Here is a 288358-nt window from a genome sequence, read left to right as displayed (position 1 = left end):
CCTGAATGCATCTTTTTTTTTCTCCCAAATTAATATATATATATTAATGTATATATATATATATATATATATATATATATATATATGTATGTATGTATGTATGTATATTAAAGCTGGATTCTCCTAGCTGCTGCTGCTTTTACTTTTTTTTTTTTTTTTTAGATTTTGTTTATTTATTTGACAGAGAGAGAGACCGTCAGCGAGAAAGGAACACAAGCAAGGGGAGTGGGAGAGGAAGACACAGGCTCCCAGCGGAGCAGGGAGCCTGATGCGGGCTCGATCCTAGGACTCTGGGATCAAGCCCTGAGCCGAAGGCAGATGCTTAATGACTGAGCCACCCAGGCGCCCCCCCAAAAAATATATATATATTTATTTCATTTAGAATTCAGACAGTTCTGGGGATTCTGGTGCCTACGGAAAATGTAGGATATATTGGTCACAAACCTCGTGTGCCTTCTTGAACTCAAATCCCCACCTATGCCAAATAGCCCCTCCACTTCTGCATCCGTGGTAGAAATGCCACATGGCAGGCCATGGGATCTGACTTCCCAAGCAGCCACCTTGGGATAAATGATGCAACTCAGAAGTGGAGGTAGCTCTCTAGGGGATGCCCCTTGGAAATGAGGGGGGAACAGATGGATAAACTTCCTCTCAATTCTCCTCTTGGTGAACTGTTCCAAGGTGGTTTCTCCTTGCAAACACCATGTGCTTAGCAAACAACACTGTCACGTGACCTATTCTGTCCTTGTGGCTCATGTGAGGACATCACCAACACAGTAATGCATTGTCTTGCATTGCTCCCCCTCTTTCCTGACTCGTGTCCCTCCTCCCCTCTCATCATCCTGGGCTTCTGTCTCCCCAAACAGTGCGAGCACCATAACCCTTGCCTCAGAGCCTGTTTCTAGAGTACTTTGGTTAAGACGTGGAGTCAGTCACAATCAAAGCCCCCATCCCAACATTAATGAGATAGCAAGAAGGTCCTGTGGACACAGCAGATTTCCTGCTCAGATGCAGAGAATCTAGCCCAGACTGCTGGCTTCTTACCAGGAGCCCAGGGCCAAGGTGGGGGGGATGGGGAAAGGGAGGTCGGGCCATTTCTAGCCTACTCCATAGGGGACGCTAAGGCTTATTTCACAGTCTGTCTTCATGCTTCACTGCATTTTCTCCTGGGCATCTAATACTTCTCTTGGGAAAAGTCAGACCCAAGGCTTGCAGACTGCTCTGCCTTCTGGGTCTCTGCTCTTAAGCATCTCGAAGGCAGGAGGCCAGAACCTGGAAGTTCAAAGTCTCCTCTACAGATGGCCGGGCAGTCAAAGGCTCCGATCAGCCCAGGCTGCTGGAGGGTGAACACGGATAGCAGTGTGTAAAACTGGGGCTAGGGAGAGAAAGGGTGGCTCTCCACCCTTTCCAAGTTTGCACTTGGCACAGATCTGGTCCCCTCTTTGTGGACCCTACATGGCTGAGCCTAGAAGGGCAGCTACTTAGACTGCGTTGGCTCTGAACTCCCTGAGCCTAGGAGGTTTCTTCCTTCACTGGTTCTCCCAAAAACATAAGGTTGTGTGGCATCATTGTATACATGTACTGGCCGTAAGGGGATGCCCAGAGGCCAAAAACAGCCACTGAGTCCCTGCTGGATTTGGCTGTGTCACAGTGCAGACAGGTGTGGTCAGAACAGTGGACACCCAAAGATCGCAACTGAAGCTGGAAATGATCAAGAGAGATCCTGTGATCTCCTTGTCCTTAGCACCTTCTTTGGCGGGGCAGGGGAGGGGTATTCTATGCGTGTTATGCTCCCCTGAGGCAGAGGTGAGACTCCAGTTCTGGTCAGAGGACATAGCAGTTCCAGAGCTGCTTCCAGTGTCGAGGTCATTCATCCCATCTGAGACTAGAGGTCTTTTCTTCCTATGTCTAAGACACCCAGGGAGAAGGAAATTCCAGAGGCCCTGCTGAAGGCTCAAGCCTGCCCACAGTCCCCAACTGATAACAGTTCTTAGAGGGCCAGTAAATTCAGTGTCCATGGACAGACTCCTCTTTGGGATGCTCTGGTGATGTGGCCTCAGTGTAATAATGGACCATGGCCAGGGGGTGGGGAATAGAGCAAGCTGCAGGTTGGCCAAAATGAGTGCTTGTCTGGCTGCCTCCCTCCTGTCCTAAGCATCTCCTTGGGGCTGAGGTGTAAGCGCCAGTACCACTCAGGAATTTTGACTATCTGGTCAGGGCCACTGGAGCATGAGCCAGCCCAGTGTTGAATAGATAATGTTTGGGGGGGGGCACTGAGCAGATTAAGATTGACTTATCACCGTAGACAGACCACTGTGGAAGCCATGAAGCTGAAGGGGAGGGAAATAGGCAAAGTGTGACCCCTTGCTAAGAAACGGAAACCATAAGGGCCTGATCCAGGTTCAAGGACAAGGACTCAGCAAGATTCTTGATGATGGTTACTAGGTCACAGAGGGCACAGGAATCAAATCGACTGGTTTGAAAGGAGTTGTATCACCAGAGAATCCTCATCCCTGGCATATAGGTATCTGGGAATGCATAATCTGTAAGGCAATATTTAGGTCTGAAACCATGTCCAAAGGGAAGAGGAATGCTTCAGTTCCAGAGGAAGCATCCTCCGGGGAATTTCCTTAAAGGACTATGGATCAAAGAAGATACTTCCCAGTGGAAAGGACTAAGAGCAATTAGTTTTGTTAACCAAGAAACTTGTTCCACTGCCCAGAAAGATGGACTATATGCTGTAGATTAGTGACCATTGCTCTTTCTTCTTCCCTGTTCCAAATGGAAGGTTTCTTTCTTTAAAAAAAAAAAAAACTTATCAAATTTTCCTCTCCCATTTCATATTGGCTATGCAGGGATAGCTAAATCGATCTTTTAGCCATAGACTGTAAAATCATAAGTTACATCTAGGCCTGCTCAAGAATTGCACATCACAAACGGACCCTGCACTGAGAGTTCCATAAAGCAATTGGACACGATTCTGTTTTGTCTCCCATTTTTGTTGGGTTTAGGATCATTTCATTGTTGGGCAGGCACATTTTTGAAATTGTATGTTGGGCAAGAAAAATACAGGTAGCTGCTGAGCAATAAAGGGGTGGGATACAGTAGATGTGTATTGTTTATCTACCCATCATCCCTTCCTTTGGGGACCCATTTCTCCCCTTCACACAGTGCTGGTGAGGTTGTCAATTATGGTGGCCTACTCTTCCACCCTAGAGGTAGACACATGTCCATTGTGGCCAAAGTCCTCTCTAGGACATTAGAGCTAGTGATGCCAACATATAGAAGGAATCCGAGCCGAGAAGGGAGACATCATCAACTGAACCCCTGGATCCAGCCATGCATGAGGGCAGACCCATCCTTTGTTGTTTTTGTTTTTACCCATCCTTTGGTTTATCAGTTGTGTAAGCCAGTTAATTTCCTACCGGATTACATGTTTGAGTTGGGGTTTAGATACTTGCAACTGAGAGAGTCCAGACTAATACATACACACACAATAGAGACACAAACACCATGTTGTTCAAACTCATTGGATATTATACAAGTCTTGCATGATCTTATAGGGGTCAGCAAACTTTTTGTCTAAAGGACCAGATAAATATTTTAGTTTTGGGGGAGCACATATGGTCTTTGTCTCATACTCATTGTTTCTTTATTTTTACAACCCTTTAAAAAATGTAAAACCATTCTTAGTTTGTAGGCCATACAAAAACAGGTTGCAGGCCAGATTTGCCCACAGGCCACAGTTTGCCAACCCTTGTTCTAGACCCTGCTACCCTCTGCAGCATTGACACACAGTCTGTCAGTCCCTAAGCATGAAGCAAAATACTTGAAGTGCTATTTTGGTTCAAATGTCTTGATATGACTTGGTAATGAGTTAAGGTTCAGGGTAGAGATAGGAATGGGAAAAGGGTCTTGTCTCGTGCCCACTGTCTCCCACATAACTGGCACTGAATACACAGTAATCATTATTATTTCTTGGTGATAAAGATAACTTATCAATATGGTGCAGCTGTCCAAACGGCTTTGTTCAAAGTCCCAGTGCACCCTTCAAGAGCCTTCTCTCTTTCAACTCCTTTACAAAATCTTTCTCCGACCTCCCTTCCCAATCAAGTCTGAATTAGATACTCTTCTGCTTGTGATCATAGACCCCATGTGGCCTTCCATCATGACTACCTAATTGGTCTGTCTTTCCCACTAACTTTGAGCACGTATAACGTGCCTGAGCCCTAGCTCCTAGCACAGTGCTTAGCACCTAGCGGTGAAGGGCCTCTCTGCCACCATGTGAATATCTGTTTGAAGGTGTGCTCCACACGTCCACCTGTGTCCAGAGTGATCAGTCTACATGTCAGTGTTGTGCTGGTGCGATGATGCCCTCAACCCTGTTTCCTCTCTCGATTGGAAATATTTTGTTGATATACATTACACCTTACCTGGTAATGTCATTACCATATCTATTTTTCATCCCATTCCCTCCAAAAATGAGTCAAAGACAAAGGAACAGGTGGGAACAAGTTTTCTTAGAAACTGTTATGAAGGAGGAGCCCTCCAACCCCACCCCCATCCTTTCATTTACTGTCTGATGTGATAGCAGATCAGAGGCCTCCAGCCTCAGTGACATCTGGGGATCAGAGTGCCCTCCACGCAGCTGGGGTCCCATACTACTTTGATCCATGTCTATGAGGTGGAGGGGAAATTCGCCTCCTAGGAAAAATATGTGCAAGGCCCTGCAGGCCCAGGACAGGCTGACCAAGGCAAGGTGAGTCATGGTGTTCTAAGCTGAATCTTTTGCCCATCTCACAGAAGCAGGCAGGAAGCACCACCATTGATCAGCTTTATATGGCACCCACTGAATACAACAGATAGACAAAGACAGACAGACAGAGCACACACCACTTCTAAGCTGAACACTGCTCACCATCTAGAAGCACCTTGGATAAGCACATGTGAGACACTCTTGCATAGGAAAGATGTACTTTTTAAAGGAATGAAGAAGTATTTTGGCAAAACATCTACTTCCCTCCCGGGTCCTGGGTAAAGAGGGACCTCTAAATTCTGAAGCTTCTACATATTGAAAATGATCCCCTTCTCAATGGCAGTATATACAGTAGCAAACCTTCCGAGTCTGTTGTCACAGCCCTCTACGTATATCCTGAATCTACTTTACAGGTGGGCAAACATAGACTTGGAGACAGAAGGTGGCCTGGAGCAAGGGGACGCTGGGGCTGGCTCAAGGTGAGGGGAAACAGGAGATGTCTCGGCTCAGCCAAAGGCAGGGCCTCTGTCTATCCGGATGGGGAGGGGAAAGGCTGGGGTGGTTAAAACTCCCTCTTTCTTCCTGTCTGGGGAAGCAGTGGTTCCACGGGAAAGGCTGTCACGAAGGACACTCCTGCTGGCTAGTGGGCCCCTCAGGATGGCAAAGGCCAGGGCAGGCCGGAGCTCCTCCTGGCTTCAGGGATGTTCTCTGAGTTTGGGGATTGTGGGTTCCCTGCTTCCATACCTCTCTTTGTGGCCTGCATGGGAGCCTAGACCTTAAGTCCTTAATTATTTAAAAAAGGCAGGAAGGGGGGACAATTTAAGAGGGAATGAGACACAGAACACTTTCCACAGCCTCCCTCTGCCTAGTCTGGGGCTTTTACGGGTCTCCCTCACCCTGTCTCCTAGGGTTATTAAAGGCAGCTTGTATGAGACTCTATACTGTCTTTTTGTTTCTCTTGTGGGTTTTTTTTTCCTTTTCTTTTGTTTTTGTTTTCTGTTTCTTTCTTTTAATTTATATAGATATATTTATATTCTTAAAAAAGCAATAGTCCTTTGGTCCCTAAACTCTAACGAATGATAGGATTTTGAAAGAAGTAAATCTGGGCTTCCCTTGTGGAGAAGCCCTTGGCACCCCCAAGGCCCTCTGCTGGTTCCCCTAGACAGTCAGTCCTCAGCCAGCCCCAGCTGCCTTGCCAGCCTGCGCTCTATGCCACAGGCACAGGACAACCCACTTGATGAAAACAATCCATAATGTGGCCTGAGCCCCAGACGCCGGCCTGGGGTCCGATCCACCTCAGTCTGTGGCTCGTCTCCTTCGGGAAGGGCTGCTCAAGCATTTCTGTGCTTTTCCTTTCCTTTCTTCTCACTCTTCAGTTTCTGGTGTTGGGTATTTGTTGATAAGGAGAGAGGAAAGAGAAAATGTAAAAAGGCAAAAGTCACTCTGGAGGGCAAGACAGGAAGAGCGGCTTGCCCCAGCAGTGACCTCTCAGGTGAGTGGCTGGACCTCTCTTCCTGAGGAGCAGAGCCGCCGCAGGGGCAAGGCAGCAGCCTGGTCCACTGAAGTGACCTCGGGGTCTCTTGGGAAGATGACTCCAGCCCCACACCCTCCTCCAAAGGCTCCTTGGGGTAGTGCCAGTGAAGCCGGGCCACATGGACCTCCAGAGACAGCAGATCTCTAGAAGGTGCAGGCAGCTGGCCCTGCCAGAAACCTAAGGGAGCTCGTCGTCTCTCTCCCAATCACCCACCAGGCCCTGCAGATCCTGCTTCTTTAGTTTATTTGCTTGTCTCATCTCCAGGTTCCCTGCCATCGGCCCAGCCCCTGCAATCTTCTCCCCTCTTTGCTTACACTCCCCGATGGTTCCCTACCATCTTCAGGATAAAGCCCAAACTCATGAGACTTCACAACTTTTCTAGCCTCATCCTCCACCCCCTTGTCCCCCCCTCCCCACAGCTCTTCTACTCCCACGGTCCGCTGTGGCTATCTCTGGAGGAGAACTAACTGGTTAGATCTTGCCGTGACTGTCTCTCCCAGACTGTGGGGGCAGGACGTAGTCTAATTTCTCTCCATTCTAGGACCGAAGGAGAAACACGAAGTCTCCAACTGAGGATTCCTCCTTAACTTCTGGCTCTTCTCTCCCAGACTTTTTCAGAGGTGGGTGCTCCTAACATCTCAAAAGGAACATCGAAGCTGATGGGGCCTCCATCCCTCCAGCCCCATCTGCCTGGGGTCCCCCATGGACTTACCTTTCTGTGGCTGGTCAGTGAGAGAAGATCAGTAAGGCCGATTGGCATCCTTGGGCCTCTTTAGCTGGACCTTGAGCCTCTTCATGCCAATTTGAAAGCCATTCATGGCTTGGATAGCTGTCTGGGCACTGGTTGGATTGTCAAAGCTAACAAACCCTAGGGGGTGCGGGCAGAGAGGTCAGCTGGGAACTCTGCCTGGCAAGGCCTCCCTTCTCTCTGACCAGCCTCTTCTGTCCCTGTCTTCTCAGGCCAGTTCCAAACATATACCCCTCCAACCTCCATTGTTTGTACGTGCACACGCACACACAAACACACACTCATACTTACATAGGCAGACAGCCTAAGTGTCCTAAAGTGTCATTCTTGGAAGGACAGAGGCAATTCTGAGAGTGTGTTGGGGGTGGGGAGTGTGCTAGTTGGGGTGTTTCCCTGTCTTTCCCTGGCAGGGGTTGATTCCCTCCCTCTACAGCTGTCATTCTGGTCCTCTAAACTGCAGCTGGGGTTAGAGGGGATCTCTGGCCTCAGATCTATATTCTTCCTGCCCTGCTAGGATCTTAAGCCTGACCTGGCTGAACATCTTCCAGACACCTGACTTTCCCAGGTGAACCTGAAATAGACTTGTTCTAGGGCTGGGCCTGTGAGCCTGCATTGCACCATACCCTCAGTCTCTGAGAGCCATTGACTTATGGACGGACAAGCTTAGGGTCTGCCGTAAATCTCAAAGTTAGGAGTGGGAGAGGCCCATGGATGGGACTCAGCTCACCGAAACATTTGCTCTGGTTGGTGGCTCGGTCCACAAAGACTTTGGCAGAGACAACAGCTCCAAAGGGCAGGAATGTCTGTATGAGTTCTGCATCACCAAACTCCTGAGGCAGGTGATAGATGAAGAGGTTACAGCCTTCCGGGCCTGCAGGAACAGCAGCAGGCTGGTTCAGGGGAGGGACCCTGAGTTGAGCCCCACCAGGCCCTGATCTCCAGCCCCCTGTCTCTCACCTTCTCTTTGCTGCTGGGGCAGGGCTGAAGACTGCTGGGGAAAAGCTGTGCTCACTGGGGCATAGGCCGACGGGTAGGCTGCTGGAGACAGAGGTGGGAGTGGGCAGTGACCCCCCAAAAGCCATCCCCCAAGCACGGCCCCATCTGCCTGGCCAGCTTTGACCAATTCGGCCCAGTCCAAGTAACCCTCACCCCTTAGGTCATTCTGGGCCCAGGGGTGGGGGGATGGGAGGGTCGACTCCTCAGAAGAGAGCCTAAACACCCTCGCCCCCCCAAATCTCCCTATTCCTTTCTGGGGCCCTTCAAACCCCCCAGGCCGCGTAGCGCCAAGTGAGACCTGCGTAGTGGTGCATCCCAGCGTAGGCCTGTTGCAGGGGGTCAGCCACGCCGGGGCTCTGGGCTGGGGAGAGAGGGGCGCGAGGCCCACGGTGAAGGCGGGCGGGCAGGGAGGTGGAGCGACGTTGTGAGACGCGGCAGGGAAAGAGGAATCCCTTCCCAAGGCGGTTGCCGCCTCCCCCCCATCCCCCCGCTCCCCACTCCATTTCGGGGAGATCGGGGCGGAGCGGAGGGCCCACCTGGGTAAGGGGAGAGCCCGTTATTGTAGAGAGTGTCAGAGCCCGGCTGTCCGTTGGTCTGGGGAGTCAGGGGGCCGAATCCATTGACCCCGATGGGCGCTGGTAGACCCGGAAGCGAGCCGGGGCCCCCGCCCGGCGGGGAGCTGGCTGCTGGAGGCGGAGGAAGTCGGAGAGTCAGGCCGCAGCCCTGCGCGGCGGGGTCCCAGCCGCCAGCCCCGCCCCTGAGCGCAGTACCTGTGGCGGGCAACAGAGGCGCGGCTACCAGGCTGAAGGCCGCCACGTGCTGCATCTGGGCCGCCACTGCGGCCACCGGGCCTAGGCCTGGGCCCTGTGCCGCCGCCAGCAGGGCCGCCTGGTGCTGCAGGATCTTTGGGAGGGAAGAAGGGCGGGTGTGTAGGACCCAGCAGCGGGCAGCTGCCCCGGCTCCCGACCTCGGGCGGGGCCCACAGGCCCGCGTGCGCACCTGTCCCCTGCGTCCAGGCACCTACCGCGGTGGTGTAGGCTCCGCACGCCCCCAGCGGCAGCGGGGCCGGGTGGAAGGCGCCCAGCTGGCCGGCCATCTGCTGCATCCGCCGTAGCGCGCGCTCCCGGTCGGTGTCCGCCAGTTTGACCACGAGGCTGGACGAGGCGCCCTGGGTAGGGCAGGGGAGGCCGCCGTGACCAGTCCAGACCCCAGCCCTGGCCCTAGGCCAAGCGCTTTGCCCATCAGGCCCTTTGCTGGGGCACCGATCGCACGTGGGGAGAAGCCCGTCCCCACCCCACTGGCCTCACCCTGGGCCCCGGGTGCCCGCCCTCACCGCCATGGTCCGGCTGCCATGCAGACTCTGGATAGCTGCCTGAGCTTCCCCCTGACTCCCGAACTTCACAAAGGCACAGCCTGGGGCAGAATAGAAGGATTGGGTGGCTCAGGCCATAGGGGTCAAAGGGTCATGCGGCCCAGAATGAGGCAGGAAATCCCAGGGTCAGCTCAAGTCACCTTTACTGGTGCCATCAGGGCTCCGCAAGACGGTGCACTCCTCGATATGGCCAAATGGCTGGAACAGGCGCCTGACGTCCTCCTCACCCTGCTGCTTCCCCAGCATCCCCACAAACAGCTTTCGGTCCTCTGGGGACAAATCCAGGAGTGACCTGGAGACCCTAAGTCCTCTTGGACTACCCAGAGTAGCCAGAGGAGCTTAAGAAGGTAGCTGACCACAGTCCAGCTCTGGGAAGAGGTATAGGGAGTGAGAAGGCCCTGAGGCTACAAGGTTGGGTTTCTTTGAGGAGCACGATAATCTACAGACAGATCTGGAGGAAAAGAACTCATACCCAGATCCACCATGAAAACCTGGGTCCCGGGAAAAAACAAGAAAGACTGATTGCTGCTCTTGTGGAAAGTGATTCAGTTGATATCTTTGGTTGGGTACAGCCCTATATGCATCTTTTATATGTTTGAGCTTTCTGTTCTGAAAGTTTGGCAAAGGCAATTTTGGACCATTTTAGCCCGATTCAGGGAGGGGGTCCTTTGTATTCAGACTGGATTAGGAGAAAAGAAGCACACCTTTGCTAGTCAGGCTGATGGCAGTGCCATCAATGCCCCTTCCTGCCCAAATCAAGGAGGGCTCTGGGCCAAAAAACACCACAGAAAACAGTTGTCTCATCATACTGCTTCATTTCCAGATGTTGAGTACTGGAGTGATGAATCTCTAAGCCTAGCAACAAACTCAACTTTGGTGTCCCTCCCAAAGGCCTAAAGAGGGCAGGAAGCTTGGGTTCCTGAGCCTCCAACATTAGCATCCCCCCTCCCACACTTGCTAAGCCCTTGACTCCTTTCCTTAACCCCCACCTTCACCACCTCATTCCCTCACTGAGCTTCCAGGGCCCTCACTGAGCCCTACTGCCTCCTTTCTGCCTTCCCTTGTGTTCCCGCTCTGTTCCCCCGGGTGTTCACACTACAGAAGGACAAGTTCTACCTGTAGAGTTGGATGGCCACCTGAGAACAAGTTTGATCCCTCCCTGTCTTCCATCTTCCTCTGGAAGTATGTTCCTTGGAGAAAGCTGGAGAGCTGGGGCTAGAAACCAGGGCTTAGCTGCACATCTAGGAAGTCAGGCCTCAGGAGCACTGTCCAGGAACCCAGGTAGAGGGGCCCAGGTCACATGGCTGGCTGTCAAAGCCCTCCTTTCTGCACCTACATACATCTCGGAAATAGGGTGTGGCTTCATGTAGGTAACATAAGTGGGGAGAGAAGGAGCGGGTGAGAATCTGGCTTCAGGCTTCACCTTCAGATCCTGGAGCCCAAGAAAACCCATCCCCGACTCCTTTACTCCTTGACAAGTTTGGCTAGGCTAGTGGGGATCCTTGGATCTTGAGTGCAAGGGAGACAAGGCTGGTGAGGGTCATAGACTGAAGCCTGGGCGGCAAAGAAACGGAAGAACAGACTGCCTGGAGTTAGCAGTGGAGGGATGTTCCAGTAGGGTTATGTGTGTGTCCGTATTTTACCCGGATGGTGTCGGGTTCAGTCTAGGCTGCCTAGGGACCCCAAAGCATCTATCAATGCTACGTCTGTGGAGGGTGGGGGCTGTGGTTAAATGGGACAGGCAGAATATGTTTCAGCAGAATCCTGCCCCCTCTCCAGAGGATTACTGCCCAGTGATCCCAAGGGGGAAAGGATGGGTAATGTACTTGTGGCTGGAATCCTAGAGGAAGTGCCGACCTGATGTGGTGACAGTATAATGGGTGGATGTGCTTCATTTCTGGGAGTGTTAGCCACAGAAGAGTGCTTTTGGACAGATCACTGGTTTCCCAAGCTTTTAAAAAGGCTGTGGAATCTGTTGTTCTAACAAAAATATTAGGATGAAGCTAAAAAATGAGAGACAAAGAGAACCGCTCTGACTGAAACCAGAAAGGTGGGAAGTGGGGGTGGGGCTGAAATTCCTTTTGCTTCATCTTCTCCTAGTACCCCCTAAAACGGGTTGCAAGGAAAGTCCTTTAAAAACCACTGACCTAAAAGATAGTGAATAGGGTTCCACATGGTATAGGAAGAGGGATCAGAGATCACCCTCTTCAGGAAACCAAGAAGATAAAGAAAAAATTGCTTGATCAGTCTGCTAGTGGCTTTGCCTTGACATTGAAAGACAGGCCGCATTTGGTCAGGGAATCAAACGTCAGAAGACTGTGTCATTGTTCTGAGCTATGACACTAAATGTGTCTGTCAGAGGCCCAAGAGGGGCTAGAGAAGATCCTGTGGCCTCCAGAGTCCCAAGGCTTAAAGAGGGCTTCATAATGCCCTAATTAATAGTGCAGCAAGATGATGATGGCACCTAGGGAAGATATCACGCCACAGGGACCAGCATCCAGGTAGCCCTAGGTAGGAAGAGAAATGTCAAGACTGAGGTGGAGCCCCCAAGACAGGAAATAGGATTGTGTGGACAGTGGTCTGATCCTTTATCTGCCCTTCCTCTTGTTGCTCTTTCCCACTGATGGTGGTTAGGTCAAGCTCATGCCACAGACCATGAAATTCCCTGATCCTTCTTTTCCAGTGCCAAGTCAAGAATTTTAATCTCCATGAGAAGTTACTGACCCTATGGTCCTGGACTACTGGGTTATACAGAATTTGAAACTGAAATGAGGCTAGGTTATAGGCTGGGCTCCGTACTGCCTGTTTCACAGGTATTGCCTTGAATGCTGGTATTCCCTTTGCTACTTTGCAGGGAGCTTGATGATGTTTGACAGCAGGATGATCAAGGTCACAATGACCATGAGTTTCAGGTGATCCTGAAATGGTGGGATAAGTTTCTCAGGAGACCTGTCTAAGATAAGTACAGGCTAGACCTCCTAAGGGTAGTCCCTAAATATACAGCCCTGAAGGTGCTAAGAGCTGATCAATTCCCCCAGAGAGAGATGATGATGGGATTTAAGCCCATGTAATTCAGTTTCCTCTAGTTCAAACTCTACCAGTTCGGTAAAGAGAGGATTCTATAAGAGGTGGGTCAGAAATGTCTGAATACAGTCATCCCCTGGAAAGATGGGAATATCAAATAAGGAGGCTCAGCCTTCCCGGACTGGAAGGAATTGGACATAGTTGGATAGAAGCACATTTGAATGGTATAACTGCACTCTCCTTTAGTCAACTAATGTGTATGCGTTGCCCTTCTACCAAATGCTTTTTGAACCCAAACCAAGTCGTTTGAGCCCCAGAGGCCCAGCTCCATAAAGCTGCCTTGTGCAGCTAGCTGGTCATATAGGTTAGGGATTCTAATGCAGCAAATGATGGCATTGAGAGCCCAGAGTCAGAGTCAGTCCATTCCTTCTTCCTCAGGAAAGGCACCAAGATGCTGCTTGAGGAAGGAGGCTCTGCCTCAAGTCGGCCCAAAGGAATTCCTGAAGGGCCCGAGTTTCTAGCTTCTAGGCCTTTCACACTCATTCACCTTCCAGTTGGTGGGATGTCATGATTGTAGGGACAGTGTAGGAATGAGGTTTCTGCATTGGGGTACCAACCTTCAAATACATCCTAAAAATACTCATCCACCTTTCAGTCCAAATACCAACCCAGGGGATCCTGCTGGTGGCAGCATATGGAGCAAAGCATCTTTCCCCTGATGTTCTTAGTAATGACTCCAACATAAGGAGCCAAGGAAGCCTGGGAAAGTCAGTGAGGAAATATCCAGGGCAAACAGTCTTCTGGCCTGATCTGGTAAGCAACAAGAAGAGCTTTAATTCCAAAAAACAAACAAACAAACAAAAACAAACAAAAAAACCCAAAACCTGTTAGAAATAATAAATCCAGCAAAGCTGCAGAATACAAAACCAACAAACAAAATTGCTTGTGTTTCTATACACTAGCAAGGAACAATCCGAAAAGGAAATTAAGAAAGCAGTTCCAGGGGGCCTGGGTGGCTCACTCAGTTAAGTGTCCGCCTTCGGCTCAGGTCATGATCCCAGGGTCCTGGGATCGAGTGCCGCATCGGGCTCCCTGCTCTGCAGGGAGCCTGCTTCTCCCTCCTTTGCCTCTCTCTCTCTCTGCCTCTCATGAATAAATAAATAAATCTTTAAGGAAAAAAAGAAAAGAAAGCAGTTCCACTTATAACAGCATCAAAAAGAATAAAATACTTAGGAATAAGCTTAAACAAGGGGGCAAAAGACGGATATCCTGAAAACTATAAAACACTGATGAAAGAAATTAAAGACACAAATGGAAGACATCTTGTGTTCATGGATTGAAAGACTTAACATTGTTAGGTATCACTACTACCCAAAGAAATCTACAGATTTAATGCAATTTCTATTAAAATCCCAATGGCATTTTTTCAGAAATAGAGAAATCCATCCTAAAATTCATATGGAATCTCAAGAAACCATTGTCAAGACAATCTTGAAAAAGAAGAAAATTGAAGATCTCACACTTTCTGATTTCAATACTTACTACAAAGCTACAGTAATCAAGCAGTGTGACCCTGGCAGAAAGACACGCAGACCAATGGAATAGAATAGAGAGGCCAGAAATAAGCCCTTACATATATGGTCAAATGATTTTTGACAAGAGTGCCAGTCTTTTCAACAAATGGTGCTGAGAAAAGTGGATGCAGAAGAATGAAATTGGACCCTTACTTTGCACAATATACAAAAATTAACAAAATGAATCAAAGACCTAAACATGAGTGCTGAAACTATAAAACTCTTAGAAGAAAACAGGAGAAAAACTTCATGACCTTGCATTTGGCAGTGATTTCTTAGATGTGACACCAAACTCACAGGCAACAAAAGTAAAAATAGATAAATTGAACTACATCAAAATGTAAAACTTCCTTGCATCAAAGGACACACTCAGAATGAAAAGACAACCTACAGAATGGGAGAAAATATTTGCAAATCATGTATCTGATAGGGGAGTAATATCCAGAATAAAGAGCTCCTACAACTCAAACAAACAAAAAAACCCCCCAAATAATCCCATTAAAAAGTGAGCAAAGGGCTTAAATAAGCATTTCTCCAAGAAAGGTATACAAATGACCAGGAAGCATATGCAAAGATGCTCAACATTACTAATCATTAAGGAAGTATAAATTAAAACCACCATGTAATATCACTTTATACCTATCAGGATGACTGTTGAAGAAGGAGAAAAAGAAGAGGAGAGGAAGGAAAAGGAGGAGGAGGAGATGGAGGCGGAGGAGGAGGGGAAGAAGAAGAAGGAGGAGGAGAAGGAGGAGAAAGAGAAGAAGAAGGAGAAGAAAAAGTAGAAGGAGGAGGGAAGAAGGAGGACAAGGAGATGATGGAAGAGAAGGGGAAGAAAAAGAAGGAGTAGAAGGAGGAGGAGAAGTTGAAGGAAAAGAAGAAGAAAATAGCAAGTGTTGGAAAGAATGTGGAGAAATTGAAACCTTTGTGCACTGCTGGTGGGAATGTCCAGCCACTATGGAAAACAGTATGACAGCTCCCTCCAAAATTAAAAACAGGATTATCATATGATCTAGCAATACCAGTTCTGGGTATTATAATCAAAAGAATTGAAAGCAGAGCCTCAAAGAGATATTTGTACACTCATGTCGCAGTAGCATTATTCACAATAGTTAAAACGTGGTTGCAACTCTAATGTCTTTCAACCAATGAATGGATAAACAAAATGTGGTACATACAATCAATGGGATATTATTCAGCCTTTAAAAGGCAGGAAAATCTGACACATGCTACAACATGGATGAACCTTGAGGACATCATGCTAAGTGAAATCAGCCAGTGACAAAAAGATGTATGATTTCACTTACATGCGGTATCTAGAGAAGTCAAATTCATAGAAAATAAAGTAGAATGATGGTTACCAGGGGCTGGTGGGGGAAAAGGGTTTATTTAATGGGTACAGATTTTGAGCTTCGTAAGAGGACGAAATTCTGGAGACAGGTTGCACAACACTAAATATACTTAACGCTACTGAACTGTACACTTAAAAATGGTAAAGGTGATAAAGTTTATGTTATGCCTATTTTACTATAATTTTTAAAAATGAAGGAGGCTTTAAGGAGGGCTGAAAAATAAGTACATAGACCAAGGAAGAACAGAGACTCTATTGTCCCTTCATCCTGATCCAGAAGAACCAGGAAGTACGGAAGAAAGGTAGACCAAGTCTGAGATTCCAGGTTCCCCCGAGAGAAAAGAATCTCAGCCTCTAGATTTCATTTTCCGTTTGCAGGCTGTAGACCTGTACCTGAAGGGCTTGTTAGAGGATTATCCATTGCCATGACCTAAAAGCGTTAACAATCATCTTTGGGTAATCTGCTCTGAGTCAAGCTGAAGGAAAGCACCTCCCTTTACCTTCGGAGGTAGAATTAATTTCAGGAAGTGAAACCTTAACTTGAGTAGTCCTAAGCAGTACTGTGAAACTTACCCAGTCAGGTCTTCACTGGAAGAATACTTTTTAGAATTAAGTAAGTATAAGGATCGAAGACAGATATGAGTGTCGACGGACCAGCAGAACAGTTGTAGCTAACATCCATGTCTGATTTAGGTCAGCGAATATGCCCCAGTATTATGAAATTCTGACAATTCTAGCTCAAAATTTAACTTTAACTCAAAGTTTAGTTGTTCAACACTGAATGAAGTAGAATCCCGGAATTTGGAAAACATGGCTCACCTAGTTCGATAATTAGATATATTTATTATTATTCAAAATCCAGGCTGATATTTAAACGAAACCATGTAAATTCAGTTAGAAATTACCTGAACAATTAATTATAGGATGGTGATAGGAGGGAGGGTTGATGTGATAACAGATAATTGGTCTCTTCAGTTAAGCCCAACTTCAAGATTAAAAAAGAGATGCCTCACTTCACAGAATATTTTTTAAGTTTAATAAAACTAAAGTGGAAAGAGTGCATGGGTTGATTACTTAACCAATATCTGTACCTCAGGCACCCTGGAAACATAAATATGTGCTCGGTAAAAAAATACCACCAAAGTTGGAGAAGAGAACAAGGGGGCCAATGGCTATTGTGATTTATGAATTTATTAATTTTATGTTATGAAATTTGAAAGAGAGGAAAAATATACAGGAGTTTCAGTGATTTTGAAAATTTTGCCTCAGGACTAAAAAATACTTTTCCTGGTACCTACAACTAAACTTATTTTTTGTGCTTCCATAGTAGAGATCATGCAAGTTAGGAAAAATCAACCACAGCCTCCATGCTGAACAGCAAGTAAAATGGACTTATTTAGTGACCACTGTCTGAAGGATTTGGGGATCCCTAGCTCTGACCTCATATAATTTGATGTTAACATTTTGAATTACACGACCCTTGAATTTTTATCCAGGCAAACAGTTTAATGTTTACATGCAAATAAATCCAAATGCTGAGGAGAAAAGTTTCTGGCACTATGTTGGTTTGACGTAGAAATGGGTGCCTTTACTATAATTGGGATATTATTTTCTTTTGGAAAACGAGGTGCATTTTCCTTTAAGAATACTGCTCAATCCCACGGAATGTAAAATATAGGCATGGCGTATAGAGGACATGAACAGCATGAAACTTAGCTGCAGAATTTATGGGAACATAAGTGAGATCATGAAAAGGCTGCTATAACATAGTCCATGAAGACGCGGATGCACATCTAACACTCTGAGTATCATTAAGGTTGCAGAGGATGCCATGGGAGAGGAGGACCCAGCACCTTCTATCAGGCAGATCCTGTTGTGTTGCTACTATTGTTGCATTGTAAGCGTTGAATGTACGAGTGTTACCAACAACTTCTCAAAGTAATACAACATACAGCGTGTTTAAAACATAGGTTATTCCAACCCTAAACCTCATGTCTACTGATTAAAAATAAGAGAAAAACTACTCTGTTGCACTGGCATCAAAATTCAAGAGAGAGAATGTACAGTAACTATTGTCGTTAAAAAGCTCACGTGTGCACAATAGATTCCTCCTCTGTGCAGATGGGAAGAAATGGAAGTCCTTGGGCCAAAGAAGCATAACTGATAAGTTTGGTTAAGTTCTTGCGGCGCTGGTCAGCTTTTAAAAGTGTAATCAGTTGCCAACATTTAATTTAATTAAATTATAAATTGTAATTAAATCATGACAGTCTCATCCATTTAAAGTTACCTCGTTGGCTCCTGTAGTATTTGAGTTGGAGATCCCTGTTTTATGGGGGGCAAGGGGAATCTAATAATCCCTTCCAGAAGAAAATGGTGGAATCTTGGAAGATTCTACTGTTTGCCTTGATACCCTTTAGATTATGTCTGCATTGATACCAGTATTCTTAAAAGATAGAGGAATCAGTATTAATCAACTGTAAACTAAGGGATTTAATTTCAGGAATAATAAAAACACATGCAAGCTTATAGGCTTAAATATACTAGGACAGGTGTGACCATTGAATCTGAAGGTTTGTTGAATGTTTGGGATCATAGAGATAAGACTTGACTAGGGCAAGCTGTTCCATACTTGTGTCAAATGTTACATTTCAAAAAGCAAAATTCAATACCATTTTAAAAGCTGAGTTTCTAAAGCATTAGTTTGTGTTAAAATTCAGCAGAGGGGCGCCTGGGTGGCTCAGTCGTTAAGCGTCTGCCTTCAGCTCAGGGCATGATCCCGGAGTTCTGGAATCGAGCCCCATGTCAGGCTCTTCCGCTGGGAGCCTGCTTCTTCCTCTCCCACTCCCCCTGCTTGTGTTCCCTCTCTCGCTGGCTGTCTCTCTCTGTCAAATAAATAAATAAAATCCGTTTAAAAAATAAAATAAAATAAAATTCAGCAGAAAGCTGAACTCACTTTAGAAGAAATATATAACATTGAAGAAAAGGAGCACATTTTGATTAGTAACAAGATTATCTAACACAGATCGGTTGGTAGTTAAATACTTATAAATTGTAAAGGCCAACTGTTTTTGCAAGACTTATTACATATGCCTCCTCTCTCCTGAAAATGTGGCAGGGAACATTTGGTGACTCTGAGTGGGAGCAGGAAAGAATTGAGAGATCTGGTCATCGAAACCTGCAAGAAGGATTATTCATGGATGCCTTTGCAGTATATACTCATTAAGAGCCATCACTTGTCAAGAAATATCTGTGCAACACATAAATACTCAAATTATGAATCGTACTGCCAGGCAGACCTCTTTTCAACTAGATTTCCTTTTCCTGCTCTCTTGAGCTGCTCTGAATGTGAACAGGTGTCTATAAGTGAGCTGCCGCAGGTACAGAATTTGTCAATGACCTGACACCTGAAAACTCTGTGCAAAAAAGGGGGGGGGTGATAAAACTCATAATGTGGCATCAGTGGCTGATGCCACTGCGTGGGACCCAGATGATGAGGACATATGAACTATGCCAAGCAGAAGCATCATCGGAGGCCTCCTTTGTACAGCTGCCCTCACCCCAACAAGATATGCTGGACTCCAAACAGCAAGAGTGCCCCCAGCACAGTGGACTTAGTTCCTGAACCAGATCCAAGTTGCATCATGTTCTGAACTCTGTGCATGCATTTTCCTTTGCCTAAGCTCATGCTCCCCCTCCCCTCCTTTCTCTTTGACTCCTTGTTCATCTTTGAGATCTCAGCTTGAGTATTACTACCTCGGGGAGTCCATTTTGACCTCCCAGAATAAGATAGGTGCTCCCTTGGTATTGTGCCCACGATCCCTCCAGGACTTGAAAAGCATTGATCACACTGAATAGTAACCCCTTGTTTACTATCACCTCACAGCTCCAGAGTTCAATGAGGCCAGATGCCAGGTCGGCCTTGCTCACATCTCTATTCCTAATGTGGAGTAAGTTACCCAGAAGATGTTGGTTGGATGGTTGCATAAACTACAGCTCAACCTGTCTGCTTCTTAGCTCATTCAGGTACTCTAAACTGGCCTCTGAGCTGTGGGAGTAGTTAATGTTTGTGGACAAGGCTTAGAAGATGGCCAACAATGGCCAGTAACGGACCTGATGCCTAACAGAGCTTCCCAAAAAAGCAGATATTCTTGGGATGAGTGAACCAGAGGTTCTGTATGAAGGCTGGAACTTCTCAAAAACCTGTCTGGAAAGAATGAGGTGGAAAAGGAGGATACCTGTGTGAAGGGGAGGAGGAAACTTGGAAATACCTCTTCAAGGCAAAGTAGAAGTGATAACATCTTGACCTCAAATTGAGAATCAGAAACCAGAGGTCAGATAATCTAAAAAGATAAAGGAAGGATTTCATGGAGGAAAGAACTCCATGATGGACCCATGAAGCTACCAGAACCCCTTGAGGGTATAGACAGTGAGCATGAAGTCTGAGAGGATGTGCAGAATTAGTAGGAGTTAATAAAGGCCTGTCAATTGGGTTCCATTCTCTCCCTGATCGTGGGCAGCTTCTTCCACCTAACAACACCATGACTGATCCTGGGTAAGGCAGGGAGAGAGTCTTATCCAAGGGAGAGAGTCAGCAGACACCAGGGCTATAGGCAGATATCCTGGAATGATATAAGACCCAAGGGTGACAGAGACAGCAAAGAACTGACACCAGAAGCTAGCATCACTTTTCCAGTATGGAAGCTGGCTGGAATGTCGCTGGTTGTCAAAAAGCACAGGCTTTCTGCCCCTCCTGTTCTGAAGGAGCATTGGTCTTTCTGCACCAGGAAACAGCGCTGCTAAAAAAAAAACAAACCTTTGAAGACTTGCCATTGTCCTCAGTACGAAGTCAAATTCTTTCATATGGCCTGCAAAGTCTGTCTTACCAGACTCATCTTTAACCATAAGTAACCAGGCAATTTCAGTGAAGAAATGAGTGACCCCAACCCAGAGTGGACTGAGTCCTCTCTGATCAGAAGAATATGAAAAAAGAGAATAATTCCAGCCTGGTTTTTCAAACATCTAGAAGCTCCACCTGAAAAAATGGGAATGAACTCTCTCCAGGGCAAGGTGATGAGAGCCCCCTTCCTTTAACTCCAGCATCTTCTTAGGCTCTTCCTGCCTTTTTTGAGTCTAGGGACCCTGGGACCCTATCCCTCCTCAGTCTGGGCTGGGAAGACTGAGCTGTTTCTGGTGCTGAGCAACTCTGGGACCCCCTTTCCCCAACCCAAGGAAGCTCTAGTAATAAACCGTGGGTAGGACTGACTCGAGGAGTAGGCCCACCATGCCCTACATGGGTGATACCCTGAGGGTTATCACATAGGGAAGTTACCTCCTCGGCCCTCACTGGCAGCCGGCTTCACTTGGATCGGACGATTCATCTGAAAGACATTGGACCAACACACTCAGTCAGCATGACTGCCTGGTCCTGGCACCCAACTTCTCCTCTCCCCTGGATGCCTCAGGATCTAAGCCCTGGCCCCTTTGAACTTTGTACTCCACCACTCTCACGATGGGATATAGATTTTCTCCAAGATTTTTCCTTAAACTGGGGAATTCAGAAGGTGCTGAAACGTGAAGGGTGGGGTGATAGGAAGCTTGGTGGCAAGCCAGGATGGACCGTGGTGGCTAAAGAGATTCTGCTTTGGGCTCTGGGCTGGGACCACCTGAGGCCTGTCCATCTGGCTCCTGGACCTCCTTAAAGGCTTAGGGTGATGATTTGGGTAGGAAGGTTGAATTGATACTGAAGATCTGTGTTTTGTTCTAAAACTGAGAATTTAATTCTATATGATTTACAATCTGGGAATCAGATTTAGTGCTGTCTACCCCAACTCTGCCTTTTCACGGTTCTATGACGTCGGGTAAGCCACCCTCTCTGAGAGTCAGCTTGTTAAATGCGGGAAAACCTTCCCCAGCTTCTGTGTTGCCACAGTTTCTACACTCACCCCCTCAGTTCCCTCCCTGGGCCCCCCTTCCCTTGAGGATGCTGGCATTCTCCAGCGCACCGTCTTCGGCCCTCCTCATGCCGCTGTTCCCATTCTTCCTGGATAGTCTCGTCCACACCCACAGCCTCAGCTACCATCCCCACAGGGCTGATTCAGAGCTCTGCATCCCCAGCCCAGTCTCCCTCCTGGGCTTCAGACCCATGTACCCAGCTACTTGCTGGACATCGTGACTAGAAAGTCCCACTGGCATCTTCCACTCAACACACCCACACCAGAACTTATCTTTTTGCCCGGACCTGATCCTTCCAGTCATCCAAGCTAGAAACCTGGAAAGCAGCTTGACTCTTCCCCTCCCCCACCAACTGATTTCACCTTCTAATTCAGGGTTTCCCTGATCAGGGGTGGATAAGAATCACCTGGGAACCATACCAGACTCTCAAGCTGGGGATTGTATAATTTGCAAAAGCTCCTAGGTGACTTCAACATACACCCCCACACACTCCCATCCCCCAACCACCCTGAGAGAATTCATGATTGAATCCCCATCTCACCTTCCTCTCATGGGTGTTGTGGGGATCACATGAGATAATGGGGACGCAAAAGGTCTTTGTAAACTGCCAAGAGCTGGGTGCGTAGGATGTGAGGAATTATTGTTGGGGGCAGACAGCTGAGTGCCGGGAGGAAAGAACAGCGGCCTTCCCGTTCATGGAGGAAGGGGTACTGATGCCCATCTGGCCTGAGAAGGTGATGATCTGACCCCCTCCCTTCAGGAAATGCACTGTTTCTGCACCAATCAGGGCCACTCCATCCTCTACCAATGTGCTCGTTGCCGAGACAACAGGCAGCTTCCTGTTACCATAGCCACAAGTGCTACCCAGTAACCATGGTAACGCCCTGGCAGTCACAGTTGAGCAATTTCCTTTGGATCAAATTTGGGGGTGGGGGAGTGGGGAGGGCTTATTTAAAAAAAAAAAAAGGAAAGGAAAGGAAAGAAAAACAGGCCAAGCCTGAACCAGCACAATCCCCCTCCCACCCAGGACTCAGGTACTTTTACGCTCTGACACACCCACCCGCTGGTGGTGGAGCCCCTGCAGTGTACCAGGTTGTGGGTGGGGGCCGAGACACCGACAGGACTCAGGCTGCAGTCTAGAGGGGATGACAGATCAATCCAAGCAGATCAGGGCGAGCTGGACAGGTCTGGATTGGCCGGGACCAGGGACCAGGAGGAACGGGAACCGTCCCTGGGCATGGCCACCTGTGATTGTGGAGGAGAGACCAAGAGACAGAGCCATGGAGAGCAGAGAAACAAGGACAGATGAAGAGACACAAGAAGACAGAAATGATGAGAGAAAGAGACAGACCCAGAAAGGGGCAAGGAAAGAGAGAAATGCTGGTGGATATGGGAGGGAAATGAAGGGATAAGGGGTCAGGAAGGGAACACAGGAAAGGCAGGGAGGACTATGGCAGCGGAGAAGGAGAGAGGGGTAGAAGCCTGGGGTGGGGTGCAGTGAGGGTGAGCAAGACCATCATTATTTTATTAGTTCTTAAATAGATCCTGAGAATTTCTCTCTGGAACCTAGAGTGACAAGCACATGTGACAGCAGTGGTTTCCATGGCAGCTGCCTCCCCGTCTGGGTTTCTGGAGAGATGGAGCTCATCAGTGCTCTGGGGGACGCCCCTTGCCCCCTCCTCCACTCCCCCACTCTTGAATGGAGAGTGGGCATTAGGTGGTATATACCTGTTCCATAGACCTGGCAGAGTCCAAGCCTCAGAGTCTGGGCACTCAGGCTTTCCATCACTCGGGCATGCTGCCAGCATTTCCTGAACCCTATGAAAAGCCCCAGTCTGGGCCCTTCATGGGAGACAGCAATAACCCTTGGGACCCTGTCCTTGATGACTTATAGAGGGAAGATAATGCCACCATTTCCTAAGAGCCCACTATGCACCAGGCCCTTTCTGGGACACTACACATACATTGTCTCTAAATTCCTTCCAACTGCTATGCAAGGTAATACCATTGTCCCCATAGTATAGATGGGAAAGCTGAGGCTGAGGGAGGTTAAATCACTTGTCCAAGATCACAGAATGAGTAAGTGGCTGAGCTGAGATTTGTCCCCAGGTCTGTCTGACGCTGAAGTCCATGTTTTTGCATTGTGCTGCTCATGTCCATTCTTAAGACGTGAACACAAGTAATGAGGCACTGAGTGACCTGGGCCTTAGGAGCGGTGCAAGGTAGAGTGCTGTAGGAGAAGCTGACTCCAGCTGGATACAGGGAAAGCTTCACAGAGGAGGCAAAGTTTGACCTGGGCCTTCCAGGACTGGGGCCATTGGGCCATGTGGAGATAATGGGAGAGATAGAGCTGGAGGCTGAGCACTCCAGATGGCTGGGGGGATGGAAAGGGAGCTGCAAGTCTGAAGGAGCAAGGATTCTGGTAGGCACCTGGCACGGATGTAGTCAGGGTAGAGCAAATTGCTTCTGAGTCATATAGATGTGGATTTAAATTGTGGCTCCATCACTGGCAACTTCTCTAAGTTCTTTGAGCCTCAGGGTCCACATTAGTAGAAGGGGGAATCATGATCCTACCTTGCAGTGTTATGTTATGTTATGTTATGTTATGTTATGTTATGTTATGTTATGTTATGTTGTTATGTTATGTTATGTTTTATGTTATGTTTGTTTGTTTTTAATGGAAGGGTGTGAAACTAAAAGGTAGCCAATGACCAGATTGGGGCAGACTGTGAAAATCACAACAAGGAATTTTGGCTTTGTTGTATTTCAAAGACAATAGGGATCCAGGGAAGGATACTAAGTGGGGAAAGATCCCCTGAGCTGTCACTATGCAGAAAAAAAGATTGGAAAGGGAAAGATTAGAGGTGGGAAGATCAATGATACAGGTGAAGGGTGAGGGTGACCTGGACCAGGACAGAAGAAAATGGACAGAGTCAAGGGATGTTTAGGATGAATTAACTGGATTAAAGTTCTGTTGGGTGTGGGAACTGAGGGAGAGAAGGAAATATTGGCTGACTTTTAGGTTTATGGCTCAGGTGTTGAGGAAGTTGGCAGTTTGGGAGTTTGGAAATGCAGGGGAAGTCCCAGGGGAGGAGCCCAAGAGGATGAGGACACGGTTGGGGAGAGTGGTTCTTCTTCGGTCCCCACTGGGAAGTGGTTAGGGAGGACACCTGGGATTTAGGTACGCTCTGTGTGACTGGAGGAGAAAGAGCTGTCTGCATGAGCTGCCTAAGCAATCTTACCGTGCCTGGTTCTCGCCACAGCCAGGGGAGGGATGTGGAAGTAGGGTGAGGTAATCCCAGTTCCCCTTTGAGGAAAAGAGGGCATTGCATCCTTGGCCAAGAATTTGTCATGGGACCTCAGGTGAGCTCCTGCCCTTGGCTGAGTACCTATTCCCTTGAGAGTTTCCCAGGTAGAATCCAGGCCCACGTCTGCTTCAGGGCCCAGCCCTGGCGGGGAAATCAAGGGAGAGAACGTCAGAAAGAGGAGAGAAGAACCTATTCCAAGCAGTGGAGTGGAGAAATTTGGAGGCAGCACAGACATATATGAGGCCCTGGTACTTTGGCCCCAGTGAGCAGAAGGGAAGGCAAGGCCCTACCCCTTCTCCCTGCTTGACTTGCTTAAAATTTGTGCTTTGGGCTCAGCTTTCCCCCCTTCAGACACGTCTGTCTTGATGCCAACTATTCCTTACACTGAGCACTTGTGCCCTCAACCTCTTACCCCACCATGGGAAGAATATTTATCAGGATTACTGGTGGGTCTAAGAGGTGTCATGGATTCAGGGAAGAGAGAGGCAGAGAAAAAGCAAACTTCACCATTTTCAGCTCTTTGTTCTACCTCACCCCCTCTTCTAATCCAATCCACTGTCAAGTCCCACTAGTTCTAGAATCTATATGGTTATCCTAAATAGCTCTCATGTCTATCCTCTCCTCCCCATTCCTGCCCTATCCCCAGCGCTAGGCCAGCATCATCATTCAGTTGCACCCAAGCAGCGGTGTCCTAAAAGATCATCTGCCTCCAGTCTTCCTTCCTCTCTACCCCAACCATCATACTATAGCTGGAGTAAGCTTTTAAAACCAGTCCCTCACTTTTCCCTGATTAAAATCCACCCGTGGTTCCCCATTGCAAGCCTCCCAATAAAGCCCAAGATCCTAAGACTGGTAGTCCAAACTTGTGAGTCCTGCCTCCCTTGCTGCCCCAAATACACAATATTCTCCATTCACATAGAGCCTTGGCTGTCTTCATTGGACACCTTTCCTGCCAGTTCTCACACTGTACCCAGAATTCCAGAAGTTGCCTTGTCTTTTAGCTTCCTAGACCTTCAAATGTGATAAAATATGGTCATAATTGGGCTCAGGTAGATTTTCCTCTGTGAAGAATCTCCTCCCTCTCCACTCCTGATGCTTCTTTTATGTGCCCAGGTGTAAACTGCGCTGAGATGCGGTGAGTTATTTCTGGGCTGGAAAAAGCTCCTTGAGGGCAAAGGTGCTGATTTACTCACTAGGCAGCTGCTAGCACATACAGTGCCTTTGTGTGAGTTACAAAGAGGCACTCCCCCAACTCTGTGGATGAATTAGAAAAAAATGTGCCTCTTCCTTTGGGCTGACACAGCCCTGTGATAATGTGCATGGCTTGGTCAATAGAGCATGGCTGAATTTTAGCCCCCACTTGCCTTTTCCACACAAGCTGTTTTGTGCAGGGCACAACCTGCAAAAGCAAATGCACTCAGTTGTCTGTCTCGTTCACAGTGTTTGGAGGGATGAATGCCCAAGGGAAAGGAGGTCATGAGCAGGGAGAGAGACAAATAGGGGGGCACCTTCTGGGCTAAGATTGGGCCCACCTTCTTTAGGTAGATTCTGGAGCCTAAAATGAGGCTGCAAGAAGTAGCTTCAGCTTTATGGAGAAGAAGCTACAGAAGATGGAACAGACCATTGAGGTTTAAAGGAAGTCCTGAGTAGGGAGCCAAGTTTTGATAGGTAACAGAAATTAGCAGGGGCATGTGGAGGGAAGCCAAAGGGAGGTCACAGTCCAGTAGATACTGTGCAATTTTCACTAGGGGTTCAGGTTTTCTCTTTGGGGAGACCCAACCTTTCCTGCTCCCAGAGTGACAGTCCTGCCTGTCTCTAGCAGGAGCCCAGATTAAAGTCTTTCCCTGCTTCTCCAGCAGATGGCAGCTGTGCCCAGGACCCAGTGCCTACAGAGAGCTGGCCACCCTCCTCCCTTCATGCTGGTGGGCCTGAGGCCAGGTGACTAAAGCTGCTGCTGCCCCTGGCAGGCCCAGAGGAAAGATTGATGGCACGGACATTGCTTGGGCTGGCCAACAGAGCCATCGATTTTCATTTAGGAGAATAATTAAATATTAATTTTCACTTTGTTAAGCTGGAGAGGGTGAATAAAGCCAATCCTGGCAGTACGGAGCCAGACCGTGTTGGAAGCCCACGGATGAAAGGGTGGGAGAGGGAAGATGTACCCAGCCATCATCCCTTCCAGAACCTTAGACCCCTGTGTGCCACCAGCTTGGCACAGGTAATAATGTAGTGGTTAAGTGAATGAGTTCTGGAGCCAGAGTACCTGGATCTTCCCAGATCTTCCTACTAGTAGCCCCATAACCTTGGGCAAGTCATTTGTTTCCATTTACTGAGTCTCCTCATCTGTAAAATGGGAAGGCCAATAATACCTTCTTCATAGAGAATTCAATGACTTTGAACATGCAACATGCTAGGAACGCTGTCTGGAATCAACAAATGCTATTGTTCCTCTTTTCTCCTTCAGAAATTATTCCACTAGTCTAGAGCTTCACAGCTCTTATCTCAGGTGCCCTCAGCCTCATACTCCCTTTGTGGAGCCCTGTGGCTGGTTGAAGAGGATTTGCTGTTGTTGTTGTTTTTTAATTCCAAAGTTCATCTTAATTTTTTCAGAGCTCCCATTTGTTTTCAGGATAAAGTCCAAATCCCTCATCCTGACATCCAAAGCTTCCTCTTCCACCACTGCCCTCTGGTGGATCTTCTCCCTGGCCTGGCCCATGCTCACACAGGCCCTCCTCCACACTCCCAATCCCATTTCACACCCATCTTGTTCCTTCTGTCTCTGCACCTTTACCATACTGTTTCCCACATGGAATGTTACAGTTTGTCTCAGTGACTTTCAATTTTAGCAGCAGAAGTCATTTACTCCCATGGTTGGATGAGTAATAACTTCTACTACTACCCCTACGAACGCTGCTGTTACTATTACTACTACTACCACCACCAACTAACCTATACTGAGTGCTTATTGACTACCAAGAACTGTGCTAAGTACTTTACATGAGTTAGTTCACTTAATTATTATAACAGTTCTATGAATTCGGTTTTACATATAAGGATGCTTAGGCTTAGAAGTAAAGACTTGCCCAAGGTCACACACAGAGTTAGTGAGTGGTAGGGCCTGGATCCACACCCAGGTCTGTCTGACTCCAGAGCGTACACACAGAGACATGGTGAGGGTAATACGTTGTGTTACTTGACACTGAGTCTTCAAGAGTGAGGGTCAAGTTGCTTCAATTACTGGGATTGGTCCTGTGAGCTGATGGTCCACTAACAGCTTGATCAGCTATAAGCAAAGCTTATCCCATTGCTGGACAGCTCCAATTCAGAGAAGTGATTTCTTTATATTGAGCTGAAATTAGAGTGTCTGTTCTTTATACCCACTGATCCTGATCCTGCCCTCTAAAGCCACCAGTAGAAAACCAAATCCCTCTTCAGAATCTGAAGGTGGTTGCCACCAACCAAACAGTGGTATTTATTGAGATCTTACTCTGTGCCAGGTACAAGGCTCAGTTAATCCTCATGATAACCCAGTGAGCTAAGTGTTAGTATAACCCACTTCTTATAGATGAGGAAATTGAAGCTCGGGAGTCTAAATAATGTATCTGGAGACATAGAATTTAAATGACAAAGCTGGGATTCAAATCTAGGATATGAGGCTCAAAAAGTAGTATTTTTAATCATTATGTTGTGATGCCTCCCTATTAAAGCCCCCATTAAACCCTATCTTCTCCAGCCAAATATCTCCAATTTCTTCAAACTATCATCCCTGACATATTTTATGTCCCCATCCCATCCCAGTCTCTTTCTGATAGGCTAACGATCCTCTACAGTCTGAAGCTTAAAAATGGATATAGTCCCAGGCTTGGCCTGCCCAGGGCATTTGAATAGTGCTTTTGTTGTAGACACATCACTCCTTTGACAAGAGAAAATGAGGCTCTGTTGTACGATTGCTCTTGGTGAACCCACATTAGTTCCTAACAATCACCATTCTCTTCCTGCCACATGGTCTGTAGGTCCCACTTTGCTTTTTGTCCAGTGATTGGCCATTGGCTAAGGCCATACCAGATGCCATTGATATATAATGGCCTAACTGCACACATATAATCAGGTCCTCTTAGCTTTAACCAACTGTTTGGGGGAAAGGAGGGAAAGCAATCTTGGTGAGTCAAGGCACCCAAAAAAGCATTGCAGGAAGAGGACAGAGGGAAGTGCTATAAAGGACCCTAGAACTGGAAAAAACAGAATACCAGCCCAGCAGAGTCTTTACCCCATGTATCTGCATTTATTCTCACACCAGGGACAAATGACACATTAAGCCATGATTTTAGCCAAGGCTGACAAATTCTAGCATAGCCCACAACACTGACGCCTCTCTGAGAAGATAGGGTGGAATACTTGGCCCAAGTATTAAGCCCATTTCCTTGAGCCAGAAGACTAAATATAACAAAGAACCTATACCTGTTCAGGGCACAGGTAAGCCAACTCCTAGGAAGGTGACTCTGCTTCTAGTTCCTGGTCCCAACCCAGCCCCTACATGCTACTTTGGCATGCACATAGGGCATGTCCCCAGCCTGAGGTGATCCCCACCCCCCAGCCCTGGTGGACTTACCCCTGGCAGGGTCTTCTGCTCGTGCAGTGCACTCTGGGCCTTGAGAGCAGAGTCCCGGGCGCAGTAGGTGAGGAAGGCACAGCCTGGGGAGGAAGAGGCTGGCTCAGGGGATTTCCTGAAACCCCCAAATACTCTTCCTGGAAAGACCCCATTAAGTGACAAACTCAAGGCCACTCTCCTTTAACAAGGGCACTGCTCTGAGAAGCCTTCTCTGCCTCCCACCTTCTCTGAAGGGAGGGGCTTCATGTGTCTGAGTCCCAGACTCTGGCTCCCTCTCATTTGCTCCTGGCTTCTTGCCTAGGGAACATGTGTACCCACATCCAGCCACATGGTCATACAATCCCACATCTCCCCTCCCCACTCCAGCCATAAGTCTGGTTGGGGTTAAACCTCCCTAAGCGGCTTTGCCTTCAGCTTTAACCCCAGCCTCTCCCTTCCTTTTTGGATTCGTACTCATGAGTCTCCCAGAATCAGCCTCAATTCCTTTCCAACTCAGTTTCAGATGGGAGGAGGCAAAAAGGAGGAGGAAGGTTGGGAGCCAAACCCAGGACTCCACAACTTCTTCTTAATGCCTCCCTCCTCCAAATTTGAAGCTGAGGAATGGGTTAATTCGAGGCTTGCAAGATGGGGCTAATTTAAGGACTTTCTGTAGAGAGGAGCTTTCAGGGACCTCCAAGCTTATCCAAGAAGCTTGATCTGTCAGCTCTCCCAGTACTTCAAGATAGGGCCTGTTAAATGGTTAGTGTGCCCCAAATCTTACTTTTCTAAAATAGCCAGTAGTTATGGGACAGAGAAGGAGACTGGGTTGAGCCAAAGGATCAATCCTATTCCTCTTTAGGTTCAGCCTCAGAAACTGTAGTCTGCTAGGAAGCACTGAGGCAGGGATCTCCTCCTTTCCAACAGTCATTGAGCACTCACTCATTCAGAAAATATTTGTTGAATACTTACTTATTACGGTAGGGCATTATAACGGGCTTGGGGATGAAGTGGTAACAAGACAGACACATTCCCTACTCTCATGGGGATTATGTAAAGAATCATGAGGGGAATGTAATCTGAGTCTAAAGGGTTGAGGAATGCTTCAAAGAACACATTGAATCCTCAATAACAAATAGAGCTTAACCAGGTGACAAGAAGGGTGTTGATTATTTCAGGCTGAGGAAATAGCGTGTCTGAAGACTGAGGCAAGAATTTGGTGTCTTGGGGAAATGGATGGAAGACTAGTATGGTTGGAGATTGGTGAAAGGAGGCAGAGTGGACAGTGAGGTGGCAGGGATCAGGTCATCTATAACCTCGTATGCCTCAGTCTGGATTTTGAACTTTTCCCTAAGAGCAACGAAGAGCCACTAAAGGATTTTAAAAGGGGATCTGACATGATAAGATCTATGATTTCAAAAAGAGCCTTCTGAGTATAGGAAGGAGAAAGACTGAATGAAGAGAAAGTGGATGTAAGAAGCCATTAAGAGCTTCGTGAAGTTTTCCACTTACACCTCAGCAGACCAGGAAGGCAAATGGGAACATTTTCTCTGATGCCTTCTATGTGGCTGCCCCCTTAAGTTGGTGGCTATCTACTGTTCATTAAATTAAAGGGACCTTAGATCTAAGAACACCTGAGACAAACTGTTATTGTATCAATAGGGAAACTGAACCCAGAGAGTGTGTCAGTGGCAGAATAGGGTTTGGAATCTCCTAACTCCTACGCTGACGTTGTTTTCAAAGCACTGTGGCTGCCTCCCTCAGTACCCAGTCATCAAAAGGAAAATGAGTCACTCTGGCTTTTGGATATCGCTGTTGCTGGGGAGAAAGTGGGGAAGATGTTGACTTGGAGACCCTCCCCAATCATCTTGCAAGGCAACCCTGCCTTGGAGAACTTCGGGTTGGTTTGGCGATAAATCACCAAACACCTTATTTTGCTTACATCTCTGCTCCATCTTCAGCCACTCAGCCATATCAGCTGACGTCAGAACTGGGCAGGGCCGGGGCCCTGTCTGAAAGGCTCAGGGGGCCAACTGCTGCCCAAAGGAGCCCCATGTGGACTACCTGGGATAGGAGGTAGAAGAAGGAGGGATGGATAAACAAAGAAGCATGGCTTGAGGGAGAGACACATGAAAATAAAAAGCAGGAAGAATTAGAACTAAATGGAGAGGAAGAAAAAGGATGAGGGAATAATTCAGAGACTCTGATGGTATTTGAATGAGAAGAGTGAGAATTAAAGGTATCTTATGCACTTCCCTTATTGTACAGATGACCCAGAAAGATTAGCTTGTGCTTACATACTGAAATAAATGTTTAGAAAATAAGAAAGCGAGTTGCTATGGATGGATGGACAGCCAGGCAGTTGGACTGCATTAGAAGGAATCTGGATGGTATAGTCTTATTCTTTCATGCCCCTTTTTAAGTAGCCCCACCCCAAAGTGTCAAAGACACATTGCTACCTTGCTGGTCCCAGATCGTCTCTGGGCATTTTTGTGAAGCCCATGTGTAAGTGTGCCTAGGAACTTTCCAAGGCCTCCCAGTTGAAAAGAGGTGGCAGCCTGATTCCAGCTCTCAGCCCTTAGGAAAGTATCGTTAGCTGTTACCCAGGGCCCACCACTTTTCTCCCAGGAAAATCTTGGAGGATAGCTGGTGACCCTTCCCCCTCAAATCCTGAAACTGAAGCATCATGAAGGTGGGGAGAGGTAGAGGTATTTCTCCTCAAATAATTTCCTTCCCCTGCCCATGTATGACATGTGACTCTGGCTCTCTTACTCCAGCCCAGCCTGGACAGACTTTTCTGCATGTAAACAAGCCTCCTCCCTCTCTCTACAGGAAGAAAGGGGTGTGGCTGGACAGGACTGTGGTGCCTGTCTCTCTAGCAAGGGCAGGGAGAAAATCCCTTCTGCCTCTTCAACCTGACCCACCCTGAGGCTCTGGTCCACAGGTTCTGCTCTAGGACCAGCCTGTGAAGGAGGGAAAGCGGGAGGCCATAAAGAGGACTGGGGAGGGGTAAAGATGCACCAGAGTGGGGGAGATTAGAGGATAAAAGAAGTGTGGGTTCAGCTGACAGGAAACCTGAAATGAGGGGGCACTAGGTGGCAGATTTTCCCAGCTGAGGTCAGGGTTCTGGACTCAACTCAGAAGAGGCAGAGTGTTGGCATTCTGGCAGGGGGTTGGAGAGATTGGGTTATTGTCAAACATAAGGGTAGAATTTGGAGCCGAGAGCCTCCTTGAGGGGAATTGGATTTTGTGAGTTAGCCAGGCCTGGATTCTGAAGAAGGGAGGACTTTGGGGTGGTTGTTTTTTGGGGGGTGGGGGGTGGCAGGTTAACAGTTAGCATCAAAGGAAGGCTCTGTGGGGGTTGGCTGAGCTTGGAGGCCAGAATGAGGGGTACAAGTCCAAGACGTGTGTACGGGTGGTTAGGCCTGAGTGGGGTGGCACTGGATTGGGGGAGGAGGTCAGAAATGATTGGGTCCAGGGTTTGGGAGATTGAGGGTATTAGAGACCCCAAAGGTCAAATAAGTTTCCGAATTCCAGGATTTGGGATGTCTGATGAGACGGATGGAGGGAGGTCCAACTGAAATGTCGGGACTGTTGGGATGTGAGAGGTGAAGGGTAGGGAGTTAGAGGTTAGAGTGGAGAACACGTCAGGGGATCAGAGTGATGATCAGTGGGAGGATGTCAGAAAGAAAATTCTGGGTTGGGGGTTCTGTGATCTGGGGAGGAGACCGGACTGAAGTGGGACTGGTATTGGACTGGTGTTGGACTGACTCTAGGTAGAGCTAAGGTTGGGACTGCGGTTGAGGCTGGGGTTTGGGCCGGGCCCGCTCTAATCGGATTGGGGCAGGGCTGGGCTGGGCTGGGCTGGGCTGACCCCGCGCACCTTTGTGGAGGCCGGTGAGCCGGTCCTTCAGCACCGTCAGCTCGTAGATGCGGCCGAATTCCTCGAACAGCGGCTTGAGGTCCTGCTCGTCCAAGCCCCGCGGGATCTGCCCCACGAAGAGCTTGATGGCGTCGTGGTCCTTCATGGGCACGGCAGGACCGGGGTTTAGCCCGCTCATGCCGACGCCGCTGTCCGCGGTGCTGAAACCCAGGCGCGGGCCGGGGCCGGCGGGCGGCGCAGACCCTCCGGGCGCCGCGGCCATATCCCCGCCCGGTCCGCCCTCCCGCCGGTCCCACCAGTCCCGCCTGTCCCGCCGTCCCCTCCCTGGACCGGTGGCTAGGGCCAGGGGGGAGGGGGCGGGGTCCGGGCGGCGGGGGCGGGGGGCTGCACAGGGGGCGGGGTCCGGGTAGAGGGGCGTAGAGGGGGTGGGGCGGGCTGGAAAGGGGCGGGGCCGGGGGCGGGGCAGGACCGGGCCGAGGCGGCGGGACGCTGGGGTCTGGGTTGAGGTCCCCGCGCGGCGCTATCCGGGCTCCCGCCCGAGCTCTCCCGGAGCCGAGCCCCGAGCCCCAGCCCCCGTGCTTGGTGACGTCAGGCAGCCGGCCGCCGAGTCTACGCAAATGATTTGCATAATGAGGAAGCAGCGACCAATCAGAGCTGGAGTTGACCGGGCTCGGCTGGGGGCGGGAGGGGCGGCTGGGCTCACGCGCTCCTGTTCGCCATGGCAACTGGACCCTCGGACGCCCTGTGTGTGTCGAGTGTGTGCGGGCGTGGCTGTGGATCGCGCGTGTGCGCTTTGGACCGCGTGAGGGGAAGTAGCTTCGTCATGCGTGGTGATGTCTGCTGGAGTTGGAGCTAGCCCCCTCCTCACACACAGGCACACACGCAGCCACACACACCTCCAATCACTGGAGCGTTTCCTGCGGGGGTGGATGGGGATTCCTTTTCTTCATTCCCACTACCAAAGCCAGCTCCTTGGAGCCGATCCCACCCCGCCCCATCACACGTCTCTCTTTGGTGTCTTCACTTCCTTAGCCATGAGCCTTAAACACGTTCGTCTGCCCTGCATCCCCCCAAATACAAGTAAAAATAAATTCTTACTGAGAGAAAAAAAGAATAAAACAAAACTCCAAAGCATTCCTTGGACACGGATTCCTCCTCAGGAGAGTGAGGGAACTTATATTAGCCGTATTTGCTCAGTTGCCTCGTTCATCCCAATTCCGTGAGCTCAGAAGTGTTATCTTCCTTTTCCGGAAAAGGGAGCGGCGGGTCTGAGAGTTAAGAAGGTTAGGACAGGCCCGCCCCTAACATCCGCTGGGCCCAGGGTAAGGGAAGAAAGGAAAATAGACATACTGTGATTTAAATATTTAAAAGAAACAAATCAAGTTACAATTTGTTAAATATGTTCGCCTCTTAATTTCACAAATACAAGGCTATAATAAAAATAAAAAGTATGTGTAGAGCTGTTTTTTATATGGCTGAAAGTTGGCAAAATATCAGAGCTGATGGAATCTTATTACTCTTGTTTATGTCTGAATGTTCTCTTGATAGACTAGTGATGTTTGAAAAGAGAATCCAATAGGGATAAATGACTTATAAATTCTATGATTATTTCATAGAACTTTTTTCCTGCTTTCTTTCAATAAAATTGCTAACCTCTGTTGATTGACCACTCCAAGAAACTGTTAAGGAGCTGCAGTAGCAACAGGAATTAACAAAATTTCTTAGAGAAACATTCAAATTCAGAAATAAATTGTGATTTTTTATTTTTTTAACTTTTAATAAAAGCTACCCCTTTTAATTACCTAATTATGAAGTGTGCTACCAGAACATTTTGCTTTCATTCAGGTCGATGTATTTTTTAACTTCCTTGAAACTTGCTCTTTGACCCATGGATTATTTATAACTGTATTGTTTAGTTTACAAGTGTTTGGAGACTTTCCTGTTATCTTTCTGTAATTGATTTCTGGTTTGAGTTCAGTTTGGTCAGAAATGACCTGTCTGATTTCAATTCTTTTACATTTGTTGAGGTTTTGTGACCCTCAGAACATGATCAGACTTGGTAGATGATTTGTTGGTGCTTGAAAAGAATGTATACTCTGCTGTAGTTGGATGGAGTGTTCTATAAATGATCATTAGAACCTGTTGCTTGGTGACATTGTTGAGTTCTACATCCTTGCTGACTTTATGGGCAGCTGTTTTATCAACTGTTACTTGTGAATTTAACTATTTCTCCTTTCAGTTCTATTAGTTTTTGCTTCACATGTTTTGTAGTTCTGTTGATTGGTTCATACAAATTTGGAATTTCTATGTCTTCTTGGTGAATTAACTCTTTGATCATTATGTAATGTCATTCTCTGTTCTAGATACATTTCTTGCTCTGAGATCTAATTTATCTGATATTAATATAGTCACTCCTGATTTATTCTGGTTAATGTTTGCATATCTTTTTCCATCCTTTTATTTTGAACCTACCTATACTGTTATATTTGAAGAGAATTTCTTGTAGACAGCATATAATTGGGTCATTTAAGAAATCCAAGCTGCCAATCTTCATCTTTTAATTGCTGTATTTAGACCATTTACGTTTAATGTAATTATCCAAATGTTAGGGCTTAAATCTGCCATTTAGTTTTTTTTCGGTTTTGTTTTCCTTTTTAAAGATTTAATTTATTTATTTGAAATAGAGCAAGAGTGAGCAAGAGAGAGAGAGAGCACGAGTAGGGGGAGGGGAAGGGAGAGAGGGAGAAGCAAGATCTCCACTGAGCAGACAGCCCGATGTGGGGCTCGATTGCAGCACCCTGGGATCATGGCCTGAGCCAAAGGCAGACACTTAAAAGACTGAGTCACCCAGGGGCCCCAGTTTTTTTTTTTTTGTTTCATTTCTTTTGTCTTTTGCCTTCCTAAGGGTTGGTTACTTGTTCCTTATTCTAGGTATAACATACACAAATATCACAGTTTACTGGTGTTAAAATTTCACCAGTTCAAGTGAAGTACAGAAAACTTATCTACTTTTAAGTCCTTTTATAGTCCCTCATTTATAATATGCGTGTCTTAAATATGCTCTCTCCATATTTGAGAACCACATAAGACAATGTTATTCAAGAACAATTTGGAAAACTCAAAAGGAGCAGTAAAGCTTCTTGTATACACCTATACTTTTGTTCTTTTCATTTTTCTTTCCTCCTTCTAGATAATCCAAGATTCCTTCCTTTATCTTTTCCTTTACATATAAAAAACTTCTTCAGCCATTCTTTCAAGGTAGTTGTACTGGTGACGAATTCTCTAAGTTTCCCTTCATCTGAAAATGTTTTGATTTCTTCTTCTTTCCTGAAGGAAAATTTTGCAGATATAAAGTTCTAGTTTGACAGTTCTTTTCTTTCAGCACTTAAAAAAATGTTGTACAACTTTTTAGAAAATGGCATCCATAGTTTCTGATGAAAAATCTTTTATCATTCAAATTGTTTCCCACCACCACCACCATTAGTAAGGTGTCATTTTTTTTTCTGCTTTCACAATTGTTATCCTTGTCTTTAGTTTTCAGAAGTTTGACCATGATGTGGTTTTTTTTGTTTTTGTTTTTTTGGTTTTTTTTTTTTTTTGAAAGAGGAAGAGAGAGAGGGTGGGGGGCAGAGGGAGAGAGAGAATCTCAAGCAGGCTCCATGCCCAGTGCAGAGCCCAGTGCAGGGTTTGATCTCACAACCCAGAGATCATAACCTGAGCTGAAACCAAGAGTTGGACACAACTGACTGAGCCACCCAGGCACCCCTGACTATGATGTGTCTTGATGTGGATTTCTTTGGCTTTATTCTGTTTTGGCTCTGCTTCTTTAATCTATAGATTTTTGCCTTTTGCTAATTTTTTATCATTTTTAGCTATTATTTCTTTGTGTACTTTCACAGCCCATTCCTCTATCCCCTTTTTCTCCAGGTTTATGATGACAGGTATGTTAGATCTTTTGTTACAATCCCATAGGTTCTTGAGGCTCTGTCAAATTTTTTAAGTCTATTTTCCGTCTGTTGTTCAGATTGGGTAAGTTCTATTCTGTCTTCAAGTTCACTGATTCTTTCCTCTGTTACCTACATTCTGATCTTGAGGCATCTGGTGAGTTATTCATTTTGGTTGTGGTATGTTTTTCAGTTCTCAATTTTCCCTGTGGTTCTTATTAATATCTTCCCTTTCTTTGCTGAGACTTTCTATTTTTTAAAAAATTTGTTTCAAGTGTGTTTGTAACTGCTTCTTGAAGCATTTTATGATGGCTGTTTTAAATCTTTGGCAGTTAATTACAATATCTATTTCATCTTAGTGTTGATTCCTATTATGAGACTCTGGGTATTTTTTAATGAAACTCTGAATATTTATTATTTCTTTTTTAGCAGGTCTCCTTTGACCCTACGCTAGTCGAGAAACACAGCCTTGTTGCTGACAGGTTGCGGTTTAAGTTCAGATTTCCTACTAGATCTCTGCTCAAACCACCCTGAATGAGAGGGAAAGGGGTCTTTTTTTTTCTTTTAAAGATTTTATTTTTTTATGTGACAGAGAGAGATAGTGAGAGAGGGAATACAAGCAAGGGGAGTGTGAGAGGGAGAAGCAGGCTTCCCGCCGAGCAGGGAGCCTGATGCGGGGCTTGATCCCAGGACCTTGGGATCATGACCTGAGCTGAAGGCAGATGTTTAATGGCTGAGCCACCCAGGTGCCCCGGGAAAGGGGTCTTATTACTACTGGTTGGAGGTAGAAACTTCCAACTAGGCCTCCTTGCACCATTCCAGCAAGGAGGGAGATGAGTCCCAGGTGGCCTTCACTGAACCCAGAGAAGAGGAGCTCGTTATGTTGGGTGGGGATGAAAGTCCTACCTCCCCATTTGACCTCCTCTGATACCACCTTGGTGGTGGGATGAGAAAGGGTACCTTCTTACAGCGATAGGCTAGACTAATTGAATCAGAATTGATGGGGTGGTACATAAGCATAGTGTTTCACAGCTGTCCTGTTGATTTCAGTGTCCTTGCAAACAAGTTTTTTTTTTAAGATTTTATTTATTTATTTGACAGAGAGAGACAGCCAGCGAGAGAGGGAACACAAGCAGGGGGAGTGGGAGAGGAAGAAGCAGGCTCCTAGCAGAGGAGCCTGATGTGGGGCTCGATGCCAGAATGCTGGGATCATGCCCTGAGCCGAAGGCAGACGCTTAACAACTGAGCCACCCAGGTGCCCCTGCAAACAAGTTTAAAAACTACTGCTTTAGAATTTCCTTTAGTGAGGAGTCTGTTGGTGGTAAACTTTGTTATGCTTATCTGGAATTTTTGTATTTGGGTCCACTTCTTGAATGATAGCTTAGTGCATATGTACAGTTATTTTCTCTCAACATTTTGAAGATATGATTTCACCAACCTTTGGTTTCCATTTTTGCTTATGAGAAGTCAACTAGCAGTCAACTTGTCATTTCTCTGCAGGTAATTGGGTTTTCTTTACAGCTGCTCTTAAGATCCTTTCTCTTTTTTTCCCCTATAATCTTCATTTTTGACATGTGTTTAGGTGTATAATTCTTTTTCTTTAAGTTGCTTGAAATTTCTTGTGCTTCCTAAATCAGCATATTTATATATTTTTTCAATTCTAGAGAATCCTCAGCCATTGTTTTCTTAATTAGTGTCTTTCTCCCATGTGGTATGATGTGCTGTCCAGGCCTCCTTCCCTCCCTTTTGGTGAAGAATCTGTTGTTATAGTTGCTGGGAGTGCTGTGGGCAGGCAGCCTTCAGCTGTCAGCACCTTTGGAGTTGGTCTCAAGGTCATGTCCCTTCCAGGGTAGCCTACATCCAGTGATTGGTCAACACAGGATTATAAAAGCCTACATATCTTAGCCCAAATCAGAACAATTTTGAAGGCCAACAGAGCTCCTGTGGGGTCATCTCTAGCTGTTGTTGGCCCTGAATCACAGCTCATTTTCTCCTTCTATCTATTCCTACTTCCTCTCACTCTCCCCTTTATGGAAATTGACTCCAATGGCACTCCTTAATAAACATCCTGAATGCTAAACTTGGTCTAAGAGGCAATGTCCCAGGGAACCAAACCTGCAGTATCCCATTCCTTCTAGTCACTCCCTCAGAAAATCTGATTAGATATGTCAGATGGTCCCAAAGTCTTCATCTCTTTCACAATTTTCATCACCTTGACTTTCTTTGATGCATTTTGGGTAATTTCCTAAGCACTATTACTTTAGATTAACTCACTAATTTTCTTTTCAGCTATTTTTATTATGAATTCTTATTTTAAGATATTTCTTTACAAAATTTTCTAGCACATTGACTTGGAAAAATTTAATAAAATGTGTTTTAGAAAAAAAACCCATAAAACTGATTTTTAAAAGGCTTAGTGTTTTGGTTTGGTGTATCTCTTCCATTCAAATATCTGGTACCACACAAATATCTTCATACTTCTTCATGAGTCAATTTTGGTTAGTAATAATTCCTTTAAAAACTTGTGTTGCAGTGTTAAATGTATTTGCACGATATTTAATCTGATTTTTCTCAATTTTTCATCTCTTCTATTCCTGCAGCTATATCTTGTTTTTCATTCTTAAAGATTTTTTCCTCTCTCTTTTTCTCTCCCCCCCCCTTTTTTAAAGTAGGCTCCACACCCAGCATGGAGCCTAACAGGGGGCTTGAACTCCTGACCCTGATATCAAGACCTGAGCTGAGATCAAGAGTGGAATGCTTAGCTGACTGAGCCACCCAGGTGTCTCTCTCTCTCTCTCTCTCTCTCTCTCTCTCTCTTTTTGATCATGGTTGACTAATGCTTGCATTTTCCAAACAATAATCTTTTTGTATTATTGACTAATTCTGTTGTAATTTTTCATTTCGTTAATTTCTATGTTCATCTTTATTGAATTTTTTACTACTTACTGCTTGGCACAAGGTAGGGGTTGGTTCCCTAAAGCAACTAGTTGCAACTACTCTGATTTTACTGGTATACCGGTATTATGATGATTTTACCTATATAGACACACTTCAGAAATCCTGCAGGTTCAGTTCTAGACCACTGAAATTAAGTGAATATCACAATAAAGTGAGCCAAATAATTTTTTTTTTGTTTCCCAGTTCATATGAAAGTTATATTTAAGACTATACCATAATCTCTTGGGCGCCTGGGTGGCTTAGTTGGTTAAGTGTCTGCCTTCAGCTCAGGTCATGATCCCAGGGTCCTGCTTCTCCCTCTCCCTCTGCCTGCCACCCCCCCCCCCCCTGCTTGTACTCTCTATCGCTCTCTCTCTGGTCAGATAGATAGATAGATAAATAAATACATAAATAAATCTTTTTTTAAAAGACTGTACTGTAATCTCTTAAGTGTGCAATAGTATTATGTCTTTAAAAATGCATAATTAAAAATACTGTATTGCTAAAAAATGATAACCACTATCTGAGCTTTCAGCAAGTCATAATCACTGATCACAGATCACCATAACAAATTTAATAATAATGAAAAGTTTTAAATATTATGAGAGTTACCAAAATGTGACACAGACATGAAGTGAGCAAATGCTGTTGGGAAAATGGTGCCAATAGACTTCCTCAATGCAGGGTTGCCACAAACCTTCAATTTGTAAAAAACAAAACAAAACAAAACAAAAACCCCAATATCTGTGAAGCACATGAAGTGAAACACAGTAAAATGAGGTACGCCTGTATATATACTCTGTAAGATACCCTGAAACCATTCCCACTTATTGCAATAATTTTTTCTGGGTTGAGACTTCATCGTTAATCCTAACCCATTTCATTTCTGTCTTAGAGAAATTACTCATAATTTTAATCCATTACTTTACCCCCTCTAATTATGGAATATATGTAATAATATTTATATGACTTGGGACAGCAGAGGGAAGCTGAAACTTGTATTTAGCTTGCCAACCTGATAAAACATTGATTCTCTGTTTCTGGGATGTTCAGTTATAATTTGCACATCCCCTACAACCTACATCCTTTACATGGACTATCATCATGAGAGAGGGGGTCACACTCCCCAACAGCTTCCCTAACAGCTTTATGGCTTTCCATTTTACCATATATGCACATATATAGTTTTCTACCAGTTCCTGTGTTACATGGTCTGAGACTAAGTTATGCTGAGTTTTAAGATTATAGAGATTATGTCTGCATTAACAGCGTACCCTTACAGCATAAAATTATCCTCACAATCAAGTCTCAAGCTATTTCCATTTATTCTGATTTGTTTCACCATCGTACTCTCTTTTACTTTGAACTTGGTAGACATATCTTTGCCCAACATTTTGTTACTGTTACAGACCTAGAAAGGAGTGAAACACTAAGGTTTTTAAAAAAGATTTTATTTATTTATCTGACACACAGAGAGAGAGAACAATCAGGGGGAGGGGGTAGAGGGAGGAGGAGAAGCAGACCCTCTGCTGAGCAGGGAGCCCAACGTGGGGCTCAATCCCAGGACCCTGGGATCATGACCTGAGCCGAAGGCAGACACTTAACCTACGAGCCACCCAGGTGTCCCAGAACACTAAGATTGACTAGACAGTAGTAAGAGCTCACTGTTTATAAATCAACGTGACTGACCTGTGGATGTTGAACAGTAATAGAATCACGAAAGGAACGTGACAAGGAACAAGGGTCCAAGTTGAGCCAGAAGTTTTGTGCCTTGTTTCCCCATTTCTTTCTATTGTGGTAATAACCATGTCCCAAAATATATAGTACTGGGCAATGTAACCACTGAGGAGAGTCTTATGATGAAGAGGACAGCTTGTTTCCAAGGAGGGAGCCTGAGAATCAGGTGGGGGACACTGTAACCCAACTGGTAATGTCCCCAATCAAACCCTAGAGAACACATTAGGGTTTCTGTACGACCTGGTTCACTTAATAATCAGGGGTACTGGCCTATAGTGAGTTTGAAAGATTTCAAGCTCGATCAACATAAAAGATGGGACCACAGGGAGGCAGTAGCACACAATTAGTTTTATTTGTGTGGTGCTTTGACAGGTTTGCAAGGGGGCCCTGGAGGTTGGTGTTTCTCAGAGCTGGAGACCTTCCAAGGGCACCTGTACAGGGGCCACCCCCCGGAAGGGGAGGGTAAGCAAGAGAACTCCTGAGGGGAGGGAGACTAAAGAGAGGGTTTACACGTCTACGTGATGCTCAACAGTGGCTCGGGGTCTTTATAGCCCTGGGGTTTATCTTATTTATGGCTTTTTTATGTCAGCTTCGGTTTCACCGGCATTATGAAAATTAATGAAATGAAACTTCATTTAGAGTGGAGTCAGGAGACCAGCAGGGGAAGTTCTCATGCTCCTAGAAGATTGCAGATGGGCAGGAAGAGACAGAGCTTGCAAGTCAATACTACTTCAGCTACAAAGACGGTCCACAACCCAGCCAATGAAATTCCACTTTACATCAAACTACCAGTTTACTTCACTGAGCTTTTTCTTTTATCCCAGTTTTACTCCACAGCCCTCCCAGAACTGTCCCCTTCTTCTACAAAACAGCATTCCTCTCCTGTTTTCTGTATTTGCTTATGGGCTTGCTGTAGTTTGCTTGTCCTGAATCACAATTCTGTTATTCCCGCGTAAGCCTAATTTTGCTGGTAAAATAACTGGCAGTTTTTTTTTTTTTTAAGGCTAACATTACACAAAGCAGGCAGGCTGTAAATGGCTAAAAATCTGCTTATTTGAACGATCTTTAAAAGAATTCAATGTGGGCGCCTGGGTAGCTCAGTCGGTTAAGTGTCTGCCTTCACTCAGGTCATGATCCCAGGGTTCTGGGATCAAGTCCCACATCTGGCTCTCCTCTGTCTCCCTCTATCCCTCCCCCCATTCGTGATCTCTCTCTCTCTCTCTCAAATAAAGAAATAAAATCTTTTAAAAAATGTTAAAAACAAATAAAATTATTCAATGTGTAAAATGTTACCGGTGGACTTTCAGGCTAGTCTGTCTGAAGGAGTAAACAACACAGGGCTAGTATACAGAGACCTTCTTTGGTTAAGGCCCCAGCATTGGCAGAGCAGATGCATGTTACCAATTCTTCTGTGTCGGTCAGTCCAGGTTGCTCTTCCAGGTGCATGTGTGTCTCTTCGAACAGTTTGAAGCCTTTTTATATCAGAAAAATATTATTATAGTTTTAGTACATATTCTGGTCCATTGTTTTGGTTTTCCTTTTGTTAAATCCTATCATACATATGTTAGATCTTCTTTGACTATCTTCTTTTTCTATCACTTTCTCTCAAATCCATTTTTATCTCTTTCTTCTGTCTTTTAAAAAAGTCCTTCATTTAAACTTGTTTGTCTGAAGATATTATGCATTGTCGTTTTCTCTTGGGTTCCTTCTCTTTTAGTTTTCATTTCAGAAATAACTTCTAGTTTATTCTCTTTCCTGAGTTCTGTAAACTGACTTCTAAAAAATCTTAATTTTTTCCCTATTACCACATTTCTGAAATTTTCTAATTCTTACTTATACTGATTTTTAGTAGCCTTTTTCATTTTCTTAATGGTTTTCTTCTTTTTTTCTTTCTGGGTAAATCCTTCTGCCATGCTTTCATCGTCAACGGGGACATTACTATATTCCCTTCTTTTTTATGATGACTGTGTATGGGGTTCAGCTGAGATCAGCTTCAATTGCTCATGTCTGAGTGCAGTGAGTTTTTCTGGTTACAAGGAACAATGGGAAGAATAGGTATTTTAGCTTCAAAGCTACACAGTTTTCTTTATTTTTCCTTAAAGAAGTAATGAAAATATGGCCTCTGACTTCTGAGATCTGCATCCTCCACTGTCCCACCCACTTTTGTCAGGGCCTTCTCTGTCTTTTGCCCTTATAGTCCCTGCCCAGCTCTATTTGGATTCTACTGCCATCAGTTTCTCCTCCGTTTGGCTTTGTCCTCAAAGGAAGTTTTGGTTTGTTAGTATCAAGATATAAGCACTCTGACCACTTCGACATCTCCAGAAATTACTGCAGATGCTTTGCATTTGCCTAGAAATTGAGTCTGCATGACTTCCTCCCAGTTTTGGAGTGATTCTCAGATTGTACTTACCATTTACTTCCTGTCAGTGATTTGTGGGTTCTCTCATTCTCAAGAATATTATACTCCTCATTGCCTTCCCTTGCTTTTTCCTGTGCAGATACTGATACATGCTGGTTGTATAGGCATGGATTCATCCCCAAATGCTAGTATTTTGGGAGATTATAGGGTGATAGTTTGTTTTAAAATAGCTTTATTGAGGTGTGATTGAATACAATAAAATGCACATATTTAGAATACACAATTTTTAAAAAGATTTTCTTTAAGTAATCTCTACACCCAATGTGGAACTCAAACTTACAACCCCAAGATCAAGAGTCACACTCTACCAACTGAGCCAGCCAGGTGCCCCTAGAATATATTATTTGATAGATGTTGACATATGAAACTGTGAAATCACCACGATCAAGATAGTGAAGAGATCCATCACATTCGAAGGTTTAGTTGTGTTCCTGTTGTTTCTCCCTTCTGTTCCTTCCTGCCTATCCTAACCTCAAGCAATCACTGATACATTTTTTTTTTGCCAGTATAGATTAGTTTGTACTTTCTATAGTTTTATATAAATGGAATCATACAGTATGTACTCTTTTTTTTTCTGGCTTCTTTACTTAGCAAATTATTTTCAGAATCATCTATGTTGTTGTGTGCTTCGATAGTTTACTCCTTTTTATCACTGAGTACTATTTCGCTGTATGCATATACCACTATTTGTTTATCCATTCACCTTTTGATGGACATTTGAGTTATTTCCAGTTTTTGGCTATTACAGAGCTAAGCTGCTATGAACACTCATGTACAAGTCTCCTTATAGGCATATATTTATTTTTCTCTTAGGTCGATACCAAGGAGTAGAATGGCTGTCATGTCACAGGTGTATGGTTAGCTTTTTAAAAAATGTCAAACTGTTTTCCAAAGCGGTTGTTGCATTTTACATTCTCACAGTGTATGAGAATTCAAGTTCTTTCACATTCTTGTCAACAGTTTTTATAGGCAGTCTTTTAAATTTTAGCCATTCTTAAAGGCATGTAGTGATATTTTATTATGGTTATAATTTCCATTTCCTTAATCATTAATGATGTTAAGAATGTTTTCAGGCACTTATTTACGATCTACCACAATCTTTTCCCCAGTAAGAAAAACTGGGTTGTTTTCTTCTTGTTATGTTTTGGGAGCTCTTTAGATATTCATGAATTAGTTCCAATCCTTTGTCAAATTTATGCTTTGCAAAGATTTTTCTGCCAGGCTGTGGCTTATATGTTCATTCTCTTAACAGTAACTTTTGAAGAGCAGTTTTCAATTTTAATTTTTATGATGAGGAATTTATCAATTTGTAATTTAATGAATAATGTTTTTGGTAGCATATCTAAGAAATCTTTGCCTAAGCCAAGGACACAAAGATTTTCCATGTTTTCTCCTAGAAGTTTTATAGCATTCAGTTTTGCGTTTCGTTCTATGCATCATTTTTAGTTAATTTTTGTGTATGGTGTGAGATATAGATTGAGCTAATTAAAAGATATATATATATATATTTGCATATGGATATCCATTTGTTCTAGCACCATTTGTTGAGAAAGGCTATCCTTTCTCCTCTGAATTGCCTTTGTCAAAAATCAATTGTATGAATATGTGTTCTGGACTATTTGTCTCCATTGATCTATTTCTCTATCTTTATGTCAATACCACACTGCCTTGACTACTGTAGCTTTACTGTAATATTTGAAATCAGTGTGAGATCTCCAACCTTGCTCTTTTTCAGAGTTGTTTTGGCTATCCTAGGACCTTTGCATTTCCATATAAATTTTAGAATTCGCTTGCCAATTTCTGCAAAAAAAGTCTGCTGAGATTTCACCTGGAATTGCATCGAATTTACACATCATTCTGGGGGAAGAATAGATATCTGAACAAAACTGAGACTTTTGCTTGTTGAAGAAAGTATGTTTTTTCATTTGTTTAGGCTTTTCTCTCAAAAAAATATTTTGTAGTTTTCAGCGTATAAGGTCTCTTATATATTTTGTCGAATTTCAATTTTTTAATTGCAAATGGTATCTTTTTAAAAAATTGTGATTTTTAGTAGCTTGTTGCTTGTATATAAAAATGTAATTGATTTCTGTATATTGATCTATATCCTGCAATGTCGCTAAATTCAGATATTAGTTCTAGTGGCTTTTTTATAGATTCAATTGGATATTCTCCGTAAACAACCACATCATCTGCAAATAAAGACAGTTTTACTGCTTCCTGTTTAATCTGTATGCCCTTCTTTTTCTTGCCTGATTACACTGACCAGAACTTTCGGTACCATCTTGTTTAAAAGGTGTTTTAATATTTTAGTTATATTTCAAAATAAATCATTAAGGAAATAATCACAGAATTATAGGATCCAACAAAGTTTAGCTATATCTAGTCCAATTTCCTCTTTTTAAGTATATAAAAATAAGATATTGATGGGATCCAGATCTCTGATAGGGGAGTTTTTTTTCTCCTACATAGTGGCAATGCTCATAATGATCATGTATGATACATAAACTCTACCTTAGGCACTTTTGGTTTTAGTATATGCTATATTATTATTGCATAAATGTCTATAGCACACATCTGCAGTAAGCATTACCAAAATTGAATTCATAAAATCCAGGAAACTGGAACATTTGATTCTCCTCCACGGTAATCTTGAATACAAGAGCCAAGAATGGAAATCCTTGCTTTGTTCCCATTAGGGGAAAACATTTAGTCTTTCATCATTAAGTATGATGTCAACTGTAGATTTTTTTGTAGATATTCTTTATCAGGTTGTGGAAATTCTTTCCTATTAGTATACTGTTGAGGGCTTTTATTATAAGCATGCTTTCTGTTTTGTCCAATGCTTTTTCTGTGACTATAGAGATAAAAATGTGGGTCTTTTATTCTATTAATATGCTGTATTACATTAACTAATATTGGAGGTTCCTTTTTTTGGGTATGTGGATGTCCAGTTGTTCCAGAACTATTGAATAGAATATGCTTTCTCCATTAAGTTGCCTTTACTCCTTCACTAAAGATCAATTGATTATATTGAGTTAGTCTATTTCTGGGTTCTCTATTCCATTCCACTGATCTATTTGTCTATTCTTTCACCAAATGCCAAACTGTCTTGATTATGGTGACTACAGTAAGTCTTGAAGTTAGACGTTGTCAGACCTCCCAACTTTGTTCTTTTCTTTCAATATTGTGTTGGCTGTTCTAGGTCTTTTGCCTTTCCATATAAACTTTGAAACTGTTTGTAAATGTCCATAAAATAACTTGCTAGGATTTTGACTGGGATTACATTTAATCTATAGTTCACATTGGGAAGAACTGATAACAATATTGAATTTTCCTATCCAAGAACATGGAATACCTCTTAAATCTTCTTTGATTTCTTCATCATAGGTTTGTACTTTTCCTCATATAGGTCTTGTACATATTTGTTCCTAAATATTTAATTTTTTGGTGCTAATGTAAATTGTGTTGTGTTTAAATGTCAAATTCCAATTATTCATTGTTGACATATAGGATAGCAATGGACATTTGTATATTAGTCTTGCATCCTAAAACCTTACTATAATTGCTTATTAGTTCTAAGAGTCTGTTGATTCTTTAGAATTTCCTTCATAGACAATCATGTCATCTGCAATTTTATTCCTTCCTTCCCAATCTGTGTATCTATTTCCTTTCTTGTTCTTATTGCATTAGCAAGGACTTCTAGTACAATGTTGAACAGGAGTGGCGCCTTGTTCCTCTTAGGGGAGAAGCATCTAGCTTTTCACAATTAAGTATGATGGTAGCTGTAGGTTTTTTGTAGATGTCTTTTATCAAGTTGAGGAAGTTCCCCTCAATTCCTGGTTTACGGAGAGTTTTTATCATGAATGGGTTTTGGATTTTGACAAATGCCTTTTCTATATCTGTTGATATGATCATATAATTTTTCTTCTTTAGCATGTTGATGCAATGGATTGCATTAATTGGTTTTCAAATGTTGAACTAGCTTTGCATCCTGGAATAAATCTCATTTGGTTGTGGTGTATGATTATTTGTATACATTGTTGGATTTGTTGAGAATTTTGAATCTATGTTTAGGAGATACTGGTTTGTAGCTTTCCTTTCTTATAAGGTATTTATCTGGTTTTGGTATTAGGATAATGCTGCCCTCTACTTTTAATAAGAGATTGTAGAGAATTGGTGTCAATTTCTTCTTCAAATATATGGTAAAATTCACCAATGAACCCATCTGGGCCTGGTGCTTTCTACTTTGGAACAATATTAGTTATTGATTTAATTTCTTTAGTACATATAGGCCTATTCAGATTATCTAGTTCTTGTGAGAACCCTGGTAGCTTGTGTCTTTCAAGTAACTGGTTCATTTCACCTAGGTTATCAAATTTGTGGGCATAGAGTTATCTATAATGTTCCTTTATTATCTTTTTAATGTCCATGGAGTCAATAGTGATGGCTCCTCTTTCATTTCTGATAAGAGTAATTTGTGTCTTCTCTCTCTCCTTTTTTTTTTTTTCTTGGTTAGATTGGTTGGAGGTTTACTGATTTCATTGATCTTTTGAAAGAAGCAGCGTTTGGTTTTATTGATTTTCTCTACTTCTGTTTTTTCTATTTCATTGATTTTTGCCCTAATTCTTATTTCTTTCCTCTGCTTACTTTGGATTTTTTTCTAGTTTCCTAAGGTGAAAACGGATTGACCTCAGATCTTTCTTCTTTTCTAATATATATTCAGTGTTATAAGTTCCTAAGTACTGCTTTTCATGCATCTCACAAATTTTGATAAGTTGTGTTCTCATTCATTTAGATTTCATTTATTTATTCATGAGAGACAGAAAGAGAGAGAGAGAGAGAGGCAGAAGGAGAAGCAGGCTTCCTGCAGAACAGGGAGGCTGATGCAGGGCTCAATCCCAGGACCCCAGGATCATGACCTGAGCTGAAGACAGACACTCAACTGACTGAGCCACCCAGGCACCCCAAAAAATATATAACTCACAACCCTGAGATCAAGAGTCAGATGCTTACCTGACTGAGCCACCCAGGCGCTCCTCATTCAGTTTAAAATATTTTTAAAATTTCTCTTGCCCTGTGTGTTACATAAAACTATGTTGTTTAATTTTCAAATATTTTGGTATTTTGGGCTATATTTATTATTGGATTCTAGTTTAATTCCATTGTGGTCTGAGGGCATACCTTGTATAATTTTGACTCTTAAAAAGTTATTAAGGCATGTTTTATGTCCCAGACTGTGGTTTATCTTGGTGAATGTTCCACGTAAACTCAAGGGGAATGTATAGATCCAGTTGACTGATGGTGCTAATGTTAAATGATGTTATGTCACTACTAATTTTCTATGTGCTGAATTTGTCACTTACTGAGTCTTCAAATGATAAAGTTGAAGACTCCAACTATAATAGTGCTTCTGTCTGTTTCTCCTTTCAGTTTCATAAATTTTCCCCTCATATACTTTTATGCTTTATTGTTAGGCCACACTCGTTAAGGATTATGTCTTCTTGGGGAATTGACTCCTTTATCACCATGTAGTGTCCCCTTTTTTTCCCTGATAATTTTCCTTGCACTCAAGGGGGCTCTGTCTGAAATTAACATCACTTTTCCAGCTTTTCTTTCAGTTAATGTTAGCCTGGTATATCTTTTTCCATTCCTTTACCTGTAATCCATTGTGTCTTTATATTTAAAGTGAGTTTCTTATAGGCATGTAGTTGGGTCTTATTTTGTAATCATCTCTGGCAATTTCTGTCTTTTAATTGGTGTATTTCTTTATTTTTAATTTTTTAGAAGATTTTATTTGAGAGCGAGCACAAGTTGGGGAAGGGACAGAGGGAGAAGGGGGAGCAGACTCCCTGCTGAGCAGGGGGCCCGATGTGGGACTCTGGGACTCAAACCCAGGACCCTGGGATCATGACCTGAGCTGAAGGCAGTTGCTTAACTGACTGAGCCACCCAGGTGCCCTTAATTGGCGTAGTTAGACCATTCATATTTTAAGTGATTATTGATAAAGTTAGATTACTATCTAACATATTTGTTACTGTTTTCCATTTTTTGCCCTTCTTCATTGTTTGTATTTTTGGCATTCTATTATTTTCCTGCCTTTTATGGTTTTAATTGGGCATTTTATATTTTCTCTCCTTTGTTATCACTAGTACAAGAGTCTTATAACAGAGTACTTCCAATTCTTCCCTCCCATCCTTGATAACATTACCACCATCTATTTCATTTATAAGATATAATAACCAAATACATTGTTGGTATTATTATTTTGAACAAACTGTTACTTACGTTAGACCAATGTAGAATAAAAACTAAAATTTGGATTTTAATTTGAATCACATGGAATCTATAGATTATATTTAAATCCTTACCCATGAACATGTTACCTATCTACATCTGGGTCTTCTTGTGTCTTTCAGAAATTTAATAATTTTCTCTATAAAGTTGTATCTTTTATTAGATTAATTTCTAGGATCACATAATTGTTGACTCCTGTCCCATGAAGTACGCAATTGCATGAGGCAATGTTATCTTTTTTTGCTTAAACCAGTTTGTTTCCTTGCTACTAAAAGAGTCCTAACACAGGTGGAATATCAGGAAATGATGGAGAGCTCAAGAGACACCTCATTTTGAAGGGGAAAACTAGCATACCTTAAGTGAATTGGACAATGGGGCGATTATGAAAAATTAAAAGCAGAAAACTGACATATTATGCCTGTTTGTGTGCAGAAAGGAACTATGCATAAGGAGAAGGTTTGAAGAGCAAGGTGGGAGGAAATGGACTTGAGCCCAGATATAGCTGAGTACTCAGCGTTATCGGTGTGCCAAGAGCAGGAAGAGTGCAGCGTGGGGCAGTGGCCAACGGCCGGGTGCGGTGTAAGCCAGAACGAACCAGGTGAGCTTCGATCCATATTGCCTAAGTACAGATCCTGACTCACCCTAACTGTGTAACCGTTTAATCTTTCTGTGTGTTTCCTTATCTGTATGATGATAATAAAAAAATACAATAAAAGTGAGAATGATATTGATACCTAACTCACTGGTTAGAATGAAGGTTAAATAAGTTAATACCCAGTAAAGTACTTATAACAGTGTCCGACACAGAAAGCACTTAAAAATAAACCAGCACTGTTCCCCTAAATGGATCTTCACAAGCATCTTCATTCAAATTTCTGATTATGAGTCTAAACATCCACATAGTTTTCTCAAAATTCCTATATTCAACATCTTCTCTTTTATAATAGATTATCCAGATATCTCCAACATGCCTTCCCTTACAGCCAGCAGCACCCCAGCACAAAAGAGATGCCCCCTACCCAGCCTGTGTCTGCTTGCCAGCTGGTACACACACACACACACACACACACACACACTCTGTCTCCTCTTTTGGGGGTGCCTTCTAAAACATTCCTAATTTGCTAAAAAGTGAGCTATAAAAAATTATTAACAATGAGGAAAAATCACAGCTAAGTGTCAGATACTCCAAAGGAAATGAGATTTAAAATAAATTCTAGAAAGCGGTTATTTTGGGAAGGGACTGGGAAAGGGGACATATATAACATCTCATCTCTTTAAAAAAAATCTGAAGCAAATATAACTACTGAGATGTGGCAAATTTGGGTGGCGGTTATGCCGTGTTTATTATTTCACTCTATACTTTTCCATTTGTTTGAAACATCTGAAATCATGAAAAAATATAAGTAGTTACTGTGGTAGAGAAGACATAACATGGATGTGGTTAGAGTACAGTAATTACTGTGAAGATACGCAAGACTCATGGACTTTTTCATTTTAAAAATCTCTGAAAAATGCAGGAAAACACACACATATACACACACACACAAGGACTGCTTCAAAAAGGATTTAAAAAAAATACTTTATTTATTTATTTTTAAAGATTTTATTTATTTATGTGACAGAGAGACAGCCAGTGAGAGAGGGAACACAAGCAGGGGGAGTGGGAGAGGATGAAGCAGGCTCCCAGCGGAGGAGCCCGATGTGGGGCTCGATCCCGGAACGCCGGGATCACGCCCTGAGCTGAAGGCAGACGCTTAACCACTGCGCTACCCAGGCCCCCCAAAGATTTTATTTATTTGACGGAAGGACAGCCAGTGAGAGAGGGAACACAAGCAGGGGGAGTGGGAGAGGAAGAAGCAGACTCATAGCGGAGGAGCCCGATGTGGGGCTCGATCCTGGAACGCCGGGATCACGCCCTGAGCTGAAGGCAGACGCTTAACCACTGCACTACCCAGGCCCCCCAAATATTTTATTTATTTGACAGAAGGACAGCCAGTGAGAGAGGGAACACAAGCAGGGGGAGTGGGAGAGGAAGAAGCAGGCTTCCCGCAGAGCAGGGAGCCTGATGCGGGGCTCGATCCCAGGACCCTGGGATCACACCCTGAGCCAAAGGCAGACGCTTAACGACTGAGCCACCCAGGAGCCCCCCAAAAGGATTTTTAGAACCAACTGTGAGGACTGTAGGAGATTTATATAGAGTGAATAGTAACGAAAAAATTCAACAAGTAAATATTTCACTGAAATTGGCTCATATGTATTTGTTATACATTTATTTATTAACAGTTGGAATAAAAGGATACTAATTTTCAAATTTTCAGTTTATTTATTTATAAGAAAAAATACAGAATGATTTTAATAGACGAAGTATCCAATTCCTACTTATTGTCTTTCTTAGTGGGAGAAAAAGTATATGAAACACAATTGTCATGGCCTGTATTAATCTTACGAGTGATGTTGACTAAAAGTATAAAAACCTAAACTTCAGAGTGCAGTAATGTTGCTGCCATGTGTGTATTTGTACCTCAGGATAAATTAAATCAGTCTATACCCACAGAACCCTTTTTCACCCTTTGCCATTATCACTCGGCTTTCCGAAGCCCTTCGCTGTTCCCCGTCGTCAGTGCTGCGGAGCCCCTGTGCTCTGTCCTGCTTTCCCGTCGCCATGCGAATGCACTGAGGTGCACCCAGATGCCGAGGGCGGGGGTATCTGGCACTGGATCTCAACTCCTACCAAGGACAGGGGGAGCTGCATGTCCTCCCAGCCCCCATTAGGCCTGCTTTGCATCCTTCGTAAGATTCACAGGAGAGCAGCACGGACTCTGCGCTAAGATGAAGAATCAGGAAATCAGCCTGGGCGCTTCGTCGCCCCCTGGTGGTGCACAGGGCGCACAAGCGAGCCGGAGCCGTCGGGCCGCGTGCAGGCTCGGGCACTGCATTCACAGCCCAGGTGAAAGGGGGGGGCGGCAGAAGCAGTGACTGGGGGCGCTAGAACAGTCCGGGCGGCTGCTGCAGCAGTTCCAGTCCGGGGAGGCTCTTCAGGTCAGTGCGCTCACGACCAGCGGGCCCACGGCAGCCGTGGTGGAGGTGGGGGAACAGCACATCCCGCAACTGCAAGTCTTGACTGGGCCACACGGATTTTTTTTTTTAATTGTAAAAATGGTAACATTGTAGAAAATGTGTATCATAGGAATAAGAAATCATAGAAACGTACTGCTGCAACAGTGTTCTCACGGCCTCTTCCTTCCTTTTTTTTTTTTTTTTTTTTTTTTTTTATAATGAGGCCTCTTCCTTCCTTGACTCTTGACTGAGACAACCTAAGTGATCTTTCTATTTAACATTATCTCAAAGAGTAACGATGTTAGTTACGATCAGGAAGGAAGCAGGGGCATTTGAAGTGAGCAGCATTTCAGGGCTCCTTTGGCTCACCCGGGCTGTACGGAGACCTCTTGTCCCCATGAGGGTTCTGCAGATAGAAGATACCCACCCGTCCCTGTAAAGACGGCACAAGAAGGCAGGGCTGGTGCACCTCCAACCAGGCCCCCAAGGGAGATGATAAAGGGGCTGAAAGATGCCGTTTAAGGACCAAATTCTATTCAGATCCCTTCTCAGCCTGTCTTCCCCAAGTTTCTATATCCACCAGACTGGAAACCTTCTGAAAAAACTGCCTGAGACTTCTCCATTGCCCTTTCAGCCCAGGGCCAGGTAAAATAATTAAATAAGGGTCAAAGAAATCCTCAACTAAAACAGTTGCTGTCTACTACTGCCCCAGCCTCTGGACTGCATCATTGCTTCTGAACACGAAACCACCAAGGCGCGGTCTGGCCCAACAGGGAGCCATTTCTTCCTAGGCAACACGGGTCACATGGGCAAAGACCCCCTTCCAGAGCCACGTGCCCGCCTCCTGACCCTCAAATGGAGAGGAGGAGGCGGGTGGAAGTTGCTGGCATACTGGGGAGTGGACCAGGGCCTCTGGGGACCAAGTCCTTCAAATGCAACACCTACCACAGTGTCAAGACCACAATATATGTTCAATATTATTAAAATAATGGTTGCACGAACCTGCACTAATAAGAACCCCAAAGCAGAAGAGAAGCTCCAGGGGAAGAAGTGAGTATGCACGGGGGAGGGCTGCTCGGGAGCCCTTGCCGCTCCCCAGAACTTCCTGGGGCTACTATAATGTCTTCTTCCATACACGGAAGCCTTGGAGGGCTAAGTGACCTCTGCGCTTGGAGGGAAGTGAGCAGACTGAGCATGGGGGCATGTGTTTAGGCTACGTGTCCAGGGTGGGAGAGGCGTCACAAGTCAGAGGCCGCGCGGGGTTTCATTCCCAGCTGTCAACTTATAAGACTCTCCATGCGCAGACACTGAGCCCGGCCTGGCTGGGCTGCTGCGCCCTGTCACTCTCGGGAGCAGAAGGCCAGTGCAGGCAGCTCCCCACCCCAGGGCCAGTCACATTTCTCTGACACAGGTAATCCATGTTCATTACGGAAAAGTGCCACATCACTCTTTATTGGATGCTAGTGCCAACACCGGCCCCCTTCTCTCCATGCACAGGGGCACGTGGGCAAGGGGCTCCGTCCCCCGGCCGGGAAGCAGTGGAAGCCTGGCCCCACTCCCACTCTCCTAGGGCCAGCACCCTCCTCAGTGCCTGGGGCTGCTTGCTCAGGTTTCTTCAAACTCCTGTTCACAGTAGCCTACATTGAGGGGCTGGGCCTGGACACCTCGCCTGCAAGAGGACACGAAGAAACAGGGTGAGATGAGCCACTTGGACAGCGGTCAGTCCAAGGCCCCAGCAGCACCTCTACCACACCAGCAGTCTCCCCTCCCCCTACTTCCGTGGACCTCGAACCGCCCCCGTACACCAGAACCACTCAGGGATCTCATTTCCAGAGATTCTTACTTGGCCTGGGTCACGTGTCGGCAAGAATCTGCATTCTGAACAGGCGCCCCGGGTGATTCTGACACGGGGACATCCAGGAATTTTGGGGGACACCTATTTCTAACCTTCTGTCTCTGTACCTGAGTCCCAAATAACGCAGTAACTTTAGAAAAGAGCGGATGGCTAAGGGGTGCCTACTGCTCTTGGCCCCCTGAGCCCCCCTTTAATGGCCCGAATGCTATGAATGCAGTGGTGGTGGGGGACCAGTGTGCTGTCCTGTTCATGCACACGGTGTGGCCATGAAACCCTGTTTAGCCTCACAAGTTCCAGGATGTGGCCAGTCTCTATAGGGGACCCCTGGGCATGCCTTCTTTATTATTCAAATGAGCAACATGCTTAGAGATGGTAAGGAACCAGCTCAAAGTCGCCCAGTGAATTACGCACAGCTGAGGCCTAGACCTTGCCACGGCTGGCTCTCGGCTCGGCACTAGGCTGAGTCCTCCAGGTCCTCAAGACTTCGTCAATGAACAAAGCAGGGAAATGACCATCTTATGCAGGCCCATCCCCAACAGTGGCACAGGTGTCATGAGAGCCCATAAAGGCACGGCCATGGCTAAGAGCACAGAGTTGGAAGGTGGCTTGGATCGAAACCTGGTTCTGTGATTTGGGGCTTTACATTAACTTCTCTGTGCCTCAGCTGCCCATCTCTAAAGGGAGGATAAAACGGCCTGCTTCCAGAGTGAAATAATGCCTGTAAAGGGCTCAGCACAGTGCTTGCCACCAAGGAAGCCTCTGTGAGCATTAGCTACTGTTTTCCCTGTAAGTCCCCAGTCTGCCCTGCGGGAAGGCCCCAACACGGCTTGCTGGCCTACCTTAGTAGCTCACAGCGGAATCGGGTCAAACGTTTGAAGGCAAAGTCCACGCTAGTCACCAGCTCGCTGCTCCACAGCCTCTCAGCCACAGCCCCTGCTCTGGGCCTAGAGGGAAGGGTCGCGCACCAGGTTGGCCCCTGTACTCCCTCCAAGGGAGCCGGACACTTACAGGCTGCTGCCTCCTATCTAGGCGCCCTGGACTCAGGGCCAAGGTTATCTAGAGCGATAACCTGGCTGGGGGGCTTCTAGGGACTTCTAGGGCTCGGCTCCAGCTTCATGAAGATGTGGACCTTCCCTCTCCCAAAGACTCGGAGCCAGAGTAAGGTGAGGGGTGTCATGAACGGCTACTGACAGCAGCAGCAGGTGTTCTCAGAACGTACAGCTCCTTCTCTCCCAGGCCTGGAAGGAGGGACTTGTCCGGAGGGACTGGACGGGAGTGAGTCTGTAAGGGAGAACCCGTGCCCACACGTCCAACCACCCACATCCTTGGGAAACCCTTACCAGAGTCTGGGGGCCAGATTTGTGCTGTCCACATACTCTCCCCACATACAGGCCTCTCCACCAATCACTAGAGCCTTCTGCTGAGGGCTACCTGAGGGAACACAAGGAACAACAGGCTGCTGGTGGGGTGGGGGGTAACCCTAGGGTCTCCCCTCAACCACCTTCCTGAGGAGCCCTCTCCTCAGATAGGTCATCTCATCTAACCCGAAGGGTCTAGCGCGGACCCTCCTGTTCCGGCTCCGCGCCCCAGCCCAGCCGCCTCTGGTCCGCAGGCAGAGCTCTCCGCTTTCACCTTTGAAGTCCAGGGGCTCCACCATGTAGATCTCACTCCAGTCGGGGCCGTAGGTGATGTGATTCAGGTACCAGGGGGCAGAGAGCAGGGCGCGGAAGCCAGCTCTGGTGATCAGCTCCATCTCCTTCGTATAGTGGACTGGTGTCTCTTCTCGCCACACCTGAATGATTGTATCTGGCCGAACCTGACACAAAATTAAGGGCACACAGCTGAGGCGATGTCTGGCCCACGTGCTTATGCAAACGACCCAGGCCAAGGGATATGTACCCACTCTGCTCTCAAGCAGCAAAGTATTTCTCGGTGACTCCCCGCCACTGGGCTCCTAGCCCAGTACAGAGGCCAAGGACTCTGTAGGCCCTAGGAGTCCTCCCTGCTGCTTCCACCCCCAGTCCTTCTGCAGCCTCCTTGTCCGGGATGAGACGGTAATACTGGCTGTGAGCTAAGGGAGACAAGCAGCGGGGTCCAGGAGACTCATCAAGAGCTACCATGTCCAAGAATCTCCAGATGCTTCTGAGGTTCCTGCAGAGCCCCTGCATTTGGCAAGAGGCTGGGACCTAACTGATCAACAGTGAAGGAGGAAGCAGCCCCGCTCCTAAACCTGGAAGACTCCAGTCTATGACTCAGAAAGAAAGAGCCAACCCAGCATGCCAGTCTCAGGAATCCTAAGTAACCTGGCAGCAGAAATAACTCTTGATCAGTTTGTGGTGAGGGAAGAGAGACAGATGTTCTGACACTCACACCCAGGGCTCAGACCTCTGTGACCTTTCCAGAAGGGAAAGGAGAGATGGCTCCCCCCGTGCTCTGAACATAAAGCCTAATCCAAACCCAGGGAGGACCGGTCTGTGCAGAGGCGGGGAAGGGCGGAGACACCAGAGAGAAGCCAGGCAGGTGGCTCCTTCTCTCCCCGCCCCCGCTCACCTTTACTTTATTGTCAAACACCTCCTGCCACACCACGTAGCCCTTGTCGTAGGCGGACACGATGCTCAGCAGCCTGAGGAGGAGAGAAAGGGTCTGCTCAGCTCGGACAGGTTCGAGGCTGTTGGTGCCAGTGCTCTAGGGCCTCAGGCTGCCGAGGGGCTCATTCCTGATTGAGCAGGGTCTTCCCCAGCTGGGAGCGGGCTACTCCAGAGCTGAAAAGATAGGACAAAGTACCCGTTCAAGGGCCCAGAGAGTGGTCAAGCGGGGCCTGGCCCTGGTACGGGAAGTGAGAACTACACAGGAGGTAACCCCAAGAAACCCTGCCCACCCTCTTTCCTTCCTCACGTTTGGATGTAGAAGGACTCCAGCTGCTTAAAGTCATTACCAAAGCCTTGCTTCTTCATAAAGGCCTGGATATCTGGGTTGGACTTCCTGAATCCCAAGAGAAAACGAAGATTAATTCTTTCAACATCCTCAAAGCCCAAAGCTTGGGGATTAGCCACCTGGCCTCCCACCACTTCTTTTTTCACTTGAAAAACCAATCAACTTCGGATCTCAGAGGCAGGTGTCGCTGAACAAAGCAGTGTGAAGGGGGCCACTGACATAGGCTGAGAAAGGAGTTTGGACCCCAAGAGCTTTCAATTTAAACTCTGAGCAAGAGCACATATTAACCTCTCTGGTCTACAGCACGTGGTTCTGAGGTCTTGGTCTGGGGCTCTGGGGCACTGGATTCTGGCTTCCCTGTTTAACCCCCCCACTCAGGCATATTCTGCTCTTCCCTTCCCATTCATTCTTTATTCCAGGTGGACCGAAGTGTTGCTGTTACCTGCTCTCCCTCTCCCAAGAACATTTACATTTTGCTCACCTTTCCTCCTGGAATGTTCCCCCCTCCTCCTTTCCTCTCAGAAAAGCCTATTTCCCCAGATCCAGCTCTAGTGTCCACTTCTCAGAGAAGCCCATCAACCTCTTTTGAGGGTTTGGACCTTACAGTTTAATACTGACTAGACATTTTCATACATTAGTCTCAAATTCATCTGTGTCTTGACTCTTCAACCAGACAATTTGACAAAGGCGGGGATTATTTTTCTCTATCCTGGACTTTCCCAAGACAAAGACCTGATTCTTCCGTAAGTATATCAAGGATATGACAGGAGAAAGGGACGAGTTCACACCCCCAGCCTTGCCAAGATCAGGGAGGGCCTCTATGTCGGTGCAGAGAGGAAAGGCCCAAGACCTGAGCCATCTGGACTGAGACAGATTGTTGTCAGAGGTTAGCCCCTGAGGAGCACCTGAGATAGGTAGCCTCTTAGGAGCTAACCTCTATTCTGAGTAGGCGATTCATCAGGCAGGGATGGGAAGATCAAACGGATCATACCAGCAGGTGAAATCAACCTCATCTCCTCCAAGGTGAAGATAAAAATCCGGGAAGACAGAGCTGACCTCCAAGAAAAATGCGCTCATGAATTCATAGGTAGTGTTGAGAATGGGATTCACTGGTCCAAAGGTGCCAGTGGGATGAGACCCAGAGTAGCAAGGAGTCAACAATCCAGGGACACCTAAGCCAACAGAGAATCCCACACAAGTGTCACAAACACACAGACTCCCACGCAGTCATGTACTTAAGGACATTAAGTTGCACAAAGTGAGATAATCAGGTTCATAAATATTACTGAGGCAGGGACCCTCGGGCACTCACAGACGCTGCTGATCATGAGCTTTTAGTCACAAAGAAATAAAAATATAGCCACAATCGCAGACAATCAGAGACCGGGTTGCTGCCACACAGCTATCAACACACGCACTCTTGCCTTGACACACTGCTTCCAGCAGGGGTCACCCTCGTTCCCAAAGGCTGCTCTCCTCACACCGCCTTTAGGCAGTAAAGAGAGACCGCCTGAGCCAGCGGAACTGGGAAGATCTTTCTTAACTCTAGGGCACGACTTGCAAGGGCATGATTAAGACAAAGCTATCTGAGAAGATTCGCGCACAGTTTAAAAGTGAGCAGTGGCCTTCTTTGTCCAAAGTCAGTTCTGCCTATCTAAATTCCCAGGTGGAAGGAGTTGATGGAAAACGTTCTTCCAGGGACCAAGGCCCGGCCATGCCGCATCCAAGAGTCAAAGCCCTGAAGCCCCACCGAGGGGGATCAGTAGATTCTTTCTATCCGACATTATTCTTACCTGGTCCCCAGGACAGAGTGTGGCCAGGAGTGTCAAACTCTGCCAACACACGGATGCCCCGAAGCCGCGCATATTCAATCACCTCCTTCACATCCTGTGCTGTGTAGATATGGGTGGCAGGATCATAGGACCCCTGAAAGGCACAAGACACCCTTAACAATGTCATTTCCCGAACGCTAGCAGAGTAGAAGATACTCAAATGCCTCCGGGACTCCCTACATATCAGGAAGTCTACCCACAGCTCTTTGGTATCAGGAACTATTTCCAAGGAACTTTATCATAATTTCCCATAAGCTAGCACATCTGTTGCTTTATCTGAGTGTCATAATGCCAGTGAGACAACAAGATAGGTAGGTAGCAGAATATAAACGAACAGAAAGAAAACGAGACCAGGAAAGATTATCTGTCGGACAAAATTAATGGCAAAGTTTGGACTCAAATTAGGTCTCCTGATTCCAAATCCAGTGCCCTTCCCCTAAGTCAGTGTGTCGCTCACACTGGCTGGTGAGGATGACAGCCAGTGTCCTTGCCAGCAGGGCCATAGCCAGGCTCAGACATCCATCCACAAACTTGCTCTTGGAGAAATTGAGACGTACCTTTCTGGTGAGCTCTGGAAAAGTGAAGCTGTCATATGGGAAAGAAGAGTCATCGACCAGATGCCAATGGAACACGTTGAATTTATTGTATGCCATGACGTCCTGTCGATCAGAGGACACACTGTGAACCCATCACAGCTTCTCCAGTTTCGGCCTCAGACTTGGGAAGGCAGGCAGACTGGCAGGCTGCTCCACATACCCCACCAAGCTCAATCTGCGCCAGCTTCCTGATAAATGTCGACAGGGTCTATCTACCAAATCTTCCCATCAGGGAATGCCTTGCTGTCGGGGGAAGACCTGGCGTGTTTCTTATTCTCCCAGGGCACATCCAAAGATGTCTGACAGAGGCATTACCTCCTCTCTCTGAGACGAGTTTTAGCCACACTGAGAGAACAGCTGCAACTGTGTGGTACCCCGGTTTTCCAAAAGCACCACCATGCCCTGAAGACTAATATGTCTTCCTGCCATTTGTTCTGGGTTGTCTGGCTAACATTTATCCAAACTGTGAAGTCTACTGTTGAATTTAGTGGCCCCATAACCCATAATCTCAGAAGCCGAGACTGGTGGATGTATCCCCTCCTTTGGTAGACACATGAGTTGGACCAGCAACTGCAGGATAAGACTGACCATCAAACTCAAGATAGTTAGGAACATCCTGAGCTATGGCTTTTGAATATCTCTTTCCTATGACCTCGTCTGTAACTAAACTAAACTTGGCTTGATTGAAGAAGCCAATTCCCCAGACCACCTTCTGCATTCCTGGAGATAACCTGGACGTTGGTCCAGAGTAGCCAGTGGGGTAGTTTAAACCACTCCTTTTCTTCTTTTTTGTCTTAGAGTGGGTCATCTTTTCCATTTTCCCTAGGAGCTCAGAAAGTTACATACACTCCCTCTGCAACGCTTTAGGAATATGGCAACTGGTCTACCCCTTGCCCCATCACCCCAGAACACTAAGGGCAAAGACGGCCTTAAGGCCTGGGTACCAGAGTGTCCAGGATGCTGGTCAGTGGCAGGTAATGGCGTGACGTATCCAACAACAAGCCCCGGTGAGGGAAGCGGGGAAAGTCTTCAATCTCGGTCTTGTTGATAAAGAACTGTGCGAACCAAACATTGAACATGTCAGGATTCAAAGGAAACTCACCGTGGGGGTGAGAGGGATGAGGAAAAGTCCCCTGATCCTTCAAAAGCCAATCTATGACTGTTCTGCAGAGCAATCATCTCCCCACATGCCCCACATCTCTACCTCAGTGACCACAAGCAGGCACCTGTCAGAGGGTAACGGTCCCATGCTAGCCACACACCAGTCAGCACACGTTCTGGATTTTTACTGTTAATCTTATTTTCTTTAAAGCAGTGTGGTCTCAAGGTCATTACTACATAATGACTCAAGGAAACTACATTACAGTGATTCCAAACGGGCCAAATCTACCAAACCGGTTTCCACCTATGTCTCCTCCTAACTCTTCTTGGGGCCATCTCGAGCCACCAGGACTCTGTCTAAGACAAAGTAAGTTATTCCCAGGACTCTCAACATTCAGAGCAAATCCCCAGAGATAAAAAAGGAACCTTTTCGGAGGGCCCCCACTCACTGCGCCCTCAGGAGATCTCCAAACAAGCTGGCTAAAAGTCTCCAGACCTACGGAGAAGTAGAGAGGCAGAGTAAAGATTTAGGGATGTGGGAAAAGAGATGCACCCATCTGGAAGGTTCCCAACGTGGCAGAGGAGAATGCTTGGGCACATGGTAAAGTGGAAATAGTACGGGCTCGGTGAGTCCCAGCAAGGGTGCAAAGAGGGTACTAGGGGGCCGGTACCTGCTTTTACTCTGCATTCGAGTTTGGGAGACGGCGGTGTAAGGGGCTTTAGCGCCTCTCCCAGGAACACACTAGCCCTCAAAATCCACATACCTCTTGCCCATATTTCCTAAGCCTTGAACTCACAGGACTATCAAGGGAGGCCAAGATGTCTGCTCACATGGGTTAAGGCTTTCCAAATGAACCCTGATCGGGAGCTAAGGGAGCTGAGAAAAAGGCGGCCCCTCATATTATCCCAGACTGAACTGTGAAAAAGTAATCGTAAGCTTAAGTTTCCAAGGAGCCTGGGTCCACAGCTGGACCTAGAAGACAAAGAATCATCCACCTTTCCTCTTGAGAGCCTGAGAAGGGAACTAGCTATAGGGAGCTGAGATACGGTGGGCAGCAACAGCCCCAGAAGGACTGCCCCAGTCCACTGGACACAAACTCCTAGATTCTGGCAAGGCCCAAGGGCAGGGATGCTGAGTCCAGAGTGTCATAGGTTCTTGACAGCTAGAGCCCGTCTTCTGAAAACCCAGCAGAAGGATTTCCAGAATCCCAAAATTTCAGCAGGAAAGAATCTGAGATCTCAGCAGTCACTCAGCACCTGCTTCGAGGCAGACTGCCCTTATACTGTTTTGGCCCGCTCGCTCCTTCCTCCCTCCCCTCCCCTCCCCTCCCCTCCCCTCCCCTCCCCTCCCCTCCCCTCCCCTCCCCTCCCCCCTCCTCCTCCCTCCCTCCCTCCCTTCCTTCCTTCCCTCCCTCCCTCCCACCCTCCCTTCCCAAAAGATTTTTATTTATTTATTTGACAGAGAGAGACAGCGAGAGAGGGCACACAAGCAAGGGGAGTGTGAGAGGGAGAAGCAGGCTTCCCGCCGAGCAGGGAGCCCGATGCGGGGCTCAATCCCAGGACCCTGGGATCATGACCTGAGCCGAAGGCAGACGCTTAATGGCTGAGCCACCCAGGCACCCCTGTTTTAGCTTCTTTCTACTCTGATTCTGACACCCAGAATTCTGGAGTCCCAAATTTCCCCCTGCCCCAACCAGACTAATCATAGCACCTGCAGGGGCGCCCGAGTGGCTCAATCATTAAGCGTCTGCCTTTGGCTCAGGGCGTGATCCCAGGGTCCTGGGATCGAGCCCTATATCAGGCTCCTCCGCTGGGAGCCTGCTTCTTCCTCTCCCACTCCCCCTGCTTGTGTTCCCTCTCTCGCTGGCTATCTCTCTCTCTGTCAAATAAAGAAATAAAATCTTTAAAAAAAAGAAAAAAGAGAAGAGAGCACAGAGGGAAGTCAGCCCCATTTCTCCAAAACACAGGCGAGGAGGCGAGGAGGGGTAAGGGAACAAAGATGGACCAAAACAAGGTTTGAAATTCTGTGAGAATTTCCCTCCTCATTCACCAGCAGGGGCTTTGCAAAAGTAGTAGAGGTGTGTGGCTAAGTCTGTATCTAAGGACCAAATACCTTTTCAGTAAACCAAGAGGAAGGGCAAAGGCCTATCACGTGTTAGTAAAGTCCCACTTTTCTCCTGAAATACTATAGTTCTACATATCTTATGCTATTTACTTCTTTTTCGACATTCATCTATTTCTTGTGATCAAGTTTCCTCTCTAAAGAACCCTTCCAATCACGTGTGTTTAGTGAGAGCTGAACAGACAGCGTTTGCGGCAGAGTCCCAGGCAGCCTGTTCCCTGCTGGGACCCTGAGCATCAGCCTGCAGGGTCTCTTACTGCTCCCCCAGAACACCTGACCAGGAGAGCTGCTGCCACTATTGCACGGGCTGACACCTGTCAACTTCTAGAGACAGCTGTAAGGAGAACACTCCCTTCAGGGAGATGGGGAAACACTCCAATTGGTCTCCATAAAGGAAGTTTACTAAAGTGGGGGTATGTGCTGGGCCCCCGGTCTTGTCCTCCCAACCCACCAATGTCAACCTTCCCACTTCATCCCTCTCTTTCTCTCCCAGCATCAGCCCCCACGTTACCTCGGAGAGCTCCCCAGACAGTCTCAGAGAGGAGGAAACAATGATCGTCATTTATGGTCAGGGTGTCTGAAATGACAGGAATGACCCCATTGGTTAAGGACTCCTACTCTCAGATTACATGTCCTGTGTAAATCCTTGGATTAAAAAACAACAGTAAGATCACATTTTTTTTTCCTTTCAAAGAGGAGACATCCCCAGAGCAGAGCAGCTGCAGGTCAGCTAGGCCTTGGGCCAGAGTGGGAGGGTGGTCTCCCAGAGGCTCTGTGGGCCCTAGACGATATACCCGATGAGGGTCAGGCTAGAGAAGAAAAGTACCACCCGCCTTGTGGTTCAGTCTACCCTCCAGAACCATGAGTTCCCGCCAGCCCTTAGCTGAAATGAAAGTATGAGGTGGACAGGGATGCTTGGAAGGTGTGTCCAGGTTACGGTGTTCCCAAAGCCTTTGTAATCATCCTCCTTTCCCTTGTCGCCAGGCTTCATTCAGCTACTTCATCCAAGAATGTGAGGAGGAAGCCAAGACTTGAACGTTCACTTTGGCGACGGAGAAGTTCCCAGATACTGCTGCTCAGGGAGGACAGGAGGCAGCATAGGGCTAATGACTTGACTTTATTCCAGTCATTATGCCCAAAAACACCATGACCAAAAACTCCTTCTCCTCCCAGAGTGGGGTCTCTTAAAGAAAATCAGCAAAGTTTACGAACTCCTAAAATGGCAACAGAATTATATGCAGTCCAGAAGGCAAGCCCTGTGGGACTCCGTGAAAAGCCACTGAGACGTTCCACGGCCAACCTTCAGACACTGGTTAGAGTGTAAATGAAAAATTCACCTTCTGTGCTCCCAGCCCTTGATGACCCGGGTTTTCCCCAGTCCTAAGGGCTACAGGCCTAGCATCAGGAAGTCAGGCCAGGCCAACCAGAGTTACAGCTCCAGACAAGTGCTTACGCCCTACGACTGGGAACAAGGTGGTACTTACAGTTTTCCCCTGACTCCAAAGAAGGAAGCTCGTTACATCCAGGAGTGCCCACAAGGATTACCAGTGAACTCTTCTCCGGTGCATGCTGTTTTCCTGAAAGGACAGGGTAAACTCAGTGTGGTTGACCTGCCACCAGATGCGACAGGCAACACCAAGGTCCTACAGGAAGGTCCCTAGCTCTAGTCCCTTCTGCTCACATGCGTGTGGGAACAGGCAAGGGAGGAGAGGGCATTTACCCTTGGCACAGGGATTGCCCCATCACCTGTTCAACTTTTTCCCTTTGGTTGTGCTCCCCTGTCTCCCCAGTAACCTGCCCTGACCCATGTATCCGTGATCTGGCAACAGCTCTTTGTAACCAGGGCTCTATATTTCTAGTTTGGTACAGTAAGCACGATTCCAATACCTCGACAACTGCTTCTAAACTAGACGCAGCTTGAGCATTTCTAGTCAAAGCGTGGTCTGCAGGTGAGCTGCTGACTTGCAAGCGGCAATACCGGTTGAAAGGAAAGATACTGAGAGGAAGCTTATGCGATGCCGGACTGTAAATCGATTATGTCAGAATAAACACCCTGTTCAGTCCTAACACTTTTTCATAACACATTTTTTGATGCAGGGAATAATTTTACATTCCCGCATGTGCACCTCTCCTCCCGCTGCAGACCATCGCTTGAAGGAGCACTGTTCCTGAGGGCTCCAGGCGAAAGGTTTCCAGTTTGGCAAAAGCCAGGAGTTGATGCGAGCAGATGAAGCAGATGACCAGAGGAGCTCCCATGCAAAGGAGGCCTGAGATCATCGAGCTGGTGCCCCAGCAGAGGGACACGGTCACCATCCCATCCTGCTTCCTTCCCTCTTCCCAAACAGGTTCTCTGCGGAAGACTTCTGCCCAACAGCGGAAAGCCACCCAGTATGAGCGAACGTCTAAAGCAGTTCTTCAGTGCACGCCCCCCCACCCAAACCAAGGAGCCAAAGCCAAAATACTAATGCACCGTCCCTTCCCATCCTCCTCATGGTTCTTTGTGACCTTCAAGGCGGTTCTGATTGTACTGCCCCAAGCCTGACTTCAATGAACTGCTTCCTTCTATTCTTTTCTGGAACTACATGCATCCACACTGGCCCCACAACCATGACTTCCTACAGAACCACAAAGTTAGGGATAGGATGGCCTGGGAAAAGGCAGGGAGAGAGAATTCAGAACCAAACTGGATCCCAAATGTTATCCATCTCTAGGGCAGAAGTAATCCAAGAGCCTTGAGCCGTTTCCAGAAAGCCTGCTCAAATTTCCCGAGCACTACCACATGGCCACACCTCAGCTCTCGGGCTCGCCAAGAAGCCAGCCAGTAAGGGGCCCTTTTTTATCATCAAGAATAAAACGTATTCTTTCCCCTCCCTGTAAATACTCTGCATCCCACGCTAATACCTACCTAAATCCTGCAGGGAGAAGGGAATTTGAGGCTACTCTGGGCCGGGCCAACTCACAACTCCATTCTAAACCCTGAAAACTCATCTCCGACAACAGAGAACAGCCAGGCTGTCAGGGCAGAGACGACCCTCAAAGCAGAATCTATAGGGCCAGCCCAAGCTCCCCAGGCAGACAGGCCATCTCTACAAACCCTCAAGACCAAGGAGGACTTAACTGAGAGGCAGGAGCGAAGAAAACTATAAAAGAACATTCCTCCTTAAACTGTGCCCTCATCCCTTCCCTCCTTGCCCCCACTCCCATCCCACACATCACAGAGCCTCGGTATCAGTATGTGGAGAGCTCACCTGCTTATCTCCCCAGGTGGCCATCCAAACGAGGGCAAAGTCCTGAGCTTTAAGTTAACTCCCTGGACCTCAGCCCACGGAACTGAGGAGAAATCCCAACTATCCACGGGCAACTGCCACAGTCACTGTCCTAATGACATTTAGAGGCTGCACAAACAGCAGGTTTATCTGAACTATTGCCTGGTACATAAAAAACAAAACAAAACAAAACAACCTCCAACTTCTGTTGGTGCTAGTATATTTTTATTTTCCTAAAACACACCTGCACTCCATCCTCTAAATCCAGAGGCTTTCCGGGGGGGAGGGCTGTACACTCCTTACAAGATCTGATGAAAATAAAATGAAAGGACTTTTCCCCCTCGAACAATGGCCTTAACTAAGGGCTCATCCCTCCACCCCCTGCCTCTAATCTTACGGTGAAGAAAACCTGTCCTAAGCGTTCTCAGTGACTCATTTGGGTTTGGGCTGATAAAGGAGGTAGACAGTCACGGCTGCTATTTAAACAAGCCATGAGGGGGAAGGTCTGGGGGAGGCGGCAATGGGAGAACTGGCAAAACAGGAGGGACACTGGGTCATTTAAAAGGATGTAAATAGTGTATCATCATTGTGGTTTTCCGCCTCCAAGTTGCTACCCCGAAGCAAGCAGGAAACAGGCGGGGGGCAGGCCCGCCTCCTCTACACGCACCCACACGCTCTGCACCGGGAAGCACTGAGGTGGGGGAAGCGTGGCATGGCAGGTGCACCCTGAGCCCGGCTGGCACAACAGGAAATTCCGAAGCCTCAGGTGCTCCGGAAGAAGCCTGGCAAACAGAGCACGGAGTTGGGAGACCAGGAAAGGCTGGCTTTGGTTCTGCGGCTGCGAAGCTGAGCGAGTCTCGGGGCTCCTGTTTGCAACCCTGCGAACAGTGGCAAGGTAGGACCACATCTGGCTACTCCTCCAAAGAGTTAACGCTCTGTGAGCCCACACACGGATAGCGTGCTCCAGGGCCCCATTCCGTGACCATTGCCTCCTATCTCCATAGCTCCCGCACTCCCTGCTTTCCCGTACACCTGCTCTTTTCCTCTGGTTCCCTGAAACGTGTGCACCTACATTTTAGAAGGGGAAGAAATTCAAACAGTACAGAAGTGTTTGTGACAAAAAAATTAGTTACCGTTGGCACCCCTCCCCTTTCAGCATCGGTTAGCCTATCTCCCCCAGACAGGTCAGCTCTGGACGTGGACCTCCTGAGACCCTCTTCCTACCACAGTCCTGCTGTTGAACTTTCTCCAGAAGCCAGTGCCACGACCCTTCCACTACGCTTCTGTTCTCAGTTCCCTCCCATCTTCGCTCCCCTCCCTGCTGGCCTAGGTGTGCTGATGCGACACCCCAGACACAATCCAGCCAGTACTGTCAGCAACCTGTCCTTTCCTTCGGCTGCGACCAGCGGATCAACGGCCATCTGCCTTCTGGGCATCGACCCCGGCTAGTGCGTCCTACTGGAGGGAGGAGAGAAAATCGTGTAACAGCAGGACCGGGCTGCTGTAAAATCATGGTCTCTCATCTTGGCTGGGCCCTTGATGCTGCCCTGAACCTCTCCCGTCTCCACCATGCTGTCTTCTATTCTCTGCATCAGCTACTTCGAATTTGAGCCACTTTCTTCAAGTCTGTAACTTGATCACCACCGCCCTTACTCTCGGTAGACGATCAGCAGAACACTCCCATCCAACTTACTTCCCCTCTCCCCCCTGGCGAACACATCTGCAACACACGCCTGGTCTTTATCTTTGCCTCCTGCCCTAGTGGAAGGGGTTTCCGGTCACCTGTGCTCTGGATCTCTCTTCAGGCTCCTCTCGTCTAAATGATTTCCCTTTTCCCCCAAATCTTCAAATTATTTCTTTCTTCCTATTCTTTCCCATCAGCATTCAAATATTTGCGAGTCTTCCTGGGTTCAACTCCATGTCATCTCCAACAGACTCTTTCTCTTGCCTTCTGGTCCCAAAGAAACTCCAGAGGAAATGCAGCCTAAGCGGTTAGGTGCCGAACTTCAAAGCCAGACAGACCTGGGTTCAAATCTTAGTTCCAACACTTTCTAGCTGTGGGACCCTGTGGGGAAGTTATTTTCCCTCCGTGCTGCAGTTTCCTCAGCTGAAAAATGGGGATCGTGAGGAGTACCTACCTTACCGGGCTGCTGGGAAGATTAAATGAGCCAGCGCACGTAAAGGGCTTAGTCAGTGCCTGGCACACAAGTGCTCACGGAGTTGGCCAACCTTAGTCCTCTCCTGATAGCCACTTCTGACATCCTGTCCACTCCTTAGTCCATTATAACATGGCTTCTTTTTCCTCCACTCCTCTGCAAATGCCTTCACCAAGGTCCTGTGGTTCTTTAACTAAATTCAAGGGACCCTTTTCAATTCATTCTTCATTCATTCTTTCAACAGTTATTTACTGAGTGCTTACTATGTGCCAGGCTGTTCTAAGTGCTGGGGACACAGCAGTGATCAAAACCGACAAAATCCCTGCTGTCCCAGAGGCAATAATTCTGGTGGCCACTCACTTCTTCAGGGGCCTCTTGGCAGCATCAGACATCCCTGATGTTGCTGAAACGAAACTCCCTCAGCTCAGGGGACATGGCTCTCTCTGGGTTTTCCTTCAAGCTCCTTGGATATGCATCCTCCTTCTCCCCTTCCTTCGCCAGCCCCTACATGCTAGTGTTCCCCAAAGTTTCCAGGCTTCTCGTTTTCTCTTCACTTACGCTCTCCTTGGACAATGTCACCTACCCACAGTTGGCTGACGATTCTCAAATCTACCTTTCCACGCCAACTCTTCTTCTGGGACTCTAGGCTCATAGGCCTACACTCAAATGGCTTAAAAGCCCTTGAAATCTTAAATACTAAGTTGAACTAACTCTTCATTCCTCCTCCCGGATGATCTTCTCCCTCAGTTTGATAACAATACCACCTACTGATTTATCCAGACCAGAAACCTCCTCCTTCTCTCATCTTTCTGAGTAGATTAAAAATCCACGCACCCATAATATTTACCGATGGTCTACTATGCGTCAAGCACTATGCTAAGCACTGAGATTACAACACTAAAAAAGAAAGACCCAAGTAAGTCTTTTAGCTACAAAATCCTTACTATCTCAACATCTTTACGACCTTCCCACCCCGAGTCAGTGCCTCTCGTAAATTCTCACCTGAATGACTGAGGAATCTCCCAGTTGTTCTCTCTGCCTCCATATACACCCCATTTCAATCTACCATCCACTGTGATCTTTTAATATGAAGATCTTTTCTTTGCTACTGTGCAGGAATTGTCACGGTAACACAATGAACTCTTTACAGAATCCTGAAAATGCCACATTTTCTCCATACTTTCCTTTGCACATATTGCTTCCTCCAAGTGAAGCAAACTTTGCATTGCCTCCACATCTCACCTAATTATGAAACAGCTCTGATTCTTCCTTTTATAAAACTTTTCTGTCATTCCCCCACCCTTTCCTAAGAGACCTTCCTATGAGATCATGAAACAACGTATACATACATTTTTTCGTAACACTTATCTTAATATATGCTGTTTATTTGTCTATCTCCTCACCGAGGCTGTAAGTTCCTCAACAGCAGGGGCCAATCTCAGGGCCTTTGTATTTCCAGTGCCTGACACACGGTAGTCATTCAATAAATGTTTGCTGAAAAAATGAACGATGCTAGAATTAAAAAAACGCACATTTAATGCTATGTATGCATAATGATTGTGCTACATGATAATCAGGCATAAATGGCAAGTAGTTAATGGAGAGATTACTTTTATACGCCCAAACCTAGTATTTGTGAAGTCCTGGGATTAGGGTGGGGAATGGTAAGAAGACACCCAGGCATACAGAAAGTGCCTTTTCAGACACGGCTTTGAAGAACCTTGGCTCCGTTAATCCAAAGATTCGGGTCTTTCTACTTCTCTGGAAGGGAGCATTCATTCCTGCATCAGGGTACCCAGAAACTATGTCTTTACCTCGGTACACAATAGCTTCTCCTTGCACCCAACCTGCTCCTCCCTGAACCAAAATATTTCCATCATATCAATGTGTTTAATTCACAGGATTTTAGCAGCATGAAGAAAACATTCATTTTGGTTATAAAGTGGCATTTGGTTTGGCTTCTGGAGTGGACACCAGGAAAGTCAACCCAGCCTAGGCACCTCCCTGCTCTTTCAGGGATACCCTGCCCCCTTGTGTCCTGTACTCTCCTAGGCTGGTGCCCTGTCGGTTCTCCATGCCCACATTGTTCCCCTCCCCCTCCACCTTTATCTCTGTCACATCCAGGTTTTCTCTCCCCATATTCAGTCCAATGAAAGCCCTAGAAATCATTCATTTACCACTCATTTCTTCATTCCAACCAGGATATAGTGAGCATTTACTGTACGTCTGGAACTGTGCTAGGTGCTGGGGCAGTTCAAAATAAAAACAAGCCCAGTCCCTGCCCTTGAGGAGCTCACAGTCTAGTAGGAGAGACAAATACAAACAACAATTACAAAGCAGTGTGATAAGGGCTAGGGTGGGTATGATAGCTCCCTCCTGAAAGGAAGGGACGCTTCACCTTGGAGAGGACTTCTGAGCAGAACCTTGAACCCTGAGAGGGTGTTTGCCAGGCTACCAACAGGGGAAAAGGTACTCCACGCCTGGGAAGCAGCCAGTGCAAAAGTACATTGTTGTGGCTAGGGGAAGAGGCAAGGCCGCCCCTGTCAAACTTCTTATCCTGGTAAAGTAGGAGTCTGAGAACCCAGCTGCCCCTGAGCCTGGAGCCCCTCCACAGTGCTGCTGGATTCAGTCTGGACCACAGTGCCTCTTCCCAAGAGTCCCAAGACTTTTCACCCTCTAGAGACTACTAATACCCGCTCAGAGGTGCAATCTATCCAGCCCATAAATGAATCCTGAGTGTTCTCCCTTCTATCTTCTTTGTAAACGTTGTAGTTAAAAGTTTTCTTGTTCTCCCCTACTTTTAAAACTTAATCTGTTCTCTTCCTCTCTCCCCACCCACAAGAGAGCACCTCCCTGTAATTCTGGATCCCAAAAGATGACTTAGGTTAACATTTTGCACAGTCTTTCAATTTTTTTTCTAAAGACACAGATTTATTATTTTTATTATTTTTTTATTTTAAAATTTTTTATTATATTATGTTAGTCACCATACAGTACATCCCTGGTTTCTGATGTAAAGTTCGATGATTCATTAGTTGCGTATAACACCCAGTGCACCATGCAATACGTGCCCTCCTTACTACCCATCACCAGTCTATCCCATTGCCCCACCCCCCTCCCCTCTGAAGCCCTCAGTTTGTTTCTCAGAGTCCACAGTCTATTTTTAAAGCAAAAATGAGATCCTAATACATAAGAGATTATAACTTTTTCCCCACTTACCAAATGATTTGCAGATCTTTTATTGTCAATATATATAGATCTACATCTTTACTTATAAATGCTAAATAGAATTCTATTCTTGAAATATACTTTAAAAAGTGGAAAGTCCTAACTTCTCTCCTCTTTGTGAACATTACAGATGCTTCTAAGTTTCTGATACTATAAGCAATGCTCTAGTAAACACTCATTCACATGTATATGGCTTTCATACTCATTTTATGGCATATATATGTGTGTGTGTATATATACATATATATGTATATATACATATATATGTATATATATATAGAAAAGCATTGGTTGAGAGATTTCTGTAGGAAAATTCCTAGAGGTAGAAATGCTAGGCCAAAGGTAAGAAAATTTTTGTTTTTGTTTTTAAAGGTTTTATTTATTTATTTGACAGAGAGGCAGCGAGAGAGGGAACACAAGCAGGGGGAGTGGGAGAGGGAGAAGCAGGCTTCCTGCTGAGCAGGGAGCCCGATGCGGCGCTCGATCCCAGAACGCTGGGATCATGACCTGAGCCGAAGGCAGATGCCCAACGACTGAGCCACCCAGGTGCTCCAGAAAATTTTTGGTTTTGACACTGCCAAATTACTCTTCCAAATTGTTATATCTGAACAAAAGTATAAAGCTGATTTATATCTGAACCAACATACATGAGTCCATCCCTCCACATCCTTCCAAAATTAGACTGTCTCAATTATTTTTCATCTGTGCAAGCCTGATAAAGAAATATACCATTGTTTTAATCTGTATTTTAAATATAATGACTGAATTTGAGAATCACTTTGCATTTACTGGCTATATATATAATTTTTTTCTTCTTCTTCTTTTATTTTTGTGAAAGAGGGAGAGAGAGGGAGCAAGCAGGGTGGGGAGGGGGAGAAGGAGAGGAAGATAATCTTAAGCAGGCTCAATGCCCAACGCAGAGCCCGGCTCGGGGCTCAATTTCATGACCATGAGATCATGATCTAAGCTGAAATCAAGAATCAGACACTTAACCAACTGAGCCACCCAGGCACCCCTTTACCAGCCATACTCTTTGCATTTAAAAAAAAAAATTTTTATTGATTTACAGAGCTCTTTTTATTTTTTTTAAAGATTTTATTTATTTATTTGACAGAGAGAGAGCAGCCAGCGAGAGAGGGAACACAAGCAGGAGGAGTGGGAGAGGAAGAAGCAGGCTCCCAGTGGAGCAGGGAGCCTGATGTGGGGCTCGATCCCAGGACCCTGGGATGAGGCCCTGAGCAGAAGGCAGACGCTTAATGACTGAGTCACCCAGGTGCCCCTACAGAGCTTTTTAGATTTTAACCGGTCTTTTAAGATTGCAAATAGTTCCCCCATTTTGTCCTTATTTTTTGAACCTTATGGTTCTCTTGTTTTTATTTTTATGTAGTCAAATTTGTTCATCTTTTCCTTTATGGTTTCTTTTATCTGCTTGCTTAGAAAGGCCTCCTCTGCCTCTGGGACCATATGAATAGTTTCCTATACTTCTAATAGTTTTATGGCATGACCTTTATCTTTAGATCTTTAGCTACCTGGAATTTACTTCTGTGTTTGATATGAGATATAGATTTAATTTTATTTTTTCCCAAATGGATAACCAGTCATCCCTACATATTTATTGACTAAACATCTTTGCACTTTTGATTAGAAATGTTTCCTTTATCATATATTAAATGCTCCCATGCAGACGAACTCTTGCTGGACTCCGGAGCGCATTTTCATGGCCATCTTACAGTCAGGAGGACCTAGCATATCATACCGCTATCATCTTTTGTCATGCTGCCCAGTATATAGACGCCTCTGCTCATTTCTGTTCTGGACCCACACTCCCATTCCTACAAATGTTATTTCTTCTCCTCGACCAAGACACCTGGACTACACATCACCCAGCCCCACAAGCCTCTGGAATCTTGTTATTCAACTACCAACATCCTCAGTCTCTTCCACTTCCTCCTTAACTGAAGACTGACTCTCCCCAGGAATATTATTTCCCCTACAACTTGCTCTGAGAGGCGGTTCCTTTTCAGCTGCTTCCGGGACATCTAGCCTCTACCATCGAGTGAAAAAAACACCTCTTTTCTGTGGTTCATGATATGCAGTTGTAAAATCTCCTTGTCACCAACACTCTGCAACAGCCTGGTCACCTCTTCATGACCCAAGACTTTGGATCCTGGTCCCCAGGCTTCCTCTCCATTCCAAGGCTGGCTTTCATGCTGGGTGATTTCAACACTCGAGAGGAAGAACTAACCCACATTCTAGCTCAGCAGTTAGCCAACAACACCTGAACACCCTCCCACGGTCACCTTTTGGACCTTCTTGTTCCCTGGAGGTATCCCGACTCATTCTCCCAAGCTTCCGTACTGCGGAGCTAACCTGCTGATCCAGCCGAGGTCTGTGCGCTTCACCCACAGGGACACTGCGTTTCTTCAATATATGCTATGAAGGCCTCTATCCTGAAGGCTTTTCCCACATGCAGCTCTTTCCGTGTGGATTACTAGCTGCATCTCCACCAACTCCTACTTTCAAATATGACTGGACAGCTCTTTATGGAAGCCTTCCCAAAATGTACCCTCTCCTCCACCCCAGCACGCACACTGGGGTCAGGTGTCCCCAAAGTACCTTGTACTTATCGGCAAAAATCACGTTACTGATACTTTACTGTATGTCTGTATTCCCACTTTCAGAGACTATAAATTCTTTAAGGACAAAGTTCAATTAATATTCTTGGACAAGTGCTACCGACAAATTACAGTTGCTTAATAAATACTACTTGTACTAAGGATGGAAGGAAAGAAGGAAGCTGCCCAGAAACACTACTGGAATCTGATAATGATGGGCCCGGGATCAAAACATTCATAACTCGAGTGCTGACGATTAAGCAATTAGATGTTAGAAGTTACTATCTGAGGTGATTAACACTGAAGTATGATCAGGGCTTACTCCTACCAAAGGCCAGTAGTTTTCCAAATCACTAATTGGTATAAGGCTTGGTGAAAATATTTATGAGTAGTAGATTGCCCCAAGATTGCACATTGAAAAGAGCAAAATCTTTGTAGATGAGCAGACCCGACTGGAATTTCTGCTCCACCGCTACGAGCTGTGAAGCCCTGCACATGTGAGTCTCGGTTCTGAAAGACGAGGATACCAGCAACCTCACAGAGCTATTACAGAGATGAAACGGCATAATTACAGCAAGTGCCAGACGCTCAATAAACACTAGTTTCCTTCCACCTTCTACTTCCTTTTTCTTAAAAAGTCAATTTTGCCACTTGGGAGGAGCCCAGAGTTGGGGTCCGTTGTGGGATAACCAGCCGCTCTCAGGGCTTTTCATGAGCTTCTCATAGGAGCCTAAAGGCTCCACTACTGTGTGATGACACCCTGTATGGCAAACAGGCTGAGACTCCAATATATAGAAGGGACATGGGCTTAGAACTTTGAATTTGCCTCAAACTAGGACTGTGGCTCTGGTCCAAAGACCAAAGCCACTAATGCGGGATCTTCGTACTAGTTACTACCAGGACAAGGTCAAATAGGACAATAGTTAAACTTTTCATCTAGGACAGAGTGTACCTGGTAAACCTTCTCCCTCGCTCCCAAAGCTTTGCAAAAGCAGCGGAGGCTGCTTACTGACCCCCAAGGTGATAAGCACCCAAACTTCCCACACCCAAGCACACGCTTCCAAAGGAAAGAGCTCTACACCCCACCCAAGCCCAGTCACCTTCAAGAAGTGGACGTCAATCGCACACCACTATTGGCTAGAGATCAGGGCTGAGTGCACGCCAAGGAAGCTTAAGCAGTAACAAAAGCTTAACACAGAAGCAAAGGAAGTGAAAGAGAGAAGTTGACACAGTAATGGGTCTTATTCACTACAGCCGGGAATTGAGAAGAAAAGCAAATCCATTTCTCCATTACAATGGATTACAGATCCATACACCTTCAGGCAGATCACAGAAAACCCTTCACATAAAACTTGATCGCCTCGACAGATCCAACCTCTTCTCTTCAGCTGTTCTCATAGTCAGCGGCTCCTCAAAGGTGGTAAAGAACTCCTAATCCGGCTGGCTAACAGTCTTGTTGATGCACATTGTCTCCCTCCTTATCAATTATTTCCAGGGACGGCAGAGGAAATTTAGGAAGATGCAGAAATATAAAAGTAACCTCTCTAATTTCTAAAAGAAGTATTGGTTGGGCAGTAAATGTAATCCACAGGAAAAGGATAGAGGTTTACGTCTTAAAGGGGCTAAGAAATCGACAATGTGCCCCAGCAAAAAACTGTGTAGCTATAAGAAAAAATAGCTCACACTTGCTATTAAAAACAAAAACAAAGTACCACCTAGCAAAAACCCTGCCATGCCCTGTTTCACTCTTCTGTTTGGAGATGACGAAGTGAGGTGGAAGGAGAGGGGGAGGAAGGGAAGCTTTGGGGCTCAGACTTAATTTTTTATTGTTTTATTTTAAAATCACCTACTTCTTCCTTCGGCTGTACCTTCCTTCAAAGACTGTAACGGTAGTTATCACTATCTCCCTGTTCTCTTCAGAAATGCTTGAAATGGAGACAGATTTAAAAAGCAGCAGCAGCTACTTGGAAATGAGGTGATTTGCCTGAGGGCACACAGTTAAACAAGTGATTAATAAACATTCTCTGGCTGACTCCTGAATAAATCTTGTTCCAGACCCTGAGTCCTCTACTGCATAGGTTTTCAAGCAAAATACCCAAGGCAGGGGGGTGACGACAGCTCAAGAAAGTAAGATTTGAATTTTTCATAAGCCAGGCGCAGGCTACCCACGTACATCCTGACCACGCTGAGCTTCTTGGGCTCAGTACTATCCCAGGCCATTGGGAGAGTGTTATGATTTAACAATAAAGAAAAAACAAGGTTGTGGGGAAAAAGGCTCGTTGAGGATTGGAGGCCAAGCTAGTCTAGGCTTTGGGATTCAAAATGGAGCCCAACAATTATTCTGGCCCTCACTAAAAACTATCCTGCTACCCATCTCCTTCCAAATTCTTATATTTGTTCTCTTTATGTATCCCTCCATTCTCCACATACCACTTCACGAAACATTCTTCCTGTGCGGTTTTCTGCCTTTTTGCTTTCAAGCAATAAATTTCGTGGTAATAAAGTCTTCGCAGGAATAACTTGTCCTTGTCACAGAAAAGGTTAAAGGTACATAGCCACTACGCAATTAGAGTGCAGCACTAAGCAGGATTGCTCCTTCTCCCCAGTCCAGCTGCCCGACCTTATCTGTTTCCCTCCTACACTCCCTAGATGCACTCCCAAGGCATCTCCAGTTTTGTAATGAGATACGAGTAGTCTGAGCTGGGACCACAGCACAGTGTGATCCTCCTTTCCCTGGAATCCACATGATAACATTCCAAATTTGACACCTGAAAGGCAACCATTTCTAAATGAAACCTGCAAATCATCTTCTTGATGGTCTTAGAAATAGATAAAATCATGAGACCTTCTACTTTTATACAAAGTCGCCCTTTTAAGTTAATATATCCAACAAATAATTAAGTATCTCTTATGTTCCAGGCATTGTAATAGAAGGAATGGCCAAAGGAGGTATTTTAGGAGACTTAGATTGTAATCAACCATGCCACTTATTAGTCACTTGTTTCATGTCTGAGGATGAACAAATCAAATATTGATAATGGCTGCAGAAGGATCCAGATACTCATATAATAATCTTCCTTTCAAAAATAAAAGGAGTTATTCTATTCAGGGACAATGGCATCCTACGTAACTCATAGGAATATGTGTGTGACTATCACAACTGGATGCGAACTTTAATAAAAACTATTAAGTACTATGGCTTCAATCAACTAGTTTCAGAAAAGCAAAGAAGAATTCAGTCAAATGACAAAATCAGATTTACCTGATTTTACCTGAAAAATTTGGGCTTTATCAACTCCATCAGGCACCCAGAAAAGTATCTGGGGCAACATTAGATAGGTGCTATCCCAAGTGATCAGATCTTTGATTCATAAACAAGATGTGGCTCAACAGTCAAAACAGAGAATCAGGTCCACTCAAGTATCTAGAGCTTAAACTAATTCCACTTAACAGGTTTAACAACATGCAACACACACCCTCCAGTTGGCAGAAACACCTCTCAATGACAAAGACAGGGAGCAAATACTAAACACCTCCATAGACCATTCAGCAATTGGTGGACTACAGCTAATCCTTGAAGGTGAATTCAGAATCAAATCAAGCCTCGATAATAGATTTGTTTTTCAGGGAAGTACGGATTCCACTGAATTCCAGGTTCAGATCAAAACCAGAAGTTGTGCTATATTAAGAAGAACACTGGCCCAGAACCTACAAGGAAGTTATGTGGAAGGAGGAGATGGAAAGCTGTTTAAAGCTAGGACTTAAATTGCATATGTTGTTTTCTTTACTAAAATCAGCCCCATAGAGAAATACAGTCTGGTTTGGGCCTTGCTGACGTGACTTCTCCCTCCAGGGATTCATCCTTGTTTTTGTAGAAAGAGGATTACAGTCCCAGTCATCTGAAAGCCTTCCAGGAAACGAATGTTCCAAAGGGAAGGCTGCATAGGAAGAATGAAAGAGAAGGAAGTTACTTCTGTGTCTTTGGTAATGTTGATCCAAACCAGTTTCCATCATCTCCTAATGGATAAGAACCCTTAAATAGAGCAAACTGATTCACAGTAAGGTAACAAACTGAAATAAACATCTTATTATTTAGTTTATCTGTCTCTAAATCTTTCATTAGGGGATTTACTAGGACACCATTATCACATATCATCCCCATTTTCATCTTCTTCATTATACTCTAGACCTATAGCAATGGAGGCAATGGCTTAATTTAGATGTATAGGAATTACCCTAATTTATACCATAGTAGCAAACATTCTAGCTATCTTTTAAGCATTTTATAACACACTGTGTCCTTTTGCTTCATATTTCCCCAATTGGACTTCAAAGCTTGAGCCTACTTTTTTCTTTTTTTTAAGATTTATTTAGTTTAGAGAGAGAAAGAGAGCAGAAGCAGCAAGGGCAGGCAGAGGGAAAGGGAATCTCAAGCAGACTCGCCGCTGAAGGTAGAGGCTGACGTGGGGCTTGATCTCAGGACCCTGAGATCATGACCTGAGCCAAAACCAAGAGTCAGACACTTACTCGACTGCACCACCTAGGAGCCCTGCGTCTACTTTTTTTTTTTTTAAGATTTTATTTATTTATTTGACAGAGAGAGAGACAGCCAGTGAGAGAGGGAACACAAGCAGGGGGAGTGGGAGAGGAAGAAGCAGGCTCCCAGCTGAGGAGCCCGATGTAGGGCTCGATCCCATAACGCCGGGATGACGCCCTGAGCCGAAGGCAGACGCTTAACGACTGAGCCACCCAGGTGCCCCCCTGAGTCTACTTTTGAGCATGCTTTTCTTGTAACCTCCTGAGTGCCCAGCACTGGAATAGGCACATACCAATTAGACGAAAGATCTCTCTCTCTCTCTTTTTTTTTTTTTGCACAAGCTACGCCTTAACTGTTCTATACCAAAATAAACACATTCTGAGTGCCAATCTTGTCTAAGGCATTACTTGTCATAAAGGATTCAGAGAAATACGTATTCTATGCACACACAATAGCAGGCCTTTTATCCTCTCCAGCCTAATCCATCTTTCCAGTTAAGAACTACCCTGACGCTGAGACTGTATTTCTTTCCCTAAATTATCTAAGTACCATCTGTTTAATGAAATGCCTTTAATTCTATAAACCCAATGAGAACATTTGTGAAAGTAATTTAATCACACTTGAGACACAGTACAAGATGATGTTACCATATGGCCCAATCATAAATATGGCTTCCCCCCATAACTACCTATACACCATAACCAGAGAACCAGATTCCAAAACAGTGTGAAGAAAACTCTACATTTTAAGCCCAGAAAGTAGAATTTTATTCCTTTGTAAGGGTGCTGACTCTACTTACCAATCTGCCATGAAATAATCCTCAGACACAATTTTCAGCAACTGCCTTAGACAAAACTGCCCACCCCTGTTTTAGATGAAACCAATATCCAAAGCACTCCTGACTTCACTTCAATCCCACACTTCTCCCCAGTCTCATTCTTCCCCACTCCCCAGTCCCGACCCTCATCACATACACCCTCAAAGCACTTTGAGCTCAATCATAACCATCTGCGCCTCCGCTCAAGCCTTTCTTCCTCCCTGCGACACCCTCCTTTCAGTCCTGGCCAACTATATCCACCACCCCACTTTACGTGGTTGCTCAAAATTCATTTCCCTATCAAAGCCTTCTCTGACTTCTCTCACAGTTTAACCGTGTACTGGACAGGCCACGTGTCAGACAGTTTTACGTGATTTTGCATAGGTCAAGCCATCTCTAACGTCTCATCTCGCCAATCTTGGGTGTCAGCTCTGGGGTCCCCTACCCGGCCCCCGATCACAGCCTCACTAGGACCCTGAGCCACTTGAACACGGTCAGAGGGATCACCTTCGATGTCTCCTGGCACAATACTTTCAGCAACTTGATATCCTGACTGCACTGCAGTCCTGTAGCAGGCATTGGTGGCGAAACAGAGCCCGGGGGGCAGGATTCCGGAGAACTCCTGGCTCCAGAAGTCCGCTCAGGGAAGCAGAGAATGGAGCTGGGGACTGGACGTGGGGGAGGCTGCGACGACAGCTGGGGAAAAGGCGCAGGAGGAAGTGGAGACCAGAGGGTTGTGACCCGACGACGGGGTTGGGCAGAAGCCAAAAGGAGGGCGTCTCGGGAGGTTTGGGGAGGTGCCCCCGGGCAGGCTCTCTCGGGGCCGGGACCGCGGCGGGGCAGGTCCGACTCACTTGCGGGTTCAGGAGGTTGCCACGAGCGGGAGCTGAAGAGGAGGTCGCGGTAGCGCTGGAAGGCCTCGTCGAGGACGGAGCAGCCGGGCTGCGCGGCCGAACTGGCGTGGTACCGGAACTGGAAGTTGTACGGGAAGATGGCGTAGTGGGACTCGGAGGTCTGGACGTACTGCGGCCAGGGCCACAGGGCCGCGGCCCGGCCGGCGAGCGCTGCCGCCAGCAGCAGCGAAAACCAGAGCCCCGGGCCCGCCATGGCCCGCCGGTCTCGTCGCTCCCGGCCGGCGGGGCCACGTGAGCCCCCGGTCAGCTGAGCGGCGCCCGCGTGACCGCCCGCGGGCCACGTGACCGGCCGGCTCGGCGGCCGCGACCCCGGACCCCCCCGCTCCGAGCCGCTCCGGCCGCCCGGGCCGAGAGGCGCCCCCGGCTGTGCGAGCGCCCGGCGGCGGGCGGCGGGGGCGCGCGGGAAGGGACGTGTTCCCAGCCTGCAGGGCCGACGAGCTGGGAGGCGGAGGACGTCCCGGGCGCGGGGAACTTGAGAAGCGGGGGAAACGGGAGGATGCAAAAGGCTGGTGGTTTTAAAGTGAAACGCTGAGGGGCGGAGAAGGGGCTGGAAGCGGGTCGTCTGACGGGTTCTGCCAGAGCGGGATCACAAGATCACAAGAATGTGATGTATGCGTGACTGGAAAAAATCTGTACTTTCAGAGCAAGCTGGAGGCATCCCATTTTCTGCCTCCGGTGTGGGCTCTTTCCCCGATGGTTGGTGATCTCTTAGTAAGTGCCCCCCAAGTCCCCTCCCCCGAAACCAAACTCCACGAACGGGGGCATATACTTACTGCAAGCATGAAGACGTTGCTTAGACTTTGCGTGCAAGAGGGAGAATGCCCGGAAATAAGACAGGCCCCTTCAGGGGCTTACATAGCAAACCCAAGAGTCAGTACTTTGTTCTGTGGGCGAGGGAACATCATCCCAAAGGCCTGCATTTTACAGATCTCACGTCGAATACTTAGATGGATAGACCAGTCCTTGTCCTTGTTTATTGGGGGTGGGAGATCATGAGAGCTTCATCTACAGCAGTGGGGAAGGAAGAGGACTGTAGTGGATCCAGGAAATAGTGGGTATCCAGAAGCAGAGGGGTTAACGCAAGAGCAGTAGGTCACAGTATGATTTCAGGACTGAGCGTGTGCCAGGGCACCCCTTTACGTGATAGTCGGCGTGTACAAAGGGAGAGGAGTCATTTACTTAAGTTACAAAATAAAGGGGCTGGACTCTGAATAAAGAGATTGTAAAAATTACTAATGAAAACACAAAGACTTTTGTTGAGAGAATAGTTCAAACATATTGTTTCAATTATCCTCTCTCTGACCAGTATATCAGACAATCAGAAAAGTAATGAACAAAAGTTAAAAACAAACAAACAAACAAAAAACCGTTAGGGGCCCTTGGCTGGCTCAGTCGGTTAAGCATCTGCCTTCAGCTCATGTCATAATCCCAGGGTCCTGGGATCCAGCCCCGCAATGGTTCCATGCTCAGCCCGGAGCCTACTTCTCCCTCTTGTCCCCGCTCATTCTCTCTTGCTATCTCTGTCACTATCTCTGTCTGTCTCTCAAATAAATAAATAAAATCTTTTTAAAAAAAAAAAACCCCATCATAATCCACATAAATGTTTAGAGACCAGCATAGAGATAGTAGGAAAGTTAAAGTTATTTAACAATATGAATTCTTTTTTTAAAAGATTTTTTATTTATTTATTTGACAGAGATAGCCAGCCAGCGAGAGAGGGAACACAAGCAGGGGGAGTGGGAGAGGAAGAAGCAGGCTCATAGCGGAGGAGCCTGATGTGGGGCTCGATCCTGGAACACCGGGATCATGCCCTGAGCGGAAGGCAGCCACCTAACGACTGTGCTACCCAGGCGTCCCAATATGAATTCTTTAGTATATATTCAATTCAATATTGCCATCAATTTTAATAGATGAATAACAAGAATAATGACACAGGTAATATAGTATATATTTGGTTGTTTTCTCAATTTTTCCTTTTGTTAAAGAACTTATTAAATGAATAAAGCATGATTTGATTTCATATCTGTGGCTTCTGATAAAATTAGTTTATGTATCAGAAAAAGAATTCACTATCAGACAACGTGTCCAGATTTTTAGTTTGTCCAGTCATCACTGTCAAAGCAGAGAGGAGGGAATGACTAATTTCGCCTGGGGAAGTCTTTCACAAAGAAGGTGACTTTTGAGCTGGCTCCTAAAGCATGAGTTAGCCAAGCAGGGAAGGGGAGGATGGGCAAAGCTCAGAAGGAGTGAAAAAACGTTTTTGAAAGTTGCCATTAAGCTGCTCCCTTTTACAAAAGACCTATATCAGTACCCGTTTTCGCTAACCTAAAGAAATCTGGAGGATTTTTGTTTTTACAAAAAAAGGGGGGAAAAGGCAAAAAGCGAAGACAGCGTGGCTCAGCATTTGTCTTGCAGCCAGCCGTTATAGAGGCAGTGCACCCCCAAGCAGCAAGAGCGGCCTCGTCAAGCTCTTTCCCTGGGAACCATCCCCAGCCGCCATAGCTTTGAGCTATGTTTGTGAACATCTGTGGGTTTTTTTTTTTTGTGAACATCTGTGTTTTAGCTCAGTTTTGTGCCTCCGTTAGCAAGATGTGTCCTAAGGTATCAGAAAAGCCTAAGAGAGGTTATTTTTTGCGTCTGGGAATGCTCAAAACTTTTCCGAATAAATGAACGGTAATTGCTTCCCCTTTGCTTTGCACTATTTTGATTTCTGAAAGATGTCATAGGAATGCTGTACTTTTAGATAGCGAAGAATCTGTATTGAGCATAAGGTTTATGGGGGTAGCAAAAGGAGATGTGCCATGATCATCTCACTTTTACCATAGTCTCTTCTCCCGGGAGTGCCTTTCCTACCTCCCACTCCCACTCCACCTACTCGAAGGTCTTAACTTTTATTTTACCGCCCTGTGAATCTCTGACTTCTCAGACCTGGGTGAAGTCCTATAACCCTTTGATTTTACCTCCAGGAGAGCACTTGTGTCATGGGATTGTCCTTGCTAGTCCATTTATCTGTCTTCCCTGCTAGCATAAAAGCTCCTTAAGCACAGGCTCTGGGTCCACAGTTGTATTCCTAGCCCCAGGCACAGTGCCTGGCACACAGTATATGCTCAATAAAGACTTGTTAAATGAACACCTACAAGGGTCTGAATATATGTTCTCCAATTTAGCATCTACTCACCCTTCAGGCCTTAGCCTAGACCGGACCAACAAGTATGCTGTGAATGGGGTACCCGTGTGCTGAGACAGGGATCCTGTCGGTCCTCAGGGTGGCCAGGCAGAGCCTGAGACAGCTAGACGCCCTAGACGGTCACCTCCAGCCAAGAGCAATCTGTGTGTGCTGTGAGAAACTTTGAGAAGCACTTAGACATTACCTCCTTTGGGGTACTTCTTTCTGGTACCCTCACTTTAGCTTCTTGTTTGTGGCCGCCACAGACCACATGCTGAGCGAATGGTGTCTTTATCACAGTCGGATCCTTACCGCCTGAGCCAGGACTCTGCACATAGTTCAGTGTTCAACAAGTATTTGTTGAAAGAAGGCATGAGTGAGGGAGCATTTGTATTAAAATTTTAAAGACAGTCAGAATTTCAGTGTGTAGACGAAAAGCAGTCCGTGGAGAAGGATGACACATTTGAAGGAGAACTTCATCTGATTGTTTGATTTAGGGTCCAGCAGGTCCTCGAACAGTGTCTGGCACACAGACATTCAATGAATAATTTTGAATGACTAGAATGAAATGGCAATGAACATAGGCAGAGATCTGTGAAGAATCTGGAGTGGTATCGTGGAGGTGAGATTCTGTTTGTCTAGAATCAAAAGTGTATGAAGAAGAATACTGATAAGAGGTTGGTTTCCCCTTTACTGTAGTTCGATGAAGGCTTTGGCTACTTTATGCTTATATCTAAGTCAGATAAACTCGGGGGAAAACAGCAATTCTATCCAGGATTGGAGAAACAGCCTCTAATGCTGGGATTTTTAGGCCAAAAAAGGGCTAATTTATATAGTTAAGACTGTTGTATGGTGTTTAAGGCCCTTTCAGTGGGGGCCCCTTTTGCTGAAACTGCATCCTGCTCCAGGCAACCCGATGGCTGCTCTGGATTAGGACTATCTTGGCTCCAGTCTGATCTCTCAAGCCTTCTGCCTAGAGCCCCGGTGGTTATAAATGCTCATGCCGGCCAAACCCACAGATGGAATCATCAGCCCCCTTCAGGGAGGGGTGGTATTGATGAAACCTTAAACTGATTATGTAAGTCCCTTACGGAAAATAATTTACCCCCTTTTGCCCACTGGAATTACCCTATCCTAAAAGATTTATCAGTCATTTCCTTGCCTTCTTACCATTCTCTGCCTGCTTGGGTTTTCCGTGTTTTATTTGCTTTCCTTGACTAATAGCCAGGAGGCTGTAGCCTCCAAGAAACCTAGAGCACAGATCCCTTCGACATTTCTGTTCTTTGGCCGTCTACTAACATTTGACTGGAAAAAACATTACTGGCATATTACCGTGATTCAGTTTTCCAAAATGTCCAATTTCACTGATTCTGTAGGTAGACCTCCTTGTCATAAGGGCACAGTAAAAATGTCTTATGTTGGGAGTGCCTTTTGGATCTTTCTCTTGGATTTCTTTTTTTTCTTTTTTCTTTTTTTTTTAAAGATTTTATTTATTTATGTGACAGAGAGATAGCCAACGAGAGAGGGAACACAGCAGGGGAGAGGGAGAGGAAGAAGCAGGCTCCCAGCCGAGAAGCCCCATGTGGGATTCGATCCTGGAACGCAGGGATCACGCCCTGAGCCGAAGGCAGACGCTTAACGACTGCGCTACCCAGGTGCCCCAGATTTCTTTTTTTTTCTATATCGGGATTGATTATCCTTCTTAGAATTTTTCTGCCATGTGGGTGGCACAGAAAACGCCTGGGGCCTCTTCCCACTTGAGAGAGAACTGGGAAGATGAGTCAGGAGGTATCCCAAAGAAAGAGGGGAGCACGATGCGGCTGTATGCTAGGCAGGAATCCATGTGGCACCAGGGTGGTAATGCCTGGCTTAGAGTATTCATTCAAGATCTGGGCCAGGGCTCCCGCTACACTGTTCCTTGGCCTGGAGTATCCTCAGCATGTCTCTTCCATAGGGACCTCGCAGGGTTATAACCACATTAGGCAGTTGGTCAAAATTCAATGGTTTTGAATGTTGTGCTCCTGGCCTTGTACAATCATGAGTAAAGATCAAACATTCATGAAATTCCACAGAGATAGGGGCGCCTGGGTGGCACAGCGGTTAAGCGTCTGCCTTCAGCTCAGGGCGTGATCCCGGCGTTGTGGGATCGAGCCCCACATCAGGCTCCTCCGCTATGAGCCTGCTTCTTCCTCTCCCACTCCCCCTGCTTGTGTTCCCTCTCTCGCTGGCTATCTCTCTCTCTGTCGAATGAATAAATAAAAAATCTTAAAAAAAAAAAAAAAGAAATTCCACAGAGATAGGTTCAACTTCTAACAAAGATTTAGGAAAAAACACTACACTACTAAACTCAAATCAACATAGGCTATTTAAAAAATATGTAGGGGTGCCTGGGTGGCTCAGTTAAGCGTCTGCCTTTGGCTCAGATCATGACCCCGGGGTCCTGGGATGGAGCCCCACATCAGGCTCCCTGCTCAGCTGGAAGTCTGCTTCTCCCTCTCCCTCTGCCTCTGCCCCCTACTCGTGCTCTCTCTCTTTCTCGCTCTCAAATAAATAAATTTTTTAAAAAATGAAAAAAATAAGGCGCCTGGGTGGCTCAATCGGTTGAGCGTCTGCCTTTGGCTCAGGTCATGATCCCAGGGTCCCAGGATCGAGTCCGGTATCAGGCTCCTTGCTCAGCAGGGAGTCTGCTTCTCTCTCTGCCCTGCCCCGTTGTTTGTGCTCGCTCTCTCTCTCACACACAAAAAGAAAATAAAATCGGGGCGCCTGGGTGGCACAGCGGTTAAGCGTCTGCCTTCGGCTCAGGGCGTGATCCTGGCGTTCTGGGATCGAGCCCCACATCAGGCTCCTCCGCTATGAGCCTGCTTCTTCCTCTCCCACTCCCCCTGCTTGTGTTCCCTCTCTCGCTGGCTGTCTCTATCTCTGTCGAATAAATAAATAAAATCTTTAAAAAAAAAAAGAAAATAAAATCTTTAAAAATAAATAAATAAATAAAAATGAAAAAATATATGCTGTTTGTAATGTATCTTCGAAAATTATTTATTCCTCTATTGTAAACTTTTGCTTGAACTAAACAAAACAACCTCTTTGTCCCACCCTTGCCCCAAAGGGGTACAGAGATCCAGGGGAAAATTCTGAGAGGCATAGAAGTTTAGACCTAGATATGATCTTAGAAATTATCTAGTTTACTTCTCATTTGAGCTAAGAGAACTGAGAACCAGAGAGGCGAAGTGCTTGCTGTTCCTTAAGAGCAAAAGTAGGATATTGTTCATAGTGAAACTTCCAGCACCTACTGACATGTATATGACAAGCGCTCAGTAAAAGTTTGTCAAATGACTAAATCCGTTCCTTAATACACATAGTATAGTGCTTTGCATGCAGTAGGCACACCAATAAATTTTTATATTGCAATTATTCCACCAGGTGCAAATATAGCCAGAGAGTGGTAAGCCTGGAACCAGACCACAGATGTGTGGCCTTCCTGACTGGTACTCTCTCTACCCCTCTGGACTGTGCCTCTGGAAATGCCTGCAGTCATCTAGTCTCCTTGAGATTGAATGAGGGTTTGGGGTTTTTTTTGGGTTTGTTTTGTTTTGTTTTGAGAGAGAGAGAGAGTATAAGCGGGGGAAAGGGAGAAGCAGGCTCCTGGCCGAGCAGGGAGCCTGATGCGGGGCTCGATACCAGGACCCTGGAATTACTACCCACGCTGAAGGCAGGCAGACGCTTAACTGATTGAGCCTCTCTGGCGCCCTGAGATTGAATGCGGTTTAATCACGGAGTCTACTAAGCCTACATCCTAGTCTCAGCCTCCTGCCTTATTCTAGAAAGGAATGATCACTGGATTTGAGTGTGCATGGCAACTTTGAATTGACTTTAGAGCTAGAAAGAAGCAACAGTGCAAGTAATTGAAAAGTCACTGTGTTTGGCCAGTGCTTCTCTCCCTGACCGCAGCTGACTTCCTAAAGTTTGCTTAGGAAAATAATAAAAGCCATTAACCTTCCTTGAGCCCACATTAGCCAGATAGTGGGAGGAGGCCAATGGAAGCATAAAGAATTGTTCAGAGTCAACAGGTGAATACACGGGTAATTATGAGGTAATCAGAGCTCTATCCATGGAGATAAAGGTCAAATAAACAGTGATCCTTCTAATTACTATGAGTGATGATATGTAAGAATGCCTCAGAAACCAAAATGATTCTTCATGTTCTAGGCACAAAAGGTTAAACACTTGATATTCTTGTTAGAGATCTTTTAGTTGCAAGAAAGAGAACCCAGCTAGCTCAACAATGGGGAGTTTATCATTTTCACGAACATCTAGACGTAAGGTTAGTTATAGCCAAGGTCAAATGGGCTGTAACAACATCTATTAGGAATCAAGGTCACCCTTTGGTCTCTCAGGACCCTTCCTGCCTGTCATCCCCACCCCTGCATCTGTTTCATTCTCCTTCTCTTCCTACTTTATTCCCTCAGTATTCCAGTTTTAAGTTCTCTAGAGAGAGAATATGATTGGTCCAGCTAAGCAGAGATGTCATTCTTGATCAAATAGCTGTGGCCATAGCTAAGACATGACGGAGTCATCTAATCTGTAGATGATCAAAGCTCCATCTTGGAGCTGATGCTAGTGAGAGAATAGATTCACTTAGAAGGGACTACGTGGGGAAGTAATGACTGTCATTTCTTTATTATAAAAGTAATGTATATTTATTTTTAAAAATTCAAAAAGCACAAAATTGTGGGTAGAAGGTCTGATTCTCAGTTCACAAACTCCACTATACAGGAATTACAATTTTGTTTTCCAGATAATTTATTGTCTGACTTCATGACTCAAGCATCTGATCTGCTGGGTCTACGAGAAAATGTCACCATAGTCCTTCCTGAGGTTTATACCCTTCCCAGGGCTTACTTCATACTCTCGAGCTCTTCACAGGGCCAAGGGACCATATAAAAGCCAGAAAAAGAAAGACTACTGGCACTTTAGTACATATTTCTATGTATATATATGTATGACATAGCATATATGGTCATTTCCGTAGATGACCATTTTCTATATGCACACATCCATGATCTTTAACAACAGAAAACCTTGCTCTTATTTTTCAATTAACCATGTATTATGCCAGGTGAAATAAGTCAGTCAGAGAAAGACAAATGCTCTGTGATTTCATTCATATGTGGAACTTAACAAAACAAATGAGCAAAAAGAAAAGAGAGAGAAGCAAATCAAGAAACAGACTCTCAGCTATAGAGAACAAACTGACGGTCACCAGGTGGTGTTGAGGGGGATGGGTTAAATGGGTGATAGAGATTAAGGAGGGCACTTGTGATGAGCACCAGGTGTTGTACGAAACTAATATTACACTGTATGCTAACTAACTGGAATTTAAATTAAAACTTAAAAAAAACAGGGGCGCTTGGGTGGCACAGCGGTTAAGCGTCTGCCTTCGGCTCAGGGCGTGATCCCGGCGATCTGGGATCGAGCCCCACATCAGGCTCTTCCGCTATGAGACTGCTTCTTCCTCTCCCACTCCCCCTGCTTGTGTTCCCTCTCTCGCTGGCTGTCTCTATCTCTGTCGAATAAATAAATAAAATCTTAAAAAAAAAAAACTTAAAGAAAACATTATGTAAGAGCTAATACTCTGGAGTTTTCCCCAGTTTTATAGAGATATAATTGGCATACAGCACTCTGAAAGTTTAGGTTGTACAGCATAATGACTTAATTTACATATATCATGCAACGATTACCACAGTAAGTTTAGTTAACATCCGTCATCTCATATGTATATAATTTTTTCCCTTGTGATTAGAGCTCTTAGGATCTACTCCCTTAATGACTTTCATATATATCATACAGCAGTGTTAATTATACTCATCGTGTTGTACATTGCTTCCCTAGGATTTGTCTTATAACTGGAAGTTTGTGGCTTTTGACCACCTTCATCCAATTTCCCCTCACCCCACTCCCTATAATATTCTCTTTTTAAAAGCTGAATAATTAATAATAATAATAATAATAATAATAATAATAGCTACCATATATTATGTACTTATCATGGGCCAGACACCATCTTAAGGGCTCTACATGTTTATTTAAGCCTCACAATAACTTTGATTGATGTAGATGCTCTTATTATCCCCATTTGATAGATAAGAAAATCAGCATTGAAGGGTTAAATAACTTTCCCAAGAGGACAGAGGGGAATAGTGTGAAAGTTCCACAATTAATTAACCAGTTCCCCATTAATGCACATTTAAGTTGCTTCCGAATTTCCTTACTTATAAGCAATACTACAATAACCATTATAGAGGATATTGGTTGCCATGCCAGCATCCATTTTTATACTTTCCCACCATTAATACCTTGTTTTTCACTTGGAAGTTTCATTTTTCAGTTTTGCACCTTGGATGAGATTGATCCCTAGGCCCTTCCTGGATTAAGCCATATGATCAGGGGTACTTTCTCCACCCACTCTCTATAAACACTTGGAAACATGGGATAAAAATTTACATTCTCACCTATAATGTGCTCATTGCATCACTCTCTTCCAATATTAGTATTATCCTCTCATTGCTACTGGTAGTGCCTTGAAATTAATTTTAAATATATATAATAAAATTGATAAGTATGATCTAATAAGAAAGAAACAGCATACATGACTTCCATGTCATTGTAGAAAAAGAGAAGGACCAAAGAGAACTGGATCATTCTGGCAAAATAAGAGGGAAGTAGGAGGAAACAAGAATATGTATTTAGCAGAAAATAAAAAAGAATAAGAGGATAGGACTAAGCCCAATCTAAATTATCACACTATATGTAAATAGGTTAAATTTCACTAATCAAAGACAAAAGCTCTCAGATTGAGTAAAGAACAGTCTAAATGTTGTTAATAAGAGACATTTAAAATGATACCAGGCACCTGGGTGGCTGAGTTGATTAAGCGTCTGCCTTCAGCTCAGGTCATGATCCCAGGATCCTGGGATGGAGTCCCACATCAGGCTCCCTGCTTGGCAGGGAGTCTGCTTCTCCCTCTGTCCCTCCCCCCTGCTCATGCTCTCTCTCTCTCTCTCTCTCTCTCTCACACACACACACACACACAAATAAATAAAATCTTTAAAAAATATTAAAATGATACCAAATTAATCTATGACAAAGTAGGCAAAAATATATAATGGGGGAAAAGACGGTCTCTGCAATAAATGGTGCTGGGAAATCTGGACAGCCACATGCAGAAGAATGAAACTGGACCACTTTCTAACACCCTACATAAAAATAAGCTCAAAATGGATTAAAGACCTAAATGTGAGACCTAAAACCATAAAACTCCTAGAGGAGAACATAGGCAATAATTTCTTTGATGTTGGCAATTGCAACATTTTCCTAGATGTCTCTCATAAGGCAAGGAAAACAAAAGCAAAAAGAAACCATTGGGACTACATCAAAATAGAAAGCTGCACGGTGAAGGAGACCATCAACAAAACAAAAAGCAACCTACTGAATGGGAGAAGATATTTGCAAATGATATAACTGATAAAGGATTAATATCCAAAATATGTAAAGAATTTACATGACTCAACTCCAAAAAACAAACAATGCAATTCAAAAATGGGCAGAGGACTTGAATAGACATTTTTCTAAAGAAGATATGAAGATTTCCAACAGATACCTGAAAAGATGTTTAGCATCACTCATCATCAGGGAAATGTAAATCAAAACCAAAATGATGTGTCTTGAAAGAAGTTACTGTGGCCAATGTTGAAGAGATTACTGCCTATGTTCTCCTCTAGGATTTTAATGATTCCTGTCTCACATTGAGGTCTTTAATGCATTTTGAGTTTATCTTTGTGTATGGTTTAAGGGAATGGTCCAGTTTCATTCTTCTATATGTAGCTGTCCAATTTTCCCAGCACCACTGTCTTTTTTCCATTGGATATTTTTTCCTGATTTGTCAAAGATTAGTTGACCATAGATTTGAGGGTCCATTTCTGGAGTCTCTATTCTGTTCCATTGGTCTATGTGTCTGTTTTTGTGTTAGTACCATGCTGTCTTGGTGATCACAGCTTTATAATATAGCTCAAAGTCAGGCAAAGTGATACCCCCAGCTTTATTTTTCTTTTTCATCATTCCCTTGGCGATTTGGGGTCTTTTCCGGTTCCATACAAATTTTAGGATTGTTTGTTCCAGCTCTTTGAAAAATGCCAATGGTATTTTAATAGGGATGGCATTGAAAGTGTAAATTGCTCTGGGCAGGATAGAAATTTTAACAATGTTTATTCTTCTAATCCATGAGCATGGAATGTTTTTCCATCTTTTTTGTGTCTTCCTCAATTTCTTTCATAAGTGTTCTGTAGTTTCTAGAGTATAGATATTTACCTCCTTGGTTAGGTTTTTTCCTAGGTATCTTACGGTTTTTGTTGCTACTGTGAATGGAACTGATTTCCTTAATTTCTCTTTCTACAGTTACATTGTTAGTGTATAGAAAAGCAACTGATTTCTGTGCACTGGTTTTGTATCCTGCCACGTTGCTGAATTGCTGTATGAGATCTAGTAATTTGGGGGTGGAGTCTTTTGGGTTTTCCACATAAAGTTTCATGTTATCTGCAAAGACTGAGAGTTTGACTTCTTCTTTGCCCATTTGGATGCCTTTTACTTCTTTCTGTTGTCTGATTGCTGAGGCTAGGACTTCTAGCACTATGTTAAACAATTGTAGTGAGAGTGGGCATCCCTGTCATGTTCCTGACCTTAAGGGAAAAGCTCTCAGCTTTTCCTCATTGATAATGATATTTACTATGGGATTTTCATAGATGGTTTTTATGATATTGAGGAATGTTCCCTCTATTCCTACACTGTGGAGAGTTTTAAGCAGGAACAGACGTTGTATTTTGTCAAATGCTTTTTTTGCATCAATTGAGGGGATCATATGGTTCTTGTCTTTTCTTTTATTGATGTGCTCTATTACATTGGTTGATTTGTTAATGTTGAACCACCCTTGCATCCAAGTGAAAATGAACTTTTGGGACTTCATCAAGATAAAAAGCGTCTGCACAGCAAAAGGAACAGTCAATAAAACTAAGAGGCAGGCCTCGGAATGGGAGAAGATATTTGCAAATGACATTACAGATAAAGGGCTGATATCCAAGATATATAAAGAACTTCTCAAACTCAACACTCAAAAAACAAATAACCCAGTCAAAAAATGGGCAGTAGACACGAACAGACACTTCTCCAAAGAAGACATACAAACAGTTAACAGACACATGAAAAAAATGCTCAACATCACTAGCCATCAGGGAAATACAAATCAAAACCACAATAAGATACCACCTTACACCAATTAGAATGACAAAAATTAACAAAACAGGAAACAACAAATGATGGCGAGGATGTGGAGAAAGGGGAACCCTCTTACACTGTTGGTAGGAATGCAAGCTGGTACAGACACTCTGGAAAACAGTATGGAGGTTCCTCAAGATGTTAAGAATAGAGCTACCCTACAACCAGCAATTGTACTGCTAGGTATTTAGTCCAAAGATAGAGATGTAGTGAAAAGAAGGGGCACATGCACCCCATTGTTCATAACAGCAATGTCCACAATAGCCAAACTGTGGAAGGAGTCAAGATGTCCCTCAACAGATGAATGGATAAAGATGTGGTTCATACATACAATGGAATATTACTCAGCCATCAGAAAGGATGAATACCCACCATTTGCAACGGCATGGATGGAACTGGAGGGGATTATGCTAAGTGAAGTAAATCAAGCAGAGAAAGACACTTATCATATGGTTTCACTCATATGTGGAACATAAGCAATAGCACGGAGGACCATAGGGGAAAGGAGGAAAAACTGAAGCGGGTTAAATCATGGAGAGAAATCATGAGAGACTCTGGACTCCAGGAAACAGACTGGGAGTTTCAGAGGGGAGGTGGATGGGGGGAGGGGTAACTGCATGATGGGTATTAAGGAGGGCACGTGTTGTGATGAGAGCTGGGTGTTATACTTAACCAATGAGTCATTGAACACTACATCAAAAACTAATGATGTACTATACAGTGGCTAACTGAGCATAATAAAAAAATAAATAAAATAAAATAATTCAGTCACAAAAAGAATCCCACAAGATATCACATTACATCTGTCAGAATGGCTAAAATCAAAAAGAAAAAAAACAACAACTGTTGGCAAGGATGTGAAGAAAAAGGAAACCTCATGCAACATTGGGGGGAATATAAATTGGTACAGCCACTGTGGAAAACAGTGTGGAGGTTCCTCAAAAATTTAAAAATAGAAATACCATATGATCCAATAATTCCATTACTGGGTATTTACGCAAAAAAAATGAGAACACTAATTTGAAAATATATATGAACCCTTATATTTATTGCAGCATTATATACAATAGCCAAGCCTAAGTGTCCATCATTAGATATATGAATAAAGAAGATATGGGATGTACATATACACACACACATATATATGTACATATATCTCCCATATATATGTATGTATATAGAATAGAATATTATGCAGCCATAGAAAGGATGAGCTATTGCCACTTGCAATAACATGGATGGACCTAGAGGGTATTATGCTAAATGAAATAACACAGGGAAAAACAAATACCATATGATTTCACCCATATGTGGAATCTAAAATACAAAACAAACGAATAAACAAAAAGCAGAATCAGATCTCTAAATACAGAGAACAAACTGAAGGTTGCTGGAGGGAAAGGGGTGGGTGATGGGCAAAATGGGTGAAAGCGAGTGGAAGATACAGGCTTCCAGTTGTGAAGTAAGTCATGGGAATGAAAGGTCCAGCACAGGGAATATATCAGTGATATTGTAACAGTGTTGTATGGTGACAGATGGGAGCTACACTGTGGTGAGCCTAGCACAACATATAGAGAAGTTGATCCCCTATGTTGTACACCTGAAACTAATGTAACATTGTGGGTTAACTATACTCAAAAAAAAGAAAAATAAAATAAAATGATACCAAAATGATGACAGTTAAAGAATGGTGTATCAAAGATATACCAGGAGAATGTAAACAAAAAGAGAACAAAAAGAACAAGTTAACATCTGACATAACCCAAGGCAAAAAAAAAAAAAAAAAAGAACAAAGGTGAATATTTTTAATAATACAAGGTTCAAGTCACAAAGAAGATGGAAATCGTGAACCATCACACACCTAACAACAACAACAAAAAATAAATATAAAGCAAAAACTGGAAAAATTATAAGGGAAAAGAAAAAACGATAATTTTAGTAAGATAAATTAACATTTATCTGGGACTATTTTATCAAGTGCAGAAAAAGTAAATAATAAGAACATCTTGAAAAATATTAATAGCTTGAATGTAATCGATTTAGAATAATTTTCTTTTTTAAAAAAATTATTTATTTATTATTTATTTGGCAGAGAGAGAGAACACAAGCAAGGGGAGCTGCAGGCAGAGGGAGAGGGAGAAGCAGGCTTCTTGCTGTGCAAGGAGCCCAATGTGGGGCTCGATCCCAGGACTCTAGGATCATGACCTGAGCCAAAGGCAGACACTTAACTGACTGAACCACCCAGGTGTCCCTGGAATCATTTTCTACACAAGTAAATTTAAAGCTTTGCATCTTACACATTGTTTTTAAATGTCTATAGGAAGTTGAGAAAAACTGGCAAAAAACCAAATATTACTAAATTCCAAAAAGTGGAATTCTCTTTTTCATTTTTTGAGGTATAATTGACATATAACATCATATTAGGTTTAGGTGCACAACTTAATGATTTGATATTTATATATATTGAAAAATGATCATCACAATAGTCCAGTTAACATCCATCAGCAGACATAGTTACATTTTTTTTCTTGTGATGAGAAGCAAAAAGTAGAATTCTTATAGGACATGTTCTTTGAGCATAATATATTAAAACTAGAAAAAAATCTAAACATGTGGATATATTTTTAAAATTCTAAAAAAAGGGGTGTGTGGGTGGCTCATTTAGGTGTCCGACTCTTGATTTTGGCTCAGGTCATGATCTCAGAGTCCTGCGATTGAGCTCTGCATTGGGCCCTGTGCTCAGCAGGGAGTCTGCTTGAGATTCTATTCTCTCTCTCCCTCTGCCCCTCCGCCCACCCTCGTCTGCTCTCTCTCTCTCTGAAATAAATCTTTAAAAAATAATAAAAATAAAAGGACAACTAAACATACTAGAAAGCTTATGCTTTGATACAGTAATTTGAATATTCAAATTACTGTAGCTTCCCCTGTGTCCCAAGTTCAGACAGGAAAAAATATCCCAAAAGATACAAAAATACTGATTCGAAGGGGCACCTGTACCTGTTTATAGCAGCATTATCAGCAATAGCCAAATTATGGAGAGAGCTCAAATGTCCATCAACTGATGAAAAGATAAAGAAGATGTGGATTATTTATACAATGGAATATTACTGAGCCATCAAAAAGAATGAAATCTTGCCATTTGCAACAACGTGGATGGAGCTAGAGAGATTATGCTAAATGAAATAAATCAGTCAGAGAAAGACAAATACCATATGATTTCACTCATATGTGGAATTTTTAAAAAAGATTTATTTATTTATTTGGGAGGGTCCAATCAGTTCAATAAGGCAAATTTTATAAACGAAGAGACAGAATTATTGCTCTCTGATGACAATATAATGTTTACTTAGAAAACCCTAGAATTAGCCAAAGGAGCTATTGAAATTAAAATAAGTCAAGTGGCCTGTTAAAAGATACATACATAAACAAAAATAGCTGATTTATATGTTAGCAAAAATAAATTAAAAGTTGAAATGGGAAAAAAGTGGTTCACAAAAGCAAGTGGGTTAAGCTATGTAAAGCACCTAGCATGGTTCCTAGTAGATAAGAGGTTATATTAACAAGCTATAAAAATAATATTGATTTCATAGATTCCTAGAAGCGAAATTACTGAGACAAAAGATAAATTTTTGAGATTCTTGATTTTATATATTGAAATTATTATTTTAACTTTTAAATGATCAAAGTGTAGTGTATATATAGGACCCTGGTAAACAATGCCCAGATCAAGAAATAGAACATTCCCGGCACCCCTTGCGTGCCCCCTCCTAGTCCCTAGCCATCTTCCTCCCAGGGGTATTTCTGACTTCTGACGGCACAGATTTGTTTTGCCTGTTTTGCACGTCACATGAATGCAGTCCTACCGATGTAGTCTTCTGATCTGGCTTCTTTTGCTCCGCGCTGGGTTTATGAGATTCACCCACATTGCTCACGTGCTTGTAGATTATTCATAGAGCTATATAGTATTTCACTGTATGAATTACCACAGTTTTCCATTCTTCTGTTGATGGGCAGTTGGGTAGTTTCCAATTTGGGACTCACAACAGGTGCTGCTAGGGGCATGGTAATACACGTCTTTTGGTGGACATGTGGACACTTGTCTGTTGCCTACCTACCTAGAATGAGAAGGGCATGTGTTTATTCAGCTCCAGCAGTATGCCAAGCAGGCTTTCAGTGATCACACCAATTTACACTCCCAACAGAAGTGTATGAGGGTTCTAGTAGCTCTGCATACTTGCCAACACTTTTTCATTTGAACCATTCTGGTGGGTATGTAGTGATATTGCATTATGGTTCCTCTTTTTTTTTTCAAGTGGTGAACCCTTTTATTATCCAATAGAGGTAATTGACAGCGATCACATGTTATGTCAGGTTTCCCCTCAGAGAGGCTCTATGAAGTTCAGATTCTCCAGAACGCACTCTTAAAAATGAACAAGACACATTAATAGCCGCAGAATACTAATCACATTGAAAGAACAGAGATGCTCTCTACTTAACTTATTCCTATTCCAGTTCTACAGACAGATCAGTAATCTGGAACAGTAGTTGTCAAATTGTTGTGATCCAGCACAAAGAATAATCGCCCAGCCCCCCTATAATTCATAAATTATATACACAGATCGTTGTCATTCTAGGAAGAGCATCTAAGTACAAAATAGGAGTTTTAAAAGGATGAAATAAAACGTTGTACAAATTAAAGTTTATTACTTTCTCTGCATGTCCATGATCAGAGACTACTTTTACTAAATTTTAGGTGTTATTTGATTAAGAAACTCAAATATCACACTCTGTTGAGCACCATTCGAATGCTTTTTCAAGTATTAATTCATGTAATTCTCATAACTACCCTGAGAGAAAAGTACCGTTATTCCCATTTCACATATATGGAAATTGATGTATAGAAGGCTAGATAATGGGCCCAACATGTGAGAGCTAGTACGTCGTACTGCCAAAATTTTAATTGAGGCACAATCATAACTGCTACTCTATTCTGAAGAATCATCTATCTCAAAAGTCATTCATTGTTAACTCAATCCAAAATTCCCAGGTGCCCCGGTGAATTATGGTTTTTATTTGCATTTAATAAAGCCGAGCACCTTTTTGTAGGTTTATTTGGCCATTGTCATATCTGGCAGAACGTCAATTAAGGACTTTGCTTGTTTTTCTATTAGGCTGTCTCTCTCGTTGATTTGTAAGGGTTCTTTATATGTTCTTGCTATGAGTTTTTTGTTAGATGCACATACTGAAAAGATCTTACCCCGCTTTATGGATTGCCTTTTTACGTTCTCGGTGGTATCTTCTGGTGAATAGAAGTCCTCATTATTTTGTTTTGTTTTGTTTTATTTTATTTTATTATTTTATTTAGATTTATTTATTTGAGAGAGAGAGAAAGCACAAGCAGAGGGAACAGCAGAGAGAGAGGGAGAAGCAGGCTCCCCACTGAGCAAGGAGACCAGTGCAGAGAGAGCTCCATCCCAGGATCTGGGGACCACGACCTGAGTTGAAGGCAGACGCCCAACCAACCGAGCCACCCAGGCTCCCCTAGAAGTCCTGTTTGTTTGGTTTTTTTTTAAAGATTTTATTTATTTATTTGACAAACAGAGAGACAGCCAGTGAGAGAGGGAACACAAGCAGGGGGAGTGGGAGAGGAAGAAGCAGGCTCCCAACCGAGGAGCCTGATGCGGGGCTCGATCCCAGAACGCCGGGATCACGCCCTGAGCCAAAGGCAGACTGAGCCACCCAGGCGCCCCTAGAAGTCCTGTTTTTTTTTTTAATTAAAAAAAAAAATTCTTGGCCTACGGCAAGGTCGCAAATGTATTACTCTGTTTTCTTCTAACTAAACTGCTTTTTTTTTCAATGCCATGAAATTATTTTAAGTTCTTTTTCTTCATGACTGAACATACACAGATAACGGAAGTAATGGAAACATTCTTCTGCTGTAAAGATGGGTGGAATATACAGAAATTCACGTGTTGAATTTTCTTCAAGTTGTCCTCCAGAGCAACTCGAAGAAAAGCAGGAACTGCTTTCACAAGAACACTGCTGTGGAAGGACCTAGCATGCTTTCAGTGCCAGTGTGCTGGGCTAGCTATGACATAAATATTTCATCTCTCACATTTATACCTTGGTTCTTCCGTAGAAAATCCTCTTGTGAAACACCATGTACTGTATTTGTCAAACAGACAGACATCCAAGGGAAGGAACACCCTTCTTCTGCAACCGTGATAGGGCGCTGCTCTCAAGCATGTGACAATGCCCTGTGCTTTTCCAGTGTGACTTGCCACATGAGCTGTATGAAGTTCCCTTTTACCCAATAGTTCTAGTGTTAAATGAAGAGTGTTCTGTGCGTTTTCAGCATAATTTTTCACTTCCTGGTGTTATGATGTGCTTTGTCATCCAAATTGTGTCTCCTTTACCAGTGATTTTCATAAGCCATCTTTTAGTCAGAGTATATCTTTGGATAGGAGCTTCCCAGCCCCCTTTTTTTCTCTCAGTCCCCTGTGGTGGGGGCCTGGCTTTTCATCCCCCCTGAGACTCTGTGAGGTCAGTCTGGGGCCCAGGAGTGAGGCCTCCCTCTGCGGGTGCCTCCCCCTAATTCACTGGCCCCCGGCCACCGTGGTGGAATGTTACAGTATACACCATCCACATGTTTTTCCAAAACTGCATTCACATCAGTCCCATTGTTTTCTCAGAGACTGAGTCCTTAACCAGCCTGAGCCAGTTCCACATTGAAGGGCAGCAGGGCAAGAGCGGCGCTCCAGGATTCTGCAGGGAGGGGCTGGGAGCAGAAAGAGCCCTCATAATCTGGTTTCTGCCGCCGTTCCACGCTGTGTCAGGGTCCGATGGCCTCAGCCATGCTCCTTCTGGCCCCCGGACGCTGCAGGGCAGCGGCTGCCGCACAGCCTGGGGACCCCAAATTACTTTTTAAAGTGGGGAAATGGCAGTATACACAGCCACCAGTGGTGCACGAATGCTTGTACTGTCATATGCATGCAGGCTCTAGTAAGTTCCCAGCTGGCCAGAGCATCCTACCTGTCAGTAGGCCTGAGAGTCCAACGGGGCCTGCCCTCTTCCTGCAATAGCTGGAGAGCTGCTTCATTTACCAATCAGACACTGGTCCCAAAATGACCTGTTAGCCCACATTACATCAGTATCCTCTCTTTGGGAACGTTCGGGTTTAGTGCTACCAGTGAAGTGGGGAGGGGTGACACGTTCGAGCCATCAACACGGGTATTTCATCTGTCTCAGGGTAGCCTGTGCCAAGGTCATGCTCCAGAAAACTTGGGAAGACAGTTTAAAAAAGAATAATAAGGCTGGCTGGCTCAGTCAGGAGACCAGGGGACCCTTGATCTCAGGGTCGTGAGTTCGAGTCCCACGTTGGGCATAGAGAGTACTAAAAAAAGTAAACTTAAAATTTTTTAAAAAAATTAGATAGTACTAAGGCATTATGCTAAGAGCTTTGTGCATATTATCTCATTTAATCCCACAAAATTCTATGAGGTAGGAATGATTATTAACCCAGTTTTAGAGATGAAGAAACTGACGATCAGTGAGGTCAAGGAAGTTGCCCCAAGGAACCTAGTCAGTAAGTGTGGGAAGTAAGTAAGTGCTAGAACGGGGATTGAAATACAGGCCTGCGTATTCAATGCCTATGTCTAGCTCCCTAGGCATGCGCGCGCATCTCGCAGTCATGCCGTGCAAGCCAGTTTGCTGCAGGTGGAAAAGTCTTTCCTATAATCAGGCCAGTAGTGCTTGTGTATTACGTTAATTGAAACGTCACAATATAATTGCATGGCCCAAAGGACCTTTCGTGATCTCGCTCTGGCCTATATCTGCGACCCTTGGAGTTTGTACCTAGCAGAACCACACTGCTTCTAGCGCCCCGAGAACCTCATGCTGTCCGTGGCTTCCTGCCTTGAGACATACTATTATCTTTGCCTCAAATGCCCTGTCACCTCTATTAGCTGGAAAATTCCTTTGAAATCCAGCTAATACATCACCTCTTCCGGTAAGCCTTCCCTTGTTTTCCTCTGACAATGTTAACCATTCTGTTCTCTGTACCAACCCTGTCTTTTATATAAAAATATATTGCCGGGCACCTGGGTGGCTCAGTCAGTTAAGTGCCTGCCTTCAGCTCAGGTCATGATCCCAGAGTCCTGGGATCGAGTCCCATATTGGGCTCCTTGCTCAGCAGAGAGCCTGCTTCTCCCTCTACCCTTCCCCCTTGCTCACGATCTCCCTTTTTCTCTCTTTCTCTCTCTCTCAAATAAATAAATAAAATCTTAATATATATATATATGGCTCATTCATTCCTTTAACATTAAATACTATTCTTTCCTGGCACTGGGCTAAATACTGGGAAACAGAGAGTCAAATGACACTTCGAGAAAGAGGACTTCATGCTAGAGCATGGACATAAGCTAGATAAGTGCCAGTTGTCCCCCCCAGCTGACATAAAGTATAGGTTTTGGCGGGTCGGGGCGGGCGAGGAGAGGGCATGCTGGGAGAAAAGTGTGATAGGGCATTCTGATTCAGCCCAAATTTAGGACTCGGAGTTTATCTGTTCGTGGAAAACAAGAGCTGGCAAAGCAGCTGGGCATTTATTTGAATAAATGTCCAGAATGGGGAACAGGATGGCGTCTGTTCAGCATCTTGGACTAATTTTGAGCCCTTGTGGGAGGAGGAGTTAGGACCAATGCTGAGAGAGTTGTTTGAAAAGAAGACTGTGAGCTCCTCTGGGCACAAGCTACGCTGGCTGTGGAAGCAGGGAAAGGCCATTCTCCTCGCTTTCACACAGACCCAACCCTGCCGCCGGCTCGTGAATGGTAGCTTTCAGCGCGCTGGCGGGTAGCCCCCTGTGCTGGGGAGACTGGCACTTTCACACGGGGGCCTGGCAGCCCTGGCCGCGGCGGGCAGGGGTGTAACGCCCTTCGATGGCTTCGTGAGTAGAGGGCATTGAAGAGCGGGAACTCGAGCAAGAAAGGAAGAAAAGGCTGGATGCTCCTGCAGAACCGTGGCCGACAGACTGGTTCACGAGCCTCCGGAGACACACCTGGGCCCTTCCACTCAGCGGTGGGGCAAGAGCATGAACGCCATCCAGGCTGCTGGTCATCTTGAGTTCTAACCACAAGCTATTGTGTCCCCAAGACATCTGAGTTAACTTCTTTATTGGCTGTTGGGGAGCTGTCTCTTATTCATCTTTTTACCCAGATCCTAACACAAAGCCTGACACACAGCCACTGCTGACTGATGGAATATTTGTGGATTTATTTCATGAAGGAGCTGAAAGGAGTCAGAGAAGGGAGGGTGGGGAGTATCACATACAAGTGCCCCTGATTAAAATGTGATGATTTGGTCCTGATCTGATCAGACCCAGAATATGAAACAGAAATGGAATCTGGGCCACGGGTTCTGGCCCCGTTTGGTTCTGCCAGCCTGTGCGGGAGGTGCAGAGACAAATTCCGTGGCAGTTAGAAAGCCAGATAGCTGCCAAGATGGAGAAGAGGGAACATTTAGTCTTGACCTTCTATAATCCTAAGGCTCCCAAAATTCAGGGGAACCGGAGCTACCAAAGGGTGAGGAGGTACCTAATTGCAGGTCAGATGGGAGGAAGAGGACTTACTTCAAGGCGGGCCTAGACAGAGCGTCCTAAAGATAGAGAAAAGATCACCCTGGGCAGGGAGAGACATCCACAGATCACACCCACATGGGGAGACTCAAGGGAGAGATGAGTTGGAGACCCTGGGGATCAAGGGTGATCTTTCTGGGTAGGCAATGTTTCCCTCCTCCTTGTAGCCTACCCTCCCCAACAGACATCCAAGTGTCACGATGCCACCCCAGAGGCGACAGCAGCATGTGGATCGGACACACATTTACATCCAAATGTTCTGTGGCAGCCTGTGTGGTTTTGGTCTCCTAATGCTGATCTGCACAACCCCACTGAACTGGGTGCGGTTCCTGGTGATCAAGAATGGCCTTGAGCTCTACGCAGGACTCTGGATCTCATGCAGCCATGAGCTGTGCTGGAGCCGAACACCCCAACCGCCCTGTGAGTGCCACCAAACTAAATGCCACAGGCTCCTCAGTTCCCAGAGCTTTCTGCCACATGGGCTCTGCATCCTTCTTCCTCCAAGATCTCTTTGCCCTCACCTCTCCAAATCCAAGATGGGTCTCAGGCAAATTGTGAATGTAGCCATTTTTTTCTTTGGTGTTCTCAGTGTACCCTTTCTCCCTTCTACTCCTAGTTGTTTCCTCTTGCAACTTAGTAGTTGATACTCTCTTTACTCTCTGGGAAGATCTCTTGGGGCCTTTATAAGCCATCACTGTGCAGCAATGTGATGAGTATTGTAATGTGGCTCGCAGAAATAGAAGTAATTGATCAGAAATGGAAAACAAAGCAAAGTGGCTCAACCTCTATCAGATTCAAGTTTTTAAAAATTTTCTTTAAGATTTTCTTTATTTATTTGAAAGAGAGAAAGCACAAGTAGGGGGAGAAGGAGAAGCAGACTCCCCACTGAGCAGGGAGTCCGATGCAGGGCCCGATCCCAGGACCCTGAGATCATGATCTGAGGCAAAGGCAGATGCTTCACTGACTGAGTCACCCAGGGGCCCCCCAGATTTAACTTTTAAGGTCAATTTGTTCTTCTGCTAACAGTAGAGGGAATACAAATGCATGTCAGATATGTGGTATAACAAATGCCAGCAATTTAGAGTAAATTATTAATGTCAAATTTTATGTGAATTTAGGTAAATCTGAAAATGCAATACAAAATATTTAAAAATAAGTTTCTAGGGCTAGAAGATACCATATGCATAAGTTTGGTTTTTTTAAATCAGAACCAAGACTTAGAGGAAAGACATAACTACACTAAACAGTTTCCCTTGAAAGATACATTTACACAGAGAAACAGATGTTGTGAAAGAAAACATACATGGATAAGGCATTTATTTCTCCTTCTCAGATAAGCAGGGGCCCTAGATGCTGGAGGTGGGGTTGGGGGTTGCACCTAGGCTCCACCCTGAGCTGGAGCATTTGTGGCATGTGGAATGAAGGAGTAGGACACTTACACAAGATCTTGAGAAGAAACTAAAATCAAAGGCAGGCAGACAATTCAATTGCATCTTCAGCTTAAAAGAAGAGCTAGGGGAAATATTTGCAACAAATAGGAAAGATAGAGGACTAATGGCCTTGATATTTTTTTTAAAAAGTATTATTAATAAAAAGGCAAATGCCCCAATAAATAAATTCTTGATAAACAGGCAATTCACAGAACAGAAACTAAAAATATCTAATAAACACAAGAAAAACTATTTTAACCTTAATCATCATTAAAGGAAAGCAAATCAAATGAACCATGAGATAGGATTTTTCAAACATGACAGGAGCAGAGATTTTTCCATGATGATGCACAATGCTGGACATTCTGATCTTCACTGGGGACCATAAATGGGTATAACCAAAGCAATATGATTATGTGTATCCAAAGATTTACACTCAAGAATTCCATTTCTAGAGAAATGGAGTAAAATATACAGGTATAAAAATTGAGCTGCCATCCTATTTACATAATTGTGCCAAGGCTAAAATTCAGGACTTGAGATTATTATTTAAATGTTAAATGAGTCAGAATCTTGGAATTTTGTCACTTACAGTAGCAAATAGTTCATTTCTTGCAGTCTGGAAGTCACCTGAGGCCAACTGTTAATGATTTAGAGAAGGTCAACTGAGTCCTTTAAGTACACAATTGTAAGTCAAGTAGCTACCCTATTTCCACTGTTAACTAGTCCTAATCCTAAGATCAGCAAGTAACCTGCAATACAGAGCTCATAATGAATTCCCCAAATGTAGTGAGTATGTCCAGGCTTCATCAACCTGTGACAACATGTTATTATTGCCTCAAACATTATTATCCAAATTCAAGAACTTTGAACTTTTACCTACTGATTGCGAGACTTTAGCCCCTTTTCCCATGGTACCCCCCTGTCGTTTCTGAGAGTTTCATGGGGACTCTCAGGTGGGCTCAAGAATATGTGTGCTCATGATCTTGTGTCCTGGACTCACATGAGGCCATTGTGGCTCTGGCTCTGACTTCACCTGGTTCTAGATGACTGATAGCCTCTCTGCTGTAGTTGTTGCTAATGGAATGGAGAAGGGGTGGGGAGTAGGAGGCACCATCCTCTCCTTTTATTGCTAGGTCTCAAGTGTGGAACAGACCCTTCTGCTAACTCCTCTGCAGCACAGGTGAGATCAGACCATCGCGTCAAGGAATATGTTGCCACCGAGGGTAACTTGAACCATCTGGAGGACTGTGGGGAAGAAGGGTAGGTCTTTTAGTCAGAGCACTGGAGCCTCCAGAGCCAGGGCCCTGGGAACCACTGCACAAGAAACAGTCAAGCTGCCTGGGGATGCTTGATTCTGACATTCCAACCGGGTTACCAGGGAACCTAAATCTTAAGCCATTTTCACAGCCTCCTCTCCAGGGTGCTAGGTGTCCATCCACGATCTTGTCCATTTCCAAACCACCTTCTTTTCCTTGAGCCTGGGGAGGTTTCATCTCGGCCTTATGTGGCTGGAAAGAAGGTGCAATGTCAGCAGTGTGGAGGTTTAGATTTGGCCAAATAAGTGGGCCGATCCCTCAGCAGCACCTTCTTCATCCATCTATCCATCCATCCAGACCCCACCTCTACTTACTCAGTCGAGTTCCTTCATAATTAAAAGGAGCCTGATCCTTTTGGAGCACTGCCTCCTTAACCTGGCCTTGAATTTTGCTGAAGGGCCTAGGGTGCAGTGAGAGGAATTCCACCCCCAAATCTCTTTGGTACAGCTGAGTACCAGGCGCTTAGCTTTTCTGATGGCTGGCTTCTCTCCTATGCTGCTTTCTTCTCATGTCATCTTAGCTGCCCCCATTGATTCCTTCCAGAGTATCAAGAGCTGTAAAAGAAAAGAGCATCTAGGGTTAGCTAGGCTTATTTGTTCACAAGAGCAAGTAGACTTATAGCCCTGCCCCTTTCACTTTCCAAAACCTCCAGGACAAAGTTTCACTTTCGTAACAGTAGAAGAAGATCCTGTCCACCAGTTACAAACTACCAAGTGATGAGTGTTCTCAGTTCGCTGAGAACCACTACTGGTTTCTGATAGGGTCGTATTCCTTCCAGTCTTGGTAGCTTTTATGTCCTACCTGATGGTGCTCTGAAGTACAGAATCACTGCCAAGGATCTTACCAAGCTTTTCAAATGATTCAGACTTCTTCCTCTCCAAACTGGAAGTGACATCCCCTCTCCTCCCAGGGCATTAACTTCATTGCCTTCAGTAAACTGGGATGTTTGCCTTGCTTTTCCTGAAACCCAAGGCCACATCAAAGAATATTACTAAGGAAATCTTCAGAAATGTTTGGATACAGATGACCTACGTGGGTGTTCCTTATATCTAGGGCACATCTCTTTCCCTGGACCAAAGCTTCTTACCGACAAGTAGGGCCTTTTAGTAACTTAGGTCCTAAGATCTTTGAAACTTTGACAAGTAAGCTGCTGTAAAACTGATGTTTAAAGGCTGATATAGCTTTAGTTCTTATAGGAGATGGAGGCTCAAACTCAGCTTTAGGATATTTCTTTTGTTTTGCTCAGTGAATAAGAAAAAAAAAACTATGAAGTTAACCAAATGCAGCCATTTTATATTATGGAGCTAAGTCTTCAGTTTGGTCAGATAATTAGTTGTGCATGATTATGACTAGTAGACTTGCTTTCTTTGGAGGTAAGACTATACCATGCTGAAAATCTCCAGCCGTTCCTTTGGAGGTATGAGTGATCTTATTTATGTAGTTTCAGGAGATGAGGATCTAAGACAGAGAAGACTGTAAGAACATGAAGGCAAGTCTTCCCCTCATTGGTGGAAGAAAGACTAGACTGTAACATATCTTAGACAGGACTGGATATCTTGGTACACTTTAGTGTTTTATTTCATCTGAACTAGCATAAGCTAAAGAGTGAACCTATTTATGAAGATTCAGAAGAATCTCATAGATTCCCAAAGGCAGGAAGCTCGTGTACCTGAGGAGATTCCAGAAGAGCCTGGGATCTCAGACGAAGAAAATCAAGCCTGCCACTCAGTCTCTCTAGAGTTGCTTTGGCGCTCATCTTTGTTTATACTTTGCTTTATCGCTACGGCTCAGTTTTTCCTGTTTATTAGTATACGAGTGCCCCAAAAGTGATATCTGTCTGGCTATGTATCTTCCTTGGTTCAAGCAAGCAAAAGAGGAAATTAGTATCAATCAGTCTCAAATCCAAATTTCCAAGCGTAAGAATCAAATTGGTCTAACATGGGTCAGATCGCCTTCCTTTTTCCAATTACCTGTGGTCGGGGGACTATAGGCAAAGGGCCAGGGCTACAGGCAAGTGCTGCTAAGGCCTGTGGGGGACTGTGGGCTAAATACCATGAACGATGCCTATCACACTGGGCTTCATGCAGCTCAAAGCAGCCTGATGGTTCTGACCGGCTACATATCCTGCTAATTCTAAATGACCCAGGTTTTAGGAAATGCGTTGCTCTTGGGTTATCATGATTTAGTGTGGCATAACTTGTTTTGGCCACAGAACAAGTCACCTCTGTAGGTAAGAGTGTGATTTCTCTTCATGGACTTTACTATTATCGATGATGTTAGTCAGTGGTGAGTTCTAGAGAACAAAATAAGACTTAAGAGGCAGATCTTAAACTGGGATAAGCTTTGACATATTTTCTTCTCTCTGGGTTACTTGGAAGCTGGACTATGCTCAGGCATAGAAGTGCTTAGAGAACTTTCAATGGTAGAGACGAGCTGGCCCCGGCTACCTTGAGACAGGAAAAAAGCTAGTCAAGCTAGTCAAGGAGGCACCCTCTAAAGGATATTGAAGAGATTGCAGGATCTGTAGCATCTCAGAAGAGTTATATTTACTTGCAATTGTGTGTTATCCTTTATTTCTTTTTTTAAAGGTTTTTATTTAAGTTACAGTTAGTTAACATACAGTGTTTTATTAGTTTCAGGTATCCAATACAGTGATTCAACACTTCCATACAACACCCGGTGTTCATCACAAGTGCACTCCTTAATACCCATTACCTATTTCACCCATCCCCCGACCCACCTCCCCTCTGGTAACCATCAGTTTGTTCTCTAGAGTTAAGAGTCTGTTTCTTGGTTTGCCCCTCTCTGTTTTTCTCTTTGCTTGTTTTGTTTCTTCAATTCCACATATGAATGAAATCCTATGGTATTTGTCTTTTCTCTGACTGACATATTTAGCTTAGCATAATACTCTGTAGCTCCAACCATGTCATTGCAAATGGCAAGATTTCATTGCTTTTTATGGCTGAGTAATATTCCACTATCGATATAGATATATAGATATAGATACCCACATATATCTATATATATCTATAGCACATCTTCTTTATCCATTCATCAATCGATGGACATGGGCTGTTTCCATAATTTGGCTACTGTAGATAATGCTGCTATAAACATCGGGGCGCATGTGTCTTAAAAAACTGCTGTAGAAGTCAAGAGAGGGATCTGTTTCGTATTAGGGAGGTGGTAGCTAAAAGTAATGTTTAGCATGCTCCTTCTTCTCTCTTACCAACATCCAGTCTGCAGAGAGCAGAGATCTTGAGCCAGGAGGTGAAGGAAGAAGCCGTGTACTTGGGTAAGGGCTTTGGAGCCAAAGAAACTTAGCAGACCTCCACCTGAGCAAACGCGTGGCAGGGCCTTGAAGGACTCTCAGGAAAAAAAACAAAACAAAACAAATAGAAGGTATTTTTAGGGTGTGAAACTCCTGCAATCCAGTAAATTTAGGCTTGAAATCATTACGTATGGGAGTTGAAGTAAATGGGACTTCGTTTTGTAGTCATAGGCTGACAAGGCCCGTGCAGGCCAGATATATTTAAAAGAGAAATAACAAATAGAAACAAACTACAAGGGCAACAATGGTTAAATCATTCAGAGAAATATGTTAATATGATAAATTGTTCCGGGAACCATTAAAAATGATGTTTACAACAGATGACTTGGGAAAAAAATCTTACCATATAATCTTAAGAAAAAAAATCACCTGATAGTCACTATCATATTCACCATGTACAGAGGATAGAGAAACACTGGAAAGAAATAATGTAAAATGCTAACAATAGCTGCCCTGGGTAGTGGGACTGTGGCTGATTTTCTTCCTGCTTCTTGGTACTTTCGCAGCCTTTCCAAAGCTTATATTGAACATGTATTACTTTCAGAATTAGAATTAGGAATAAAAAAATGTTTTAATCTGTGTTGTGATTTTAGAGTCACACCTCTTAGAAGCTAGTTTACATCTAAGTTAAATGGGTTAATACATCCAGAACTATTTGTATATTATCTTCAGTTTAACAACCAAGGCTTTGCATTTACAGTAAGCAAATTCCAAGTGTCAGTGAAAAACTGGGAAGTAAGATCCTTATTGGTGCCCTGGATGCCACATGGCGAGCTCTGCTTCATCTCCCTTAGTCCTCACATCCTTCTCTAAGACTCTGTCTGGTTTTCTTCTTTCTTCCTTCCTTCCTTTCTTTCTTTCTTTCTTTCTTTCTTTCTTTCTTTCTTTCTTTCTTTCTTCTTTCATGTGTTTTCATTTTTAAAAAGATTTTATTTATTTATTTGACAGAGAGAGACAGCCAGCGAGAGAGGGAACACAAGCAGGGGGAGTGGGAGAGGAAGAAGCAGGCTCCCAGCAGAGGACCCTGATACGGGGCTCAATCCCAGAACGCCAGGATCACGCCCTGAGCCGAAGGCAGACGCTTAACGACTGAGCCACCCAGGCGCCCCTCTGTCTGGATTTCTTAAGAGAGGTACCCCACTGGACTAATCAAGCTTTCCCTCTCTCATTCTCTTTGGCAGATTACCTTCAATTTTCCAGGGCTTTCTTCCTCATCTCTGTCTTCTCCATACTCGTCGCCCTGGCCTGGCTCATCAGCTCTTGCCTGCCTAGAAGAGGAAGCATAACCACCAACTTGGATCTGAAGGTATCCATACTCAGCTTCATCTCAGGTACAGACCTAGATTGGCAGGGTAATACCAGGGTGAAACTGTCAAGGGAACTAAGTTTCTCCATGGGGCTTTCATCCTCTTTTTCTTGTCCCTCTCCTCTTCTTCAGTATCACATCAGGTTGCCAGCTACCTGCCCTTTCTTACTGTATAAAACACACTTCACCTGACTTAGCCCAAGGGAGAGGTAGAAGCCCCTTTCTCTTTCCTATCTTGGTCAATCCCTCAATTTTAATTCTGCCATACATATGGCATCTGGAAACAGAAGAAGAGTTGGGGGTGGTGGTCAAGGCAGACTGAAGACACTAATGGGTTGTGACATCTTTTCTTCTGGTCCTAGCCATCTCCCTGCTCCTCTGCCTCGTCCTATTTCTGGCACAGGTTCACTGGCATGCTAAGAATGCCTTGGAGCCGGATCTCCTATGGGCCTATCATATTAATTGGTGGAGTGACTTCTTATACATGTTTTCTGGTGAGTCAGTCCCCTGCCTTACGCAAGAAGGATGGAAGAGGAGGTCACTGCTTGAAAGGGAGGTTGAATCTAGGAGAAATAGGAGCACTGACTGTTCCTATTTAGAACATTCATACATGGAGGGGCAGCATGGTATAGTGAGGAAAGCATGGATTTTGGAATCTGGAAACCTAGATTTATCGACCTGTTCTACCTTTAACTGAGGGAGGCATGCGCACGTTGAGTGACTTGCCTAAGACTACACAGAAAGTTGTGGAACTATCATTTGAATCCAGGAGGTTCAAGCTTTGTCTTCACCATGTGAGAAATACTATAATGCAATGAGAGCACAGGAAGATAAAGTAACTCTGCTGGGGGAGAGGAGGGTTGGCTTTTAGAGCTGAGGAAAGCATGAGCAGGAATTTTAAAAGTCAAAAGACTATCTATCTGTTGAAACTCACCTCAAATTCTTCTCCTCTAGGGATCATCTCCTTCCTCAACCACATAACTTTCAGATTTCCTTCCCTTGATCGAAATGTCGGTGCAATTCCCATAGAGCAGTCAAGGCTGGGGGTTGGTCCAGTGACTACGGTAGAATCTGGCAAAGATGAAAGGTTAAGTTCTGATAAGGAATCTCCAGTTGAGGAAGAGAAAACAGACCTAGAAGCAGAACCATGATGGTGATAGGAAAACCCAGCTACTGCTTGTCTTAAAAACGGAGGAGAGGCTGAACTGGAAATGATGGTGCAGATTCTAGGAAACTCTCCTAATATCATGTCCATGTTACTAAAGGAGAAAGCATTAAAGCTGCTGAAATGTGTTTTGTGTGCACTGGATCTAAAATATGTATTATAGTCATAAAGAAAATAATTAAAATTTACTTAAGAAAAAATTTGTAAGAGAAAACATCAGTAGTTAGGGTCACGAATGAAAGAAACTAGCAACAGATGCAGTGTGTGGATCAGAGATCTCTTCGGGCATCAGGGATCTTACAGACCAGAATGATTCCTGGAGAAAGATGCCACCTAATTCTATTTGAAGTTTTCTTTTTATGTGTGGCCTTGGGCACACTCAGGGTGGAAAGCATTTGGCCAATATTGTTGAATCTGAATTGTAGATCATTACCAGCAATGGAACGAATACCAGTGGAGATTATACCTACCATCCAAAGAAGCTGAAGGGTGCCTGGGTGGAGGCTGGGTTCTGGGGAATCCGTGAGGTCCCATTTCCTATGAGGATTGGTAATTTGAAACCCTTACAGTCTTATTACATTAACACACTGCTTCTCCCTCGGTGGGGAAATATCTTTTTTTAAATGTTTTTTTAATTATATTATGTTAGTCACCATACAGTACATCCCTGGTTTCTGATGTAAAGTTCGATGATTCATTAGTTGCGTATAACACCCAGTGCACCATGCAATACGTGCCCTCCTTACTACCCATCATCGGTCTATCCCATTCCCCCACCCCCCTCCCCTCTGAGGCCCTCAGTTTGTTTCTCATAGTCCATAGTCTCTCATGCTTCATTCCCCCTTCTGATTACCCCCCCCTTTCTTTATCCCTTTCTTCCCCTACCGATCATCCTAGTTCTTATGTTCCATAGATGAGAGAAATCATATGATAGTTGTCTTTCTCTGCTTGACTTATTTCACTTAGCATTATCTCCTCCAGTGCCGTCCATGTTGCAGCAAATGCTGAGAAATCGTTCTTTCTGATAGCTGAGTAATATTCCACTGTATATATGGACCACAACTTCTTAATCCAGTCATCTGTTGAAGGGCGTCTCGGTGGGGAAATATCTTAACCAGACCCCCCAAGCTCTCTGAAATTCTACACAAAATTTACGTATGCAGTTTTCTGTGAAGAGAGCCACAGACTCCGTCAGATTCTTGATAGGCCTGTGACTCTTCTGATTCCTTTGGCGTCAGTTTTGTTTTAATGAGCCAAACCAGGCTAAAGGACTTTCTTCAGCCTAAGTATATATGTGAACCAAGTTGAAAGATTATTCCATGTTTTCGGACACCTGGGTGGTTCAATAGGTTAAGCAGCTGCCTTGGCTCGGGTTGTGCTCCCAGGGTCCTGGTATCGAGGTCAGCATCAGGCTTCTTGCACGGCGGGGAGCCTGCTTCTCCCTCTGCCTGCCGCTCCCTCTGCTTGTGCTCTCTCTCTCTCTGACAAATAAATAAAATCTTAAAAAAATTTTCTTTCCATGTTTTATATACCCTGTTAAACTAAGTAAGGGAGTGGGCAGTGATTTCAGGCCATCACATAAGTCTTTTGATGGCTAAAGATCCCTTTCAAACCCAAACTAGATTCCATGCAGAAAGTCCCTGACATTCATTTTGTCCTTTATTCCTTTAGAAGCTACCACTACTTCTCTATTGGTTGAGGTCCATACTTCTCCTCCTCAAATCTGGCAATGGAATGGACTAAAATGCCCAGCTTCACCCCTTGCTACTCTTGAAGATAAGTTTTTGGGTCCTTTTGGTTTAATTTAGAGATTTATTGGTAAGCTTTGTAGAAAACAAACATAGCGGGGGCACCTGGGTGGCTTAGTCGTTAAGCATCTGCCTTCAGGCCAGGGCATGATCCCAGAGTTCTGGGATCGAGCCCCTCATTGGGCTCCCTGCTCCACTGGGAGCCTGCTTCTTACTCTCCCACTCCCCTGCTTGTGTTCCCTCTCTCGCTGGCTGTCTTTCTCTGTCAAATAAATAAATAAAATCTTTAAAAAAAAAAAGAAAGAAAAGGAAAAACATAGCAGACATGGAGCAATTATGTAGTTCTTTTTTTTTTTGGTTTTTGCTTTTTTAAGAGAATTTTATTTGAGTGGTTCTTACAATTTATGTAGTTTTTATAATCCTGGTCCCTGAGCAGGAATACCCAAATATTTCCAGATGGTAACTGAAAGCCCATTAGATTAATATTTTTTTAAAGACTTTATTTATTTATTTGAGGGGGGGCATGAGCGGGAGGGGGAGGGGAGAGGGAAAGGGAGAAGCAGGCTCCCCACTGAGCAGGGAGCCTGATGAGGGACTCAATCCCAGGACCCTGGGATCATAACTTGAGCCAAAGGCAGACGCTTAACTGACTGAGCCACCCAGGCACCCTAGATTAATATTTTAGCTTTTATTCCTAAGGATAAGAGTTTAGCAGCACATGCACGTGTGCACCCACCCATAGAGACAAATACAAACACACATATATACACGCACTTCATTTTGACCCTATCTTAGAAAGCTCCTTCTCCATGTTGGCTCCTCTTCCAGGCAGGTGACCTTAGTTATAGCAAAATGACTGGTGCTTCCTTACTTCATGGGGCCTCATTTCAGAGGCACCTCAGGCTATTCCTGAGCCTTTGCAAGAACAGATATGTATTGAAGGCCATCTTCCCTTCCTCCCACTCCCCTCATACACTAAGCATACCCCACACATTGACCAATGAAGAGTTCATTTAGGTCACAAGCTTTATTTATAATTCAGTTTGAATGCTCTAGTTGTAGGACTAAACTGACAGAGAGTTAAGTATTCATGACTCTTTAGGAAATGGAAGTCTTAAGTGGGATGAGAAGAAGGAAGTAGGTATGAGTGAGAGTGGAAGATGCTAGATTATAAGAACGTAACCATAAAGGCCCTGGCTATTAGGAGAGAATAGGTAGTAATTATAACTAAGTTTTCTACTTTGCAAGCAGGAAATGATCTTACAAGAAAGAGACAACATTTCATTACTCCTTTAGAAGCTGAATCTTCTATTTTCTTCTTTCTTCGCTAGTAGAGAATTCCTTTAAAAGCTTAAGTGAATTTCCAATACGATAGCTTAGTAAATCACCCTTGGATACCTTCCCTCTACTTCAAATATATTGCATGATAGATGAAGTGGAGAGGGGAGGGAGAGGGAGGCAGGGGTTGGGAGAGGGAGGGAGGGAGAGAGATGCAAGCTTGAAAATTATAGCCAGGTCAAAACAAGACAAGCATTTTCACAGACCAGAAAAATGAGCCAAACACAAGGCTGTGATTTGAGTTAAGCCATGGATTTAATGGGCTCTTAGTCCAAAACTAAGTGGAAGTGAACAGGAACTGACTCTGGACTGGAGCACTTGGCCAAAGTAAGGAAACCCCAAAACCTTTCGATGGTATGCGCATGAGGGGAGAGAAAGAAAGAAAAAAGGCAACAAAAAATTTGTGTGCCTGCAAATAAGAATTCCAAACATGTAAAGAAATGCTCAGAAAAGAATTCAAAGTCAAAAATCAGAATATGAATTCATTTCAAATTAATTTGCGATATAGTATGATAGAGTCTTTAAGTATTCTTAGGATATATAAAGAAACATATGACAGAATCATAGATTACAAAAAAGACTCCAAATTATGAAACAAAAATAGATGGAAACAAACAAGAACAGGTTCAAATGAAAAAGAACACAATAGAAATCATAGAAATGAAAAATATAGTAGTCATTAAAATAAAAATTTAATAAATAAAAAATCTAGATAGTACACTCAACAAAAAAAGAAATATTTTATTTTCAGATATATCTAGAATAATTGACCAAATAATATGTCTGAAAGAAAGTTTCAACAATTTTTTTAAGAAAACTTTCTTTTTTTTTTTTTTTAGATTTTATTTATTTATTTGACAAAGAGAGAGAGAGCAAGCAGGTGGGGCAACAGGCAGAGGGAGAGGGAGAAACAGGCTCCCTGCTGGGAGCTCTACCCCAGGACCCTGGAATCATGACCTGAGCCTGAGATGAAGGCAGAAGTTTACTTGACTGAGCCACCCAGGAGCCCCGAGTTTCAACAATTTTAAAAGGCTATCAGTCTGTTTCCTGACCACAATGACATTAAGTTAGAATTCAATAAAAATAATAATCTTGTAAAAAATTCTCTATGTTTTATCTTAAAAATGATCCCTAAAAAAATCATGAGAAAAGGGGGAATCACAATGGAAATGACAAAATACCTAGAACAACAATAAAAGAATTGCTACCATAAAAACCCACAGGTGTGTTTATTTAAAACAAAATAAACAACAAAAAATAGTTTAAAATTAATGATGATACAGTCAACTCATGAACGTGAGAAAGAATAACTAGATAAACCAAAAGGAGAAGAACGAAAAAATGTAAATAGTAAAATCTGAGAAAGTTTTTAGGTTCGGATAACCTAAACCTGATTCTTTGAAAAACAATAAAATAAAAGGCAAACTACAAGCAAATCTAATTAAGAGAAAAAAAAGAAAAAGCACAAACAATTTCAGGAATGATATTGTACATATTTTTATATATTTATATATATAACATTAAAAAATGTTACTCAGGCATATTTTATTGTTTAAAATTTCAGTTTCTTTTGTATTGGTTGTTATTTCTCCTCTCTCACTTCTGATTTTATTTATTTGGTTCCCTTCTCTTTTCTTTCTGATAAGTCTGACCAAAATCAAAATGGATAAACCATTTTACTAATTTTTTTCAAAGAACGAACTCCCGGTTTAATTGATCTGTTCTATTGTGGGGTTTTTTTAGTTTCTATATCATTTATTTCTAGTCTAATCTTTATTATGTGCTTCCTTCTGCTGGCTTTAGGCTTCATTTGTTGTTCTTTTTCTAGCTCCTTTAGTTGTGAGGTTAGATTGTGTATTTGAGATTGTTCTCATTTCTTGAGGCAGGCCAGTATTGCTACATAATTCCATCTTAGGACTGTTTTTGCGACATCCCAAAGGTTTTGGACTGTTGTGTTTTCATTTTCATTTGTTTCCATGTGGTTTTTTTTAATTTCTTCTTTGATTTTCTGGTTGACCCATTCATTGTTTAGTAGATTGTTGTTTAACCTCTATGTATCTGCGGTCTTTCCAGATATTTTCTTGTGGTTGATTTCTAGTTTCACAGTATTGTGGTAGAAAAGGTGCATGGTATGATCTCAATCTTTCTGTATTTGTTGAGACCTGTTTTGTGACATCATATGTAATCTGCTCTGGAGAATGTTCCATGCGCACTTGAAAAGACTATGTATTCTGCAGTTTTAGGATAAAATGTTCTGAATATATCTGTGAAGTCCATCTAGTCCAGTGTGTCATTCAAAGCCCTTGTTTCCTTGTTGATTTTCTGTTTAGGTGATCTGTTCATTGATATCAGTGGGGTTTTTTTAATAATATTTTTTATTATATTATGTTAGTCACCATATAGTACATCCCTGGTTTTTGATGTAAAGTTCGATGATTCATTAGTTGCATGTAACACCCAGTGCACCATGCAATACGTGCCCTCCTTACTACCCATCACCAGCCTATCCCATTCCCCCACCCTCTCCCCTCTGAAGCCCTCAGTTTGTTTCTCAGAGTCCATAGTCTCTCATGCTTCATTCCCCCTTCTGATTACCCCCCCTTTCTTTATCCCTTTCTTCTCCTACCAATCTTCCTAGTTCTTATGTTCCATAGATGAGAGAAACCATATGATATTTGTCTTTCTCTGCTTGACTTATTTCACTTAGCATTATCTCTGGAGGAGCTAATCCATGGGGTTTTAAAGTGGGTTGCAAGGTGGTTCAGTATTCACAAATCAATCATCATGATATACCACATTAATAAAAGAAAGGTTAAGAACCATATGATCATTTCAATAGATGCAGAAAAAGCATTCAACAAAGTACAACATCCATTCATGATGAAAAACCCTCAACAAAGTAGATTTAGAGGAAACATATCTCAATATAATAAAGGCCATATATGAAAAACCCACAGCTAATATCATCTTAAGTGGGGAAAAACTGAGAGCTCTCCCCTAAGATCAGGAACAAGACAAGGACATCCACTTCCACCACTGTTATTTAACGTAGTACTGTAAGTCCTAGCCTCAATAATCAGAAAACAAAAAGAAATAAAAGGCATCCTAATCAGCAAGATAGAAGTAAAAACTTCCACTATTTGCAGATGAAATGATACTATATATAGAAAACTCAAAAGACACCACCAAAAAATTGCTAGAACTGAGATACAAATTCAGTAAAGTTGCAGGATGCAAAATCAACATACAGAAATCTGTTGCATTTCTATACACTAAAAATGAAGGAGCAGAAAGAGAAAGTAAGGAATCGATCCCATTTACAACTGCACCAAAAACAGTAAAATACCTAGGAATAAACCTAACCAAAGAGGTAAAAGACCTGTACTATAAAACACTGATGAAGGTGACACGAAGAAATGGAAAGATATTCCATGCTCATGGATTAGAAGAACAAATATTGTTAAAATGTCTATACTACACAAAACAATCTACACATTTAACACAAACCTTATCAAAATACCAGCAGCATTTTTCACAGAACTAGAACAAATAATCCTAAAGTTTGTATGGAACTACAAAAGACCCCAAATAGCCAAAGCAATTGTGAAAAAGAGAAGAAAAGCTTGGGACACCTGGGTGGCTTAGTTGGTTAAGCATCTGCCTTCTGCTCAGGTCATGATCCCATGGTCCTGGGTTTGAGTCCCACATCGGGCTCTCTGCTCAGTGGGGAGCCTGCTCCTCCCTCTGCCTGCCTCTCCCCCTGCTTGTGCTCTCTCTCTCTCATAAATAAATAAATAAAATCTTTAAAAAATATAAAAAGCAAAGCAAAGCTGGAGTCATCACAATTCCAGACTTCGAGTTATATTATAAAACTGTAATAATCAGAACAGTATGATATTGGCACAAAAATAAACACATAGACCAATGGAACAGAATAGGATATCAAAAAATGAATCCATAACTGCATGGTCTTCGACAAAGCAGGAAGAGATATTCAATGGGAAAAAGACAGTCTCCTCAACAAATGGTATTGGGAAAACTGGACAACAACATGCAAAAGAATGAAACTGGACCACTTTCTTACACCCTTTACAAAAGTAAATTCAAAATAGATTAAAGAGGGCCTGGATGGCTCCTTTGATTAAGCATCTGACTCTTGATTTCAGCTCAGGTCATGATCTCAGGGTCATGAGATCAAGCCCCATGTCAGTATATGTGCTCAGCGGGGAGTCTGCTTGAGATTCTCTCTCTCCCTCTTCCCCTGCCCCTCCCCCCTTTCTCTAAAATAAGACATACAAATGGCTAACAGACACATGAAAAAATGTCCAAAGTCATTAGCCATCAGGGAAATTCAAATCAAAACCACATTGAGATACCACCTTACGCCAGTTAGAATGGCAAAAATGGACAAGGCAGGAAACAACAATTGCTGGAGAGGATGTGGAGAAAGGGGATCCCTCTTACATTGTTGGTGGGAATGCAAGTTGGTACAGCCACTCTGGAAAACAGTGTGGAGGTCCCTTAAAAAGTTAAAAATTGAGCTACCCTATGATCCAGCCATTGCACTACTGGGTATTTACCCCAAAGATACAGATGTAGTGAAGAGAAGGGCCATATGCACCCCAATATTCATAGCAGCATTGTCCACAATAGCTAAATCATGGAAGGAGCCGAGATGCCCTTCAACAGATGACTGGATTAAGAAGATGTGGTCCATATATACAATGGAATATTACTCAGCCATCAAAAAGAATGATTTCTCAACATTTGCTGCAACATGGACGGCACTGGAGGAGATAATGCTAAGTGAAATAAATCAAGCAGAGAAAGACAATTATCATATGGTCTCACTCATTTATGGAACATAAGAAGTCAGAAGATCAGTAGGAGAAGAAAGGGAAGAAGAAAGGGGGGGGTAAACAGAAGGGGGAATGAACCATGAGAGACTATGGACTCTGGGAAACAAACTGAGGGCTTCGGAGGGGAGGGGGGGGAAATGGGATAGGCTGGTGATGGGTCGTAAGGAGGGCACATACTGCATGGTGCACTGAGTGTTATACGCAAGTAATGAATCATCGAACTTTACATCAAAAACCAGGGATGTACTGTATGGTGACTAACATAATATAATAAAAAAATATTATTATAAAATAAAAAAAAAAAAGAAAAGTAGCCGTAGGGACGTCTGGGTGGCTCAGTTGTTAAGCATCTGCCAGGGTCCTGGGATTGAGCCCCACATCGGGCTCCTTGCTTCACTGGGAGCCTGCTTCTTCCTCTCCCACTCCCCCTGCTTATGTTCCCTCTCTTGCTGGCTGTCTCTCTCTCTGTCAAATAAATAAATAAAATATTTTTAAAAATTTAAAAATATAAAATAAAATAAAAATAAATGAATCTTTAAAAAAACCTCCAAAATGGATTAAAGACCTAAATGTGAGACAGAAAACCATAAAAATCCTAGAAGAGGACACAGGCAGTAACTTCTTTGACAGTGGCCATAGCAACTTCTTTCTAGATATGTCTCCTGAGCAAGGGAAACAAAAGCAAAAATAAACTATTGGGACTACATCAAGATAAAAAGCTTCTGCACAAATGCCATATCTGATAAAGGGTTAGTATCCACAATATGTAAAAAGCTTACAAAATTCAGCACCCCAAAAATGAATAATCCAATTTAGAAATGGGCAGAAGACATGAACAGAATTTTGCCAGAGAAGACATACAAATAGCCAACAGACACATGAAGATGCTCAACATCACTGATCATCAGGGAAATGCAAATCAAGACTGTAATGAGATATCACCTCACACCTATCAGAATGGCTAAAATCAACAACACAGGAAACAACAGGTGTTGGAGAGAATGTAGAGCAAGGGGAACCCTCTTGCACTGTTGGTGGGAATGCAAATTGGTGCAGCCATGGTGGAAAACATTATGGAGTTTCCCCAAAAAGTTAAAAATGGAACTACCCTATGATCCACCAGTTGCACTATAGCTATTTACCCAAAGGATACAAAATACTAATTGAAAGGGATACATGCACCCCAGTGTTTAGAGTAGCATTATCTCCAATAGCCAAATTATGGAAACAGCCCAAGTGTCCATCGACTGATGAATGGATAAAAAAAGATGTGGTATATACATATATACCATGGGATATTATGTGGCCATAAAAAAGAATGAAATCTTGCCATTTGCAATGACATGGATGGAGCTAGACAGTATAATGCTAAGCGAAATAAGTCAGAGAAAGACAGATATCATATGATTTCACTCATATGTGAAATTTAAGAAACAAAACAAAGGAGCAAAGGGGAAAAAAGAGAGGCAAACCAAGAAATAGACCCTGAAATACTACAGAGAACAAACTAATGGTTAGCAGAGGGGAGGTTGGTGGAGGGTTGGGTGAAAAAGGTGATGGGGATTAAAGAGTGCACTTGTGATGAGCGCCAGGTGATGTATGGAAGTGTTGAATTACTATACCGTACACGTGAAACTAGTGTTGCACTGTTTGTTAATAGCTGGAATTTTAATAAAATCTTTAAAAATGTTTCTGTTTTGGGACACCTGGGTGCCTCAGTCAGTTAAGCATCTGCCTTTGGCTCAGGTCATGATCCCATGGTCCTGGGATTGAGGCCTGCATCAGGATCCGCTGTGAGGCCTGCATCAGGCTCCTTGCTCAGCGGGGAGCCTGCTTCTTCCTCTGCCTGCCGTTCCCCCTGCTTGTGCTTTCTCTCTCCCTGTCTCTGTCTAACAAATAAATAAATAAAATCTTTAAAAAATATGAAAATGTTTCTGTTTCTTTACTACTCTTTATGTGTTTCTCTATGTTAAAATCTCCCATGATGGCTTTAGATTTTCCCATTTTTCCCCCTTGTAATCCTATCAGTGTCTACTTAACATTTTGAACCATTAAGGTATCAAATCTCTAAATTATAATAAAATGTGGATTCAATGCAATTCCAAACAAAGTCTGACAGCTTTTTGTTTTGTTTTGTTTTTCGTTTTTTTTTTTGTTGTTTTTTGTGAAGAATGTCAAGCAGGTCCTAAGATATAGGGCAATTATTCTCTTCTCCTTGCATAGAACCAAAAAGAGGCAAGATTGTTTTGAAAAATAAGAAGATGGAGACATTTATCCTAACTGATATGGAGATAACTTATTAATTTATTGTAATCAAGACAGTGTGTTATTAGCACAGGTATAAACAAACAAATGGAACAGAACAGAAAACCTAAAAATAGACACAAGTGGAAATGTAACATATGATAGTGGTAGTATTAAGAAAATGAAGAAAGTGTGAACTATTCATAAATGAGGAAACTATGAACTGTTTAACTAGTAGGGCTGGGGCAACTGGTTAAATAAGGGAAAAAACATAAAACTAGATCTTTTGTCTATGGCCATATTAAAGAAAAACATAGGAAGTCTAGATAGAGTAAGGACCTAAATGTGAAATGCAAAACTGCAGAAACCTCCATTGGCCCTTCTGGAAGAAATGTGAGCATCAAAAATAATCATGACAGTAATTGTTTACAACACTTGAATTTAAAAAAAAAATCCGTGAGTTTGTAGTGACACTCAACAAAAGAGAGAAAAGGTGAAAGGGGAAAGAAAAGAGGAGGCAGATTTTCTTCAAAGAAAAATGTCAGCCAATAAATATAGAAGGAATGACAGATATTGAAAATCATTATTTTATAACCCCCAATATCATTCAGCAAAGATCACCAGTGTATCATCATTGAGTGAAAAGTTCTTGGGGAACAGGATGTCAAATTATCCCTTCACTGAATACTTACTAATTTCAAAGGGGGAAATGTACAATAGAAGGATCTGGCAATCACAATCGTAACTAAATTGTCAAGCTTGTCATCATCAATAGAAGGATAGCTTAACATCACGCGCTATATGATGTAAAACAGTGGGAGGTGTATACCGTCATCCGTGTGGGGTTTTTGCTAGAAATGTTTGACTTGAGTTTAGCGATAGTCATACAAATCAGGAATGCGGGGCATTCTACCAGACAACTGACCCAAACTATTCAGGGATTTAATATCGTGAAGAACAGAGGGAGGTGATAGGATTGTTCTAGCTGAAGGAGACTACAGACATAAAACAGATGAAGTTCATTGATTCTGAATTTTTTCTAATTTTTAAATTTTTAAAAAAAGACTTTATTTATTTCTTTGAAGGAGAGAATGAGTGTGGGAGGGGGCAGAGGGAGAAGCAAACTCCCTGCTGAGCGGGGAGGCTGAGGGGGGACTTGATCCCAACACTCCCAGATCATGACCTGAACCAAAGGCAGCCACTTAACTGACTGAGCCATCCAGAAGCCCGATTCTGAGTGTTTTTTAGATGTATAAACACTTTTTGACAAGTGGGGGAATTTGAGTGTAGAGAGTATGTTGGGAGTTGTATTGAAATTGTGTGTTTTTTCTCAGAGGTATTAATGATTCTGTGGATATGTATGAAATGTACTTGTTTCTAAGGAGATACGCTAAAATATTTTGGGGTGAAATGTCAGGATTTCCATAATCTCAGATGATTTAGCAAAAAGAAAAAAAGATAAAGACAGAAAGATAAAGCAAATGTGTCAAGACGTTAATAGTTGGTAAATACAGGTGAGGGGTCGGGCACCCGGATGCCTTAGTTAGTCAGTCAAGTGTCCTACTCTTGGTTTCAGCTCAGATCATGATCTCAGGGGTTGTGAGATTAAGCCCTGCATCAGGCTCTGTGCTCAGCTCGGAGTCTGCTTGAGATTCTTTCTCCTCCCTCTACCAACCCCTGCTCCTCCCCCTGCTCCCACTCTCTCTCTCTCTCTCTCTCAAAAAAATAAATAAATAAAATCTTTTTAAAAATATAGGTGAGGGGTATAACAATATTTATTTTACTGTTTTCAACTTTTCTCTGGGTTTGAGATTTTGCAAAATAAAAAAAGATGAATATTTTTAAAGCAAAAATTTTAAGAAAAATATAAAAAGTTTTATGACTTCAGGTGTTTTTAATATAAATAAAATGTATAAGCCACAATGAAAAATCTTTATAAATTTGACTAATTTAAAATAAAACTTCTGTACTACAAAATATAGCAGCAAAGAAACACGCTCATCTGCAGGAAGATATATATATCTGACAAAGGGTCAGTATCCAGAATATATAGAGAAATTCCACGTAAAGAAAAAAGAGTTAGGGTCAAATAACCCAAACGAAAAATTGGCAAAGATCTGCACAAGCAGTTTCCAAAAGGAAATCCAAATGACAATAATATTTTAAAAATGTTCAACTTCACCAGTAATTAGGGAAATTTAAAATTAAACAGCAATGATAAAATGTTATCGTAATAGTTATATTACGATAACATTATTAATATGTTAGAGTAAAATGTGTAATTAAATACCATAATAAGATTATTTTTATATTAAAATTTTGACATTACCAACTGCAAATCGTAATTTTATGCACTGCCAGTGAGAGTGCACCTCGGTTAAAAAACGCTTTGGATGGGGCGCCTGGGAGGCTCAGTCGTTAAGCGTCTGCCTTTGGCTCAGGGCGTGATCCCAGAGTCCTGGGATCGAGCCCCGCCATCAGGTTCCCTGCTCTGCTGGGAGCCTGCTTCTCCCTCTCCCACTCCCCCTGCTTGTGTTCCCTCTCTCGCTGGCTGTGTCTCTCGCTGTCAAATAAATAAATAAAATCTTAGAAAAAAATGCTTTGGAAAGGAAATTTTTAATACTTAGTAAACTCGAAGATATGTGTATACCCTATGACTTAGTCATTGTATCTCTAGATATTAACCCTAAAGAAAGATTTTATCACATGCATAAAGAGGCATCACGTAAGGATAGTCAGTCTAGTACTTTTTGTTACAATAAAAAATCAGAAACAACTTAAATATCTATTGACAAAAGAATGGGCTTCGTTTTATACTGCTTTCCCTCTTGCTCATTATACTCTAGCCATGCAGGATTTCTTGAAATTCCTTGATCCCTTCAGGTAAGCTCCCACCTTGGGGCCTTTTCATTTACTGTTCTTTCTTTTTCACAATGTTCTTATCCCAGAAATCCACAAATCTTGTTTCCTCACTTCCTTCAGGACTCTGCTCAAATGCCACCCTTTCAGAAAAGCTTTCCCTGACCATCCTATCTAAAAGATTACTCCTTCTTTTCATTTTCTATGCCATTAACTTGCTTCATATATTTGATATATATTTATTTGTTTCCTGTCTCCGAACCCTTCATCATGGTAGTTTGAATCATTTTTTTCAATTCTGCCCAAGCTGTCACCATGTGACTCTGCAAAGCCTCCTACTACAGTGATATGTATTTTTCTGCTCTATTGGACATAGCATGTGGCATGCTTTGGCTCGTGGGATGTAAGCAGAGGTGGCCGTGACAATCCTGAGTTGAGGACTTGAAAGATTTCTACTCACCTTTCTTTTATTTCTGTCATCCACCATGGGAAGAAAATGCTTCAGGCAGGTGGTTTGTCCCAGAATGGTGAAGACATGTGATGGGAAACTGAACTTGACCTGAAGCCTCGCCCAGCCAAACATTGGCAAACCAAGTCAAGATCAGCCAAACCTCATCTGATCTGCAGACCTGTACGTGAAAAGAATAAGTACCTGCTATTGTAAGCTACTGAGAACATTGGGAGTGTTTATTATACAGCATTGTTGTAATGATAGCTGACTGATATACCCCCTTCTAGAATGTAAACTTCAGCATGGCAGGGATTTTGTCCGTTTTGTTCACCCCTGTATATGGTCAATGACAAAAACAGTGCCTAGTATGCATAAATGCTTAGTGATATTTATTGAATAGATTGATTAATGTATTTATACTGAAGCTATAAAACTGTTGGTGATCCCAAAGAGCAAGGCAAGAGTTTGAGTGTGCAAAGAAATAATTATAACTGGTTCTGTTATAAATGTACTCAGTCCGAAGCTGACCCCAATGTATGACTACCAATCAAATAAACAAGCAGCATCTTAAACTAGCAATAGATCCACATAAAACTGAAGGATAATTGATGAAAGGATCAGAAGTAAAAGGTCCTGGCAGGACTTCAATAACATAAGTATTTTTTTAAATATTTAATTAATTTATTTGACAGAGAGAGAGATCGCGAGCGAGCAAGAGAGCACAAGCAGGCAGAGCACTAGGCAGAGGGAGAAGCTTGCTCCCCACTGAGCAAGGAGCCTGACGTGGGGCTCGATCCCAGGACCCTGGGATCATGGCCTGAGCAGAAGGCAGACACTTAACCAACTGAGCCACCCAGGTGCCCCAATAATATAAATATTTACTCAAATATTACCATCACCTCTGAATTGGAGACTGTTTTCAGGAACAGAAGAGCCCCATTTCTCACGGAAAAGGTGAAATGAACTATCATCGTGTATGAGCTGGCTGGTGGTAAAAATAGAAGTTGAATAGGCCTTATGAAACATCCCTGTGTATTTAGATAGATAAAAGAACAGATATTGAAGTTAAAGGAGCAAAATGTTAATAAGTGAATTTAGGTAAAGAGTATGGGGGGCACCTGGGTGGCTCAGGGGCGGCTGGGTGGCTCAGTGGGGTGCCTGGGTGGCTCAGTCGTTAAGCGTCTGCCTTCGGCTCAGGGTGTGATCCCAGCATTACGGGATCGAGCCCCACATCAGGCTCCTTCGCTGGAAGCCTGTTTCTTCCTCTCCCACTCCCCCTGCTTGTGTTCCCTCTCTCGCTGGCTGTCCCTATCTCTGTCAAATAAATAAATAAATAAAATCTTTAAAAAAAAAAAAGAGTATGGGATATTCCTTTACTATTCTTGCTACTTTTCTCTAAGGTCACAGTTTATTTCCAAATTTTTTTAAAAAGAAAAAAGAGTTGTTCCAGTATATCCAGTAAGAAACTGAATATGACTAATCCTGAATAGGGCAACTTTTGTGGTCTTGAATGACTTAGACACATAGCAACTGTCTAGTTCTTATGTGGTTCAATGGAACATACATTGTCAGAATGGTCAGATGCATGTTGCCTCCCATTTGAATGACTTTATCTTATGTCTGCTGTTCATATGTTCCTTATACTTTCTCTTGCCATACCTGGGATTATCTTGAGGATCCATCATGCTGTTTCTCTTGGAAGTTTGTCATCTCCCTCAGTTGTGTTGAGATTAAGAACCTTTACAGTTTTGAATGAGCATTAAATTCTGCCTCTTTAACTGGGTCAGCCCAGTGTGTCACCTGTCTTTGTTTGAGATCCTCCAGAAGATATCTTAGAGGTTCAAGTATAAATAAGTTATTTGAAAGGTGCAAATGGAATGTTGGGAAGAGCTGATGCCCCAACTGGCATCAATGCTTTTTCCCTTTCACTTTGTTCTCCATTTCAGGATGTTAGGCTATATGTAAAGTGAAAAAGAGGAGAAGAAGTGAGAAAAGGGAGAGAAAGCAATCAATAAAGGATGTAGTTTTATGCTACCTACCACTATGGTCAATTGGAGCTTAATCCTGCAGAGATAATGGGAGACGATACAAAACCCGAGCTTCAGAATTACACTTCCCACACACAGAGGTAGGGAGCTAGTTGGGGGCTACTCATAACTAGACTTTAATTCCCCAGAACATCTGGGTCAGTTTAGGAGAGAAGCTGTTAGGAAAAGAGGTGCAGATGTTGGCTACTGGGAAGCTTCCAGAAAACACTCGAGTGTTAAGGCCCAAGAGATATAGGAAGGGCACTAACAGCATCTGCTATTAGACCTAGGAATGTCTACAAAACACCCACTAGTGAGCCAAGGAACTGACTAGCACTAGGTCCCAGAAAGGCAATCCAAATTAAAGGTATATATAGCTCTCCTCTTGACAAATAGATACCAAGATGATATGTAGTTTTCCTTTTAACAAATAGACACTATCTACCTTGGTTGAAATAGAAGACCACTACTTAGGGCATTTACATTCCATCCACAACCATCTACACATAAAGATTCACCCTATTTTCTACCACATTATACAATATCTGGGCCCAAAATTCCTCTTTCCCATCTTGTGCTCAGCCCTAACATCCTAGGATGAAAAGATATGAAATGAAAGTATTGATGCCATTTGGGGCATTACGTTCAGATTCCATCAATGATAACAGGAAGAAGATGAGCCAGAAAAAATAGGAACCTGCCTCCTACCTCAATAACCATTGACACAATTCTACTAGGTAAACCTAGGAAAGTTTTGCTATTTCATACAAAGAGGAGGAAGTCTAACTCATTCTTGGGCCACGAGACAGATCTACGCATCTAGATATGATGTCCACATCAGATTCACCACTCAGAACTTGGTCCAAATTGTTTCTTTTTATCTCATTTCCCATTCATTCATTCATTTAGTAATATTTATTGAGTATCTACAGTAGATCCGACAGCTAAACAAGATAAATGCATACTCTGAAGCTTATAATTTAGTGGAGGAAGTAAATTACACAACAAAGAATTACTTAATTACAATTGTGTTAAATGCTAAAGGAAGAAAAGTACAGAAGATTGTGAGTATATAATTGAGGGATTACTCAATCCAGGCTGAAGTGGGATGTCAGGGAAGCCTCCACTGAGGAAGCAATATTTCATCTAAAACGAAGAGTCAAGTTTGGCCAAAAGAAGAAAGACCATTTGAAAAACAGCATTTGCAAGAAGGAGTCTAGGACATTCCTGAGACTGAAAGACAGCCAGTATTGCTGGAGAGTAGTACTTACAGAGAAGCATAGTGGAGGACGCGGCCAGACAGATGAGAAGAGTCAGTTCATGTAGACAAAGAGAAGAAAATTTTTGAAAGTCAGGGTGGAGGAACATCAAGATCAATTTTTCCTTTTTGTATACGTAAGTGTACACATTTATGCAAATGGAAATATACACTCTTTTGTGTCTAGTCTCTTTCATTCAACATAACATCTATGGAGTCATTTATGTTGTGTGTACAGTTTCTTCCTTTTTTATTGCAGAGTTGTTATTCAATTATATGAATATGCCACAGGTTCTTTATCCATTTTCCTATTGATGGACATTTGGGTTGCTTCTAGGTTTGGCTACTGTGAATGAAGCTGCTGTGAACATTCTTGTGAAGTCCTATTGTGTACATAAGGGTACAATTCTCTTAAATACCTAAGAGAGGAATCACAGGTCATAAGACATAGATGTGTGCCACTGAAATTGCCAAATTGTTCTGCGTGGTTGTACTATTTTACATTCCCACCAGCAAGAATGAGAGTTGCAGTTGCTCTACATCTTTGCCAGCACTTATTGTCAATCCTTTTAAATGTAGCCATTCTGAGTGGGCATAAAATAGTATCTCACTGTTGTTTTAATTTACACTTCTTTGATGTCTAATGCTTTTAAAGCACCTTTTCCATTTGTATATCTTCCTTTGTAAAGTATGGTTATCCTTCTGCTAGTTTTTAAACTCAAGTTGTTTATCTCATTATTAGTTGTAGGAGTTCTTTGTATATTTTGGTTACAAGTTCTTTGGCAGCTATGTTTTGCAAATCTTTTCTCGCGCTTATATGTAAATCTTTTAAAACCCAACTTACAGATACAGGAACGGATTGTTGGGAGCTGGGGGATGGGTGAAATAGCTGAAGGTGGTCAAAAGGTACACACTTTCAGTTATAAAGTAAGTAAGTCCTGGGGATGTAATGTGCAGCATGGTGACTATAGTTAATAATACTGTATTATATATATCAAAATTGCTAAGAGAATAAGTCTTAAAAGTTCCCGTTACAAGAAAAGAAATTTCTAACTACGTATGGTAATGGAGGTTAAGTAAACTTAATGTGGTAATCATTTTATTGTACATTCATGTATCAAATAATTATGTTGTACACCTAAAACTAACAGAATGTTATATGTCAATTATATATATTTGAAAAAGTCATTCCATTGCCATCTAGGATCCTGTTATTTCTGATGAGAAATCAGATATGTATCATTGTTCTTCTGTCACATGTAGCTTTAGTCTGGCTGCTTTCAAGATTTTATCTTTGGATTCAGCAATTGATGATGTGCTTAGGTGTGGTTTTCTTTGTACTTATCTTTTTTGGTTTCTTTAAGCCTTTTGGATCCATACATTTGTATCATTCATAAAATTTGGTACGTTTGCAGCCACTATTTTTCTGCCCCATTCTCACTTATTCCAGGACTCCAATTTCACCTTTTATTTTTTGTTCAATTGGAATTCGACACTGTTTATTTTTCTTCATTTTTTTCTCTGTTCTTCAGATTGGTCACTTTCCATTAACTTATATTCAAGTTCACTTACTCTTTTTTCCCCACTGCCTCCAATTTGCTATTAAGTCCATACAGTGAGTTTTTCATTTTAGGTATCGTATTTTCAGTTCCAGAATTTCCAATTACCTTTTAAAGTATTTGCTCTTTGTTGCGATCCCCTATCTGTTCATTGATTATGCATTTATCTTCTTTTCAGTCCTTTTAAAAATTTATAATGGCTGTTTTAAAGTCCTATTCTGATCATTATGACATCTGGATCATCTTGAGGTTAGTTTCTCTTGACTGCCTTTTTCTTGAATAAGATTATATTTTCCTGTTTCTTCACATGTTTAGTTTTTTTGTTGACTATTGGACGTTATGTTTGATACATTGTAGCACCTCTGGTCACTGTTACATTCCTCTGAAGAGTGATTTTCAGGTCTGTCATCCATTTTTATTTATTTTTATTTATTTATTTTTAAAGATTTTTTAAATTTATTTGACAGAGAAAGAGACAGCCAGCGAGAGAGGGAACACAAGCAGGGGGAGTGGGAGAGGAAGAAGCAGGCTCCCAGCCAAGGAGCCTGATGTGGGGCTCGATCCCAGAACGCCGGGATCACACCCTGAGCCGAAGGCAGACGCTTAATGATTGAGCCACCCAGGCACCCCCGTGTCATCCATTTTTAAATCAGGTTATTTGTCTTCATATTTTTTAGTTGTAAGCCATCTTTTTAAATTTTTTATTGCTAAAATAAATAAATCTTTATTTATGAGAGAGAGAGTGTGCACACACAGGGCGAGGGGCAAAGAGAGAGGGAGAGAGAAAATCCTCAAGTAGACTCCCCTCTGAGTGCAGAGCTCCATGCAGGGCTCAATCCAGGGCCCTGAGATCATGACTGAGCAGAAACCAAGAGCTGGCTGCCCAACCAGCTGAGACACCACACACCTCTGGCTGTAAGGCTTCTTTGTAATTTTTGGATAACAGTCCTTTATCAGATGTGTCATTTGCAAATATTTCCTCCCAGTCTGTGGCTTGTCTTCACATTTTTTTCTAACCATATCTTTGCAGAACAGAAACTTTTCATTGTATTGAAGTCTAGTTTATCAATTATTTCTTTCATGGGTTGTGTTTTTGGTGTTGTATCGAAAAGTCATTGTCATACCCCAGTGTCATCTTTTTTTCTCCTATGTTTTCTTCTAGGAGTTTTATAGTTTTGTGTTTTGCACTTAGGTCTATGACCCATTTAATTTTGAGGAATTGTGTAAAGTTTGTGTCTAGATTCGTTTTTTGGGCTGTGGATGTCCAGTTGTTCCAACATCATTTGTTGAAAAAACTATCTTTGCTCCGTTGTATTCCCTTTGTCCTGTATCAAATACCAGAAGACTCCATTTGTGTGGGTCAATTTCTGGGGTCTTTGTTCTGTTCTGTTGATCTAATTGTCTATTCTTTCTCCAGTACCAACTGTCTTGATTACTATAGCTATATAGTAAGTCTTGAAGTTGGGTAGTGTCAGTCTTCTAACTTTGTTCTTCTCTTTCATTATTGTGTTGGCTATTCCAGGGTTTTTGCCTCTTCATATAAATATTAGAATCAGTTTGTTGGTATCCACAAAATAACTTGCTGGGATTTTTTTGAAGATTTTATTTATTTGAAAGACAGAGAGAGAGAAAGAGCACAAGCAGGGGGGAGGGACACAGAGACAAGAAGACTCCTGCTGAATGGGGATTCTGAGGCAGAGCTCGATCCCAGACCCTGAGATCATGACCTGAGCTGAAGTCAGATGCTTAACCAACTGAGCAGCCCAGGTGCCCCAACTTGCTGGGATTTTGATCGGAATTATATTGAATCTAGAAATTGAGTTGGGAAGAACTGACATCTTGACAATATTGAGTCTCATTACCCATGAACATGCAATATCTTGCCATCTATTTATTTATGTATTTATTTATTTAACTTATTTTATTTAAGTTCAATTAGTTAAAGATAGTTTATCATTAGTTTCTAACGTAGAGTTCAGTTATTCATCCATTGCATATAACACCCAGTGCTCATTATATCACATGCCCTCCTTAGTGCCTGTAACCCAGTTACCCCATCCCCTCTCCTCACTTCTTGCGACCCTCAGTTTGTTTCCTATAGTTAAGAGTCTCTTATGGTTTGTCTCCCTCTCTGATTTTGTCTTATTTTATTTTTCCCTCCCTTCCCCTATGATCCTCTGTTTTGTTTCTTAAATTCCACATATGAGTGAAACCATATGATAATTGTCTTTCTCTGATTGACTTATTTCTCTTAGCATAATACCCTCCAGTTCTGCCCATGTTGATGTGAATGATAAGATTTCATTTTTTTGATGGCTGAGTAATATTCCATTGTGTGTGTGTGTGTGTGTGTGTGTGTGTGTGTGTGTGTGTATACCACATCTTCTTTATCCATCATCTGTTGATGGACATCTGGGCTCTTCCTATAGCTTGGCTATTGTAGCCATTGCTGCTATAAACATTGGTGTGATCCCTTTGGATCACAACGTTTGTGTCCCTTGGGTAAATACCTAGTAGAGCAATTTCTGGGTCGTAGGGTAGCTCTATTTTTAACTTCTTGAGGAAACTTCATACTGTTTTCCAGAGTGGCTGTACCAGTTTGCATTCCCATCAGCAGTGTAGGAGGGTTCCCCTTTCTCTGCAACCTCACCAACATTTGTTGTTTCCTGACTTGTTAATTTTAGCCATTCTGACTGGTGTGAGGTGGTATCGCATTGTGGTTTTGATTTGTATTTCCCTGATGCCAAGTGAGGTAGAGCATTTTTTTCATGTGTCTTTTGGCCATTTGTATGTCTTCTTTGGAGAAATATCTGTTCATGTCTTCTGTGCATTTCTTGACTGGATTATTTGGGCTTTGGGTGTTGAGTTTGTTAAGTTCTTTATAGATCTTGGATAGTAGCCCTTTATCTGAAAAGACATTTGCAAATATCTTCTCCCATTCTGTAGGTTGTCTTTTGGTTTTGTTGACTGTTTTCTTTGCTGTGCAGAAGCTTTTCATCTTTTTTAAAAAAATATTTTATTTATTTATTTGACAGAGATAGAGACAGCCAGTGAGAGAGGGAACACAAGCAGGGGGAGTGGGAGAGGAAGAAGCAGGCTCATAGCAGAGGAGCCTGATGTGGGGCTCGATCCCATAATGCCAGGATCACGCCCTGAGCCGAAGGCAGACGCTTAACCGCTGTGCCACCCAGGTGCCCCAGAAGTTTTTCATCTTGATGAAGTCCCAATAGTTCATTTTTGCTTTTGTGAAACCCTTGGCTTTGGAGACATGTCTAGAAAGAAGTTGCCGCAGCTGAGGGGAAAGAGGTTGTTGCCTGTGTTCTCCACTAGAATTTTGATGGATTCCTGTCTTACATTTAGGTCTTTCATCCATTTTGAGTTTATCTTTGTGTATGGTGTAAGAAAATGGTCCAGTTTCATTCTTCTGCATGTGCCTGTTCAATTTTCTCAATGCTATTTGTTGAAGAGACTGTCCTTTTTCCATTGGAAATTCTTTCCGGCTTTGTTGAAGATTAGTTGGCCACAGAGTTGAGGGTCCATTTCTGGGTTCTCTATTCTATTCCATTGATCCATGTGTCTGTTTTTGTGTCAGTACCATACTGTCTTGATGATTACAGCTCTGTAATATAGCTTGAAGTCCAGAATTGTGATGCCTCCAGCTTCGGTTTTCTTTTTCAACATTCCTCTAGCTATTTGGGGTCTTTTCAGGTTCCATATAAATTTTAGAATTATTTGCTACAGTTCTGTGAAAAATGTTGATGGTATTTTGACAGGGATTGCGTTGAAATTGTAGATTGCTCTGGGTAGCATAGACATTTTAACAATATTTGTTCTTCCAATCCATGAGCATGGAATGTTTTTCCATTTCTTTGTATCTTCCTCAATTTCTTTCATAAGTGTTCTGTAGTTTTCAGAGTACAGATCCTTTATCTCTTTGGTTAGGTTTATTCCTAGGTGTCTCATGGGATTTGGTGCAATTGTAAATGGGATCGACTCCTTAATTTCTCTTTTTTCTTCTCATTGTTAGTGTATAGAAATGCAACTCACTTCTATGCATTAATTTTATATTCTGCCACTTGGCTGAATTCCTATATGAGATCTAGCAATTTTTGGGTGGAGTCTTTTGGGTTTTCCACATAAAGTATCATGTCACCTGCAAAGACTGAGAGTTTGACTTCTTTGCTGATTTGGGTGCCTTTTGTTTCTTTTTGTTGTGTGATTGCTGAGGCTAGGACTTCTAGTACTATGTTGAACAACAGTGGTGAGAGTTGACATCCCTGTCATGTTCCTGACCTTAGGAGAAAAACTCTCAGTTTTTCCCCATTGAGAATGATATTTGCTGTGGGCTTTTCATATATGGCTTTTATGATATTGAGGTATGTTCCCTCTATCCCTACACTGTCGAGAGTTTTATTTTTTTATTTTTATTTTAAATAATTTTTATTATGTTATGTTATTCACCATACAGTATATCCTTAGTTTTTGATGTAGTGTTCCATGATTCATTATTTGTGTATAACACCCAGTGCACCATGCAATACGTGCCCTCCTTAATACCCGTCACCGGCCTATCCCAATCCCCCCCTCCCACCGAAGCCCTCAATTTGTTTCCCAGAGTCCATAGTCTCTCATGGTTCATTCCCCCTTCTGTTTACCGCCCCCCTTCATTTGTGGAGAGTTTTAATCAAGAAAGGATGTTGCGTTATGTCAAATGCTTTTTCTGCATCAATTGAGAAGATCATATGGTTCTTGTCTTTTCTTTTATTAATGTGGTATATCACATTGATTGATTTGCAGATGTCGAGTCAGGAATAAATCCCACTTGGTCATGGTGAATAATTCTTTTAATGTATTGTTGAATCCTATTGGCTAGTATCTTGGAGAGGATTTTGGCATCCATATTAATCAGGGATATTGGTCTGTAATTCTCCTTTTTGGTGGGGTCTTTGGTTTGGGGATCAAGGTAAGCTAGCCTCAAAGAATGAGTTTGGAAGTTTTCCTCCCATTTATATTTTTTTGAAACAGCTTCAGAAGAATAGGTATTGATTCTTCTTTAAGTGTTAGGTAAAATTCCCCTGGGAAGCCATCTGGCCCTGGACTGTTGTTTTTTGGGAGTTTTTTGATTACTGCTTCAATTTCCTTGCTGGTTATGGGTCTGTTCAGGTTTTCTATTTCTTCCTGTTTCCGTTTTGGTAGTTTATAGGTTTCTAGGAATGCATCCATTTCTTCCAGATTGCCTAATTTGTTGGCATATAGTTGCTCATAATATGTTCTTATAGTTGTACATATTTCTTCAATGTTGGTTATGATCGCTCTTCTTCCATTTGTGATTTTATTTATTTGGGTCCTTTCTCTTTTCTTTTTGATAAGTCTGGCTAGGAGTTTATAAATCATCTAAGCAGAAGATCAGTAAGGAAACAAGGACTTTGAATGACACACTGGACTAGATGGACTTCACAGATACATTCAGGGCATTCCATCCTAAAGCAACAGAATACACATTCTTCTCAAATGCACATGGAACATTCTCCAGAATAGATCACGTACTGGGTCACCAATCAGGTCTCAACCAGTACCAAAAGACTGGGATTATTCCCTGCATATGTTCAGATCCCAATGCTTTGAAACTGGAACTCAATCACAAGAGGAAATTTGGAAGGAACTCAAATACTTGGAGGTTAAAGAGCATCCTACTAAAGAATGAATGTGTCAACTGGGAAATTAAAGAATTAAAAAATTCATGGAAGCAAATGAAAATGAAAATACAACAGTTCAGAACTTTTGGGATGAAGCAAAGGCAGTCCTAAGAGGGAAATATATAACAATACAGGCCTTTCTCAAGAAACACGAAAAGTCTCAGGTACACAAGCTAAACTTACACCTAAAGAAGCTGGAAAAAGAACAGCAAATAGGGGCGCCTGGGTGGCTCAGTCGTTAAGCGTCTGCCTTTGGCTCAGGGCGTGATCCCAGCGTTCTGGGATTGAGCCCCACATCAGGCTCCCTGCTCTGCTGGGAGCCTGCTTCTTCCTCTCCCACTCCCCCTGCTTGTGTTCCCTCTCTCGCTGCCTGTCTCTCTCTGTCAAATAAATAAATAAAATCTTTAAAAAAAAACAGCAAATAAAGCCTAACTCCAGCAGGAGAAGAGAAATAATAAAGATCAGAGCAGAAATCGACAAAATAGAAACCAAAAGAACAGTAGAACAGATCAACGAAATCAGGAGCTGGTTCTTTGAAAGAATTAATAAGATCAATAAACCCCCTGCCATTCATTTAATTCTTTGTTTTCTTTTATCAGTTTTGTATTTTTCCTTCTATAGATCTTGTACATATTTTGTTAGCTTTAAACCCAAGTGTTTCATTGGGGAAATGATATTATGTTTTTAATTTCAAATTCTACTTGCTCATTACTGATAAAGAAAATGATTGACTTTTCTTTTTAAGTAATTTCTACACCCAATGTGGGGCTTGAACTCACAACCCCAATATCAAGAGTCACATACTCTACCAACTGAGCCAGCCAGGCACCCCAGAAAATGATTGGCTTGTGTATACTAACTTTATATCCTGCATATATAACTTTATAATCACTTCTTGTTTCCAGAATTTTTGTTGTTGTCAATTCATTTAGACTTCCTACACAATCATGTCATTTGTAAACACAGTTTTATTTCTTCTGTCCCAATTTTTATACATCTCCTTTTCTTTTCTTGTCTTATTGCATTCTAGTATGATGTTGAAAATGAGTGGTAAGAGGGGACATCCTTTCCTTGTTCCCAATCTTAGTGGGAAAGCTTCTGTGAAATTCATAAGTGCTGCTCAGTTCCCCGTCCTTAGGAGGGACAGGATGGCAGAGTGGGCTGAGGTTGGGTATTTCTCTTTCCCCACACAAAATGTTAGACCAGGCTGGAGTTGAGTTTTTTCTTTTCAGATTGGTTAAGTTCTGATAAAATCCAATAGTTTAGATGTTGGTAAGATAGTTTCTCTTCAGGGACGGCCTTGTTAAGAACAGAATATTCTATGTTTCAAAATGGTTCCTTTTCTCCTCCTGCCAGAAGCGTAAGGGGAGTTTTCTCTGATATTCATTGTGAAAACCTGGTCAAGCTGCTGGAGGTAAAATTCACTACAATGTACAGACCTCCCTAAGATTGGATAGCCCCAGAGTTTGTAATCTCTTAGACTTGTCCTCACTGAACCTCCATTAGTTCACCAATTACAATTCAGATTTACCTATCCTTGTACTGGTTCCTGCAGGGATTTTTGCTCTAGTAGTTGTGATTCTCTGTATTTATCTTTCCATCTCTCCAATTTTGGGAACCACAGTTTGCCTTGTAATCTCATTTCTCTGATGAACCTAAAAAGAGTTGTTGATTTTTCAGTTTGTTTAGCTTTCTACTTATTTTATAATGGAGTGACCACCTCCAAGCTCCTTGCATGCCAGACTAGAAATTAGAAGTCCACTCTTCCTTTTTTTTTTTACCTTTTTTTATTTTCACTCAATCAATAAGAATTTCCTGAATCATTATTATGTTCCAAGCACTGTGCTAGATATCATGTATTACACAGCTGAATAGGATAAGTCCTTGCTGCTGAAGTTCACAGAAAAATTATAAAAGGCAATATAGACAGACAAATTACAATACTGTGTATAGAGGCCATGAAAGAAGTAAGTACAAGATGCTGCAGGAGCACAAAGTCTGGGACTGAGGATTGAATTCAGAAAAGGCTTCCCCCAAAGGGTCAGGCTAAAATGAATCTTGACTAATGTTAACTCAGATAAAGAAAAAGTGGGAAGTGTGATAGATACAATATACAAGGTAGATACCATTTGCACCATGTGCAAAGGAAGGACCGAGGTAGGTTTAAGCAACTGCAAGAAAAATAAAGTTGTTTGGAGCACAAGAGAACATGGAGGGAGAGAATGAGCCTAAATGTCACTAGGCTTTCTACTTCATGAAAATAAGGACCATGTTCAGCAGGAAACAGATGGCTTGCTCAAACAAGTTAATCTGGGGGAGTTAAGGGACTATTTATAAAGTCCTCTTTGAACTGAAAAGGATTTGGGGAAACCATCAGTGAAAAGTTATTGCGACTCCTAAGCCTGATCACATAAGTGAAAGGAGAAGAAAGGAAAAAGGTGGCTCTATGGAGAAGGCTGCCTGCCTGCGAGAAACTCTACTTCAGGTAAGAGAACACAGACAACCTTCAGTAATCTGGTAAGTAAAACCCAGTGAATAAACACATAGATCTCTGGACCTCTGATCTTCTGCGCATGACTGCCATTGGTTAAACCTAATCAGAAACTGGATGGCAAGGGAACCCATTGACAGAGTCCATATCGGTCAGCCTCTTTAAAAAAGGATGGAGAGTGGATCCAAAGGGACGTATGAAAGATACCCAACACATCACTACACCCTCAGTACCTAACACCACACCTGGCACAGAGGAGGTATTGAATGATTGAATGGAGTTGGATAGCAGGCAGAAACCCAATCTTGCTGGGTTTAACTAATTCATGCTAACAAGTTAGGACCTTACCTCATAGCAGTGGGGTGCAATCAGAGCATTTTAAGCACAGGAGAGACATCAGATTTGCATTTTAGAGACAACTTTGTCGAGAATAAACTGAAGCCTTGTAGCAGAGGTATCAGGTAAAAAGCCGTTATAGCAATCGAGGACAGAGATGACAAGATGGTCTAAGAAAGAGGAAACAGAAATACAAGATGGGCTTGAGAACATCAAAGAGTTGGAATTGCCAGGACATGTTGTGATTGACTGGCAAGAGATAAGTAAAGGACACAGGAAGGGGGTGTAGGTTGAAGAGAAAAGATGCCTGCATTTCTCAATGACCTCTTGGGTGTGGTGTATCTGCGGGAAACCTGGGTTTGGCAGGCAGTTTGCTTTAGGTGTCTGGAGTTCAACAGACACCTGCATGGGAGAAAGGGATTGAACCAGATCTGGCAAATAAGACAGAGACACTGTACACTTCCTGTTAGTTCTGTTTCCTGGGGTGGGGGAGGGGCAGGAAAGTGTGTGAGGTCAGAGTGGGTTAGGTTCTATGGCAGTTGAGAAGAGCAGTGAACCGGAGACTAGGATGTAAAGAAGGGAAGGACATGCCATGGCCTTCCACAGTATTTACAATTCCAGCATCCTGGGTTACCCAACATACAGGGTGAGGAAGCCTTTTGTAGGCTAGGTAGTGGTGGGGTCCTTTTGCAGGAAGCAGCTTGTGTATGGCATAGGGGAAATGTCAAGGTAGGAGAGGCAAAGGTCACTCCATATTTTTTTTTTAACTGGGGACAGGTTAAAAAGGAATATATTTGAAAAGTTGTGGGAGGCTCTGGAGCCAGAGGAGAAAAAGACCCGGGAGTGTGGAGGGAGGAGGAGTTCCTGCCCAGGAGAGGACCCAGGGCTTGTCTTTTCTGTGAGTGGAGATGGGGATGCCTAAGATGATATTCCTTTCATGACTTCCTCCTCCCTTCCCACCACAGCCAATTCTCCCCTACCACATGCACCGCTTCTCTTCTCTGTCACCATACCAGCGAGAGCTTCTGCAGAAGACCCGAAGCTACATTCGTATGTTCTGTGCTGTCCTCCTGGGCTTCATCTTTGTCCTGCTGCTGTGCTTGTCCCCTTTACATTGGGTGAAGTTCAAGGTATTGAAAGACAAGAAGACGTTCTTTGCAGGGCTCTGGACTGTGTGTCACCATGATCTCTGCTGGAGCCATGTGCCAAAGGCACCCTGTGAGTGCCTTCCAAATCCTAGAGCCCCCTCCTTTGGTAGATTTGCTCAGATCCTCCACAGCTCACCTCTCTCCCTTTCTCCTTCCCACAACCTTGTCCCTCCTTTTCTCCCCCGATTCACAAGCATGTAAGGACAACTCCTCCGAACAGGGTAAATTGACCCGGGTTTGTTTTGGCTAGACTTCCCCAATGACCTAAAAACACAACTCCTTAATTGTTGGGAGCTAATGCCTAGTGACCTTGTGCGTTTTATTACCTTTGCACTCACAACTCCTTAGGACAAAGAAATATTAGTCATTTTCACCTTAATATGAAAGTTACCTCTTAATGTACCTCTCAAGGTTATAGTTCTAATTTCAACTTTTCACTCATTGTGGAATACATTTCTTTCCTTGTTAAAGGAATTCCACACGTCAATGAGGAGATGGAAAGAGGGTCCTTACTGGTGCTTGTGAAGCCACCCACTTGGTGGCTCCTTACTCTGACTCCATTACATGTAAGACATGCCCTAATTCTGTCCTCCTTTGTCCCTCAGTCCCTTCCCTAGAGCCTGTCTACCCTTATTTAAGGGCAGGTCACCTCTGCTCCAGCCAAACATCTCCTTTTCCACTCTTCCTGGCAGACTACCTCCAATTCTCCAGGGCCTTCTTCCTCATCTCTGCTCTCGTCATCCTCATTATTATTATATGGCTCAGCATCTCTCTCGTCAAAGGGCCAGGAGACAAAACCTACATAGATCTGGGCATATCCATCTTCTCTTTCATCTCAGGTACATGGTGATGTTGGAAAAGTTTGTCCCTGAAGTCTTTGTATTTCTTCCCCTTCTATGCCATTTTCCCTTGTTTTACCAAGTTGTTCCCTCCCTCACATGAACACTGCTATCAAAGGACAGTGTCTCTTCCCAAAGGGAAGAAAGCTTTTGGTAAGCTTTTACTCCTTATGGGGCTATTACCTCTTAAGGAGGGGACCCTGAAGAGATTATGCTTAACCCAATAGAAACATCTCTAGGAGTTGTTACCTGATGGACTAGAAGAGGAGACATCATAGGCTGGAGCCCCTTCTGGCACCCAGAAAATTACTATGCAGCTAGCTAGCCACCTGTTCTATTGGTCTTGTCTATAGGCTCCACCTTGACAACCTTAGTCCAGTCAAAGCAGAAGCCTTTTGCTCTCCCATCTTGCTTAATTGGCAGTTGGGTCTTCCCATGACCACTGCCATGGGTAATAGGCCTCCATGACATAAATGAGATGGTTTGGGTGACAAGGAAGTACAAAGAGAGGGAAGAGGGTGGAATGGGAGGGATGGCAGAAGGAGGGTTATGATGGGTAGTGATAGCTTTCATTCTGATCCCAGGCACCTGCCTACTCCTCTGCCTCATTTTGTTCCTGATGCAAGTGAAATTGTACAGTAGGAACGTGTTGGACCTGCATTTTCTATTAGTCTACCACCTCAATTGGTGGGGCAGTATCTTCTACATGATAGCTGGTGAGTCAATGCTCCTGTAAACTGTGAAGGCACAGAAAAGATGTAGAAATGTCTACATGGTTGGTGCCATCTCTCCCTCTTTTGCTTTCTTTTGGTTTGACATATTAGAATCTCATAATTTGGAAGGGCTCTGAAAGAGTTATTTCCATGTCAATGAACGATTCTTAAGAGCAAGTCCTTCCAATTTATCTAAAACATTTTTTTTCTATAATGATACCTGTCCATACACAGATAGGAGCAAGATTCAGGAAGTAGAGGAAGAAGGCATAGACATTAACTGAGCTATTCAGAGTTCTTCTGTCCTTCCAGAAGACAGTTCTTAAATCCACCTCTCCTTTTATCGTATCAAATAAAGTCTCCACCTTTATGATTCTCCAAAGTAAAGCTTCAACATATGACATATGTTCCTCTATCAGATTACCAATATAAAGCAGAGCAGTAACATAGGAGTTTTGCCTTTACAACACTTCTTCTTTCATCCTTCTAAGCCATATACTTATTTTTATTCATTAATTAACAGTGGTCTCCAAACCATTGCACCACACACCCTATTAGTAAAACACTTCTCAGCCAGCATTCCAAAAAGACATATGGTTATTTATAAAGTAAGTCCATGTGCTATATCATTAATATATTCATTACACTGTAAAATATACTCAAAAATAGACCTGAAAACAGAATTTGCTAAAAATACAAAAAGAAACTACTATTTTCTTCCCATGCCCCACTGAATTGGCTTGCATACCCCTTGGGAAACACTGTACCATAGAAAAACTGGAATTAATGCTTTGAATCCCAGGTCCCAGATAATGAATAGGATATTCAGAAATGTATTATAAATCAAATTCTATTATAATTAAGCCAGCGTATCAGGGGTGTTTGATGACTTAAGATTTTGTCTAACACTAATCCATAGCATTGATGCTGACCTTTTCTTTTTCTCTAGGGTTCCTCTCTGGACTCAATCACATAAGTTCTCAGGTTACCCATCCAGATCAAAATCTCCTTGTGATCCCTATAACAAGGACAAGGATAGGAAATATAGCCACAGTACAGCCGGGGCCATCTGGAACGAATGTATGTGCTTCTACATGGATGAGTCAGGTACTAGAAAGGCCGTCAGGTTCAGTGGCACAACCAAGGGTCCATGGAGCAGGGACTCAAACAGAGGTAGGGACCCAGACAGAGCCAGTGATAGGAAATAAATCAGTAATAAGAGATGCATTGACAATTACAAGGTTTACTACTGAGATAGAACCAAATGACACAGGAGAGCCAAGGCCTAAGACGGAGATAATTGGGAATGTGACTGGTGATATGTCAAGCAATAGTCTTGAGGGTAATGAAAACAGAATGACCAAAGTCAAGGATTGTGAGGACAGAGAATCAGCTGAGAAAAATGAGGATGACAAGACAAAAAATTAATCTTAGATATAAGGCAGTGAGAGCAGAGATATTAAAAAAAAAAAAAAAAGCCTGGCAGAAAGGTTTCCCTTCAGGCTTAACAATGTTTTGTTGGGTCTGTAAGAAGTGTGGTAGGGGAATATCAGAAGTAATTCTGAGTTAACAGTAGAACGACTCTGTGGAACTCCCCTGGATTATACCTCCATCACTGAGCAAGTTAATATTATGGGTGAACCACATTAGACATTTGGATGGTTTAGGCAAAGCCACCAATAATGTAAGGATCATAAGGAAAGCAATGCAAAGCTTATTAAAGGAAGTTTCCATGTTGGTGTTGTGTGCTGTGACTGGGAGAGGCTGGCAAGAGACGACATACCCAGGCCAACAAGACTTTCCCGATTTCCATGAGCCCATGATGGAACCTCTCGGCAGGTTTGAAAGAGCTTCTGGTTTGGAAATTCAAACTCTCATTTTTGGTCCTTAGCTCCCTATTCTTTAGGCTGACTTTTGGCAAACATTTCTTGGGCCCCATATCCTTCATTGACCAGGTAGACTCTGAGATTTCTTTTAGTGCTATCTATGGCCACGAATGCTAAGCAATGAAGTTATTCCTGTTGGCTCAGACAGCCCTGGATTATTTTAGCAGGTAACTCAGTGTAGTCAGAAGAACTAAATTCAGTTATCTACCTCCAAGGCTACTTTGGCAACTCACTTCTTATCTTTTATTTAGTCATCTCATTTAAAAATATAGGTGAATCTCAGTGTTTTCAACTGGTTAGAAGAAGTGGAAAGGAAGGAAAAAGGGCCCAGATTCTCTGACAGAGAGCATACCATATAGACTGAGGGAATTTCATTGAGGCCTTAAACAGTTTCACAGAAGGGACTGCGGCCTTTGAAACCGGAAGCTAGTTTTTTGATTGGAAATATTAGTAGTTCACCATGAGAACCCACTCTTAAACCGTTCACTATTTTACTATTGCTGGCTGCCTGTGCCTCTAGCTACTTAATCAAATTTTCTGACCCTTAATTTTGTTATCTTTAAAAGTAACTTCAACAAATGATATCATCTCCATTTCACATATTTGACTTTCCGGAACATTAGCTAAGGAACCAGGAGAGAGAAGAAGATGGACAGGGCAGGAAGCATGAAAAGATATTCCTTCCAGCAAATATGAATTAACAGATGTCTGCCTTAGAGTACAAATTCTCTAAGGGGGTAGTTAAGATTTTGGTTGTACTTCAATTTGTGTTACTTACATCAATCAGATAATAACATAGCCAAATACAACGAAGCAGATGCTTTGACAGGTGGGAGAAGAGAAGAAACTTTGCAAAGTGAAGGTCTAACGAGTGGGAGAATTTTGAGAGCTTTCAGTCACCATGAAGGGACTGACTACCTGTGGGTGCAGGCATACTGAAAGAGTAAGAAGAAATGTGGAAGATTGATAAAGACAAACTTCACCTCCATTACAATTTTGTCTAAAACCATGGAAGTATCCAAAGTTTGGCTGCTTTGGAAACCCGTACGCTCCATTTTCTGGTATTTATACTCATCCTCCCATGCACTATTCGTCCATCAAGAAATTGGGAAAGATTTATTGACCAAGTAGCTCACTGCATAGAGGGGGATAGAGACAATAAGAGTAAAGGGTAAAAAACAGGTTTCAGGCATGCTAATAGTGCCCAAAAGACGCAGCCCAATTCAGTCTAGGGGCTTAATGGAAAGCTACTTGAATTGGTAAAACATGAATGAACTCGGTCTTGAAAAAGAAAAATGATTAACAGGATTTCATCTAGGAGAAGAATCACTGAACAAGTCTTTAGTGTGAAGCTGACTTTCTCAAAGATTCTGGAAACAGAATAACATTACAGCGACACAACAACTTAAAATTGTATTTCAGTAAACTTGTTCTTTAAAAGTAAAAAGCAAAAACAAAATTTACTCAGTCATTTTTGCTCCTTGGACTCTAACTTTTTGTTATAAATCATTGGCTTGCCTTTCTCCTTTCTTTCCTTGGTCTTCTTTTACTTTTTGCTGCCCTACTTTTTTGGGGGGTGCAATATCCATGTCTTCCCCCCCATTTTCTTACACAGAAATTTCACCTCTATTCAAACCTTATGCCCTATATCACCTCTGGGTCTCCTTATGGAGACCCCAGGACTCAGCTAATTACTTGAAAATATTGTGTTTAAAACTCTAGGTTTTAGAGAAGGTCCATCCTTATTTCCTTATTTCCTCAGTTACACTTGCTTGTTGCAGTATTTTTTATAATAATATTTTTTTATTATATTATGTTAGTCACCATACAGTACATCCCTGGTTTTTGATGTAAAGTTCGATGATTCATTAGTTGTGTATAACACCCAGTGCACCATGCAATACGTGCCCTCCTTACTACCCATCACCAGCCTATCCCATTCTCCCACCCCCTCCCCTCTGAAGCCCTCAGTTTGTTTCTCAGAGTCCATAGTCTCTCATGCTTTGTTCCCCCTTCTGATTACCCCCCCTTTCTTTATCCCTTTCTTCCCCTACTGATCTTCCTAGTTCTTATGTTCTATAGATGAGACAAACCATTTGTTGCAGTATTTTTGAAAACCTGTTCTATGAGTTCCCCTTCTGAGAGTAGATGAAAAGATAAAACAGTATTAAATTGTGATGCTTTTCTTTCTCGTGCTTCTGTTGTGGGCAATTGCTATAGCTCTTCCACTCTTAGAGGAGGTATTTGCTCCCCTGCTCTCCTCTTTGAGGCCTCCAGGTCTTTCTGGGTGACTAAGCCGGCTCAATGGGTCTACCTTTGCAGTACGGTTTAAGGAAGAGGCGGTACTGATGCCTCATTCCAGAGTGTCAGAGGTTCCATCCTCCTCATTCACTTCACCGTCCCAACTTACTTTCAGAACTAATACAAAAAGTTTAGTTTTATGGGTGAGTAAAAAAGCCGTATAATCAACATTCAAAAATCAACAGCTAATTTAAAAATTAGTAATATAAACAGTAGAGAAAAAGAAAATGCATAAGAATAAACACAAATGTGAAGAAAAGTAGAACTTTCTTGTAAGACAGAACAGAAAACGTATTTAAAGTAATATACCACCTAATTAGTCACATTCCAGCCTCCTTTAGAGCTAGCGATGATCATGTTACATGTTAGTGGCCGATGAGACATCAGAGCAAGTATGTTGTGGAGTAATAGAGATTATGCATTTGCTTTAGAGACACTCAGGGTGCTGCTCCTAGCTTTTTCGTTTTGTCTTAAATGTTAGTGTGATGGCTAGAGCTGCAGCAGTCATCTAGAAACACAAAGCGACAGGCATGAAGTCAAGAGCCAACATCTCAGGATGGCATAGCAGAAGTGTAGGAAAAAGCTCAAGTCCTTAATGACAGTGTTGAGCAGGTGAAACAATGCCGACAATGACCTCCTTCCAGAATTCTTGTTCTGTGAGAAAAATAAAGATTTACTTTTAAAGATAGTGTTAGTTGAGTTTTCTATTCTTTTTTTTTAAAAGATTTTATTTATTTATTCAACAGAGATAGAGACAGCCAGTGAGAGAGGGAACACAAGCAGGGGGAGTGGGAGGGGAAGAAGCAGGCTCTCAGCAGAGGAGCCTGATGTGGGGCTTGATCCCAGAACGCCGGGATCACGCCCTGAGCCGAAGGCAGACGCTTAACCGCTGTGCCACCCAGGCGCCCCTGAGTTTTCTATTCTAGGCAGCTATATACTTTCCTAGCAAATACAAAGTGTGACTACTACAAAACGTAAATATAAAATCAGATGGTGGAAGAGAAGGAAAATACTACTACTGATTTAATCATTCTCCTAAAAGGAAGTCTTTAGACCCACCTACAGAAAATGAGAAAGGTTTTAGAAAGTTATCATTATAATTGTGTTCAATAGAAAAAATGCAAACTTTCCAACTTACCAGAATAAATATAAACACAAATGAAGGAAGCACAGACCACATTTTGAAGAAAATTAAAGCTATAACAGAAGCATATCTGAAATTGATACGCTCAAAAACCAAATATAACTCATTAATGAATGTGAACACTTAATTTTTAACTAATAAAAGAGCGACGTGTTTCAGATTAGACCACAAAACAAAATCTTGAGTGTTATATACAAAATATATCCCCCACACAAAGGGATTCAGAGGTTTTTAAAATCAGATTGAACAATGAATACGTAGAAACCAAAATTCAGATAATAATACATTACAATTCAAAGAAAAATGAAATACGTAGGTATAAACCTAACAAAATAGGATCTGTGTGCTGAAAATTATAAGACACTGATAAAAAGAAATCAGTGAAAGTCTAAATAAATGGAGAGACATACCATTTTTGTGGATTAGGAGACAACATAGTAACAATGTTCATTCTCCCCAGATTATCTATGGGTTTAAGATAATTGCCATCAGAACCCCAGCAAGGATTTTTGGTGACATTGATAAGCTTATTCTAAAATTTAATGGAAAGTCACTGGCCTTAGAAAACCTAAGACCAGTAAAAAGAAAAAGTAGGAGGAATCACTGTATTAAGTCTTGCTTATAGAACCGCATAATAAAGACAATGTAGTATTGGTGGAGGAATAGATACATAGATCAATGAAACAAAATAGAGATCACACAAATATACCCAACTGAAGAAAAAAAAACACAACAATTTAGTGGATGTAGGTTAGCCTTTTCAAGAAATGGTGCTGGAGTAATTAGACATCCCATAGCTAAAAATATGAATGTCAACCTAAACCACACACCTTATCCAAAAATGAACTCAAAATAGATCATGGACTAAAATGCAAACTGTAGAGTTCTTTGATATGACACCAAAGCAACAATAAAAGGAAAAGTTGATAAACTGGATCCCATGAAAATTAAAAACTTTGGTTCTGTGAAAGACCCCACTAAGAAGAAGAAAAACATGCTCCAGAGGACTGGGAGAACATAGTTGCAAGCCATGTATCTGACAAAAGACAAGCGTCTAGAATATAGAACTCTCAAAACTCAACAACTAAAAAAGAAACACACAAATGGAACAATGCAATTAACAAATGTGCAAGATATATGAACAGGCAATTTACCATACAGGATATACAGTCAGCAAATAAGCACATGGAAAGATATCCAGCCTCATTAGACATTAGAAAAATGTAAGTTAAAAACCACAGTGCACCTGTGTAGAATGGCTAAAATAAAACATAGTAATACTCACAAATGCTACTGAGAATGCAGAGAAACCAGATCACACATACATTGCTGGTGAGAAGATAAAGTGGTACCACCATTCTGGAAAATAGTTTGGTAATTTCTTATAAAACTAAACATACAGTTACCATATGATCCAGCAATTGCACTTTAGGGCTTTTATCCTAAAGAAATGAAAACTTATATTCACGTAAAAAACACGCACATGAATGGTTGTAGCAGCTTTTTTCATAATAGCCCCAAACTGGAAGAAATGTAAATGTGAACAGTTTAGCTGTGGTCTATAAATACCATGGACTATTACTCAGCAGTAAAAAGGAAAAAAAAACTATTGATTTGGATGGATCTCAAGGGAATTATGAAAAAAAACCCATGGGAAGTAACATACTAAATGATTCCATTTATATAAAATTCTTGAAATGACAACATTTTAGAGATGGAAAAAAAAATTGGTGGTTGCCACAGGTTAGGGATGAGTGAGGGAACAGGGTGAAACGGTTTTAAAAGACACAGAAGGGATCCTTGTGTTAATGGAACTATTTTGTATCTTGGCTGTAGTAGTGAATACATGAATCTAACCCCATGGTAAAATAGATAGACTAGAACTAAATATAAAGTTTCTAGAAGAAAGCATAAAAGAACATCTCCATGACATCAGAATAGCCAAAGATTTCTTAAACAGGAAGCACACACACAAAAATAACACTAATCATAAAAGAAAAATGGATATGCTGGATTTCATTAAAATTAAGAACTCCTGTTCATTAAAAAATATCCCTAAGAAGGTATAAATCCAAAGCAATTCAGGAATCATCTGGATTTCATTTTCTGCGAGCCAGCTGTAATTATATGGATTGTCTTTTCACTTTCTTGATGGGACTGCTGGCAGCACAAAAGTTGTTAATCTTGATTAATCCAATTTATTTTTCTTTTTAAAAAAGATTTATTTATTTGAGAGAGAGCGAGCATGCGTGTGAGTGGGGGGAGGGGCAATGGGAGCATGGAGCCCAATGGGGGACTCAGTCTCACAACCCATGAGATCATGACCTGAACCAAAACCAACTCTGATGCCCAACTGACTGAGCCACCCCGGCGCCCCCCAATTTATTTTCTCTTGTGTCACCTGTGGTTTTGGTGTCATATCGAAGAAACCATTACCTAATTCAAGGTCTCAAAGAATTACTCCTATGTTTTCTTATAAGTGGTTTATATTTTTACCTCTTACCTTTAGGTCTAAGGTATGGTATAAATGTACAGGCTTATTTCTGAATAAACCCTATTCTATTGATGTAAATATCTATCCTTCTGCCGGTGTCACACTGTAGCTTTGGAGTAAGATTTGAAATTAGAAACTGCGGAGCCTCCAATTTTGTTCTTCTTTTTCAAGATGGTGTTGGCTGTTCTAGTTACCCTATATATTTCTATATGAATTTTAGAATCGATTTATACATTTCTGCAAAAAAAAAAAAGCAAGCTGGGTTTTTTTTGTTGTTGTTAAAGATTGTGTTGCATCTTCAGATCGATTTGGCAAAAACTGCCCTCCAAACAATATTAAGGTTTTGACCCATGAGCCTGGGATGTCTTTCCATTTACTTAGATCTTCTTAATTTCTTTCTTTTTGTAGTTTTCAGCTTACAAGCATTGCACTTCTTTTGTTAAATTTATACCTAAGTATTCTATTCTTTTTGATGTTACTGTAAATGGAATTGTGTTCATTAGTTTCATTTTGGAGCCCAAGATATGCATTGCTGAGAAGAACTACTAACAATTTTTTGCAGCCCATCTAGCACCAGTTCCTGGGTGCATATTTAGTTACCTCTGGATCAGATTTTGTTTTTATAGATTAGTTTAAAAATACAAGTTAATCATCCATTACAGTGAAAAGGGCATTGCCCTTGAAGTTAGGTAATTGCAATTCTAATGCCAGCTCTGCTGTTGGTCACTTCGAGAACAGGCAAGTCAGCTTCCTCTGCGGAGCTTTAGTTTCTCCTCTTACGAAATGAGGGACTGGGATGCCTGGATGGCTCTGGTTAAGGGTCTGCCTTCAGTTCAGGTCTTGGTCCCAGGCTCCCTGCTCAGCAGGGAGTCTGCTTGTCCCTTTCCCTCTGCCCCTCCCCCTGCTCGTGCTCACTCTTGCTCTCTCTCGGTCGCAGATAAATAAATCTTTTAAAAAACGTAAAAAAATAACTAAAATGAGGGATTTTTTAAGTCCCTGCCAGTTCGAAACCTAGTCAATTCTACTTGTTTGAACATTCAGGGGAGCCAAGCACATGTTATAAAGATTTTAATTCCAATTCTCTCTGCCATTTAAGAGAGATTATGCATGTGGTGCCCTGTCTTCTCAGAAGAAAAGTTCTAGATAGGGTCCATAGAACTGGCGGAGTGGTATCACTATAATGGTAACTTTGAACAAATCTCTGGAAAAAGGGGTGACAAAAGCCATAAACTGTGGACAAAAGCCTCTTTGTTTACCAAAGGTAAATGGGTGTGCCAGCAGCTACCCCCCGAAACTGTTTTGGCCCTGACTCTAGGTTTGGTAGGATACTGCAAACCACATCACACTTAGGCCAGCTTTTTAAGAGCATAAGGAATTACCTTTTTGGGGCGCCTGGGTGGCGCAGTCGTTAAGCATCTGCCTTCGGCTCAGGGCGTGAGCCCAGCGTTCTGGAATCGAGCCCCACATCAGGCTCCTCCCTTGGGAGCCTGCTTCTTCCTCTCCCACTCCCCTGCTTGTGTTCCCTCTCTCGCTGGCTGTCTCTGTCAAAAATAAATAAAATCTTAAAAAAAAAAAAAAGGAATTGCCTTTTGATAACTAACAGTTATGGACGATTTGTCTTAGAGTGTTCCTTAGTTCTACGCATTTACGTCCAATATCTTGACCTCATTCCTTCAATGTAGCCGTCTCTCCTGTGCCTCGGTTTCCCAAAAGAAGCCTAGTAACATCTTCCTAATCCTTTGCTATTTCTACCTACTTCCACTCAGCTCCTTCCTTCAGTTGCTCTGGGCAGACAAGCATCTAACTCGCTGGGCTCAGGAAACATGGTCTTGGAAACTATTTCTACTAACACTCAAAGTCTCACCGTTGCACTGCTGCCCAGATTTCCACTGAGATTTTGGTCCATCATTGATTTAAAATTCTCATACAATCCAGTTTTCTTCTGGTTATCTTTCTCTGATTAACTCAATCCTAGTATATTTCCTAATCCATAGTTTCTCTCTCCACCCCTTTTCCTTTTCTCTCTCCCCCACCTCCACACATAAATTAAACTTCTTTGACTCCCTGTTCTACAATGTTTTAGTCACATTCCTGCCTATCATGTTACCATTTAAAAAAGTTTACATTGAATAGTAAATAGCTACTGTTTACCAAGTGCTTACTATCTGTCGTTTTATAATAATAGATGTCATTAAGCATTTTACATATAATATCTCAATCTTAACACACTCTTGTGAAGTTCTGGTAGTTCCTCCACTCCCCCCCCCCCCCTGTTTTTTTAATTTAAATTCAATTAGCCAACATACAGTACATCATTAGTTTTTGGTGCAGTGTTCGATGTTTCATTAGTTGCGTATAACATCCATTGCTCATCACATTGCGTGCCCTCCTTAATGCCCATCACCTAATTACCCCATCCCCCCACCCACCTCCCTTTCCACAAACCTCAGTTTGTTTCCTGGAGTCCAGGGTCTCTCATGGTTTGTCTCCCTCTCTGATTTCTTCCCATTCATTCCCCTCCTCCTTCCCCACGGTCCCTGTGTTGTTTCCTATATTCCACATGTGAGCGAAACCATATGATAACTGTCTTTCTCTGATTATTTCACTTAGCATAGTGCCCTCCAGTTCCATCTATGTTGATGCAAATGGTAGGCATTCATCCTTTCTGATGGCTGAGTAATATTCCATTGTATATATGAGCCACATCTTCTTTATCCATTCACCTGTTGAAGGACATCTTGGCTCCTTCCACAGTTTGGCTATTGTGGACAACGCTGCTATGAGATGAGAGTCAAGAGGATGAAGAGACCTACCAAAGATTACATAGCTAGCTAGGTGGCGACCCAAGATTTGAAATCACTTTTTAAAAAAATTTTAATTCCACATAGTTAACATACAGTGTTATATTAGTTTCAGGTGTACAATACAGCGATTCAACATTTCCATACGACACCCAGTGCTCATCACAACAAGTGTACTCGTTAATCCCCATCACCTATTTAACCCCCCCACCTCCCCTCTGGTAACCATCAGTTTGTTCTCTAGAGTTAAGAGTCTGTTTTTGTCTTTTTTTCTTTGTGAAACCAAACACTTCAATTCCAGAGCCGCTACTATATTGCTTCCCATAAAAACATGGTTTAATAAAAAGCAGTAGATTAAGAAGAAAGAAATGAGGGTTTTAAGTTTTTTTTGACACTAAGCTAATAATATCACTGTGGACAGATCATGATCTTTCTGATTTTCTCATTCATAAAATAAAGAGATTGAAATAGAGATAACTAGTCTCTCATTTCATAATATTCTGTGATCCAATTGTGAGAAAAATGCATTTTGGGATTTTATTTTTTCCTAGCGTTGCATGGAAAGGTTTTGGAATTTCACCCAGCTCTCCCATATTTTCACATGCATTCCAGAACTAATTTACATACTAGCAGTGAAACACAGGTATGTGTTTTATCTCTATAAAACAAAATATCTTTGGGTAGGATAAAACTTCAGAAAATTGCAAATCTCATCCCTGTGTATTTGGCATTTTAAGATCTGATCTCTCCGTGGTGGCATGAGAAGTTTATTTTTATTTTTATTTTTTTAAAAGATTTTATTTATTTATTTTGACAGAGAGAGACAGCCAGCGAGAGAGGGAACACAAGCAGGGGGAGTGGGTGAGGAAGAAGCAGGCTCCCAGCGGAGGAGCCTGATGTGGGGCTTGATCCCAGAACGCCGGGATCACTCCCTGAGCCGAAGGCAGACGCTTAACGACTGCGCCACCCAGGTGCCCTGGCATGAGATTTTTAAAGTTGGAAAATTACTGTGGTTTCGCCCATGAAATCAATGTTTCTCTGGTACATATCATATAGTTTCCACAGCTATAACAACCGGTTATTACATGTTGATCCTTGAAACATCAATCTATTCTGTTATCATTTTTTTCTGATTCCATGTTCTTCCATGTTCCTATTTATTTCTTGAATTCATTTTCCCTTACGTTCATCAAGTCTAAGTCCAATTTCCTTTTAAGAATTAAGATTGAATTAGGGGCACCTGGCTGGCTCAGTTCGTAGAGCATGTGACTCTTGATATCCAGGTAGTGAGTTGAAGTCCCATGTAAGGTGTAGAGCCTACTTAAAAAAAAAAAATCAGAAGAATTAGGATTGAATTAGAAATTTTAATGGCTCGAGAACTAAAACTCTTTATTCCTTTAAGCTGAAACATGTTGAGAGGATCAGCAAGGTCAAGGAGAGAGGGCAGGTGGAGATAAAAGAGTAAAGCCCTTTTGCAAATAAGCATACTTCCACAAACTGAAAGCAGGTCTTTCGACCTCTGTGTGTCTTCAGTCCCTCTATAAGAATTAAAGTGTGTTTGCTCGCTTCCTTTTTCATTCTTCGGAAAACATTTAACTACCACTGTAGTTATTTTGACATTTCATATTTTGCCACCTCTTTTTTTGGAGAAGTCAGTAGTAAAGGAGGAATTTAACTTTTTTTTTATAAAGATTTTATTTATTTATTTGACAGAGATAGCCAGCGAGAGAGGGAACACAAGCAGGGGGAGTGGAAGAGGAAGAAGCAGGCTCACAGCAGAGGAGCCTGACGTGGGGCTCGACCCCACAATGCCGGGATCACGCCCTGAGCCAAAGGCAGACGCTTAACCGCTGTGCCACCCAGGCGCCCCAGGAGGAATTTAACTTTTAAAATGACCAGTCACATACACTTATTGCAGAAGTATTATAAAAAAAGTAAATAAGAAAAAAATTCCTTTGACCGAAATGTGATGATTGCAAAACTCTGTAAACATATTAAAAAGAATTGAGTCATACACTTAAAATGGGGGAATTTTATGATACATAAATAAAATTTTACAATATGTAAATTAAAAATCTTAACTTGCTTTCTTTCTGCCCATACAAATGTACACGCACCATACGACCATCCTCTAATACTAGATTTAACTTCCTTTCCCCCCCATTTACCTAGATATCACCATCTCTACAGATCAGATATTTTTCTACAGTATCATTTTAAATAGTAGTATAGTTTTTGATTTTATAATTTTTTAACCAATTCATTCTCTGAACATTTTTGCAGCTAGATTTTGGTACAAATTTCCTTAGGTTAAGTTATTAGAAAAAATGTTACTGGATCAAAGAATATGATCATTTTAAGGTTTTTCTTGCTTATGTATTGCCCCCTAGAAAAACTGTACTAATTTGTATTCCTACAAGTCATCATTCTGTTCCTGTTTCTCTCCCATCAAAACTCGGTATTAGAATTTTATAAAACTTCTACCATTTTGACGGGTGAAAATTGCATATCATTATTTCCATTTCATTTGCTAATAAAGTTGACCATTTTTTGGTTATTTATTGGACAATTGTATTTTAGTTTATGACCCTGTCCATCCCCCCAAATGTACTAAGTATGTGTGTATATATGTCTTATTAATTCACGAGATTTTCATACATTAAAGGTAAATAACCCTTTGTCATACACGTTGTGAAGATTTTCCCCATTTTGTCTGCCTTTTATTTATGATTTTGTTTTTACAGAAGGAAGCATCAAATTATGTAGTCATATCTATTAATCTTTTGCTTCGTAGATTCGCCATTGGTACTATCATTGATAAGGCTTTTCCTACTTCCCGATGATTAAACACTCACCAATATTTCTTGTACTGATTTTGTATTTTCTTCCCTTGTACTTAAATATTCATCTGGGTTTTATTTTGATATATGACATGGGGTTAGGCTCTAACTTGGTAGAAGGAACAAATGGGAAAACAAGTTAGATCTTGACCTTATTTGTTGTACGTGTTCTAAGTACTGAAAACTGTGGTGTATGTGTAGTCTACAGTCATAAACATGACAGGAATAGTCTCTGCCCTTATGTACTAACCAACTGGGAGAAGACAGACATTAGACAAGTTCTGTGAGTGCTACGAAGAAGTGCTAAATTCTACGGTCGTGTATAGTGGGTGGAATCTAATCAGTTATTTTGGCACCTGTTGAACAATCAAAAGATCTTTTGGAGTTGAAGGAGAATTCAATTTAAAAAACACAGGAACAACAAACACGTATCTCAGAGTATCTGTGGGTGAGAATCTTGGGTGTGGTTTAGCTGTCCTCGGTGTCAGGATCTCTCACAAGGATGAAACCAGGTGTTGGCCAGGACTCCAGCACTGGAATGCTTGACTTCAGGAAGATTCACGGCCGAGTGTGCTTACGTGGTCGTTGGCAGGATTTAGCTCCTCATGGTCCTTTTGAAGCGAGGCTTTCAGTTCCTTGCTGAGAATTCGGTTCCTCCCAGGCTGTTGACTGGAGACCTCCCTCAGTTCCTTGACATTTAAGGCCAGGAGAATTCAGTTTTGTCCCGGGGTGGGCACTTCAGCTTTGATAAACTGATTTGTGAAGAGGTATCTATGTGGTGTAAAAATTAGTTGCATAGCATTTGTATTCCTGGTTCATGACGGAGGACTGAAATCGATGTATGCACGCTGTGAATTTTCTGGTTGGTATACATTTCTGGTCTGTATATAATACAAATTAATACGTGAGTGAATGAAGCATTCACAAAATGAAGAGGACAAATACGTAATTTTGTACAGGATAGGAATGTCAGGAAAAGTTTAAGATGATTAGAGTGGACAGAAATTGAAATGATTTATGAACTTGAGTTTCTTTTTCAACCACATCATGGTTATAGCTTCAAATTGTTTTCTTCATTCTCTCCCTCCGTTCCCACCGCACAGACCGTACTGTGAATCTACTCCTCTAGAGTTGGGTGTGGCAGGCCTGAACTCAGCCACACAGGCATGAATACATTCAATAATTTTATTTTTTGATCTAATGCTGTGGGTTTTACTTTTTTAAAGATTTTATATATTTATTAGAGAGAGAGAGAGAGAACACAGAGGGAGAGGGAGAGAGAGAAGCAGATTCCCTTCTGAGCAGAGAGCCTGATGTAGGGCTTGATCCCAGGACCCTGAGATCATGACCTGAGCTGAAGACAGATGTTTAACCGACTGAGCCACCCAGGCTCCCCCATGGGTTTTGTTTTTAACTCAGGAAATTTAATTTTTTTTAAAGATTTTATTTATTTATTTGACAGAGAGAGAGAGACAGCCAGCGAGAGAGGGAACACAAGCAAGGAGAGTGGGAGAGGAAGAAGCAGGCTCCCAGTGGAGGAGCCTGACGTGGGGCTCGATCCCAGAACACTGGGATCATGCCCTGAGCCGAAGGCAGACGCTTAACGACTGCGCCACCCAGGCACCCCAGGAAATTTAATTTTTAAATTATATTTAATCTTGGTAGATATTTACAGAAATTCTGAAACTAGAATTTGACTGCCAATCTTAGACTTTGAAAGTGATAGTGTTAGCCGAGTGCATACATCCTCAACACGGCCAATACTGACCCTAAGAGGGCAAAATTAGTTTTGGGTGTGTGTGTGAAAAAAGTAATCTTTTTACGTGTGAAGCACTGATACACATACAGTACATAGATATACAGTCTATCTGTGGTAGTAAAATTTCATTGGTGGTAAGTGACTAAGATGGAAAGGTTTAAAAAGGTTCCTTAGGGGCTGAAAATGAAAAAAAAAAGTTGAGAAATACTGCTCTCGTGCTAAGCTTAAAAGACAGCTGGTAGATGAGCTGTCTTGCAATAGATTATTTCCTGTATCACTTCCTGTATTAGACTGTAAGTTTCTTAAGGATAGGAAGTGGAACCTGTTTTGTATTTTCAGTAACACCTACTACAATGGTTTATGTTCAATTGCATTCAGCAAATATATATTTAATTGAATTAATATGGAACATATCTTACCCTCCTTGTACCCAAGCTACTGCCCCATAAAACCTAAATGCAATGATCAAAATTAGTTTAGTAAAAGCAAGCAACCTGACATAGTCGCCCTCACAAAAATCTTAGGAAAAAATACATAACAAACTTCATATAAAGAGTGAAAAATCTTAGCATAGTAAGAGAAGCACAGATCCTGGAAACAGAAAGACTGATCAGGGCTTGATTTCTAGCTCTATCATTTGAAAGTTGTGAAATCTTTAGCCAAGTTACCTGAGGAGGAAGGAGGAAGGAGAAAGGAGGAAGGAGAAAGAAAACCAAAAAGAATGGGCAAAAGGAAAGAAATATAGAAAGAATACAGAAAAGAGACAAGGGCATTGCTAAAAGTCTTCTATACACCCTAAATTTCAGGTATGTTGACCTACTGGCAGTTCCCCAAACAGGTCATGGCTCCAATATTCCATATCTTTCACACTGATACATACTCCCTATTTCCAGAACATTATTTTTCCACCAATATTCAGTTCAAGCCACACCCTCCCCAGGAGGCCCTCCATGACACCCTTGTTTGCCTTCCACACTGAGATGCCTATCTTCTTGCTCCCCTAACATTCAGATCATACTTTATTATAGTGCTTATCATATTGTAATGTAATTAATGGTTTACATGTCTGTTTCCCTCACTAGTCTGTGAGCATCTTGGGAACTGAAATGGTTTTATCTTCTTATTCTCAACATCTAGCAGTGCCTAACATACTTGGTGAATGAACACTGGGTTTGTTGAATTAACTAGTAAAAATATAGGCATGCAAGAGAAGCACAGCCACATTTTTTCAACAACTTGATAAGGGCCTGTGCTCTTCAAAGAGCCATCGCTTTAAAATTGACTGAATAAATTCTACTTCGGAAAACAATACTGCACCATATGTTCGCTAACTAAAATTTAAATTAAAAAAAATAAAATTGGCTGAATAATCATCTTTGTATACATTCTCAGGTCTAAAATGAAACATTGTACATTTCTCTGTCCAATAATGATAAACGTAATGAGTCTTTCACATTGTCAGTTGTTACAATCCAGTGAGAAAATCCTACTATTATTCCTATCTTTTTAGATGGGAAAACAGGCTCTGAAGTGGTTATGTAACTTGCCTACGGTCATATACTTAAGCGAGGTTTCTTCTTCTGGAGCCTATGGTGCTGTCACCCTATAGCGCCTCTCAAAGTTAGCTGGGTGAGAACGTTCACCTGCGTACAACATTCCTCTGCCTGACCCTCTCCACCTGCAAACTCCTACACACACTCACCTAGAAGAAAACAAAGGCTCAAGATCATACATGCAGTTTGTTATTGTTCAACAAAAAAATATGTCTGCATATACCCAGCTCAGTAACTATGAAATAACACTTTGGGACTATTCCATTTTAATAACATTTTGATAGAATGCTATGATTTTCATTATTTTATTGACCTTCCAGATTCTTTAAAATGGGAATTCTGTTCAGTGCTTCAGCATTTGAGTGTGTTAAACCACACATGCAACATGTGAAATTATCTTTTCATGAAAGCAAAACGTGAAGCTGCTTATAAAGACTTCTGGGTGAGAAGTCATGTACCACAGCCCTCCATTACTACCTTACTGATGCTGTCTGTGAAGGTATAGTTGGAAAGACAGAATTGAAAAACCGGTTCCTGCCACATTGCAAAATAACCATAAGGAGTGGCGTCTGGTTCCTGGAGCTAGAAGAGGTGACTCTGCCTTTTAAATCATGGTTATTGCCTCAAACAAAACAGATGGAAAAAAAACCCAAACCAAGTGAGAACCCCCCGCCCCCATCCCAGAAAGGAAAACTTTTCAAAATGAAAAGCTTTTTCATTTCTGAAAGCTTTGGGGCCAGGTGGGCCTGTCAGGTGCTGCTGTTCCGGGGTCCCCTGGTCACTCCGATCTTTAGGTCCTTGAGGCATTTCCCTTTGGCTCCCTGCTGTAGTCCTTTACCCATTCATAACCTGGCAGCGTTGTGTCAGTTGCGTCCAATCTGCTGAATGCCAACATCAAGCCTCTCTTGCCATGAAGTGTGAGAAACTGAGGTACCTCTGAGGATGGTATTGCCCTAGAGAAACCCTAGATCAGGAGAGCTGTGGGAAACATGCACAGTGGGCCCCCTCCTCCTCCTCCACACAACTTTCATGCTTTCATAGAGACCTAGAATTAACAGGTAAGAACACCAACGATGATATAATGTTGACAAGATTCAACACATTTGCGGTAAGAAGCCAATTGGCCTACAGCTTTTGGGTACTATTAATTCATTACAACATTATCAAAAACTTGGAAGTTTGTTAGGAATGGGAGATACATAGATTACTCATGTTCTGGGCATCAAGTGCCAGGTTTGGAATGGCTTGGAAAAACAGCAGCCTCTAAACATGTGGATTAGGTGCTGGTAAAGAGTGGCTAGGAAGGACGTCAGGCAGAGGGAACAGCAGATGCAAAGGCATAAAGGTATGAGAAAGTCCGGCATACAATGCTTTCTTAGAACACCCCCGTCTAGTGACGTCTGTCTTCTTTAAACTGCTTTAGCATTTACCACCTGCAACATTCTTCTTGGTCTGTGATCTCTCATTGATGCACGGTTACCATTTTTATAGTTAACCTGTTCATTTAAGTCTCTTCCCTTTAAGTAATTTGATTTCTTAAGTGGCAGCCTTCTTTTTTTTAATCTCTCCAGAATGCCATTGAAAGGTACTTTGCACTTGGTAAACACTAATAAATAACTATTGATTCATCGACTAAAAAAAATCATGACTTACATATTTTGTTTTCATTAAAAATGCTAAAAATTGTATCTATAAGAATAAAGCAGAACTATGTACATAGAGGATAACACATCTACTTATTCACTATTCTATTTTTATGACCTATTTCCAAGTAGGAACAAACATCGCATACAGTCAATGTTTACACTGACAATCTGGACAACTATAGGCTTGATAAGTAATTACTCCATTATAACAAATACAAAGGCACGTTTTAGAACAGGAATAAGATCTTATTACAGTTACTGAGAATTACATGGTAAAAACAGTGGACTTGAACTCTGAAAACCTGGATGTGAATCAAACCTCTGTATCCATTGTGAACTTCATTTTTATTATTTTTCATATTTGAGCCTTTTTCTTTATTAAACAAAGTTAAGAATTCCAACTTCACAAGATCGTAAGGACCAAATTAAAAACATACACACATCTACTCTGGCATAGAGACTTAATAATATATTTGTTCACTTTCTGCCCATTCTTCGTCCATTCATTCAAATACATCCATAAGGCAACACAACAAACTAGAAATACTGCAAACCACAGAGAAGCATTTCTTTGGAAAACTTTTGTTATAAACCCACTTTTTTTGGGTGCCTGGGTGGCTCAGTTGGTTAAGCATCTTCCTTCAGCTCAGGTTATGATCCCAGGGTTCTGGGATTGAGTCTCACTCAGGCTCCCTGCTCCACAGGAAGTCTGCTTCTCCTTCTGCCCCTCCTCCCACTTTTTCTCTCAATCTCTCTCTCTCTCTCTCTCTCTCAAATAATAAAATCTTTAAAAAAATAAACCCACTTTTTTCTTCAAGTGGTTAAGTCATTAGGACAAACATGTTTCCTTTTGGGGGATGATCATTTGCTATTTTTTGCTGGAGTATAAGCACACATTAAGGCCAAATTAACGTGTCTTGCAATTACAGGGAACACAGACACTATGGTACATTTTGTACACTTGCCTAATTGCACGAGGGCATGTACTCTCCTTCTAGTTCCAGCATTATCTTACTACCTGTTGTAGATAATTACTTTCATAAAATCTTGAGTTCAATAAAGAGTCCTTAAAGCGTTATTCCGGAAGAAAGATAGGGTAGAGAAAGGGTTGCAGTCAGGAATCTCAGGTTCTATTTTGGTTATTAATATCTCTACCAGACTTCTAATGAAGCATATAACCTCAGTTTCTCTAAGCCTTATTTTTACCACATAGAACTGGTATGATAAGGGGCACCTGGGCGGCTCAGTTGGTTGAACATCTATCTGCCTTCAGCTAAATTCATGATACCAGGGTCCTGTGATTGAGCCCTGTGTCAGGCTCCCTGCTCTGCAGGGAGTCTGCTTCTCCCCCTCCCTCGGCCCCTCTCCCTGCTTGTGCTCTCTTTCTTAAATAAATAAATAAATAAATAAATAAATAAAATCTTAAAAAAAAAGAACTGCTATGATAAGATCTACCTCTCAACAATGATGTAACGCTTAATTGTGGTTTGTAAGTACACAGACAGATGTTTTTAACAAAACGTAAAATACTCAATCAGCTTATTAGTATCTGCACTTTTGGTAAAATTTAATCTTAAATTTATATTAAAGTTAAAATTGAATTTTTTTAATACCTGCCTGGTAAAGCACAAGAACAACTAAAACATTTTTTAAAAAGGCAAAAAATGCTGCATTAAAACAAACTTTATAAACAACATGATAAAAGTAATTTTTCTATTTATTTTTGGAAATAGTGTTTTAATTACGTTATGGAAAAATATTTGGAGAGATGCCAGGTAAGGTGACCAACCATCCCAGTTTACCTTATATTTCCCAGTTTTAGCACTGAAAATTCCACATCCCAGGAAACCCCTGTTCTGTACCTGTTGGTGTTGGTTCGCCCTAGTGCCCTGCCATTACTAGAGGCCAAAGCTCACAGCTCTGTGTATCTACCCTCAGAAAAATTCCAGGATGATTTTAATTTCTATGTATCTGAAAAGCATTTGTATATTCTTCTTATTGGAATTTCATTCATACTATTTGGTAAGCATATCAGTATTTATGGAGTTTTGCTCTGAGTAGACATTTAATAAAGTATACTAACATCTTTTGACCTTATTAGGACATGGGGGTAACAGGAGTACCTAATTACCAATAGCTATTCTTTTGGCATCAAGAAAGTATTAACTTGTCTATTTTTTTTTTCAAGGACCTTGTCTTGTTGTTTACAATTACAGTACTTCTACCCAGCAATCACCACAGCTGAGAAATTAGTATACCGACAATACCTTTAAGATCAAGTCATTTAAAAAAACATTGTATGTGGGTCATCCCTTGGACAATTTGGGGCCAGAGAGAAGTTGTTATACTGGTTTCCTTAAATAGCACTATAACCTAACCTGATTCCAAGATAATCTCCAAAATATCAATGGAATGAGTGTCGCTGAAAATCTCGTTATGAAGGTTTATCCATGAATAAGAGGCCCCAAGATTCAGAAGCCCTATGAGGTTGCCCATGATATTGACCAAAAAAGAAGGTATGACACTATGGAGAAGATTTCTGAGAAAAAAGCAAACCAATATTCTTCCTCAGAAAAGGAGGATGATTGAGGCCATGTGCATACTTGTATAACTCAAAAAAAATCAATTAAAAGGTTATAAATCCAACTGGCTGTAGTTTTTCCCACAAGATGCAAGGTGACTTATGACACTTTTTTAAAGTTCTAATTTTGTGAGCCTGTAACTATGAGTCAGGGACTGTGTCAAGTGCTTTAAATACATTATTCATTTGATACTCACAAATAATCCTATGAGAATAGGAATTATAATCCTTCAAATCAAGCTCAGAGAAGTTCCGTAATTTGGTCAAGGTTATAGACAGCAACTGAAGGGGCATAGGCAAATTCAGGTCTGTTTCCTCCAAAGCCAAAGCTCTTAACCTTTAGCCTATGCTGCTTATCAACATTGTTGACATAAACTCGGAAACTTCTATCTTCAGCCCTGCCTCCCCTGATGACCTTCTGTCTTGTACACTAGTAGGTATAACTGCCTATTCAATATCTCTACTTGGATGTCTAACAAGCACTTCAAATTTAACATGTTTCAGTAAATGGTACCTCCATTCACCCAGTTCCTCAAGCCCCAAATCTAACAGGCATCCTTGATTCCTCTATCAACCCCACAGTCAAGCCATCAGCAAATCTATAGACTTTACTTTCAGATTACACCTGAAACTACTTCTCATCCTCTCTACTGTCACAACTCTGGCCCAAGCCGTTGTCATTATTCACCTAGACTACTGAGATAGCCTCATAATTGGTCTCTGCTTTCATAGTCCATTCTCCACAAAGCAGCCATAGTTCTTATTTTATTTTAGCCACAGTTATTTTTTAAAATGCATATTATATTGTTTCATTCTTCTCCTTAAAACCTGGTAATGCCTCCCTTTGCAATAATGTAAACTTAAGCTACAAAGCCCTGCTGGCCCCCTGCCTTGATAGGCCTTCTCTGATTTTATCCGTTAACATTCTCTTCTTTGCTCAGCGTGCTTGTCACATTGGTCCTTAAGATTTCAAATTTCTCTGTGATGTGAAGTTATCTACTTTGAGAGGATTTGGAAGGTCAGCAGTGGGGGTTTGAGAAAACTGGTGAAGGTTTGCAAGAGTTGTCTAGAGAGGGAAGACAATTCAGAAAAATTTAACAGGATTGCTGAATGGTATTGATGGTTCAGTTGTGCTTGATTGGAATTTAATGATAGAATGCACATGAGTATGCAAATACCTCCAGTAGTGGTCAGCTGCTCTAGTACCAAAGGGGACAATAAGGATGGTAGGATTTATTCAAGGTAGGGCTAGGATGAAAAGAAAAATGGGGCAAAGGACTTGAGTGTACTCACAAGTGTTACTGAATTTCCCCCCAAATATGTACAATGGGGATGGGGTAGAGAGAAGGGTTGCTAGTGTCCTCACCTTACCCCAGCTGTGACAATAACCTAGAACTGCTATGTAGAAACAGAATCAAAGGACCAAAACCTACCAGCATTGATGTTAAAAGCTTTAAATGATAAATTCTGATTATTTTAGGAAATCTGATTATTTAAGCATTTACAAAATTGACAAACTGGTAGAAGCTTATTTACATTATAAAGGCATTTTTCCATTAAAAAAAGCAATTTCCAAAGGGAATCTGTCGTTTTAACAGTAAGATTTGTCAGTAAATTAGGGATTCAGATTTTTAAAAATGTCTAATCTGGCCAATCCTTCAGGGTATCCCAAAAGAGTGCTTTCTTAAGGCCTCTTCCCCCTTCAGGACACTTCTTTGGTTCTCCTGACTTACTTACAAAGATTAAAGTCCACTCTTAGAATGGCATAAAATACTCTTACTGTCCTGGCCCCTAAATTGCCTAATATTTTCCCATTTACCCTCCTGGCACTACAAGCTGCTGAAACGAAAACACTTTACACATACTGTGCTTTTGCTTCTGTTATTCTCTCAGGCTAGGTCATCTTCCCTACCTTCTCTGTTGAACTCCTAGCCATCAATCAACATACAGCTCACACAGTACATTTCTAGTTAAGAGACAAACAGTGTCTCTCTGCTATATTTGGTCCTTGTAGAGATTTCTATTACTGCTTGTCTTGGGTTATATTACAATGCATTTTATATACTCTGTAGTACCTAATCCATATTATGCATTATAAAGCATTTTTTATAATTGATGTTTTAGGTCATCCAGCCGCTGAAACAGGGCGTGTTCTGTGGTCTTGGTCAAGTCCCTTCTCCTTTGAGCCTCAGAAACACAATGGGTACTGTGGCTCCGTGAAGATGAGAGAATGTACGCAGAGCCCTTACACGATGCTCCATTAAGGAAAGCCATGACTGTTTACACTGTTTAGGGCCCTCAATAGGTACGTTGCTGCTGAGCTGAGTTCAGGAAACGCTTCTCTAAAATGACGTCACTATCAGCGACTTAAAAACCACGGCACGTCTGTACCGATGTACAGAAGCAGAACTACTTAAAACGAGGTTCACCTGTCACCCAGTTCACAGGTTCCGCATGAAACGGATTTCCATTTAGTAGCTCGGGCAACAGGAATTTTAGCTCAACAGCCAAGGACTTCCCCGAATTACTCCAGGGCGGGCGGGAAGTGCCTCTACCGCCCGGTGGAAAGGCCACCTTCGCTGGATTCAGTGAGGGCGCTGCATCCCTATGGCCTGCGTTAAAAACCACCACCGGGTCCAGGGGCCCTTCTCTCGGTGACCAGGAGGCCGCACCCTTCTCAGGAACAGGATTCACTGGTGTCGGTCCCCAGAGAGACCGCAGCCGGAACCGAAAAGGCGATTCCCGCGGTGCCGCGCTCCCGGGGACAGGCCGGGCCGTGGGGTCTCCCCGCTCTCCACGCAGGGGCGGCGGGGCGGGGCGCAGTGACGCCAGGAGGAGTGACGCGACGACGCAGCGCGACGCGGTGACGCACGCCCCTTTGTTGGCTCAGTAGCGGTAGCGGCGGCCGTGGAGGTGGCGCTGGGGACTGTTTTCTCTCGGAGGCCGGAGCGGAGCCGCGTCTGACTGAGGCGGGCGGCAAGCGGCCCCCTCGCTCCCTCCCTCCCTCCTCCGCGCCCTCCCCGCCGCCGCCAGCCGCCAACCGCCAACCGCCGCGCCCGGGGAGGAGCCGCGGCCCGCGGGGCCGGAGCCAGGCCTGCGTCCGGACATCAGCCGGAGCCGGAGCGAGAGCCGGGGCCTCGGCGTCCCCGCCCTCTCCCCGCCTCAGGGCCAGCGTCCGCCGGGCCCTCGCGTGTCGCGCCATGGACTCGGACGAGGGCTACAACTACGAGTTCGACGAGGACGAAGAGTGCAGCGAAGAGGACAGCGGCGCCGAGGAGGAGGAAGACGAGGACGACGATGAGCCGGACGATGATAACCTGGATCTGGGCGAGGTGGAGCTGGTGGAGCCCGGGCTGGGCGTCGGCGGGGAGCGGGACGGACTGCTGTGCGGGGAGACGGGCGGCGGCGGCGGCAGCGCTCTGGGGCCCGGCGGTGGCGGTGGCGGCGGCGGCGGCGGCGGCGGGCCAGGGCACGAGCAGGAGGAGGATTATCGCTACGAGGTGCTCACGGCCGAGCAGATTCTGCAACACATGGTGGAATGTATCCGGGAGGTCAACGAGGTCATCCAGGTGAGGGTGGCCGCCGCGCTGGGTTGACCTGGCCGGACCGGGGAGCAGATTCGGCTGCCCGAGGGGCAGGCCCGGGCCTGGTGCGCAGCCCAGCCGGGTGCCTCCCGGCCCTGTCTCCTCCGCTGCCTCTGCTGGGGATAGAGGGTGTCGAAAGCAGACATTCGCCGGTTAGCCGGGTGTGGGGAGGTGCGCTGGGGGCGGTGCTTTCCAGGTCCTGCTATGGCGGAGGCCTCCGGCCGCCTAAGACTTCTCTTGCGGGCAATTCCTGCCCGTCCCTGGGCCCGGTGTCCTTCCTCTGGCCCGAGGAGCGCCTACAGGGGCGGGGCGGGACGGAGGTGGGGTGGAGAAGAGCAGGAAGAACGCGGCCCCTGAGAGGGTTACCCCGGCCTTCAGTCTCGGTTGAGCACTTTTGGAAGAGGTTGGAGTAGGCCTAAGAGCAGTTTGGTGTACGGTTGCCCCAAGTGGGCACCAGTTAATAAAGAAATGGATCTTCTTGGCAGTCTTAAGTGCCTACTTAACGGTGGGGGAAGGGAACTGTTTCTCGGAAGAGGTGCTGATGGGCCGCCTTTTCCGATGGTGAGGCTTCTGCTCTTGTCTTTTTTGTCTTTGCTGTTTGTTTGGGACCTAATGCTACTTTTTCATTGGTAGTGTATGACTTACTTGAAGCTGTTGGAATAGTTACTGCAGATTGCATACCCAGCCTTGCAGCTAAAACAACAAAACGCAGTGTTACTGTCTAATATTAGACAAGACTCTATTGTGAGTGAGAAAGTAGGGGCTTTCTGCTTCTGGACTCTTTTCTCTGATAAATTTTATTTCTTGGTGAGTTAGGCTTGGCTTAAGTTAATAACCACAACTTATTTAACCTCGTGGGCCAGATTTTGCATTTTTGAGCTTTAGGAAGTCCAAAGTTTACATTTGGGGAAAAAAACAGTTATGATGAGGGGTCAGGGATACGATTGAAGAATAAAAATGGAGTCTTGATTCAGTGCAACTTTTAGAAAACAGTAGTTACATGTGAGTAAACGATATACAGGAGCAAGTTACTATTGCCTTCTTGCATGTTAGTCATTACTTTCCCCCCCCCCTTGAAATTAATTGGCTAATACTGGCAAATTGGCAGTAGTATGTCACTGCCTACTTGTTCAGTTTGCATGATTAACAGATTTTTACAGTATTGTAAGGAACACTTCCAATTGAGCCATCTATTTTGGCTCCTTTGGAGACCCTGTTTTGAATAATAGTAAAAAAAAATAACTGATATATAGTGGTACTACTAAACAGTGGACGTCTCAAACTTTGATAGGGATACTGCAGTGTAAGGAGGAAATTGAAGGGATGTAAAGGAAGATAAGTTTTATTGCCCTTTTTCTGATTCTAAAAATAAGACAGTTCTTAGGCCACAAAGTTGAGACTTTTTTCCTTTTTTGAGGAAACTTTATTAAGAGTTTAGAGTAAAACCTTGAATTCTCTTTGTTTACCACTACAGTATATAAAATCGGATGTTTTCAAACTTACCTAGTTTATTGATATGTTAATTAGGTTTTTAAAAACTCATGGATAATGACTATTTATTATTTAACTTCGTTTTCATGTAGTAGATCTCATCCACCTTTCTCAGATCTTAGGTGTGTCTTAAGCACTGAGGCCAATCTTACAAGTTCTTTATGTCACTTCTGGAACAGAGATGTAGCTAATACATATGACATCATTCTTTCTTTCTTAGTTTAGGGGAGAAAGAATAAACGCAGATGAACTGAGCTAATAAGGACCACAAAATACCAGGGTTTTTTTTTTTTTTTTTAGGTGTGTCCATGCCTGATTTTTGAAAACTGTCTTTTCCTAGTTGACTTCATGTTAAGGATGCTCTTAAATGGAATTCCTGAATATATAAATATTATTCCTTGTTAAGTTTCTGTTTCGAACTACCAGTAAATCAAAGAATAGGATTTATCCCAGGTCGTCTTTTCTCCAAATCGTGTGCTTCCTGGACCTAAACTAAACTAGGCTTTGGTCATGGTATGGTTTTTTTTATGTTAGTAGATTTGAACTTAAAAAGTTAAATTGGTGATACATGCATACTCTAAGAAAAAACTGACCAGGCAAGGGGAAAAAAAAAAGATGAGATCTACACCAAGAGAGAGAGACACAAAATTTGAATTGTAGTTATCTTTCCAGACCTCTGGGTGAGCTATACATAACATTTTAATAACAACAGAGTCATACTATAGATTCTCTCTCTGTTTTCAGTAGATAAAAGCAGGTTACAAAAACAGAAGGCATTTCAACTTTGTCTTGTTAATACCTCTTTCCATTTCCAGTGTTTACATGATTATAAATCTAAACTAATTTGTTTAATCAGTCCATTTTTATTGGCCTTCCTTTTTATTTTCTAGTTTCTGGCTTTTAACTTTGTTGGGAATATCCTCATAGATAAATCTTTGAATGTTTTATTTTCTTAGGATAAATTGAATTGCTGAGTCAAATGATGTGCTTATTTTCAAGGCATTTGATCCGTACTGCCTACCACATTGCTTTCAGAAAGGTTGTGTTAGTTTTCCCCCACCAGTCAGTGCTTGATTAGGATAAAATAATCATCATTTTAAAAATTTGCTTCTTAAAAAAAGGATGAAATAGAACTTTTATTAACATGTTTCTTGGAGATTGGTATTTCTTTTGTAAATTGCCCTTTGCTTTTGCTCATTTTGCACCCTTTTTGGGATTTTCATCTTTTATTGATTTATAAGACCTCTTTATATTCATTGAAGTTTTAAAGATCAGTTGTCTAGGTTTTTCAGTTTAAAAAATTAATGTTTAATGTGGCAATAAATTTTAAGTTTATCAAGTTAAAAATCCTTGTTTTACTTCACATTAGAGAACTTACTCTTAATTCTAAAACATTTAAATCCCATGCTCCCCAGTGTTACTTTCCAGTGTGAAATCAAGTATGTTACTAGTGAATTTGAAAATAAATTTGCAGGAGAAAAAGATTGATATGTGAAAAGATTGCCAGGTTAATTTTTCCTTGGGAATTGATTACTACTTTGGGGAGAGTAGTTCTGGGCAACAGTAGATTAATATTGTTACTTGTAGATATCTGCAGATTAGTTTTAGCTTTCAAATGAGTTAACACTTTTTGTTTTAGAAGACTCTTGGTTTTCTAGCTTTCTGTAACTCTCTTGTTATAGTTTGTTTAATTTGGCTTTGTTATATTTAAATCCTTGTGGCTACCTAGATTATCTTGTGAACTTTCAAGAAAAAATCAGGGGTTTTCTTTAACCTATACCAATGTTAGAGAAGTGCTTAAAGCCCTTAACTCACCCAACTGTATTTACTTAACTAGTAATATTAAACAGTGGCTTTCTAATGGAATTGCTTTAGCAGCTTGGTAATTTATTAAACACCACACAACTCTGCAATTGAGGGACGTTTAAACTTGCTATTTTGTGTTTCCACGTTATTCAGCTAATGTTAGTTGTGCTTGTGTATGTATGCCAGTCACTGTGTTAAGTAGATTAGAGGGCATGGTTCTTGCCTAAGGAGCATATAAAGGTGGGGAACATAGAGGTCCTTGGGCTTCATTCCCAGGGATTGTTGTTCATTGGTTAAGTCTGAGTTGGAGCCTGAACATTTATATATTTTTAGCCACTCCAATGATAGTTCTCAACCACTGGAATAGTCATAGTTCATCTACTGTCATGATTTTGACTCAGGGAGAATGAGTAGAGTGAGAAGGGCAGTAACCCTTAGGAATACCACTTTTATTTATTTTATTTTTTAAGATTTTATTTATTTATTTGAGAGAGAAAGAGCGAGCACAAGCAGGGGGAGCTGCAGAGGGAGAGGGAGAAGCAGGCTCCCCGCTGAGCAGAAAGCCTGATGCGGCTCGATCCAGGACCCCAAGATCATGACCTGAGCTGAAGGCAAACGCTTAACCTACTGAGCCACCCTGGTGCCCCGGGAATACCACTTTTAAAGGATGTGCGGAAGAAGAGGAGCGTGAGCTGATGGGTGTGAGTGGTCATGTGGGTGGGTGTCATGCTACTGTAAGATTTATTATGCTAAATAACCTGTTTTAAAGACAACAGATATCTCATCCTTACAGGGGAAATAATCTGGTGGCTGTTGAAGTTTCTAATTTCATTTCACCTGTTTATTTAGTTGAAAGACTTAAAGAACTTCTAAGGTGAGGTTTCAAGCATAAATTGAGAGGCAGTATATGCCAGCATATTGGCTTAGGAGTCAGTTCTAGCCCTGGCTTTTCCTCCAATTGGCAAGTTTTGTTTACATCTCAGAGCCTTCAGTTTTTGTTTTGTTTTTTTTTTTTTAATTTGGGAAGTAGTTAAGAGAGTTGAACTACTAGATTGGCCTTTTTTTTTTTTTTTACATTGATGTTTGTTTATCTAACATCCTTTTAAAACCTTAGTAAATTGGAGATGCTCATTGTTTCCAAGAAATGAATTCAAGTATGCAAATCAAGATGAACTTAAACTGGTTAACTTATTTGAGTAGGGGGTGGAAGAGAGACAGGAAGGGGGGAAGAGTGTGTATCTTGAAGTTGTTAAAAGTGTTCGGTATGGTTTATTTCTCTTGAACTTCTGTCTTTTTCCACCTGATCTCCTTGAACTTAACTTGAGCTATAAGTTTTAAATTATATTAATTTTGGTTAAATCGCTTATGGTATAGTCCTGTGAATCAAACTCTGGGGGTGGGGTCCAGTAGTCTGTTTAAATGAGCATTCCAGGTGATGCTGATGCAAGCTAAAGTTTGAGAACCACTGCCCTAGTTGAAATTTAACAGTGTTTCTCCATGTGTTATCACTGGTGATACAACAGAAGTGGGCTAATGGTGGAAGGCAGGTTGTTTAAGAAACTAATAAAAGGAAAGTTTCAAGAGCTCGGATAGCACTTGCTGGGCTAATAGAGTTGGAGAAGATTTGTCCAGCAGAAATAACTTTACTCAGTTATTTCAAATATGCAAACCAAGCTAAGTGGCATCTTACATTCTAGGTTGGAGCACTTGGTTTTCCTTACAGTTCTTTTTCCACTTCCTTCCTTCCTTCTTTTTTTTTAAACAAAAATATTTGAGTTTCTTTATTTAATATGTTGGACAAAGTACAAGGTTTTGGATACTGTAAATGCCCCTGCTCAGTACTGTACTAAATAGTGAAGAGAACATGAGAAGACATTCTCAAGGAGTTGATGATCTCTTTGAATTTAGACACTCAAAGCTATTAGGTCAGAAAGTCGTTTCAAATGCTGAGTGGATAGTAATGTATTCATGGAAGAGAAATCTGTGGGTGTTATCTGGAAGATGGCTAGGATTTGGAGAGATAGGAAAGAGGGATAGAAGGCCATTTTAAGAAATTGAATAAAGTGAGAACAAGGAAGGTATCTGGATAATGATGAGGTCCGCTAAAGTAGAAGAGAGTTTATAAATTGTGGGTGATAGTGTTGCAGAAGCTGGGAGGTTTAAGATACTCTGAAGAAAGGTAGGCAGAAACTATCAGATTAGATTCCTTTATTTTGGGTTTTGACCTGTGATAGCTGTATTAGTTACCTTTAACCCTGCATTTCCAAAACTTAGTGGCTTAAACATAACACTATCTTACAGTTTCCATGGATCATGATTCTGGCTACAGCTGAGCTAGGTACCTCTGGGTCAGTCTCTTGTTAACCCTGTTAAGACTGCAGCCAAGGTATCAGCTAAATTGCAGTTCTCAAAACTTGAGGAGGGGAGGATCCCCTTCGAAGCTCAGTCATTTGGCTATTGTCAGGCCTCAGATTTTCACTGGCTGCTGTTGGCCAGAGACACAAGTTCCTTGCCATGTGGGCTTCTCCAGAAAATGGCTTATAACACAGTTTCTTTCCCTCAGAATGAGGAATCTGAGAGCCCCCAAGATAGAAGCCAGTCTTTTTATAATTTCATCTCAATTGACATCCCTTCGCTTTGTCCTGTTCTACTTGTTATAAGTGATTAACTGTATCCACATACTCAAGAGGCAGAGGTTACACAAGTGTGAAGACTAAGAGATGAAGGGATCCTTGGGGCCATCTTAGAGGCTCTACCATCACATATATATCATTTGGCTTCGTCAAGAGGTGAATGACAACCATTGTATAATGCTTATCTATCCATTTAATTTATATACAAATGAGAGGCGTAGTTTGGATTTTTAATTATGAATTAACTATAAATTATTTGTATTTGGCTTTGCAGAGTGTTATAACTTTAAATGATAAGCATTCCTAATTTTCAATGGCTAAGATTAAAAGAATAGTTGCAGTCTTTTAGAATTGGCAGGAATTTGAGATTCTTCAGTCCACTAATTTTTTTTTAACTTTAGCTACATCGTGCAATCACCTGGGGATTTTTTCACATTTTTAATTGGGGTTGCAAGAAATAATGCATAGCATAGCGATCCCACATAGCCTTTGCTGATTTTTCTACAATGATACCATCTTGGAAAGCTGTCACAGTCAGTATATTGATATTGATGTGGTCTTATTCAGATTTCTTTCCCTGAGTTTTTTTTTTTTAAACGCAGGCACTTAGGCCCCACCCCAGACTAAGCAGTGGGTCTCTGGCAGTTTGGACCAGGCATTGTCATTAAACAGAAATTTTCCCTGGATTATTTTAATGCACACCCAGGGTTGAGAGCCCTTGTTCTTGTTCGTTGTCTCTAAGAATCCTCTCAGTAACATTCCAGTCTCTGCTTAACTACAAATAAATGACAGTGAGCTATTTTGTGATGTAGATCATTTCAGATTTAACTCTTGATTTTTTTTTAATAATTTCTTTTTTTTTTTAAAGATTTTATTTATTTATTTGACAGAGCTAGAGATAGCCAGCGAGAGAGGGAACACAAGCAGGGAGAGTGGGAGAGGAAGAAGCAGGCTCCTAGCGGAGGAGCCTGATGTGGGGCTCGATCCCATAACGCCGGGATCACGCCCTGAGCCGAAGGCAGCCGCTTAACCGCTGTGCCACCCAGGCACCCCTCTTGATTTTTTTTTTAATGTAATTAAAATCTGCTGCTATTGTAACTTTCATCCATTGTTCCTAGGGTCACCCTTTGGGTAAAGTTGATTTTGTTTTTTAACATACTTTCTGTTTTGGAAGCTTTTCTCCCTAAAGTTAATCAGACCCTCTTCTTTCTTCCTACAACAGTGAGCCTATATTTTTGAAAAAATGTACATTGCCTGCTTTTCTATTTTCTGTTAGCCACTTTCTTTTAATAGGCATAGTATCACAGACCATAACTTGGCTAGGACCTCAGCAATATACAGGTCATCCTTTGTATGTCATCTTACTATTACTGTGTAGCTTTGTTAAATAGCTTAATTATTCCTATTAAATGATGGGATAAATATAAGAATGAGAATTTATTTGGGCTGACATTCGATGATCACTTGTGAGAGAATGATCTATAAGCAGAGGCTTCTGACCTGGGACGGCTGTATCTTTTGGGGCCTATGGAGATGGTAGTGGCAGTTTTTTGCCTTATTTTCCCCCACTGCTTAAAAAAACCTAATATATTTAAAACAGAGCAAAACAAAACTGCCCAAGTGAATTAAAGTGTGGGCCATTGTTGAGTTTTCGTTCTAAAAGAATAGCACATTTTATAGTCATTAGAGTTGTACAGTCATATGTAGGAATCTGAATCTTTGCTTTATTACTAAATTTTCATTTAATCAGTGATTGGAGGTCATCTGACTTTATCTTGAATAATGTCTCATTTCTTGATGTATCTTGGTGAATAGTAGATGCCCAGTTGGTATTTGAGTTAAACTGATAGGTAGTTTGTATCTCAGAAGGCAGTTTAAGAAGTTCTTACTGAAATAGCAGCTGCTCTGTCAGATTAACTTTTCAGAGCTCTACTTTTTTTCATTTTTAAAAGTGAGAATGCTAGTATTAAGGTCAAAAGGTTGTGAGGATTTGAATGAGAAATGCCAAATACTGTACTGGAAGTTTTTCCATGTAATTTTTTTCTTAATGTAAACATCATTCAATAGCAGTTTTCATTTTTGCTACGTTCCATTTAAAGGAAGTGTCAGAAGTGACCTGACACTTAATACATTTTGGCAAAAAGTACAGAAGATAATGAAGTATTAGGTAACATTTCCTTATTACTAAGACATTTGTTTAGACAAAGCTAAGAATAGCTATAATCCCAGACACTTCTCCCCAGGCTTACTTTGCAATCTCCTTTGAAACTGTCATACTTCTAATTCAAATGTTAACAGATTCCAATTACTTGGTAATATATCCTTTCTCTTAATCACAATTGTACATTTTTTTAAGGGATTAAGTATAAGCTAGAGACTAGGAAGTATTTTCTGATTCTTAGCAAGTATTTACATGTAAAAACCTGTAAAGTGTGACATTTTGAACAGGTATTTCTCTGAAACCCATTTGAAACCCAAATTTACTACATTCTGTCCTCAAGGCTCTTCTTTCTTTGACTAATTTACAAGTTAACTGTTCTTGGAATTTGAGAGTCACCCTTAATTCCGCCCCCCCGCACCCCGCCGCATTTCCCATATCCAGTTAGCCCTGATCAAGTTACCTCTAAAATTTGTTATTCCTGTTCTTTTTACTAACTAATCCTAATCTAGGGCCTCTTTTTATTTGCCTAATTGTCTCCAGGGTCCAGTCTATGTCATACTACCAAATACAAATGTTGTAGTCATTTTCCTGCTAAAAAAAAACTTCATTGTTCACCCCTCCCTCCACCCCTTACTATTATAAGTCTAGTCCAGATTCCTTTATATGGCATTCATGGCTTCCTCATCTTGTCAGCTGATTTGAGTGTCAGCTGCTGCTGTTCCTGATTCTCCTTTCTCCCCCAACTGCACCACTTAGAATTTCTTTCTTTTTAATGCTCTGTGTTGGGGTTATAATTTCCTAATATATAAAACACATTTGTGTTTTCTTAGATTTGCTCATGGTCCTCCCTCTTCTCCCCTCGACTGCATGATGTACTCCTATTCACACCCTGCTTAGATATTACCATATCTCTTGCCAGGTCCCTCTTCTCTACCTTTCTAGTGCTTCCTTATCTTTGTTTGCGTGGCACTTCATGTGGATGTTGGCATAGCCTGCATGAGGTTGTAATATAGCCATCCCAGTACCCAGGTCTCTCCAGTTAGCTGGATATGGGGTTTTGAGAATGAGAGCTGAATCTTCTGCATCCATAGCATGTAGCACACTAACAGCCTTTGCCATAGTAGAAACTCAGTAAATACTTGAAGTTTGTCCTTGCCTAGTAAATGTTTGCTTCCTCAGTTTCCTTTATCATAAACCAAAGGGAGCCAGGTATGATTTTCTTCTGGTGCTAATAAGTTATTCTATGATTTGTAGGTAATGCCCAGTGATAGTGTAAGAAGCAAGAAAAAAAGTGTTTAAATTCCAAGAGGACAAGCTTTTTAAGCTCTCTGAATATATAGTGACACTTCTGAAGTTTATTGTTTGCATGTAGTTCCCTGGCACTTTATATGAACTGACAGTGATTTAAAAACAATGGAGTCACGAATGCTGTAGTTCTCAAAGAATGGTCCATGAAAGCAAAACTGTTGTATGATAATGCTAAGACTTTTGCCTTTTTTAATGTGCTGACCTTTGTACTGATGGTGCAGAAAGCAGTGTAAAACCATGGGAATCCTAGCACAAATCAGATCAGTGGCACTCAACCATACAAGCAGTCATTGTATGCTTCACCTCTACACACGGTGAAAAAAATACCATTTTCACTTGTTCTGGATGAAGTAGTAAAAGTTACTAGTTTTATTATATCTTATCCCTTAAATACACATCTTTTTCATAGCGTAGGTGGCAAAATAGGCTTAGGTGGAGATATGCATGAAGCACTTGGGCATACCAAAGTTACGGTGGTTGTCTTGAAGATAAACATTCGTGCAGTTTGATTTGTGAGCGGAAGAAGCTGCTTGTTTGATGGAACACCATTTTTTCTTGAAAGAATGACTTAACTGGTTTTTTTAGGCAAATGGCAAACATATGGTGAATGTCTCCAAATGAATGAAATACACCTGTTATTTCTAGGAAAACTGCTTACAGTATATTGCCAATGATAACTTTTTTTAAGTTTTTAAGTGAAAATTAGAATTTTGGAAAACTTCTGTTTGCCACTGTGAGACTGACTGCATCCTAATACTTAAAAACTTCTGATGAAATATTGTGTAATAAAACATAACAATATTTGGAAGATCATTTTAACTTAATGAACCTATATTTTCCAGATGATCAATTTTCCATTGACCAATTATGATACTTCACAATCATGCATTCGTAAGTGATCCAGTCACAGTACAAGATAGACCACTAGATTTTAATATAAGAATATGAAAAGTTCTTTGACATGGTTTAAAATTCTTCCTTGAAAACAGCCTTTAAGAAACAACCACCTTTTGAATTTTGGTGTAATATCAAGAAGAATATCCATAGTTAACTGAAAAGCCAATGAAAGTACTCCTCTTCTTAAAAAAAATTATTTTTTAAAGTAATCTCTATACCCACTGTGGGGCTCAAACTTAAAACCGCGAAATCAAAGTTGTAGGTTCAATCCACTAAACCAGCTGGGAGCCCCTAGTGCTCCTCTTTTTTCAAACTACTTATTTTTATGAAGGCACATTTCCTTTATTCTTCAAATAAAACAACATAGCCAAGAGGTGCACCTGGGTGGTGCAGTCAGTTGACTGTTGGGTTTCGGCTCAGGTTGGGACCTTGAGGTCTGGCCCTGCCTTGGGCTCAGTGCACAGGACAGAGTCTGCTTGGGATTCTCTCTCTCTCCCTCTGCCCCTCCCGCTCGTGCTCTCTCTCTCAAAAAAAAGCAAACAAACAAACAAACAAACAAACAAACACATCCAAGAGACTGAATGCGGAAGCAGATATGAGAATCCAGCTATTTTCTATTTAGCTAATAATTAAAGAGACTTTGAAACATGTGAAATAGTGCATTCTTCTCACCATCTTTTTTGTGTCAGAACATATAATTTTCATTAAAGTGTTTTTTGTATTAATCTACAATGGGATCTATTACTGTTAATGAGTTAATATTTTAAAAATTCTGTTTTACTAGCTAACATGATAAATATTGATAGTTACAACTCACATGAACAAAACTCTTTGGTGTCCTTAATAATATTGAAGGTGAAAGTAGTTTTTGAGACCAAACAGGTTGAGAATTGCTGCTCTGATCTTCTGAAATATTTCCGGATCGTTAAGAAAACTTCATGTAGGCTTGCAAACAGGAGATAGAACTAACCACACTATTTGAATTTATTATAAATTAGCAATGGTTTATAAATTACGTATTAAGTATTACTGATTAATCAGAAACTTTTTTTTATAAGCTATGTTAGATGCCCTGGGGGGTATTAACAGAATATTAGCCCCTGTTCTTAAAATCTAGGAAGTGTGAATCGTAAAATATGACTAGTAGGGGAAAGATGTTGGAAGTGGGATGAGAGGCTTAATTTTTTCAAGGAGGAGCCAGTAGGTATACCACTCAACATATTCCATTTGTTAGTTTGTTTATGTTTTGATTTCTTACGTTAGAATGGAAGCTGTGTGAGAGCAGGACTTGTTTTATTCATTGCCGCAGTCCCAGTGCCCAGAACACTACCTGGCCCATATTGGGTACTTAGTAAATATTTCTTATGTACTTTTATTTCAGTTCCATTTTTGAAGAATATTTTGCTAAGTATATAATTTTAGGTTGTAGTTACTTTCTTTCAGTACCTTAAAGAGTCTGCTGTTTTCTGGCTTCTGTTGTTTGTGGTGGGAGGAAACTTAATGAAGTCTTTAATCTGAGTGTTTGTGAGATTTTTTTTTTTACTTTGTGTCTAGTGGTTTTCTTTGTGTTTATCTCCTTTTGGGTTTTCAGATCCTTTTGAATCTGGGGGGATGATGTCTTTTTATCAATTCTGGAAATTCTCAGCTCTGCCTTCATCGCCTTTCCTTCTGAGACTCCAGTTACACATATATTAGAGCTTTTTGTTATGTGCCAGATGTGTTCAGTGCTCTTTTGTGTATCTTACATTCTCTTTTCTCTGCTTCAGTTTGGATGATTTCTATTGATTTATCTTCTGGGTCTCTAAATCTGTCTTTTCCTTTGTCTGATCTGCTATTAAACACCTAATTAGTTCTTAATTTCCAATATTGTATTTTTTAATTCTAGAGTTTCCATTTGATTCTTTTTTGTAAGTGCTAATTTTCTGGTGACTACTTTTTCGTCTGTTTTCTCCAGCATAATAATCATTTATTCTAACAAGGTTTGTCACCAAACTCCAGTAACTGTTAGTCTCTTCATATATTTTTTCCCCCTCCTAGTTTTCAGTCATGTGTTTCCATCATTTGACATACTTTTGATTGCATGCCATATGTTGGGTATAAAGTATTTTAGAGATTCTGGATGACGATAGATTTCTCCAGAGAGGATTTTCATTTTTCCTTCTGTTTGGTGGTTAAAGTGGTGAATGATGATCTTATCCAGTCAGGCTGAGTTCTTAGCCCTGTTTAGTGTCAGTCTCTCTCTGATCTGCCTCTGGCCCTTGAGAATCTCCAACTAAGAACCTGCTGTATTCTCAGCAGTCCCTTCCCTAGGGATCTCAGACTTCAATCATTGACTCCCAGCCAAGACTGCTGGAAGCACCACTCTGATTTCAGAGACTTTACCTTTAGGTTTTTAGTCTTGGCCCCGTTTTTAGTCCAGGGATTCAGCAGATGTCCTGAGGAAAAGACCAACCATTCCTCCATCTTTTGAGATATCCCTCAAGTTCTCAGCGTTAGTTTCCCTTTTTGGCTGTAATAAGTTCCCACAAACCTAGTGACTTAAAACACAAATGCATTATTTTACAGTTCTGAAAGTTAGAAGTCCAAAGTGAATTTCACTGGGCTATCTCACCCACTTTTTCACTTCTGGAGGCTACCTGCATTCCTTAGCTTGTGACCCCTTACTGGATCTTCAAAGCCAGCAGCATAGCATCTTTAAATCTCTCTCTGACTCTTATACTTTTGTCCCCTTCTTCTACTTTAAAAATCTCACATGCGTTTCTTTCACTTTATTTTATTTTAAAATTTTTATTTATTTTTAAGTAAGCTCTACTCCCAACATGGGGCTTGAACTCATGACCCTGAGGTCAAGAGTCCGCAAGCTCTACCAACTGAGCCAATCAGGCTCCCTGTACTTTCTTCACTTTGAATGTGACTTTTTGATTATACTGGGTTGACCTGGATAACCTAGAATAATCTCTTTATTTCAGGGTCAGCTGATTACCAGTTTTAGTTCCCATCTGCAACATTAATTAATTTCCTCTCACCCGTAACTTAACATTCATAGATTACAGGTATTAGGATGTGAACATCTTAGGGGGAACCACTATTGTGCTTGTTTCCACAATTTAGAAGTGCTCCCAGGTAAAAGCCACCAGATTTATAAAATCGCTAGTTCCTTTAGCTCTCTATTGCCTTCAGACAGATGATATCTGGACATTATCTGGCTTTTCAAGTTCTGGGTGGGAGTGCTGGTTTACCTCTTGGCTATTCTGTCCTACCTGGAAAGGGAACAATAAATATTTAAAAACTCAGTGAATATATTCTTAGTCTATGAGATTTGTCTTGAGGATTTTGGAAGCCTGCATTCCATGGGAGCAAGCAACTACTTTGTGGACTGTAGAATACACTTTTTTTATTTAATGATTTTTTATCGTATTATGTTAGTCACCATACAGTACATCCCCGGTTTCCGATGTAAAGCTCGATGATTCATTAGTTGCGTATAACACCCAGTGCACCATGCAATACGTGCCCTCCTTACTACCCATCACTGGTCTATCCTGTTCCCCCACCCTCCTCCCCTCTGAGGCCCTCAGTTTGTTTCTCATAGTCCATAGTCTCTCATGTTTCATTCCCCCTTCGGATTATCCCCCCTTTCTTTATCCCTTTCTTCCCCTACCGATCATCCTAGTTCTTATGTTCCATAGATGAGAGAAATCATATGATAGTTGTCTTTCTCTGCTTGACTTATTTCACTTAGCATTATCTCCTCCAGTGCCGTCCATGTTGCAGCAAATGTTGAGAATTCGTTCTTTCTGATAGCTGAGTAATATTCCATTGTATATATGGACCACAACTTCTTAATCCAGTCATCTGTTGAAGGGCATCTCGGCTCCTTCCACGGTTTAGCTATTGTGGACATTGCTGCTATGAACATTGGGGTGCATATGGCCCTTCTCTTCACTACGTCTGTATCTTTGGGGTAAACACCCAGTAGTGCAATGGCTGGATCATAGGGTAGCTCAATTTTTAACTTTTTTTTTTTTTTTTAAAGATTTTATTTATTTATTCGACAGAGATAGAGACAGCCAGCGAGAGAGGGAACACAAGCAGGGGGAGTGGGAGAGGAAGAAGCAGGCTCATAGCGGAAGAGCCTGATGTGGGGCTCGATCCCATAACGCCGGGATCACGCCCTGAGCCGAAGGCAGGCGCTTAACCGCTGTGCCACCCAGGCGCCCCTCAATTTTTAACTTTTTAAGGGACCGCCACACTGTTTTCCAGAGTGGCTGTACCAACTTGCATTCCCACCAACAGTGTAGGAGGGATCCCCTTTCTCCACATCCTCTCCAACAACAATTGTTGTTTCTTGCCTTGTTTATTTTTGCCATTCTAACTGGTGTAAGGTGGTATCTCAGTGTGGTTTTGATTTGAATTTCCCTGATGGCTAATGATTTTGAACATTTTTTCATGTGTCTGTTAGCCATTTGTATGTCTTCATTGGAAAAGTGTCTGTTCATATCTTCTGCCCATTTTTTGATTTGTTTATTTGTTTCTCGTGTATTGAGTTTGAGAAGTTCTTTGTAGATCTTGGATACCAGTCCTTTATCTGTAGTGTCATTTGCAAATATATTCTCCCATGTAGAATGCACTTTTGAACTTGGATTCCAGCCAGAAAGTGTGACATTTTCTTTTTATTTTTTTCATTTTATATATACACACAATTTTTTTTTTTCAGGAAGTATGACATTTTGAAGATTGGAGTAAGGAATCTGTCTGAGATGTGTGAAAATAACAGTATGGAGGGGATAAAAGACCTGACTCACTAATTTTTATGTAAGGGGAGATTCACATAGACAAAAGTGGTAATAGCTGACATTTGTGGAATGCGTTAGGTGTTTTCACATGTATTAATTTGTTATAAACCCCAGGGAAATAGCATTATTTCCATTATACAGATGAGTAATTTGAAGTTAGAGAAGCTGAGAAATGGATTTCTCTGTCAGAGACTGGTGGGGGTCCTTGAAACTGGGTCTCCTTGACTTTTAAGCTTTTTCTTTTCTATTCTTTCTTGAGATTTTATTTATTTATTTGAGAGAGAGAGTGCAAGCAAGCACAGGTGGGAGGGGCAGAGGAAGAGAGAGAGAGAGAGAGAGAATCCCAAGCAGGATTCTCAGGGCTCTGAGATCATGACCTGAGCAGAAACCAAGAGTCAGTCACCCTACCCACTGCACCACCCAGGTGCCCCACCTTTTAAGCTCTTTCTGCTATACTATTTTCAGATTTTAGTTGGACTATTTGAGCCAAATTCTTGTACTGTTTTCTTTGTATTTGTGTACAGAAACTTTATAGTACTAAAATGATTTTTCATTGTAGCTAGTGACTCTGATTTTAGATGAATCACTTATATTAGTTATCTATTGCTGCATAACAAATTACCCCAACACTTAGTGGCTTAAAACAACAAACATTTATTATCTCATAGTTTTGAGTGGCTCAGGGTCTCTAATGAGGTTGTAATTATCTTGTCAGCGGAGGCTGCAGTCTTGGTTTGTGCTGAAGTGCTTTCGGGACGGCTCCCTCAGTGACTGTTGGTACATGGGTCTCTCCATAGGGCTATTTTAGTGTCCTCCCTCCTCCAGAACAAGTAATCAAAGAAAGCAAGACAGATGCTGTGATGTCTTCTATAACCTAGCCTTGGAACCCACTGTAGGAGGGGTCTAAAATGCCAGGAGGAAAGGATCATTCAGGGCATCTTGGAGGCTAGTTACCACAGATACCATGTGGAAAGGAAGGGTAAAATATAGGAATACGGCTCTAAGGCTAGATTTTAGTTCTGGGATTATGAGATTTAAAAAAATTGATGCTACTTTTTTTGTTGTTGTTGCTACCTTTAATGAGTAATAAAAAGTGAACTTGAAAGCTCTCCAAACCTGGGTATAGAGCAGCCAGCCTCCTTTGGTGTAATACAGTAGATTTACCAAAATCCGTATCTAAAAACTTCTTCAATATGTGAGACAAGTATTTCTAAAACTCTTTTTTATTTATTTTATTTTATTTTATTTTATTTTATTTATTTATTTGGAAAGAGAGAGAGATAGCAACAGAGGGTGCAAGCCAGGAGGAGAGGGAGCAGCAGACTCCCTGCTGAGCAGGGAGCCTTATGTGGGCCTCCATCCCAGGACCCTTTTAAGCACATGATCATTTTGTCTATTTAATTCACATTTTGTAAAATTCTTGTACCTTATAGTCTAGGACTAGAGTCTAGTCCTCCTGTCTATATTATTGTGTGACCTTAGACTAAATCAGGCTCTGGTCTGAATCTTCCCTTACATAAGAAAAGATTTGGATTTGATGATTTCTGAAGTTCTTACCCAGTTATCAAATTCAAGTGCAAGTGGAAAAAGGTAATTGGTGTGGATGCTTTCAAGATAGGAAGCTAAAAGACCAAACCTCCTTTCCATCTGCTCTAATGCCACTGTCCATCTTGAACTTGTTCCTCTTAGATTTTACTATTTCTAAGACTATTATACATCTCCCTGTCACCGTAATGTGCCAAATCAGTACTTAACTTTTACATCTATGTGCCTCCCCTCAGTACATGTGCTTTACAATAGGTGTGTAAAGATGAGCGGAGAACATTTCTTTCCAGGGCTCCTAATCTAGGAAGGGCAGACATGTACGTAAGTACTTGATTATAAAGGCAATAACTCAGGACCCTTCATGTTCACTTTTATCCATCTGTAGCCTGATCTCAATGATCTTCTGTTTCTGGACTTGCCCTGGCCTGGTTTTCAAAGTTGAGGTTCTTAGTATATTGCCATTACTCAGAAATCCCACAACTTACCAGTTTGTCTTTTGAAGTATTATTTTTATACTGGTAAACCCTGCTGTGTTTCACTGTGTTTGTGTCAACCCACTTTTGCGGCTTGGATAAGGAAAGCCCTTCCTTCCAAAGAGATTTGTTGGTTTTTAGGAGAGAAGCAGAGTAGTGACTTCTGTGTGGACAAATAGAGTCTTGTTATAACTATTAGAAGTTATTAGAAGCCTCTCTCTGGCAAAATAGAAAAACCCAAAGAACATGAAAAGGGTGATAGTGATAGAAAGTGGGGCCTTGTGACAGTATTATGGTCACCACAGATTTCTCAGGAAATGCTTCGTATTTCCTTTTTTTTTTTTTTTTTTAACAGGGTGGTCATCCTTTTCAGTTTATGACAATGTCAAAAATGTTCATACTTGGCCTTAGTTTATAGTCTGAGAAAGCATACCAGATCTTTTTCATTTATGATAAGCAATGGCGTGGAACTGGGATAGGAAATCATGCTTATGAGAAACCTTTTTTTTTTTTAAAGATTTTATTTATTTATTTGACAGAGCTAGAGACAGCCAGCGAGAGAGGGAACACAAGCAGGGGGAGTGGGAGAGGAAGAAGCAGGCTCCTAGCGGAGGAGCCTGATGTGGGGCTCGATCCCATAACGCCGGGATCACGCCCTGGGCTGAAGGCAGACGCTTAACCACTGTGCCACCCAGGCGCCCCTATGAGAAACCTTCTTAAGCCGAGGGGTTGCATTGACTAGGTTACAAGAGGACACGTATTACAGTGAAAGATTCCTCAGCATGATAGATTAGGCTTTTCATAACTCTTGGTTTCCCTGTGTGCCTTATCTGCCATTTCTTCATACTCACCCTGGCATAGCAAAGTAATGATGTGAAGTTTTTTCTTTTTGCCTTTCTATAAGTCTTTTCCTTTGCTTTTGATGCTTTCCCCTGATAAACTCTTTCATACTTTTAAGACCCACTTTAAACATCATTTCTTCTTTGAATCCTTACCTGTGAGTGGGTCTCAAAATTTTGTACATGTTTTTATTTAAAAATCTCTTATCTCTATTGTTTATTCTTCTACTAAATAGATTCTGCAGTCCTTGAGGGTAGGATCATTGTATTAATTTTGGCATTCCCATTGACCAGCACAGTTCCTGGAACATAGCTGTTAAACAAACATTGACTGAATAGTCAAAATTAAATATGAATGAATTTTCTTATTGATTTTATTATTGATAAAAATTAGTCTTGGTACTATTCCTTTTTTTTTTTGGTCAGTTCACATTCCTCTTGACTTCACTGACTTAACTCTTCTCATTCTCCAATATGCTTTCCATTTTTTGTTCCTAACCAGTTATTTAAGAGAATGTTAGTCATCACAACTGTTCTCTGAAGTAGATGATATTTTTGCTGTCTTATGGATAAGGAAGTTTAGAGGAATTGAATAACTTGCCAAGGTTTTTATAGCTGGGGTTGAAACTCAATATTTTATATGATTAAATATAAAACATGTATAAATGTAGGGGCGCCTGGGTGGCACAGTCGTTAAGCGTCTGCCTTCGGCTCAGGGTGTGATCCTGGCGTTCCAGGATCGAGCCCCACATCAGGCTCCTCGGCTAGGAGCCTCCTTCTTCCTCTCCCACTCCCCTTGCTTGTGTTCCCTCTCTCGCTGGCCGTCTCTGTCAAATAAATAAATAAATAAATAAATAAATCTTAAAAAAAAATGTATAAATGTAAAACATGTGAATGTTATTGTCTTGTGTGCTGTGTATTTTCTGTTTGTCTCTCTAGATCACTATACTTTTCTCCATCCAGCTCTGTGCTCCAGGAGACTGACTTGTACAGACTGAGTCCAATGGGCTCTGACTTGTGACTTCATTGCTAGGGCCTGTGAATTCAAATAAATAATAAAGAATGGAATAGAGTCAGAAGTCTACTACATGCCCCATTTAAACTTTACAACTTACATATGTACCATCCTCAAAATATCAAGCCATAATTGCTGTTACAACATTTACTATTTTGTAGTCCAGTGTAAGCATTTAAAAACACAGGTTTAACATCAAATAATTCTTTTTTTTTTTTAAAGATTTTATTTATTTATTCAACAGATATAGAGACAGCCAGCGAGAGAGGGAACACAAGCAGGGGGAGTGGGAGAGGAAGAAGCAGGCTCGGAGAGGAAGAAGCAGGCTCGTAGCGGAAGAGCCTTGTGTGGGGCTCGAACCCATAACGCTGGGATCACACCCTGAGCCGAAGGCAGACGCTTAACCGCTGTGCCACCCAGGCGCCCCTAACATCAAATAATTCTGCTACTTGACCTACGTTACAGAATGCATTTATACTATGCAAAATGCATTCATGATTTACGTATGAAATTACAAACTGAGACCAGTGGTCTGCAAAGCCAAACATTTGGAAGAATAACATTGTGAAATTGTTACAGATGCACAAGATAGCAAGTGCTTGATATGTTTAAAGGGAGAATAACTGACTTGACTCATTTTGCTCAATAATAAGATAGTTCTTTTGTGAAGTTCTCAGAGGAGCTTATTACTGAAGCTATTTAAACGCATGTAAGGAAATGTCTATCTTTCAACCTACTGTTCATCACTTCAGTTCTTAGGAAGTGAAAACTTGAGTGGGCCTCAGATTGTTATTTAATGTGGAAAGGAAAGTGTGTATATAATTTTATTCACCGGTTTAACTGACTTTTTTAAAGTTTATTTATTTTAGTAATCTCTATACCCAGTGTGTGGTTCAGTCCCACAACCTGAGATCAAGAGTTGTACGCTCTTCCAGCTGAGCCAGCCAGGTGCCCCTTAACTGACTTTTTAAATGTAATAATTTCATTTCACTGGACCTAAATGTTTTATCTGTTTTTTGTTGTAATCATCTCAATGTGTATTGCATTACTATAGTTAGTAGCTGGGTCCTTGGAATATATGGCAGTGTCTGAAGATTGATTTATAATGTTGCATTCTACCCTACTATAAAGCCTAAAGGGTGAAAGTAAGACTGTAAAATTCACAAAGATTTTCTAGTCATCCTTAGGAATAAAAGTATAACAAATGAACAATAGCTAAAGAATAATGGGGGTGCCTGGGTGGCTCGGTTGGTTAGGCATCCCTACTCTTGTTCTCAGCTCAGGTCTTGATCTCAGGGTCTGAGTTCAAGCCCTGCATTGGGCTCCATCCGTGGAGCCTACTTAAAACGAACAAACAAAAAGAATTAAGGATGGCAGTAAATTTACCTAATCTTTGTCTCATACCAGAGTCAACACTGTTTTTGATTCACACAGAGTCAGATTGACAAGGATGAAAAGGGATCTTAAAGGTTGTTGTGGCCAACCACTTACTAAGCACTAGCTCCCTGTTAAGTGGTCCCTCACCCTGTTCTTACAGTGACTTAAACACTCACAGCCACTTCTAGAAGTGAGTGCATTTCATATTTGAACAGCTGTGATTTCCATTTTCTCCATATGTTAATAGTCTCTCTGTAGCTTTTTTTTATTTGAAGCTACCTGGTTCTAACCCTTCCTCCTGATAGCATATCAGAGACTACCAGTGCATTAAACTATATCCAGACTAACATTTTTTTGTGTGTAGAATCCAGAATAAAGCTTCTGCTTTACTTCTTATGGATTGTTGATTAGGAATATTACTATGCACTGGTATTTTGGATTCAGAGTTGTGCGTGTCTGCTCAAGAAAGTTACATAAGGTGGAATACTACAGCAGCACATGTACCCTGTTCAGTTAAATAAATGCCAGAGAAGGCAAGGACAGATGTGTTTATTCATACCCTCATTGTAGACATTGGAAGGTTTTGTAGTAACAAGTTCATCTTTTCATCTTAATGTTACCATATAATTAATCGTGTTCTATACATTTATTCTGACTCTGCATATATAAAAATAAAGGCAGTTGCTAGACAGTGTTAACTAGTTAGCCCTGAATAAAATGTTTTCTTTTTTTTTTTTTTTTTAAGATTTTATTTATTTATTCGACAGAGATAGAGACAGCCAGCGAGAGAGGGAACACAAGCAGGGGGAGTGGGAGAGGAAGAAGCAGGCTCATAGCGGAGGAGCCTGAGGTGGGGCTCGATCCCAGAACGCCGGGATCACGCCCTGAGCCGAAGGCAGACGCTTAACCGCTGTGCCACCCAGGCGCCCCCTGAATAAAATGTTTTCTACTCCCTTTTTTAAGCTCCTGAGTCAGATTAAGTGAAAAATATCCTGAAATTGCAATGCAGACTTATCTTTATAATTATAATCAGGATTTTCTTCATTCTGTGTAACCAGCACAAAATACAGAAGTAAGTTGCAAGCTGAGGTCAATGTGACTGAACTCAACTCCATAACCTTTGATTTAAAAAAAAAATTCTTGGGGCGCCTGGGTAGCGCAGTCGTTAAAGCGTCTGCCTTCGGCTCAGGGCGTGATCCCGGCGTGCCGGGATCGAGTCCCACATCGGGCTCCTCTGCTGGGAGCCTGCTTCTTCCTCTCCCACTCCCCCTGCTGTGTTCCCTCTCTCGCTGGCTGTCTCTCTGTCACATAAATAAATAAAATCTTAAAAAAAAAAAAAATTAAAAAAAAAAATAAAAAAAAAATAAAAAAAAATTCTTTTAAAGATTTTATTTATTTGAGAGAGAGAGCGCGTGAGCGAGCGCTCGAGAAGGGGGAGGGTCACAGGGAGAAACAGACTCCCTGCTGAGCAGGGAGCCTGATGTGGGGCTCCATGACATGGGGCTCCATCCTGTCCTGGGACTCTGGGATCATGACCTGAGCCGAAGGCAGACACCTAACCAACTGAGCCACTCAGGTGCCCCTAAAAAAATTTTTTAAACAACCTCGGTATTCTAAGATAGTTGATAAGACTTTCTTTAGGATTTAAAAAAAATATATTGCTTGACTATGCATGTATTTTCTTGGCTTAAAATTCAAAAAGTACTAAAGATAAAGTAAAGAATCTCCTACCTTAATATCTTCACTACCTGGTTTACTCCCACAGAGGCAATCACTGTTATTAATATCTTCATTTTTAATACTTTTCTCTTAAAAGTAGAACCTCCACCCTTCTAACTTGATGTTTATCCTCCTCTTGAGACCCTAAATATCTTGTTAGGATTATTTTATGAATTTCTGAGGCTGATTTTTTTTTTTCTCCCTGTCTACAAAGTTGTTCTATTAATTTAGGAACAAAAAAAAGCACTGTGTATTCTATGACATCTCTTTTAATAAAATCACTTTGGAATATTTAGATCTGCAAAAGCCTGTGAAAACTGAAACAGTGGTCTGGGTAAAAGCTCATCTCCTACCCATCTTTTTCTGGTAATAAGAAGAACTAGAAGGATATGATGCTTTCCCCCTGAATATTCACTTTCTCCATTTTCTCCTATTGGAACAGGTCCACATTCTTTTATTTTTTTTGAAGGTGTGTGTGTGTGTGTGTGTGTGTGTGTGTGTGTGTGTTTGTGTGCATGTGTGTTCTGTGTAGCTACCCAGCTAGCCAGGGCCTCTTGTGTTCCACTTCCTTGCATTCTCATTCGACTATACTTTTGAGGAAAATGTAATGTATAAAAATGAGTCACACATATAAACTGTTCAACGTCCTACAATTGTAGAATATTTCTTATTCTGATTGTATAGTTTAGTCATTTAGTGAATGAATTTAATCAGTTTAATTTTTATTAAAATGAAGTGTCAAAGATTAGACACCTTTCCCCTAGCTCACTTGTGTGTCAAAGCTTGACAGTTCCAGTGTATGCTAACAAATCTTTGAAGAGAGATTTAAAAAGTAGTCTCTCTAGGTCTGACTGACTTCCTAGGGAGGCTGCCAGTGCTCTGGCTACCCCATGCTTCCTGATTGAGAGAGGGCTGCCTACAATTGTTTTAAGAAGGGATTAGTATGGGGGCGCCTGGGCGACTCAGTTGGTTAAGTGTCGTACTCTTCGATTTTGGCTCAGGTCATGATTTCCGGGTTGTGAGATGGAGCTGGGCGTTGGGCGTGGAGCCTGCTTAGGATTCTCTCTCTCTCCTCCCTCTGCCCCTGCCCCTCTCCATCTCTTTAAAAAAAAAAAAAAAAAAAGGATTAGCACCACCAGAACTACTCATTTCTATAGTGTGACATAAACCACATAGATGAAATTGGTTTTCCAAATTACTATATTATGATAAAAGTTGAAGAACCACAATAGAGTTGTGATAAGTATGTGCATGCAGCCATAAGCTAAGGAAAAAGTTCATCCAGTCTGAGAATGGACCTTCAGATTCTTGCTGCTGTGTCTTTTAAGGTTATTTGCTCAATTAAAATGCCTTCAGAACCCTAGGATATTTGGGAGTGGGGGCATTTGTTTTTCTAAATTATGGGATTACAGTGGATGGGAAGGAATGCTGCGTGCTGAGAATGGATTTTTCAGGAATGCCCAGGAGTTTCTTGACTGCTAAAGGCCTCACACGTATTTTTTTTTAAGATTTTATTTATTTATTTGGGGGGGGGGGGGAGTGACAGAGAGAAGCAGACTCTCTGCTGACCAGAGAGCCTGATGTGGGACTCAGTCCCAGAACCCTGGGATCATGACCTGAGCTGAAGGCAGATGCTTAACTGAGCCTTCCAGGCGCCCTCTCACATGTACTTTTTAAAAAATTTTTTTGTTAGGTTTATTTTAATTTCAGTATTTCAGTACAGTTAACATACAGTGTTATATTAGTTTTAGATATACAATATAGTGGTTCAACAGTTCTATACATTACTCAGTGCTCATCATGATAAGTGTACTCTTTAATCCCCTTTACCTATTTTACCTAATCCTCTACCCACCTCCTTTCTGGAACCATCAAGTTTGCTCTCTGTAGTTAAGAGTCTGCTTCTTCGTTTATCTTTCTCTCTTTTTTTTTTCTTTGGTTTTCCTTTTTTGTTTTGTTTTTTAAATTCCACACATGAGTGAAATCATATGGTATTTGCCTTTTTCTGACTGGCTGTTTCACTTAGCATAATACTCTTTACCTCCATCCATGTTGCAAATGGCAAGATTTCATTCTTTTTTATGGCTGAATAACATTCATGTGTGTGTGTGTGTGTGTGTGTGTGTGTGTATCACATCTTTATCCTTTCACCTATCAGTGGATACTTGGGCTGTTTCCGTAACTTGGCTGTTACAAATACTGCTGCAATAAACATAAGGGTACATGTATCCCTTTGAATGAGTGTTTTTGGCTGTGGGGGGTATATATCCAGTAGTGTGATTACTGGATCATAAGGTAGTTCTATTTTTAACTTTTTAAGGAAATTCCATACTGTTTTCCAGAGTGGCTGCACTAGTTTGCACTCCATCAGTAGTGCACTAGGTAGGGTTCCTCTTTGTCCACATCCTCTGCAACACCTGTTGTTTCTTTTGTTTTCAATTTTAGCCGTTCTGATAGATGCGAGGTGATATCTCATTATATTTTGATTTGTATTTCCCTTATGATGAGTGATGTTGAGCATCTTTTCGTGTGTCTCTTGGCCATCTGTATTTCTTTCTTGGAGAAATGTCTGTTCATGTCTTCTGCCCATTTTTAATTGGATTATTTAGTTTTTGGGTGTTGAGTTGTGTAAGTTCTTTATATACTTTGGATATTAACCCTTCATAGGATATGTCATTTGCTGATATCTTCTCCCATTCTGTAGGTTTATCTTTTAGTTTTGTTGATTGCTTCCTTTGCTGTGCAGAAGCTTTCTGTTTTGATGTGGTCCCAATAGTTCAGTTTTACTTTTGTTTCTCTTGCCTCAGGAGACCTATCTAGAAAAAAGTTGCTACGTGCAATGTCGGAGAAATTACTGCCTGTGTTTCTCTTCTAGGATTTTTATGGTTTCAGGTCTCGCATTTAGGTTTTTTAATCCATTTTAAATTTATCTTTGTTGTGTATGGTGTAAGCCAGTGGTCATTATTTTGCATGTAGCCATCCAGTCTCCCAGCCCCATTTGTTGAAGAGGCTGTCTTTCTCATTGCATATTCTCTGAGGCTAAAGGGATCTTAAACATAATACTTCACTTTAATTGTGAACATTAAATAAGTTGAGTACTTGATTTTTTGCCAATTGATATTTCTTTAGCTGCTACACTATGCTGGGTGAATAAAAATATTGGACAACTCTTTAAAGAGGCATGTATAAATAAGTTAAAATACAGTCATATGTGCGGCATATCACTGACATATATCTGTCATACAAGGTCAGAGAAGGAATGCTTAATTTTTTTTTTCTGGGAAGGACTGATAATTCCTGGTGGAAATGGATCTGAAGCTAGGTTTTGAAAAACGAATAATCATAGCTCACTAGGCAGGTGGGATTGGAGAAGCCATCCAGCCAGAGGAAGAGAAGGAATAGAATGTACAAAGGCAGAGGCTGCTAATGGTCTGGTGTGGGAAGTAGTTTGGTAGGAGCTGAGGCTAGACAGGCAGTTTATGAAAGATTTTAACGTAGTACTAAATGAGATGCATTTATCCCCTAGGACCTAGTGAAACAAATTAATGTAAGATTAGTGTTTAGAAAGACCACTTTGATGGCAGTATAGGGAATAAATGAGAATAGGATGAGATTAGGAAGCAAGGAGAGTAGCGAGAAGTCTATTACAATAATTTGAGGAAGAAATATTTGATGATGTTAGCAAGGCTGGAATAGAGAGAAGGCATTCAAGCAATTAGGAGGTAGAATCAGTGAGAATTGGTGAATTTCATTAAGAGACAAAATAGCTTAGTGGTTAAGTCTTTGGCATCGTATATAGAGCTAAATTCAGGTCCAGCTTTGCTTTTTATCAGTTTTATGATTTTGTGTCAGTTATTTAATTCTCTTATTAATAAATTCTCTTTCCTCATCTGTAAAATGTGTAGTTAAAAAGTAGTTTAGCTGAAACTTTAAGCAGCCTTCATTTAACTGACTTCCAGATTAATTATTCCTCTCCATTCCCTCAATAAAACATTTATTTGATGTCCATGGGAAGCCCTCAGCTTGTTGACCTTCCTAGATAAGCAAGAGTAAATAAAAAAGGAACCAGTCACAGTAGGCCTCATACTTTATGATGCTCCCCTCCTTTTTTTAAGATTTTATTTATTTAGAGATAGAGAGTGCACTTGCGCAAGCAGAAGGAGAGGTAGAGGGAGAGAGACAGTCTCCAGCAGACTCTGCCCTGAGCGCAGAGCCCAACATGGCACTCGACTACACAACCCTGAGATAATGACCTGAGCTGAAATCAAGAGTTGGACTCTTAACCAACTGAGCCACCCAGGTGTCCCAAGGCCACTTTTATGAAATGTCCCAAATAGGTAAAGCCACAGAGACAAAAAGATGAGTGTTTGTCAGAGGCTGGGTAGAGAAAGGGAGAATGGCGAGTGGCTGCTAATGGGTGTAAGGTTTCTTTTTGGGCTGATGAAATGTTCTAAAATTAATGGTTGACAGAACTGTGTGTCACAGCTCTGAATATAATCAAAACTACTGATGTACATACATACTTCATAAAAGTGAATTTTATGGTATGTGAATTATATTTGAATAATGTTATCAGAGAAAATACTAATATACATACCACATTCACATTTCTGCAATTTTTTTTTTTAAGATTTTATTTATTTATTTGACAGAGAGGCAGCCAGCGAGAGAGGGAACACAAGCAGGGGGAGTGAGAGAGGAAGAAGCAGGCTCTCAGTGGAGGAGCCTGATGCGGGGCTTGATCCCATAATGCCAGGATCACGCCCTGAGCCGCTTATCGACTGAGCCACCCAGGCGCCCCCACATTTCTGCCATTGTCCAATATGTCATTTTATAGTTTTTCTTCTTCTAGTCTAGGATTCCATCCAGGATCATGCATTACATTTGATTATCATGTCTAATTATCTGCTTATGTTTTTGAGAGGTTACAAGAAATGTATAGATCCCTTGGAAATGAAAGGGGAAATGTTTCTCCTCAGTCTTTCTTAAACATGGAGAAAGAATCTACATTATCTTAGATGCATGCATGATAAAATGTTTGATTAAAATGACTTACACAGATCTAAGCTTTTAATGAAGCTTAAGCAAGCTAGCATTTTGAGATATTAAGGTGTGTTTTAAAAATAACTCAGAAATTTCTTGAAGTGTGAATACTTGTTTGAATGTATTTGAAGTAACAGGAGGACTCTATAAGTAGATTTTAGAGATACTGTTGGTAATTTTGTGTGTGTTTTACTGTATCTTGGTAACTGGCCTAAATGATACTAATGTATTCCTTTAAGCCCCCAAAGTTGTGGTGCTAGCAACCATTTTTACATAGAAAGACAGGGAAATGTAGAATGGTAAAATGCCGAAATATTACTTTTACTTTGTGATTCCAAGTATACTTTAATCACATAGACCTTGGTATTATAGAAGTTTTCTGCATGTAATAATTGCCTTATTAATTTTGGCATAGAAAGTCTTTGGATGTGAAAAATTATTTTGTGTTAAGTAGTGACTACCTCTGAAGAAATTGTGTGGCATGGTTACAGAAATGCCTGCTCTGTAACTGTTGATGGTATTAAAAATACTGATTATTTTGCCTATTGCAGTGGAACTATTTCTACTTGAAAGAGGGAGCGATATGGAAATCAAAAATAGTTTATTTGGGTATGTGTATGGGATGATTGTAGGCCTGAAGTTCAGGTGTTTTGCTTATAGAATATAGGTAGATATGTTCTCTTCTGGTTTCCCCCTTCCCTTTATATACCTTGATTTTAATTTTTATCAAGTCTGTCTATCTGGCCTTTGCCGCTGTGGCCCATTGATCTGTCCATCTGTCTGTTACAGTGCATATTGGGTACTTCCAGAAGTATGAATTCAGTGATGCAAAGGACAGGCGGGCTGCAGCAGCAAAGGTAGGACAGAATCATTCCAAAGACAAGTCATTAAAGGACCATTAAACACATATATGTGCAAGCACATTTTGACAGCACATACCTCATTATTTAAGGGCACACTGTTTATCCTGTAAATCTTGATGACAAGCCTGTTCTGACATGACAAATTTGATATATCCACTTATAAAGGGCACAGTTTTATTTTTATTTTTTAAACCAGAATCTTACTTGGCACTTAGGCAACAAAGTAAATTGGTGTTTGCCACTATCTTTTAAAAAAAAAAAAAATGCTGAATAATAGAAGAAATGGTTAAATGGAGGATATTAATGTTACTTGCTTGATTCATGGACCTGATTGATTTTCAGAAACTATGATGACAGAGGACCCATTGGTAAAACTGTGGGAGAAAAAGGAGAAGGAAAGCTAGATCTGGCCATGTGTGTATATTTTATATGTCCAAATCTGGAAAATTTTTTTGGAAATAATCTAAATTTTCCAGATTGTTTAACTTCTATGAGGAAGTTTAAGGATTTCTGTTTAAATATTTGTACCATTTGCTTAGATATTTGTATCCATTTGCTTGCAAAATGATAGCGGTTACAATACCAATACCTGGCTTCTTTCTTTTTTAAATGCTGTGTTAGAATGAGAGAATAACAGCATTTTTTTATACTGAATTCTAAGACTAAATCAGAGGCAAGCTTTAAGAACTCAGGCAGTACAATGCAAATGTTTGAAGAAAAAGAAATGGAAAGCTTACATATAAGGTAAAGTATGAGGTTGCTTATTTATATTATTCTAGTATTGGCTGACAAAGTGAGCTTCTAGGGATAGCCGAATGATACAGATATTTGCGTCATTTTCTTTGTTGATATGCTTCTAGAAGGAAGGGGCTATGTTTTTCTAAATAGGTTAATATAGCACTTTTCAAGGCTTCTCAAGTGAAAAGGGAGACACAGGTTTGTATTTGGTTTTCAGTGAAGATTGCTGGATTTTCAAAATGACTATAAAACCTAAGATCTCAAGTAGCCACTGCTTAAATTCTGGCCCCAAAGGCTGAGGTTAGTAGTTAATACTATAATGAGCTGTATCCTACATTGAGAAGAAGTAGTCTGCTTTCTCTTAAATGTGGAAATGGATTTTGAAGTTTCATGGTATACCATAGTAGAGGTTTTTTGAATCAATTGTGTTGATGTGTTTTGGGGTTTGAGAGCCCCCTTTTTTTTTTGGTCTTGGAAACCTTTTTGGTTATCTTTTTTACTTTCCTATTTTCATATTAGCCCCTTCTTCCAAATGTATTTTATGTATTTCATAGTCTAGATTGTAAATCATTGTTTACCTTGTATAGTATGTCAGTATTAAAATGAGTATTTGTCACATTGTATAATTTCTTTAAAATTGTCCAATCTAGATCAATATAAAGCAAAATAATTCTGAATTTTAGAGACCTGGCTTTCTTCTAATCCTGACTCTGCCACTATTTCAGAAAGAACTTCTACTTTTCAGTTGTTTTCCCTTTTAAAATGGATGCTGGTGGTACCTCTACAAAATTTGGTTAATGTCTTTTTGAAAAGGGATTCTTAGGGTGTGAAGTTGGGAACTGTTAACTGGATCTATCATTGCTAAGATTTGATTTTTTTAAAAAAAAATAGTGTACTTATGTCAATAAATGTCAATCTACAATTGAAATATTTTAGAAGAAAAATAAATGGGTTTTATTGGTGCTCTTTCCTGCTTCCTGCTCCAGTTCCACTTTATTCTGTAAGTTGCAATTTTTTTCCTTCAGTATTACTGTGGATTTAAATATTGTTTGTACAGTATTTTCTGATATGAACATATCAGTTTGGCATTTTTTCCACCCTGTATTGTGTGTCTCCTTCCTATTGTTCCCTTCCTTTTCCTTTCTTGACCTAACCTAACCTTGGAAGTGGGTTTGCTGGACTTTGGGTAAAGACATTTACAGTTTTTATAAATATGATGGAACGTTTTCAAAGGTTACTGAGTTTATCTTTACACCAATAGTGTGTGAACTGTCATTTTCTTTGCACGTTTGCTGACACTATTAAGAATCTTAAAATTTTCATTAGCCTGATAAAATATTGCTTGGTTTAATTTAACATTTTTCTAAACTGTCTTTTCATATCCTTTGCACCTTTTCTTAATGAGTTCTTAATGTATGATTGTTACTGTAGCTCTTTTCTCCAGCTTGTTGTTTTAAACATGCATGTGGTAACAAATGAAAAAGTTATTATCATCTCCAAATGATTACATTTATAACTTTAATATACCTCTTTCTTTTCCATTACCTTTTGACATTTTCTTCTTCCTTTCTTCTCTCACCTTTGATAACCCGCTCTGTGCCACCTATATTTTTGTTATCAAAGTCCTTTTGATTTGTGATCGTAGCCAAGTCTTAATTTGCTAATAGCTTGATTTTTTTTAAGTGACACTATTGAACAATGTTTGTTTTATGACAGTCCAAGCAGTATATTAGGATTATTACTTTTTTTCTTTTTTAAACAGGCTTAATGCCAAATGCTCTGGACCTTCCAGAGAACAGTGCTTCCGGTGTGAAGGTCATTTGGATTGTATTGACACTCTCCTGGAGCCCTCCCTCCTGCTCTTCTAATCAGGATGCCCTTCCCGCTAAGCCTCTTACTGTACTCTTGAGTTGGAGCCTCTGTTTCTTAGATCTGTGTCTTTTTCTTGATTTAATCTCATTTGAGGGGCTACATCCTTAATTTAACTCCCATGTAACTTTTCCTATGATACTATTTGTTGTGGCCCTGATGGTGTCTTTAATTTGCCTTCAGATTTGGTCGGTGGGTGATTCAGCTGAGAAAGTCTAGACTGGAATGTTTATGAAAGATAACTGCCTTCTGCACTTAACTGTTGCTGTTAAGTCCAGTACCAGTCTGCTTCTTGTTTCTTGATGACTTTTTAAAGTTTCAGCCTTTTCTCTTTATCCTTGGTTGTCTGAAGAGATGTGTTAAGCGTGAATCTTCTCATTTTGTTGGGCCTTGGTAGACACTTTCAACTGGAAGACTTGTGTCCTTCTAAAGCTTAGGGAAATGAATTTTAATACTGCTTTGGTAATTTTCTTCTTTCTCCTCTCTGGAATTCCTGTTATGATTGTTAGAAACAATGGATAGTGGCTTAAATAAAAATGATGATAAAATTATATAAGAAAGATTGGAGGGAAGGTGAATGTTAAGTGCTGAATCTTCATCATTTACAAGGATGGTAATAGTTAATATCTAAAAGAGAAAGAGTAACTATCTGAACAAAAGCATATTATTTAGGATAAAAGTAGTAAATACCAGAAGAAACAGGAAAAATAATTTAAAATGCTTGCCTCAGAGGTTTGGAAATCAGTAGTGACTGAGATGTGGCAGGGAGGATTGTTAAACCTTGATGTTATAATTAACATCTAAAACTATGCACATACACTAAATTAAAAAAAATGTTTAAACAGAGGTGCCTGGATGACTCGGTTAACTGTCTACCTTCGGCTCAGGTCATGATCTTAGGGTCCTGGGATAAAGTCCCATGTCTGGCTTCCTGCTAAGTGGCCGGGGGCGGGGGGGGGGGGGGGGAAGTCCTGCTTATCCCTCCCCCCTGACACTCCCCCTGCTCATGCACATGCGTGTACTCTCTCAAATAAATAAACACATTTTAAAAAATGTTTTTTAGAAAAATTATTTATTTATTCATGAGAGGCAGAGGGAGAAGCAGGCTCCCCACGGAGCAGGGAGCCCGATGCGGGACTCATCCCAGTTTCCTGGGGTCATGGCCTGAGCTGAAGGCAGACGCTTAACTGACTGAGCCATCCGGGCGCCCTAAAAAATGTTTAAACAGTGAATCAATGCAACTCCATTATCAAAGGTCCACATTTAGTGATATCGTTCTTCTTCCCTTCCCCCCCTTTACTTTTTTGTTGTTTTATTATGCACTATGTTAATATACTGTGTAAACTTCTAGCAGGGGTAGATGAGCATAACCAAGTCATTTTTCAACAATCAAGAAAATTCTTGCTTAATTGATGTTCTCCAAACTCACACAAAAATATGGAGCACTTCCTGAATTTGCATGTCATCCTTGCACAGAGGCTCTATTGTTTCAATTTTTGTATATGTGCTGCTGAAGTGAGCACTGCTATCTGCGTTCTTTAAAATCCTCTCAGCAAATATATGTAGAAGTGTTCTCAGTCTGGGCATTATAAAATTCATGAAGGGAGGAAGGTTCCAGTTGTATATGCCACATGCTACTTTTTCATGATTCTTAGTCATTGAGCCTGTGTATTTTGAGAACAATTGGAAGGAGAACGTACTGGAGATGTACATGGCCTGTTACAGCTTGGTTATAAAACTTCGTTTAAATGGTACAGAAGTATATTTGTGTACCTCTGTATATAGAATAGAAATGGTCTATTTGTTTTTTTTTTTTTTTTAAGATTTTATTTATTTATTCAACAGAGATAGAGACAGCCAGCAAGAGAGGGAACACAAGCAGGGGGAGTGGGAGAGGAAGAAGCAGGCTCATAGTGGAAGAGCCTGATGTGGGGCTCGATCCCATCACCCCGGGATCACGCCCTGAGCAGAAGGCAGACGCTTAACCACTGTGCCACCCAGGCGCCCCTTTTTGTTTTGTTTTTAATTTATTTTTTTATTATGTTCAGTTAGCCACTGTATAGCACATAATTAGTTTTTGAGATAGCGTTCAGTGATTCACGAGTTAAGTGTAACATCCAGTGCTCATCACAGCATGTGCCCTCCTCAATACTCATCACCCTGTTACCCCCTCCCCCCACCCTCCTCCCCTCCGAAACCCTCAGATTGTTTCCTGGGGTCCATAATCTCTCATGGTTCATCTCCCTCTCTTATTTCTCCCCCTTTGGATTTCCCTCCCTTCCCCTATGGTCCTCCATGCTATTGCTTGTGTTCCACATATGAGTGAAACTATGTAATTGTCTTTCTCTGTTAGACTTACTTCACTTAACATAATTCCCTCTAGTTCCATCCATTTCGTTGCAAATGGTGGGTATTTATCATTTCTGATGGCTGAATAATATTCCATTGTATGTAGGTACCACATCATCGTTATCCATTCATCTGTTGAAGGGCATCTCGGCTCCTTCCACAGTTTGGCTATTGTGGACATTGCTGCTATGAACATTAGGGTGTATGTGCCCTTTCTTTTCACTGCATCTGTATCTTTGGGGTAAATACCTAGTAGTGCAGTTGTTGGGTCATAGGGTAGCTCTATTCTTAACATCTTGAGAAACCTCCATACTGTTTTCCAGAGTGACTGTACCAGCTTGCATTCCCACCAACAGTGTAAGAGGGTTCCCCTTTCTCCACATCCTCGCCAACATTTGTTATTTCCTGTTCTGTTAATTTTTGCCGTTCTAACTGGTGTAAGGTGGTATCTCATTGTGGTTTTGATTTGTAAGAAGTGGTCTATTTCAAGGTCATTTGGATTTATGGCTACTTTTTGAGCTCGAAAGAAATGTACAGTGGCTTTTTTTAATAGGGTCTTTCTGAGATACAAATTAAAACTTTCTATATTCCTTTAAATAAGCATTATGATTTTCAAAGAATCTCACTTATGGTTATATTTTACAAATTCTTGTGTACCATATACACATATGTAGAGTGTAAGTAAGAAATAGTGAATTACTAATCAGAATCCTACCACGTACCAATAGGTATTTTGATTTGCTATGATGAGAAAGGAGGAAGTACTAGTTCAAATACTGTACTGTTAAAATTTGCTATTAAGAAGTAGTTGGGGATGTGTATGTATCTATTTTTTTTGAAGTGCTTCCAGAAGAAGAGATAACATTATACAACACTCAATATTCATTTCACTTTGCGGAACTAATTCAATTTGGTATGCCATCTTTAGGTAGTTTGGAGATGGCTAGTGTTTGTGTCAAGTGAAGTGCAGTACCCTGAGGTCGCTCAAATGTTTTGGTTGTGTGTTTGTGGAACTTTGTCAGTGTGTGCCACAATAGCTATGTATAGAATGCTAATACTTCGGGCTTGACAATTGGAACCCAGAGGTGAGCTTATGAATAGATAACTAAGAAGATTCTTAAATAATTCTCTAATAGTTCTGAACTACTGCAAAAATAGTAAAGTAACATAAGGTGGTCTATATAGAATCTTCATTTATAGTTTAAATTAACTCCATTATGCCAAAGTAATTTGGACTTGGTAGTTACCTGGTTCTTGGCCTTTCCTTTTGGTTCTTATGCTTTTATCTATAGGATTTTTTTCTCCCCTCGAAAGAGTACGTGGAACTTTTTCACCCTTAGGAGACTGAGACCCAAGAAAATCTTACCTTGCACGGGGCCTCATGTAATGGTACATGTTTAAAACCAGGGTTATGTTTGTTGGAGGTGACTTGGCTCTTGATCAACTAGATGCTGAAGCATACAGTGCTATGTAAAGACAGTGTTTTCTGATGAAAAGTAGTTTTACCCACCCTTCATATTAATGTATCCCTTTCATCACACGTCCCTGTTTGGTTTGCAGTTGAATTTTTACAGAATAAACCAAATGATTACACACAATGATAGGATCCTTTCTTCTTTTTACAGAAACATTTTATTAAATTCTGATTAAATTCTTGACATTCTTACAGAGGTGAAATCTTGACTCTCCAAATTTGAGATGACATAGAAGGAAGTAATTGCCTTCATAAAATGCATGTACAAGGGCAAGTGGAGAAAGCAAAGCCAAATTTGAGATGTTATTGATGGTAGTTCACTAAATGCATTCATTAACAAGTTTTGGTACATCAGGATTACATTTGTACTTCAAATGCATACCTCAGCAAAATTTCAAGTTAAGTACCATGGATCTACAGAATTATATTTGGTCAAAGCTTGTCAGTGTTAAATTTTCATTTTAATGAATCTCCAGGGGTAGTGAGTTAAACTGAAATTTTTGCCGAAGTAATCTTCCGAGAAGCATTTCCAGTGGGAAAGTCTCTTAACAACATTACCTTCAACAAATTCCCCCTCTCTTTTGCCTTCCTTCTTAAGGGTAGCTTAGAAGTACATATTTGAAGCGGGAAACTTTGAGGATTAGTGTTCTTTAGTTGTAAATTTGTTTTAAATGCATATAGCTTTTAAGCCATTTGGGAATTTTGTGATTATTTTCCTCAATTCTCCAAAGTACCTTTCTGTGCCGTGTTAGGTTAGGAAGCCAAAAACTATTTCTCTTTTCTGCCACTGTCCCCCCCCGCCCCGCCTTTTTTTTGTTGGGTTGTAAGAATGTGAGATTTTTCTGCAGTAGCAGAAATGTAGCAGTGCATTGTCCGTTCTTCATCTTTCTGCAGTATCAAGAGGTATTTGTGGCAAAGGCAGCAGCTAGACTGTTTTGTTGTGTACGTCACCTGGCTTCCTGGGTATCTAGAGGCAATTGTGGCAGTGGTAGTGATGACTTCCTGATTCCTGCTTTCTAATCCTTGGATCACAATCATCTGCTATACTTAAATTTAGTGGTTCCATTGGTGGCTTAAGTAGGGAGAGCTCCTTGTCATTCAGTGTGTTGTGTTCTGGTGTCATTCATTATAGACATAGCCTTACAGCCCCACTGCTCAGTCCTTCTACCGATTAAGCATGAATTCCTTTTATTAACTCCCCCTTTGTTCAAGATACCTAGTTTGCGTTTTTGTACTCTTTACCAAACCCTGAATGATCAAAGTCAAGAAGAGCATCTTTTGGTGACAAATACTGTTCTATTTTGTATATGGTTCTGTATGAACTTTGGGTACATAAAGAATTTATTCTGTTGAATGTCATTGACTAGGCATTAATTATATTGCAGTTTTTAGTGACTCTTAGTGTAAAGCTCTCAACATACTTACATACCTTTTAAGAGAAGAAAAATTATACCTGAATTATACATGATAATTTCTTAAAGAAATTAAGTATTTAATTAAATCTACAAAATTGGAAATGAAACCTTTCATAGTATAACCAACTCTCAGAACTTTCTGCAGTTTGTATCAATGCTTGTCAGTTTCACTGTACGTGTACATCACCTCAGGAACTTTTGAGAGTCTGGTTGAAATGATTCAGTAGATGTGGATTGGGACTTAGGATTCTGAATTTCTTTCTTTTTTTTTTTTTTTTTAAAGATTTTGTGTATTTATTTGACAGAGATAGAGACAGCCAGCGAGAGAGGGAACACAAGCAGGGGGAGCAGGAGAGGAAGAAGCAGGCTCATAGCTGAAGAGCCTGATGTGGGGCTCGATCCCATAACGCCAGGATCACGCCCTGAGCCGAAGGCAGGCGCTTAACCGCTGTGCCACCCAGGCGCCCCAGGATTCTGAATTTCTAACAGACTCAGGTGATTGTGATTTTGTGAACTACAGTTTGAGAAGCAAGGCCTTATACTGTTTATAGTTGGTTATTATAAAAGTAATAAATACTCTAAATTTCTATTCATATCATTATAAAGTATAAAAAAAAAACCCACATTTTTTCACCCCATTCCCAGACCAGCCTCCAGGGATGGTAACTCCAGAGCAGCTTTAATGTAAGTCCTTCTAAACATTTTATTACCTATTGAGTATGTCATAGAACTTTACCCAGGGGTGCCGGGGTGGCTCATTCTGTTAAGCAACTGCCTTCTGCTCGGGTCATCTCAGGGTCCTGGGATGGAGTCCGGCATTGGGCTCCCAGCTTAAGGGGAGTGTGCTTCTTCCTCTCCCTCTGCTCCTCCCCTCCGCTCATGTTTCCCTCTCTCAAATAAAATCTTAAAAAAAAAAAAAAAGGACTTATTTTAACTAAAAAATGGAATATTGTACATTGCTCAGTAACTTCCTTTTTTCACTCAGTGAAGTCTCGTGGATATCCTCCCATGTCAGTGCTTACAGATCTTTTTTTTTTTTTTTAAAGATTTTATTTATTTATTCGACAGAGATAGAGACAGCCAGCGAGAGAGGGAACACATGCAGGGGGAGTGGGAGAGGAAGAAGCAGGCTCATAGCGGAAGAGCCTGATGTGGGGCTCGATCCAAGATCGCCGGGATCACACCCTGAGCTGAAGGCAGACGCTTAACCGCTGTGCCACCCAGGCGCCCCTGTTTGTTTGTTTTTTATTGCATAATATTCTAAGTATGGATGGCATAATTTATAGGCAATCCCCCTTTGGAGAGATGTAGGTTATCTTTGCTTTATTGCTTTTCCAAATAATGTGCACGTGAAATTTCTTACTCTTCGCCTCTACACTTAACATATTTTTAAAAAATATTTTATTTATTGGGGCACCTGGGTGGCTCACGATGGTTAAGCATCTGCCTTTGGCTCAGGTCATGATCTCCAGGTCCTGGGATTGAGGTCCACTTCTGACTCCCAGCTCAGTGGGGAGTCTGCTTCTCCCTCTGCCTCTGCCTCTCCCCCTGCTTTTGTCTCTGTGTCTCTCTCCCTTTCAAATGAATAAATAAAATCTTAAAAAAAGAAAAGAAAGAAATTATAAAAAAGATTTTATTTATTCGACAGAGAGAGCGCAAGAGTGTGAGTGAGCACAGGAATGGGGAGTGGCATGGGGAGAGGGAGCCTGATGTGGGGCTTGATCCTAGAACCCTGGGATCATGACCAGGGTCAAAGGCAGATGCCTAACAGACTGAGCCACCCAGGTGCCCCCCTCCCCCACTTACATATTTCTGCAGAGTAGGTTTCTGGAAGTGGAATCTTTAGATCCTTTCCTAGGTCATGTGGGTTTTTAATTTTGATCAGTTCTGCCAAACTACTCTCAAAAGTTGGATTTCCCTAACATGAAATATTTCCCTTACTTTGTCCCTGGATATTATAAATTTTTAAGATCTTAGCCATTGTGGTAGATTAAAAACACTTGTTGTAATTAAGGAGATTGAATATTTTCTTCTTTTTCAGCCAATTGTATTATTAAAATTCATAAACCATCCATTTGTGTTGGATTGTTTTTTATATAGACTTGTATGTTTGCTTATTTACTGTTTATTGTAGGTGTTGCAAATACTTCCTTCTATACAGAAGTTTTTATATTTTCTGGCTTTTTGGTTTCTAATATTAAGGCATTACAAAGCAAGTGTGTAAAATTTGGATCATCAGCAGCTCTCAAGGAGCTCTTATAGATTAAACTAGATGGAAACATAATGTAAAAATGAGGCCATTTTTTTTAAGTTTTTATTTAAATTCCAGCATAGGTAACATAGTGTTATATCAGTTTCAGGTGTACAGTATAGTGATTCAGCATTTCCGTACATCACCTGGTGCTCATCACAGCAGGTGCACTCTTTAATCCCCCCATAACCATCATTTTGTTCTCTATCGTTAAGAGTCTGTTTCTTGGTTTGCATTTCTCCCTTTTTATTCCTTTTGCTTGTTTTGTTTCTTAAATTCCACATAGGCATGAAGTCGTACCACGTATTTGCCTTTCTCTTACTGTCTTATTTTGCTTAGCATAGTACTCTCTAGTTTCATTCGTGTCATTGCAAATGGCAAGATTTCATTCTTTTTTTATGAGCCCATTTTTGTGTAGGAATATTGTCAAACTGAGTGTTGAAATGTATAGCCTGTTAATTCCATTGCAGATCAAATTCTGAGATAAATGAAAAGCTGGACTCTTGACACTTTTCTGTGAATGTTAATTGGGTTAAAAAGTGGTTTTTTGCTGTTTCATCTTAGACTACTCTTTTATATTATGAAACCCATTCATTTAATATTGAACTTTCTCCTAAAATAAGAAGGTTGTATATTGAGACCTTTCAAAAAATAGTTGCCTCCCCACAATACTAATCATAGGAATGTCATTGAATAACTTGATTAATTCTACCAGGAGATTCTGTCACGCTTTTATTTTTATTTATTTATTTTGTAAACACACTCTCAAACGTGGGCATCTGCATACATGTGTACGTCTAGAATTGTAGTTCTTCACCTTGGCTATGTAATGAAATTGCCAGGGAGCTTTCAGAAAATTGCCAGTGCCCAGGTTCTTCCCTCACCCTCATCCTCTGATGTATTTGGTGTGTGGGATGTGGCCTGCCAGTTGGGTTTTTAAAAGTTCCTCATGTGATTCTAATGTGCTACCAAAGTTGAGAACCGCTTGATTGAAGGATGGAGGATGATAGTGCTTTGATATTAAGGCCTCAGCTGGGAGAGTTGCCATATTCACACCCACTTTTTAAAAACAGAACTTTGTAGTTACTTTCAAACCATATACTGCTGCTATAACCTTAGAATGTAATTTTCTTCAAATTACTACAGTATTACCCTGCTGTGTTCATATTGGAGATCTATATATACACTTTACTTTTTCGCAGCTCCCATAGTTGGAAACTATTTAGAGCAGTAGTTCCTGATTCTGGCTGCATATTACTATCATCTGGGGAATTTTAGGTACAAACGTTGGGTAGGGGTGCATGGGTAGCTCAGTCATTTAAGCATCTGACTCTTGATTTTCCCTCAGGTCCTGAGGACTCTGCTTGAGATTCTCTCTCTCCCTCTCCCTCTGCCCTTCCCCCCTGCACGTGTTTATTCTCTGTCTCCAAAATAAACGCATCTTAAAAAAAAAAAAAAACACCTTTGGGTGAGAAATTCACATACCCATGTCCCATTCTAAACAATTGAATCAGAATTGCTGTGGCGAGGTCCAAGTATTTAAAGTTCCTCAAGAGATTTTAATATGTAGCCCAAATGAGGGACCATTGTTTTAGAGTTTACCACTAGAGAATATGAGAGATTTCAAATTGTTTCATTGCCGTAAAAGTTAAATGTGCTCCTTCTAGTATGAATTTTCTAATTATATTGATTTTGCTCGTAACTTTTTAAATCTTTTTGTTTGTTTATATCTTAAAAAATGAGGACCGCCAGTAAGAATAGGATGAAGAGTTATTTCAACCAAGAGTTTGAATTGACTTTCTACTCAATTAATCAAGAATTTTGGTAGCATGCATAGATGATTCCTCTCCTTTGATTGGGCCCCAGCCTAAAGCAGTTAAATCAGAATCTTTAAGGGTGGTACCACAGCATAAATTTTTATAAAATTTTTCTAATATTCAGATTTTACTAATCTGTTTCATCGTGTGTCAAATGACATAATCTCTCTAAACCTCATCTGTAAAATGTAAATAATGCCTACCTTGTATAAAGTATTGGTGTGAAGATTAAATGAAATATGATGTATATAGAGTGCCTGGCACTGGATAATTTCATGTCTGTGTTCCTTCTATTCAACATCGTTGTTTTGACACTTAACTGTACTTTAAACAGTCAGAACTCCATTATAGATGATCCAGTGTAGGTTAAATTACTTTTATAACAATATTTTAAATTTATATTTTAATTTATATAAAATTTATACTTTCGGGTGTACAGTTCCATGAATTTTGATCAGGGCCTGCAGTTCTGTATCTGCTACCACAATCGACATATAGAACAGTTCCATAATGGCCTTCTTAAAAATTCCCTCCTGCTACCCCATTTGTTCAAAGCCTCTCCTGCTCTTAATTCCTGGCAACCAGGGATTTATACACCATCCCTGTAGTTTTGTTTCTTCCATGGTGTCATATAAATGGAACCATACAATATGTAGCCTCTTGAATCTGGCTTCTTTCACTTAGAATTTGCATGTTAAATTTATTCATATTGTTGTATGTATCAGTAATTCTTTCTGTTGCTGAGTAGATTATGGATATACCACAGTTTCTTTAACCATTCCCCAGTTGTGGGATATTTGGGTGTTTTCAGTTTTTGCCAGGTAGGCATAAACCTATATAACTTTGTTATATAGGTTTTTGAGTGAAGATAAGTTTTCAGGTAAATTCTTAATAATGAGTTTTGGGGCTTGTAGTAAGTATATGTTTAACCTCATAAGAAGCTGCTGAATTTTGTCCTGTGTCTATATTATTATGCATTCCCATCAGCAGTGTATGAAGTTTCCGGTTATACCATGTATTCTGCATCACTGGGGTTTGTCTCATAGGTTGCCTCCCCCCCCCCCCCCCACATTCTGGTAGGCTTGTAGTGGTGACATTGTGGCTTCAATTCCTGTGTTCAAATAACTAATAATGTTGAGCATCTTTTCTTGTTCTTTTTCCTGCCTCTGTGTAGATTTTCTTTGGTGAAGTGTCTGTTCAAAGCTTTTGCCTATTTTTAAGATTGGATTTTTGTTTTCTTATTAGGTTTTAAGAGATTTTAAAAATATGTATTCTAAATACAAGTCCTTTGTAAGATATAATTTGCATATACTTTCTCCCAGTCTCTGGCTTTTCTTTCCATTTTCTTAACAATGTCCTTTTCATTTTGGTGAATTCCAATTTATCAGTTTTTCTTATGGATTGTGCTATTGTTATCTAAGAACTCTTTGCCCAAACCGAGGCCACAAAGATTTTCCTCTAGAAGTTTTATAGTCTTGTGTTTTATATTTAGGTCTGATCCGTTATTAATTTTGTGTAAAGTCTGAGGTTTAGGTTAAAGTTGATTTTTTTTTTTTTTTTTGGTATATAGATGTCTTGATTATTCTAGTGCTGTTTTTAGAAAAAGCTCTTTTCCTTCCTTTGAATTGTAGCATCTTTGTAAAAAGTCACTTTGCCATATTTGTGTGGATCTATTTCTGGCTTCTGTTCCTTTGATTGGTATATCTATCCTTTTGCCAGTACTATAGCTTTATAGTATATTTTGAGATCAGGTGGTGTTCTGTTCTTTTCTTAATAATAACAATTTATTTGTTTTTCAAGTTTTTGTTTAAATTCCAGTTAGTTAACCTACAGTGTAACATTAGTTTCAGGTTTACAATCTGGTGATTCATCTCTTCCATACAACACCCAGTGCTCATCACAAGTGCCCTCCTTAATACCCATCACCCATTTAACCCACCTCCCCGCCAGCAGCCCTCAGTTTGTTCTCTGTAGTTAAGAGTCTGTTTTCTGCTTTGCCTCTCTTTCCCCCCTACCATGTCCATCTGTTTTGTTTCTTAAATTTGACATATGAGTGAAACCATATGGTATTTGTCTTTCTCTGACTGGCTTACTTCTCTTAGCATAATACTCTTTAACTCCATCTAGGTAGTTGCAAATGGTAAGATTTCATTCCTTTTTGTGGCTGAGTAATATTTGTGTGTGTGTGTATGTGTGTACACCACATTTTCTTTATCCATTCATCAGTCAGTGGACATTTGGGCTCTTTTTTCATAATTTGGCTATTGTTAATAATACTGCTGTAAATATTGGGGTGCATGTATCCCTTTGAATCATTATTTTTGTATCCTTTAGGTAAGTACCTAGTAGTACAATTGCTGGATCATAGGGTAGTTCTACTTTTAACTTTTTGAGGAACTGTCATACTGTTTTCCAGAGTGGCTGCACCAGTTTGCATTCCCACCAACCTTGCAAGAGGATTCCCCTTTCTCTGCATCCTCACCAACACCTTTTGTTTCCTGTGCTGTTAACTTTAGCTGTTCTGACAGTTGTGAGGTGATACCTCATTGTAGTTTTGTTTTGTATTTACCTGATGATGAGTGATGTGGAGCATCTTTTCAGCCATCTGTATGTCTCCTTTGGAAAGATACCTATTCATGTCTTCTACCCATTTTTTAAAACTGGATTATTTGTTTTTTGGGTGTTGAGTTTGGTAAGTTTTTTAATAGCTTTTGGATACTAGCCCTTTATCATATATGTCTTTTGCAAATAACCTTTTCCCATTCTGTAGGTTGCCTTTTAGTTTTGTTGATTGTCTCCTTTGCTCTGCAGAAGCTTTTTTTTCCCCCCAAGATTTTATTTGATAGAGAGCACAAGCAGGGGGAGCAGTGGAGGGAGAGGGAGAAGCAGGCTCCCCAGGGAGCAGGGAGCCCAAGGTCCCAGGACTCTGGGACCATGACCTGAGCTGAAAGCAGCTGCTCAACCAACTGATCCACCCAGGTGCCCCAAGAAGCTTTTCATCTTGGTGAAGCCCCAGTAGTTCATTTTTGCTTTTGTTCCCCTTGCCTCAGGAGACAGATCTAGTAAGAAGTTGCTATGACTGATGTCAAAGAGGTTGCTACCTGTGTTCTCTAGGATTTTGATGGTTTCCTGTCTCACATTTAGGTCTTTCACCCATTTTGATTTTATTTTTGTGTATGGTGTAAGAAAGTGGTTCAGTTTCATTCTTATGCATATTGCTGTACAGTTTTCCCAACACCATTTGTTGAAGAGACAGTCTTTTTTTCCATTGGTATTCTTTCCTGCTTTATTGGAGATTAGTTGACCATATAGTTGTGGGTCTGTTTCTGAGTTTTCTGTTCCATTGATCTGTGTGTTTGTTTTTTACCAGTTCCATACTGTCTTGATCAGTTGGTGTTCTTTTCAAAATTATTTTGGCTGTTCTAGTTTCCTTGCTATTCCATATAAGCTTTAGAATCATTTTGTTGATACCTACCAAAAAATCCTACTGGGATTTTGATTGGTATTGAGTTGAATCTATAGATAATTTGGAAAGAAGTGATATTTTAATTATATTGAGTTTCTCAAACCCATGAAGATAGTATCTATCCATTTATCTAGGTCTTTTTTTATTTCCTTCATCAGTATTTTGCAGTTTTCACCATATGTTGTTATATTTCTATCTAAATATTTCAAGTTTCAGTGCTATTGTAAGTGGTTCTTTAAAATTTTTTTGATTTCTAGTTATTCATTGGTTGCTGCAGGGATTATAATATAAATATTTTAACTCTTCACATTCTACTTAGAATTAATATTCTACCACTCCAAGTAACACATAGAAGCTTCAAATCTATATAGATTACTTTTCTCCCAATGCCTTTTTATTATAGTTGTCATATGTGTCACATCCTATACCTTTAACCCTTTCCCCCACCATTACATGTTATAATTTTTGGTCTCAGTAATTTTATATGTTTTCAAGAACATAAGAGGAGAAAAATAGTCCCTAATATTTACCCATTTACCATTTCTCTTGCTCTTTTTCCCCAAAATTCCATGTTCCCCCCGGGATCATTTCCATTGCACCTGAAGAACTTAGCATTTCATTTAGAGCAGGTCTGCTGGCAATGAATTCTCTTAGGTTTTTTTTTTTTTTTTTTTAAGATTTTATGTATTTATTTGACAGAGAGAGACAGCCAGCGAGAGAGGGAACACAGGCAGGGGGAGTGGGAGAGAAGAAGCAGGCTCATAGCGGAGGAGCCTGATGTAGGGCTCGATCCCATAACACCGGGATCACGCCCTGAGCCGAAGGCAGACGCTTAACAACCGAGCCACTCAGGCGCCCCCCTTTTTTGTTTGGTTTTTGTTTTTGTTTTTTGTCAGAGAATATCTTTGTCTTCATTCCTGAAGTATACTTTCACTGAATATGGCATCCTAGGCTGACAGCTTTTAGTATTATCCCACAGGGCCCTGAGAGACTTTTTTTTCCCCCAAGATTTTATTTATTTATTTGACAGAGTGAGAGAGCACAGAGGGAGTGGGAGAGGGAGAGGGAGAAGCAGGCTCCCCACCGAGCAGGGAGCCCAGTGCGGGGTTCCATCCCAGGACCCTGCCTGAAGGCAGATGCAGTTAGCCACCCAGGTGCCCCGAGAGAGACTGTTCTTTAAAAAAAAAAAAAAAGAAAAAGAAAAAAGAAAGATTTTCTGTTAAGTTTGGATAATTTTTTATTGATATATCTTCAAGTTCAGTGACTTCTCTGTCATCTCCTTTCTGCTATTGAGCCTGTCCAGTAAACTTCGTGTTTTTTATTTCTAAAGTTTCCTTTTGATTCTTTTTTTTTTTTTTATAACTTCTTTCCTAAGAATTTGTGTCATTGATTTTAAGGTGTTCCATTCTCACCTAGCGGATCATGTTTTTAATAGTTGCTTTAAAAATCTTTGGTTTTTCTAATATCTGGGTCATCTTGGGGTTGGCATCTATTAATTATCTTCTCCCTTGAGAATTGGTCAGATTTTTGTTGTTCTTGAGATGTGTGTTAATTTTTGGATTCTGTCCTGGACATTTTGAATATTATCTTGTGAAACTCTCCATCCTGTTAAATTCTTTAGAGAGGGGAGGATGTTTTGTTTCAGTAAACAAGTCAATCTAGTTAGGTTATAACTGTGCATGTTCTTTCTCACTTTATATAGGTAGTGGTTCCATTATCTGTTCAGTTTTCAAAGCCTTTGCTGTGTTGAGTTGCCCTTCCATTCCCACATACATTGATCTAGAATTTGGGCAGTGATTTGTATTATAGTTCTATTCTGAAAGCCTCTCCTGTACTTTAGCCACGTTCCACATGTGCATAGCTTGCAGGTGACCCCAGGTTCGTATGCAGAATTAGGGGTCTACTCCTCCATCTTTCTCTTCTCAGTGATTTCCCCATCTTTCTCTGACTCCTAGAGGCCCTTTTCTTTATTCCTCTAGCCAGAAGCATGGAGTTCTCTAGGTTTTAGTTTCCAACCTGTCATGCCTTGAGGTGAAGTGGCAAGAGAAAAAAGAAAAGAATAGGGATTCCCCCAATTTTTTTTTTCACAGCAGGGCCCTCTTCCTGATTCTTCTATTCAGAGCAGTGGATTTTCTCTTGTCATTCTGAAGCAGCGTAGTTTCATGGATGAGGCTGGCCTCAGGCAAGACTTAGGGAAACAGGAGAAGAAAAAAAAAAGTATTTCTCCTACATCGTTAGGAGCCTTTTGCCATAATCCTCTAGCAAAAAAGATGCTCTCCTCTCAGTTTTAGGTGCTCATACGCCTGCTACAACAGTTTCCCTGTTTGGCCCATTCATGGGTCAAAACCAGGAAATAAGAGATAAAAAACAGGATGCTCACCACCACCTTATTTGTTGTTCTTCACTTCCCTCCCCAGTCTGCCTGCTGTTTAATTTTAAGAGTATTTTGTCCAGTTTTTAGTTGTAATCAGTGGGAGAGAGAGCCACTGCAGTGAGCTTATTACTCCATCTTGGCCAGGACCGTAAGTCATATTGTTTTGTTTTTAAGTAAATTAACATTATTGGTGTATGACTATATGACTAAATGTACCCTTTTAAAGTATATAGTTTTGAGAAATGTTTTCCCTCATATAACCAACCATCACATTCAAGAAATAGAACATTCTCAGAAAGCTCCCTTCTGTCTCTTAGCTTTCTGCCATCCCCTCATCCTGTCCTGATACATCCTTTGGTGGAGGATGTAAAGGATATTTAGACATACGATTGGTAGTTAAATGAGATCTTTAATATTCCTTTAGGTTCTACTACAAGGAGTACGTGAAAGAATATTAGATCCAGATTGTCTTAGGCTAAAATTCACTTTTTCACTTAATTAACTGGATAGTATTGGGTAATTTTTATAACCTCCAAGAGTCTAGTCATGGTTTTCTCATATTTAAAATGGCAGGTAAGTGCTGTCTTACAGAGAGCTTTGAGAATTATTGGGGTATATAAAATACCTTTCACAGGGCTTGGAATACAGTAGATTCACATTATGTGTTATTCCCCCATTACCTTTCCTTATATGCAGTGCACATAAATGACTTGAGCCAGCTACATTGAAATAGTGACCCAAATACACTTACTTAGTTAGTATTGTGAAATATCTCCTGCCCCATAGCATAGACCCTGGCAGAATATAAGTATTTTGGCATTATCATTTCAGTGTGGTTTAGATGAATTTTTTTCAGTCTATCCTATTGGGAAAAACTTTTGAGCATCTACCTTTGATGTAATATGTGCATGAGCCACATACACCTACACAGGAGTTTTTGAAGGATGAGATAAAAAAGTAGAAAAATTGTCATGTTTTCTTCATCCTGAGGGAATGCTGGTTTAATTTTCTGAATCCCTTGGGTCATGATCACATTTGAGGATGCCCTACCCCAAACCTATTAAGTAGAACTATGGGGGTGGACCCTAGTAATCTGTGTTTTAACTGAACTTTCCATAATAATTTTTGATGAGCCAGTAACAGGTTTGGGAACCTCTAGATAGGACCAATTTTTGATACTAGAACTCAAGCACAGAAAAGACACTACAGCAACATCAAAGGGCATCAGAGGGCATTTGTCCTCTTCTGCCTTTTTACTCTTTGCAAGTTGAGACTCAGCAACTCCTGAAACATTTTTCCCAAGCATTCTGTCTACTGGCAGAAAACACAGTGTGTTTGGGTGCCACAGAGTTACAGTCACACAATTCTCATGGGTACTACTGGACTTAATTCTCCCAATTGGTAGGCTTATTGCCTTTATTTTACATATGACTAAACCTAAATGAATTTCAATTGCCGGCAAGTCCTGTTGTGAAAACCTGTTTGCAAACAGAGTTGGGTTGGGTTGAGGGGGTTGGGGTGTTAATAAATTGTTGAACCACATTTCTGAGAAAGAGCTGGACAAAACAGTGTCTGTATATTCTTTACAAATAAACCTAAAACAGGATCAGTTAATAGGGTTTTTTGGGGGGGTTTTGTTTGTTTGTTTCACATATTAACTCTTGTAAAGTGGTGGTGTCTGCCAAATGCTATGTTGAAGGAGGATTCTTTACAGAGTCTGGGCCCAAGAAGCAAGGAGTACCTAAATGGATTAGCAAAATGTGTCTAGAGTGGATGAATGAGAGTTACCATGTTTGCATCTTTAAAGATTTTTGGGGAGGTATTCAGTGTATGTGATTTTTTTCTGTGACGAATTGTATTGTTCCATGACATTATTTTTATACAAGATTACTTTTTAATTAAATCAGTTGTTAACTCATACTGTGGTCTAACTGTGGTGACACAAAAGTAGTTTTATACAGAGATCCTGTTTGAAATGTTATTTGATGTAATAAAATTATACATGACCTACAAATAAGCAGATTCAGGTTTGAGTTCCACCTCTGACATTGTAACTAGCGTTTAAGTTAAAATTCTGTACCCAGATAGTAACCTGGCTAGTTTCATGAGAAATGGAAATAAATACTAATGAAATTAAATGAAAGCAAACAATAGGACAGTTAAGTTTAGGTTCATTTCATGCTGTCAGCCTTTCCTTCTAGAAATGAAACTGCAACCTCAGATTATACTCTGTAAATTATTACCTGGTAAAAATACTTTGGATTTTTCATTAAATATCTCTGAAGGACCTTATGGCTTATAAATGGTTTAGACGCATTTGAACCATTTAATACAATAAGGTATTAGAAATTTTATTGATTAGAAATTTTGTTGATTAACAGTGACAGTCTGCTAAATCTTAATTGTAAAATAGTTAATTTTAATTAGTGCTGGATTTAATAAGTAAGTTTTCATTAAATTTCTTTTTGGTTTATTAAAAATTTTTTTTTATTTTCAGTTAGCTAGCATTTAGTACGTTGTTAGTTTTTGATGTAGTGTTCAATGATTCATTAGTTGCATATAATACCCGGTGCTCCTGACCACACTTGCCTGCCCCCCTTAATACCCATCACCTGGTTACCCCATCTCCCCACTCCCCTCCCTTCTCTAACCCTCAGTTTGTTTCCTGGAGTCCAGAGTCTCTCATGATTTGTCTCCCTCTCTGATTTCTTTCCATTCAGTTTTCCCTCCCTTCCCCTGTGGTCCTCCGCCCTATTCCTTAGTTTGAGTAAAACCATATGATAATTGTCTTTCTCTGATTGATTTACTTCATTTAGCATAATCCCCTCCAGTTCCATCCATGCTGTTGCAAATGGTGGGTATTCATCCTTTCTGATGGCTGAGTAAATATTCCATTGTATATATGAACCACATCTTCTTTATCCATTCTTTTTGGCTTATTTTGAATTCTGCTTTAGAATCCTATAGAAACCTGACAAATTAGTATGGCAGGCTATTTTTACATAGTCTTGATCTTACAATTAAATTTTGTATTTTCTTTGTAGAACAAAGAAATAACAGGAAAGGAAATTTGGGTGGGATGAAATTAAATTCAACCTAAAATTCACTAAATGTCAATGAAGTACTATTACCTTAAAATAACTTTTTTTCCCCCCTTCTTTAGAATCCAGCAACTATCACAAGAATACTCCTTAGCCACTTCAATTGGGATAAAGAGAAGCTAATGGAAAGGTAAGGAACTATATTGTCAGCTTTGTACTTAGAAGTAACCGAGAAAGCCTGTTGAACTGAATTTATAAGAAGCATATAAGGAATTGATTTATAGACAAGTATGTGAAAAAAAAACCAGTGTGCAAGTAGTATGTGCTGTAATTTCTTATATTCCTCATCTGTAAATTTTGCAATAAACTTAGTGTTAAGGGAACTCAGGCTTATTGTTCCTTTTATTGTGGAGCTAAGATGGGGGCTCTCCTTCAATATCTTCAAAATTACATCCTCTTGAGTACTGAGAACTAAAAATGTGTTTTGAAAAAGTGGTTGAGGGCACCTGACTGGCTCAGTTGGTGGAAAGTGCAGCTCTTGATCTCAGGGTCCTGAGTTCAAGCCACATGTTGGGTGTGGAGCCTACTTAAAAGAAGAAGATAAAATACATTTTAAAAAGTGCTTGATACAGTCTTCAAACATATGAATAATATCTTTGATTAATTACTTAAGATTTTCTTGCCCATAAAACTTAAAACCTATGTTAAGCATATTAATGACATTTATTCAGTAAAAATAAGTTGCTCAGGGTATCCTGACGAACACAATAGCAGTATGGACTGGTTCTCTGGTTTCAAGATTATATTCCATTGAGTATTTTTTATATTTTCTCTCTGAAAATGTTTCTAGTTCTAAAAGGGAAGAAATTACAGGACTAGTGAAGGACGATATTAATGCCATTCTTAATTTTTTTTTTTTTCTGTAGATTGGGAATACTTGTTAAGGTGGTAGGGTGACAGCCTATATTTATTCTATCAGCCGTATTCTTTAGTCTAAAGTTAGCAATCCTAATTTTAATAAAGAATAACACTAGTTGTTGAGAATTGAAAACCCAAATATTATGAGAAATAAATGGAAAATACTTCCCATTTGATTTTAAAATTGAAAGAACTTTGCAAAACAGATATTAAATAATACCAAGAAGATTGCTCAATTTTTTTTAAAAAAGATTTTATTTATTTATGTGTCAGAGAGAGAGAGAGAGCACAAGCAGGGGGAGCAACAGGGAGAGGGAAAAGTAAGCTCCCAAGACTGTGGGATCATGACCTGAACCGAAGGCAGACGCTTAACCCACTGAGCCACCCAGGCATCTTCATTGCTCGATTTCTCACACATTGCACACCAAATACAACTTAATAGTAACAAAAAATAGTTCTTAGTTATTGAGCCCTTTGTGTCAGGCATTATTTCATTTAATCCTCCTTATAGCTTTATAGTGTTAGAAACTATTATCCCCACTTAATTGATATGGACAGTAAGGCTTAGGGCTTAATATATTTATCTCAGTTTTGTAACACAAGGAGTTAGCACTCAAACTCAGGTTTGTTGGACTCCAGAGCTTATGTTCTTAAACATATATAGCTTTCCCAGGGTTCATGCAGAATAAAATGCTCCTGAGATTGCCCCCACCGCCCCCTGTGGATCTGACCACCTTTTTTGAAGTCAGTGGTATTTCTTAATTTTGGTAACATTTATTTTCTGGCTTATTTTATGACACTTCTGTTAGGAAAGGGAGTTTTCATTATTTATATCTGATATTCTTCTAGTGAACTTAACAGTTTGTTTCTTATTCATGTATTTCTCCAAAGAAAATTTTCTCCTATAACACTGTTGACACTGCTGAAAGCATTTTCAATTAAATACTGTACTTAGATGTGGTAAGTATGATTAAAAAATAAGCTTGGAAACTTTTATGTGTGTGTGAACTTTTCAGTTTCTTTTTGTAATTTCAGGTTTTTATATATTCTGGAGGTATGTTATTGGGTACCTTTAAATCTTTAAATAGTGTTTTAAATGAGTTTCACATTATACGCTACATTTGAAATTAGCACTGCCATACTATGATTACTAATATGTTTAGATTTAATTATTGCCACTGTAAGTTGTGCTTTATATTTATTATGTTTTCTGTTTGGTTTTTCTGTTTGCTTGAGATCAAGTTCTCTTCCCCCCCCCCCCCCCAATTTCAGAGTTACATGTTTTATTTCAGTTTTTCTAGCAGTCACCTTTATAAGCATTTTTACTAGCATATATTTAACTTTTTTTTTCTTTTGACTAGTCTCTTGCATCCCACTGTATTCTCCAAATTTATCTTTTTCTCTCCAAAATATATCTTTAGTCATTTAAGTCATATGTATTAAATTTTTAAGGGCTCTAAGAGAAATCCTTAATATTCTGAAATTTTGGGTAGTGTTTGAAAGCATATTCAGTTGGGCCCTTTAAGTCTGAGAACTAATATTTTTGGTTTGGGGAAATTCTTAGCTATTATTTCTTCTCCTTTTCTTGATTCTCTTAATGCTTTCTGGAATCCCTGTTAGTCACATGTTGAAATTTCTGGATCCCTTTTGGAAGTTAATTTTAACTTTTTTCAAAATGTTTTTTCTACTTGTCATCTTTGTCTTTCTCCTCTGGTCTGTGAAGTTCCTCAGGTTTATCTTTAATTCACTAACTTGCATTTCTTTTTTGCACCCATTCTGCTATTTAGCCATCTTGATTGTTTAGTTCAACAGTATCCATTTTATTTATTTTGATAACTCAGTTCTTGTTTTGTGGATGCTCTCTTTCCCTTATCTCCCTTGGCACATAATTCTTCTCACCCTAATGTGTTTTTTTCTAGACTATTTATCAGTAAATAGGATTTAAAATTTGTATTGATATATGGTGCCTTTCAGAGTATGTTATTTTCAAACTGGTCAAATTTAGGATATAATGAATTCCAGTAAAAATCAATATGCGTTCTATTTTCGCACTTTCAAGTAACTCTTATTATCCAAAAATGAATTATACCTAAACAGTGACAGTACAAATGTAGGATATGGCTAAAGAGATACAGGGGAATTTGTAGGCTTAGGGTCATTATAAGAAAAAGAGGTAGAAAACAAAGCCTGTGAAACAGGAACTTAGAAAAACACAAAATAAACCCAAAGACAGTAGAATAGGTATTTAAGATAAAAGCAACATAAATGAAATAGAGAGCAAAAATACCTAAAACAAAAACATCTTTGAAAAGGTTTTTTTTAAAGGGAAATTATCAAGAGAATGAGAAACAAGCCACAGACCTGGAGAAAATATTTGCAAAAGATATCTGATAAAGACTGTTATCCAAAATATACAAAGAACTCCTAAAACTCACTAATAAAAAAAACCCTGTGGGCAAAAATTTGAATAGACACTGCATTAAAGAAGATATGCAGATGTTAAATAAGCGTATGAAGAATACTCAACATCAGATATTATCAGGGCATTGCTGATTAAAACAAGGTACCACTGCATTCCTCTTAGAATGTTTAAAATCCAGAACACTGACACCCCCAAATACTAAGGAGGCTGCCAAGCAACAAGAGCTCTCTCATTGCTGGTGGGGATGCAAAATGGCATAGCTGCTTTGCTTCCAGTTTGTCAGTTTCTTACAAAACTAAACATACTCTTACCATAGGATCCAGCAGTCACACTTTTTGATATTTACCCAAATGAGTTGAAAGCTTGCGTCTGCACAAAAACCTGCACATGAATATTGATAGCATTTTTATTCATAATTGCTAAAACTTGGAAGCAATCACGATGTCCTTCAGTTGGTGGGTGGACGAATAAACTGTGGTACGTCCAGACACTCGAATGTTATTTAGTGCTAAAAAGAAATGAGCTATGAAGTCATGAGAAGAAATGGAGAAACCTTATTACTAAGTGAAAGAAGCCAATCTGAAAAGGCTACATACCGTATGATTCCAACTATATGACATTGGGAAAAGGCAAAACTACAGAGACAGATCAGTGGTTGCCAGGGGTTAGGTAGAGGGAAGGATGAATATGTGGAGCTGAAAGGATTTTTAGGGCAGTGAAACTATTCTGTATGAAACTGTTATGTTGCATATATATCACTGTACATTTGTCCAAACCCATAAAATGTACAACACAAAAGTGAACCCTAATATAATCTCTGGACTTTGGGTGATAATGATGTGTCAATGTAGATTCGTTGATTCTATCAGATGTGCCGCTCTGGTATGAGATGTTGATAGTGGGTCAGATTGTGTGTGTGGGGGTGTGGCAAAGGGTAAATGGGAATGCTCTGTACTTTCTGCTCAGTTTTGCTGTCAGCTAAGACTGCTTCTAAAAAGTAAAAGCTATGTTGAAATGGGTGAGGAAATAAACCATTGGCAGATATGATGGGGGTAAGGGAGAAAGGCACAAATAAACAACATTGGGAATAATGCATAATTATAGATAGGAAAAATATTTCAGAATTATAAATGAATACTGAGTATCACTTTTACCAATATATTTGAAAGCTTAGAAATAGAAATTACTTGTCCCCCAAGAAGTAGAAAAATAACCATGGAAAAATGTAGTAAGTGTACCAAAAGATCCCTCTCCTTCTCCAAAAACCACTAGATGATTTTATGGTCAAGTTTATCAATAAGCCATCAAGGAGCTGGAAGTTTCTATTGAAAATTATTTCAGAACATAGAAAAAGAGAAGTCATCTTTAATTCCTGTTAGCCAGATCAGAATACTCCTTGTTACAAAATTTGAGAAAGACTGCATAAGATATAAATCACCTTTATTATGAACATAGCTGTTGAATTCATAAATAATATTTAATAAAATGAAAGAATTAATGGTCTAGTAGGATTTCTCCTAGGAATGCAAGAATGGACACCATTAGGAAAAAAATAATTCATCTATAGTATTTACTACTTTTTAACAGGGTAGTGATACCCATGATTTAGAAAAAACAATTTTTAGCAAACTAAGAAGGTAATTTCTCAAAGTTTCATGAAGGGTATCAACTAATAATCTACAGCAGAATTACCCTTAATTTTGAAACGTTGGAAGGATGTTCAATAAAATCAAACAGGGTACTGGCTGTCACCAGCATATAAATGTACTAGAAGTTCTGGTAAGTAAAATAATACACAGAAAATGAAATAAGTGGTATAAAAATCATTCGGCGATGGGAGGATTATGGATATTATGAGATTTTTCTTTATACTTTTATGTATTCTGTGAACTTTCTTCAGTAATCCCAGAAAAGTGTTACAATAACACATTAACTATGTAATTCAGAAAACAAGCACTCATTTGTAATGAAAGCTTTTATTTAAAAAAGGAAGAGAAATTTTTGTAGACCATATAATATCTACCTAGGAAACCCCAGAGAATCAACTGATAAACTATTAAAGGGGTTGCACATTAGAATCACCTGAGAACTTTAAAACACACCAATGCCGAGGCCCCTTTCCGTTCTTTCTCCTTCCTCCTCCCTTAATATAATACCCTTGGAAAATGAGAAGAAACCCAGAATGTAAGGAGGCTTACCTTCAGTGACACTGTGTATGCATCTTCCTGTCCTTGAGTATAAATATGAAGGTGACTCGTATGACAATCTTGTAACAATTTAGGATCCCAAGAATCATAAGAAAAGTTAGGCAGTGTGGCCAATAATTTTGTTACATAGCTTGCTTTGTTTATTGATTGATTTAAAGATTTAAAGATTTATTTATTTGAGAGAGAGAGAGCACAAGCAGGGGGAGAGGTAGGGGGAGAAGCAGGCTCCCCGCTGAGCAAGGAGACCGAGGACGCAGGACTCAATCCCAGGACCCCAGGACCAGGACCCAAGCTGAAGGTGGACATTTAACTAACTGAGCCACTGAAGCGCCCCTACATAGCATTTTTTAAAAAATCGTATTTCTCAGTTGGTAATACAATATGTTCAAGTATCATTTTCTTTTCATTTTGACATACTTAAAGAGAAATCTTATCCTAGGCAAAATTGCGAAGTACTTCAAATTCTGTCCTGTCTCTCTACTGTCTTTCCTCATTTCCATATACCAGGCATATTAATTTTTTGTTTGTTTATTCATTACAGAGCCCTAGTCCCTGCCATGGAGGAGGAGCTTACGATCTAGTGAGGGCCATAGAGTTATAAGTAAGATTTTTGCCAGTAATTCTTATTTGCCCCCAGACTTCTAGTTCATGGTTTAAGCCAATTTGTCCTGACCACCCAAACAAGTAATTTATTCTTTTAAAAATACATTTTGGTGAAGGCGGTGAGGGGCTAATGGGGAAGGGACTATTTAAATTTTTTGGTGTTTTCTCTTTCATAGCAGCTTTCCAGACCTTTGCCATTTTCTTTACTACCCAGCCTTCTACATTTTTACTCTGTAAGTTAATTTCTTTTCTGTTGTCTAAATTAAATGGAGTTTTCTCTATTCACTGGATTTCTTCCCATGCTCCTCTACATGAAGCAAAACGCAACAACTCTATCCGCCCTTTTCCTTCTAAACTTTAAAGGCTGATCTTTCCATCTGGGCTTTGAGCTTATGATTTTTGTGGGATGTTGCTTCCATTATTTCATCTGTCTTATCTTGAGCCCTCTCCTTTCCTGGTATATCAGGGTTTTTAGTTGTAAATATACTTGAAGAGGATGGGTGAAAACAACAGTAAAGACTGAGAATCATCCACTAAATGAAGGCTATGCGTCCAGGGAAAGTGCCCAAATCATAGTGTCAGCCTATTTGAGTAAATGTGCTATTGCTGTTGCCATTGGGCACAGGCATCACAGCTCATATCGATATTGGGCATGTGACGTCACAACTAGTATTTCTGCTGTTTTGGCCTCTGAAAGCTAAATGTATCCTACCGTTTTGACAGAATGAATTCCTCATCAAATCTTCTTTAAGTACTGTGCTTTTCATAAACTATAGGTTACCCTGCTCCTGCTAGGCCAGAATCCTTTCAGCAGGAGAGACTGGGAAAGTGAGTTGTCCTTTTTTCCCTTTCTTTTTACGACAAGACTTTTTTTTTTATTTTAGATTTTTTAATTATTACTATTGAAATACAGTTGACGTACAATGTTATGTTAGTTTAAGGTGTACAACATAATGATTCAGCAATTCTATACATCACTTAGTGCTTACCATGATAAATGTAGTTACCCTCTGTCACCATATAATGTTATTATGATATTACTGACTATATTCCCTGTGCTGTACTTTTTCATCTCTATGACTTAACTCATTTTATAACTGGAAATTTGTACCTATTTTGCCCATTCTTCCCACCCACCTCCCCTGACAAGACATTTTAAAAAATCCAGTTTCTGGGCGCCTGAGTGGCTCAATCGGTTAAGCTTCTGACTCTTGATTTCGGCTCAGGTCGTGATCTCATGGAGAAGTCTGCTTCTCTCGTTCTCCCTCTCCCCCTGCTCATGCTCTCTCTCTCAAATAAGTAAATCTCTAAAAATCCAGCTTCTGTCTGCCTTTCTATTATCTTTATTTCTGTTCTTATATTTCAGTAGTACACAACTTTTAAGATGTCACCAAATTCATTTTTGTGTTGACTCAACTTTGCAACTGTTTTCTTTGTCTGACATTAGATATTCTGTGGATATCTATGTAGGCTGTTAGCTACAAAGCCCTAGGGAGCACTTCTGGAACTGTACTGTCATTGGCCCGTGCCTGGCATGCCTTCCATATTTTCCCTTTTCCTAATTGTTCTTTAAAACCCAACTTATGGGGCGCCTGGGTGGCACAGCGGTTAAGCGTCTGCCTTCGGCTCAGGGCGTGATCCCGCCGTTGTGGGATCGAGCCCCACATCAGGCTCCTCCGCTATGAGCCTGCTTCTTCCTCTCCCACTCCCCCTGCTTGTGTTCCCTCTCTCGCTGGCTGTCTCTATCTCTGTCGAATAAATAAATAAATAAATCTTTTAAAAAAATAAAAAATAAAATAAAACCCAACTTACACTTTACTTCTAAGATGGCTATTCTTATTTCTCAAGACAGTTAATCACTTCTTCATTGGCCTTTTTATATGTATTTAATATTTCAACACTTCTGTTAGAGTTGTTTGTGCGTAAGAACTATCTTACTCATCTTTCATTGCTAGTACATAACACAATTCCTAATATGTAGTCAGTGTTTAGTAAATATTTTAGTTCAACCATTTCTAGGCTTTACTTTTTGTAATATGCATGTAATTTCTGTAAATCATGACAAGCTTGTAAATCAGATTTCAGTATGTCAGGAACTAGAGAGAACCCCCCCCCATCAAGCTTTTTTAGTTGATAACAAGTAAAAAAAGAAAATCAGTATGTTCTCTATAAGGTGGGTGTGATAATTGGTATATTTGAAGTGAGGAGAAATATATAGGTGGTTGATGACTCACTGCTTTTCATGGATAGGTGTAATCAAAGAACCTTGAAGATTGATTTCAATGCAGACTATGTTGCAAATAGCTTTCCAGCTTCCATTCTGAAGCCACCATTTAGTGAATAGTTACTAGAAACAGTACTTGTATGTTATTATGATGGTATGGAACTTTTCTCAGGAACATCACTAATAATACATTATTTCACAGTTAACTTCTGGGATGTGAAGAGTAAATTTGGTTTGTCAGAAACCAGGCTTTTGTCATGGCATTCATCAGTCTTCTCTAGTGTAGTGGGTTTTTATTGTTTAAACAGTTTAGGTGTCATCAGGGAACATGTATGGAAAGCAGCAAACGTGCCTTCTTACTAATATTATGGTGGTTAAGAACATGGGATCTCTGCTCCACTACCTCCTAGCTGTATGAACTTGGAGCAATATTCTCCATTAGTTACTTCATCTGAAGTTATTTGTTGTCCTTAGTATCCCTGCTGTCTTACTACTTCATAAATTTCAAGAATGTTTTTGAATATCAGCTGTGTAAAAGACATTGAGCAGAGGTTTGGTGATGAACAGGTACACAGAACAATGTATCATACACCATTTTACCCTTAAGGTACTTAGAGATAAAGCTTTAAGGGAATACATAAAAGGTTATTTCTGGCTCAGGTAGGAAAGGATTTGTTGATGAGATGGCATTTGATTGGGCTTCGGAGGGCAGGCAAAGTGGGAACCTGGGCATTTCAGGTTCAGGAAACAAGTTGGGGGAAGGGGGTAATTTAAGGAACATATGTTGAGTGGTAATGAGATTTAGAGCAACTGGAGTACGTGAAAGATAGAAGGAAGATGATGGGGCATGTTTAATAGGAAGCACACTATGGACCTTGAATTCTAAGCAAGTGAATTTGACTTTTCTTTTCCTATTAAGTGGAAAGGTTTGAAGGTGGTTTTATGGAGAAATGTGGTATAAGGGCATTATTGCAGGAAAAAGTTTAGTGATAATATGAGCTGATTCTCTATTGGCAGGATGTCCCATTGGAAAACTTTTTTAATAATCCAGGTGAAAGGAAAATGTTGGCTTGACTTAGGATGGTGATGGTTAATTGAAAGCAGAGTATAGGTGGAAGAGATGTTAAGGTGAACTGTGACAGAGAAAATATGAGACTCTGGAAAACTTCTGGTAATTTGGACCATTCTATCCACTAAATACAGTAGAGAAATCTATGTGATATTGAAACATCTTTTAAAAATCAAGAATATCTGGAGCACCTGGATGGCTCAGTCAGTTAAGTGTCTGCTTTCAGCTCAGGTCGTGATCCTGGGGTCCTGGGATGGAGCCACGCATCAGGTTCCTTGCTCACTGGGGAGCCTGCTTCTCCCTCTCCCTCTGCTCCTTCCCCCCTGCTCATGCTCTCTTCATGCTCTATCTCAAATAAATAAAATCTTTTTTAAAAATTAAGAATATCGAAGAATTAGTAGAATAGGAATTAGAGGGTTAAAGCCTAAAAGAGGGGCGCCTGGGTGGCTCAGTCGTTAAGCGCCTGCCTTCGGCTTAGGGCGTGATCCCGGCGTTCTGGGATCGAGCCCCAAATCAGGCTCCTTGGCTGGGAGCCTGCTTCTTCCTTTCCCACTCCCCCTGCTTGTGTTCCCTCTCTTGCTGGCTGTTTCTCTCTCTGTCAAATAAATAAATAAAATCTTAAAAAAAAAAAAAAAAGCCTAAAAGAATATGGAAATCTAGTGAGATGAGCCAAGCATTCCAGTCTGCTTTGCACTGGAAGTATATTCTGATCTAGGAGAGGTAGCTAAGAGTAGCTAAGGTAGCTGTGATTTTTATTGGCCCTTCGGTTAGTGGGGGGAAAAGTTGGAGTCTTAGGCACACCAAGAATGAGGATTAGGTAAACTAGCTCTTCTAAAGATTAAAGATAATATTCATGTCATCTGGGTGCCCCAGAAAACCTTAAGCCTTGAATGTAGATTAAGATGGTCCTAGACTGTTAATGTATCCAGGCACTTGACAAACAAATAAAAACCTCTTCTAGGGAAAGAACATTAAGGCCTCAAACTACTTCCCCAAATTATTTTTTTTTAATTAAAACATAACAAATTGGTACTCCAGATATTAGAATTGTCAGAACTGGATCAAATGGGTATACCATCAACAGGGAACTAAAAAGTATGAGGTGTCTTAAAGGTATGAAAAAGAATTTTTTCTTCTTATTTATTTTTAATTTATTGTATTTTATTTTTTCAATTCATAGTTCCATTTCTATCTGTGCAGTTCATATGGGTATGGAACCAGTGTCAAGTTAAACATTAAAAGCAGCTATTGAAATAAGTCAAGTGTTAAGTGTTGAAACTGTTTGTTAGGAGGCATGATCTGGTTCCAGCAAGGTTAGGAAAACAACTCGAAAAAGACAGAATTTCTGTAACTAAACAAAATAAACAATATTAACTGAGTGAATTAATTTAACAGCAGATTGGACAAAGCTAAAGAGAGGCTTAGTATACTAGAAGATCAAAACAAACCACTATCTAAATTACGTACTTACACTAAAAGATGGAAAATGCAGAAGAGAAGTTAAGAAATGTAGAGGACATAATGAGAAGATCTTACTGAGTTTTAGGAGAAAATGAGCCAAAGGTAGTATTTGAAGATATAATGGCTGATAATTTTCCAGATTGATGAAAGAAGAAAATGCCACTGAATTTAAGAAGCCTAACAGTTAACCATGCATAATAAATACTATTTCATTGATTCTAAGGTCTTTTATTGTGCTAAAAATTTGAATGCATCTTTCAATCGATGGCACCTTGCAGTCCAACAAGATTGAAATACTGACTTATGTGAAAATTTTCCCATTTCACTTTCTGGTAAGATCATGAAATTTCAGTACCAAAGCATTTTAGATTTCATGAAGTATGGTAAAAAGAAATCCACATTTTTTTTTGAAATCCACATTTTAAAACATAGTACAACTACAGAAACAACAGCAAAAATAGGCAATCATAAAAGCAAGATACAAGGAGTAAAAATTTGTGTACATCTATTATGTATATAGAGAAAAATATATAGAAAGTGTATATTATACTTACATATTCTTTTTAGAGAACAGCTGACTTAACAGCAACAGTGGAAGACGATACCTCAGTAGGTTGATGATACTGATGATACCTCAGTAGGTTGAAAGACAAATGTCAATTTAGAATACTGTGTTCTTGGAAAATGTTTTCATAAACAGTACCGTCTTTTAATTAATAAAAACACCTTTATGTTGTAACTAACCTTTGTATTCTTTTAAGTCAACATTCTAAGTTCTGTTAGTGTTGTTGAAGTATCAAATATGCCTAATGTTATTTAAGCAACTATTTGAATATTAAGGAGGAAATTGTGGAATGCAATCTAAGTTGTGCTTAAGAAGTAGAGTTTATAAATGAATCATCGAACTTTACATCAAAAACCAGGGATGTACTGTACGGTGACTAACATAATATAATAAAAAAACATTTTAAAAAAAGTAGAGTTTATAACTTTAAATGCACATATAAGGAAAGTAATGAACTAAGCTTTCATCTTAAGTCTCAACTAATGAGCTAGACGTGTCACAGTAGAAGATGAGCGATACAGTAAATTCAGAGAAATTACAAGAAGAAATAAGAGCAGAATTTAATAAAACAGGAAAGAAACATACAGTGGAGTGGCTGAAGGAGCCAAAAGATTTTTTTTAAAAGACTGATTAACATTGATACCCAGATGAGATTAATCAAGGAAAAAAAGGTACAAATAACTAGTATCAGGAATGAAAAAGAATGTCACTTTGAATCCTGCAGATATTTTTAAGAAACTTCTAAGGTATTATGGATAATTGTGTCAGAATTTGAAATTTTACATGAAATGGATAAATTCTTAGAAATTTGCAATTTACTGAAATTGACTTGAGAAATAAATAGAAAACCTATATGAGCTATCACTATAAAGTGAAATTTTCTGTAAAGAAAATAAGTCCAGATGGATATACTGGAAAATTCTACCAACACTTCATGAGATAATAACTCCAACCTTACATTCTCTAACCTTGGATTCTTTTAGAAGACAAAACGAGGATTCCGCATCTTCATAAGGCTGTCATAACTTTGATTTCAAAACCCAACTAAAACATTACTTGTCAGTTTCTTTCACTTACATAGATGCAAAAAACAAAGCCCACAATATTTGTGAATTGAGTTCAGCAATAGATAAAAAGGATAATAACCCAGCCTGAACAACTCTGATTTATCCCAGGAATCCTAGGTTGGTTTAACCTGGAATAATTCAATATGGTCACTTGAACAAATTTTAATAAGAAAAAACGTATCAGTAGATACAGAGGAGCAGTTCCTAAAAATCAGTCATCATTCATGATTTTAAAAAGAAGCCGTTAGGAAAATAGGCACAAAAGGGAAGTATGTTAATCTAGTAAATCTATAAAAACACCTGTAGGAGATAATCATAGTTCATGCTGAAATGTTGAAAAGATTTCAGAGTTCAAGACATGGGTATCTGTTATTTTCACCTCTGTTCAACATAATGCTGAGGATGATCCTAGCCAGCAGTATAAAGTATCATAGTTGTAAGGGAGATGATAAACAGTTAATATTCACTGATGATATGAATTGTGTACGTAGGAAATCCAAAGGAGTCTACAGATAAGTTAATTTAGAAAGACCTGTAAAAATGTTTTACTATTTTTTTTGTTAGTATTTACACATATATCTTTGACCCAGTAATTCCACTCCCAGGTATATACGTAGTAGAAAGAAATATGCACATCTAAATTAAGTGTGCTCATAGCAGCATTATTCATAATAGCTCCCTCCAACCTACAAAACAACTCAAATGTCTATAGATAGGTGGATAGTTATGGTATATTTCTGTAATAACTTCAGCAACAAAAAATAAATTAGAGCTGCAAGTGACTACATAGATGAATCTTTAAAAAAAATCATATTTAGTGAAAGGAAGAGCTCTAAATACCTATGTCCTATATGATTTTTGTTTATATGCAATTTACAAACAGGCAAAACTAAGCCATATTGTTTAAGGATGCATATTAGGTGGTTAAACTATAAAGAAAAAATAGGATAGTGATTATGTCTTGGAGAAAGAGGAGTTTGTTAATGAGAAGGGATGTTTGGAGTGTTTCTGAAGCACTAGCAGTATTCTAGTTCTTGTCCTGGGTTGGTTATACACAAGTATTTGCTTTATAACAATTTGTAAGCTGTCGTTGATATATATGTGCTTTTCTAGAATTGTGTTATATCCCGATAAAAATAACTTTAAAACACACACGTACGCATAGGAAAAGGAACAGCCTTAAAAGGGAAGGTCCAGTTTGCTTTCTGGATTGTTTTAGGATTAATAGTACCTTTGCTTACCTGTAAGTAAATCAACATTTTGCCAAGACAGTTTCCTCACTGCCTTCCTGGCCTCTGGTATCACATCCGTCCTAAACTTTGACCATATCAACTCATTTTATCAACGTCCACTACCTTTCTGGTTCCTACCACATCAAAGCTATACCCTCTGACTTTTGAAAACCTTTCATACTTTCACTCTGTTCTGTATGTCTATACTTACTCCTCTACACTCTCTTAGGATACCCTTGACTATTCAGGCCCCAGTTTTCTCAAGAGCTATATTTTAAACTCAGAGAGCACCAATAATATTTCATTCTGGGGTTGTACTGACAGACATCATGTACAATTTGTATCATGTGCAACTCATCTGATGCCCCTAGGACACCTTAATCTCCGAATTGAAGTTAGTTGCTATTTTCTATACTTAACTAGCATTCTCCTCCCACCTCTTGTACACTTAGTGTGTCATATTGAAATAGCTGTCCCATCTCTTTCCTTCACAGCCGTAAACACTGCCACTGACCAGCACAGTTCCCACATACCGTTACTTAATATGTGAGGGAACTATGTAAAAATGGATATTAGGGGCGCCTGGGTGGCACAGCGGTTAAGCGTCTGCCTTCGGCTCAGGGAGTGATCCCGGCATTGTGGGATCGAGCCCCACATCAGGCTCCTCTGCTATGAGCCTGCTTCTTCCTCTCTCACTCCCCCTGCTTGTCTTCCCTCTCTCGCTGGCTGTCTCTATCTCTGTCAAGTAAATAAATAAAATCTTTAAAAAAATGGATATTAAATATATACTGTCTTGTATTTTGATGCCTTATTCTTAGTTTTAGCATAGCTAGATTTTAAATACACTTTTTTGGTTTATAGGTGCTCAACATTTACAACCTGAGGACTTCCATTAAATATATTGAGACATCGTTATCAAAATAATAAAATGATATCATTTTAAAATATCTTGTATATATTTTTCATATTTATCTTCAGTTGGAATCAGATCCACTATTGCATGAAACAAGTAGCTTGTTTCGTTTTACTAAGTTGTGCTGCTGTTGTGTGGCAGGAGGAAAGAACATTGAGCAGAGCAGAGGGTGTAGACGTTTCCCTTACATGCACATATTTGGGCAGAGGGCACAGAAGCCACTGTCTTTGTTTTCTTTGAAGTAAACAAATCATTTTAGAAAATAATATTGGTTCTTGTCATTTTGGGGGCCATAGTCTCTTTTCAGAAAATAATAAAAGCTTCGAAGCTTTTCTTCAGGTGGAGGTGTGGAGAGTACACATGTGTAAATAAGTTACAAAGTTTTGGATACCGTAATGTTCTTGAAGTTTCCGAGGCTTTAGGTTAGAATTTGGTAAATTGAAATAATCCTAATCAAGCCACGAACGCAGGCAACTACCTGTGAGGGGAATAGTCATTAGTTTTTTCTTAAAATGCCTGGCATAGTTTCATAGTTTGTGTAAGAATAAAATTGTATTTCTCAGAAAAGCCTTTTGATTAGCAAAATGTTGGTAATGGTTAAAGCTGGATGATGGGTATGTGGGAGTTCAATTTACTGTTCTTTTGGCTTTAGTATATTTAATTTTTTTTGGTAACGGAGTGGGAGCCTTTTGGGAAGATGACATAGATTATTGTGTTTCTGTTACAATTGTGCTAATTCAGGCCTAGAAGGAGTTATCTTACATCTGTTTCACTGAGGTTCATTTCTTAATATATTTGCTTTCATCGTGGCTCAGAACCAAAAAGGATAAGGTATGAAGAAACAAATGGCAGAAAGTTTCTCAAAAATGATGCAGTGAGATAAAAAACAATGAAACCTTGCCATTTGCAGCAACATGGATAGAGCTAGAGAGTATAAGTCAGTCAGAGAAAGATAAATACATATGATTTCACTCATGTGTGGAATTAAGAAACAAAACAAAAGGAGCAAAGGGAAGGGGGGCAAACCAAGAAACAGACGCTTAACTCTAGAGAACAAACTGGTAATTACCAGGGGGGAGGTGAATGGGGGATTGGGTGAAATAGGTGATGGGTATTAAGAGGGCACTTGTGATAAGCACCGGGTGTTGGATGGAAGTGTTAAATCACTATATTGTACACCTGAAACTAAATAACACTGTATGTTAACTGGAACTTAAATAAAAACTTTTAAAAATTATGTAATAATGGGGCACCTGGCTTGGCTCAGTAAAACACGTGACTCTGGATCTCGGGGTTGCGAGTTCAAGTCCCATGTTGGGTGTAGAGACTTTAAAAATGGAATCTTTTTTAAAAATAATACACACTACAATTTTTGTACTGCAACTTGTTTAGTAGCTTCTTTGTCAAGTGCTCTTTTGCTCAGCAGTAAGCAAGCTCAGGAACGTGCTGGTTTTTTTATTAGGTTGATTTTCTCATAGAAGAGTCTTAGAATCTCAAAAAGTATTTTTAAAAAATACATGACCAGTATGTTTATTTAGCTGTAAACCACATATAATACATTAATATTAAAATGAGAACTAAACTTATTTTTTAGATTAGCATTAAAAAAAACCCCACAAAACTTTAAAACAAGTTCTTATAGATATGTGTAAGTCCTCATTAGATCTTTTTTCTTATGAGGGCCAAAAGTCTTCCTTAGAAAAAAGATTTTCTATCCCTAAGTCCTTACTTTTCTATCCATAAGTTTTAGTTTTCTGGAATTCTGAACTTTACCTGGTAGAGGTTCATATGTGTCTCAGTCATTTTACATTCTAACTTTATTCCTTCTTTTGAGAAAATACCATTAAAAACCACATTCTACTTCAAGAGCCCTTTTTTAAATTTAAATTTTTATCAAAGTAACACAGTTTTTTAAAAGTCTAATAGTTTTAAGGATTTTAAGTGAAAACTGTTACTCCAGATCTTCAGTTTTAGTCTCATTCCCTAGAAGAGGAAGAACTGTTGACTTTACTGTATCTTAACAGTGTGCTTATACTACTCTACTCTACTGCATCCACTGGCTTCTTTCTATGGAATATGAGGATTAAGCTTTGAAACTAACGTTTATATGTGGGAAAGCCTTCTCTCAGTGTATTTTTTTACTCTGTGGTTCAGTTGTACTGTTCTAAGACTCCTTTTCCTACCCTATCTATTATTTTTGCTTTTCATAAGTATGATCACAGTTCTTACTTATCCATATGATTTAAACAAACTTAAGCTGTTCCTTTGCTCCTTTGATTTTTGCCCAAGTATACCTTTTCTAAAAGTAGAAATATTACACCATTAGAAGCAGGTTAATAGGACCTAAATAGTAGTTGAAATTGCAATTCCTGGAAGAGATCTCGGTGTCACAGACCTTTTTAGTGCTTTATCAGAACTATAATTAAAGGTATAGGATAATTGTGACTGTTCTGTTGCCTTTTGAAATTGAAATCTGGTACCCATAAAATGCCATACGAGAATACTTTAACAAAAATGATTTTATTTGGAAATAAAAGTGTGTGTACATGCATGTTTATACATGGACACATATAACGCATTTTTATAGGTTTTCGTGTGTGTGTTTGTTTCCTCTCAGACTATAGCAATAGATAATCGACTTGTTATAAATACGTAATGGGAACATTAAAAATCTGTAAGGAGGTTTGAACTCTGAACAGCTAGGAATATACAGTACAAAAGCACACTATATAACTTTGAATTAGCTTAACCTTTTTGCTTTTCTGATTCTGTTGTGAAAATAAGTACTTCTTCAACAGTGGTCTTTTTATGAAGTGTGAAGCTGTAGAGGCGCGTTTAAGATAAACTCCTAGTGGCAAAATTAAATATTGAAGTGGCAAACAGTGATGCCACCATCATTCAGAATTCAGAAAGAAACAATAGCCAGCTATGTACCCTACCAGCCATGTCTCCTCCCCCCCACAATTACACACAGTTCTTAGGCCGTAACTGTTAGTGCCTTAAAATTTAATTAAAATTGTTCGGCATATTTCTGTCTAGAAGTCAAGTAAAATGAAAAATTAAGATCTAGATATTCTGGAAAATTGACTAATTAAGTGCCAGTTTGCTTACCCGTATTTTGGTGAACATGCTGAATGAGCAGAAAACCCTAGAGAGAGAAGAGGATTTAAAATCTCTACTGAGAAACAGTAGAGTTGCCCTTCTAACAATCTTAATCTAGAGAAATCTAGGCTGTGTGGTAGATGAGGTAGGGTTACTCTAATTCTTCCCTTCCCCGATTGAGGAAAGACTGCACTAAAGGAGAAACCACACTGCTATTCTTATTTTTATTTTCACTTCATTTTTATTTTCATCAAACGAATAGTTTTCTCAAAAGGGTGGGTGGCAAGAGTTGCAGGAAAGGAGGGAAGCAATAAACTTTGCAGTTATTTAGTAAAGTCACTGAAGCAGAGAAATATGTCTTAACTGATTAAACTAGATACCTGAACAGCAGTGCTTCACACTGAATCAGTCTCTTCATTTTGGCCTGTTTCACATGAGGGAGGATGTAACTAAAGGAACTTTCAAATAGTGAGCAGGTAAACAAAGTATGGGAGTTAAGAATCCACCCATATTCCTTGAAACTTGACCACTATCTCACACCATACACAAAAATAAACTCCAAATGGATGAAAGACCTCGATGTGAGACAGGAATCCATCAAAATCCTAGAGGAGAACATAGGCAGCAACCTCTACGACATCAGCCAAAGCAACCTTTTTCGTGACACATCCCCAAAGGCAAGAGAAACAAAAGATAAAATGAATTTATGGGACTTCATCAAGATTAAAAGTTTCTGTACAGCCAAGGAAACAGTCAGAAAAACTAAGAGGCAGCCCACGGAATGGGAGAATATATTTGCAAATGACATTACAGATAAAGGACTGGTATCCAAGATCTACAAAGAACTTCTCAAACTCAATACACGAGAAACAAACAAATCAAAAAATGGGCAGAAGATATGAACAGACACTTTTCCAATGAAGACATACAAATGGCTAACAGACACATGAAAAAATGTTCAAAATCATTAGCCATCAAGGAAATTCAAATCAAAACCACGCTGAGATACCATCTTACGCCAGTTAGAATGGCAAAAATAGACAAGACAAGAAACAACAATTGTTGGAGAGGATGTGGAGAAAGGGGATCCCTCCTACATTGTTGGTGGGAATGCAAGTTGGTACAGCCACTCTGGAAAACAGTGTGGAGGTCCCTTAAAAAGTTAAAAATTGAGCTACCCTATGATCCAGCCATTGCACTACTGGGTGTTTACCCCAAAGATACAGACGTAGTGAAGAGAAGGGCCATATGCACCCCAATGTTCATAGCAGCAATGTCCACAATAGCTAAATCGTGGAAGGAGCCGAGATGCCCTTCAACAGATGACTGGATTAAGAAGTTGTGGTCCATATATACAATGGAATATTACTCAGCAATCAGAAAGAATGAGTTCTCAACATTTGCTACAACATGGACGGCACTGGAGGAGATAATGCTTAGTGAAATAAGTCAAGCAGAGAAAGAACTATCATATGATTTCTCTCATCTATGGAACATAAGAACTAGGATGATTGGTAGGGGAAGAAAGGGATAAAGAAAGGGGGGGTAATCAGAAGGGGGAATGAAACATGAGAGACTATGGACTATGAGAAACAAACTGAGGGCTACAGAGGGGAGGGGGGTGGGGGAATGGGATAGACCGGTGATGGGTAGTAAGGAGGGCACATATTGCATGGTGCACTGGGTGTTATACACAACTAATGAATCATCGAGCCTTACATCGAAAACCGGGGATGTACTGTATGGTGACTAACATAATATAATAAAAAATCATTATTAAAAAAAAAAAAAGTTGTGGTCCATATATACAATGGAATATTACTCAGCTATCAGAAAGAATGAGTTCTCAACATTTGCTACAACATGGACGGCACTGGAGGAGATAATGCTAAGTGAAATAAGTCAAGCAGAGAAAGACAACTATCATATGATTTCTCTCATCTATGGAACATAGAACTAGGATGATCGGTAGGGGAAGAAAGGGATAAAGAAAGGGGGGGTAATCAGAAGGGGGAATGAAACATGAGAGACTATGGACTATGACAAACAAACTGAGGGCCTCAGAGGGGAGGGGGGTGGGGGAATGGGATAGGCTGGTGATGGGTAGTAGTGAGGGCACGTATTGTATGGTGCACTGGGTGTTATACACAACTAATGAATCATCGAGCCTTACATCGGAAACCGGGGATGTACTGTATGGTGACTAACATAATAAAAAAAAAAAAAAAAAGAATCCACCCACATTCTTGAGCATGGTAGTCCTTAATTAAACTATCATAATTAGAAGGAAAAAGCTTCTTTGTTCTTTTAAGGAAATTAAAATAAACATAGACGTGAGATGAGAGATCAAAGATGAATTGGTAAAGCAATAGAACAAGATAAAAAGGAAGTTGATGAAACTAAGAAAAGAGGGATAAGTAGTAACTTAAAACCACATTGGCAACAGCAAGAAACAGAGCAGATACTATGGAAAATAAGGTCATAAATCGGGAAAAGGACGAAGAAGGAATTAGCAGATGGTAGACACGGAAGACAAATTAACAAAGACTAGTTACAAATCCAGCAGGGCACAGTCTTTTTTTTTTTTTTTTTTTAATATATTTTTTTATTATGTTAGTCACCATACAGTGCATCCCTGGTTTTTGATGTAAAGTTCGATGACTCATTAGTTGCGTGTAACACCCAGTGCACCATGCAATACGTGCCCTCCTTACTACCCATCACCAGCCTATCCTATTCCCCCACCCCCCTCCCCTCTGAAGCCCACAGTTTGTTATATGTGGTTTCTCTCATCTATGGAACATAAGAACTAGGAAGATGGGTAGGAGAAGAAAGGGATAAAGAAAGGGGGGGGTAATCAGAAGGGGGAATGAAGCATGAGAGACTATGGACTCTGAGAAACAAACGGCAGGGCACAGTCTTAATAACTAAAAAGGATCTTGAAGTGATTGAGACCTGAATGGCATTTCGAAAAAAAAGTTGAATGCTAAGATAAAGCCTACAGAGCTACTAAATTTCAAGAATGAAGAAAGAAAACAAAATTATATATATGCCAGTTGAAAAAGGGTTTGAATTATAAAATGAGAAAAATTAATTTTGACCACAGACTTCAATAACAACAGGTACCAGAAGGAAATGGATGCTGTCAGTATAAAGAAAATTGGGGTGGGGGGGTGGCCCATTTTGGCCAAAGTAAGCGTTTGAATCATGTCTGAGTAATTAGATAATCAGGTTAAGGAACAAAAAAGCAGTTTTAACCATTCTTGAGAGGAAAGCTATATGATTTAAAAACAATGTATGTAATTAGTGAAACAATTACATAAAATGACTATCAACTAGGAAGAGCTTTACCTGTTCGTATTTAGTGTTAGCTTCATATGCTTTCTACTTTTCAAATAAAACTTGACATCTTAGGTTTTCTGAGAGATAATTAGGAGGAAAGCGTTTGATTTTCTGCTCTATATATTTTGATTAGCTGAATCATCAGTGACTTTAACCTTATATGAGTTCCCCTTTTATAATATGTTGACATTTTGATTAATAATTTGATCATTTCATTGAAACATTCTGTAGTTATTTATTATAAATAGATATTAGTCTTAGAGAGTGATGTGATTTGTTCTCATTTGAGTGTTTTCCTGGAGATACAGTAAGTGCTTTGACACAAAATCTGAACAAGACCTGCATTAAAAATAATTGGAAATCTCCTTTGAGTATAACTTATTTTTTAACTTGAGAACCTCTTGTTTTTATGTAAAGAACATTGTAGTTTTTGAAACCTAGGCTTTATATTGAAACCAAAGTATTTGACCAGATTTTTCATTAATACTTTTGCTAGTTATATTGATTCACAAATTGAAAGTTTTTGTATCTTTTGCTTTTCCCTTTAGAATGTTAAGATATTTCAGGAGGCCAGCAACCATGTCTCATCTGGATTAATGGGAAATACTGTGCTAAGTATTTGCCACTGTCTTCTGTCAAGAAATTTGCAAACACTTGAAACTCTATGGATAGTATTTGGCATACCATGTTCTTGATATCTTAGATAGTGAACTACTTCTGTATCTTTAGAAACGTTTTATGAAAAGCTAAGTATATAGATTATTTGATATATGAACATTTTAAGATACACTTTTTTGTTTCCTCCTTCCTCCCCTTTACTAGTAAATTAAAAATTATTTTGAAAGAATATTTAAAAATGAAATCTGTTTCGTAGAATGAGACACATGTAAGTGATTTGTGGGGTAAGGTACACTTTGTAGGTAGTTTACTTGCTAATATATTTAAGCTGGTGTAACTAAAATTATTAATAAAATAATTTGTATAAAATATTAGTCTAGCCTTTTAAAATACCATTACTTTTCATTAAGGTACCACTAGCGATAGTACAACTTTCATTCTTAAGTTCTAGTTGTAGTACTGTTAAAATACTAATAGATTAACTTCCCGGGACAAAAACAAAGTAAAAAAATACCAAAATAGCAACAAAATTTTAATCTGCTTTCACACACACACACACCCTCTATTTTGCTACAGTTTGTAGCCATACACCTCCTTTCCTCCGAGCAAAAAAGGTTATGATCTGGGTTTATTTTAATTCAGTTCATTGCTGTTCCCTATAGGAAATCAGATTTTTGGAGAGCTCTAACAGTGTGCTATTGCTGGGCTCTCATCCTTTCTGTTTAAATAATGCAGGTACTTTGATGGAAACCTGGAGAAGCTCTTTGCTGAGTGTCATGTAATTAATCCAAGTAAAAAGTCTCGAACACGCCAGATGAATACAAGGTCATCAGCACAGGATATGCCTTGTCAGATCTGCTACTTGAACTACCCTAACTCGGTGAGTATCTGGTAGTTTAAGGCTAGCACTGACTCTCTGTTTCAGAGGGTAAATCAGCTTAAATTTATTTAAACAAAGGAAGATCTGGGAGTCTGGGATTGTATTGTAGTAAAACAGTAACCTATCAGAATATTAGGATAAAGGAAAGGAAGAGAAAAAATAGAGCTTGTTCTTTCCTCCTCCTCCCGTTTGCTTTTTAAAGCAGCAGCTTATCATTTCACACCTAAATTTATTCTGAGTTTATTTTACTATCATGGGAGAATTGTTTAATAGGTGGGCAGTGAGTAGAATTACTTTTCATCCAAAATAAGATAGATTTAAAACTAACATTTTAAAATAAATATCCAAAACACTAATAAAATGTCTTTAATAATATTTTACTAGGGAGCTTTCAGGATTTTTCATAACAGAAGAGTTTCACTTATACAGATCAATTCTAATGGAGATTCTTAAATATAGCAAGTGGTGACAGAGTTGGAACAGATACTGGGACCAGTTAATTGAGTGAAAGTATCCCCCTTAAAACCTATTGAATTTAGACGATTTATTTTGGTGTGTCTAGTGAAGAATTTTAGGCTTAGACATGATATTCCTATGAAGGCCTTACTTTATTAGTAACTACAAGAAAATATTATTTGTGGCATAAATGTATTTAGTCACTTGGAATTCACCTCTTTAAGATGTTTCAAGATAGCTAAGAAATAACTTCATTCTCTTAATAACTATCTTATTCGTGTTCTCTGCTTTAATAGTTAAGCAGCTCTTTCTAATTAATTACTATATACAAAGTCTTTGTCACCAGTATTATATATATTAACACATTGAAGTTTTGTCATTGTTTTTCTTAGAAGTCTATATATGTATCTGTAGAGGCCCATTTCAGTGGAACTAATTTGTTCACGTCCAAGTGCTTAGAAAAGAGGTTTTTAAAGAAAGTTAATTAAGTGAGAAATAGAACAATGAGTTAAAATAACTTTGTAGGTAAAGTGTTGAGTTGAATTTCCAAATTCTCAAGTTTTGATTGTAGTTCTGATGCTAACTATTTGGCTTTGTGTAATTATTAAATCTCACTGGGTCTGAGTTATTTTTATCTTTCAAATGAGTTAAGTAAGATACTCTTTCAAATCTGTACTATTCTGAGAATTGTATAACTTGCCTCTCCTTTAAATCACAATCTTGAGTATTTAAAAAAACAATTAACATTACTATTAAAAATACATTAAATTCATGTTTTGACCATTTTATTTTCTGTCTTTAACAAATTCTCTTTGCCAGGTGACATTTGTATAGTTCATAAAAGTTTCTGTGAAGTAATCCTGAGACCCAAAGAATTTGTCCCAGATTATATGGGGTTTCCTTATTCCCAGGCATTTCTCTGCTCTATTATAACCAGCTCCTCCCTCATTTAAATCTTAAATGTAATTTGAGTACTGAAGCTAGCTGCTTACAAATATCCCCTATAACTTTCTCAGTGCCCTTGGTATTGTCTAACAGTCTTAACAAATTAGAATTAAAAATCATAACTGGAGATTTTCATTGTAAATTTTGCTTGCACTGTAACTGATGGTAGAGAGCCTACTATTCATTAATTCAATGCACCAGCCCTATTCTAAGTGTTAGAAACATAATGGAGAATAAAGGCATAATGCCTGCTTCAGATAATTTACAGATTAGCTGGGTAGATAAGTAAAATGACATATTCAGAAAGAAAGGTAAGCACTTTGATAGGGCATGATGCTGTGGGAACATGTTAGACACCTAACCCAGTTTTAGGTCGGGGAGAATTTCCCACAGAAATTGACCTGTGAAATAACCTCTGAAAGTGTGGTAGTTAGGTGAACCAGGAAAATAGAGCAATACAGAAGCCAGAGGAAGACAATGTACCTCCAAGAATGGTAAAAAAAAAAAAAAACAACAATACTGCAAAAAACCTTAAAAGAATTGAAAAGTGAATTTGGAATTAACAACATGAAGTTTACCAATGATATTGGAAAGTTGATTTAAGTAGTGTGGTAAGATGAGAAACCACACTGCATGTGCTAAAGAATCATTGACTTGAAGATGGGAAAGGAAATGGAGACAATAAAGATGAACAAATTGCTCTTTAAAGGAAGGCTGGCTATGTAAAGAATGACAGGACAAGAAAGCAAACAGCAACATGGCTTGGAAAGTAAGTTAAAGAGTTACGGAAACTGTGCCAAGCGTTATAAAAAATGTAGTGTGATAAAACTAGGACTTCTTTTCTCATGGTTTTTAGACTAATACAGAAAGATAATTTTAATCTCTTCAGTTTTGCAAGTAAATGTCACCTGAGACTCCATTAAAGCTTTAATTGGATGAGTTTTTTTTTTTTACCTTTGTTAATACAATTCCCATGTTTCAATTTCCACCACTCTCTTCAAACACTCATACTTGCCTTTTATTAATGTATATCTTCAATACCTTTATCCTTCCAGAAAGCAACTTTAGCTTTATACAGTACCACATGCAAACAAATTTTTTAAATAAATGCTTTGATAGCTTAGTTTGTAACATTTTGGAGTTCACTATTGTGGGTGATCTCTTCTTTAAAAACAATTTCCTGAGACTTTGGGGGCACTTTTAAAGTTCATAAATTCCCCACCTCCACTCCCGTGTGTTGAGGCCAATTCAGGAGTTTCTTAGCCCTGGCAACAGTCATTCACTTTATAATAATGTTGTTTCGAATTAAAGCATAAGATCTAGCTTTGCTAACCACCCTCTCCCCACTTTGCTAGGGAATGCGGTACCTCATTTTTATGAAGTAAGTAATTTGTACAGTCTAAGAATCAGATATGTTACATAAAGGCAACTTTGAAGATTGTGAGGCTGGTCCACCCTCCCATCCCTCACCCCTTAGGCACTTCTGAATCTTTGTGCTGGGAATCTAAGTCCGATCCTGTATTCCTTTTTAACTCATTTCATTTTACGGATGAGGGAACTGATGCCCTGATTATTCAGTTTTTATAAACGAAATGGCTTTAACTTAAGAGATTATATGAGCAACTTCTGATGGAGGAAAGATACTTCTTAACGTTCTCACTGCTGTTTGACATGAGTTGCTGTGTATGTAAAATGGCAGGGATAGATGAACCCTTTAAGAGTGTTTATTCTTTCAGTTCTTTTTTTAAAGGACCACTTCTGTTTTAGGTAATATTTCATGTATTTTTAGTGTGTTCTGTGTCAGATTTGTTTATGAATAAGTTTGTTGATAAGTAATCCTATCCCTTGAGTCAGGGACCCAAGTAGGTAAGCACAAGGTAGTAAGGGAACAGGTATGTAAAAGGAGGAGGGAAAGGGAAATGGAACGGGATGGTGATACCCAGATAAGTCCATGATAATGACACCATTCTTGAGCACAACAAATGTGTTTATACCACAGGTTAGTTTTTGCTTTATCTTTAGATATACGTGTGTGATTTATTGTTCTAATTTATCTTATTTGGTATTGTTATCTATCTAATTAGAAGAATTATTGAAAAAGAAGCCTTTAAAGAATAAAAAGCTTTGTTTTTTTCTTATAATGATCGCTGATCCAGAAGTTCCAAAGGTAGAGGTGTTACTTGCAGTGATCATTTGGTAACCATTGTGACCTCTAATCTCTCAATCTCAAGGATTCTTATTTGAAAAAAAGCACATGAGGATGCATATGTGTTTTTAAGTTATGAATAAAACATTTTAGAATTATTGATCTTTTACGCTGCTCTAATTGTCCTTTACAGAATGCTCCTTCCCATTATAGTCTTGAAAATCAGATGCTCTCCATTAGTGATCTGACAACAAGTTAGTGCCAGATCTCCTTCACCAGTGGGGAGTAATGAGAATAGATTCTTTTGTTTCCTAGATTTTTTTTTTTTAATGGATGAGAATATTGGTTTCCAAAATATTTACCTTCACTTGTTCTGTGAATGAGTTAGAATCCTTGTCAATCTGAATAGCACCATATTTTAAACTGGGTAAATATTTTCCATGTCTGTTTCTGGGCTTTCTTTATATAGTTGATGTGCTGTAGTATAGAATTTTGTATCCTGTTTGTATCTGAATGTCATAAGCAACATCAGAAATTTCATGAGCATTTTCAAATAACAGCTAGTTAGAAAATGGAATGAAATTAAAGGTACCACTTAATTTGAGCCACAAAAAGAATAAAAGAGCTAGAAATAAACTTGGCAAGAAATGTGAACGATCTATTATGAAGAAAACCTTAGATACTAAAGAAGATTAAAAAATGAGTTGAGTATTTGGAGAGAGAGAATAATAGTAAAATACTGAAAAACAAGACTAGATGGATGGGGGTAAGGAGGAACTAGTCCTACCAAATACAAGAATGATCAGTGTAGTGGAACAAGATAGAGTCAAGTATGTGTGAGGGAATTTGGTGTATGTAGAAGAGGGCATTTCAGATAAGGTGGGTTCGAGAAATGGTATTGGAACAACTTGGTTGCCATTTGGAGTAGAATCTTAAATTCTTTCTTAACTCTTTATATTAAAGTTAATTAATTTAGAATCCAGATATTTTAAAACTAATACACTTTGCTACATACAAGTAGAGAGCTTCTTCATGGCAACAGAATGTGAGCATTCAGATTTGAAACAAAATATTTTCTACACTTAACAAATGGCCAGTTTTCTAAATAGGTAAAAATCCCCACTGAATCACTAAGGAAAAAAATAAACCCAGTGGAAAAATTGGCAAAATTGGATGAAGAGAGTGCACAGAAAAAGAAATATATAGTCTTAAATCTTCTTTCAGATGTTTAAACTTCACTCATAAAATAAAATAAAACCAAAACTAATGAAGTTACTTCATTTTCACCTGCTAGATTTCAAGAATCAAGGAGTTTGATAATATACCATGTTGACAGGGTTGTTGGGAAACCAGGTTCTCTTGAACAGTATAAACTGCTACAGCCTCTTTGAATGAAGCTTGGTAATAATCTGTTAAAGTGTAAATGTATACTTGTTACAATGTCAGTCGTACAGATTTGTCCCACGATGCATTTATTTGCATGGTCACAATGATGTATATATAGCCAGTGCAGTAGCATAGTGGCAAAAAGAATAGTCTAAATGTCCATTAATGGTGGACTGCTTAAATAAATTATGGTACCTTCAATACAGACTGTAAAAAGGGGTGGACCCATGTGTACTAATGTAGAACCACGTGAGGAATCTATTAAATAATAATTAACCAAGATGAAAGTGTGTGCTGCTCTTACTGTGTGTGTGTACCTGTGTACGTTAGAACATCTCTGGCAGAATATGTAAGATATTGAAATAGCGATTACTTTCCTGAAGTAGAGGACAAGGATGGGGATAAAGGAGACTTATTTTTCAGGGGCACCTGGGTGGCTCAGTTCATTAAGCATCTGCCTTTGGCCCAGGTCATGATGCCAGGGTCTTGGGATTGAGCTTGCGTCAGGCTCCCTGCTCAGCAGGGAACCTGCTTCTCCCTCTCCCTCTGCCGGCCGCTCCCCCTGCTTGTGCTCTCTCGCTGTCTCTGTCTCTGTCTGTCAAATAAATAAATTTGTTTTTTTAAAAGATTTTATTTAAAAAAACGGGAGACTTATTTATCAACATAAACTCATACTATTAAATGTTTTTACCCATGAGCCTGTATTACCTATTCATTTAGAAAAAATTTAGAGTAAATATTGTAAGATATTCTTAGTTGAAACTGGTGACCATTATTTGTATATTATAGAATATACTTCATTTAACTATCCCTCAAATTAGTAGTATTTCAAATCATGTAAGTAATGTAAGATTAGACCTAATCTTACCATTATTCTTAGCTATCTGAATAAATCTTTTGGTTTCCATAAGATTTTACTGATTATCTAGGTAAGCTACATTCCATGCAACTCAGAAGTCTGTATTTGTGTAACATTTTTTAATACAGCTTTGAGATAAAATTCACATACAATACAGGTTACTTATTTAAAATGGTTTTTAGTATAGTTACAGAGAGTTGTACAGTCATTACCACAGTAAATTTTAGAACATTTTCATAACCCCAAAAAGAAACCTCGTCTCCTCTTAGAGTCACTACCCCTTGCCCCTCAAGCCACTCAACCCTAGGCAACCACCAGTCTCCTTTCTCTGAATTTGCCTGTTCTGTACCTTTCGTATACATGGAAATCAAACAATATGTGGTCTTTTGTGGCCGGCTTCTTTCATTTAGCGTAATGTTTTCAAGGCTCGTCTGCATTATAGCATGTATCAGTACTGCAGTCCTTTTTATGCCTGAATAATATTCTTTCATATGGATATTCCACGTTTTATTTATCCATTCATCATCAGTGGACGTTTAGGTTGTGTCCACTTTGGGGCTATTGTGGATAATGCTGCTATGAATATTTATATACAAGTTTTTGTGTGGAGCTATGTTTTCATTTCTTTTGGGTACATACCTAGGAGTGGAATTGCTGGATCATGAGTAACTCTATGTTTAATTATTTGAGAAACTGCCACAGTGTTTTCCAGAGCACCTGTACTATTTACATTCCCACCAGCAGTGTATGAGGGTTCTTTCTCCACATCCTTACCAACACTTATCTTTTTTAATAAAGCTGTCCTGGTGAGTGTGAAGTCATGTCTCATTGTGGTTTTGCTTTACATTTCTCTGATAGCTAAGGATTTTGAGCATCTTTTCATATGCTTATTGGTACATGACATATTCTTATATTTAATACGAACTTGTCTGCCTTTCCTAAAGATTATAAGTATCTACTGTAGTGCATTTCTCATTAATTAGGTATTTTGTGTTAAATGTATTTTCATGTCTAAGTTTCACCACCAAGAAGTTTATTTTAGGAGCCCAGCTAGTCTTGTCAAATTGGACTTTTTAGCCACTATGAGAAATGTGACCTAATAGAGACTTATTGAGTCACTATGTATAGTGATTTTTCTGATAATGTCTTTTAAAAGTCCGTGTATTATTTTTGTTGCAGTATTTCACTGGCCTTGAATGTGGACATAAGTTTTGTATGCAGTGCTGGAGCGAATATTTAACTACTAAAATAATGGAGGAAGGCATGGGACAGGTAAAGATGCCAATTTGATTTTTAGTTTCGTTGAATTTCCTACAGTGTTTAGACCCTTGCAGAAATATAAACAGGTGAAGCATTCTGGATTATGAATTGCATGGGCAACTTTTTTCTATATTAAGACTAAAAGATAATTAAGGCTTTTTTTCTATTTACAATGTGGCAGTCCAGTTAAAGATACAGTTCAGGTAATGTTTTCTCAGCAGCATTAAGATGTGTGTATATCAGGCTAAACTTGTTGAGCCATTTTGTCAGGTGTCTTGCTTGTGCCTTTCAAGCTTTATATTGAGAAACCAATTATTCAGGTCAGCAGTTCTAGTTACCTTATGGGGATAAATACACACACACATTTCCTTTAATAGAAAGGGAACAATTAAGATTCTATAAATGTTTAGGTATTCTCAAACTACTGAAGTGCCTGGCGATGGTAAGCATTCAGTAAATATTTATTGAATGAAGACATAGTTTAAATTTCAATCTTTTTCAGACTATTTCGTGTCCTGCTCATGGTTGTGATATCTTAGTGGATGACAACACAGTTATGTAAGTATTTTTGATAGATTATGCATGTTGAATATTGGGTAGTTGGTTAAACCAAATTAAATTTTGCTCAAACCTCAGAGGAGGTGGAATTTTTAGTCTGAAGAGACTTTCTAATCTACATTCCTTTGTAGTACAAAAGCTCATTTCTAATTTATTAGTTAAATGCCCAGACACTGTTCTTGTTAACACATGGCAAAATACTGGGCAATATATATGATAGCTAGATTTTAGTAAACCTTGGAAGTGGAGAATAGGATATGTTGGTATGTCAGTTGAAGTCCTTTGGGAAACAGATGCCAAGACAGGGTTAAAAAGGGAAGGAGATTTGTTGTGGGATAGCATCTGTGCAGGTGAAAGAGAAAGGAGTAGACACATTTTGGCTCAGGTGTGACACCTGTTAAGAGACAAGGAAGAAGGATTCAGTAGGAAGAGACTCCGACTATGGGGCAGCTGTGAGAGTCTCTGGAAGCTCTGTGGGGAACTCCACTCCATAGATTGCTTATAGATGAATGAATGCCCCAATAAGCAGAAATGGCTGGGCCCTAATCCCCTTCCAGGCTCGGTCATTTACTGGGAGCTACCCAGGGGGAATGTGGCCTCATTTGGAACATTGCTCCCAAAGGCACTACATCTGGAAGTTGTTGGCTAAGTTCTCTTGTGAAAGGCTGTCTTATGAAGGGAGAAAGAAACTTAAACTTGAAGAAACAACCATAGATTTTAGTCCTGAACCTGTGGTGATATCCCAGTTGTTTAGTTCTTGAGGCAGTGCTGTTTCATAGCCTCAGGCTACCTAATTGACTCTACTTGAGGAAGATAAACAGATTGAGGGCCTGAACTATCTACAAAGAAATCATGTAGTTAGTACTGGATTAATTGCCTATACAGAAGGGTTTGTCTCTGTTTAAGCACTGGGATTTGAAGGTAATAAAAGTAAAAATAGCCATGGTCTTTAATGAGCAGATTTCCTAAGCTACCTAATAAAGCCATAAATTGACTTAACCAGTACAGTTTATAAAGCCCACGGATTCCAGTTTATTAACCTCAACCTACTTTGGTTTACCAAAACATATTTACTATCGCTTGCTGTCAGCTCTGTGTTAATACTCTTATCTTTCAGTGAACATTTTTTCCGTTATTATTCTAAGCTAGCAAAAATAAGTTATGTATCATCTTCAAGAACCACCAGTTGTCTATATCTTATCCCCTGATACTTTGATCCCTTGTGTTCTTTCATCAATACATCAGTTTCATCAGTACATTTAATCAGTATGGGTCACTGTATCTTTTTATCATTACACAGACCTTTACTTGGGAGCACTAAGATACATTTCCTTCCCCCAAGAGGTTCATAATACTAGAAGCATGTATAAAGTACAGTAAGAAAGAGGCAAATTATTCTACCTGAAGAGTTTTTTTTTTTCCTTAATATTTTCTTTATTTAGTTAGTTGAGAGAGCGAGTGAGCAAGAGAAGGAGCAGGAGCAGGGGGAGGGGCTGAGGGAGTGGGAGAAGCAGACTCCCCACCCAGCAGGGAGCTATCCCAGGACTCCCGGCTCCATCCCGAGACTCCAGGATCCTGACCTGAGCCAAAGGCAGATGCTTAACCGACTGAGCCACCCAGGTGTCCCCACCTGGAGAGTTTAAGGAGTAGTATAAATGGGGTAAAAATTTGGATTGAGGGAGTAGGGGGTAACACTGCTTAAAGAAAGAATACCAATATTTTTAAAAATATTTCATGAGCTTTTCTCTATTAAGTATTCTGTGGTGGCTAGAGTAGAGAGTAGCAGGTTATTAGAGACGAGGATAAAGGGACCTTGACAGTTTATGACTTTCATCTTAGAAGGTTATTAAGACTGTTACAATAAGATTTATATTTTGAGAAATACAGTGTATTTGGCGGGTACCTGGCTGGCTCAGTCAGGAGAGCATGTGGCTCTTGATGGGGTCAAGTCCCACGTTGGGTATAGTGATAACTAAAGATAAATAAACTTAAACAAAAAAGAAAGAAATATAACTTTGGTAAAGTGGAGGATAGTTTAGAGTGGGGAAGCATTTGGATAGGGAGATGTGGCTATGAATTTATGAAATTTTTTTGAGGGAAATGAAGTAAATATTTTCAACACATAAGATGAATGTGGCTAATATCATAATGGCTTCTACAAATCAAGAAGATAATCCTATGGAAAGCAGTTCACTGTGAACGAAATTTGAGGGGCACCTGGGTAGCTCAGTCTGTTAAGCAGCTGCCTTTGGCTCAGGATTGAGCCCCGTGTCAGGCTCCCTGCTCAGTGGGGGTCTGCTCCCTCTCCCTCTGCTGCTCCCCCTGCTTGTGCGCCTGTCCGCTCTCTCCTCCCCTCTCTCTACTCTCTCTCTCTGACAAAGAAGTAAAATCTTTAAAAGAAAAAGAAAAATTTGAATGCTAATAAACATTAGCTAATAAACATTATGTAAACTACATAAATGTAAATCAGAATTTGATACTCCAATTTTAAAAAGTTGTATTTTTTGTTTTGTTTGCATTCGGGATTGGTAAGAATTAAACAGTTTGGTAATACGTAATGTGAGAATATAGTACAGTAGAGAATCCAAACTGTTGCAACCTTTTTGTAATGCAGTTTGACAATTTCTGTAAATTTATGTGCTCTTTGGCCTTTCATGCACTAGTATCACTTTGAATATGTCATTCTACTGCCTTCATTGTTTCTGATAAGTCAGCTGTTAATCTTATTGTTCCCTCTTTGCTACTTTTTAAGATTTGCTGTGTCTTTAGCTTAAGACAGTTCAACTTTGGTATATCGAGATGTGATTCTCTGTATGTATCCTCCGGGGTTTCTTGTGCTCTTTAGATATGGAGCCTGGCACATGCACAGAAAACTTGGAGAGAATACGTAATAGTATTTTAATAGTGATATCAGTTAGGGCTTGGGGATTAAGAAGAGGGATTTTTATTTTTCACCTTATATAGTTGTATACTGTTGGTATATATCTTCCATTTTCTTCCTTATAAATAAATAATATTAGAATTTAGGAATTTAGCTAATTAAATGAGAATTTTTTTTAAGTGTTTAGTCTTTTTTTTTTTTTTTAAGATTTTATTTATTTATTCGACAGAGATAGAGACAGCCAGCGAGAGAGGGAACACAAGCAGGGGCAGTGGGAGAGGAAGAAGCAGGCTCATAGCGGAGGAGCCTGATAAGGGGCTCGATCGCATAACGCTGGGATCACGCCCTGAGCCGAAGGCAGACGCTTAACCGCTGTGCCACCCAGGCGCCCCTAAGTGTTTAGTCTTAAATAGTAACTGAAATATGCTTAACATTTTTTTTCTTAGTATGAAAGAAGTAGACTCCTTCACAGTCATGGTATTATAATTTTTAAATTTTTGAATTTGATAGATTAAAAAATAGTTTCTTGTTTTAATTTGAATTCAACTCACTTGGAACTTGAATTGAACCTGAAACCAGATTCTTTCCCGAACACACATTCTTCTATAACCTTCTCAAGTTGAAGCTAGCTTTTCCCCCCTATATACCTTATGGTCAGGAGGCGAAGTCATTGTCCTAAGCCCTTAGTTTCTCTACTTCAGTTTAAAATCCATGTATATCCTTGAGTCCTGTGTTATGCAGCGATGTTGTAGTCCTTTCTGCTTTTATTCACTTCTTGGGTCGCTCCCGCTTAATTATGGTGTTAACACCTCACTCACTGTCTTTCTCCCAAGGTTTGCTGTCATCCAGTGTGATTTCAGTGTCCACATGTATAGTCTGTTATTCTATACCCTAACCCTGTGGTTCTCAGAGTATAGTCCCCCAACCAGTAGCAGCAGCAGCATTACCTAGGAACTTGTTAAAAATGCACATTCTCAGGCCCAGATCCAGACTTACTGAATCAGAAACTCTGGGGATGGCGTCCAGCAGTCTGAACAAGCTCTCCTGGTGTCGTTCTGATGTATGCTTAAGTTTGAGAACCGCTGCCATAGCCTTTCATTTTCCTAATGTATTCATTTCCAGTAAAATTCCCTTTACCCAGATACCAACTCCCAAGGCCACCTCCCTAGGCCTATTCCAGATCTACTCCAGTTGTCTTTGCCAAACCATCTTTTTCTGCATCTTCCTAAAATAATGCTCCTTGGGGTTCTAGGTTTCTTCTCACTTTATACACTGTCCTTAATCATACATTGGACGCAGATTTGTATGTCCAGGTTAACTCTCTCTTCTGAGCTTGGAACCCATATATCCCACTGCCTATCAGGCATCTTCATATGTATATTCCTCGGGTTTTGCCTTGTTCAGTTCTCCTATCACCGCTGCCAAACTCATTCTTCTGGCTGCTCAGTATCAAGAAATGGTACTACTAGGTGTTAAAGACTTGCCTCAGTTAGAAACCTGATGATATCCCTGATTCATTTTTCTCCTACATTTCCCGGAGGGATCCTTACACCACATCCTAATTAGTCTTCAATCCATCCATTTCCCTCTGTACCTGGTCCAGGCTGTCATCTTCTCTTAGCTGGCAGTCTATGACTGGTTCCTGAGCGATTCCCTTAAATTGTTTCATCACCTTTCATTTCTTCATTTCCATTCTGTATTGCTTACCTGTGCAGCTTCATCTCAACTTTCTCACATGCTCTTTCCTAGCAGTGTGAAACTTGGCTTCTTGAAAGTACTGTGCATTTTATTTGCATTTGGTTTGGTTTGACTTTGTTTGCTTTTTCTGTAAGGTCTCTTGACTTACATGCAATACTCTTTTCCTGTTTTGCTCTTTAGTTCTGTTAACCTACTCATCCTCTCAGTCATTCTCCAGGTCTTAGTTTAAATTTGCATTTTGGTTTGGGCAAATAGCCTATGTGCTCCTTAACTCTCCCGTATTTCCCTTACTATACATTTTTGTAATTGCCTGTATTCGCGTCTGTATTCTTTCTTAGACCATAAGCTGTATGACACCAGGTTCCCTGTTTATGTTCACTAAATGCCTATTTTCATTCAGGATGTGTGTGTGATCTTAAATGCCTAAGATCAGTTATTTTGTAGATTCATTTTTTTTCTTCCTTAGCAATGGGTATTGTAATATGCATGTATCCTTGAATAAGTAATTGGAAATATATTATTCTCTCTCGCTTTTATAAGCGTATGTCATCATTATATACTTCAGTGATGGATTTGTGCTATACCATCTAGGCTATTTGGCTAAGTGGGTCTCCCCTACACTGTGGCCTCATATAGTTATACTTCCACAGTCAGGAGAATAATTGGATACTCTGAGAATTTTTCTTTGTCCTGAGATTTGTCCTTGATGTTTTCATGAGACTAATGAAAATCATTTCTCTAAATTATTTATCACTTGAGACCCTATAAATACTCATCTATTTTTATTCCTCTTAGCACTTGGTTATTTTTTTAATATGGTTGTTTTAGGGCCTAAATTTCTTTTCTATGTATAGTTTCTTTGTTAATCTTAGGGGTGATAAAGGTAAACTTGTATCTATTAAGTCTTTGAATACCTTCAAGTAGTATTATGTAGTCTCATCTTGACTGATCATTGATAGTGCTAGCACACATCTGGAATTGTGGTGTTCTAATTCAACATCCAGTGAGGTGTCACTAAAAAAAATTTATGATTTATTTTCATATATGGAGGTTTTAGAAACAAACAGATGATGACAGGAACTCATTGTTACTTCTAGTAAAATTACACCAAATGCTTTTACTTTGAGTTTCAATGATACGTCAGATTTTTTAAAAATGAATCTTAAGATCATGGTATAGGTAATATATTCCTCTGTTGGCTAATTTCCCACCTGTCTGAGAAGGGCAGAAATTTTTCTTTTGAAAAATAAACTGTTCTATTTTTTTATTTTTAAAAATTTTTATAAGCACTCTTATCCATCTTTAGTACGTTTGTCTTTGAACACTTCTCTACATTCAATACAAAATAGATGTTACATCCATTCCCTGAAATAACTCTTCTCAAAGTAGAATGCAGGTAGCACTCTTAGAGCCATTGTTACTGCATTTGATTTTAAATTCTCTTCTAAATGCCTTATGGAATGAATATTACATACATGCAAAAATAAGTTGTTTTAAATTAGATAGTATATCTTTAATGCTATTTAATAGTTACTTCCTGTTCCATCAACAGTAAGCAGTATATCTTAACTCCTTACTGTGGAAGGTGAAGAAATTGATGCAACTTTATAGTTATTTTTTTCTATTCTGGAACAGATTCTTTCATGTTTTGTCAATAAGTTTATTCACAGAATTGCAAGCCAGTACTTTTGTAATATTATAACCACATAAATATTACATCAAGTGGTTGAATGGATCCAGAAAGAAGTAAATGTAGTCTTCTAAGTCATTGCTGCTCCAAGAAGAATATTCCTAACGTCTTAATCAAATGGTTATTTTTTATTCTAATGGTATCTTAAAGGTCACAAATACAGTTATGAAGCTGCCTGGACCCTTAAGTGAAGTCATACAGTTTGTACCATCTGAGGCCAAGAGACAGACTAAACTTTCACATGTGTTAATCTCAGTACTATGAGAATCTCATCTTTTACAGAGGAAAATCCTCATTCTTAAGTACAGTAGGCTCAGTTTGCTGTATTGTTGATTTTTTTATTTTACTTTTTTATTAAGTTCTCAAATATATTGACTGAAGTATGTAAAGTACATTAACTTTAAAAATATGTTTGTTTTACTAACCACCCAGATCAAGGTATAGAACTTTTCCAGTACCCAGAATGTTCATCCTTATGCCCCTTACCAGACAGTGTCCATCTCACCCTTGTTCCCTGTCATGCTTTCTGTCACCATCAGTTAGTTTTGCCTGTTCTTGAGCCTCATTTAAATGGGATCACGTAGCATGTAGTCTTCTTGTGAGTGTGTATCTACTTCAGTTAACATAATGTCTTTGAGATATGTACATGTATTAAGTATGTCTGCATGTTTTTAGGTTTGTTTGGGTTTTTTGTCATTAACACTAATGTATTTCATGCTCCTAATAGTAGATATTTGGAGTTTTTTTGTTTGTTTGCTTGGTTTTGACTACTATGAAAAGGCTATAAAGAATATTCTTATATGTGTCTTTTGGTAAGCATGCACTGACTTCTTTTGAGTATATATTCAGGAGTGAGGTTTTAGCTTCAATAGATCCTGCCAAGTAGTTTTCCAAAATAGTTGTGTGTGACTGCTTTACTCCTTGCCCATATTTATAATCACTAGTGTTTTAAATTTTATCCATTCTGGTGGGTATGTAAGGATATCTCCTTATTGTTTTAACTTATAATTCCCTGATGGGTAATGATGTCGGATACCTTTCCATTAGCCTCCTGGACATCTTTTTTTATGAAGTGCCTGTTCAGGTCACTTAAGATTTTGTTACTTCGTTGCTTTATAAGATTTCTTTAAATATTCTGATAGTCTTTTGTTAGAAAGATATATATTATAACTACTTTCCCTTTTCTGTCTCAGTGATTTTTGATGAACAAAAGTTTTCATTTTAGGGGGCGCCTGGGTGGTACAGCGGTTGAGCGTCTGCCTTCGGCTCAGGGCGTGATCCCGGTGTTATGGGATTGAGCCCCACATCAGGCTCCTCCGCTATGAGCCTGCTTCTTCCTCTCCCACTCCCCCTGCTTGTGTTCCCTCTCTCGCTGGCTGTCTCTATCTCTGTCGAATAAATAAATAAAATCTTTAAAAAAAAAAGTTTTCATTTTAATGGCATCTAATTCATCATTTTCCCCTATTTGTGATTATTGCTACTTAGATCTTTTTTTACCCCAAGGTTGTATCTTTTTTTTTTTTAAGAGAGGGATAGATGGGGGAGGGGTGCAGGAGGAGCAGGAGAGAGGGAGAAAGAGAGAGAGTCCCAAGCAGGCTCCATCCCCAGTGCAGAGCCTGAAACAGGGCTCCATCTGACCTGAGCTGAAATCAAGAGTCAGACGCTTAACCATTTGAGCCACCCAGGTGCCCCAAGGTTGTATCTATTTTTAAGGCAGTCCACGGAGACATTATGGAGAATGCTTTGATAACATGTGACATTAGAGTTATATGTCTCATAGGGGAATAAATTGAATGACTCCCATCATTTCCCACAGTGAAACAGAAGAGTACTACTTTGGTATTCTAAAGTAGGAAATGTAGTACAAAAGCTTATAGAATACTGTCTTTTAAAATACATGCTTAAGGGATCAGAGCTCAAGTTCATACTGAAAGAATTTCCTAGTCTCATTGAAATGCAAAGTGAGATAGTTTATCAAATTTCAGTAGTCCATAAGGCAAAGTATATAGACAGAGGAAGTTACTAATGATGATTATTTAAAGTTTTGAAAATATTTTTGAACTATAAATGTAAACTTAATATATTGAAGGGAGGAAGAAAAATGTGTGGGAGGGGTGCATGAAGCTGGTTGTGTAGGGCCTTATAGGCCATTATAAGATCTTTGGTTTTTTTCTGAGATAGAACCATGAGAGGATTCTGAACAGAAGAGTGACATGGTTATAGAGTTGCTCTGACTGCTGGCATTAGAAAGAGACTAAGTAGGAGCAGGGAGGTTGGAAGACTCTTAACAGCAGTCTGGATGAGAGAAGATGGCAGTTTGATCCAGGGTGGTAATAAAGGAGGTAGGAAGAAATGGTTGGATTTTGAGTTTATTTTCAAGGTCAAGTCAGAATTAGAGAATGGAGTATAAGAGGAAGTAATGATAGTAAATGTTATATTTATTTTTAATGACCAGAAATTGAGCAGATTTATTATAAAGATGTTGATTACATTATCATAACCCTCAACCCAAATATCCAAGGAAGATGGAATGTAACATAACCATTAAAAAAAGGTTTGGATATGGGGGGTACCTTATTTAAGTTTTTTTTTAATTTGTGGATTATTATAATGCATTGGAAAATGCCTATAATCTTAGTGAAGAAGCTAAGATATAAAGTTATACGTAGTACATTCTCTATTTAAAATTATATGTCTGTGTGGCTCGGATGGTCAAGCATCTTTGGCTCAGGTCATGATCTCCAGGTCCTGGGATCGAGCCCCACGTCGGGCTCCCAGCTCAGTGGGGAGTTTGCTTTTCCCTCTTCCTCTTCCCCTGCTTGTGCTCTCTCTGCCTCTCTCCCAAGTGGATAAATAAAATCTTTAAAAATATATATGTATATATCCAGGGTGCCTGGGTAGCGCAGTTGGTTAAGCATCTGACTCTTGGTTTCGGCTCAGCTCATGATCTTGGGGTCGTGAGGTTGAGCCCTGTATCAGGCTCTGCACTCAACACAGAGTCTCCCTCTGTCCCCCACCCCCACCACACGCTCACTCTCTTCCCTCTCAAATAAATGAAAATAAATATTTTTTTAAAAATAATAAGATAATATTATCTTAATAAGATATCTTAAGATAATAAGATAATAATAAGATATATTCTACATTTACCCCCCCAAAAGAGGAAAAGGCCCAGATTATAAAAATGTTAAGTAGTTATTCCTCCTGAGTGATAGAGTTGTAGATGATTTTTATTTTCTTCTTTATATTAGTCTGTAATTGGCCTGTCAGAAAGAAAAAAAAAAGCCCTTTTTACAGAAAAATATTTTATCGTTAGTCCTAAATTGAAGCATAATGTTGATTTACTCAGGATGCTATATCAGCATAAGGTGTGGTTTACTGCTTGGCATACTAAAAGAAATCCTTGTGTTTAAAGTCACCTGGTTTCAAATCATAACTCTCCAGTTAATTCATTTGTGAAAACAGAATTATCCCAAAACTCAAGGGTACTTAAATGCATCTGACGCTTTGCTCATAACGTATAGTAGGCTATCAGTAGTCAATATGTTTACCTTCATAAAGAGGTGCCTTCTATGAGAGTTGGTGTAATGACTATTTTTGATGTAAGTGATGGCAGTAGATCTTTGTCAAGAGAAGTAGTTTATCAATAGCCAGGACCACTCTTGTCTTCTTGAGAGTACTTATTCTCAAGGGTAAGAGCTCACTTTCCTATTCTTCTCTATCACAAGATAAACTATGACCTACTAACTGAGACCTAATAACCTTGGTCTAGTAACTATGGCTAACCTTTGTTCTCACCAGGTAGTCTAGATCACTTATAAGAAATCATTGGCTTTTGTCAAATCAGAGAAGCATTATGAGTAATAGAAATAAAAAGTGTTTGGGAAATCAGGGCATCTGACTTTGGGTCTCATTCTTTTCTTTTTTTTTGATAGAAATTTCACATCACATAGTATTTACCATTTTAACTATTATAAACTATACAGCTTAGTGGATTTTCATAATGTTGTACAGCCATCACCACTATCTAATTCCAGAACGTTGTCATCATGCCTAAAAGAATTCCCATATTCATTAAACAGTCACTTCCCATTCCCTCCTTCCCCTAGCCCTGACAATCATGTATCTGTTTTCTGTCTGTATGGTTTTGCTTATTCGGGACATTTCATTTAAATGTCATACAGCATGTGATCTTTTGTGTCTGGCTTCTTGCACTTAATATAATGTTTTCAAGGTTCATCCATGTTGTAGCATGTGTTGGTACTTGATTCCTTTCTGTGGATAAATAATATTCCATTGTATGGAGATTCCATATATTATTTCTTCATTCATCAGTTCTTGGACATTTAGCTTTCTTCCATTTTTTTTGTGGAAACATTTGTGTTTTTATTTGAACATTTATGTGCAAGTTTTTTATTTGAACACCTACTTTTAATTCTCTTGGATATATGTACCTAGGAGAGAATTGCTGGGTCATATCGTAATTCTGTGTTTAAACTTTTAAAAAAATAAAAAAGATTTATTTGTTTATTTTAGAGAGAGAGAGTGTACTCTAATGTGTGCATAGGGGTGGGTGGTAGTGCAGAGGGTGAGAGAAAACCTCCAGCAGACTTCTGCTGAGTGTGGAGCTTGATCCCACAACCCTAGGATCTCATGACTCAAGCCGAAACAGAGTCAGATGTCCAACAGACTGAGCCACCCAGGCACCCCCTGTGTTTAACCTTTTGAGGAATCACCAAAAATACTAATTATTTTTAGACCTCAGTTCCAACGTCCCTGAAATGTGGAGGTTTACTCATTTAAAAAATATTTACTGGGGCACCTGGGTGGCTCAGCCATTGAGTGTCTGCCTTCGGCTCAGTTCATGATCCCAGGGTCCTGGAATCGAGCCCCGCATCGGGCTCCCTGCTCGGCGGGAAGCCTGCTTCTCCTTCTCACACTCCCCTTGCTTGTGTTTCCTCTCTCGCTGTCTCTCTCTGTCAAATAAATAAATAAAATCTTTAAAAAAATAAAATAAATAGAAAATATTTACTGAACACGTTCTACAGGCCAAGCAGGTATTAGATACAAGGGATTCTTTTCATGGAGCTCATGGAGCTTATTGTTTGGTTGGGGATAAGGGAGCATGAAGGCAGATATTAAACAAATGATTGCACAGATAATCTTTAAAAAAATTTTTTAATTTAGGGGCGCCTGGTGGCTCAGTCTGTTGGGTGTCTGCTTTCAGCTCAAGTTGTGATCCAGGGTCCTGGGATCCAGCCCCACATCGGGCTCCTTGCTCAGTCAGGGAGTCTGCTTTTCCTTGTCGCTCTGCCCCTCCCCCCGACGACTCCTCTCTCTCTCGCTCTCTCTCCAATGAATAAATAAAAATCTTTAAAAAATTTTTTATTTAAATTCAATTTGTGTAACTTATTATTAATTATATTTAAAAACTGTATTAGTAATATACTGTATTATTAGTTTCAGGGGTAGAATTTAGTGATTCATCAGTTGCATAGAACACCCAGTGCTCATTACATCAAGTGCCCTCCTTAATGCCCATCACCCAGCTACCCATCCCCCTACCCACCTAGCCCCCCTCCAGCAACCCTCTTTGTTTCCTGTAGTTAAGAGTCTCTTATGGTTTGCCTCCCTCTCTGTTTTCATCTTATTTTACTTTTCCTTCCCTTCTTCTATATTCATCTGTTTTGTTTCTTAAATTCCGTGTATGAGTGAAATCATATGGTATTTGTCTTTCTCTGACTGACTAATTAGCATAATACCCTCTAGTTCCATCCGCGTCATTGCAAATGGCACGATTTTATTTTTTTGATGGCTGGGTAGTATTCCATTGTGTGTGTGTGTGTGTTGTCTTTATCCATTCATCTGTCGATGGACCATCTTAGCTCTTTCCATAGTCTGGCTCTTGTGGACATTGCTGCTATAAACATTGAGGTGCAGGTGCCCCTTTGGACCACAACGTTTGTGTCCTTTGGGTAAATACTTAATAGTGCAATTGCTGGGTGGTTCTATTTTTAACTTTTTTTTTTTTTTTAAGATTTTATGTATTTATTTAGGGGGGGAGGCACAATCAGGGGCTATTTTTCACTTCCATAATATTTTCCAGAGTAGCTGCACCAATTTGCATTCCCACCAGCAGTGTAAAGTGCTCCCCCTTCTCCACATCCTCACCAACACCTGTCGTTTCCCGACTGGTTAATTTTAGCCATTCTTACCCGTGTGAGCTGGGATCTCATTGTGATTTTGATTTGTATTTCCCTGATGCTGAATGACATTGAGCATTTTTTTCCTGTGTCTGTTAGCCATTTATATGTCTTCTTTAGAGAAATGTCTGTTCATGTCTTCTGTCCATTTCTTGACTGGATTTTTTAGGTTTTTTGTGTGTTGAGTTTGATAAGTTCTTTATAGTTTTAGATACCAGCCCTTTATCTGATAAGACTTTTGCAAATATTTTCTCCCATTCTGTCAGTTGCCTTTTAGTTTTGTCGACTGTTTCCTTTGCTGTGCAAAAGCTTTTTATCCTGATGAAGTCCCAGTGGTTCATTTTTGCTTTATTCCCCCTGCCTTCGGAGACTTGTCCACCAAGAAGTTGTCTGGCCAAGGTCAAAGAGGTTGCTGCCTGTGTTCTTCTAGGATTTTGATGGATTCCTATTTCACATTTAGGTCTTTCATACATTTTGAGTTTATTTTTGTGTATGGTATAAGACAGTGGTCCAGTTTCATTCTTCTACATGGGCTGTCCAATTTTCCCAACACCATTTGTTGAAGAGATGGTCTTTTTTCTGTTGGATATTCTTTCCTGCTTTGTTAAAGATTGGTTAATGATAGAATTGAGGGTCCATTTCTGGGTTCTGTATTCTGTTGCATTGATTTATGTGTCTGTTTCTGTGCCAGTACCATACTGTCTTGATCACTCCAGCTTTGGTTTTCTTTTTCAGCATTTCTTTGGCTATTCTGGGTCTTTTCTGGTTCCATACAGATTTTAGGATTGTTTGTTCCAGCTCTACACAGATAACTTTCTGATTAAAATTATGACAGATTTTATGACAGGGAGAGGTATAAGATGCCATGAGAACTGAGCAGGAACTGGTGTGGGTAATTGTCAGAAAAGGGTTCCTTTAGTTTAACTGTATATTAGCTGAGTTAAATAAAATAATATACAGCATCTAATATTTATTGAGTGTTTACTATTTGCCAGGCACTGTTCTAGTTCACAGCTCTTATTTCTGCTATCCATTTTTACAGAAGAGTAAACTGAAAAATGGAGAAGTCAAAGAACTTAACCTTAGTTCATAGCTAGTAAGTGTGAATCCAGTATTCAGTAGGCTATCCCATCTGAGCCCACTTGCTTTTCAAGAGAGGTAGCTCTATGCAAAAGCTTCTGAGGAACGATGATACCCACTATTTTGAAAGAATACAAATGTGACAGTACACTGAAAGTAGCGCAGGACAGGACGGTGTCTTGTGGAAGGCAAGCAGTGCTATAAGAAGCTCAAGAACTCGATGGGGCCAGAGTATACAGAGCTTTCTTGTCTTTTGTGTTCACATTAGATAGTTTTTACTGGTTTTGTCAGTGGTTAACTCTTTTTCTGTTTTAAAACCATTTTCTTTAAACACTCACAGGAGTGTTTATCATTAAAACTAATAAAACTTAAGCTTTCAGGATTCTTTACTTTCATGGGTTCCTATGAGTTCTAGAAATTGTTATGAATATATAAAGTGTTCTAGGTGGACAAGGGAAGCCAGGTTGAAGTCAGTAAACATCTCTGGTAATTATCAACATATCTCAGAAGAAGGCCCTCAAATTTGTATATAGCAAAACCTGGATCCATTTCTTGACATTCCTGTCAACATCTCTTATTTCACACACTGATTTTTGGGAGGGCATCTTGGGGAAGTTGGCTGTGAATTGCTGTCTTAGGGCAGAGTAAGAAGACACTGAGAGTCAGGGCCTAAACTCCCCAATAGTACGTCATTAGATTGTAATAACAAACTGGGTAAAAATGGAATATTTTGTGTGTAAGAAACTCAGGGATGGGGGTTCTACCAAAATAAAACTACAGAAACTTTCAGATTGTCATCTTGATTTCTATAGTTATATTTGTTGATAGTCTATATGCATTTTAGTATTTTCAATTTAGGGCAGTTTTTGGAGCCACCACATTGAAGTTTTATTTCATAAATGTGGGAAAATACTCTTGGCTGAGAACTTCCTAATAAACTACTTTTATTCTTGCTCTCAGGCGCCTGATCACAGATTCGAAAGTTAAATTAAAGTATCAGCATTTAATAACAAATAGCTTTGTAGAGGTAAGTGATTTCTCTTAAGTTTTCCTTTTTTTTAATAAGAGGAATTATTTATTAATAGATACAATTAGTTTTTCTTATATGAAACACTCTCGATAATAAGTAAGACCTAAAGGTCTTGGATTATGACCATATGCTTGGATTATGGACTTTATTCATGAGGCATACCAAACCCCTTTATTCTCAAAGGAATGTGACAAACCAGTAAGTAGATGTCTCTTCATAGATCTAGAACTTTGGTGATAAAATTATTTTTACAGTATTCTTCCCTTATTACTAGCAAAAAATTTTAGCTAGTTATTAATGATATGATGTTCAGTCATGCTTGGCAATTCAACCTTGCTGTATCTGTGCTTGTTTTAGCTTCCCTTACCAGTAAGCTTTGTCAATAAAGAGAGCTATAGTTATTTTTTTTTTTAAAGATTTTGTTTACTTATTTGAGAGAGTGAGAGAGCACAAGCCTGGAGAGAAGGAGAAGCAGGCTCCCCCCACCCCCCAAGCAGGGAGGCCAATGCAGGGCTCGATCCCAGGACCCTGGGATTATGACCTGAGCCGAAGGCAGACGCTTAACTGACTGAGCCACCCAGGTGCCCCTGTGGTTACTTGTTTTTATCAAATGTCTTTCTTTTATCAAATACAGAGGTCAATAAACTATGACCTGCCTGTTTTTGTAAATATTTATTTGAACATGCCCGTGTGTTCTATGACTTCTTTTGTGCTATAGTGGCAGAGTTGAGTAATTGCTACAGAGGCCATTGCGGCCATCAAAAACAAAAATCTTTACTACTTGGCTCTTTATGGAAGATGTTTGTCAGCCTCTGTATAAGATCATCAATGTAAATTGGTATTTTAATTCTACAAAGTAATTTTTATTTCTATTGAGAGATTAAACTGAAGGTCAGATCTCCTAGAACACAGCATATTTTAGGAATGGTGTATTTTTAAAGTAGTCAGTAAACTTGAATTCTGGTGCAGAGTGTTACTTGAGCCATGTTTTGTTCCATAATAAAAAATACCTTGAAAGTTTTACTTTTTTTTTTTTTTTTAAGAACTAAAATGTGATTGTTTCCATGGTTTAGGAACTGACTTTTGTTCTAAGAAGACACTTTTATGGTCAAATATAGAAATTACTTGTAAATTCTATAGGGTCTAAACACCTTCCCCTAAGTAGTATGTTGTTTTCTTACATCTTTGAAAATTGCCCTAAAGTAGAACCATAAACAAATTGATGCTTCTTAATGATCACAAGTGGTAATTATTTTAAAGTTTGTCAGTAGGATTTTGAAGGTAGAACCAAGAGACAGGTCACATATTTAGAAAAACAGGTCTTCAAGGGATCTGTAATCTTAGAAAAACAGTGTGTCTAAAAGCATTACTTTATGAGACTACTAAATATTGGGGGCAGGTTTTTATATGCTTGTGTTATCATCTCTGTCTTTGGCTCTTGCAATGGAAAAGCGATGTGAGTTGATTGCTTGTTATACTAGGAAATCTTGAATCATGATTTAATTTGCTGTCATTTTTTATTTTCTAACTTGGGTTTCAGTGCAATCGACTGTTAAAGTGGTGTCCTGCCCCAGATTGTCACCATGTTGTTAAAGTCCAGTATCCGGATGCTAAACCTGTTCGCTGCAAATGTGGGCGCCAGTTTTGGTAAGCAAGTGATTTCCCAAATTGAAAGAGTGCACATAGCTTTTCTATTTATTCTTGGTAGTAAAATCGTAGAAAACTTTTTTTTTTTTTTTTTTTTTTTAACCTCAGGTAGTGAAGTGGGTGATGTTGTTCCTCTGACTTTTTTCTTATGGGGAAAAAATGCAGCTATAATCACATTTTCTTGTGTGCTCCACTGGAACTAATACAGGAGCAAACTTACACATCTGAGACAAGAACTTAGTTCTTCTCATTTCTGATGGACTGCTTATTTTGTCAGATTGTTTGGTTCCTTTATGGTTCTTGCTCTGTTTTCTCTTGGGAACTAAAATACACAGGATTATTTTTCCTTTGCCCTGACAAGTAATCTTAACTCCTAGAAAGAAAATGTGCAGATAGATTTGGAAAGATCAAACATGGTTGATTAGATATGCTTTTTAACCAGCACTTTCCCTGTGGTTCCTCTGTCCCCAGCTTTCCTGGTAACCTCCATTCTTGGAGTTTGTAACATACTCTTCAGCTTTTGAATTTTAGAGTTGACTTAATAGAGAAGTTCCAATACCACATATTCTTATTAGAGAGTTAAGATGATTTTCCATTTTTCTTGTGGATCTTTTAGGAACAAGACAATCAAGCAACCAAGTAGCTCCAAGAGCTAGCAAATAGATATTATATTGATATTCCATACCATTCTTTTTTTTCCTCCACAAACAGCTGTAGAATTAGACTTATGCAACATTAATACTAAGTATTTCCAAAAGGAGCAGGTAAACTCACAGAGATTAAATATGTATGGAAATACATGCTGTTTTGGTGAAGATTAAATATATATTACTGTTTGAGTTTACCCTATAGACAGGAGGTGCAGTCTGACTATATACCTACTGTAAAACATATTTTTAGTTGATACCAAAATACAGAGAATAACAGCAGTGAATACTTAGTTAGCTATTAACCGAGCTTACACAAAGTCAGTATTTTGTTTTCGTTAAGAAATAAAACATGACAGATTCATTTGAAGCTCCTTTTTGTTCCCTTCTCCATCCTGTTCCCCATCTTCTTTTCCAGAAGTTACCATTATCTTTCACTTCATTTAAATTGATAGCACTTTGTTCCTCTGATTTGTAAAGGATTTTTGGCATTCCTGAATTACTTGATTAGCTAGTCAACCATTCAACAATTTTTCATTAGCATTTGTATTCTTAATTTATACTTCCTTAAATATATATGCCATGTGCCTAGAATACAGAAAGGAATTAACAATTAGTATATTCTTAGAAAATATTTAGTCACACTCTTGTTTTATACCTTGCTTGGCACAGTTTATCTCTACAGGGCTGAGGTTCGTTTGTTTGGATGTGACCTGTTTGCTTCCCAAATATTTACTGTGCATTAGCATTAAATTATGTAATTATTCTACAAAGTCAGACTTTTACTCTTCATTTGGGGTGTTGAGATTTATTTTATGCTGATAAAGCACTGGTCGAAATATGTTCAAAATAGTGAAAATTATTTGGCTTGAATTAAAGAATGTTTACAGCACAGAACTATACATATATAAAATGATCAGAAAAATACAGATGTGATTAAACTGAATTTTTTGTCTTAACAGTTTGGTGGCTGTTTAGAGAGTCTTTCTTACATAATTGTCATCAGAGCATGTCTTCATGCCTATAATCATTTCTTCACTTCACACACCACAATACATGCTGTTCTAACACTAAATTCTAAATAATCTACTGTGGAATAATACAAATTTGGCTCATGCCCTTGTATTTGCCAGTCACTAGAAACTGATGAAACCATTGAGAAACTATAAAACATGAAGTGGCTTGTTTGTTTGCTTACTTACTTAATTCTTTTAACTCTTGTGTTACTTAACAGCTTTAACTGTGGAGAAAATTGGCATGATCCTGTTAAATGTAAGGTGAGTTTGTCTGGCATTTTCATTTTTAAGTAATGTAATAGAACACTTCTGAGACTTGATGACTGAAAACCAGGGCCCACAATTTCGTTACTCATTTGTAGATAGAAGATTGTGTATTTCCTTTCTATTTCAGATGATCATCGCAAATATGAAGCATTCCTTAGGAATAAGTCCGCTCCTGATGATTATCAGGATAACAGTGGTTAAGGCATCTCCCTGGGGAGGCTTTGTAATTAGCTAAGGGGAATGACACATCTTGGAGCTGGGCTTCTCATCAAGCTCTAGGTTTCCCACTTGGCTTCAGCCAGAGAAAGTCTTCCTTTGGTGGATTTTATATATACTGGATATGAGAACTATAGGATTCCCTTGGTTTAAAAGGAAGTAAAACCAGTGATAATCTTGTCCTTTGCCTTTTACATTTAAGCTTCACTGTATTTTAATGTTGAAGTAATTTGCTATCCTTTTTCTTAAGTCTTTTGTTGTACCCTAACAGTTGTTGTTTTCAAACAGTGGTTAAAGAAGTGGATTAAAAAGTGTGATGATGATAGTGAAACCTCTAATTGGATTGCAGCCAACACAAAGGTTGGTATTTTCCTTCAGTAAACTCTTAGTAATGAAACTGTTATAAGAATATGTGCATTAGCAAAATAAGTAAGTTTACCTAGTTAAGGACTTTGTTTTACCTTTTTCTCAGTTAAGATTTGATTTTTTTTTGGGTTGTTTGGGGGCTTGGGGTTTTGGTTGGGTTTGTTCTTTGTTTTGTTTTGTTTTTTTTCTCCAGAATGCTGATTTTTTAGTGTTCAGGTGTATTTTATTGAGCACTACTGCAACATGCACAGTACTCTTCTTCAGAAGTTTTTGTTAGGAAAACATTGGTTTCCTATAGAAGAAAAAGCTGACAATTTTTCTACCCAGGGGTTTGATAATGCTTTTTCATTTTATTCTTGCCTGCCTTTTAGTATACAAATATAGAGTTTATTCCACCTAGCTTAGTTTTATTAGGCAAATTTACATTTCTGCCTTTAAAAATCTCCAGGGTTTGGGGCGCCTGGCTGGCTCAGTGGTAGGGCACGCAGCTCATGATCTCATGGTTGTGAGTTTGAGTCCCGCATGGGGTGTAACTCCTTCCTTCTTTCCTTTTTTCTTTACTTTGCTTTGCTTTGCTTTGCTTTCCTTTTCCAGTTTCGTTTCCTTTTCTTTCCTTTTCTTTTCTTTTCTTTTCTTTTCTTTTCTTTTCTTTTCTTTTCTTTTCTTTTCTTTTCTTTTCTTTTCTTTTCTTTTCTTTTCTTTTCTTTTCTTTTCTTTCATCTCTGCACCCAGTGTGGAGCCTGAATTCACACCCCTGAGATCAAGAGTTACACACTCTACTGACTGAGCCAGCCAGTCAGAGCAGTATCAAGAGTAACTGAGTAGCTGTTTTATTATGTAGCTGCAGTGGGCTTAACATGTTTGAGATCTTTAACATACTAAATTTCTAAAATATGATTTAAGAGACTTGATTCCTAAGAACTAGTTTTGGGGGTAATACAGATATCCCTTGTTCTCTTGTTTTTATTTTTGAAGTACATTACTGCTCCTGATACTAGTTTTAAGAGTCAGTCTCTTTATGACTGTGGACCACTTCTTTAACCCTAGACAGATGTTTTGTCCTGCAAATGGATGTAGTCTTGAACGCCCTTCTTTTCTATCACAAAGTAATAAGCATATGTTTGAATCCCAACTGCATACCCAGCAATTTCTTAATAGAAAATTATATAAATAACCAATCTTTATTTAATTCAACCTTATATCCTATCTGTATTGGAAATGACTAGGATGATGAGTTGTACTGTTATTCATGGACTCTTCATTTTTAGTATTGCCTTTCCCATGTGAAGATGCTGCTCAGTTTGACTAGCATTAGAACTTTCCATCACCCAGTCACAGGACAATGATAATAAGGAGTGTGTAAACGAGGGAGGCCAGAACACACAATTTTATACCATAAGTATCCTGTCGTACCCAGAAAGATTAAAACCTGAATGTATTTGTATCTCCCAGAAAGCTTTCGTAGTGAAATAGTCTTGTCACATAAGACAAATGCCTGTGCCTTTGAGGAATGTATGGTTGAAATCAGTATTTTTGTGCTCTCTAAAATTATCATGGTAAAGATAACCCATGTCTCTTAAGAAAATCTTTCTGTGTTGTTAGGAAGTGGTTACTTTTGTTGTTGAAAATTTTCCTAGCCAGGCATACTTTCTTGGAAATTGATTTCCCACCAGATGTGTTCATTAAAGTCTTAGAATCCTTTAATATGCTCTGTAAAACTAGTATTTAGAATAGGGCAGTTGTATTTTCATTAAGTAGTTTGGTTAAACTGTAGCTCTCTTTCTGCATCTAGAGAAATCCCCCAAATACTGTGAACCCCCAAGATGTTTAAAATAGGGAGTTCAGGGCGCCTGGGTGACTTAATTGGTTAAGCATTGGAAGCATCGGACTCCTGGTTTCGTGATCTCAGGGTCCTGGGATGGAGCCCTGCCTCACGTTGGGTTCCTAGCTCAGTGGGGAGTCTGCTGCTTCTCCTCGCCCCCCCCCCCACTGCTCCTGCACACATACTCTCTCTAAATAAATAAATAAATAAATCTTTAAAATAAAAAAAAATAAAATAGGGAGTAGAAGGTTGAATGTGTTTGATTTGGTTTAGAAAGTAGATTATTAAGGAAGAATGGCAATTAGTAATAACAAAGTCATCTGCGGATGCCTGGGTGGCTCAGTCGGTTGAGTGTCTGCCTTCAGCTCAGGTCGTGATCGCAGGGTCCTGGGATCCAGCCCTGCATCAGGCTCCCTGCTCAGCGCTGAGTCCCTCTGCCCCTCCCCTCTGCTCATGCACACGCTCTCTCTCAAATAAATAAAATCTTAAAAACAAAACAAAGTTATCTGCTTGGTAATTTTGAGAAAAACTGAGAGTTTTTCTCTTGAGAGGTTTCAGAAGCCTTTGTTACTGTTATTTGCTCCTTAAACAGATTTGCAGATTATCAGTGGTATCCTAACATATTGAGAGCTTAATATTATGTGGTTAATTATAACCCAGAAATATAGAATGAAACATATTTTAGACCTGGAATTTGCTTCTTTGGGAAGATGTAAAATATCTTAATTGATTTCAGAGATTTGATTTAAAATGTATAATTAGAAATTGCCTTTTACCTATTTAAAATGACTATAGTTTATGGGCCAGGGTAGTCTGTTTCACAAAGGCAGAATTATGTAAGTAATAAAATGGGTGATACTCCCCCCCCCTTGTGGGAGTTACAGCATCAAACAAATGCAGCAAAGATATAAGCTTTACATCTTATTTATAGTTTCATTAAAACGAGTAAGTTTGATTTTCTAGATTTCTCCAAAAGAAAAAAAAAAACCCAATAGACCTGCTGTAGGGTAATAACTAGCTCGTTAGTAACCAAGAATATGACACAGACTTGGAGAAAGCTGTGATCTGTAGCACAGTTGTAAATGGACCACCATGAGAAAGATTTAAAACAAGGGTATTTGAGGGTGCCTGGCTGGCTTAGTTAGTGGATGGAGCATGTATATGACTCTTGATCTCGGAGTTGTAAGTTCAAGCCCCATGTTGAGGGTAGAGTTTACTTAAAAACTACAACAACAACAAAAATAAATAAAACAAGGGTTTGACAGAAGAAAGTTGGGAAGTTCAGTAGCCACCAAAAGAATTTGCCTATCTTACCCATCCTACTTGACTGATTCTTAAAGCTGAATTGCTTGGGCTTGAAACCTGACCCTGCCGTTTGCTACCTGTGTGACCTCAGACTAGTGTTTTTATTATTTTTCTCTCCCTTAGTTTATTCATCTGACAAATAGGATCACTATAAGGATTATGAGTTAATGCATATAAAACAGCGAGAACAGTATGTGGTATACAGGAAGTGCTCAGTAATTATTTCTAGATGACACTGGATAGTTAATTGTATTTACATGAACGAAATGTTTTAACTCCCGTAAAACTATTATTACTACGTGTATGGTTAAAAGTACTTTTATGTTTTTGTCCCCATCCCCACTAAAACATCTTTTAATTGTTACATATCTTAATAGCCAGTAATAATGATAATAGCTCATTTCTAGTGGTACTTACTGTATTCCACACTGTTCGGAGTGCTTTACGTATATTAATAACAATAAATGTGGTATTTAAAAATAAACCAAATCTAGAACTGGCTTCTCTTCGGTGGTAGTAATACAACCTAGTGTAGCATTGACACCAACTTTATAGTTTCTCTTCATAGGAATGTCCCAAATGCCATGTCACAATTGAGAAGGATGGCGGTTGTAATCACATGGTCTGTCGTAACCAGAACTGTAAAGCAGAGTTTTGCTGGGTATGTCTTGGCCCTTGGGAACCACATGGATCTGCCTGGTAGGTTGGGGAAATGAAGGGGAGAAAGTGTTCACATAAGATGTAATATATGCTGTGAAGTACAAGGTTTCTACCTCATGGAAGTCACCATCTAACTTGGGAGCTAGATAAATGAATATAATATGTGATCATTCTCAAAAGTATATGCAAGATGTCCGGAGAGAGGGATAAATTAGGCGTATTTCACAGAGCAGGTAACAATTGAGAAGAATTTTAAGGGGGATTAAGAGTTCATTATTTGAAAGTGGTAGAAAAAATGTTCAGGGCAAAAGGAGCCTCATGAACAAAGGTAGAATGCTGTGAAAGTACATGACTTATTTAGAGAAGAGTTGCATTGTCGAATATGTCTGTCTAGGCAGTAGTTGAAAACTGAGAGATATTGGCAAGACCCAACCTGCGATTGTGTTTTATTTACCTTTGTATGCTATTAGACAAATATGTGTCCCAAACTTTAAAAATTGGAAAATTGCTCAATGCAATCCAGATTTTTAGCCTTTCTTCAAACATAGGAACAAACCTGCATTCCTGCCTGGCAACACTCGCCTGGAATTGATTAGTAGCCCCTTAGATATGGCCTTTCTAGTTTGATATAGTTCCCCAAGATTGAATCTTAAGGGCAGTTGCATATATCATGATTGCACTATATTTAGAAGGTGGCATCACTTTTAGTAGAGATAATATATCTCTGTTCTGTGCATATTTCTAAGCAGTTTGAGAAAATACAAGTTAGACTCGTGATGCCTTGAGCTTTGAGAAAAAAGGAAGCACATTTCCTGGTAAAAATGAAAGTATTTCTGGGTGTTATAATATGCAGATGACCCATTTCACTAATTTGTGTTACCTGCTTATTGGCATTTCAGTTTGTGGCCCCTCTTAAGTTGTGGAGCATAGGAAAAGAGTTAGAAAGTAGACTGTGACCTGAAGTGGTTTGGATATTATCAGAAGGATTTTAAGTGGGGAGTGACCTGATTAGATCTGTAGTTTAGAAGAGATGGCTCTATATTATGTGCTTTACATACATTACCTCAGAACTGTGGCTACTTCGCAGAGAGTGAATGGGAGGGGAAGACATTGCTGAGGCAGGACAGGAAGAGGATCCCCCTCAAGACAATGGCAAGTCTTTCTTTTAGTTTCATTGGAACTTTTATTAGTTTCAGTAGAGGAATAGTGAGAGGGATTATTTGCCTGAAATTAATTCTGAATTAGGTAAGACTAGTTGGTTGTGTGGAAGTAAAGTGATTTTGCCACTGTCAAAACGAAGGAGAAAAGGGTATTGAGTGTTAGCCGGACAGGCACTCCAGACTTTAAGAAGCGAACTGGGGGATTAGACTATTCCCAGAAACTAAATTCACTCTGGTACATTTAAACCAATAAGCCTAATGAATGGAAAAGAAGAGCTACTAAAAGATATCTTTCTTGTTAAAGATACATTTTTTAAAGAAAGATTTTTATTTGTCAGAGAGAGAGCACAAGCAGGGGAAGCAGCAGGCAGAGGGAGAAGCAGGCTCCCTGCTGAGCAAGGAGCCCAATGGGGGGCTCCATCCTAGGACCCTCAGATCATGACGTGAGCCAAAGGCAGATGCTCAACCGACTGAGCCACCTCGGCGTCCCAAACATACATTTTTTCTATGTAAGGAAATCTCTGATCATAGCTCAAATTTTAAAGAACCTGTATTGAAAACTGAACAAAGGGGTGCCTGGGTGGTTCAGTCAGTTAAGCATCTGCCTTCAGCTCAGGTCCTGATCCCAGGGTCCTGGGCTTGAGCTCCACATCGGGCTCCCTGCTCATTGGGGAGCCTGCTTCTCCCTCTCCCGCTCCCTCTGCTTGTGCTCTCTCTTTCTCTCTGTCAAATGAATAAATAAAATTTAAAAGAAAAGAAAACTGAACAAAAACAAAACAAATAATGGATACAGGAGAATGAAGAATGGCCCCGACGAGGGTTGTCAGAAATGTTTCCTGTGTCTTGGCTTTACCCAGAGCTAACATTGCAAATGAATCATGCTGTGCTTCCTTATTTAATCTGAAAATGCCTCAGAATCCTCAAAATAGCATTTCAAGTAGCACTATCCATCATCTAAATTAGAAGTATAGATGAATTCTCCTTGCTTTCCTGGCCTTCAATTCCTTTATAATTATGAGTTGAGGCTTATAAATATCTTAAAAATATCAAAAGGAGGGGCGCCTGGGTGGCGCAGTTGTTGAGCATCTGCCTTCGGCTCAGGGCATGATCCCGGTGTTATGGGATCGAGCCCCACATCAGGCTCCTCTGCTGGGAGCCTGCTTCTTCCTCTCCCACTCCCCCTGCTTGTGTTCCCTCTCTCGCTGGCTGTCTCTGTCTCTGTCAAATAAATAAATAAAATCTTTAAAAAAATATATCAAAAGGAAAGTTTTTAAGGATATATTAGATAGGAAGAAGAGGTAATAGTAGTTGACCAGTAGAGGGCAAGGAGGAGCTGATCTTTGGGCTAAATTGAGTAATTTTGGTAAGAGAGGATTATAACAGCTATCTGACTAGTGAATTGTGGTCTGGGTTTTTTAAAAACTGAAAGATGAGATCAGTAAGCCATTATTGGTTATTTTACTGAGTACTTAAAGAAAACAGCTACCAAAAACTGAAAGCAGACAAAACGTAATCTCAAATTTCTAAAGTTTGTGATTGATTCCACAAACTACACATGAACCACATAACTTTTCTCTTACTTCAACTCCTCAAAATCAAATGGTGTTATTAAGATGATGGATTAGGGAGTGTTTTGTAGACCTCAGCAAGGTATTTCAGTGTGAGCTGAGAAGTTTGTTGCCTAGGCTATGAATACACACAGGGATCTTTGGGATTAATTGAATGTCCATTTCTTGGAGTTACAGGTAATGGATTTGAGTCTTCCTAATGGAATACTTCCCAGGTTTGCTGAAAGGTTTTGTCTTTAATCTTTTTTATTTGTGTAAACTGTGTACTGCTTTTCTGGTCAGTTTTACTGATGACTTTCTTGCACTAATTAGAGAATCTTGCATACATTTTAGGGTAACATCATAGAAGGATATTAAATAAATAGGCCATTAAAATCCTGGAAAACTTGACCAGCTGGAACAGTGAGTCCAGTTTAACAAGATTTAAATCAAATTCAAAATTCTTCCTTTAGATCTAAAAGGATTACTGTTAAAAAGATTCTGAAGACATGACTACAGCATGTGTACAATACAGTCCATAATTAAGGGCATGGCCCTCAGTTGGGAGACAGACATGTTTAATGCTTAGCTCTGAAACCCTAGTTATGTGACTTTAAGTATGTTACTTATCTTCTCAAAACTTAATTCTTCCTCTGCTCAACAAGGATAATCACGTTTCATAAGGTGGTTCAGGGAATTGAATGTGATAGTACATTTAAAGGCTTTAGTAGTGAGTGGGTGATGTGTAGTAAGCACTCAAGTATCAGCTGCTCCCGTAGTGTAGACTCCCAGAAAAGCAGAGGTAGAGTTCATGACAACAAGGGAAATGCCAGTCTGTTCATCTCCACTCTGAGCTGACTTCTGGGCATGTTTCCCCTGCTTCTCATTTTGTGCATCATTCAGTTTTCAGGGACTCTTGTAAACTCGAATAGCATGTAAAGCATATAGCACAGCAAGTGTTACGTAATAGTCCATCAACTATTGGTTCTCTTTTTTATAAACATAAGAAGGTGAGTAACTGGAAAAACTGGAAATATTTGGCTTAAATAACAGACAACCTAGGAAATAAGACCACTTTTTTCAAAAACTGAGGTAGAGGTTCAAACTGCAGGGGCGCCTGGGTGGCTCAGTCAGTTAAGCATCTGCCTTTGGCTCAGGTCACGATCTCAGGGTCCTAGTCAGCAGGGAATCTGCTTCTCGCTCTCTCCCTCTGCCCCTCCCCACCACTCCTCTCTCTTTCTCTCTTTCCGTCTCTCTTTCTCAAATAAAATCTTTAAACAGAAAGTTCAAACTGCAGTCAGGAATGGAAGTTCTAGAATGACAGTGTTTTCTAATGATTACAAGTGAGCTGATTTGGAATGAACTACTTCAGGAGGTGGGAAATCCAGCACCACTTTGAATTCCTTTCAGTCTTATAATTCTGTCGCAATGGTAGAACCCTGGGCATTTTAAATACCTCAGTTTAGCTGTATGAAGAAGAGCATTGCTTCTAGATAATCTCTGAATCCAGGGTAAAATTCTGTGATTTGTCCCCTTTTCATTGATTTTTGGCCTTACAGAATCCTCTTTAATTTACTTTAAGGTACAACTGTAACCGCTATAATGAGGATGACGCAAAGGCAGCAAGAGACGCACAGGAGGTAAGTACATTTATTTTCAGGTGACAGTTGAACAAGAATGTGCTTACGTGTTTATTAGGGAATAATTTAGCAGAAGTTTTCAGTTCCGAAAGAGTTGTGGAAAGACATTCTCGTAAATACTGGGTATCTGTGTACATTTAGAAAGGGAATCTTATTTGTAGCATTCCTGTTTATAGGTTTGTTTGCTTTCTTTTAATTAGTCATGTAGCACTGTTCTGGGTTTCAGTAGTTTTGGTGTCAAGATTTTCTCACACCAGAAGGAGTCTAGAGAACAGTGTTCGTTAAATAGTTTTGCTGCTGTTTATATGCATTCTTACTTTTTTTTTTTTAACCTCATTATTCATCAAGAAGTGGTAAGGATAATAGATGAGCTGATTTAGAATGGACTGCCTCAGGAGGGGAGAGTTCCCTATTACTGATTAGGGATAGAACTCACTGTTGTAGAAGGATTCAAACACTAGGTGTGAATTACCTCCATTAACACGTTGAGTTCCTCTCAGCCTCGTAATTCTATGGTAATTATAGAGTCCTGGAATTCATTCCTTACGGTCACCTATTCCATATTGTAATTCCCTAGGTGTCCCAAAAATATTCTTTTCAAATGGTTTTTCTTACTAGGATGCCGTTCAAAACATCTGTTGCTTATTTTTTTACTTTTTCTATGTTTCTTTAAAATTTATTTCTAATTAAAAATACCGTAAATACAAAAGAATATGTACGACCTAGTCTGTCATATTGTTAGAAGTGAGAGTTCTGTGTCTCACTTTTTAAAAAAGCTGGAAAATCGTACTTTGTATTTATAAATGATGAGTGGTGTTTCACAGATTCTCACAATATCTGTGATCCTTTTAAAGGGGAAAAAATGCCCACAAATTTCAATGTTGATTTAAATTATATTCATTATAATGTTACTTAAATATATACAACTATACAACCAAACCAAGAAAACTACAAAACCTGTGAGACTCAAGTTAAAGTTAATTTGACGGGTAAATTGTGTTGAAATTAAATTACTATTGATAAGCTGCTGGATGGCCCGAGTTTTTTTAAATTGAATGTTACTATGCTACTAAGTGCCACGTGGCAACTTGTTTTCCCACTGACTTCTAGATCTCAACTATTGCAAATTTTTATTCCTGTAGTGCATCATGACTTGGTTTGATCAGAATTTATCATTGATGTATTCTCTTTCACTTTTCCTCATTAGCTTAGTACAGTTAGTTAATGTTGCTTAATTCCAATCTTAGCCATTTTACAAATGTAAGACCTGAAATAAAACTTTGGTTCTTAATTACAAATTCATTGAGACGATCCCAGAGTATTTGTGTTTGTTTTCTTTAAGTTGTCATCAGATTTTAAAATACGTTTAAATCCCATGGTCTGTTCAGACCAGATCATTTGGCTTCTCTACCCCACTCCCATTGAGTATGCTTAGACTACAAATTGAGATGCATTACCCCATGTAGTTTTAATATAAAAGTTCTATACTGAGAGTCATGCTTTCCAGCCTCCCATTTGGACTTGATTCTACTTTTGTATTTTTTTGTTTAGCTCAGTTTGTCATTGCATTTCTTTCTGTTTGTTTGTTTGTTTTAATCTTAGCCTTTCTTTCTTATGGCTTTCTCCTTCTGTTTTAAGCAGTCATGATTGTTTTAAATCTTGTTGAAGAAACCATAAATTTCTCTGAAGTTTATTCTAATTCTGGTAATAGTTATCCGGAGTCTACAGAGAAATGTCCTTTTTTTCTTAAGCTGCATTATATTTTTGCTAATTACCGTGGTGTAGACTTTTAGTTGTTACTTCTGAATGAAGAATAATGTAGCTAGATCTAGCCAGATATGGTATTCACCAGTAGAGAAAGTATAGGAATTATTCTTGGCCTCATTTGGGTGCTGGTAGAATCTCTTTCTGAGATCCGCAAGGAGGGTGGATTATTGTGCATAGCTTCTAAGCTAGCTTCTAACATGTAGATTCTGGAGGCTAGACCACGTTATTTTTCTAGGTTACATCTTTTGGACTGAACTAGAATCTTCTGATCCTGTGGGTGTACAGAGAAAAATTTTATATGAGTGGATTTATTTATTTATTTAGTGGGAGCCATTCGTCCCAGAATGGAGCACACCATTGCATGCTCATCTGGCCTCTTCTTTGCTCACTTTCCCTACTCCCTTAATCTGGCATAGTATTCACTGGGAGTTATAGCCTTAAGAAGTACTAGAATGTTGGCACGCAGTCCAAAAAGAACGTAAATGGGTAGTTGAATGCTTTGGAAAGGTGTACCTGTGTTGTAAAAAGTTGTTGACTTAACATACTGTGCCATGGTGCTGATCGTAGTGGACGTTTGGATTTTCTTATTTTCTAGACCAGGAGAGTCAGTATACTTTTTCTGTAAAGGACCAGATGGTAAATATTTTCATCTTTACAGATTATATAGTCTCTTTACAACCATTCAGCTCTGCCTTTGATCTTGTAATGGTAAATCAGCTGTAGACTCATATGAGTAGGCATGACAGAGTTATGGACAGAAGTTGAACAAAGTTCCAAGTTAACAAAACCAGGCAGCTGCTGGATTTGGCTCACAGGCCAGAGTTTGCTTATCCCTGTTCTAAGCTCTAAGCAGTCAGGTTTGTTGCTTTGGATCTTTTTCCAAAGTGTTTTCAGGTCATCACTCAGTGCATTTCTCAATCCAGGTTCTGGCATTTGATTTAAAAGTTGGTCTTATTTGCAGTGGTGGAATGGGTTCATGTTGAATTTTAGAGGTATTTTAGTGAGAAGCTGTTTTAGAATTACTGAATCATTAAATCAGTCACTAAATCAAATCAGCTAACATATATTTTAATATGGTAGTTTAGATTTTCCATTTAATCTTCGAAATTTGACAGGCTTGAAAATGTTAATGCTTGAGGGGAGATAAAATGCCAAGCAGATTATTTTCTACATATTAGATTTTAGACATAATTGGCATTAATTTTTCGATTAACACATATTTAATAACATTAATATTACTGCTTTTTAATCTAATAACAATGACATATAATTGGCATAATTTTCCAGTGTATAAGCATTGATTTGACACCTCTCTGATTCTTGAGTAGTAGTAATAGATTTTTTGAGATGCTTCGGTGTTTTATGATACTGGATCATATGATTGGCTAATTATGTGGTTCAGAGTTAGTATTTCTTTTTTTTTTTTTTTAAAGATTTTATTTATTTATTCGACAGAGATAGAGACAGCCAGCGAGAGAGGGAACACAAGCAGGGGGAGTGGGAGAGGAAGAAGCAGGCTCATAGCGGAGGAGCCTGATGTGGGGCTCGATCCCATAACGTCAGGATCACGCCCTGAGCCGAAGGCAGACGCTTAACCGCTGTGCCACCCAGGCGCCCCCAGAGTTAGTATTTCTAAGCAGGAACCCAACCATAGGGCCTAGTAGTGTCTGTGCTATTTGTAGTCTCTGAGACATAAGGAGAAGAAGAGGAAGTGACAGTAAAAAGGAATATGTAGGGGCGCCTGGGTGGCTCATTCGGTTATGTGTCTGCGTTCAGCTCAGGTCACGATCCCAGAGTCCTGGGATTTAGTCCCACATTGTGCTCCCTGCTCAGCAGGGAGTCTGCTTCTCCCTCTTCCCCTCACCTCCTCTCTCTCTCTCTCAAATAAACAAACAAAATCTTAAAAAAAAAAATAAAAGGAAGAAATACATATGTGTGGTAAGAAACCCTTTCATAGTGGTTTCATTTAATAAATGTTTAGTAATCATTTTCTGCATATTAAGCACTAGAGATAACAATATTACTTTTTAAAAAAGTCTATCTCTAGAGATTTACAGTATACTGTGAGAGACCAAGTTGAATTACTTGTTCAGTCTGATTAATAATATAAAACAAATCTAGACAGATATCATGTTGTTTCTTTGGTAATACTTCATGTATCTTTAAAACACTTTTAATATAACTGCAATACCATTGTTATCTTTGTGTATATATTATATGTTTTTAAAGCAATACTTTGTTAATATCATTAATTATCCAGTGTTCAAATGTCTCCATTTATCTCATAAATTTTCTTTTATAGTTGGTTCAAATCAGGATCAGGATCCACACAGGTCCACAAATTGGATTTGATCGTTATCTTCTGAGTAGTCTCTAATCTATAGGTCTACCATTCCTTTTCCCCCTCCACATTGCCATTTATTTGTTGAGGAAACTAAGTCATTTTGTACTGTAAATTTTTCACATTCTGGATTTTGCTCATTGTAACTCCCTGGTATCATTTAATAGGTTCTTTTATCCCTGTATTTCCTAAAACTGGTGGTTAAGTTTAGATACTTGAATTCATACTCAACTGGGGAGTGGGAGGGGCACCTACCTGTCGATACTGAAGACTTCTTTGGTATTATGTGAGGAGTTAGATGATGTCTGGCTGCCTCTCTGTTGTTTTCCACTTTAAAATGTTGATGCTTCTTGCTTGTTTACCTATTGCATACCGCAGAACGTGCCATCCAGTGGAACTTTCTATGATGGAAATGCTCTTTATGGCCACTGACCACAAGTGGCTGTTGAGCACTGAGGAACTGAATTTTTTATTGTGGTTTAAATAACCACAGGCGGCCAGTGGTTGCCATATTGGGAAGTACAGCTATAGGATATTCCTAGCAGTATTAAATAACAAAAGGTGGCAAGAGATGTCTGTCTGTTCTGATTCTACCCTAAATTCCTATACGGTTGCATCTATAAAGACGGTATCAGCTTTCGTGTGTATTATAATTACATGTCCATAATTTTTCTTAATGGGACAGCGATCTAGGGCAGCCCTGCAGAGGTACCTGTTCTACTGTAATCGCTATATGAACCACATGCAGAGTCTACGCTTTGAGCACAAGCTCTATGCTCAGGTGAAGCAGAAAATGGAGGAGATGCAGCAGCACAACATGTCCTGGATTGAGGTGCAGTTCCTGAAGAAAGCAGTTGATGTCCTCTGCCAGTGTCGTGCCACACTCATGTACACTTATGTCTTCGCTTTCTACCTCAAAAAGAATAACCAGTCCATTATCTTTGAGGTAGGAATAGTTACTGAGTGGGGAAAGAAAAACCCAGTGTCATTGGACTGCTTGGTCTTTCATAGATAAGATATATAGAGTTTTAAAGGTTCCTATTTGCTTAGAATTCAGATTTCTTGTCCTAAACTGCATTCAGATTGATGTGGTTTAGCCAGCTAGTGATTAAGTGTGCAGGCTCCAGAGTCAGCCCTGAATTTGAAACTAGCTCTGTTGACTTAGAGCAAATTACTTAACGTTATCTATGTCTTATTTTTAAATGAAGATAATACTTCTCAAGGATGTTAACAAGGTTTAAGTGAGACAATACATGCATATTGCTTATATAGCACCTGGCACATCAGAAGTTCTCAGTAAAAGCCTTTATTCGGTCAAAACTAATATATGGTATTAGAAGTTCATATGGTGGTTACCTTTGGTGGAAAAGTAGTGACTAATGGGGACTTTTAGCAGTAAAGGTTTTTCAAGTAGAGATGCTCACTTAAAATTGATGCATAGGGGCAGCTGGGTGGCTCAGTCAGTTAAGCATCTGTCTTCAGCTCAGGTCATGATCCCAGGCTCTTGAGATCGAGCCCTGCGTTGTGCTCCCTCACTCTCTCTTACTTGCTCTCTCTCAAATAAATAAATAAATAAAATCTTTTTTTTAAAAAATAAGATTACTGTATAATAAAAAAGAATGAGATCTTGCCACTTGCAGCAACATGGATGGACCTAGAGAGTATAATTCTAATTAAATTGATATCACTCATATGTGGAATTTAAGAAACAAAACAAATGATCAACCTAAGAAAAAACGAGACCAAACTCCCCCCCCCTTTTAAAGATTTTATTTATTTATTTGTCAGAGAACGAGCACAGAAACGGCAGGCAGAGGGAGAAGCAGGCTCCCTGCTGAGCAAGGAGCCTGATGTGGGACTTGATCCCAGAATCCTGGGATTATGACCTGAGCCGAAGGCAGATGCTTTACCGACTGAGCCACCCAGGTGTCCCAAAAAAAACCCACTCTTAAATACAGTGAACAAACTGGTGGTTGCCACAGGAGAGGTGGGTGGATGGATGGTGAACTAGGTGTTGGGAATGAAGAGGTATAAACTGCCACTCACAAAATAAATTAATCACAGAGGTGAAAAGAATAACATGGGAATATAGTCAATAAGATGGTACTAATGTCTTTTGGTGACAGTTGGTGACTACACTTACCACAATAAGCACTGAGTAATGTACAGAATTGTTGAGTCACTATATTGTACACCTGAAACTAACAAACTGCATGTTAAAAAGTTGATGCATAGAACATTGATGACCATAGATGACTAGACAATAACCCTGACTAGCAGATGGGAATTAAATGGGTAAATGTACAGAACTAGCCATAGCAGTAAAGGATAACAATTTCAATCTTCCATGCATTGTTCTCTTAGAAGAAGTAGTGCAACCAGTTGTAAACAGGAATGGGTTAATATTTTTTCCTCAAGTTTCCCCTCTTTTTGTTTCAGCAGATAGCAGTTTGCAGAACTAGAGTAGGTCCAAAAGACTTTTCCTAATGCTTTTCAGGATTTTTTTTTTTTTATTGCTACTAAAAAATTACCCTGGAAAAGAGAACAGGTTGTTAGAGGTGAAAGTGATAAAGAGCTTACAGGTGCAGAAACCACCTGTGAAAATTACAGAATCAGTGTTGAGAGCAGTCTATAGGTAAATAAGCAGCCAAGATGGTGTATCTTTTAGCTTTCATCTAAGCCAAAATTTGCTATGTATTTTTCCTCTTCTCTTGCAGAATAACCAAGCAGATCTAGAGAATGCCACAGAGGTGCTTTCGGGCTACCTCGAACGAGATATTTCCCAAGATTCTCTGCAGGATATAAAGCAGAAAGTACAAGATAAATACAGGTGAGATTTCTTTACCAGTTTTTGAGAAAAGTTTCTGCCCCTATGCCTTAGTGGTGAAGTTAGATGATAGTGAAACTTGGATTTAGCATATTCAGTAACAGTGTTGTTGCCATTGCTTCTGTCTTTGGGGCAACAAATTGCAGTTAGTAGTGATAGTCAAGCATGTATCCCACTGGCTGGTTCTGTTTCTTCCATTTAGCTTTATCTACTTAGTTACCACATTGTGAGGAAGAAAGAACCTAAGAAAGGGCAAGTGGTTATTAGGAGGGGGGGTGAGATCAGGGTGCTGGCTCTAGCCTGGGAATTCTGGGGATCGTGGCTGTCGACAAGTGAGCTAACCAAGCTTTTTTAGAGTGTTTACTACATTTGTTTTTTCTAAGGAGAGGATTACTTTGTCCTAGAGGTAGAGGATACTTCAAAATGTGCTGCCTCTTAAGCTAAAGATGCAAAATGCTTGCTTTCTCAACATGGAGCTATTTCCCCCAGTGTTGTTTCCTGACAGATACTACCATCTTTTCAATGGTAGTAGAAACCTTTGGGCATTTGGAAGACTTGGAGATGTAGTCCCAAGTAGTATTTTCACTTCCCTTAGTCAACTATAGCTACTACACTGTGTTTGTAGTCACTTTCACAGTTAACAGAGATTTTATAGATGTGAATCAGTAATCCTTGAAATTATTTCTTTCTGAAACTGTTACTTATCTGTGGAATGACAGAATTGAATCAGATGCTTTCTAAGGGCCTTCGGAATGTCTAACATTTTATTACTCTAAAATTAATTTTCAAAACTAGGAATCACAACTTTTGAAGAACACCTCTTTAAAATTAGAAAACGGTTTGTTGTGTGCATCTAGACCTGAAAATGTGCCTGTTAAAAAAAACAAGTGCTTGTTCCAAGTCTGGATAAACTGTAGGAGTGCCTTTAAAAATAAGTAAATAACCTCTTTTTTTTATTATTGGAGGCTGACAAATGTTTTTTTTTTTTTTCTTTGCAGATACTGTGAGAGTCGACGAAGGGTTTTGTTACAGCATGTGCATGAAGGCTATGAAAAAGATCTGTGGGAGTACATTGAGGACTGAGAATGGCCCTGCATAAAATGAACTCTGAAAACTTTACCATCTAGAGTGCTCATGCAATTAAAACAAAACAAAACAAAACAAACACAAACAAGGAGGCACTAAGCCTGTTCTGACACCTCTGGTCTGTAGTACCAGAATTCTGTTTTGTTAACGGAAAGTTTAAGTAAATTATATTGTAATAAAAAAAGGTAGATAAACCATTGTACAACAGTATTCTAGGCCGCCAACAAAAGTGTGACAGACACACTAAAAGCCCTCCAACTTTAACTTGTAACGTAGCTTCATTCTCAACGCTGACTCCTTTTTTTCTTTTTCTTTTTCCTGAGTATAGTACAGTTAAAATTTAAAACAGCTCCTTGACACTGCTTTTCATGTCCAAACCAGCCATTTTGTTGTACTTTGGTAAAGGACCTCTTCCCCTTCCTCCCCTACACATACAGATACACCCACACACACAGACTGACTCTCTTTCTCTCATACCCCAAGGTCATGAGTGAATTAGTGAATTAGTTCCTTGTGAAGAAAATTCTTGGGGCGGGGAAGGGGGTAGGCAGCAAGAGGAATTAAACAAAAAAACAAAAAAACTTTGTATATGACTTTTAAAACAAGAGGACAACACAGTATTTTTCAAAATTGTATATAGCGCATATGCATGGACAAAGCAAGCGTGGCACGTGTTTGCATAATGTTTAATTACAAAAAATATTTATTCTTTAAAAATCTTCAAGATTATGTCTATTTGCTGTGCATTTTCTTTCAGTTTGCTTTATCTTTCCAGGGTTGAGGGTTGGGATAAAGGTGTGTTGGTTTAGCACCTCTGGAAGACCTAACTAGAGCTCTTTGATTTTCCTTTCCTGAGATTACTTTGCCCTTTCTCGTTTTGATATGTCCGTTGCTGGCCATGGGCCTCATGCCTTGAATTCCAGCTCTTGATCAGGGACAGGGAGGTCAAGCTCTGACTAAATGCCATGGCCTGATAAGGGCTGCAACAGGGAGCTTTTTGCTGTCGTTCAAGAATGACCCAGTCCCCAACCTCCTCCTCACTCCATGGCCTCGTTCATCTACCTAAGCCTTTGTGCGCCTGTGACATGCACACACCTGAAGGCTTCCTGTGCTCCCTGTCACATCCAGAGGAAACATTTCAACTTTTTTCCTTTTTTTTTTTTCCCCCTTAATTGCTGCTTTTGAGCCTTTTTGAGATTTTAGTTATGGCTCTTCTCTCACCCCTTCTTTACATTAGGGTGTCAAATAGAATGTTTTTGCTTTAAATATAAATATAAATAAATAGCCATTCACTTAGTTTCAGATTGTGAATTTAAAATGGCAGATACTGAAATTGCTTGTGTGTGTTGCTGTGGGTTCAGTTTGAAGGCAAACACCCCTAGAACATAATATTCCCATCTAGTGCATTTAAATAGAAATCACTGAGTTTGCTTCTTTTCTATTGTCAGCAGGTAGGAGAATTAATAATGCATTTTAGCTGTGATGTCCATTTTTATGAAATTTCTACTAAAAGCTATGTTAAAAGTAAAGGATGGTGGTGGTTTTATTAACTATATACCTGTTTAGGCCATTCTGGCTGTGGTATTTTTCAACAGGTCAGCATCCCTAAATCTGTCAGTTTTATACAGGAGTGCAGAGTGAACTAGGCAACTAGATCAAGAGGTCTTAATATTAAATACCAGTTTTCGTGACCTCTTTGTCTTCCTTTAAATGGCTTGCGCCTAGGGAGTGTTTACCATTTGTGAGGCAGCTTTGTCTGCTCTTGCATTGTACATCTTATTACTCCATTGGGAAGTAGGTTCACTTTCCTCTGGCCTTTTGCCTAAGTTAGGCTTTGCTGAATCAACCCTCCTTTTCCTTTTAGAAAAAGGTTGTTACATGAGATGTACTTGCAACTGTTCTTTTCCCATCAAAAATCAGTGAATGTTTGCTGAGTATATTATGCTGCTTCGTTAAACCACTTGTCGCTTTAGGATCAACTTCGCCCATACCTTTTATCCTCTCCTCCCTTGCCACGTCAGGTACAAATCTGAGCTCAGTGTCTGCTTCTTCCATAGTCTCTTCTCCTCCCCTCTCCCCCATCATTCATTCGACTTTATTTTAAATGACTGCATCAATCTTAAAAGACATTTATCAAAACTAAGGAGATTTTTTTTTTTAACAGAAAGCTTGAATGAGTTCCTTTCCCTGGTAACTTTGAAAAGCAGCCAGAGTTGCTATCTAGATGTATGTGGCTCCCTTATAATGTTTTGTGTACGTGTGGTGTTTTTAAAAATCTTACCAGTTAACTGCAGTATCTAGGCTTCAGTGTCATAAATCCTCTTTACATGCTCCCCTTGCAACAAGTATCCAGAAACAGTGTGCACTTCATAATATCAGCCCCCATCCATGGAGGAACAGTGCTTTTTAGAGATGCTTTTTAGTTTCAGTGTTGGCATATTACCTAAGGGTATTGCAGTTGTGGGTGCATTCCCTAATTTGTATGGATCAAGGTGAACTGGCCTTTTCTGAACTTCCAAGCTTTCAACAGCTATCTCCATATTTGACAGAATTCCCTGAGTTAATTGCTTTCATTGTTAGTAGCTTCAGTGACCCCAGCTGGGATAGGCAAGCCATATTGTATGACAGCTTCCCTATTTCACCTGCCTAAGTCTTTTTGTCAGAGGGCTCTATTCACGGTAAGCACCAGGGTCTCCTTGTCTTCTTGAGGGCAGTTACATTGTCTTTTGAAAGTGCATGCTTCATTTGAACAATTCATTGAGCAGTAGATGGACTTTAAATGATTTTCAATAAAATTTTGATCCAAAGCTCAGGATACACACAGTGGTAAAATTGAGTAGCATATAATATCATCAAACTCTAAATTCTGTGTAATTTGCTGCAACCCAGATTGTATGTGTTTTATGTGTGTTTAAATAAATATATTAAATACACATGTGTATACATACACACATATATAACAGATCCAAGATTGACTGACTTGATTTGAAATGGTTGAATCTGCAGTGTAAAATGTGGTTCAGCCATGATTAGGAACTGAAATTTAGTACAAGAGAGAAAAGGACTTGATGTAACAAAATCTTTTAGCTACAAATCCCGGTATAGAGCACTTGGGGGTTGGGTGGGGGCGGGTTGGTGAGACAATCAGATCGGTAAATTGATTAAATGCTCCTAACCCTGTAATTTTGTGCATAGAGCACCCTGTGCTGTGGAAATAACTGTTCTTAGATTTTCATTGTAACTGGACTGTTCAGGTTGCCCAGAGGGAAAGAACATTCCTAATTCTAATAAAATAAACTTTTATTTTGTTATTCCATTAGTTACTTATGTTTATTTTTATAGTTAAAAAAAAAGATATATTGGTGGCCCAAGTCACCTGTTTTATGTGCCTTATTCACTGTTCCTACTTAATATAAAATGATGAGATTTGGTTCAGTTTCTTTGCAGGGAACTGTGAATGAGACCATCCCCCACAATTAACTTGGTTAATAAAGCCTTCAGAGCATTTCTGTCTTGAACATTGAATTTAAATTGCTCTTTGTGTTGTAACAATGACAGATGCTCAGATTTTTGTCAGTTTTTTAAACAAAATATTTTAAAAGTCATTTAAACTCCCTCACATTGCTTCCATTTAGCTCACTCTTAAAAGCTACTAAGTATCTCCTGTAGGGATGGAGGGAGAGTTTTTTCTTAGACCCCATAAGTCGGAGATCTCCATCATTGATATTCTAGCCAAATCCAGATTTTAGGACTATTTAATTTGGTTTTATTTGGATCTATACTTATGAGAGTTCAAGTATCACTTCTATCTTCAAAGCACTTTAACTTCTATTACTGTCTAGTAGAGGTGTAAACAATTGCTGTTTTACAAAAGAAGAAAATAAGGCTCAGTGAGGTTAAGTAACTTGCCCAAGATTTCAGTTTCTTCTATCTGGGACTCGATCAACATTGTACTACCTCTTTGTATATTAATTTGGTCTCAGAATGACCTAGCATTCAGTACCAGGAAAGGTGGCTCTTAACTACAGCATTGTGCTTTTAACCACGTAAAAGACTATGTAAATGCCTGTCACTGCTACTGTTTGAGGAATGTTATGTACTATCTCTGATCTTTAATATGTTGATGCTGTTTCAACTAATGTGGCTCTGTTTTGCTCAATCAAGTGAAACCAGCCATGGGAGAATAGCCCTTCCCATCTTGCTGATTAGGACAGTCCTCATGGGAAGACTATTGCATGTGATAATTAAGAGTAAAGGGTTCAGCATTATTTGATTTGATAAAGTGGCCAAGCAATTTGCAGTTAATTGGTCTAGTTATTTGAGTGAATTTTTAATATAAAGAGTTTTGGATAGCCTACTGGAACTTGTTACAAAATTTGTTTTATAAGTGATAACTGAAAATGCACAAACAGCTGAAATCTACTTGTTCTCAGCATTTCTCCTTCGAACTGGATGGATGGCATTTGGGGCTTTAAGAAGATAAGTAGTGAGCATTATGGGGAAATCTTGGCTCTTTCAGGAACAGGAAAAAGTGTGGACCCCTCAGACTTTGTCAGGTTTCTTTGGGGATAAAGTTGGTGTATTTCTGGTTCATTTTAAGGAATTTGCTTCTTAAACTCCCAAGATGAGATCGCTAACTTGGAAATGCTCAACTGGAAATAAATAGTGCCTATTGTAGGAGTAAACAGACAACTTCTGAGTTTTAATTTTTTGCTTATTGTGGATTTAAATCAGTTTTTAAGGCAACTGTTGGTCTTTCTCTAGGCAGTAGCAGGTTGGGAAAAATATTATGAAGTTTTTTTTGAAAAGCAGTTTTCAGACTATGTTTAAACCACAGATACGCTTGTTGAGGGCCATTTTCAGAATAGGAGCCAATTAGTATATAAATGAATCACACATTGATATGTAGCAGCTCTGACAATACCAAAAGCACAACTTTATTGCAGTAATCCAGGGGTGCCATGTAAGACAGGAATCTCAAAATCATATCTACAAGAGCCAGGTAAATATTTTAATAGGCTACTGTGGGTTAAGTGCTCTGAGAGGAGCATGTGAAATACACATTACGTGAATTCTCAATTTTGAGATGTCAGTAGTTCCAATATTCTTAAATGTCGATCAAAGGAAAACTACACTTGGGCCATACCGTTTTTCACTTTGTGTTAATCTTGTGTTTGTTACTGAATGCCACTTTGCTTCTGACACACTGGCATCACTAAGCAGCAGAACAAAAACTAATGCCTCGGTTGCACCCCATGGTGATTATGACTAAATCACTTCGGTTGTGTCCTGGGCATCAGTAATTTGTAAAGTCCTATCCTTACCCCCATCCCTGATGATTATGCAACACAGTTCGAGACATGCAGACTAGGTTGGGACAGTTGATCTAGACGTATATAGTTTGAAGGAGGGAGTGTAGGTGAGCTCTCTGCGTCATAAAGGACAATGTACCTGTGGCAAATTCACAAGCTCAGGAAAGGGCTATACTGTAGGCCCCAGCCGAGTGGGTTTTGTGGATTGGTGTTCTAAGGGTCTAGTGCGAAGTGTGTAATATGTTTTTTGTCAGTTTTCTGGTATGTGGTCCACCTTGGAGAAAATAATTCATTTCACAAAATGAATTTTGAACAGTAGAACTGACGAGCAGAGTAGAAAGTTCACATCAGTTGTTAATATATTCTCTTCCCAAGGGAGAGAAATCTGGGGAGTAAATTAGTGTAGAGTCTGAGCAAAGGTAGTTGAATGGTTATAAGCAAAGCTGTCATTAAGCTGTTTGTGCCAAGTCAGTGTACAATTCCACTTAATCACTGAGAGTTAAATTCAGAGCATTTAAGAGTCTTAAGTGTCTCACTATTGGTTTCATTCTTGTGTGTTAAAACAGTGGCTTTTCCTGTTTTTATTCCCAGTGTGATGTAGGGGAAAAAATATCAATATTTCTCAGCCATAGTTTTTTATGGGCTTTTCTTTTGTAAAATGAGGATACTAATAGCTATAACTTGCTGAGTGCTTCTTGCCAGATGCCTTATATTACTGTATCTTATAAGCAGCCCTAAAACAAAGTAGACATTGCTATTCTCTTTTATAAATGAGAAAACAGGTTCATAGACGATTAACTCCCTCAGAAATTAGAGTTTATGGCAGGGTCGTGCTTGTCTAATTCCATGTGTTCATTCCATCATGCTCTGTTGTCTGTTTTATGGGGATATTGTGAGAATCAAAGAAAATTAGTTGGAAAACAAAGCCTAGTTACAAATAATAAGCATACTAGTACTAATTTAGGGGGGAAAAAAAGATCCAGAGCTGTCTCATAGACTCCCAAAGGCAAGGTGAGTTTGGATACAGGAACTAAACTGGCATTGTGTGTCATCTGTACATCCACATTCTAACAGCTTCTGCTTTTCCTGTCGGCTACTCCACAGGTAGCCCCAGGTGTTACACATTAACTGTGCCAGACAGATGAGAGAACCAGACAGCTGTGGGCCAGGATCATCTGCACGAATGTGGCTCCCGAGAGCTTACCCCTACGGGTTGGGAGGCAGATCTTGGGAGGAGGTCATGGTTTGCTAGCTGCACGTCATAAAGGGTGTCTTGGACAAAACCGAAATGTCCTGAAATTTTTCTTTTTTAAATAAATGTAAAGAATTAGTATATAATAGACAATTACGGCTAACTTATTTAGTGTTTACTAACTGCTTCAGGTCCATATTGTTTAAACTCACAATCCTGGCTGGCTCAGTTGGAAGAGCCTGTGACTCTTGATCTCAGGGTTGTGAGTGTGAGCCCCATGTTGGGTGTAGAGCATACATAAAAAATTAAAAACAATCCTTTGAAAGAGTTACCGTAACCATTTTATAAGTAAGAAAATAGAAGCTCAAAAAAGGTGGGTAATTTTCCTGAGGTATTCCTTTTTTATATGGCAGAATGAAAAGTCAAACCTAGAATCCTTCAGTGAATACCCACGATGTCAGGCACCGTTCACTAAAGGTACAGTAGTGAACAAAGAGTCTGCTGGTTTGTCTGAAGTTGTCAACCCTGATGCTACATGAAGACTCAGTGGATTGCCCAAGGTCCCCCAGACAGTGGCAGAGCTTTTAACCACTACACTGTATTTCATCACACTAGCTGCTTCAGATAGCCTGGCCAAAAGTACTTGCTAAGATTACATATACTGGCTCAAGGATTTCCAGCCTTAGATTGCCCTGGAGACTCAATGACCCGTTCTTATTTTTGGCTCTTCTCTATTCAAAACGTTTCTTTTGTTGTTAACCTTAAACACTCTACTAAGAAGGACCGGAAGTATGCCTTTTTCTGCCTCACATTTGAGAACCACCCTAGTATTTTAATGTGTTAAGAAGCATGCTTCATATTCTCAAACCCTTTTCAGAAGGCCAGTCTTGCGAGCTGAGGACTTGGTTTCCTATGCACAGAGTAACATTTCTTGGCGTGGTATCTTCTTTGGCACCTGTATAAAAGTTTGGTATTTGCTTTTCAAGCTACCTGCTTTTTGCCGTGGAGTATTCAAGTTACTTTCAGGTTAGGAGTTTTGAAGGTGATCATAGGAATAAAAATAATTCTGTATAGTAGACAGTTAATTCTCCAGAGGGCTCTCTAGGCTGAACACTTGCTTTGTAGATTTTAGATTTCCTTCTGATGGCTGAAGTTGGTTTCTGTATATATAAGAACAAAGCTGTGCCCTAGAAGCCACGAAGTGTGGGTTAAATGGCTATTTTTTAGAATTGTGAATCTGGGGGTTGTACAGTGAGGATTCGGTTCTCTGGAATCAATGGGCCGTGGTGGGATTCCTGAGTGAGCAAACACGCAGAGTAGGATTTCATCCTAAGTTTGCTGAGGGACACAATCTAAAAACACCACTTACTGAATTTCCCAGCTTACTCTTGCAGGGAGGCTCCCTATGTGTACTCTCTCTCCCTCTGCAGGTCACGTCATCTGCTCAGAGGGAGAATAGCGTAGAACAATAGCCAGCATTTATGGAGCACCTCTTGTGGGCCTATTTGGGCAGTAGACATTCTGATGGAATGCTCTAAAATTGTAAGTTCTTGCGTATGCTCTCAAGTCATTTATAACCTAATTGCTGGTCTTCCTGGTATGAACAAAGTTGTTTGCTCATTAATAAATTCCTACCATATGACCCTGCCTTGTGGTTCATTTCTGCATAACTAGGGCAAATACTAAAGAGTTATCTG

The 288358-nt window shown here is 40.5% G+C and overlaps 4 protein-coding genes and 3 pseudogenes across 4 annotated transcripts; 2 read left to right on the top strand and 5 right to left on the bottom strand.

The window, feature by feature from the left end:
- Positions 1-4813: 4813 nt before the first annotated feature.
- CELF6 (CUGBP Elav-like family member 6) lies at positions 4814-33345 on the bottom strand. The gene is made up of 13 exons (XM_045795268.2): positions 33084-33345; positions 29225-29307; positions 20685-20733; positions 9547-9675; positions 9368-9447; positions 9059-9202; positions 8805-8937; positions 8571-8720; positions 8333-8395; positions 7996-8076; positions 7766-7909; positions 7003-7158; positions 4814-6135 (listed from the first exon to the last, which is right to left on the bottom strand). Exons 1-12 carry the CDS (start codon positions 33343-33345, stop codon positions 7031-7033), a joined length of 1446 nt encoding a protein of 481 aa, XP_045651224.1. The 3' UTR covers positions 4814-6135; positions 7003-7030.
- Positions 33346-54892: 21547 nt separating this feature from the next.
- On the bottom strand, positions 54893-81694 carry HEXA (hexosaminidase subunit alpha). The gene is made up of 14 exons (XM_045795267.2): positions 81385-81694; positions 65396-65488; positions 64423-64488; positions 62239-62285; positions 61633-61743; positions 60650-60751; positions 60054-60186; positions 59252-59432; positions 58222-58308; positions 57877-57949; positions 56959-57142; positions 56667-56757; positions 56166-56270; positions 54893-55140 (listed from the first exon to the last, which is right to left on the bottom strand). Exons 1-14 carry the CDS (start codon positions 81635-81637, stop codon positions 55077-55079), a joined length of 1590 nt encoding a protein of 529 aa, XP_045651223.1. The 5' UTR covers positions 81638-81694; the 3' UTR covers positions 54893-55076.
- An 18112-nt stretch (positions 81695-99806) lies between these two features.
- On the bottom strand, positions 99807-100754 carry LOC123790726 (NADH dehydrogenase (ubiquinone) complex I, assembly factor 6 pseudogene; annotated as a pseudogene).
- A 2674-nt stretch (positions 100755-103428) lies between these two features.
- On the top strand, positions 103429-112099 carry TMEM202 (transmembrane protein 202). The gene is made up of 5 exons (XM_045795298.2): positions 103429-103509; positions 103730-103982; positions 110824-110973; positions 111311-111442; positions 111903-112099. Exons 1-5 carry the CDS (start codon positions 103429-103431, stop codon positions 112097-112099), a joined length of 813 nt encoding a protein of 270 aa, XP_045651254.2.
- A 48105-nt stretch (positions 112100-160204) lies between these two features.
- Positions 160205-165886, bottom strand: LOC148107589 (uncharacterized; annotated as a pseudogene).
- ARIH1 (ariadne RBR E3 ubiquitin protein ligase 1) lies at positions 165885-283473 on the top strand. Its single transcript, XM_045795266.2, has 14 exons — positions 165885-166253; positions 215151-215218; positions 237507-237651; positions 244623-244715; positions 245206-245261; positions 259774-259840; positions 261384-261490; positions 263372-263414; positions 263925-263996; positions 267698-267828; positions 272079-272136; positions 276930-277190; positions 278962-279074; positions 280070-283473. The coding sequence occupies exons 1-14, from the start codon at positions 165885-165887 to the stop codon at positions 280152-280154; spliced, it is 1668 nt and encodes a 555-aa protein (XP_045651222.1). The 3' UTR covers positions 280155-283473.
- LOC123790738 (U6 spliceosomal RNA) lies at positions 198273-198364 on the bottom strand (annotated as a pseudogene).
- Positions 283474-288358: the final 4885 nt, after the last annotated feature.

The sequence above is a fragment of the Ursus americanus genome, chromosome 28, assembly GCF_024610735.1.
Source record: "Ursus americanus isolate L20-20 chromosome 28, mUrsAme1.1.p, whole genome shotgun sequence".
In the NCBI taxonomy this organism is placed as follows: Eukaryota; Metazoa; Chordata; class Mammalia; order Carnivora; family Ursidae; genus Ursus; species Ursus americanus.
This window is presented reverse-complemented; position numbering and strand designations above follow the sequence as displayed.

What these genes read in the sequence shown, in the direction of transcription:
- CELF6 (XM_045795268.2), bottom strand. Translation starts at nt 33,345, where the DNA reads ATGGCCGCGGCGCCCGGAGGGTCTGCGCCGCCCGCCGGCCCCGGCCCG. An exon ending in GCCTCTGTTGCCCGCCACAG is followed by an intron (nt 8,721 to 8,804) that starts GTACTGCGCTCA and finishes CTCCGCCTCCAG; the next exon opens with CAGCCAGCTCCCCGCCGGGC. An exon ending in GCCCCAGCAGCAAAGAGAAG is followed by an intron (nt 7,910 to 7,995) that starts GTGAGAGACAGG and finishes CTGTTCCTGCAG; the next exon opens with GCCCGGAAGGCTGTAACCTC.
- HEXA (XM_045795267.2), bottom strand. Translation starts at nt 81,637, where the DNA reads ATGGCGGGCCCGGGGCTCTGGTTTTCGCTGCTGCTGGCGGCAGCGCTC. An exon ending in CCAGCATCCTGGACACTCTG is followed by an intron (nt 60,752 to 61,632) that starts GTACCCAGGCCT and finishes TCTGATCGACAG; the next exon opens with GACGTCATGGCATACAATAA. An exon ending in GGAGCCCCTGGACTTCAAAG is followed by an intron (nt 56,758 to 56,958) that starts GTGAAAGCGGAG and finishes GTGTTCCCTCAG; the next exon opens with GTAGCCCTCAGCAGAAGGCT.
- TMEM202 (XM_045795298.2), top strand. Translation starts at nt 103,429, where the DNA reads ATGGAGAAGAGGGAACATTTAGTCTTGACCTTCTATAATCCTAAGGCT. An exon ending in CCGAACACCCCAACCGCCCT is followed by an intron (nt 103,983 to 110,823) that starts GTGAGTGCCACC and finishes TCTCTTTGGCAG; the next exon opens with ATTACCTTCAATTTTCCAGG. An exon ending in CATACTCAGCTTCATCTCAG is followed by an intron (nt 110,974 to 111,310) that starts GTACAGACCTAG and finishes TTCTGGTCCTAG; the next exon opens with CCATCTCCCTGCTCCTCTGC.
- ARIH1 (XM_045795266.2), top strand. Translation starts at nt 165,885, where the DNA reads ATGGACTCGGACGAGGGCTACAACTACGAGTTCGACGAGGACGAAGAG. An exon ending in AAAGAGAAGCTAATGGAAAG is followed by an intron (nt 215,219 to 237,506) that starts GTAAGGAACTAT and finishes TAAATAATGCAG; the next exon opens with GTACTTTGATGGAAACCTGG. An exon ending in ACCAGTCCATTATCTTTGAG is followed by an intron (nt 277,191 to 278,961) that starts GTAGGAATAGTT and finishes CTTCTCTTGCAG; the next exon opens with AATAACCAAGCAGATCTAGA.